The 288,358-nt window shown below is 35.3% G+C and overlaps 1 protein-coding gene and 1 long non-coding RNA gene across 2 annotated transcripts; one reads left to right on the forward strand and one right to left on the reverse strand.

Moving 5' to 3' along the window:
• Positions 1-35,001: 35,001 nt before the first annotated feature.
• On the reverse strand, positions 35,002-35,490 carry LOC138348833 (uncharacterized). The gene has a single exon (XM_069298413.1). It carries the CDS (start codon positions 35,488-35,490, stop codon positions 35,002-35,004), a length of 489 nt encoding a protein of 162 aa, XP_069154514.1.
• A 178,673-nt stretch (positions 35,491-214,163) lies between these two features.
• On the forward strand, positions 214,164-217,354 carry LOC138348424 (uncharacterized). Its single transcript, XR_011221030.1, has 3 exons — positions 214,164-214,268; positions 214,599-214,633; positions 217,142-217,354. It is a non-coding gene; the product is annotated as an uncharacterized lncRNA (long non-coding RNA).
• The last annotated feature ends 71,004 nt before the right edge of the window (positions 217,355-288,358 follow it).

The raw sequence follows: 288,358 nt of genomic DNA on the forward strand, positions 1-288,358 counted from the left end.
AAAACTATTTTCCCTTGATCTTGTCAAGAAAAGAAGATCTTGCCTCCACACAAGCCAACAATCCTCCCTTATCATTTACTTCTAACCTCATCAAGTCGTTAGCCAGAGTCTGAACTTCTCTAGCCAATGGACGTCTAGAAACTTGCAGGTGAGATAGACTTCCCATGCTCCCTGCCTTTCTACTTAAGGCGTCTTCCACAACATTAGCCTTTCCTGGATGATACAAGATAGTGATGTCGTGGTCCTTCAGTAGTTCCATCCATCTCCTCTGTCTCAAGCTCAAATCTTTTTGAGTAAAGACATAATGTAGGCTACGATGATCCGTGTATACTTCACACTTAACCCCATATAGATAGTGTCTCCATTGCTTTAAAGCAAACACTACCGCAGCCAATTCCAAATAATGGGTCGGATAATTACGTTCGTGCAGCTTTAATTGCCTTGAAGCATAAGCAATTACATTCTTCTCTTGCATTAGTACTGCACAAAAACCCGAATAGGATGCATAACAATAGACAATGAAATTCTTACCTTCCACTGGCAAGGTAAGGATTGGTGCGGCAGTCAACAAAGTCTTGAGCTTCTGAAAGCTTTCTTCACATTCATCCGACCATACAAAAGGAACATTCTGCTTAGTCAAGTTCGTCAATTGGGAAGAAATGGAAGAGAATCCCTTGACAAATCGACGGTAATAGCTAGTTAAACCAACAAAGCTCCTTATTTCTGACAGATTAGTAGGTCTTACCCAATTCTTCACTGTCTCAATCTGAGAAAGATATACCATCACCCCATCCTTCGAAACCACATGCCCCAAGAAGGACACTGCATCTAGCCAAAACTCACACTTGGAGAATTTGGCATAAAGCTTTTTCTCCCTCAATATTTCCAATACAATTCTCAAATGCTCTTCATGTTCCTTCTTGCTCTTTGAGTATACCAATATATCATCAATGAATACGATCACAAAGAGATCTAGATATGGCTTAAAAATCCCGTTCATCAAGCTCATGAAAGCAGCAGGGGCATTCGTAAGACCAAAAGACATCACTACAAATTTGAAATGCCCATACCTAGTTCAAAAAGCAGTCTTTGGCACATCCGTTTCCCGTATCTTCAATTGATGATAACCAGATCTCAAGTCAATCTTAGAGAAGACACAAGCACCTTGTAACTAATCGAACAAGTCATCAATGCGAGGAAGAGGATACTTGTTCTTAACCGTTACCTTATTTAGTTGTCTGTAGTCTATGCACATTCTAAAGCTCCCATCCTTTTTCTTCACAAATAATACCGGAGCACCCCAAGGAGATGCACTTGGTCTAATAAAGCCTTTGCTTAGCAACTCTTGAAGTTGTGCCTTTAACTCTCTTAAATCCGCGGGAGCCATTCTATAAGGGGGTATAGAAATGGGGCGAGTACCTGGTTCAAGATCGATGCAGAAGTCAATATCTCTATCCAGTGCCATGCTAGGAAGGTCTGCGGGAAACACATCTAAAAACTCACGAACTATCGAGACTGACTCCATTGGAGGTACCTGAGTAGTATCATCCCTGAGATGTGCCAAGAACGCTAAACAACCCTTACTAACCATTTTGTTAGCACGAAGAAAGGAGATGATACGAACCGGATTAGAAGTGTACTCACCCTCCCACACTAACGGATCTGTCCCAGGCTTGGCTAACGTCACTGTTTTAGCATTACAATCCAAGATCGCAAAATTCGGAGAAAGCCAAGTCATACCCAAAATTACATCAAAGTCGACCATTTCTAAGATAACAAAGTCTACATAAGTATTGATCTCCATAAAAGTCACAGGACAAGACCTATACACCTTCTCAACTATCACAGACTCACCCACCGGAGTAGAAACACGAATAGGCATGTCAAGCAATTCACAATTTAATTTAAGACCTGTAGCAAATGAGGAAGATACATATGAAAATGTGGATCAAGGGTCAAATAATACAAAAGCCATGCAATCAGAAACTGAAAGATTACCTGTGATGACAACATCAGATGTCTCCACTTCAGATCTCCCAGGGAAAGCATAACAATGGGCCCTCTCACCTGTCTTTCCGTTGCCCCTACCATGTTGTGATGTAGTAGCTCCAGTTTGCCCATCACCCCCGACCGTTTTGGTCATCCTCCAGAATGACGGCCTCTTCCATAACCACCTCTACCTCTAACATTTGGAGGCCTGTAACTATGTTTTGGACAATACCTCTTAATGTGTCCAGTCTCCCCACATCCATAACACTCTCTGGATTCAAGCATAGGTGTCTCAGAGAAGTGTTGATCGGTCTGAGGCGGACCCCCAACTACAGCCTGTAGTGAAGACTGAATTGGTCGGACTGAGTAACCTCCTGAACCCTATCCTCTAGAGTAAGAACCATTAAATTCACCTCCCTTTCGAAACCTTTTTGATGTAGTTTCCATGGTGAAGTCATTTGGCTTCACTCCCTCTACCTCTATCACGAAGTCTACCACTTCTTGAAAACATTTCACTGTAGCCGCTACCTGTAAGGCTGAAATCCGCAACTTTGATCTCAACCCCTTCACAAAACGGCGAATCCGCTCTTGTGGGCTGAAACATAGTTTGGTGGCATACCGGGATAACGCACGAAACTTAGCCTCATATGCAGTAACCGACATCCTACCTTGCTCTAGGCTAAAGAACTCATCTCTTTTCCTATCCCTCAAGGTCCGTGGGATATACTTCTCCATAAACAAGCTAGAGAATGATGCCCAAGTCATAGGTGGTGCCTCTGTTTGTTGGCACTCAACATGTGACCGCCACCACATTTTGGCGTTTCCTTGAAACTGATAAGTCACAAACTCAACACCAAACCATTCTACTATACCCATCTTGTGTAGTAGCTCATGACAGTAACCTAGAAAATCGTAGGCATCCTCAGATTCAGCACCCTTGAAGACTGGAGGTTTCAATTTCAAGAACATACTGAAAAGTTCATGTTGATCATTTATCATTATCGGCCCTGAAGTCAGACAAGGAAACGTGCCTATTCCCAATGAGGCATCCATGCGAGGAGCCATAGTAGCCGCATGTTGTACCTCCGGAACCTGAGGTGCAGGTGCAGAAAACACTGGAGGTGTCTGGCCCTGATGAGATAACCCGCTAAGATAAGCAAGATCCTGATTCATCATTTCTGGGGTAGGTTAGGGTGGCAATTCCGCATTCTGCACTTGTTCATTCTCCCCATCCTCCCCTTCTCTTACTACTTCCTCAGTCGGTGGAGGAGTCACCACCCTAGTACCAGATGGGCTAGGTGCTCGTCCTCTTCTCCAAGATGACGTCCTCCTACGACCTCTTCCACGACCTCTTGCAGCTACTCTTCCTCTAGCTACAGCCCCAATGGCTGGCTCAGATGCACCCTGTTCCGCCGGTGCTGGTGTTGGCGTGGTTTTTGCTCTAGTTCTAACCATCTGCGAAATAGAGTGAACATATTCAGATACCAATTTGTATCACCTAGATACCAATTGAACCCAAGTAATAGCACGAAAAAAAGAAAGAATGGAATTTTTCTAAAGTCTTATAGCCTCTCAAAGAAAAGTAAAGGCGTCCCCCTACCGTTCCTTAAGACTCTACTAGACTCGTTCTTGTGTGATGAGACCAACGAACCTAATGCTCTGATACCAAGTTTGTCACGACCCAAATCGGGCCGCGACTGGCACACACACTTATCCTACTGTGTGAGCGAACCAACCAATCTAACCACAATCGTTTACCAATAATAACAGAAAATAATGCGGAAGACTTAAACTCATTAATGAAAATCAATTAAATAACTTCTAAAAGCTCAACAACATTTATTATCCCCAAAATCTGGAAGTCATCAACACAAGAACATCTATCCTCAAATTACTAATCTAAGAGTATCTAAGAAACTAAAATACATAAAAAGCTAGTCCATGCCGGAACTTCAAGGCATCGAGACATGAAGAAGAAGATCCAGTCCAAGCTAGAAGCGTTAGCTCACCCTGAAATCCGGTGTAATAAAGACTGGCTAGAGTTGCGGTTGAGTTGAACACGACGGTACGTTTACTACACTCCACAATGAACAAAAGAAAACATATACAAGTAGGGGTCAGTAAAAACACAAGTACTGAATAGGTATCATCGACCAACTAAAAATAGAAAATAGTATATATCACATAACATCAAAAAATCAACTAATATCCTTAGCATGCAGCATTTACAATTACAATAACCCTTGGTTACAACACAAAGCACATCAATGAGGACTCACGCCTCCTAATCATACTCATTTGGGAATTAGGTTCATTAGATTGAGTATATGAACATCTTTCAAGATTCATTATCTTTATTCCTCTCGTATCGGTACGTGACACTCCGCTCCTCATATACTATTCTGGTGTCAGAACGTGACACTCCGATCCTCATTATATCCTGGTGTTGGAACGTGACACCCGATCCATATTCTATCCTAGTACCGGAACGTGGAACCCGATCCATAATATACTATCCTGGTACCGGAACGTGGCACCCGATCCATATACTATCCTGGTGTCGGAACGTGACACTCCAATCCTCATATACTATCCTGGTACCAGAATGTGGCACCCGATCCATATAATATCCTGGTGTCGGAACGTGACACTCCGATCCTCATATACTATCCTGGTACCGGAACGTGGCACCCGATCCATATACTATCCTGGTGTCGGAACGTGACACTCCCATCCTCATATACTATACTGGTACCGGAACGTGGCACCCGATCCCTTAATCTCACTACTTTCGTTCATCAAGCCTTATTTTATACCAAGGCATCATCATTAACAAAGTAGATTAGGGTTTCTTTTCAAGATTTAGGATTCAATAGCTTCATCATGCTTATTATATCACAATTACATAATCACATTCATGCAAGCATACAATTAAGCATATAGAAGGGTTTACAATACTACCCAATACATATCATTCGCTATTAAGAGTTTACTACGAATAGTATAAAAACCATAACCTACCTCCACCGAAGATTAGTGATCAAGCAAGCAAATTCCCCAAGCTTTGTTTTCCTCTTCGTTTCTCCTCTCTCTTGATCGTTCTTCTCCCTCTCTTTGTTCTTTTTATTTTTCTTATTCAAACCCTCTTTCTTTTACCCTAATTAGCATATAATTAAGTATAAAAGAATGAGGAATTAACCCACTAATTAACTTAAGGTTACCTCTTTTAACCCCCAAGTAATTAGACTTATTAAAATTAACCCACTAACTTTATAATTAAAGCAGGAATAGTCAAAAACTCCCCTTAAAATAAATACAGAAATCCGACCCAACCTGGGAATACGCAGCCTGTGACGGCCCGTCGCGCCTGCGACGGTCCGTCCTGCTGCTCCGTCACAGAGTTCAGAGACTCAATTTCTCTGAAGAGTCTGTGACGGGCCGTCATGCCTGTGACGGGCCATCATGCCTGTGACGGTCCGTCCTGCCACTTCGTCACGAAGTTCAGAGAGTCGATTTCAGTACCCACTTTTCAGAATTTTAGGTATTTTGGAACGGGACTCCCTCGACGGTCCGTCGTGCCCATGACGGTCCATCGTGGGGTTCGTTGTTTCTGCCAGTTTTTCCAGAATCAAAGTCTGCTGCTCAAAACGACTAAACAGGTCGTTACGAAGGGGTAGTTTGGTAGATTATATGAAAATAATACCCAATAGAGTGGATTAGTAATGCAAACATTAGTAATGGATGTAATATATACTTGCGCATATATTCTTTCTTATGCATTATTTTGTTTCGTGTATTAAAAATAGTATGTTTTGTATTAAAAATATTTATTTACAAAAGTATCATTTTGTATTATATGGTGGAAAATAAGTAAAAGTACTTTTGAGTGTTGAGTGACTCTTTGACCATATTAATGCATTCATTAAGTCCTTTGTATTACTGATACCATGGATTTTTAGGTATTAGTAATGCACTCCTCAATACACAATAACATTAGTTATACATAGCATGTAAAAATGCACCAAATAAGAACTTAGTAATACATAGAATTAATGCATACATTATTTTTGCTAATACATTCTACCAAACGACCCATAAATATAATAACCATGCATGATCAATTATTGTAGACTAACCATCTAATTTTTTACATCTAAATTAAATTATTAAAAATCTATATGAATATCATATTGAAATGAATATTTTCTTATTGTTTTGACATGAGGTATGAAATCATGATTTTATATCAAATATTCTATAGTGTGCCATTGTTAAATCGCATTTCTCCATATATTTTTTATGAGAAAATGTTTTGTGATTAGAAACTTTTAAATAAACATAATTTTATAAAGATTCAGTGGTCACTAGTAGCATTAGTTAGTTATCCTTTAATTTAATTCTTTCACATAATAGAATAATCTCTTTATGCCGAGCATGAGTCCCTTATTAAAAAAATTCAAAATGATGATTTATTAATAAAGTTATAGGTCACATGTTGCATTAAAAAAATTTAAATTAGGTTTTATAATTTATAATCATATTTTTTTGAGATGTTAGTCGAATATCACATTTTCAAATATTAATTTGAAATCAAGATATCATAGCTTATGTCCAAATAAAAGCTTAGAATAAAAATATTGTATGACAAATATACTTCACCAATATTTTTACTACTCAATTAGAATATATATATGTAGAAGTAGAGGATTATGTCTTCAAAAAAGTAAAATTGTGGACATGCAATTTCATATTGCAATTTAAACTCAAGAGATGAAATCCACATTTCGACACGCGGTTTTACACTGATTTCATAATATAAAATCTCAAAATTTTCAAAAATCGCTATTTAGAAATCTTCAACTTCAAAAATTGCTCTAGAAGTTAATGTTTTTTGAAACAACCAACATTTATATTTACTAACCAGTTATTTCATATATATATAATATATATAATCCATATCATTACTTTTAAAACCATTTACATCTTATACAATAATTATTTTTATCAACATTAAATTTATTATTACTTAAAATAAATTCATAATCTACCATTTATATTAATAAAATTCTTTATTTATTATTATTTACAAACAAAATTAAGCCAGAAATGACTCAAAGCAACAATATTAGTTTCATATTCTAGGTCATACAATTGAAAATACAAGTTCAATTTAAGAAGATTATCTATAGTATGTAGGATAATTATATCAATACTAGACACTACACCAAATATTTAATTTATTTTTTGTTAAAATAAATTTTGTTCAATAAATTTTCAAATATTTTAGAATAGATTTGTGATATTTTATTAAAAAAAATAATAAAGAACGAAATAGAAGCGACGCCTAGTTCGCCAAAGTACCCCCGAGGAGCTACTTGAATAGCAGGCAGCAGATGTCCTGGTTCTGGTTCTGGTTGATCCACCGACGTGCCCTACCACCTTTTTTTTCAAGGTTGACCTTGTTTAATTAAAGCTATATATGCTGCTCTTTTATACGATTTTATAAACTTTTCCTAATTTGATAAGATTTTATAAAGAACTGAGACAATTCTAATAGTTTTACAAGTTATAGGATTTTATTATGAGAAATCAAACAACATAAGATGTCCTAACAAAACTTAAACTTTTTCTCATAGTATCAAATCATGATACAATATCTCATATATATATTAATGGATGTACAACATGTCGTTATACATAAATAATTTCTCTAATCATATAACTAATTTATATATATATATATATATATATATATATATATATATATATATATATATATATATATATATATATAAACTTACTTAAATAATTTTTATTTGTATATATCTTATCAAACGTTTTGTACAGATATTAGTTATGTGAAATAAATAAAATAAATTCATTTCTACTGTAGATAATATCACCATAATGAAGTTTATTACACACATTATTTAAGAGAGTCTAAACACGAAATAAAAAAGCAAGACAAAATTTTTATTCTTAAGTCTTTAGGGAAAGAAAGAAGAAAAAAATCAAGTAAGGCTAAACAGTTCAAGCTCAAATCCAAGTGGTGATATGAATATAAAATATGGGAAATCCCTTGGGGACTATTTGGTAGATAGATGTCGTGAATATTGGAAGAAGGGTGATGATGGAACTAAGAATCATATATTGTGTGAATTGTTGATGTTTTAGGAATATTCATTGAATGAATAGTCAGTCATTGTATTTCCCTCAAATACATCGATCTCGCTTCTTTCACCCACACGTTAATCCACATGGTGGTGGAAATGCACCTACTATTTCTCATCCTTTTATGTCCCAATTCGTGCCAATTCAATACATCAAAAGACCCTTTTCTACTACGATACCTGACCTGATAAAATCTTCCTTTCATGAGAAATTTCTTGGTGTCCTTTGCCGGTGTTATTAATAAGGACTAATATTAGCTATGAACCAACATTTATTTTGTTGGAAAAATGCACAAGTACCCCCTCAACCTATGCCAAAAATCCAAGAGACACACATATAATATACTGAGGTCCTAGTTCCACTTGAACTTATTTTATGAGTATTTTTCTACCCCTTTTCAGCCTACGTGGCACTAGTTTGAAGAAAAAAGTCAACTAGAGTTGGGCCCACATAATAGTGTCACGGAGACCGAAAAGGGATCAAGAAATTATTAATAAAATAATTTCAAGCGGGTTATAGGACCTTAATGTAGTATAAGTGTGTCTGTGATATTTCGGGCATTGATTGTGGGAGTACTTGTGCGTTATCCCTATTTTATTAGGATAAAGTTATGTTAATTAATCTTTAGTATGTTTTTTTACATTAGTAAACAGAAGAATAAATTAATGTTGAATTGATGAATTTTGTTATTTTGAAGAATTGCGTGAGTTTTATTTTCATCTTGTTTTATAGTTACATGATGAGTAGAACTGAGACTTGCTTGATTAATTGTTTTATGTAATATACAACCAAGAAAAAAAGGGGTAAATGTGCATGTTGACTATGACATGAATATATTATAATATTTTATAGCTTTGTCTTCTATTCATTAAATTTTTATGTGTTTTGCATAAAATACCTTATAAGTTAAAGTATCTAAAAAAGTATAAATGTTATATTAGATTCTTATGAGTTTTTTGTATAATTATTTAATTATTTTAATTTTGAAAAAATGTATTTGTTTCACAGTAAAAACATGCTTTTGTTTTTTCATCTGATAAAAAAATTGATAATAAAATATCATGAACATTTTTGTATCAACTTAATCAGATTTTTTGGGATAATGCAAAAGTACTCTCTCAACCTATGTCCAAAAACTCAGAGACTAACTTATACTATACTAAGGTCCTATTACTCCCCTGAACTTATTTTACTAATAATTTTTTAGCCCTTAAGTCCTACGTGACACTATCTAGTGGGCCTAATGTTGGTTCACTTTTTATTTCAAGATAGTGCCACGTAGGCCAAAAATGGGTAGAAAATTACTTATAAAATAAATTCAGGGAGGGGGGTAATAGGACCTTACTATAGTATAAGTATGTCTCTGAGATTTCAGATATAGGTTGAGGGGGTACTTGTGCATTTTTCCCAGATTTATATTTAAAAACAAAAAATTATTATCAAGTTTTTAATTTTTTTTTAGTGCCAATCAAATTAAATACTAAAAAACATAAGAGGTGTGAATTGTAAATTCCTTTACAACATTCATTAATTTATTAATGAAAAAAATCACATCCATATTGTTTTTCAAAACATTAATTACAACACAAAAATAAAGTTAACTTTTCTTTTTATTTAAAAATATTTTTAATTTATAAAAATAAGAATTTATATGTTTATATTTGTTTTACAACAGGATGAATATTTTATTTTGATTGATATGTCACATCTTCCACCATGTTGAATCAAGATTGAAATGTTGTGGTTATATTTTCAAAGATGTACATCGCCTATTACATTTATTTATTTTTTGTCCTATGTACTAATATGTAGATGCTTTTCATGATATTAAATTCACAAATAATAATAAAAGAGTAGTCAAATGTATTTTTAATTATTTTATTTCAAGTTTAGTTTAGTAAAGAATAAACTTTTCTTGTAGGAGTACTTGATAATAAGATTAAATAAATATAAAAAATATATTTTCATTAATAATTGTGAAAATACACAAGTACCCCTTAATCTATGAACAAAATTTTAGCGACACACCTTAACTAAACTAAGGTCTGATTACATCCAAAATATTTTTTTGGTAATTTTGTCCACCTTTTGGCTTACATGACATCCAAATATCTCCCACATGTCTCAATTGGATGTAGTCACATAGTGTGTCACTTAATACAAAATTAAAAAAATATCTCTGGGGGTATAGGACCTTATTTTCGTTAAGGTGTGTCTTTAAAATTTCGGTCATAGTCTAAGGGTACTTATACCGTATCCCTGAATAAATTAAAACTTTTGAATTAGATTTTAACTCAATTCAATATGGTATTAGGGATAGTGAAAAATCATATATAATAAACTAAATAAATAATACCTAAGTGAAAAAAACTTTTAGTGAAATATATATTTACATCAAATCACTAAATATAATAACAATGCATGATCAATTAGTGTAGACTCAGCATCTCAATTGTTACTTTTAAATTAAGTTATCAAAAATCAATATGGATACGATATGAGGTTAATATATTCTTAGGGTCGGTTTGGACATAAGATGTGAAATCATGTTATGACATCAGAATATTCTAAGTTGTCGCATCGATATATCACATATCTCCATATAATGTTTTTTATAAATAAATATTTTTTGATTACAAACTTTAAAATATACATAATTTTATCAATATCCATTATTAGTAGTAATTAGTTATTCTTTAATTTAAGGGAAAATGCACAAGTACCCCCTCAACCTATGCCCGAAATCACAGAGACACACTTATACTATACTAAGGTCCTATTACCCCCCTGAACTTATTTTATAAGTAATTTTCTACCCCTTTTAAGCCTACGTGGCACTAGTTTGAAAAAAAAGTCAACCATCGTTGGGCCCACAAGATAGTGCCACGTAGGCTAAAAAGGGGTAAAAATTATTAATAAAATAAGTTCATGGGGGTAATAGGACCTTAGTATAGTATAAGTGTGTCTCTGAGATTTCGGGTATAGGTTGAGGGATACTTGGGCATTATCCCTTAATTTAATTATTTCACATGGTAGAATATTTTATTCATGCCGAGCATGAGTTCCTTTTCATAGAAAATCAAAATGATGGTTCATAAATATAAACATATAGATCAAGTATTGACTTAAAAAATAAAATTAGGATTTGAAAATTAAAATCATACTCTTTTGGAGATGTTAGTCTCAATCGCATGTCCAAATAGTACTTTCAAATCAAGATACTGTATGTCCAAATAGAAACTTAGAATAAAAGAGTTGTATAAGAAATATAATTTCACCTCTATTTTGCATACTCAATTAGAAGAATATGAGTAGAAATAAGAGATTATGTCTTCTAATGTGTGAAATTATTGGTCTTGCAATTTCATATTGCAATATGAAATCACGAGATGAAATAAACCTTAGACATTTGATTTTACGCTGAATGCATATCCTAATATGAAATTTTAAATTCTTTAAAAATCATCATTTGAAAATTTTCAAATTCAAAACTAGACAAATAAGTTTAAAACTTGTAAAAACAAACCACATTTATATCTACTAACAATTTTTTCATATGAAATATAAATTATATAATTAATACCATTATTTTTAAAACGATTTATATCTCATAAACAACAATTTTTACCAACATAAAATTTATTATTACTTTAAATTAGTTCCTACTCTACCATTTGTTTTTAACAAATTTATTACTTTTTATCAAATTTATTTACAAATAAAATTGACCAACAAATGACTCTGAGTGATAATGTTAGTTCATATTCTCAATCATATAATTGAAAATTTTAAGTTCAATTTGAGAAGATTATCTGTAGGATGTGCGATTGTTATATTAAATACTAGATACTACAACTAACGTTTACTTATTTTTTTAATGAAATAAGGTTTGGTCAATAAATACTCTAATATTTCAAAATAGTTTTGTGAAATTATATTATGCAATTTTGTATACTTTTTCTAATTTGTTAAGATTTTATAAAGTGAGACAATTATTGTTTCCGTCGAGGCTCTATTTTACTAATGATGAATAGCATACCTCTTTCAATTAACAAGTAATTCTAGAGTATATTCCTGCAGTTATAATGTCTATAATTTTCCTGAAAACAAAAGGGGAAAATAGATAAGTACCCCCTAAACCGATGCCCTGAAATCTCAACTACACACTTATATTATACTAAAGTCCTATTACCCCGTGAACTTATTTTAAAAGTAATTTTCTACCCCTTTTCGGCCCACATTGCACTATCTTTCAAAAAAGTCAACCAGAGTTGATCCCACAAGATATTGTCACGAAGGCTGAAAAGGGATAGAAAATTAATAATAAAATAAATTCAGGGGGTAATACTACATTAGTATATTATAAATGTGTCGGTGTGATTTTGGTCATAGGTTGAGGGGATACTTGGGCATTATCCCAAACAAAACTGAAATGGAAGATTTATAAGTTCATGTTAGTCTCTAAGGGTACTATAATATTTGATTCAATCTATAAAATAAAAATAATTATATTAAACAATTTTTTACACACAACCACAGCAGAAAATCAGGTCGCATATTTCTCTGCCTGAAAAATAACCATACAAACTCACACTAATTGTCATTAAGTATAAGAGAATAGAATACCTCCCTAGACATATGTGTAATTAAGGTAAAAGTTCACTTCCATTTTCTCCCTTTTACTGTAATTATAAAGATCAAATACAGATATTGTTATTTCCCCTGTTAATCCACAAAAAAATCCCAATTAAAACTTAAATTTGTTTTTAAGAACTAACACTTGTAGCACCATCAATTACATCACATACGTTCCTGATTAGAATCCGTAATCTGACACATCCTTTCAAAACTTCTGCTCACTGCTCACTTCTCTAACTCATTAACCATTTATCGAGTGAGAACATCAAATTTTCTATTGCAGCCATGACATCAAAAAGTATGAGATAAATTTGTTATCTATGTAGTAAATTTATCTCAAATTCGTCAACTTCTTCAAATAAGGCTAATCATCATATAAATACATGTTTTATTGCCAAGGTTATTCAAAGGAAAGGGGATAAGTCAATTATGGATGATTTAAAAGTGAGCAAGACTTGGTATTAAAATATTGTCAATATTCTAATCATCTAGGTGCATTATTTACAATTATTTGTCCATATTTAAGGTCCATGCAAATTAACCATCTCATGATGCCTATTTGATACAATTCTAGTTAAGTAATCCACCAAGATAAAAACTTAAAAAAGAACTGAAAAACGAGAGAGCCTTTTTAAAAATACCATTAGTAAGGCAATAATTTAATCTATATTATATGTTCACTCCAACAAAGATATATTCAACTGACATGATGTAATAGCAGCTCAAGTATCGACTTATACCTTCATAGTCAATTGATAAACCAGATAAGTTAAGAGAATAAATCTCGAGATGAGGATTAGAATTAAATTCATTTCATGTTTGGTTATACTGAACTGACATGATGTAATAGTAGCTCAAGTATCAACTTATACCTTTAGGGTCATTTGGTACACCAGATAAGTTAAGAAAATCAATCTCGAGATAAGATTTAGGATTAACTTCATTTCATGTTTGGTATGAGACATCAACTAAATTGTGAATATTTTATCCCACCATTTGTACCACCAAACAATGTACTTCATGCATTGTATTATATAAGGAGCAGACATGAGTGTCAAACTAAGAAAACAATTCCTAGACCCTATTTTGGTTTGCATGAAAAACTTGGACTTCTCTCTTTCTAAGCAAATGTACTTTCATTTACAAACACTTTTTATTGCAAGTGATTAGAAATAACACAGACATCATGCACAAAATCAAAATATTGGATTACCATTTTTTGTAGAAGAAAATATGGTTTAAGTCTAACCTTTTGATAACCATTTCTCTTGATTTTTCTATCCCTTCTCCCTCTTCCCTTGTTTACTCAAAAGAGGGAATGTCATATTGAGAAACCTCATTGTTGAAAATGTAGAATTAAGAGTTAGTCGGGAAAAAAGGATGACGGGATAGTCATTAAAAGAGTCGACAACTTCTTAGAACCAATTGATCAAAATAGACTCTGCAGTACAAAATCCATGTAAATATCAAGTGTATATGTGAGGAATTGCTGAAGTAAGTAAAAAAATACCAACCCAACCAAAAAGTTAAAAAAAAGAAAAGAAAAACCAAGAAGATGTGACCATAGATATTCAACAATGGGGTATCCAAGAAGTTTAAACTCTAACAACATAGATATATTGCACTCAACTGACAGGGATAAAAGGAAAATATAATCACTATAAAGATTTTTAAGGTTCAAGTTCAAACTTTCAATCTAATAATGTTTACCAGCAGGATATCGAGCATGTTGACAGTCCTAGTGTGTAACAATCCTACTACTTAAGAAAAGTGAATTGATTAATCAAACTAATAAATATTAATTCAAAATAAGCCATATTTAATTTTATTCTCCAATCGAATAATATATATAGAATTTATTAAGTTGTTTAATGGAAGGAGGCAATAACATAGGTGGACTATCATCATTTGTAGTAGATGTAATTGAAAGAATTAACATATACTACCCATGAACATAAAAGAATGCTCAGAGATAATAATTTCATTAATTCTGCTTCAACAATATTGTCTTCAATCTTTCTTGAATGTTGAAGATCACTCCTGTTTTGGGCAGGTTCAACAAATTAAGAAATTCATTCAAAACATGTAGACGACAATATAATTCATGAATAGTTCATTATAGCAGCTTAGACTCATAAAAAAAACTAAAAAATGTTAATATTGACCCAAAATCTTCAAAATGTAATAAAACTTGTAAGGAAGAGAAATAAAAAAACTTTTAGTTGGTTCAAGTATATTATCAAACACTTTTGTTGCATTATTTTTTAAACTGAATTAACTTCGCAGTTGATTAGAAATAGAAAAAGATGAGAAAAGCTTTAAGGTCATTATTGTTAAATTTGGATTCAAAATCATCCATAAAATTTCACATGAAAATAAAATATAATTAATACATGCATATTGAACTTCAATAGAAAACAACCCTAAAAAACAAATGTTGTTTAAAGTCAACAATATTTTTCAATAAAAAAAATTCGAACGAAAAATCTTCACTATCAGATGACAAAATTTGAAAACCAATAAAAACAAAAAACATATAATATTAGATAAACGTAGAAGAAATCAATGGTTGACAAACCAAGAAAATAAAATTTGCGTTAAAAAGACATGTGGTTTGATGAGAAAGAACTATAGTACAAGTACTAATACAAAAGTAAAAGATGTTGAATAGTCAATCATATTGGACCAAGTTCATACTACAATTGACAACGCTATAGGTACAATTATTAATAAAAATAGATAACAATCGAAATACCATGAAAATTTTGAAGTACTTTTGGTAAGACTTGTATATATTTTGTATGTTTTTAAGAATAGTCACTTCTGAATAATAGTAAAGTAATAATACTATATATATATATATACATATATATATATATATATATATATATATATATATATATATATATAAACTTACTTAATTCATTCTTATATGTACATATCTTTACAAATATTTTGTATCGTTATTATTAACACAAAATTACTAAATTACGTTCACTTGTAATATCGATAATATCATTATTTGATTTATGTAAAACAAGCAATTAATGAAGCTTGTTACACACATTATTTAAGAGGGTTTATTCGAAAAATAAAAAAGAAAAACAAAATATTCATTCTTAAGTCTTAAGCATAAAAAAAATAATCAAGCAATGACAAACACTTAAAGCTCAAATTCGTGTGGTAATATGAAGATTAAATATGGGACATGCCTAAAAAGTCATGCTACTAATTTTGGTGACTATTCTGTTGATGGATTTCGTGAATTTGCGACGAAAGGTATTGATGGAACTAAAGAAGAATATATTTGTTCTAATTGTAGACATTATAGGAGTTTTCATTAAGTGGATAGTTCGTCATTGTATAACCCTCCTATACTTCAATCTCGCTTCTTTTACCCACACGCTAATACACATGGTGGTGGAAATGTGGTGGTTATCTTCCATCCTTTAATGACTCGATTTGTGCCAGTTCAGTACATCAGGAGGCCGGTTTCTACTACTACCCCTGACATGATGATATCCTTAGTCCATGAAATTTTTTTTGGTGAGACTTGTTGGTGTTATAACAAAAGATGAATATTAGATAAGAATCAATCTTTATTTTATTAGCATAAAATAATATTAATTATTCTCTAGTATGTTTTTTGATTACAATAGTAAAGAGAAGGGAGAATTGAAGTTCAAAGTTTAAAGTTTTTTATCTAATCAATTGTGTGTGTTTTATTTTCCTTTGGTTATCTAGTTAGTCGATGAGTAAAACTGTAACTTGCTTGATTAATTGTTTTATGCAATATTACGATGAAGGAAAAGAGGGTAAATGTGTAGGTTTACTATTCTATGAATATAACATATTGTTTTCTAGCTTTTGTCTTCTAGTCATTAAATTTTTTTTGGCAGAATATACATTATAATTTAAGTATATAGCGAAGTATAATTTTATATATATCTTTTGAGTTTATTTTATAATTGTTTGATTATTTTTAATTTGAAAAAATATATATGTTTCACATCAAACACATACTGTTGTTTAAACAGAAAAAATAATAATAATATACCATGTTCATTATTTGTCAACTTAATTAGATTTTTATTTATAAACAAACAAAATATTATAATTTTTTTAAAAAGAATTTCATGTCAATTAAAGTAAATACTAATAAACTTAATTTGTGTGACTTTTTAATTTTTTTACAACCTTCCTTAATTTATTAAAGAAAAATTCACTTGCATACTGTATTTCAAAACATAATACAGAAATATATTTTTCTTTTATTTACAATACATATTTTTAATTTATAAAACATAAACGTCACATCTTCCAACGTGTTCAATAAAGATAGAAATGTTGTTACCATATGTCATACATTCAAATGAAGTGATTCCTTCACTGAACTCAAAGATTGAAGTTCCTCAAAATTTCTAAGGTAAATTGTTGGAAATTGAATTTAAAGAATAATACAAATGACACAAAAATATATTATGTAAAGAGGAAAACAATTTAAATCATATATGTTAAAAAAGAAATTGAGAAAAACGAAGAATATCAATAATCCATGTTATAAACTTAATTGCTGTTATTTTGTTCATGGTGTTCTTTTGTTTAAATTTTTACCTTTTTCTGTTGGGTTCTGATAGACCCATAAACATATTTAGAAATAGTAACTACTAGGTTCCAAAAGGCCTTAGTTAACTATTAATAAATAACTTTATGGAAAATATTAAACGATTATAGTATAATTATTGTAAAACTATATTTTAGCAATGATGATAAAATGAGTATTTATAACCAACAGTGTCTGTAAATGTTTTTTAAAGGTTGTAGCTAGTCCAAATATAATAATATTCACTCAACAATTACTAAATATTTTTGCAGCAATAGCTCTTATCGCAAAAAGAAAATTCTATTGCCACTAAATATCTATTTCGTTAAAGTTATTGTAGACACTGAAATAAAAAAATTGAGTTGCTAAGTCATAAATATTTTTTCCCCAAAATCTACTTTTAAAATATAAGTAAATTTCAAACATTCTTCTATATTTTAAAAAGATTGTAACAACCCGAGCCATCGTTATTTGGTAAAATAAATTTTCGCAAACAAATACTGGTCATTGTCCCGCTGTTGCGGGATAGGTGCCACTACAACAACTTACCCCGCTAAAATAGGATCGATGAGGACCTATAAGTCATGCCCTGAGCCTGCGGCTGGCACCCAATTATCATTGTTAGCCTTGAGTGGACCCTTTGCATGACTTACTTAACTCATCGGAAGACTTACTCAATAATAGAACAAGAAAATTCTCATAATTAACTTAAATTAATGTCTTGGCCAAAATGGCACTTTGGTCTCAAAATGAAATATATGAAATAAAAGAGACATAGTTGAACTAACAAACTATATTTCGATGAAGCCTCTACAAATACTATGATGAATGTCGGGACAAACCCCACAAAATTCTATAGATGTAAAGACTGGAAAGCAATAACAAGGATCCTATGAAATGCAAGGAGGTTCAATATTCTCTTTTAATGCTCAAAATGGATCAACCAGGCGCTGGATGTTGATTATGGTTAGCTGCGTCTGCATCATAAGACGATGCATGACAATTTGCATTAGTACATTGAATGTATGAGTATGCTAGTTGGAATGCTAGTGTAACTTAAGATTGAAAGTTGCAAGAAAAAACACTTATCTTGGCTCTGCTAAACTCATGGATACTCAACTCAATATATAAAGAACTTAAACACATGCGATATAAATATAAATTAAACTTTAAAGAAACTAAAACAACCTTAAATCATTAACATAAAACAATAAAGAACTTCACTTTACCCATTTAAAGTAATATTTAACTTCTGTGGGAGAATCTCTAACCGACATCCATTATTTTGAGCCTAATTGATTATACAATGTTTTACGTCACGCTGCCAAGGAACATCCTATTCCTTGCCATCGGTATAGGACCTTATGTAACCTAGTGGATCCACAAGCTTAACTTATGTGATCATCTAAAACTTTGACCCATTAGCACCCATGATGACCACATGCTTTACATGGGACTTGAATATATATGAACTCTTATCCCTACATTTGTGCTCAATACTACTCCAAAAATATATTTTAGCTCATGCTCTTAAAATAACTTTCTTTGTTTGAGATGAGATAATTGATCAACACTTAGCTGTAAAAGCTCTCTTGGAATCAATGCTCCCTTTTCTTGTTCAAAACTCTTTTGGGAAATATTAGTTTCCTCTTAACTCAAATGTAAAAATGTTTATAAACTTTCTAGAGAATACATAGTTCCCCTATATATTTTGAGAAATGGATTCAACTCTTTATTCTTTGCTAGACTTGAAACTTTTGATCTTAATCACCTCTTTAGGAAATACTTAGTTCCTTTATATTTCTTCGAAGGAAAGACTTCAACTTTTACTCTTTCTTTAACTCGAAACTTGAGCCTTAAAATAAAGTTAAAACGTTAAAGTAACACTCTTGGAAACTTCTAAAAACTTTTCTTTTACTTACTTCTTAACCTTTAGACTTAACTCTTAGCTTCATAGACTTCGATCTTAAATTTACTTGAATTTTATTATGGATTAAAGGTTCATGATTTCATGTTTAGGGATTATTTTATGATTTCTTGACATACCTTAGATTATTTGAATCAGTTAGAAATTGTAAGTACATCACTTAGGAACTAGTACGAAAATATAGGGCAAAATGGGGTCTTCCAAGCAACCCTGACACTCTAAGGGGCGTGGGGCGCCAGAGCTGACGGATAGAGGCTTTCCTGAGAGGATCTGGCTTTTGCGTAGCACCAGGCCCTGTCGGTCTGAGCCTTACTTTAGGGCTCTGGTAGGCGCAGCCCCCCAGGGCCATTCAGAGGGGATCTTCTTTTTTTCTTCTCTAGTTTTTCAACTCTAAACCTTCTAAACTCTTATGGATCTTTCCCCAATAACTTAGGTTCACTAATAACCTAAATACCCAACTCAACCACCAAGAAATCAACCATTTTTCTCCAAGAACTTCAGTGTTCATCATTTAATTTACTCAAAACTTGCTAAGCTAACCTAGCATAGAAAGATCTTACATACCTCGACATGGATCACCCACGACGAATTCCGCTCGTGAAACTTTAGCCTTCTTCATGTATTCTTGATCTTTCTCTCCTTTTCTTCTTTTCTTTTCTTTTGTCCCAAGCCCTAAGCTTGAATTGGTTTTCTAAAACTGACTTAAGCCTTATTTTTACGCCTAATAAACCCTTAAAACAAACTAGGACATAGTTTGTTGAATAGACAAGTTTACCCTTACGAACATTCGGATTGGGACCTACCTCAATCAAACAACCCAACTTCCGATGGGCATATCTCCCTCATACAATATAGAAAATGCGAAAAAACTCGATGGCGTGGGAAAGTTCTCTCCAAGGGTTTTCCAGCCATATTACGAATTGGCTATTATAAGGTGCGAGATGTTACAGTATCTCCCCCTTTGGATCATTCATCCTTGGATGAGATCCCTATCACTATGATAATAATAATAACATCAAGTTTAACACTCTATCAATCAAAGCAAGTAACAACATGCTCACTTATAATTTATAAACTACTAAGAAGAGGATTAGTACCTTGATATGTCTTCTCTATAGATTCAAAGATATGAGGATATATCTTCTTCATATCCTCCGCATCATTCCAAGTTGCTTCTTCAGCAAATTCATTCCTCCAAAGAAATTTTACTAACTCAACTATTTTTTTCTCAACTTTGAAACTTGGCGATCTAAAATAATAACCGGAATCTCCTCATATGACATGCTATTTTTAATCCCAAATATTTTAAGTGGCTATTTTGAATGATGGATCACCCATGCACTTCTTGAATATGGATACATGAAATAATGGATGAATTTTTGCTAATTCTACTGGTAGCTCCAACTGATAAGCTTCATTGCCAACTCTCTTGGATATCCTATAAGGTTAAATATACCAGGGGTTAAGTTTCCCCTTCTTACCAAAATTCATAAACCCTTCATGGGTTAAACCTTAAGATATATCCAATCATCCTCTTCAAACTCTAAGGGTGTTCCCCTAACATCTGCGTAGGACTTTTGGTTACTCTATGTCGTCCTAAACCACTCTTGAATCACCTTTACCTTCTCAGTGGATCGGTGCACTATGTTTTTGTCCTTTCAACCCTGATTCACATACTTTGAACCACACAATAGGAGATTTGCATCTTTTCCTATAAAGAGCTTCGTATGGTACCAATTTAATGCTCGAATAGTAGCTATTTTTTAAGTGAATTCAATGAGAGGTATGTGATCATCCCTATTCCCTGTGAAATCAATTAGACAAGCATATATTCTAAGATATTTATAATAATCTATGCTTGTCCATTCATCTGAGGATAAAAAGCAGTTTTTAAGTTCACCTTCGAACCCAAACCTTTCTAGAAAGAAGTCTAGAATTGAGCAGTGAATTGTGCACCTCTTTTCAAAATAATGGAGACCGGTACTCCATGAATTATTACTACTTCTTGAATGTTCATCTTAGCATAATGTTTGGTCGAATGCATATTCTTTACCGACAAAAAGTGGGATAATTTTTCATTCTATCGACCATTATCCAAATAGAGTCATGTTACCTAAGACCTTGGTAAGCCTGTGATGAAGTCCATATTAATCATCTCCCACTTCTATTTCGGAAGTTCTATACTCTGAGCAGACCCTCTAGGCCTTTTATGTTCTACTTTAACTTGCTGGCAATTCGTGCACTTGGAAACAAACTCAACAATGTATTTCTTCATGCCTTCCTACCAATATACCTCTCTCAAATCGTGGTACATCTTGGTGGAACACGGATGAATTGAATAACTGGAGCTATGAGCCTCCTCCATGATCCTCTTTTGGAGTCCATCTATCCTTGGTACACACATCCTACCTTGGTGCTTCAACACACCATCTCCCCCTTGTTCAAAAGAAAATACTATTTTCTTATGAACGTTAGCCTTCAAATCAAGAAAAATGGGGTCTTGATCTTACTTTTCTTACACATCTGACACTAGTGATGATTCAGCCTCATCCTCATTAGTCACCACTATTTCTCCTTACATGGAATCCATAAGTCTTATTCCCAAGCATGTAAATATGTGCACATCTTTAGATAATTCAATCTTTTACTTCTCAACATGGGTGATAATCCCCATGGATAACTTGATTTATGTATCTACGACCATATTATCCTTTCTTGGGTGGTAAAGAATACTCATGTCGTAATCCTTATGTAATTATAACTACCTCCTTTGTCTTAGATTAAGTTCCTTCTGGGTGAACACATATTGAAGGGTCTTGTGGTCAGTGAATACATCCATATGAAGGCCATTCGAATACTGGTTCCATATCTTCAAGGTGAATACCACAACAGCCAATTTTATGTCATGGGTTGGGTAGTTCTTTTCATGAACCATCAACTGTATGGAGGCATAACTATGACCTTTCCATTCTGCATTATCATACAGCCCAAACGAACTCTTGATGCATCAAAGTACACCACAAAACCTTGAGTACCCTCCGATATGGTCAAAATCGGAGTTGTTGTCAACCTACTTTTCAACTCTTCAAAGATTTTCTCACAAGCTTCAGACCATTAAAATTTAGCTTCCTTTTGAGTCAATTAATCAAGGGACAAGATATAGATAAAAATCCTTCAAAAAATCATCAATAATATCAAGCCAAACCCAAGAAACTCCTAATATTTGTTGGAGACGTGGGTCTAGGCTAATTATGAACCACTTCTATCTTATGGGTCTCGACTCTAATCCCATCACCAGAAACTATGTGGCGCAATAATGCCACATACTTAATCAAAAACTCACATTTGGGGAACATGGAATATAACTCCTTATCTTTCAAACTCTGAAGAACAATCTTGAGGTGACTAGTATGATTTTCTTCATTCCTTGAATAAATCAATATCTCATCAATGAAAACGATGAAAAATATATCCAAATAATGTGTTAATGCCCAGTTCATAAGATCCATGAATGTTGCTGGTGCATTTGTTAAACCAAAGGACACAACTAAAAACTCATAATGCCCATAGCTGGTCCGAAAAGCTGTCTTTGGAATGTCACATTCCCTAACTTTCAACTGATTGCAACCTGATCTGAGATCAATCTTCGAGAAGAAAGAATCACCTTGAAGCTGGTCGAAAAGATTATCTATCCTTGGAAGAGGTTACTTATTTTATGATGGTGTCCCTATTAAATTGGTGGTAGACTATACACATCCTAAGATAACCATCCTTCTTTCTTACATATAAGACTAGAGCGCCCCATGGTGAGAAACTTGGTCGAATGAAACCTTTATCTAACATATCTTTCAGGTACTCTTTCAACTCTTTAACTCTGCAGGTGCCATTCTATATTGAAGAATAGAGGTAGGACGAGTATTTGGAATGATATTTATGCCGAAGTCTATCTCTTTCTCAAGAGGGACTCCGTTTAGATCATCAAGAAGAACTTCTAGAAACTCATTTACAATAGGAACTGACTTAATGTAAGGTAAATTAGCACTTGAGTCATTAACTTAGACTAAGTTATAGATACAACCGTTTGAATCCAACTTCCTCGCCTTAAGGTAAGAAATAAAACAACCCTTAGGCACTGCTGAAGTACTACTTCACTCTATGATCGGCTCGCTAGAAATTTAAAACTTTACAACTCATGTTCAATAATCTATTGATCATTAAAGACATCAAGACAGTCCATACCTAGAATGACATGAAAATATAATATGTCCAACTATACTATATCATCCATGATGTTCTTGTGATTGATAGAAATTGGACAATCATGATAAACTCTTTCCGTTAGTATAAACTCTCAAAAAGGGTTGGATACTTAGACTTTATAGGATATGTTGAGGGCATGTGTGATTGATTTCAAGGGTAATTGGGATGATAAAATACCTCTTATTATGTTTTGCTTACAACTATTATCACTCTACCATCCAAATGGTTACTTATGAGGCTCTTTCTGGGAGAAGATGTAGATCTCCAATTTGATGGTTTGAAGTTGGTGAAGCATGGTTTATAGGACCATACTTGGTTCATCAAGATATGGAGAAATTTTAGATCATTCAAGATCGGTTGAAAATAATGCAAAGTCGTTAGAAATCTTATACTTATGTTATGAGAAAAGAATTGGATTTTGAGTGGACGATTGGATTTATTAGAAGGTTTCACCGATGAAGGGTGTTATGAGATTTGACGAAAGGGGAATCTTAGTCCCCGATATATTGGTCCATACATGATATCCGAGAGGATTGGCAATGTAGCCTATGAGTTTGAGCTACCTCTAGAGTTAGCAGCAGCCCACTTGACATTCCACATTTCAATTTTGAAGAAGTGTATGGGCAATACTTCACTTATTATACCTAATCAGGATATTGAAACAAAGGAAATTCTATCGTATTAGGAGATACCTGGGGAGATACTTGATCGCCAGCTTCGCAAATTGAGAACCAAAGAGGTCACATCAGTCAAGGTCCTATGGAGGAATCAGTTTTTGAAGAAGATATTTGAGAGGCTGAGGTGGATATGATAAAGAAATACCCACATAAACTTACTTATGGAAAAATTCTAGACCAAGCATTGACTTTTTGTAAAAGCACTTTTTATATTGATATGCTATATTAAGTTAATTTGAATGTAAGGTTTTTGAGCTGGGTGTTAGATGTTGCCAACCTTATCCTATTTAGAGTGATCTCATTTAAGGACAAACTTTTCAAAGGGGGAGATATTTTTATGTCTCATTCGTAGAAACAACTATTTTTAAAAAAAAATTGCAAAGAACTAATTAGAGATTTGTGCAAGTTAGTCTTTAATTATGAGTTTTGGGTATGCTTAAAGAAAATAGCTTTCGATATGAAATAAGTTAGGTGGCCTATAAGGTCCAAATGAAATATCTTTGAGTCCTCTTTCCAAAGCCTTTAAGTTTGCTGAATTCCGAGTTTTGATGAGTGAGATATGCACGTTTAAGTTCAGCCTTTCCAAATATGGAAAGTTAATCCGAATTAATGATGTTTATTTTGGTCTTTTCCTTACCCCCACTAGCCTAACTCGTGTTTAGTAATATTTTAGGGGTCTAAATTGACTTAGATCAGTTTTCAATATTCCTAAACATGCTTATGGTTCTACAAAGAAGTTATAGAAGAGCAAGAAAGGAGAAGCTTAAGTGTTTGTTCAAGGTGCTTGCGATCTTCGAGGAACTTTTCAAAGGATATTATCCTTACCATGTATGTAAGATTCATGTGATGGGTTCGTTCTCCCTCACGCCAATCATGAGTTTCTTGAGTTAATTCATCAATGATAATCCATGTGTTGAGGTTCTTGAGATTTCGTTCTCAAATCTATATTAATGAGATTTGATGAGTTCTTGAGGAGAAGGTTATGAGTTTGAGAGTTGTTTTTGAGTATTTTTTTACATATGTTTTGTATTTTTATCTAAGGGAGTTTGAGAGAAATTAATCAATGTTAGGTGCATTAGGGTAAAAACACAAGAAAAAAAATTGTCGGGACTTTACGGGAATAAGTTGGGGCAGCGCGCCCAGATGGAGCATAAGGGCATATCTTATATGCATGGAGTCCGCCACAAACTAGCCTCAGTAAGTTGAGGGATAGCGCGTCGGCCAACTTTCTTTTCTTTTCTTCTATTTGTACTTTTACCTTTTATTAAAGCTTTCATTCCTTTATTAATCCGAACTATTGAAACCTTCTTTAATCATCAAAATATAACATATATCATGATTCACAACTCTTGAAAAGATTACTTGAAATCGCCTCTACCGAGTTCTCCAATCTCCAAAAATATAAATGAGGAAGAAACCCCTAAATTTATTTAGCACTATAAGGTTCCTTCGTGAACGCAAACCCCTGCCTTGGAACGTGGGTTTTAGATGAACAAGACCTAGGTGAACGCAGAGGTCAACACTATCACCTCCCCTAAAAAGTGTTTGAGACTCCACAATTATGGGGTTTTTACCCCCTACCCTCCAAAAAATATTCAAAAGCTTTTCAAGAATGGAGGGTTGCATTAGAATACAGAAAAATCAGCCAACTTAAAATTTATCAAAAGGACCCTCGAATGCATTTAAAACCTCATAAATGAAAGCCACATAAGCATATAAATTATACCAGAAATTCAGGACTCAATCAAACAGTCAAAACATGAATCTTATGTCTTCTTGACTCGACATCAAAGAATACCACAGAAAACTAACTTATGTCTACAAATTCAAACAAATTCTGGTAAACTCTAAAAATTAATCAAAACCTCATTTTGAACATCAAATGTTTGCCAAATTAAACTTAAATACTACATTTCCATAATTTCACAACTTAGGAAACAAATCCTCATTAAAACTAGAATAAAAAAAAACAAAGGTCAAAAATCAGATTTGAGCATTTCAGGACTAATGAAATTGACGGGATCCCATTCTGACATTCAGAACTCCAAAGACACAAAAAACCACTTTCAAACAACTTAGTCTTTCAAACTCAAAATTTAACAAATTCTCTATTTTTTAAATCTGATTTTAAAACCAACCTTGAAAACTTAATCATAAATGACTCGAGGTTCACGTCGGAAGGGCAAAACGATAATTTCTATAGAAAAACAAAATATGACAAGTCGGTTATAATTGCAACAAATTTTAAACATATGAAAAATAAATAAACCACACAAATAAAATTTGAAGAAACATAAATATTTTATAGGTAAATTAATATAGGTATAAATCCGTTCCTCTCTTGATTGTTCTCTCATAAAATATAACCATGATTTGATGGCCAATAAAAGCATATTTTCTAAACTTCAATGATTTTGACTTGATTTCTAGTATATTACGGTCATTACTGACGTATTTATCCAAATAAGATAATTTAAACTGAATTTCGTAATGGATATATTACTAAAATTAAGATGCTTTGGAATTGATCTATAGACATTCCATGAATTTGCGGAATATTTGAGATTTCAACCTCTTAATGGTGTTTTGGGATGCCTTTTAAGGAAACTTAGTGAACTTTATATATACATAAACTAGGGTTTAGAGTTAAGTAGCCCCAAGAATCACTATTGGGATTGAACACACTTTGTAGAGCTCCCAACTCGAATTGAATGCATCTTGTAGTCCTACAAAACTTATATGTTTATAAATGAACATTACTTCAAGTCTTCTCATAGTGTATACCTGGTGAAACTCAAAGAAGAGAGTTGATGTTCTCATTTTTTTCACCTTTACAACATCATATTTGCAGATTTAATTTTTAAGCGAAGAGATGAAGGGAAGAGTTGCTCCTGCTAGGTGTTCTAATTGCAGGCAACAAACTTTAAATTTATTGAATTAAATACCTATACAAATAAAATCAAAATAAATATAATTGTTTTATTGGTAAATGAATGTTAGTATCCTCTCTTGATTCTTTAGTCGTAAAATAAATCCATGATTTAAGGGCCGCTAGTGCCGTATTTGTTGAACATGGATGATCTGGACATGATTTCAAACTAGAATAATGTGTACTTGATTTTCATAATATTAGGGTTTTTATGACGTATTTCTCAAATTTAGATGATTAAGAATTAATCGAATGATATTCCCTAAGTTTGTTGAATATTTGAGATTTCAATCTCATTAAGTACCTTTGAGATGATTTATAAAGGAATTAAGTACACTTATATTGGTATAAACTAGGATTTAGGGTTGAGCTGCCTATAAGAATCATAATTTGAATTGAACACACCTTGTAGAGTCCTAAGTCGAACTGAATGGACTGTGTACATGTTTTATCAAAAAATAATTTTGAAAAGAGTTTGTTTTATTTTTTTGAAGATATTTTCGACTTTTAGAAGTCGCCACTTAATTTTGAGAAAATTAAGAAAACTTGTTTCTAAACAACTTAAACAGAAAAAATTATTTTGAAACATTTTTTTAGGGGTTCAGGATTCCTATTAGCGTCTTAGGAAGGTTCCGAAAAAAACCCTAAGACGCTCCTCTAACTTACGGTTTTCCGGGGATTAAATTATTTGACTATTTTATTAACTTTTGCGAATCAAAGTTTGAACTTTATCAGAGTTTTACTTAGCCAAGTTCACAAGTTGAAATATTTGTTGCAACTTACGAATCCATTTAGAAGTTAAACTTTCTTAAGGTTTTTATCCCGAATTTTTTTTTTTACAATGTTCGTCGACTTAAGACTTAGTTTTAGATTTACCTTTGAAAAATAGAAAGGCATTTCGATGGGGGACTTGGAGTTTCTAATCCTAAGCTAACGACAACCCATAGAAAAAGCATACAAAACAAGTAACGGGGGAGGGGATAGAGAGAGAGAGAGTCTTGGGTCCAAACTCGGGTTCTGTTCACCTTAACCGAGTTTTGGACCCACCTGTTTTTGGGTTTTGACCCCATTTTTTTACCTGTCCTAGTCTAAATACATAAAATAAAATACGAGAAAGTAAAGCGGCGAGGGCTTATGCCCATTACAAAATAAATAGAATACAAATATATAAAATAAAGAAATTTCTAGTCGATTTCATCAAGTTCCTCAATCTTCGCGATTCTGAATTTGCCCGTCTTGATGGTTTGATTCGAGATAGATGAATTTTGAGCCTTATCGGCTCTCCCGCAATGCATGGGTAAGATCAAGTCCTGCTCTGGAAGTGCTTGTTCGTTCAATATCAGACAAACTTCAAAATATACAAATGGGACATGCTTAACATGACAAACCAGAAACATGGATAGTTGCTAAGATATACAAAGCTGACCATATATACTCTTGGACCGTATTCTCATACGACCGACTTCGAAATACCAAAAGACAAGTTCAACACTTCTTCACCTACAGATCCAACAATAAGATAAAAGACAACCAAAAGAGAACACAAAGCCAGTTCACGCACCATCCTCTGCATTCATGGTTCCGTAGACAAATATCTCGCATGAGTAAATAATTTTGCGCGTTAACCGACTGGGATAACCCCATTTGACCCACACATAACTCTCAATGCAGCATCAACGAACTAAACAAAGAAAACAAAGCTATTCGATGAACTGGATGACAAATAAACCCAACCTGCTTCTCAACGACTAAACGTTATTAAGGAACCAGTGGCTATTATCGACATGAAAATACAAAACACAGCCTATCATGCTACCTACAAGCGGTCTAATGAGACTGAAACGAAAACATTCAAGCAAAGGAAAACCAAAAATCAAACAAATAGGCCAAAAAACAGAGTAGAAATAGATAATCCGTAAGCATTCTTGTGTTGTAACCATTGTTTTAACACAGGATGCAAAAGTATCATCTAAAATTGGTTGGAAACAGACACTTATTGCCAGAACAGCGATCAACAACACATCAAAAGTATTTTAAGCATCCTCATACAAGACGACTCACATAAGAGAAGGGTAGAAGAAGGAATATTAACGGTGAGTTGCGTTAAAATAAATCGGATATTACCTTTTACGGATCAACGAACTTGGAGGTTACGAGCAAGGGAGAAACACCACTATCACGACCTCAAACCAACTTCTTTCTTGAATACCTGAGCTGGGATGGCACACCCACGCTTGACAAAATGGACACACCGAGGTTGCTTCGACGTTTTGACGGAACACCACTGCTAAACACTCGTTAACGAAACAGAGTGTTTCTCTCTAAAACTTATCCGAATTCCTCCGTTCTTATGAAAAAAAAGTAGAGAATCCAAAATCTTTCTGAAAATTCGCAAAAAACAGAATATCTAAAGTTTCTTTTCCAGAAATCCCAATTTCCAACCCTCAAAGTTCTAACCCAAAAAAACTTTCCCAAAATTTTCGTAACACAATTTCTGAAGCAAAATGGGGTTTAAATAGGAAGAACCACGAACTAGGGTTTCGATTCGGGGTGGGTCACACGATCCTCGGCCAATTCTAATTTCGAAATTTGAAAACCCTTATCTTATCCAAAAGAGCGCATCGAGTGGGAAAGAGGTCGAGGGACGAGATAAATTTCTCGTACTGGACAGGCTACGTGGAGCCATCTTGCGCTGGAAGGACGAAAATGCGGCTGAGTCAAAGCTGCAGCTGTAGACGTCCGTTGCTACGTACAGAGCGGTACGAGCACGAAGGGAGAGTGAAAAGGAGAGAGGGACACGTGAGGAGACGCATCGAGAGAAGTGAGAGAGGGGGGCTGTGCGTGGTGGAGACGCAGGGGTCGCTTCGCGTTTGGGGTCTGGCATTTCCATTTTTGGGGTGGAAATTTTCTGGTTTCTGGGCGTCTTCTTTCTGAAAATGGCGTAAGAGGGGGAAAGGGAAGAAGAAGGGAAGGGGAAACGCGGGTCGGGTCAAAAAAAGGATGGTTGGGCAGGTTTTTTTAAATGGGTTTGGGTCGGGGGTTTAATAGAGGTGGGCCATCTGAAGGGAATTTGATAGGGCTGGGTGTGGGTATGTCGAGATGGGCCTGGGAGGTAGGAGAGTGGCCCTGGAATTTAATTAAAGTGGGGAAAAGGAATTGGGTAAAACTAGGGGACCTAAGTCTAATTTTTTGGGATTGATTGAAGGAAAACGAGGTTGAACTTTAGAGATGGCCACTTTTAGTTAAATAAAATTGGCTAAAGTTCAGAGAAAATAAAAAAAAATGAATTTATTTTAACCAATCAACGAGCTCCCATTTTGTTTTAGTAATATAATTATAACATGGTGATTCAAGGCATAATTATAATTTAAATAAAGATAAGATGCTTACTAAATTTAGATATTTTGAGATGATTTTTGAATAATAATGAGATATACTAATTATATACATAATTATGTAATATATATTATCTAAAATTATGATAAAAGCATTCTAAATAACTTAAAATCCACGTATTACATTATTATATTCGTAAAATTTATAAAACTAATTAATTTTAAATTATTTGGAAAATTTGGGAAGCTCGGTAATTCGTTTACACCGACGTGGGTCAAAATTGGGTGTCAACAACTGTCTTTCATTTTACTTGGGTTTATGCAAGCAACTTGAGGAAAATGAAATTGACCGACCCAATTTTGACCAACTCCATTCATTTTCTAAAGGAAGGAATCGACAAAAGGTATAGGAATTATGGTCGAACCCTTGAAAACGGGTCTCCTACATATCTCAGTCTATATGAGAACTCAGGCCACTTGTAGTTCGATAAGCTTGATTTACCGCATGATTTTGAAGGAATCAAAAACCATCTCGATACGAAATTATGAAGGTACCGAAATGCTCGAGAACAGAATTCGAGAGCGAATGTTGGAATACAGCCGAGTTTTCAACAATGAACTCGCCTACATATCCGTAAACCGTCGGAATCAGGCTGTGTGTAGTTCGACTCAATCGGTGGAAAAGGAAAACTATTATGCTAGTTAACCTTCGGTTTTGGACGAGTGACAAATTAAGCGAGTATGAAAAGGAGGATTGTAACCTCTTAGCCATGAATGTGGAGCTCTTCACATCCCTAGGTAAGAACTTACACGGACATAATTTCCAAAGCTCTTGGCGCCTTGTCACTCGGATTGGAAATTTGCTTCCGCTAGCTAGAAACTTCCAGATGCGAGACGAAAACTAACAGAACTAAAGATAAACCTACATGCCTCGAGAGGGGTGGTTCGATCGTGGTGGAAGTCACTCCTCTGCTCGCGTCCTAAGAGTTTGACATTCCTCTTTGGACTGTATCCCAGTTCGCTGCTAAGAAAAAGTTCCACGGTGTGCCGCATCCTTTTTGATGTCATCCGCACTTGTGGTTTTTGGAGAATTTATCCTCTTGGATGCTCTCGAAAAAGACTGAGATAAAACTCGTCAGCTTAAAAAATGCAATTAGGATGGGAGACAGTGTCTTTTACCATGTCGACACATCATTGTTCTACTCCATATTTGACGTTGACTCGATCGGCCTGACGTCCGGCAAATAAAGCTTATGCCTTGTGTTTTGCAATAAAATCTTCAATGTACTCTTCATTTGATGCTAAAATAAATAAATAAATGTTGATGCGATATTGATGTTCTCTTTCGTCGTTATCTTCGATGCTCTTCTTGATGTTTTCTTTTGTCAAAATAAGGAATGCGGCTGAGGCCGATGGATAAATATTGCTCTTTCTTTATCCGTGTATGTCCTTTTGCAGGACATGAATATCTTCCCGCGATAAGTAAATTCCTGCGAGATATGAATCTTCTCACGATGCATAACTTTCAGCAAGGAATAAAACCTTCTCTCAATGTGCAAATTTTGACGAGGCATGAATTCTTCTCATCGTGCATAAATTGCTGACTCGCAATGCATGATTTTCCCAATGCATGACTTTTCCGCGATGCATGATTTTCAACGAGGCATGGATCCTTCTCGTGATGCACAAATTCATGTCAGGTATAAATTCTTCTCGTGATGTATAAATTTTGACGAGGCATGAAATCTTCTCGTCGCGTCTAAATTTCACCGAGGCATAAAATCTTCTCACGATGTATAATTTTTGATGATGCATGAAATCTTCTCGTCGTGTCTGATTGTTGACTCGCAATGCATGATTTTCAACGATGCATGATTTTCGCGATGCATGATTCCGCGATGCATGACTCTTCACTGTATGAATTCTGTGATGCATGACTTCCGCGATGCATGATTCCGCGATGCATGATTCTTTAGTGTATGAATTCTGCGATGCATGATTCCGCGATGCATGATTTTTCAGTGTATGAATTATGCGATGCATGATCCCGTGATGCATGATTCTTCAGCAGTATATGACTTCCGCGATGCATGACTTCCGCGATGCATGATTCTGTGATGCATGATTTCGTCATGCATGATTCTTCAGCAGTATATGTCTTCCGCGATGCATGACTTCCGCGATTCATGATTGCGCGATGCATGATTCTTCAGCAGTATATGTCTTCCGCGATGCATGATTCTTCAGTAGTATATGACTTCCGCGATGCATGAATATTTATATCGCCTCCATGGATAATAATGGCAAGGCGATCCCCAAATAATATATCGACTTGATCGATAATGGTAAAATAATAATAGCATAAGCATCTATTCTGAGGTAATACATTGTCTTGATCGACAATAATTATCTTGCTTTGATAACACAATGCAAATAGCATCCTCCACAGAAATCGTGAAATCTTTGCTGAGATTCCTGTTTGATTAACCTTTGAATCTGGCCAGACACTTTTGCAAATTTCAAGTTGTTGAGAATGGTTTGAAATAAACAAACACACTCACAAGCATCTTGACACAAACTATATGAATTGCCTCTTGCTTTCAGTAAGATCACTGATTTTGGAGATAGTTTTCTCCTCTTCGGGAGCTCTCCGTATTCATCCCTCGGGATAATTCGGCCGACATCAAAGCGAAACTACAAACCTGCATCCACAGAAAAATTGTCAGTTTTAAAACATACTGATCAGTGTCGATTCCTTCAGTTGTTTTCTCCTGGTTTTGATATCTCCGGTTGATTTCCCGATTTCCCGACTCTTAATACATAAGAAAATATCTTATGCTAAAAGAAACATAAAAGGTAAAATTTTTCAAAGAAATGAGAAATCTTTAAGAAATAGTATGTTGAAAAAGTAGCTGCCAAGTCATGTTATATCAAGCTTTACGAGCTCCCTTGAGTCCAACATTCGCTGATGAGTTTCAGAGGCACTCCGGACTTGTAGGGAAAACCCATAACAAATTTTTGAGGCCATCCTCAAAATTTTTGTCCCCGTTTACTATCTCGCTAATCTTTCCGTTGTAACCGAACAGATTGCGGAATTTTTGAGATCTTCTCAAAAATTCTGTCCCAGTTGCAGATCTCGAAATGTCTTTAGTTTGATCCGCTGAAGAGAAGGTTCCTTTCGGAGAATTTATAGTCCCTATCAAAAATTATGTCCATGTTATACTGTAAAGGGGAATAGAAATCTTACGAGAGATATGACCGAACCTTTGTGGCGCCTACGTATCCCGTTGAAGCAGGAATCAGGTCAAACGTAGTTCCCCTTAAAGGTTAACAAGAATAAAATTTACAAAGAAATCTACCAAGGCCGACAAAGGCCGCCTATGTATCTCATTCTTGAGAATTCAGGTCGAACGTAGTTCAGATACAAAGAAATGATTAAAGGAGGTAAATGGTTTGACCGAAGCCGACATAGGCCGCCTACGTATCTCGTTATCAATAATTCAGGTCAGACGTAGTTCGTTACAAGAGGGATAATAATTCAAATTGAGCAACTACAAGAAAATAGAACGATTAGAAGTAAATAACAACGAAAATGCAAAAATGGAACTTCACGTGTAGTATCTCTTGACAGCATCTGAGTTGATAGGCTTAGGCGATACAGCGCCGTCCATCTCTAACAAGACCAAAGCACCTCCAGATAGTACTTTACGAACCATGTAGGGACCTTGCCAGTTTTGTGCGAACTTTCCTTTGTATTCGTCTTGATGCGGAAAAATACGCTAAAGAACCAACAGACCAACATCAAAATTTCTACCTCTTACTCTTTTGTTAAAAGCGCGATTCATTCTCTGTCTATACAACTGGCCATGGTAAACGACGACCATTCTCTTCTCATCAATCAAAGCTAGTTGATCAATCCGTTTGCTAACCCACTCAGCGTTGCTTAACTCAGCTTCATGGATGATCCTCAATGACGGTATCTCGACTTCCACAAGTACGACTGCTTCTGTTCTATATACTAGCAAGTATGGAGTAGCCCCAGTCGATGTTCTGACCGTCGTTCGATAACCTAGAAGAGCATATGGCAATCTTTCATGCCAACCTCGCTGTTTGTCGATCATTTTCCTCAGAATATTTTTAATGTTCTTGCTAGCGGCCTCTACAGCTCCGTTCATTTCAGAGCGATAAGCAGTTGACCTTCGGTGAATAATCTTAAATTGTTCACATATCTCTTTCATCAGATGACTGTTGAGATTTGCACCGTTATCAGTAATGATGGATTCTGGAACTCCAAATCTGCATATTAGACTGTTGCGGACAAAATCAGCCACAACTTTCTTGGTTGCCGCCTTGTAAGAGGCTGCTTCCACCCACTTGGTGAAATAATCAATGGCAACCAAAATGAATCTGTGTCCTGTGGAAGCGGCTGGCTCTATAGGACCGATGGCGTCCATTCCCCAAGCTACAAATGGCTAAGGTGAACTCATAGCATTAAGTTCGTGAGGTGGCACCCGTATCCGACCGCCGTGCACTTGACATTTGTTGCATTTTTTAACGAATTTGCAACAGTCATTCTCCATAGTCATCCACAAATAACCAGCTCGAAGAACCTTTCTTGCCAAAGTAAGCCCATTCATGTGTGTACCGCAAACTCCAGCATGTATCTGTTCAATAAGTCTCACAGCTTCAGCAGCATCCACGCATCTTAACAGACCCAAATCCAGGGTCCTCCAATACCAGACTTCTCCATTCAGAAAGAAATTGAGAGCCATACAACGTATCGACTTCTTTTGATTAGATGTAGCGTCTTCTGGATATATCCCAGATTCCAAATACCTCTTTATGTCGAAATACCAAGGCAAACTATTTGGTTCTGATTCAATGTGTGAACAATGGACTGGATGTTCCTTCAAGTCTATATCAAGCGGGTCGATGTAATCAGTATCCGGATGTTTGATCATTTAAGTGATGGTGGCAAGAGCGTCAGCTAGTTCATTCTGTATTCTGGGAGTATGTCTGAACTCGATCTTGCGAAACCTTTTAGACAGATTTTGCACACTTTTTACGTAAGGTACGATCTTCGGGTTCTTCACAGCCCATTCTCCTTGAACCTGATGAATCAAGAGGTCTGAATCTCCAATAACCAGTGACTCATAAACATTCATGTCAATGGCCATTTCAAACCAAGAATACAAGCTTCGTATTCGGCTATGTTGTTTGTGCAATTGTATCGTAGTTTAGCTGCCATAGGATAATGCTAACAAGATTCTGATACCAAGACTCCTCTTATACCTTTACCCTGGTCATTCGCCGCTCCGTCAAAGAATAATCTCCAACCTGGATACGCTTTAGAAATATCTTTACCCATGAATGACACTTCTTCATCGTGAAAATATTTCTTGAGGGGCTCATATTCTTCGTCAATGCGATTTTCCGCAAGATGATCAGCCAAAGCTTGTGCTTTTATTGCCTTCTCAGTAACGTACACGATGTCAAACTCACTCAACAGCATTTTCCATTTAGCTAACTTTTCGGTCGGCATTGCTTTCTACAAAATGTACTTCAATGGATCCATTCTGGAGATAAGATATGTAGTATATGATGACAAATAGTGTCTCTGTTTCTAGGCGAGCCACGTTAGAGCGCAACATGTCCTCTCCAGCAAAGTGTACCGAGACTCGTACGGAGTAAATTTCTTGCTGATGTAGTAGATAGCCCTTTCCTTCTTCCCTTTCTTGTCGTGTTGACCAAGTACACATCCAAATACACTATCTGAAACTAACAAATATAGTAACAAAGGACTCCCTTCTCATGGAGGAACCATTACTCGTGGGTTAGATAAGTAGCTCTTCATAGCGTCGAAAGCGCTCTGGCACTCCCCAGTCAAGTAAGTTGGGGCATCTTTCTACAGCAACTTGAAAATGGGCTAACATATCACTGTTGATTGTGCTATAATCTGGCTGATATAGTTTAACCTCCCCAAGAAACTCATCACTTCTTTTCTTGTCTTCGGCGGAGGTAACTCTTGAATTGCCTTAATCTTTGAAGAGTCGAGCTCAATACCTCTTCTGCTGACTATAAACCCCAATAACTCCCAACTGGGACTCCAAAAGCACATTTGGAGGGATTTAGTTTCAAGTTGTACCGACACAAACGTTCAAAGAATTTTCTCAGGTGTGTCAAATAATCTGAACTCTCGCGGGATTTGATTATGAGGTCGTCCACGTACACTTTAATTTCCTTGTGAATCATGTCGTGAAAGATAGTCGTCATGGATCACATGTAAGTGGCACCGACATTTTTGAGGCCGAACGACATGACCCTGTAGTGATACACCCCCAAGGTGTGATGAATGCCATTTTTTCTGCGTCTTCTTCATCCATCAAAATTTGGTGATACCCTGCGTAACCATTCACAAACGACTGCATCTCATGTTTGGCACATTTGTCAATCAAAATATGTATATTCGGCAACGGAAAATTATCCTTTGGACTAGCCTTGTTGAGATCTCTGTAATCAACACAAATCCTGATTTTTCCATCTTTTTTGGCGACTGGAACGACATTGACCAACCAGGTTGGATATTGCGTTACTTCTTCCAATCGAGACTCTATCTGCTTGGTGATTTCTTCCTTAATATTCAAACTCAATTCAGGCTTGAATTTCTGAGTCTTTTTCTTCACCGGTTTGAACCCTGGGTTGATGGGTAGCTATGAGATACGACGTCGGTACTCAACCCCTGCATGTCACCGACTTCCCTAACGAACACATCACTGTATTCGGCAAACAAATGAACCAGGCTCCCTTTCTGAGTTTCATTCAGGTGGGTGCTGATTTTAACCTCTTTGACACATTCCGAATCGCCCAAATTCACTATTTGTGTCTCCTCCAGATTCGGTTTATGTTGATTCTCGAACTGTCAGAATTCTTTTACCACATAATCCGGTTCCCCACTTTCTTCGTCGTAGTCGTCAACCTTGTCGTCATTTACCTCATTTTTCTCCTTTAGCTCATGACATGACATGACATTGGCAGGTTTATAACTTACGTTACTGAAATCATAAACAGACAAAATTAGGAAAGTAAAATATAACAAGCAATTGAATAAACAAAGTCAAAATAAGGAGGCTTTCATTTAAAAAAAACAAAATGCGAACTTGGGTCATGGCACAGGGCCATGTCGCTTTTTAAACATCACAATAAAATTCAAAATAAAGAACAATGCAGAAATGATGGGTCTCGGGCCTCTTCCGGACGACCACCGATTTTACTATGTATAAAATAATTCCTTTCTACCGAAGAGTCCGGGACATCAGGATTGGCATGGAAGTCCCATTCTGCAGCATCTCTCCTGGTTCCGCATCGCGAATGCCAGCTGGGTTGACCTCCTCCTCGATAAGGGCGTTAATCTCCTTGAAAAGGTCACAGATTCCTTCCCCGCTGTCTTCAGGCTCGACGTACTGTCAGACTGGAAAGGACTGATACAGATGTGGGATCGGTTTAGCCAACCCTTGATCCTTCTTCCTCTTCATCTTCACATCATCATTTCTGGGGATGTACCCCAAACCATACATTGATCCTTGAGCAAGGACTGGAACTGGCTCGATGATCCCTTGCACATTCCTTTCTAATCTGAAACATGGTTCGAATCCGCTCTGCAGCATTACCGTGGCGATCATTCTGTACACGGACGGCATGGGAGTCTGCGGGACCAAGCCCGCATCGGTGGCATTTAACAACTCCACCGTGTACAAATCCAAACTTTGCGTCATCTCGTCCAAGACCGGTACCTGCTTGCCTGAGTGGCCCTTTTCACCATGAATAACCAGTTCTTCATTTTTCCACACCAGTTTCATCATTTGGTGGAGAGTGGAGGGGACGGCTCCTGCCCTGTGAATGAATAGCCTTCCCAAAAGAAGGTTGTAGCTGGTGCCGATATCCAACACTTGGAACTTTGCCTCAAACTCCGCGGGCCCATTTGGATGGTCAAGTTTACCTCTCCAAAAGTGTCTCTCTGCACACCGTTGAATTCTCTCACATTTACCTGGTTTTGCTCCAACTTTTCGAGGTAAAACCTCAGCTGCTTCAATGTGGACAAGGGGCATATGTTCAGGCCAGATCCGCCGTCTACTAAAACACTGTTGACGATCTTTCCGCGCCATATTATGGTGATGTGTAGAGATTTGTTATGGGCCCTCCCGTCGGCCGGCAATTCATCATAGCAGAAACTGATGCAGTGTCCCCGAATGACTTGGTGAAACATAGCAGCTACATTATCGCTACTAGTACCTGAGGGCACATACATGTCATCCAGGGCTTTCATCAAAGCCTGTCTGTGGGACCAGGAGCTCATCAATAGGGCCCACACAGAAATCTGGGCTGGAGTCTTCTCTATGTGCTTGACAATGGAGTAATCTTTGGGCTGCATTCTCCTCCAGAACTCCTCGGCTTCTGCTTCGTTGATTGCTCTCTTGGCATGATCTTTCTTTTGTTCTACGATTACAAGCCCGTTAGGAGTGTAACATCTGCCAGATCTAGTCATGCCTTGAGCCACGACTGTTTCCATAACAAACTAGGGTTTGGCGAGAGTCTTTGAGGGCACCAATGCAACAACCTTTGCAGGTGTCAGAATTACGAACTCTCCCTTTTCCCTGACGCTCAAAGAAGCGACAACCTTTTCCAAGTCTTCCTGAACAACAGGAGTAATTCTCTTGGTTTAACGCTCATCCTCGTCAGTTTCTATCATGTTGATGTTCCCACCCCCACGATTTGGCAACGGATTCGTGTTGACGTTCGGCGCCGCAGGCTGAAGGGAGACCACTTGCTGGTCAATCAGATCCTGGATCTTGTGCTTGAGGTTGATGTAGTCTTCAGTATCATGTCGAACACTGTTGGAATGATAAGAACATCTCTGCTCCGGTCTGTAGAATCTGGCCGCGGATAATATTTCGAACAATTTGGTTCTTCTTTCAGCCAATGCGGTGAAGCTTCTAGCGGGCTTCTACTCAAACCTGGGGCGAGAGGGATCTTACCCGCTCTGCTGAGGAGGAGGGACTTGTCGATAACCGCGGGCATTTGGGCGTGGAGATTGGGTTCTAGGGTAGGGATTTTTTTGGTAGTTTGGCGTTGGAGCTTGGTAATTTGGGAGGGGCTTTGATATGCTGGAGTTTGTATTTGATATGCGGTGGAAGGTGCTTGATAGCTTGGCTGTACATTAGCGCAGCTGGGAGCGACATTCTGTTAAGGGGGAGGGACTTGATAAGCTTGGGGGTAATTTGTATATACGGAAGGAAAATTTTGGGGAATTGGGTGTGGATTCTGATACGACAAAGTATGAGCATCTGGATAAGTGGGGGAGGCATTTTAGTGGCCGGAGGGATGGTATTGTGGGCGATAGGCTTGGTGAGACTTTGGTGGAGGCTTGGAGTGGTCTTGAGGGCGTGGTAAGTTTCTGGGGACCTTTCTTCCCCCATATGAAATGGTGGCAACCTCTTCTCTCTTCTTCCTCACAAGTTCGGAAGATCCAGGCGATGCAGACACTCGGGCTATCTTCCCCGACTTCAGGCCATATTCGATAGTCTCACCTACTTTGACTATCTCGGCAAACTTGGCACCGATTAACAAGATGATTCTGTCGTAATATTTGGGCTCCTGCACCCGTATGAACACCTTCACAATCTCCTTCTCCGTCATCGGAGGACTCACCCTCGCTGCCTCTTTCCTCCATATGTACGCAAATTCTCGATACCTTTCTGTGGGTTTCTGCTTCATCTTTTCCAAGGAGTACCGATCAGGGACTATCTCGACGTTGTATGCGAATCTGTCGATGAAATGCTTCGCAAGTGCGCTCCAACTGGGCCATTGTCGAGTTTCGTGCGACATGAACCATTTTAGGGCCTCACCGCACAGACTCCGGCTGACCAACCTCATCAGAAGGGCTTCATCTTTGCCAACTCCCACGAGTTGGTCGCAGTATACTCTAAGGTGTTCCATGGGGTTCCCCACCCCTCCGAAGGTATCAAACTTTGGGATCTTGAACCCTTCAGGCAGGTTTAAGTCTGGGTGGATTCATAGTTATGTGTAGCTTAACCCGGTGACGTCTGGAGTGCATTGCAACTATTTCATTGCGATTTTTATATCCTCCTTTATGTCTACCTTCGCTTCTTTCCTCGCCCTTCACTCTCTTTCTTGCTCCTCATAATGGTCCAACTCGGATCCGTGCACCTCATGCTCGGCCGGGATGGGGACTTGGAATGTGGTTCTTTTGGGGAGGAGTGGAGGTATGGAAGGGCTCGGGACGTTCTGTGCAGTTTGATAGTTTTGTGGATAGTTTTGGGGATTGGTATTATGGGTTGAGTGGGGATGTGGTGTTTGGGAGTTGAAGGCGGTGGGATTTTGTCTCTGATTTTGGGGTTGTGGGGCTGTTTGAGTATTTTGGGGGTGTGGTGGCATTTGTGGAGGATTGTTCGGAAGTGGTGAGGTAGTTTGATAGGATATTGAAGCGTATTGGGGGTTTTGTCTTGTCCTATCTATCCCGGACGGGATCTGCACGGGTGTCGATGGATGGTGCTGAGTAGGACCCAAGTTGGACGAAGGGAAGTACATAGGAGGTCTTGCGTCGATAAATTTGGGGCCGAATCCAGGTTGAGGCGTGTCCTGCCTTCGTTGCATCTCGACCCTCATGTCAGCTATTTGCTGCATCAGCTGCGCAATAATCTCATTTTGCTCTGCCACGGTGGGCTGAGCCACCACGAAATCTGTGAGGCTGACTTCTTCATTGTTGTCTCCCATGTCTGTATTTGCGTTTCGTCTGGGGAAGGAATCTGCGGGACCTTTTGATGTGGTGATGTAGGGGTGATCTTCCATCTTTATCGACACAGATCAGTAAAAGGTACCTGAGAGGTGAAACAACTCAAAGGCAAATTTGTTAGTGCATATCCGGAGCACAAAATACATAATATCACACAGAAATAGATAAACACACAAGTCGCTTTGTTTGAGGATGTCTTAACCCATGAATGAGGAAGGAAATATATTTTGAACAAACAGGAATTTGTGTGTTTGGATCTATCTCGGGAAGGCTGAATCACGTTGAGCTATGGTCTTCTTGCAGCTGTTTTTTTGGTGCCCATTGATCTTATCTTCGTACCTCCGAAACATGGAGGAGAATGAAAATTTTCAGTGATAGGGGCCGGGCCGGGAAAGGCTTCCTACGTATCTCACAAGGAGAATTCAGGCCCAACGTAGTTCGGATAGGATGAAATGTTTTAATTCATTCTTTCATTGCGATTACAAGGGAATTGAAAAACAACATTGAAATTTCTAGAAGACAACATTTTGGCGATTTTTTGTCTTGTGGCTGCGTCATTCCTTTCCTTTCAGACAGTCGGAAATGGAGGCTTGTAGACGATTTCTTCTTCATCGTCCTCCTCAATTACTTCACAGCCGGGGCCACTGTTATCTGCTCCCTGATCACGAGCGAGGTATTTTCCGCCCTTTAAGTTGCTGCGGGTCGTCAACTCCTCATTGAGTGCCGCACTTCTGGCCAACAATATGGCGGTCACAATATCTATCTTTTCTTCTCTCGCCTTTACTTCGTGCGCCTCCGGACGAAGCATGTCTAACCTTCTTCTTCGGCTTTCGGTTTCCATCTCAATCTCCTTCTTTCTTTTCATCTGCGACGCCGGATCTTCATCCAATGTCGTGACCGCAGCTTTGTATTTTGTCGTGGTCATGTCTACCTTAAGTCCTTCCTTTTTAATTTTCTGAATTTCTCGAGTGACTCGCTCGATTTTTCTTCGCACTTCCTTCTTAGTGAGCTCCGTCTGGACGTTCTTGCCTTTGTCCATAGCGGTGATTCACCTTTCCTGAGACGACAGAGTGGTATTCAGGATTTGTGGTATGGAAGATGGATTTTGTGTGAGAAACTTGATACTTGGTAATTTTTGTCGAACATTTGTAATAGTGGCTCCTGTATACTCTTCGAGATTTTGGCTAGGAGTGGGTTTACGATATCCTCATTCAAAGCAACGTAACACATAAGCATTTGAATACACATAGATAACATGTCCTAATCATGCATGGGGACCCTTTTGTGCCAAGGGTAGGCCTAGCGCATTCGAATGATATACGTGTGAGTTTAAAACAAAATAATGATTCCCCCCCAAAATAATATTTAACAATGAGTAAAATGTTTGAAAAACGAAATAGACAAACCCGCGCAGGGGCTAATTAGAAGGTGTGATAATATCAGGCCCACGCAGGGGCTATAATAATGCAAATACAGATAAAGAAAAACACGCGCAGGGGCGATATCCACTATGCTGCTCTTGATGGTCCTGCTCCGTCGTCGTTTTTCTGCATTATGTGTTGCTGAAACATGTACCTCAACATCAACAGAAAACCCTCACCCAGACGTCCTTTGTCTTCCAGGATCTCGTATCGCATCCTCTCCATTTTCTGCTGGATCCAGTTGTCGAACTCTTCATACACTTGTTTCAGTCTCTAGATCTCTCGAGTTGCCCTCTCGAGTGCATCCTGATTCTCCATGAATTTGGCATAGACCTCATTAGCCTCTTCCTTTAGATCTCGCAATTCGGCCAATGCTTTGGCCTCCTTGTCTGTCACACTGCGAAAGCTATGCGGAATCTGAAAGGAGATATTTTGTATATCCCTCTTCAACCATGCTTTCTAACCTTCGTCATATCCAGCGTTGAATCGGTCAGGGGCGATAGTGTCTTTTCCCATGCGCTTGGCGTTCTTCCATTCTCAGAGCATCTCTGTGGCATCGTCCACTCTATCGTCCCCAATGTCGTACACATTAGCGCCATAATACGCTTCTCTGGGCACGATCTATTTTCTTCCGAACTGATGCAAGACTCGGAATGGCGCGTAAGGTCGGATTCCGTGAATGCCGGGTAGAGGGAGCACGACACATGTACAACTCTCCACAACAACCTCCTCTGATATGAAACGGTCGAGCATCCATTAAAGATCCTCCTCTCTAAATTTTGAGAAAATCTGGGCCCATCTTCCTCTCGTTCTCTGATTATTCAGGTTCGCCCAGAACAGTAAGTCTTTTAGGTCCTTGAGGGTGTTCTTGTTGTCGAGTGTGGGCAGTTCTCGAGTTCCAGCACCTTTCGCCAAGTGGCTGAGAGTCCACCATTGCAGGAGCAGATTACACCCCTAGAAATACCGATGTCCTTCTTTGCATTTACCCAAAGCGCGATATATGTCCGACAATATGACCGGAGCTACGGAGTAGTACTTTGTCGTTCCTTGATTCTCGTATCCCTTGAAAAGCGTATGGACGAGTGTTATGACTCTAGTGTTGATGCTCAGGCTCGGGCCGTACGGGAAGACCATTGTACCCAACAAGTCTTTGGCGAACGCCATGGGATGGACTTCGTTCCATTCCTTGTAGAAAATCTTGAATTCCCGGTTATACGCGACATAGAAACTCGCGTGTCCTAATCTGACGTAAAGGTCCCTGAACATCACGTGGGAGTCCTGACAACAATAGGTGAAATCCTTTCTTAGCCCTAACAAATCCGAGATGTTCTCAACGGAAGGTTTGTTGGGGATAAACACGTCCTCTTGTTTTCGGGCTCTTTTTTCTAGACCCGTGCCCACGGTGTCTATGCAATCCCTTATCTCTTCTAATGTAGGGGTAATTTTGGCCTTTCCGAAATGGAAGACCATTCATTGACTGTCCGAGTACCCCGTAAGAACCTCAATCAACTCTGGCCAACCGTCAATGTGGATTAGCTCGGTCAAAGCCCCTACGTACTTGTTGAGGGCCCGTCTATGATCTCCGTCTAAGTCGTTGTGCCATATTGTAAGTTGGGGTGGCGCGGAGACAACCATGTTGAATTTCGGGAAGCGGTCCATATCTGCAAAACACAAACCCGTTAGACTTTCCCCTACCCCCAAGTTGGTTTTTACACACACGTTTCTTCGAATGTCAAATAATATGATGCGTCGTGAGGTCGTAGACCTTAGACGCGATTTTTGGCGGTTTTCTACTAAAATGGACTTAATACGCCTTGGGTATTAAGTCATCCTAGGCTGATGCCTAATTTTGGTTTTTGTTTAGCTCTATTTTAGGCTTTTTAGAGTTGTTTTCAAATAGACGGTTACCTGAGTCAAACAAACATCGGGGTGGAGCTATCAAATAACGCCGGAAGACCACATTCCGACTATTTATTTGATAATCCCAAGTGAGTTCTTGGGGTATTTCTGAGAGAAGTCGCGGTAAGCCGCGTAACTTCCTTTTCCTAATGCAACTAGTTGCCGTTTGGCGGAAGTTATGCCATGAAAATGCAGTTTCTAGAAAAATTAGAACTTAAACAAATTAACAGTTAATAGAAATAGTCAGATAGAGTTAGTCTTTAAGGTTAGAATCCTCTAAAGTCCCCAGCGGAGTCGCCATTTCTGTTTTATCGAAAAATAATTTCGAAAAGAGTTTGTTTTATTTTTTTGAAGATATTTTCGACTTTTAGGAGTCGCCTTAATTATGACAAAATTAAGAAAACTTGTTTCTAAACAACTTAAACAGAAAAAATTATTTTGAAACATTTTTTAAGGGGTTTGGTATTCCTATTAGCGTCTTAGGAAAGTTTCGAAAAAGCACCTAAGACGCTCCGCTAACTTACGGTTTTTCGGCGATTAACTTATTTGACTATTTTATTAACTTTTGCGAATTAAAGTTTGAACTTTATCAGAGTTTTACTTAGCCAAGTTCACAAGTTGAAATATTTGTTGCAACTTACGAATCTGTTTCGAAGTTAAACTTTCTTAAGGTTTTTATCCCAAAAAATTTTAGTTTGCAATATTCGTCGACATAAGACTTAGTTTTTGTTTTACCTTTGAAAAAATAGAAAGGCATTTCGATGGGGGACTTGGAGTTTCGAATCCTAAGTTAACGACAACCCACAGAAAAAGCATACGAAATAAGTAACGGGGGAGGGGAGAGAGAGAGAGAGAGATCTTAGGTCCAAACTCGTGTTCTGTTCGCCTTGACCGAGTTTTGGACCCACCTGTTCTTGGGTTTTGACCCAGTTTTTGTACTTGTCCTAGTCTAAATACATAAAATAAAATACGAGAAAGTAAAGCGGCGAGGGCTTATACCCATTACAAAATAAATAGAATACAAATATATAAAATAAAGAAATTTCTAGTCAATTTCTTCAAGTTCCTCAATCTTCGCGATTCTGAATTTGCCCGTCTTGATGGTTTGACTCGAGATAGAAGAATTTTGAGCCTTATCGGCTCTCCCGCAATGCATGGGTAAGATGAAGTCCCATAATGGACTCGAAAGGGAATTCATACATGCGACAAGATAACAATGAGTTAGCATAAAAGTGTTGGAATAAGAGATTTAATTATCGAGGATTACCCAAGAAGGTCAAATCAGACCGGAGCAATAATTACACAATCAACCGAACCAAAAATGCCAAGGTTCATAAACTAAGTGCGATCCTAATATTAATATCTATCATGTAACTTGTATGATACATTCTCTGGAAGTGCATGTTCAATCAATAACAAACAAACTTCAAAATATACAAATGGGACATACTTAACATGACAAACCAGAAACATGGATAGTTGCTAAGATATACAAAGCTGGCCATATATACTCTTAGACCGTATTCTCATACGACCGACTCCGAAATACCAAAAGACAAGTTCAACACTTCTTCACCAACAGATTCAACAATAAGATAAAAGACAACCAAAAGAGAACACAAAGCCAGTTCACGCACCATCCTCTACATTCATGGGTTTCCGTAGACGAATATCTCGCATGAGTAAATCATTTGGCGCGTTAACCGACTGGGATAACCCCATTTGACCCACACATAACACTCAATGCAACATCAATGAACTAAACAAAGAAAACAAAGCTATTCGACGAACTGGATGACAAATAAACCTAAGCTGCTTCTCTACGACTAAACGTTATTAAGGAACCAGCGGCTATTATCGACATGAAAACACAAAACACAGCCTATCATGCTACCTACAAGCGGTCTAATGAGACTGAAACGAAAACATTCAAGCGAAGGAAAACCAAAAATCAAAAAGATAGGCCAAAAAACAAAGTAGAAATAGAAAATCCGTAAGCAATCTTGCGTTGTACCCATTGTTTGAAAACAAGATGCAAAAGTATCATCTAAACTTGGTTGGAAACCGACACTTATTTCCATAACAGCGATCAACAACACATCAAAAGTATTTCAAGCATCCTCATACAAGCCGGCTCACATAAGAAAAGAGTATAAGAAGGAATATTAACGGTGAGTTGCGTTAAAAAAATCAGATATTACCTTTTGGGAAGTAACGAACTTGAAGGTTACGATCAAGGGAGAAACACCACTATCACGACCTCAAACCAACCTCTATCTCGAATACCTGAGCTGGAACGGCACACCCACGCTTGACGAAATGGACACACTGAGGTTGCTATGACGTTTCGATGGAACACCACTGTCGAACACTCGTTAACGAAACGGAGTGTTTCTCTCTAAAACTTATCCGACTTCCTCCGTTCTTATGAAAACAATAGTAGAGAAACCAAAATCTTTCCGAAAATTCGCAACAAACAGAATATCTAAAGTTTCTTTTACAGAAATCCCAATTTCCAACCCTCAAAGTTCTAACCATAAAAAACTTTCCCCAAATTTTCGTACCCCAATTTCTGAAGCAAAATGGGGTTTAAATAGGAAGAACCACGAACTAGGGTTTCGATTCGGGGTGAGTCACACGATCCTCGGCCAATTCTGATTTTGAAATTTAAAAACCCTAATCTTATCCAAAAGAGCGAATCGAGCGGGAAAGAGGTGGAGGGACGAGATTAGTTTCTCGTACTTGACAGGCTACGTGGAGCCATCTTGCGCTGGAAGGATGAAAACGCGTTGCTGCATCAAAGCTGCAGCTGTAGACGTCTGATGCTGCATATAAAGCGGTACGAGCGCGAAGGAAGAGAGAAGAGGAGAGAGGGACGCGTCAGGAGACGCATCGAGAGGAGTGAGAGAGGGGGGGCTGTGCGTGGTGGAGACGCAGGGGTTGCTTCGCGTCTGGGGTCTGGCGTTTGAATTTTTGGGGTGGAAATTTTTTGGGTTCTAGGCGTCTTCTTTCTGAAAATGGCGTAAGAGGGGGAAAGGGAAGAAGAAGCGAAGGGGAAACGCGGGTCGGGTCAAAAAAGGAGGGTTTGGCGGGTTTTTTAAATGGGTTTTGGTCAGGGGTTTAATGGAGGTGGGCCGTCTGAAGGAATTGGATTGGGCTGGGTGTGGGTAAGTCGAGATGGGCCTGGGAGGTAGGAGAGTGGGCCTTGAATTTTATTAAAGTGGGGAAAGGGAATTGGGTTAAGGAATGGGCCGTAAGTCTAATTTTTTGGGATGGATTGAAGGGAAAAGGGGTTGAACTTTAGAGATGGCCATTTTAGTTAAATAAAATTGGCTAAAGTTCAGATAAAATAATAAAAAAAATGAATTCGTATTAACCAATCAACGAGCTCCCCTTTTGTTTTAGTAATATAATTATAACATGGTGATTCAAGGCATAATTATAATTTAAATTAAGATAAGATGCTTACTAAGTTTAAATATTTTGAGATGATTTTTGAATAATAATGAGATATACTAATTATATACATAATTATGTAATATATATATATTATCTAAAATTATGATAAAAGCATTTGAAGTAACTTAAAATCCACGTATTACATTATTATATTCGTAAAATTTATAAAACTAATTAATTTTAAATTATTTGGAAAAGTTGGGAAGCTCGGAAATTCCTTTATACCGACGTGGGTCGAAATTGGGTGTCAACAGTAAAGTCCGACAAAATTTCAATTTTTACAAATGCCTCTCATTTCAAGGCTTATCGAAGTGTAGACGTGGGTAAAATTATCATTCTTTTTTACAAATGCCTCTCATTTCACGAATTAATCAATGTGGGTAAAATTCTCTTTCTGCCATTGATTCTTCTCTCATTAAATATTTCTATTATTGAGGGTGATAAGTGACATACTTGCTGAACTTGGATGATTTGGACTTGATTTCTATAGTCCAAGATTCACTAGTGATGTATTTGTCGAACTAGAATAGTTTGAACTTGATCTTCAAAATTTAAGAGATGTTAGTGGTGTGTTATAAATTAGAATGATTTGGAATTTATCTAAAGATAGTACTTGAATTTGTAGAATATTTGAGATTAATATATCTTTCTGTAATTTTTGAGATACCTTTTCACGGAATTTAGTACTCTTTATATGGGTATGAACTAGGGTTTAGGGTTGAGTAGACTCCAATAAACCTAATTGGAATTGAACACACCTTGTAGCGTCCCAACTCGAATTGAATGCCTCTTATATATTTCTACAAATTTTTAATGTCGATATGATCATTACATTAGCCGCCAATAAAAACCATGTTCGTTATAACATATAAAGCAACATAAAAATACATTGAGCTTTAAAAAGCGAAGGATATCTAGCACGCAAATAAGACTTGGTCTATTATGTAGCCTCACGAACTGAACGATGCTTTCACTACACTCTCACTAAAACAATCTCTTTGGTCCTAAGCTTTTGAACCTCTACTAGAAGAATCAAAATCTCAAAGGGTCCAATGAATCTAGGGATAAGCTTGCCCTTCTTTTTGAACCTCATAAAACCGTTCATGGGTGACACTCGGAGAGAAACATGAACACCCTCCATCAATATTAGGGGTCAAATTTGTCTAATTCACATAACATTTCTGTCGACTTTGCTTGTACATAGTCTAGAACAGATCATATGTACTTTCTCCATAGAATCTCTAAGAAAGTCTGTATCTAATAAATCTATCATATAAGAATCAAATAATATAATTAGAGATCTACATCATCGGCCATACAAAATCTCAAAAGGAGAAATTTGATAAACGAATGATAAGTATTTTTTAGGCAAACTCTTCTAAGTGAATATTGTTGATCCCAACTAGAACCAAAATCAATCATACTATCCTGAAGCATATCCTCCAACAGCTAAATCGTTAGCTCGAACTGACCATCTATCTAAGGATGCAAAAGTACACTTATGCCTAATCGAGTACCCAAACCATGAAAAGCTTTCCACAAATAGCAAGAGAACGCTGAACCTTGGATAGAGATAATAGAAATCAAAACACCACCCAATCGCGCAATCAAACTTATATAAAGATGTACTAATTTATCTGCCATACACTTCGCTGAAACCTATCAATAACCATCCAAATGGAATCATAACCACCTAGAGTTTTAGGTAGTCCACCAACAAATTTCATACTGATATACTCCCACTTCCAATTAGGAATAAACATTATCTTAGGTATACGTGCAGGTACTTAATGCTCACACTTAACCTGTCAACAAGTAAAGTACCTCGAAAAAAAATCTGCAATGTCTCTCTTCATGCAACACCACCAATAGTGTTCACTCAGTTCATGATACATCTTTGCCGAACAAGAATGAATGGAATATAGTAAAAATGGACCTTATATAAATGTGTATATACAATATGTTATACCTTGCAAGACTTTATCCATGGGTAGCATTAAATGCAACATTTAATAACAAACAAACTTTAAATTTAGCCTCAAATTTTCAAATTCAAGTTCACAAAATTGAAAACTTCAACAGCAAAGGTATTGTCACTCAATGGAGAATGATTATTTATCTATCATGTTCAAACTATTTCTCTCAATATTTTTATACACTCATTATCTCTCCATTGGGTTAATTATAGTTTCCGTATCTTTTGCCCAAAAGTTTACTCCACTTATCGTTCAGAGACGTTAGTTGAATATGACGAATGCATTTGGTGAATTGCCCATCATTTTTTGGTCTGCCTTTTTCTTGCTTCAAGATTTTGGTATCTGAGACATATTCGGCGATCTCATTTGAGCTGACTTTATTAACATGGCGGATCACCGATTTCCACCTCGTTTCTCCCTTTGGACCAGCATTTTATACACTTGCACTGTGAGAATCGATGACTTCCCCCCATTTCACCTTATGTACTTCGGCGAATCACCATTCATGCCTCATTTAACCATTTAAATTTAAGAATTGACTCTTTGCACTATCAACTGAGGTGGTCTCAGTTCTGCTAAGCAACTCACACTTCTTGTTAGGCGATTAATGATGTGTCAGTTGTATTATTTTATATTTTAGAATATTCATTCAAACGTCAATCTTTGCCTTGTTCATTTGTATTAATTGGTTCATATCATCAATATATCACCACAAAGAAAAAACTAGGCATTGAGGACACTACGTATTCAGCAAAACAAACCTTCAATGAGTGTAAATCCTCCACTAAAATAGACCTTTGATTGTAAATCTATGTCTTATCAATCTTTTAATTTGAAATAGAAGTGGAGGGGAACCCTTTTAGTGATTAATATCTCAAAATCTGATTCAAATTTTATATGTTTTGAAATTTATAAAATTAGTTTTCTTATTTCATGACCTGCTATATCATAAAAAAAAACTCGCACAATTCTGTACTCCTCATTCAATATTTTTTATTAATACAACTATATATGCAAGATGGTAGTCTTACAAATATGCGTTATGGTCCACTATTGTGACTACTCCACCGTAAGTCAATGTCACGACACAAACCGTCGTGATCAGAACTGTCACTAACCCTGCGGTGGGAGAACTATTACCACAACAAAAGCTAAATTTTTGTACGAAAACTATGGTACATAAACATATAGAAGCAGGTTCAAATGATAATAAAAATATTGAGATCCCATAATCTCCAAAGGATTAAAAAAAATAACTACCAAACTAATGCGAAAGAACAAAGCCTAGATTCTTAAAGTCATTGTACCAAATCTCTACTAACGACAAGCCTAAGAACAAGGGGTACAACCCCACAACTAAAAAACACCTTAACCAAATAGTCCACGTCCGGTAAGAGTGGACTTAAAAAAGTAAGATCCAAGACAACATGAAGGATTTGATCACCCTTTATATATCCTTGGTAGCCTGAAAGAACTATCTCACCCTTGATTTTTCTCACACTCAATTTTCACCTAAAAAAGCTCTATCAATAGCCACATGTAAAAAGCCTATATTGAATAAAGAACAAGGAAGTGCAGTATTAGTACACAATAAAAGTGTATTGGTAGGATCGTCGGGTATTCGAGTAAACATAACATATATATCAGAATTACAACAAGGTAAATACATACATGCACATAATATATACATACATCGTGATTATCACATATGAACAGGTACAATTTCACAACTCTAAAGATATATAATTATGTCAAATCAGTATTTCTCTCATCGGAAACATATTCAATGGTCCTCTTATGGATCCTATACCCAAACTCTTAGCGTACTGGTATGTGGTAATAGATCCATTGATTATATCGGAACGTGGCAATCAATCCCATATTTATATCGAAATTTTGAAATTGATATCCTATTTATGTTGGACATAGAAATCGATAAAAACTAGTGTGTCAAAAAACAACACCCGATCCATTAAACAAACCACAATCACAATCAAAATATATATTCTCACAATCATACAACAAGAGGTGATTCGTGGCATGTAATTTTTTGTTCCTACGTAGTAACATTAGGTGTGAGTAGTATGCTTCATTCACATACATGCATGCAATAGAATGAAGCAATTACTAACGTACATCACGCAAAACATGAAAAACTCAAAATCATCACCTACCTCGAATCTAAGCTTGAATCCTCCAAGGCACTTGAATCTTCCCTTTCTGTATTCATTCCACTTGTCTGTGGTCTAAAAATATCAATATAACGCAAGGATCAATAATCAATGGTCTAATTATTTATATTATAACAAACTCAATAACCCCAACCAAACCCACAATTTCCGTACCCATATTAGGGATTTTTTCCTCCATAATTCCCGTATCAAAACCCTCCCCATCGATAATTACCCAAGAAATTATGCTCTACATATAGAAACATGGAAAAGGGGAGTAAAACCCTTTCCTTTATCCTCAAGAATTGTGCAAAACCATTAGGAACACACCTGGGATCAGTCCTCAGCTCTCAAAGTCAAAAAGTGCAAAATTAAACATTTTTGTTGTTTTATGTGTTACTTAAGTCGTGTCCGTCTTTCTATGGCGGCCCAAACCCACCACAAAAACTTCCATAGAAACAATGAGCAAATTTGAAAATTCCAAAGCCCCACTTAAAAACAAACTATTATCACTTGACACTTAGAAAGTACATGTTCACGTTAAGATCACCTTCGTGAGTTATTCTAACTCGGATTCAATCACATAAATTCATTCTGGTTCCTTAACATCTTAGATATAACTCATGTAATCAAATTCATTAATAGATCTATCATATTTTACGAGATTTACTAGACTTCACTAACTCTGATTTCTTATGAGTCCATAATTTGGACTAATTTATGGCTATATTTTGATAAGTTTAGTATCCTCAAACGCATATTTTATCTCTAAAACTGATTAAAACTCGAGTTGTAGTTATTTTAAAATTATAGAAAAGGCATGGAAACTTCATAGAAAAAAGGAGTAAAAGCAGCTGAAAGAACAATGAATTGAAGATCTAAGGATCGTCAACCCTAAACCTTAAATATTCAGTGATGTTGCAACTAGATCTTATCCTCGCCTATTGTTCAAGTGAGTTTAGCTCTGAAAAAAAGGATCAAATTGGCAAAGAAAAGGAGTAGTCGGCATGTTGCTCTGTAGTTCCACGAAGATGTACAATATCGCCTAATGATCCAAAACATGAAAATGTTTTAGTCTAGAATAAGATAGACATGAAGCTACCAAAGTGAGGGTCACGGAGTTGATCTGCAATCCCGAATAACTGCGTCGAGAGGTCCTTCTCAACACAACTTTTCAAAAACTTTAAATACCCATTAGTATTTTTAACTCAGTATCAATTTGTTGAGAATTTTTAGTATTGAACAGTAATTTTTAGAGTTTTATTTTTATTTTCGACTTCTATTTTTAAAGAGTGTTTTGAAGAACTTGTAGATTCAAAGGGTTTTTTCTCCAAGAATTTGTGCTTGAGTCTCTTTTATTGTTCACTTTTTTTCTTCCATCAAGACTTAAATATTCATACCATTTGATTACAAACTAATTTTGAGTAACAACCATAGAGCACCCCCTAGTCATTACCTGCATGTTCGACCTTGATGAGGTCTTATACAATCTGGTACAATAATCATCATAGCATACTGAACCTTAAACGATGCGGAATTCAAAAATATTTTACAATAAAAGTTCAAACATCAGTTTCATAAAGAAAAATAGTAGGAATCTAATACCATTGTCACACATAAACCATCTACTAATACGAATACAACATAAAGTCTTCGAATAGGGTCCTTAGACCCTTTAGACACAATAGTCTTATAGATGGAAAGTGCATACGAAAGACTACTATGTCTATTAAATCAATAGAGAATATCTAGAGTGGCATCAAAATACATTAGTCCTCGGATCTTTGAGGACCTACCACAAGTCTTGGAGATAAGAATTCCAGGCTTTCTTCAATGATGTAGAAAGCCAACCACTTAGCCATAAACGATACTTATAATATAAAAAAGGAGAAAGGGGTTAGTATAATTAATGCGCTAAGTACGTAGAAATGCACGAAAACCTTCAAAACATAAGAAAAGGACATTTTTATGAAAAGTGTGCATTTATGTAGTTTTTCTAAGCATTTTACGTCGGCAACACAATAGATAAGGCAACACCACCATACTGTCCATATTATAACAAGAGCATGACTTTAGCACTTCCTAAGGTCTACTTGTGAAAAATTAGGTTAGCATCCCATAATAAAACTTTACCAAACATCCCCTATAAACCACTTTAACCACACACCTTATTTTTACATTTCACCACATACCATAAGCATAGTTGAAATACATACATCATGAAAAAAAATTGAACATAGGGATAATTTCATCCCAACCATTATACATTTAACATACATGATTTAATATCACTTCATAACTAGAAAGAACCACCTATAATAACCTTGTAAGACAACTAGTGCCATGTACAAGTGAAGTCTTATACCTCCACTTCTACTTAGTAAACCTATTAGGATATCGTAGACTAGTTTATACTTTATTCATTACTTCATTACTTAAGAAGGATAAACCATAAGCTATATAGACCATGAGAGCTTACATGGAATCCGGTTTCATAAAGACTTAAAACCGAAAAGGGTGTTCCACTTACCAAGGTAGAACATACTTACTAGATACATTGTGGATCAACTAACTATGTTCTACGGGAGCACGTAGTTATGGGATATAGTGATTGCTTCTTGAGACTCTACCTATTTCACTAATAGAGATATCTCTAGGATGACCCAACCTCTTGCATTAAAGGGTTCTTTTCCTCATTGACGATATCCTCTTAGCGTTAGTATACTTTCCCAATTAACTACTATTTGTATTTTTTATTTTATCTACATGTGTGAAGAAGTAGTCCCTCTTCATTCAATAGAGTTTAACATAATGCTCTTATATTCATTAGGTGAGGATACACTTTTAACCTAGAATTAACGTAAACATGTGGGCAGTACTCACAGAATATCATCATAGTTTTTCCATTAGGACTTTACTTTCTATAAACACATTACTTTAGCATTATTCTACACAATTCATGCAACATAATGGGTAGGGTTCATGAGAGTGGAGACCATCCAACAATACTTTACTTGCATCCTTTCTAAATCGATGTACTTGCAAAGAAAAACCAATGTTAATATAACACAATCTCCATATATATGCAAACTCTTAGGAGTTACCCCCTTTTCATGGTCAATAACAAAATATCACATTTACAACAAAAAACATCAGAATAGGCATGAAAACAAAATTTTATATTTAGATAATACTTATTAAGAGTTCACAATGTTCATATCTACCAAATTCATTCAATAACATTCATAAAGTTAGGTCTTATGGTGCACATGGAATCTTGGGAGATTCTCATAGTAGAAATCATAAATTTATCCCAATAAAATCATAATATACGTCAAATAACATAATGAAATCAAGTTTTTAGTGAACCCATGGCTAGATCACAAATCCTAATTTTTGGTCATTATCTCAAATTCATAAATAGAAGTTTCGAAAAGCATCATGGAGAAACTACTCCATGAATCAATATACCATACCTTGTTTGATGTTATTCCATGAGTTTGAAGTAAAAAAGGATGAGTCTTGAGTTCCCTAGCTGGAGTTCTTCCTTGTTGATCATGGTTGGTTTGAGAGAGAATTTGTGAGACAGAGAAAGTGGGTTTTGATTTTATGATTGGTGTTATATAGTGGAAGACTTATTTTATTTCTTTAATACTCTTTAATATACCTAACTAGATAATTGTATTTGTAACTAAGTGTTACTTAAATTATTAACTAATTTCCTATATAATCCCCACTAGGTAGTATCGAAAGGAGAGTGACCATTGATGAGTCCCTGTTAACGGGGCATCAATCCATTGACGGACCGTATAGGTCACTCACTACTGCCATTGATGGGGGCGTGAGTCCATTAACAAAGAGTCAATAGTTCTCGTAAACCCAAGCTATTTTTGAGAGCTTGTTGGACACTTCATTGGGTCCTAGGGTTGTCGTATCTTGACATTTAGGTATAAGAACCTTACTTTAGGGTTAGAAAGATTATCTTAGGATTTTACCCTCATATTTATACTTCTTTAGGACATTAGAGTGCGACTTAGGATCTAGCATTGGTCATTAGACATATGGGGTGTTACATTTTGGTATAAATTTTTATCTCTTATACATGTCTAAAAAAAACCCTATTCAAGGGGTGTAATTTTGTGAATATGGATTATATTATCTGTTGGGTGTTGCTTGTTGGTGATTTATTTGTTTTTTAAATGTGAACATTTAGTAGTCGTGTATGAAATTGATGTGGTTGTAATTGCTAATACATTTTCGTCTATGTGTTTTTGACTTGCTTGAGAGAGAGGTTGTAAAACTAAGACTGCTAAATTGATGGCATGTTGGATTGGGTCGACTTGAGGTTCGTCTCGAGAGAGTGAACCATAGTCCTTCGCTCATACACTCAGTTCAAGAGAGTGAGTGGGATAAGGTGGAGGTTGTTGTTAATGAGGCACGTGGGTGAACGAGAGGAACCAATTTGATTAAGGTAAGTTGTTAGAGAGAAAGCTTACTCCCACTGTAGTATATCCTAGTCACAAATGTTCAACAAATTTATCATCAAAAGAATGTACCCAATTGCTTAGTCTAGGCCATATTCCTATCAATCCGAAGAATCTCGTCTTCCAATAGCCTCTTTTATTGTTTTTACTATTTTTAGCTATAAAGTTGATTGCTTAATTCCAACTGTTAATGGACGCTTGGATGACCCCTTAATATTAATATGTTTGAACTCGAGTTTTGGCTATGACTAATGAGAAATTAATTTTATTCTTCTATTAATTTTCAAAATCACTTCCTATGGAAATGACCCCAACCCTTGGTTGGGTTACTATAGTTTTGTATGATCATAGACAGTTGCATTTGTTTTGTGTCTTTGATGGTGTCACCAATCAATTTTGTATGAATCTGGACCTTACAAGGAAATCTCAAGTTACTATGAAAAAGTTTCTCTAGCCCCAATTATTTCCTCATTGACTTTTCGCTAACTACGGAAATCAAGTTGTTACAATATATATCAATCTTCCCATGACACGTCCCCGAGTGATAAGCTTGGAAGGATTGGATAAAGTAAGGGTAGAGTAGTATCTGTGGTGTTGAATTACTGGGGATACTTGTCTCTGATGTCATTTTTCTGGACATCGTGATCAAGAATTTCAACCGGTTGTTCCGCATACCGAAGGTCTTGTTTAGAAAATTGAGTCTCACTTTATTATATAGTCCTCGTCCCTATACAACCAATTAAATACCTATAAATACTCCCATAAAATGCCAAAATGAAGTTATCACATTATTCGAGTGATAATTGTTATTGCATGTACACTTAGTTAGCCACAAAGTTATTCCCGATGACCACTACATTTGATTGTACACACGTCTACAACATGTTATCAAAGGACTATGACAAAAACATCAAAATAAATCCTTTCTCACATAAACATGAATACATCCTAAATAAAAATTCGCCACAATAAGAGGTCAACCTGAACCAACAAACATACAATCATACTACCAAAATAATCATAGATCTTATAAATATATCCATCTCATAACCTAGTTTCCCATGAGTTTAAGTTATTAACGTTTGGTCCTTAGAAATCAAATACTTATCAAAGGTAGACTTGGATAGAATTATGCTCACATTGAACCACACATAATCGATACATGACCTAGACGATAAGATGAAAAATTAAATTGTCGGACAATCATAAATACACATGATAGATCTTCTATAAGTTCTAATATTAAGGTGGTACATGTACAACTGCTAAAATATTTTAACAACTCCGAGACAACACCAATTATTTCATTTGAAATAATTGAATCTTCCCAGTCTTCCAACTCAACAAAGAGAACATCGCAGGATTCAGTGTTGTAATCCACCACTAGGGATCCACACATAAAAATGAAAACACATTAATCATAACTAGTGAATCATACTCACAATACTAACAACCATCATAAGAACTTCGACCATTAACTATATTATAGACCAACATTTTTATGAAGGAACCTTTCTAAGGTAACAATCAATAGTAATAAACACTATGATTTTACCCAGGTATAAGTCCTTCAAAAGGTTCAATAACTGATATAATTTCTCATTTATTACCTAGAAAATTCATACCTTGACGAAATCTATTACCACAAATGTAGAATTAGAATGAAAATGTGAATTGTAAATCCAATTGTACACAATTCTCTTATCTTTCAACGTTAACTTGTACTTGAAGATTCTTTTGAATTCATGTGTCCTTCCTTATAAATGATCGCATCTCCATCGATCGTACAATATACTTTGGTAAAAGTTCCATCCTTATCATTACTAAACTCAAAAACAAAACCAAAGTTCTTATCATTACACTTATGTTTGTACATTCCTTTCTCATGTCCTTTACAATAGTTTTTAGCCAGTCTACCGGACTTGCAATGATATTACGATAGCCACAACAAAATGAATGAAATAACATGTCTCTGAACTCAATTACCTACCCCTCTAAAGATATTTATTAACCTTTGACATTAAATAAAATATTCTTGCTCTTGCCTCTTTCTAATATAGTGTTCGGACATAGATTTACATATATTCTTCTTAAATATTAATTGGGTGAAAATTTAGGTCAAATTTGATCATGTGTTTGGCCATACTATTTGAGAAATATATTTTACTTTTGTAGAAAAATACTATTTTATACCCAAAAGTTTTATAACAGAAAAGGGTCTAAATACCCTTGAAGTATTGAAAATGGTATAAAATTACCCTCCATCCACCTATTGGATCCAAAATTCCCTTTCTCATCTACCTATTGGCTCCAAAATACCTTTGTCATCCACCTTTGGGTTCAAAATTGACCACTAATTTAATTTTTTTAAAATTAAACTCTTTAAATATTTTTTAAAATATTGGCGTTCAGCTATTTGTTATAGTTAAATTTATTAATATAATTCATAAACGAATCCACTACTCACTCATTACAAACTAAACCCCACCCAATTAATAATCCAATTATAATATGAAAAACGTCATAAACACTACTAAGACACGATGAAATTAATAGATTCCTGAAAAAATGACATCCAAAAGTATTCGAGTCCGTATCGAAGGCCCAATTAAATTTAGGTTAAGCCGCTTATTTAGGAGGACACTTTCAAATTCATGCACTTTTTTTTAAATATAATTTTATTAATATTTATGATTTGTTTTAAAACGTTTAATATATTATTTTTAAAAAAATTTACCTATGAAGTAACATCACATAATGGAGACATAACAATAATTAAGATGAACGTAGTCTGTCTTTTTAATTTATCGGTAATATTTGTTTAGAAACTTGTATGTATGATAATTTACTTATGTATATATTTTCACCTCAACTATTTAAAAACACTCAATTGGCATTAGCTTTCCTATTGTTGCATTAATAATGTGATGAGTTTATTAATTTAGACGGGTTTGATTTATAAATTATACTAATAAGTTAAATTATAACAAATAGTTTAGCGCCACGTATTTAAAGAAATATTTAAATACTTTAAATTTAAAATCGTTAAATAAGTGGTCAATTTTGAACCAAAAGGTGGATGACAAGGACATTTTTGAGCCAATAGGTGGGTGGGAAGGGTATTTTGCAGTCAATAGGTGGATAGAGGGTAATTTTTTACCATTTCAAATACTTTGAGGGTATTTATGCCCTTTTCCGGTTAAATAATTATCAAAACTAACTATAAGTTTGTATTACATGTGATTTAATCTTCATAGAAACAAACAACAACTAGTGTCCATGACGCTAGAGTAATGTTGTAGTTTTGAGTTAGTGCAACAAACCTCATTCCATACATCATGAATTAAACGAAGTACATCACTTCGTTTCCCCGTGCTGATTTTTCATCATTTTCATGGACAACCATATCATTAGTCCGATACTCACAGAATATTTCATCACTACTTTGGCGTTCACGTAAAAAATTATGCGGTACAATGAACACACTACTATAGCGGGTCTTTTCATAAAATTAAAAGTCAGGTGTAAAATTTTAATTTTTAAAAGATCTCAAATAATAAGATTTTTTCCAGATACTAGAAAAAATTTGTATTTGGAAACATGGAATATTTGTCAAATAATGACAAATTGTTTGGACAAACAGTATTTACCAAATTTTCCCCAAATATTATTTGATAAATATCTGTAAAAATAGGCCCTAAAGTTGTACTGCATCCTACTATTTTTCTTCTTAGACTTTAGCTATATAATTTCTATTCGAATAGTGTCCCAGAAGATCATAAAATTTCCATACAACTAAGTTACTCACAAAATATTTGAAAACCACAATCTTAGGTACTCGCAAGTTGTAATTACTATACAAAATTCGCTTAACCAACAGTTTTATTGGGCAGCATACACAATCTGATGACGTCGGGCGTGGCATGTTATATAGTTCTATCCCGTCACATCCATCAAAAACTCTTATTACCATTATACTTAGTGAGCCTTGAATATCACACTAAAACTTAACCTTTTCATCAACACGACGGCACAAACTCAGGCAATCTTTGTAAATTCAAAGGACTAACCCAATAGGTAATTTACCATTCATAGGCAACACTTCAAATAGTTTAAAAAATCATACGACCCCATGTACAAGGGGCTAAGTTTCCCATTCTTCCCAAACTTCATACCCTTTACATGGTTAATATCTTTAAATAGACCAAGTCACCTACCATGACCTCAAGTTCCCTTTTTCTATTATTGGCAAATGACTTTTGCCGACTTTGGGTCGTCTTCAATCTATCTTTATAAGTCAGAATTTCTCCACAACCTTGTAAACTAATTCGGGTCCTATAAGAGAAAACTCACCTACCTCAAACTACCTAACCAGATATCTACATCTTCTCCATGAATTGTCTCAAATGGATTCATAGCAATACTTGAGTGTAGGCAAATTCAATCTATGATAAATGGTCATCCCAATTAGATTTGAAGTCAATGACATATTCCCTTAATATATATTCTAGGGTTTGGGTATTTGGTTTTGCTAAACCATCCGTTTGCAGATGAAATACAGTAGTAAGTTTAACATTAGTACCAAGTCCAATTTGGAATTCCTTAAAAAAATAAGATGTAAATTGAGTACCTCTATCTAAGAATATAGACAAGGGAACCCCATGCATTTTAAAATCTCCTTAAGGTACAATTTATCATATTCTTCCATTGAATACTTAGTCTTGACGGGAGTAAAATGCGCCGACTTTGTCATCCTATCAATAATAACATAAAATCGAATCATGTTTCTTTCGGGTGCGAGGCAAACCCTCAACAAAATCCATAGTGACATCTTCCAACTTCCGAGTGGGTATTTCTATATCTTGAATCAAGCCTCCTGACTTTCAGTTGTTGAAAATTTTGACATTAGCCACAATAGACCTCTTGCAAGCCGCGGTACATCTTTGTGGCAGCCGGATGAATGGAATATCGCAAAGCATGGGCCTCGTCCAAAATATTCCTTCTTAAGTCCTCCCCATCCTGTACGCACAACCTACCTTGATACTTAAGTACCCCATATCCCCCTTGTGAGAAAATTTCAACGGATTTCCCAAGTATAAAGTCTTTCAACTTCATTAATATGAGATCAAGGTGTTGCTTGCCTTTCACATCAACCACTAAGGAAGAGTCGGAGCTAGGTTGGATCATCAGACCTCCCTTATGAGAATTTACTAGATGGACTCCCAACCAGGAAAACGTATCCACGTCATAGAATAACTCTTTTTTTAATCTTTTACATGAGCAACACTACCCATGGACATACATATCAATGCGTCCGTGACAACATTGGCTTTACTGGGATGGTGAAGGACACTCATATAATAATCTTCCAGAAACACTAACCATCTTCATTGCCGGAGGTTTAACTCTTTTCGGGTGAACACATATTAAAGGCTTTTTTGATCGGTAAACACATATACGTGTACTCCATATAGATAGTGTCTCCATATTTTCAAAGAAGATTCCACGTCCGTTAGTTCAAGATCATTACTCGGGTAGTGCTTTGCATGTACCTTGAGTTGAATTTAGGCATAAATTGTAACCTTACCGCGTTACATGAGGATACAACCCAAACCTACTCGAAATGCATCACAATATATCATAAACCCTTTGGTGCTTTTCGACAAGGCCAATACCAAAGCGGAGGTATGCTTGTCCTTCAACAAATGAAAATTCTTATCCCATCCCTCCAACCATTCAAAATTACCCGTATTTTGGGTCAATGTCGTTAATGGAGATGAGATTGCGAAAATCCATCAACACACTTCTTATAGTACCCTGCAAACCAAAAATCATTCAATGTAAGTAGGACTTAAAGTCCTAGGCAAACTTTTAACCGCTTTTATTTTTCTCGGATCGAGCTCTACCCCTTTACTAGATACAATGTGACAGAGAAAATAAACTAATCTCAACTGAAATTCGCACTTACTATATTTTGTAAAGAATCGATGTTTTTTGAAGACTTAAAATGCTACCCCTATTAGGAGTCTTGGGAAAAACATAAGAGACAATGTTGAGGTACTTTTTAACCCTGTCGTGCTTTGGCAGAAAAATCTCGCCCCATCATCTTAGAGTGAAATAGTTCCCAGGTAATAAATTTTGCTGCGGTTTTTATGTTCTCTAAATTTTCCAATGGTTCTCTACTATAATGAGAAATTTAGGATAATCCTCTAAACTAGAATAATCATTGTTTACCCAGATTCAATCAAATAATACACAACGTAACTTATACTCATTTGATTAGCACCATAACCCATACATTCTCACGATACACCCAAAAACTAGTGAGGTCATTACTCAAGCACAAGACACGTCTAGATCTTTCTTACGAATCACCTTGTACATTATCTAGAGCCATGCATCAGACTTAGTCAAGACATTTTTTCAGAACATGTTTCGCGATACTCAGCAGTTACAACTTGTATAGTTTCAATCAATTCATCTAGAATATTTCATTTATCAAAAATCAGACGTATACTTATTTTGCACATAAACATATAATCACTTCCAATAAAATACAACTCCCATATTCAATGTTAATACAGGCAACAAGAAATAGGCATTCATAGTTTTCAAGTTTAACTTACAAACAAGCCAACTTCTAAATTACTATGTCCCATAGATGCCATCACTGGTCTCCCAGTACAAGAGAAAAAATCTAAACTAAAAGGTGACCTTATTCAATTGTCGGTAGTCTATACACATCCTCTCTTTGCTAATGATAGTGTTACCCTTTTTGTTGCTCTGGTTTAAATGTTAGAGTGAAGGAGGAAAGATACTAATTTGTATCATCCAAATACCAATTGGATTCAAGTCATACCAAGAAGGAGTAGAGAAAAAAGTGAGGTTTCCCTAATGACTTATAGCCTCTCAATGGAAAGTATGGAGGTCTTCGTACTGTTCTGCAAGACACAACTAGAATTATTTTGTTACAACAAAATCAATGAACCTCGGGCTCTGATACAAACTTGGTCACGACTTAGGCTATCGTGATTGACATCCACACTAAACCTCTGGTGGGAGAACCAGTACTACAACTCAAACAAACAAATTTTATGAAAACTAAGGCATTTAAAGAAACAAAAGAAGGTTTAAATGACAATCAAAATATGGAGGTCCCATAAAATCCAAAGGCTTAAAAGAATAGCTAACAAAACAAATGCGGAAGAACAAACCCTAGAACATGAAAGTCATTGTATCAAAACTCTAGTAATGACAAGTCTCAGAACAAGGGGTAGAACCCCAAAACTAAACAACAGTTAAACAAAAAGTCTGAGTCCAATTAGAGTGGACTTAAATAAAAAAGATCCATGGCATCTTGAAAGAACTTGCTCACCCTTGAATTTGGTAACACACAATAGTCACCTAGCTATGGTCTATCAATAGCCGCCCAAGAATTCCTCATACTCAACAAAGAACAAACAAGTTCAATATTAGTACATAACCATAGTGTACTTGTAGAATCACGCGGCTATTCCACGAAGAACAACATATATCACAATTATAAAAAGTTAAAGACATATATGCATATAATATATATATACATCGCGATTGTCACTTACAAACAAGTACAATTTCACAATTCTAAAGATATACATGTATGTCAAGTCAATGGTTCTCTAATGGAACCCAATTCAATGGTCTTCTCGTGTAATCTATACCCTAATTTCTAGCATATTGATATGTGGTACACGATCCAATGTTTATTGTGGAACGTGGCAACCGGTCCCATATTAATGCCAAAATGTTGCAACCGATCTTACATTTATATCGGAACATGGAAATAAATCTATGTTAGTGAGTTGGAGCGCAATACCTGATCTATTCACAAACCAGAATCACAATCATAATGTATATCCTCACAATCATACAGCAAGAAGTCATTCATGGCATGTAGTTTTTCTTCAAACTTAGTTACGGTAGGTATATCAATATGGGCTTCATTCACATACATGAATGTATTAAAAGTGAAGCAATTACTAATATACATCACACAAAATGTAAAATCACAATCATCACCTACCTTAAATACAAGGTTGAATCCCCTAAGAAAACAAATTTTTTTTTATGTAATGATCTATTTATTAGGTGTTATTTTAGGCAACAATTGAACAAAGAGAATTTATTTAGTCAATATGAGTTAGATCTATCCAAACATTTAAATTTAAAATTACGTTGTACATGCATGAGAAAAATATTTTAATCTTAAACAATATTTAATATATGAGATATAGAGGATACACACTTACCTTGGCTCCTCTTAACTCATGGATATTTAACTTAATATAAAGCATTAAAAACATGAAATGTGTGAGTGTATATACGCACATATAACTATAAAGAAACTGAAAACAATCTTGGTTCATTTAAGATAAAACAGTAAAAACTTAACTTTACTGAAATTAATATAACTTTTGTGGGAGATTCTCTAACTGACAACCAACAGTATGTTCCTATGTGATAGTAAAATGTTTTACCTCACGCTGCCGAGGACCATCATATACCTTCCCATCAGTATAAGACCTTACTTAACTTAGTGGATCCACTAGCTTAATTTAAGTGATCATATAAAAAGTATGATCCTTTAATGCTCATGATGGATACATGGTATATGGAGGTTTTAATTATTTTGAACTAATGTTCCCATATAAATTATCAATACTACTCCCAAAATATACTTAGCTCATGTTTTTTTAACAACTTTGTTCTCTAGGTTTGCATAATTGTTCAACAACTAGCTTTAAAACCTCTCTTGGAATTAATGTTCCCTTTTCTTGCTCAAAACTGTTTTGGAAATCTTACTTTTCTCTTATCTTAAATGTGAAATTATTTATAAACTCTTAAGGAATAGTTAGTTCCATTATAACTTTCGTTAGAAATTAATTCAATCTTTACTCTTTCTTTAACTTGAAGCTTCAATCTTAAAACAATTCTTAGGGAATGCTTAGTTCTTTTATAACTTTGAGACATAAATTCAAATCTATAATCTTTACATAATTTGAAACTTGAGTCTTAAAAACAAAGTTAAAATATTGCTAAAAACTTTTTAAAATCCCTAAAAATTTGGCTTTGACTTGCTTCTAATCTTCTAGACTCGACTCTTAACTTCTTTGACTTTGATCTTAACTTCCCTTGAATTGAATTATGGATTCATGGTTCATGATCTCATGTCAATGAATTATTTCATGATGTTTGGATGTACCTTAGTGTGTTTGAATCGACTAACAAACATAGGTATTTCATTTAGGAACTAGTACAAAAAGGTGGGGGATGAATGGGTAGAACTGGCGTCCTTGATTCTCCGAGAGGTGCTGGCGCCAACCCTCAAACTTCAGAGGCCAGGGTGGAGCACTCTCTCTGGCGTGGCTCCCCAAGGCCCTACGGATAAAGATTGTCTTTAGGGGTTCTGAGAGGTGCGGTTCCCCAACCATTGTCCCCGGGTGTTCTCGACTTTTCTCCTTTGTTTTTCATCTCTAAATCCTCTAAACTTCCATAGTTCTTTCCCTAAACACATAGGATCGTCATTATCAATACCGAATAGATTCAAACCGAAACCACATCAGAAACATGAACTCAAAACATCAACAACACAAAATTCAACAAAAACATAAAAAATATTCTTCAAGAACTCAATTTCTTAACATTCAAATAGCATAGATTTAGTGAATTAATCAAGACATGTGTGTGGGTTAACTAACCCAACACTATATGATCTCACATACCTTTTTAGGGATCATCCCAGATGAATTTCACACGCAAAGCTTAAGCATTCTTGGCGATTCTCGTTTTGGCTCATACTTCTATTCATTTCTCTCTCCTCCAAGCCATATAATAAGTTTTGCTTTTTCTATAACTAAACAGAGTCTTACTTTATCTCAATAAATTTCCAAAAATGAAATAGGAAGTTTAATTAACCAAATACTATTTTGCCCTTCCATTATCCAGATTGGACTTTCCCTTATCCAATAACTTATCTTCCGAAAAGCATAACTCACTCATACTATATCAAAAATGCCAAACCTGGCGGAGTTCGAAGGAGTATTCTAAGGGCTTTCCAACTATATATGGAAATACCCCTAGATCATCTTTATCTAGGACTTATGTTCTTTTTAAGTTGACCAAAAATTCACTTTTTAATTCAGACAATTTTTGCATATTTCTTTCTTCTTTCCATAAATAAGTATTTTCAGATTTTAACCTATTTTAATGTAGTATTTAGTTGCGAGATGCTACAGCTCGTGGACTAACAAAAATTCTCGAGTGTCACATCCAGGGTGTAGGCTTGGATCGTGACAGAGAACCTATATAAATTTGTATATTTTGATACAAAAATTTAGCTCATAAAAATTGTTTTTATTATGTTTCCTTTTAATATTTCGGAGTTGACGTTTGTCATGTTGAATTATACCCTTTCCTCATGCTATGATTCCTCTTATTATATTTATAATTTCTTAATTTATTCATTTACATAAATTTGTGTACCTTCAAATCTAATAAATTATGGACCAAATATAGTATTAAATTTCATGAAAAAAATTTATCAATTATTATTATAATTTTAAGAATACGTTTTGATTGTCCATATATATTGGGAAACTTATAATGTATAAGGTATTTAATTTTGACGAATTTTTTTTAAAAAAAATGTGTTAAATGTACATCGTAAAATATTTTTTTGTTATGATTGTAATTTAACTATGTATAATGTGTTTCTCTAGGTTTCCTAAGATACTGAAGAAAATTAAACATACTTCAAAAGGATACTCCCACCGTCCCATTTAATGTGGCAACATGTGATTGGACACAGAGTTTAAAAAATAAATGAAGCCTTTGAGATATTTACCAAAAAAACCCTTCAAAAAATAGTCATACTAAAAATTGTAATCACTTTTCTCGCTACTCGTAAATGTATTGGAATACTATTTTAAAGATTAAGTGGGACTGTCACGACCCAAACCGGGTTGCGACTGGCACCCACACTTACCCTCCTATGTGAGCGAACCAACCAATCTAACCTTAACATTTCAATATAATATCAACAGAAAGTAATGTGGAAGACTTAAACTCATTAAATAAAGACCAATTTAGTAACTTTTAAAATTCAACATCTATTATTCCCCAAAATCTGGAAGTCATCATCACAAGAACATCTACGATCAAACGACTAAACTAAGAGTATTCTAAAAGCTAAATATACATAAGAAGCTAGTCCATGCCGGAAGTTCAAGGCATCAAGACTTGAAGAAGAAGATCCAGTCCAAGCTAGAAGCATTAGCTCACCCTGAATTTCCGATGTAGTAAGACTGGCTTGAATTACTGTTGAGTTGAAGACGATGGCACGTTTGCTGCACTCCACAAATAAACAAGAAGAGAACATAGAAGTAGGGGTCAGTACAAAACACGGGTACTTAGTAGATATCATCGCCAACTCAAAATAGAAATCAATATATACCAAGTAATATCATAAATCAACTATGATACTCAACATGTAGCAACAACAAATACTATATCGTTAAGAATTACCGTCAAGTTCACACATGAGGACTCAAGCCTCGATACCATACTCATTTGGGAATCATGTTCATTAGATTGAGTATATTAACATCTTTCAAGATTCATTATCTTTATTTCTCTTGTGTCGGTACGTGACACTCCGCTCCCTCAATATTCATTAATCCTCTTGTGTCGGTACGTGACACTCCGATCCCCTAAATCTACGTGTCGGTTCGTGACACCCGATCCCCTAATACTACGTGTCGGTTCGTGACACCCGATCCCCTAATTCTACGTGTCAGTTCGTGACACCCGATCCCCTAATACTACGTGTCGGTTCGTGACACCCGATCCCCTAATTCTACGTGTCGGTTTGTGACACCCGATCCCCTAATACTACGTGTCGGTTCGTGACACCCGATCCCCTAATTCTACGTGTCGGTTCGTGACACCCGATCCCCTAATTCTACGTGTCGGTTCGTGACACCCGATCCCCTAATCTCCTTCCATCAATTCATCAAGCCTTCCTTCTTACCAAGGCATCATCAATCTCATTACTTTCGTTCATCAAGCCTTCTCCCTTACCAAGGCATCATCAATCTCATTACTTTAGTTCATCAAGCCTTCTCCCTTACCAAGGCATCATCATTAAAAAGAGATTAGGTTTTTATCAAGATTTGGGATTCAATAACTTCATCATGCTTAATATAATCACAATTATATAATCACGTCCATGCATGCATACAATTAAGCACATAGCAGGGTTTACAATACTACTAATACATATCATTCTCTATTAAGAGTTTACTATGAAAGCATGAAAACCATAACCTACCTCCACCGAAGATTAGAAATCAAGAAAGCAAATTCCCAAAGCTTTGTGTCCTCTTCGTCTCTCCTCTTTCTCGTTCAACTTTCTCTCTCTTTCTCTTGTTCTTTCTATTTTCTTTATTCAAACCCTCTTTCTTTTACCCTAATTAGTATATAATTAAGGATAAAAGATGGCAATAATGCCCCACTAATTAACTTAAGGTTACCTCTTTTAACCCCCAAGTAATTAGACTTATTAACATTAACCCACTAACTTTATAATTAAGGCAAGAATAGTCAAAAACGTCCCTTAAAACGTATCAAGAAATCCGACCCGGACTGGGATTGCGCAACCTGTGACGGGCCGTCGTGCCTGCGACGGTCCGTCCTGTAGGTCGTTGCAAAGTTAAAGGACCCAAATTTCCACCAAGGGCCTGTGACAGTCTGTCACACCTGTGACGGTCCGTCCTGGCATTTCGTTACAAAGTTCAGAGAGTCGATTTCAGCACCCAAATTTCAGAATTTATAAGTGTTTTGGGACGAGACACCCTCGACGGTCCGTCGTGCCCATGACTTTCCGTCGTGGGTTCCGTTGTCTCAGCCTGTTTTTCCAGAAATAAAATCTGCTGCTCAAAACGACTAAACAGGTCGTTACATTAGATACCAATTTACCCATCGTTCGTCCCCGAACGATCACAAGAAGGAAAACAAGGGCGAAAAGGAGTACCTGAATCTGTAAACAGATATGGGTATTTTTCTCGCATATCCGCCTCCTTCTCCCAAGTGGCTTCTTCAACCGGTCGATTCTTCCATTGCACTTTGATGGATGCAATCTCTCTTGACCTCAACTTGCGAACTTCTCTATCTAAAATAGCAACAGGCTCCTCCTCATAAGACAAATTCTCATCAAGCAAAACTGAATCCCAACGGATAATGTAATTTCCATCCCCATGATATCTTTTCAACATAGACACGTGGAATACCGGATGCACTCCGGACAGCCCTGGAGGCAAGGCTAACTCATAAGCCACCTCCCCTACTCGCTTAAGTACTTCAAATGGACCAATATACCTTTGGCTAAGTTTACCTCGCTTACCAAATCGCATCACCCCTTTCATTGGCGAAACCTTCAACAAGACTTGTTCACCTTCCATGAACTCTAAGTCCCTAACCTTTCGATCTGCATATTCTTTTTGTCTACTTTGCACCGCTAGAAGCTTTTCTTGAATAGACTTCACTTTCTCTATCAAATCCCTCAAAAGGTCAGTACCCCAAGGTCTAACCTCGAATGCATCAAACCAACCAATGGGAGACCTACATCTCCTCCCATATAATGCTTCAAATGGGGCCATATTAATACTTGAGTGATAGCTATTATTATATGAAAACTCCGCTAAGGGTAGGAAGCTATCCCAATGGCCACAAAACTCTATCACACATGCACGAAGCATATCCTCCAACACTTGAATCGTCCTTTCAGACTGACCATCGGTCTGAGGATGGAATGCAGTACTAAGGTCCAACCTAGTACCCAATTCCGCATGCAATGTTTTCCAAAACTTAGAAGTAAACTGCGTACCTCTATCTGATATGATGGATAGTGGAACCCCATGCAATCGAACGATTTCTGAGATATAGATCTTGGCTAACTTCTCTGCATTGTAAGTCACCTTTACCGGAATGAAATGAGCATATTTAGTTATCCTATCAACAATCACCCAAATGGAGTCATACTTACCCATTGTTCTTGGAAGACCAACCACAAAGTCCATTGCAATTCTCTACCACTTCCATTCCGGAATGGGCATTTTCTGAAGTGTTCCTCCGGGCCTTTGGTGTTCATACTTTACTTATTGACAGTTTGGACACTTGGCAATAAAGTCAACAATATCACGCTTCTTTCTACTCCACCAAAAGTGTTGTTTTAGGTCACGATACATCTTGGTTGCACCCGGATGTATAGAATACCTTGAACTATGAGCTTCTGTCAGAATAGTGTTAATCAAATCATCGACGCGGGGTACACATACCCTTCCCTTGATTCACAAAACACCTTTCTCATCGATTTGTGTTTCCTTAGCCTCCCCTCGCAATACTTTATCTTGGATTCGCCTTAGTTTCTCATCATCAAACTGTTTTCCCTTAATTTTGTCAAGAAAAGAAGATCTTGACTCCACGTTAGCCAACAATCCTCCCTTCTCATTTACTTCTAATCTCATCAAGTCATTAGCTAGAGTCTGAACCTCTCTAGCCAATAGGCGTCTAGAAGCTTGCAAGTGAGCTAGACTTCCCATGCTTCCCACCTTTCTACTTAAAGCATCCGCTACAACATTTGCCTTCCCCGGATGATACAAAATAGTGATGTCGTAGTCCTTCAGTAGTTCCATCCTTCTCCTCTGTCTCAAGTTCAAATCTTTCTGAGTAAAGACATATTGTAGGCTACGATGATCCGTATAGATCTCACACTTAACCCCATATAAATAGTGTCTCCGTTGCTTTAATGCAAATACCACCGCAGCCAATTCCAAATCGTGGGTCGGATAGTTACGTTCATGCACCTTTAGTTGCCTTGAAGCATAAGCAATCACACTCTTCTCTTGCATTAGTACTGCACCCAAACCAGAATAGGATGTATCACAATAAACAATGAAGTTCTTACCCTCTACTGGCAAGGTAAGGATAGGTGCGGTAGTCAACAAAGTCTTGAGCTTCTGAAAGCTTTCCTCACATTCGTCCGACCACACAAATGGAAAATTCTGCTTAGTCAAGTTCGTCAATTGGGAAGCAATAGAAGAGAATCCCTTGACAAATCGACGGTAGTAGCTAGCTAACCCAACAAAGCTCCTTATTTCTAACACATTAGTAGGTCTTACCCAATTCTTCACTGTCTCAATCTTAGAAGGATCCACCATCACTCTATCCTTAGAAACCACGTGCCCCAAGAAGGACACTGCATTTAGCCAAAACTCACACCTGGAGAACTTGGCATAAAGCTTTTTCTCCCTCAACATTTCCAATACCATTCTCAAATGCTCTTCATGTTCCTTCTTGCTCTTTGAGTATACCAATATATCATCAATAAATACGATCACGAAGAGGTCCAAATATGGCTTAAAAATCCCGTTCATCAAGCTCATGAACGCAGCAGCGGCATTCGTAAGACCAAAAGACATCACTACAAATTCGTAATGCCCATACCTCGTTCGAAAAGCAGTCTTTGGCACATCCGTTGCCCGTATTTTCAATTGATGATAACCGGATCTCAAGTCAATCTTAGAGAAGACACAAGCACCTTGTAACTGATCGAACAAGTCATCAATGCGGGGAAGAGGATACTTGTTCTTTATGGTTACCTTGTTTAGTTGTCTGTAGTCTATACACATTCGAGAACTCTCATCCTTCTTCTTCACAAACAAAACCGAAGCACCCCAAGGAGATGCACTTGGTCTAATGAAGCCTTTGCTCAACAACTCTTGAAGTTGGGGTTTTAACTCCCTTAACTCCGTGGGAGCCATTCTATAAAAAGGTATAGAAATGAGGCGAGTACCCGGTTCAAGGTCAATACAGAAATCAATATCCCTATCTGGTGGCATACCAGGAAGATCTGTAGGGAACACATCCAGAAACTCACGAACCACCGAAACCGACTCCATCGAAGGTACTTGGGTAGTGTCATCCTTAAGATGTGCCAAGAAAGCTAAACACCCTTTACTAATAATTTTCTTAGCACGAATAAAGGAGGTGATACGCACTGGATTGGAAGTGTAGTCACCCTCCCACACTAACGGATCTGTCCCAGGCTTGGCTAACGTCACCGTGTTAGCATTACAATCGAAGATCGCAAATTGCGGAGAAAGCCAAGTCATACCCAGAATTACATCAAAATCATCCATTTCTAAGATAACCAAATCTACATAAGTGTTGCTCCCCACGAAGTTCACCAAACAGGACCTATATACCTTTTCAACTACCACAGACTCACCCACCGGAGTAGAAACACGAATAGGCATATCAAGTAATTCACAATGTAAATTTAGACCATTAGCAAATGAGGAAGATACATAAGAAAATGTGGATCCAGGATCAAACAATACAGAAGCCATGCAATCACAAACCAGAAGATTACCTGTGATGACAGCATCAGATGCTTCCGCTTCCGACCGCCCAGGGAAAGCGTAACAATGGGCCCTATCGTTTGTCTGTCCGTTGCCCCTACTATGTTGTGATGTAGTGGTTCCAGTTTGCCCATCAACTCAGCCATTTTGGTGACCACCATTACCTTGACCACCACGTCCTCCAGAATAACGGCCTCTGCCATGACCACCTCTACCTCTAACATTTGGAGGTCTGTAACTCTGTTTTGGACAATTCCTCCTAATATGTCCAGTCTCCCCACATCCATAACACTCTCTGGAGTCAAGCATAGGTCTCTTAGAGAAGTGTTGACCGGTCGGAGGTGGACCCCCAACTACAGTATGTAGTGAAGACTGAATGGGTCGAACTGAGTAACCTCCGGAACCTTGTCCTCTAGAGTAAGAACCATTAAACTCACCTCCCTTTCGAAACCTTTTTGATGTCGATGTCGAGGTGAAGTCATCGGGCTTCACTCCTTCCACCTCTATCACGAAGTCTACCACTTCTTGGAAGGATTTTGCTGTAGCCGCTACCTGTAAGGCCGAAATTCCCAACTCTGATCTCAATCCCTTCACAAACCGGCGAATCCTCTCTTGTGGACTAAAACAAAGATGCGTGGCATATCTGGATAGTGCACGAAACCTAGCCTCGTAAGCATTAACCGACATCCTACCTTTCTCTAGGCTCAAGAACTCATCCCTTTTCCTATCCCTCAAAGTCCGAGGGATATACTTCTCCATAAACAAGCTAGAGAATGAGGCCCAAGTCATAGGTGGTGCCTCTGTCGGTTGACACTCAACATGTGATCGCCACCACATTTTGGCGTTCCCTTGAAACTGATAACTAACGAACTCAACACCAAACCGTTCTACTATACCCATCTTGTGTAGTAGCTCATGACAGTCAACCAGAAAATCGTAAGCATCCTCAGATTCAGCACCCTTGAAGACTGGATGTTTCAATTTCAAGAACTTTCTGAAAAGTTCATGTTGATCATTTGTCATTATAGGCCCAATAGTCAGACGTGGAAATGTGCCTATGTCCAATGAGGCATCCATACGAGGAGCCATAGTGGCTGCATGTTGCACTTCTGAAACCGGAGGTGTTGGCGCAGAAAACACTTGACATGCCAGACCATGATCAGACAACCCACTGAGATAGGTGAGAACCTGATTGATCATCTCTAGGGTAGGTTGTGGTGGCAATCCCTCATTCTGCACTTGTTCAGTTTCCCCTTCCTCACCCTCTCTTACTACTTCCTCAGTCGGTGAAGGAGTTACTGCCCTAGTATCAGATGGGCTAGGTGCTCGTCCTATTCCCCAAGAGGATGTCCTCCCATGACCTCTACCACGGCCTCCTGCCGCTGCTCTTCCTCGAGCTTTAGCCCTAGTGGCTGGCTCAGACGCACCCTGTCCCGCCGGTGCTGGCGTAGTCGTTGTTCAAGTTCTAACCATCTGCGAAATAGAGTGAAGATGGTCATATACCAATTTGTATCACCTAGACACCAATAGGATCCAAGTAATAGCACGAAAGAAAGAAAGAATAGAATTTTCCTAAAGTCCTATAGCCTCTCAAAGAAAAGTAAAGGCGTCCCCCTACCGTTCCTCAAGACTCTACTAGACTCGTTCTTGTGTGATGAGACCAACGAACCTAAGGCTCTGATACCAAGTTTGTCACGACCCAAACCGGGTTGCGGCTGGCACCCACACTTACCCTCCTATGTGAGCGAACCAACCAATCTAACCTTAACATTTCAATATAATATCAATAGAAAGTAACGCGGAAGACTTAAACTCATTAGATAAGGACCAATGCATTAACTTTTAAAATTCAACATCTATTATTCCCCAAAATCTATAAGTCATCATCACAAGAACATCTACGATCAAACGACTAAACTAAGAGTATTCTAAATGCTAAAAATACATAAGAAGCTAGTCCATGCCGGAAGTTCAAGGCATCAAGACTTGAAGAAGAAGATCCAGTCCAAGCTAGAAGCATTAGCTCACCCTTAATTTGCGACGTAGTAAGACTGGCTTGAATTACTGTTGAGTTGAAGACGATGGAACGTTTGCTGCACTCCACAAATAAACAAGAAGAGAACATAGAAGTAGGGGTCAGTACAAAACACGGGTACTGAGTAGATATCATCGGCCAACTCAAAATAGAAATCAATATATACCAAGTAATATCATAAATCAACTATGATACTCAACATGTAGCAACAACAAATACAATATCGTTAACAATTATCGTCAAGTTCACACATGACGACTCAAGCCTCGATACCATACTCATTTGGGAATCATGTTCATTAGATTGAGTATATTAACATCTTTCAAGATTCATTATCTTTATTTCTCTTGTTTCGGTACGTGACACTCCGCTCCCTCAATATTCATTAATCCTCTTGTGTCGGTACGTGACACTCCGATCCCCTAAATCTACGTGTCGGTTCGTGACACCCGATCCCCTAATACTACGTGTCGGTTCGTGACACCCGATCCCCTAATTCTACTGTCGGTTCGTGACACCCGATCCCCTAATACTATGTGTCGGTTCGTGACACCCGATCCCCTAATTCTACGTGTCGGTTTGTCACACCCGATCCCCTAATACTACGTGTCGGTTCGTGACACCCGATCCCCTAATTCTACATGTCGGTTCGTGACACCCGATCCCCTAATTCTACGTGTCGGTTAGTGACACCCGATCCCCTAATCTCCTTCCATCAATTCACCAAGCCTTCCTTCTTACCAAGGCATCATCAATCTCATTTCTTTAGTTCATCAAGCCTTCTCCCTTACCAAGACATCATCAATCTCATTACTTTAGTTCATCAAGCCTTCTCCCTTACCAAGGCAACATCATTAAAAAGAGATTAGGTTTTTATCAAGATTTGGGATTCAATAACTTCATCATGCTTAATATAATCACAATTATATAATCACATTCATGCATGCATACAATTAAGCACATAGCAGGGTTTACAATAGTACCAATACATATCATTCTCTATTAAGAGTTTACTATGAAAGCATGAAAACCATAACCTACCTCCACCGAAGATTAGAAATCAAGCAAGCAAATTCCCAAAGCTTTGTGTCCTCTTCGTCTCTCCTCTTTCACGTTCAACTTTCTCTCTCTTTCTCTTGTTCTTTCTATTTTCTTTATTCAAACCCTCTTTCTTTTACCCTAATTAGTATATAATTAAGGATAAAAGATGGCAATAATGCCCCACTAATTAACTTAAGGTTACCTCTTTTAACCCCCAAGTAAGTAGACTTATTAACATTAACCCACTAACTTTATAATTAAGGCAAGAATAGTCAAAAATGTCCCTTAAAACGTATCAAGAAATCCGATCCAGACTGGGATTGCGCAACCTGTGACGGGCCGTCGTGCCTGCGACGGTCCGTCCTGCAGGTCGTCGCAAAGTTCAGAGACCCAAATTTCTACCAAGGGCCTGTGACGGTCCGTCACACCTGTGATGGTTCGTCCTGGCATTTCGTTACAAAGTTCAGAGAGTCGATTTCAGCACCCAAATTTCAAAATTTCTAAGTGTTTTGGGACGAGACACCCTGGACGGTCCGTCGTGCCCATGACGTTCCGTCGTGGGTTCCATCGTGGGAACAACAAGGGTGTAAAGAATAATTGTACCTTTAAATACATACGATATAAATGTGAAATTCTTTTTTAGACTGACCAAACGAAAATGGTGCCAGAATGGTATGGATGAAGTATATTTTATCCAAGATCAACTTGATATGAAGGAGTAACAAAAATCATATGCTCACTATTAAATAAAAAATATTTTGGTATCATATTTTTACCTTTAAAATTTTTTTGGTGTTATACAACAAATAAACATTATAAATTTTAAAGAATAATGATTGGCCCGTAGATAACACAAACTTTACATACACACAAACACAAACACATGCACACACACATGCACACACCACACGCACATATACACACACTGTAATAACTCGGACCCAAAAGATCATTTTTGATAATTTTTAATAGCCATTTAAATATAGTTAATTAGCTTACGAGTAATTTGGTTATTTTTAATATTAATGGTTCACAAATAGGTTGATAGGAATTACTACTTTGTATACATACTTAATTTAGAAAAGACAATAAAGAAAAATAAGAAACCTACCTACGTTTAGTGGCGGCCGGCGGTGAAAACGGTTACTCACATTCAAATAAAAATTATTTGATGCATAGATATAGGCATAAATTTCATAATGTGATCATCTGTATTATTCTTGTTATTTTAATAATAGTGGGGAACGAAAAACTAGAGAAAATTGAATCCTAACTTTTCTATATTGTTTTAGACTTAGATCTATTAATTGCGTAAATATGGCAAAGTAATTTTTGATTAAATAATGAAATATATTGAGAATTTGCTCTAAATAGTTTATGTAAGGGACGTAAGTATGAATAATGGTCACAGTTTCCTCATAGTTATGGAGTTATAATTCAAGTTTTGTTATAATGAGATAGGTAATTAAATATCAACGATATTGTGTTATGTAAATATCATTAGATTTTTTGGTATTGGAGAATGAAAACCTAATACTAGACTTGAATTTTGAATATTGAGGGTTGATATGATAATTGACATCAAAATTTAGGAACTTGATTTAGGTTTATGTAAGTTTTTATGTCTAAGCTAGGCATATAACATATGGGCGTCGTTAGTTTTAAAATCTTATTGCAATTACCTATTTGAATAGATTTATTTTATTTGATGTTCAACAAAATGGAAAGACTCAAGTCCCAGTGTGATGGTTTGACTATTTGAGGCGACTGGATTTCTAAACCCCTTTTAAGTGTAGAAAATGTGTGTATTTCTTTGTGGTATATGTTTCGGAGAAATGCGACTTGGTGATGGGTTGACTTGTCCATATTGATTAATTCTAATGATAAAAAAAGATAATAAAAAGGCAATGTGAATAATTTTGTGTGTGTGATATGTTTATAATGGAGAATGTTTTGAAAGGCTTGTTGAATCATTGTTGATGTTGCTGTGAATTGTGCAATGTTTGAAATTTTTCATCTCCTCATTATTTTTGTGAACGTGACATTTGCATTATTGTGAGCCATAGTTGTGACTAGTGTTATTTACATTGAGAAATAATGAAAAATTAAAGAGGATGTACCAATTTGGGGGTCGTATAGTGCGTCGAGATGGACACGATATTTCAGAGGACATATTGCGTACCGTGATGGATACTATATTTTGAGGGACGTATCGCATGTCGCAATGGTTACTATATTCGAGGGTCGTATCACATGTCGCGATAGATAAATGAACAGATATGTCCCCCATCGGTACCACACTAAGAGACAGGGGTGTGCATTAGTAGGTCAGACATGCATCTTTACTTGACATTGAATTGGACATACTTATCATTACAACACTTGATATTGTGATTTGCTGATCTTATGAATGCCTTTCTGCAGAACTTGTGATTGATGAATAATGAACTTGTTGTTGAGGATATATAATTTGATGGAGTGTTGTTGTTGAGGAGATGTAATATGTAAAAGTGTTATTTTTGAGGATATGTAATTTGTCAAAGGTTGAATTGATTTTTACGTAGGTTATAGTTGTTGGAGTTTTGTTGGGGTTGTAGCAGTACCAGTATTTAATCCCTTTAGCTAGTGTTCTAGAGGTTTGGTTGCTGAGTAACGTGTCGTTTTGTATTCACCTCTTGCTTCTATAATTTTTTGTAGGTTACTAACCCGAACCTTTGTGATATTTTTTTTTCTTTTCTGAGACTTTTTAGAGATTTATGATGTAGTTGTTTGTCATCCCAGCAGACCTTCTTAATCTAGTTTATGAGTTTGTTCTACTCGAAAAACAATATTATATGAGACTTATATTTTCTTTTGTTTCAATTGTAACACTTTAGAGGCATATACATGTGACAACCAGGTTTTGTGGTATAATTTGTTAATAGTAAATTTTCCGCATTTTATTATAATGGTTTAGTTTTAGGATGACTTGTCTTGGTAGGCTAAGACAAGTGTCATCACGTCCATTTTTGGGTCGTGAAAAAATGGTATTAGAGCCTAGGTTCATAGGTCTCACATGTATACATTCGAGTATAAGTAGGGTCTTGAGGATCGGTACGGAGATTTATGTACTTATCTTGGAGAGTCTATAGTAACTTTAAAGAAAAATCTTCACTTCTTGAATCCATATCGTGCATCATTTGTCCGTCTTTATTTGTATCCCTTCATTTCATTCTCTCTCACTTATAGTGATGACTCGTGTGTGGTTCCTCAACGTAGTAGTTGACGTTGTATATGTTTTTAATGTTTGATCTTATATTAGGTGAAAGTGATATACTTATGGAAGGTGTGGTTAGATTTAGAATGTTTAAACATTTTATGAGGTTATGTAAGGTTAGTTACCCTAGTAATGTGAATATTACTTGTGCGGTATATATGATATTTGGAGTGGTTTAACAATTGGAAGTGGAAGCTTAAAGGGACTATTAGATAATAGACTTGTAACTTTGGAAACTACAATTACTAATGTTATCATAGCATGAATGTGCTGCTTCAAATTTGATAAGAATAGTGATGCACAATTGCGGCTAAAATTTCTACTCGAGCTTTACAGATTGTGTGTTTATCAAAGAATGTCATGATACGACTACTACAATATTATCGATGCTAACTTTGTTAGAGTTGTTAAGTGTATTAATTTTGATAATGACCGAACCTATGAAAGAATATATATAGCTTGGGCTAGATACATATCAGATTTTGTGGTTATTCGAATTTTGCTATTTTCTTCCCTGTAGGTATGATGTGTTCTAGTGATGCATGTAACAGACTTTCATGATGTGGTACTAGTGGTGTATGAAAATGGATAGGTTGATTGTTATGTGAAAATAGTAACTACTTAAGGAGTTCTCTATTGTATTACATACTCATATAATAAAATTTGGTCTTGAATTTATATTTGAGAAACTAACTAGTTTGTTCATACGGATGAATGAGTTAAGCATTATTTATAAGCAAGGTTTTTGTGGTCGATCTTTGGTACGATATTGAAGTGTTTAAGTTGAGAAGCATATCTCGAGGGTTCTAAATGAGGTTTGGTGATTCCATCTTAAAGTCTAAGGGAATGTATAGATACCCTAATAACAAACTTACAGGTAAAGAAAGTCCCAAAGAGAATAATTGTGTGTAGGATTTGATTGATATAACTGGGTTTAAGGTGTCATATTGATGAAAATGTTGACTTTATCATGATGATAAGTGCTAATTGAGCATGATGGTAATAGGTGTTTGTGTTGAATTGTGATTGAGATGCAACTATATAATAAGGATTGGTAGTTAAACGAATTGTATTGTAATAACGACTTACGAGTAACTAAGGTTGTGGATTGATAATATTCAGTGTGTATTTTGATTGGATGTAATGTTATATGAGGTGCTGAGACACCGCTTAAATAAAATTAAAAAGAGATAGAGTCATAAATGGAAGTATAAGTGTAATTTAGCATAGTCTTTGAAAATAGGGGATTGACAACAATGACATTTACATTGATTGCAAGGACAAAAAATGTATCTTTAGATGGTTGAGATTTTGTTTAGGGACAGGTGGTTCCATCTGTTTTGCTATAGTTATGGTGATACTGTTATATGTCGTTTATATCATTAGAAGTTATTTGGATAAGATTTGAAAAATGAGTGGTTGAACCTTAAGTTTGATAATTTTTTTTGTTGACTTAAGTTTGATAATGAGTACGGTTGAACCTTTACTTAAAGATATGATAAAGGTCGATGGATTGAGTATTACTGATAATCTAAAGTATGTGAATTCATAAAAATTTCAAGATATGAGTTAATGTTGATAGATAATAAAATTTTTAACACGATTGATGAAAAATTCGTATTTTGAATTGCTAGTCTATGTTCATCGTAGTATGTTTTTTCAACCTATTGATTATTAAGGTAAAACATAATCAATGACAATTGTCTTGACCATTTTGTAGGAGTTCTACATGTTCTGAGTCATAAAAAGTATTATTTTTATTTTTAAAGGACCTAAGAAAGAGTTTCATGTAAAAAAAATTTTTAGTAGAGAAGGAAAAAAATTTCAAGGGTTGTTGGCCAAATAACAAGAGTGGTAAGGGAGTTAGCAAAGGGGACACGAGTCTGGTTTATTAAAGGATTCATGATATTTAAAATTTTGTGTCATGTGAAGAATTTAAGAAATGTAAAGGAATAAGACCTCCCCTATAAGCCCTTGGTTTGTAATTGAAGGATTTATTGATTTTTACGTATGAGTTTAGATATGAATGTGAGAGGTGAACTACTTCGCTACAGACTTATCAAGAATTTATCATCGAGTTTTCTAAACTTGAGTTTTTGTTGGCGTGACCAAAAATTATGTATGGATTATTCTATGTGGTTATGTCGAGCTTGATTGTTCAAATTTTGATAGGCAACTTAATGATGTTTAATCATATGGACCTACAGACTTACATGATTAATGATGTTTTTGAGGGAATTGAAACGGTTTTTATGGATTATACCAACCGTTATGATGTGTTACATAGGCATTTTTTGGTGAGTAGTTGTTATGAGCTCATCGTATACAAAATTATTGGAGTGACACAAAATTCCACAAGCGTTGGTATGAGGTATATGATGTTTTGCAATAGTATTTAAAGCATGATATGTGAAGGTTGTGTGGAGTTGACTTTTGTTATGTTTTTTCTAGTTTTGTTTTATCTCTATTGAAAGGTACTATCAAATTTGAATTTTATGCTATCTGTATTGTGGGCGACTCATATTTTTCATGAAATTATTTAATAGAAAGAGAGGTAGCAATATTTTGAACATGTATTCCATAAGAAGACTTTCATACTAGTGAATATTTAGGACTAATGTAAGTGACTTGTGTAATTATAATGTTTGTTGACATTAAACATGTTAGCTTTACTATAATACTTGGAGAACTTTGTAGTGTTTGATGAATCGAATATTTGTAATGTTGTAATTGGGATCAGACTGGTCGATTGTGGGTGGCTAAAAATCATGAGATGGAGTTAGATGAATGAAATTTTATTGATACAGGTCTTATGAAAGGTGTATGTTTTGTTGTTTGACCTTTCTTTTGTATATTTTTATGTGACCAACTACTTCATTCTGGACCTGGTTTAGTATAATTCCCTTTCTACATTCGTGTGTGTTTTTGCTTCTATGGATGAGTATCTAGTAGTGGATCGGGTGTACCGATCCTTCGATGTCTCTTGGGTAGGATATGTTGCTTGGTTAGACTCGTTCATTTCAGTTATGGAAGATTTGATGTTGTTTGGGATAGTTGAAGTATACTAGTGATTCTACATGCACATCTTTGTTTATGAGAACTTATAGAAGAGCTTTCGTGAATAGTTACAATTGTCCGACAGTGTTGTAAAAGGTTTTGCATCCTAGAGTGTATCTCTTGTTGGGTGTTTATGTAATCTTGTTCTTCTTTGGGTTAGTTAAGTTTGATCCTTCTATAATTAGTACCTTATGCCTAAATGTTATATTTTTATAACTTAAGATAGTGAAAAAATAAAAAGGGAATCTTGATGAGATATGTGATGATTTGTTAATTATGAATCTCTGGTGATTGATTAAGTTACTTGTGATTGTTATCAGTATTATTCAGAAGGTTTTGTTGATTTTTTGAGAAAAGATTTGTAATGGTGGTTGTCTTAAGGTCCAATGGGTTTGAGTGTAGATTGAGTTCATGAGTTAGTTTTTGGCTAGACAATCACTCTTAATATTTAGATCTTCTAAAGTTTGATTCGAAGGTTAAGTTCTAAATAGTTGATTTTGATGGAGTGGTCTTAAGGAGAAGCTCACATGGAGAGATAAATACCAATATGTAGGTCACATCTCAATCTTTCTGTAATAACGGTTATTCTTTCTTCTCCTTATTTATGTTCGAGGATGAACATGATTTTCAGTGGTGAATAATCTTATGACTCAGACCCGAAAGATTATTTTTGATAATGTTTAATAGTCATTTAACTATAGTTAATTAACTTGCGTGTAATTTGGTTATTTATAATTATTATTGATCAAGTCTAAAATATCAAAATAGGTTGGTAGGAATTACTACTTTTAGTATATAATTAAATTAGAAATTTACCTGCGTATAGTGGTGGCCGGCGCTAGAAACGATTCTTCACAATCAGGTTTAAAAACTACATTACTTGATGCATAGGAATATGCATAAATTTTATAATATGATCATCTGTATTATTCTTGTTACTCTAATAATAGTTAAGAATGAAAACGAGAGAAAATTAGATACTAACTTTGCTATATTGTTTTCGACTTATATCCATTCATTGTGTAGTTATGGCAAAGTAAACTTTAATTAATAAATGAAATAAACTATGATTGGTCTAAATAATTAATTCATTGGACGTAAGTATTAATAATGGTCACATTTTTGTCATAGTTATGGAGTTATAAGTAAAGTTTTGTTATAATGAGATAGGTAATTAAATATTGATGAAATTGTGTTATTAAAATGTCATTAGATTTATTGTATTGGAGAATGGAAACTTAATAATTGAAATTTAAAATTTTGAGGGTTGACATGATAATTTACATCAAATTTTGGGAACTTAATTTAGGTTTAATGAAGGTTTTAGGTCTAAGCTAACCATATAACATATGGGCGTTGTTAATCTTAAAATGTTATCACGATTACAGATTTTAATAGATTGCATTTATTTGGAAGTTCAATAAAAAGGGATTTCAATAAATTGCATTTATTTGGATGTTCATAAAAGGGGAAGACTCATGTCACAGAGTTATTGTTTGACTATTTGAAGCAAATGGATTTCTAAACCCTTGTGAAACGTATGGAATGTGTGTATTTCCCTTTAGTATATGTTTGAGAGTAATGGAACTTGGCGATGAGTTGACTTGTCCACATTGATTCATTCTAATGATAAAATTAAAGGGTAATAAAAGGCAATATGTATAGTTCTTGTTTGTGATGTGTTGATAATGGAGAATGATTTGAAAGACTTGTTGAATCATCATTGATGTTGTTGTCAATTGTGCAATGTTATGAAAATTTTCATCTCCTCGTTATTTTTGTGAGCATGTAATTTGAATTATTCTAAGACATGGTTGTGAAGAAAATGAAGAAATTAAAGAGGATGTATAAATTCGAGGGTCTTATTGTGCCGCTAGATGGATACTTTATTTTGAGGGATGTGTCGCACTCCGCAATGGTTAGTATTATTGAGGGTCTTATCGCACCCAGCGATGGATGCATGGACATATATGTCCCCTATAGGTCTAGAATAGAGAGACATAGGATGTGTATCACTAGACATGCATCATTATTCCTGACATTGAACTGCACATACTTATCATTATTGAAATTTATATTGGGTTGTAGAAGTACCCGTATTTCATCCACATAGCTCGTGTTCAGAGGTTTGCTTGCTGAGTAGGTACTCACCCTTTTCTTCTATAATTTTTTTTGTAGGTAACTAGCCCTGACCATTGTAAAACTTTGAAATTCCAAGACATGTTCTAGAGCCTAACATTAGTTTCAAAAGGTTAAGATACTGTTTTAAGGTAAATTTTAGAGAATATAAGTCCTTTTGGATCTTTAGAAACCAAAAACTCTAAAAACGTCCATGACGTCCGAAAACGAGTTCAATGAGGTAATTGCAAAGCTTAGCCAATTTAACAAGCCTTTAAGAGTCGTAAAATGATAGAAATTAGTGGAAGAGTGTTTAATATGTATTAAAGTAAGTTCATAGTCGAAAAATCCGAACAAACTTTCCAAGGACCAAAAAAGGGCCCTTGATAAGGACCCTGCATTTTTGGGTCAAAGGACTACCCAATGCACACAGACTAGTGCCACAACGGGGCGTGTGTCAATCGAAAATGTGTCGCTGGCCACAGTGGATGTTCAATTAACAAAAATATTAGAAGGGTCATTTTTGCAACTCTCTGAACTTAGCGATGGATGTGCATCATGGAGGGAGCAGTGGTCAGCGATTGACCCATAATATGTCGATTGTGGTGCCGTCTATGAGGCCTATTTTTTGCTGCATGTTCTGAATTATTATATTTCATTAGTTGGCTTAGTTAGGAATTCAATTAGGGTTAGGGTATGTCTAATTAAGTTATCTAACCACCTATATAAAGTTCTAACCTAATTTGACTAATCTAAAATGTCATAATTTCCAAACCCAAAACTCTCTTCCTTCTCTCTCTAGTGAAGACTCCATTGAAGACCAAGCTAGGGGGGTTAAGGGATTCAAGGTGTCAAGTTCCTCCATCAATCATCATCAATTAGTAATGTATGAGATCATTTTCACCTATGAGACCTCTTTCCTCAAAAGGTTCCATCAAATTGATTTCAAAAGTGGGGTTTTCAAGTAGTTTTCATCCAATATTAAATTGATGTTGTAAATTGATTTGATTAAGATTTCTATTGGGTATTATGAAAATATTAACATTTAATTTAACTCAATTATGTTATATCTTGATGGATTGGTCTAGTTTGTAGAAGATGACCTTTACCCCTTGTGATCTTGATATGAATTGTGTTATATTGGTTTAATTGAATTGGTTATTGGTTGAATTAGTATTAGATGATATTGTTGTATCAGCCATGACTAGATTAGGATGAAATATAGTCCTATCATGCTAGTTCTTGAGAAGTTGATCTAGGTTATGAAGTTTGTTGTGAGTTTGACATTAGTATCTTGTCTTAAGCTATGAAATAGTGATGAATTGTGATGTAGTGATTCAATTAGCCTTGTAATTATGTTTGTTAGTGTTTTATGTTCAACTACACTATAATTGGGTTCAGTTAAATGTTTGATGGTAAGACATTTATGATGATTTATGAAGGAAACTTGGTGTGTCTTGTGATCCCTATTATTTACTTCGAATATGTTTAATACTGATTAAGTAATAATGTTGTATTGTAGTTTGCCTTCTATTAAGATTGGTAGGGTTTGCATGATTTTAAATTGAAGTGTCTTGACTATGGTTTGTGTGGTGTTGTCTAAAATGTAAATATTATAAGGATGGTGATGATTTACCAATGTTCCTTATTATGAAAAGTTATATAAATGTGCTATCTCACTTGTATGAGTTGTCATGAAAGGATTATACTTATGCAATTTGTATCGATATATGATGATGATTATACAAGGGATAGAACCTATGACCTAAAATAATCTATGATTATTAATAAGTACATTAGATACATTTCAAAAGGAACTCTAGCTTAGCACGATGTGAGCTAGAGTGAAGAATGTCCTTCCCACATAGGGAAGGTAGATTACTAATGTACTCTTGAGAATTGAGACTATAATGCATATAGCTTAAAGAGGGTCACAACTATATCTCCTAGTTCTTGAACTCTATTTCCCCATGGGAATACTAGCTAGTTGATCCACATAGTTGCTACATTTATGTTTTAGTACTACCTTGGCAAGTATTCCCCCTTCCTTTGGTGTAGGAATCCATTAGACCAGATTCCACATTAGCTAATGTGGTCTATGTCAGTTAAGGCAAGATGTTCCCAAAAGGTAAAATGAATTCAAGGAATGAACCCTAACTAACATAACCTACGGGGTTTAGCTTTCTCTAGGTAGGGGTATAGGACTCTAGCTAAACATTGCACTAGTTACACTCTAAGGAAGTATTAGAAGGAGGTTGTTATGTATGGATATGCTTATAATGGTACATGATATGTATATTATGAACTTGCATATTGTTTTTACTATATGTTAATTTGTTTCACTTATGAATATGTATTGGTTTACATTGTTAAATTATGATTTTGTACTCTTATATTCCGTGCTATGTGAAGTGGGATGTCGATCATGATTCTTGGTGGTCTAGTTGATTGAGTAAGATTATGGGGATTTTTTTGGTCATTGCACTTGTTGACTTAATACGGGTTCATGGGTAATTATCTTGCTTTAGTTATGTTATAATAAACTCTTATTCATGCTTGTGACTATTGTATTAGGATGATAGGGTTGTTTGACTATATGTCCATTTATATTATATGCATGTTCACTTGACTATGCTTTGTATTGTTGGTCTTGTGATATACATGTCTATGACTTAAGTAATATGTCTTTTTTATTAGTATGGTCTTCTTGAATGTGCATTGGGTTTTAAAACTAAATTGCATACCTTTACGAAATATCACTTTTCTTAGAATGATCCAATATATGTGAGCATATGGTTTCATACTTATTGCTACTTATGTACTAACCCCATTTCGTCCTTTTCTCCAACATTTTAGATTGTGGTTGTTGAAGTGCTTCTGAAGATAACTTTGAAGAAGACTTGGAATTCTTGATCATCCAAGTTGGGTAGGTCCTCACTTTCCGAGGGAAATGCCACTATCAAGATATGAAGGTTTTTAGTTTTAAGACTCTTATATTTATTTCCTTTTCATTTGAGTACTAACCATTGTATGACATATATGTGGTTTTAATGTATTGATGCATGTGCTAGGCCAATTTGATATTCTCTTATTAGATGGTTATGGGGTGATACGACTATTGAGAGACTATGTTAGATTCTATAGATCTATTGTCAAGTAATATTCTTTTATGAAGGGTCTATGTATACTCGATATGTATATTATGTGTATGTAGGGGTATATGTAAACCTCAATGTTGAAGTAACGAAAAGTTCTAAATTTTTCTGTATTTTGACCTATGAATATAATGATATAAGCTATGAGGCTAATACTAGTCCTCACAGAGGACGACGACCCCTGTTAAGTCTAGGGGGTGCATCCTTGATGTGACAGACTTGTCAGCAGAGCATGAGGTTAAATATGTTTAAGTCTGTGTATCCCTCAACAATGTCTATGTAGATTCATACTCATAATTGTGAAGCGCTCCACACTTATAGATAGGAATCTATAAGATCCTTTGGAAACTCTCACTTTCTTAGAAGATCAATATCGTGCCTCTAGAGTTTAGCTCTTTGTGCTTTTAGCATCTAATCTACTTATTGTGATTATAGGCAATTAATATTCAAAGGAACGCGGCACGAAGACTTGAAGAAGAGATTGCCAATGCAGGAGTTCCTCCCCGTGGTGATCAAGTTCCTCCTCTAGAAGAAGAAGTTAATGATGACCAAGATATGGTTCATCCTCCTTTGACTAATGGTGCCATAAGAGTTAATCTTTTCCAAATGGTCCAAGCCATTACTACCCAAGCACAAGCCGCCACTACTCAATCTAAATCCATGACGAACCAAGATAATTTAAAGGTTCTACACCGAGAAAATCAACAAGTTTCTACCATGGCTTCCGGTCTATGGGATTTTTCTAGGATGCATATCCCCACTTTGTATTGGTCCAAGTTTAAAGAAGACCCCCATGAGTTCATTGATCAAATATACAAGATCCTCTATGCTATGGGGTTGAATACTACTAAGAAGCCCGAGTTAGCCAATTACCAACTCAAAGGTGTGGCCCATACTTGCTATGCCCAATTGAGGGATAATAGGTCGTTAAGGGGTGGATCGGTGACTTGGGAAGTGTTCAAAAAGGCTTTTCTTGATATATTCTTTTTTTGGGGATAATAGGGAAGATAAAGTGCTGGATTTCATCTATCTTCGTCACGGAGGTATTAGTGTTCTTGAATACTTCTTGAAATTCACTTAATTATAAAAATGTGCTCTTTCGTTGGAATCTGGTCCTAGAGATTAAATGAACTGCTTTGTGATGGGAGTTTCGGATGACTTGCAAAAGGAATGTCATTCGTCTATGCTACATAAGAATATGAACATTGCTCGTCTCATGGTTCATGCTAAACAAGTGGAAGGGAAAGACCTAAGATAAGGAGTAGAGATGCAAAGAGGGCAAGTTCTTTTGATGGTGGTTCTTCAAAGGGTAGGCTTGAGATACAATACAAGCCTAGATTTAAGAAGACGATTTCTAATAAAGTTCCTTCAAAGTTCCCTAAGGCTAGGGATGATAGGGTGTATAACCCTTATCTTAAAATGGGAAGAGATACTAGTTCACCAACCAAGAAACAGACTTGTGGAAAGTGTGGCAAGAAGCACTGTGGTGATTGTCGTAACAGAACAGATAATTTTTTTGGCTATGGTAAAAGTGGGAACAAGGTTTGCGATAATACAAATATAAAGAGGAGTGACAAGAAGAGTGGAAAAGAAAGGTGTCCTAATGATGATACTATGTAGAATCTCTTTTATACTCTCCACTCAATGGGTGAACAAGAGACTTCCCCCGATGTTGTTACCGCTATGTTGGAAGTCTTTTACATTGATGTATATGCTTTACTTGATAAGGGCACTACATGATCTTTTTTTACTCCTCTAAAAGCTAAAACGTTTGACATTTTGCCCAATATTTTGCATGAACCTTTTATAGTGTCTACATCGGTGGGTGAATAAGTTGTTGAAAAAAGGGTTCATAGAAATTGATCTATAATGTTGCCCAATAGAGTTTCTTATGTCGAACTAGTAGAACATTATATGCTTGATTTTTGATGCCATATTGGGTATGGATTTTTTGCATGCTTTGTTTGCCTCTATAGATTGTAGAACAATGGTGGTGAAGTTTGATTTTCCAAATGAGCTCATTTTAGAGTGGAAAGGGGAAAATTCTATTCCTAGAGGTCGTATCATGTCCTGCTTGAAGGCTTGTAAACTGATCTCTAAAGGTTGTTTATACCATATAGTAAGAGTCTAAGATTTCGACTCCGAAATTCCTCTTAATGAGTCTGTCCTCGTAGTGAGAAAATTTCTTAGGGTGTTTACTAATAATCTTCTTATTATTCCTCTCTAATGGGAAATTGATTCGGATACCAATTTTGGGGTGGAAGCGTAAAGAGAGTATTCAGAAAGATGAGAGACGTAAGGATGAAGGTGTGTTTTATTTATGAGGAAAGCTCCTCTATTTATACACATAAATTACACCGTCATACTATTTACTTTACATAATTGGCCGACAAACTTTATACATGATTGGCCGACAAACTATTTACTTTACGACTTTTGTACATTTGGCTTTTTTCAGCCGACGCAAGACGACAAAAATAAAAAGACTCTTACTTTATACATATGGCTGATATTCAGCCGACACAACAATACATATAATACTTTATACATATGGCTGTTATTCAGCCAACAATAATAAATCAGAAAGATGAGAGATGTAAGTATGACGGTGTAATTTATGTGTATAAATAGACGAGCTTTCCTCATAAATAAAACACACCTTCATCCTTACATCTCTCATCTTTTTGAATACTCTCTCTTTACGCTTCCACCCCAAAATTGGTATCAGAGCTAGCTAGTTAACAAATTAAGCTAATAACTATGGAGAAATCTGAAGCTACAAATTTACAAAATCAGGTATACTCTCTTAAATTTATGAGTAGCTAAATAAATTTATTCCTGAAAATCTCTTGTTGATTATATTTGTTTATCATGACTTAATAATGTTCTAATAAACATCTTTAGAAGGTTTACTACAGAAATATTCTCTGAATGAGTATGCTCAGACTATGCCATCCTAAGGTTGAAACCGGTAGGCAAGAAGGCCGTTTAGGGGAGTAAACAGAGTTGAGGCGCTGTTAGGGTAACTAATCAAAGAAGAAAGCTGTAGTAGTGACTAGACGAGATGATTATTAAATCATTATTATTTCATAATAAATAAGTATAATCCATTAAGAGCTTGAAAGGAATAAAACTTTTAGCAAAAATGAATAAGATGACTACATATCTAATTGATGATGATTACGAATATAAGATATTATTACTTTATATATTAAAAAATCTTAATACTGATATAAAAAGAGAAATTTGTGATAAATTGGTAACATACGAGATAATAGAAATAAAAACCCAAGGTTGGACTGAGTTAACCATACAAAGTATACAAGATGAGCTCTATTATGACATATATGATTTATATGATGATTTAGATATTTGAGATTAAATATGAGTGGATATTGGCTAAGGCGATATGGTAGAAATTACAGGTTAAAAAAGAGTAAATATCCTGATAAGATAAGTAAGCTTTTTAAAATATTATATAAAAAATTATGATGAATAAAAATAAAAATACTAAAATAAAAAAACCAAGATAGATAAAAAGGTAAGAAAAATATGGAAAAAATTAAGACCCTTGTATATAGAATATGAACTATCACAATTAGTCAAAACGGATAATGATAAAAAAGATCAATTGATAAATATAATTTCGAAAACAGAATACAAATATGTTCGCTATTTGAAAAAACAATATGGACAAAGAAATTTATAAACAACAATTAATAGAAAAAATAACGGAAAAAATAGCTGAAAAAGAACAAGAATTACAACATAGAAAAAAAAGGTTAGAAGAAAATATATTAACAGAAGTATGTAATAAATCAATACTAACACAAAGAAAAAATATATCTATGATAAAATTAGAATTAGATTGTCTTGAATATGAGTTACAACATAATATAATACATAAATTATAATGAATAAAGAAGAATTTGCAGTAGACGAAAAAACATATGAAAATTAACACGGAATGATAGTAAAAATAATATTTTCAAATCTAGGAAGAAGATATAAAAAAAATAGGAAATAATCTATACTTGATGTTAGAAAAAGAAACAGCAAAATTAGAGGATAGTTTAACAGCTAGGATAAGAATAACAAAAGAAAATGAAGAAATAGACAAATCAAATGAAATTGAAAAAATAAAAATACAAGCAAAACAAGAAGTACAACAATTAGAAGAAATAAAAAATACAAGAATAAGTGAATTAGAAAAAGAATTAGCTTGGTAAAAATTATTATATGAAAATAAGCAAAAACAAAAGGAAAAAGATACAGAGCTTGAATTAACTAATGAAATAAAAGAAATGGAACAAAAATTAAATTAAGATATTGAGGTAAATGAAGTAAATGAAATAGATGAAAATGAAAATGACCAAAAATCAGAAATAAGTGACATAAGTGAAACATATACAGAAATCTTAGAACAGACAAATAAAATAAATAAATTTGAAATAAACACAGGAGATATGAATAGACCTATTACGTCAAGAGTAAAAACCCCAGATAATAGTCCCAGAAATAGCCCTAGAAGTAGTCCTAGGTGGACACCACCAACTTATTATATAGAAAGTTAACAACAATCAGACAGAAATAATGCAATATGGAACAGTAGATTAAATAAAAATTGGATACCGAAACCAATAAGTTAACAATATAATTTCTTAGATTTAGATTGCGTCACAGACATAAATAAAGCAATATTACTATGGACAGGAAATATATCCAAGCAGTTAATAGATAACAAAATAGAAACAACAAAAACACCAAGATATATAGAAAGAATATTCATAGGAACGGCAAAATTATGGATAGAAAATCTACCCCCAGAAAGTTTAGAAGTACTTAGAAATGATAAGAAAATGGATGGATCCCCATCAGCAACAAATATAGATATACTAGACAAATATGAATCAGCAATAAGAAATGAATTTGGAGGTATGACCACGGATATAAGAGAACAAAATAGGGGAAAAATAATAAATAGACAACTTATGACAAAATTAGCTATATGTAAAATGTGTTATATAGAAGAATATACTTGTGCATTCAAAGAATACTATTACAAATCTAAATACAATTTAGACGAAGCAAAAGAAATAAGAAAACAATATTTTACAAAATTACTAGAACCATTTAGCACTAAAATAATAAAGGATTGGAATAATGAAGGAATGGTAGATACTTTAGGAGCCAAAATAAAATTTCTATCTCAATGGTTTACACAATTATGTGAGTACCAAAAAGAAAAATTAAAATGGGAACAGTACTAAATAAAAATTTATCATGTTGTAAAAATAAAATAGCACCACAGTTTGGGTGTACAAATAAAAAACAAAAATCTAGAAGATATAAAAATTATAGAAAAAATAAAACTAACTATAAATATAAACAGCCAAGACGAAGGTATTATGTAAAAAACTATAAAATGAAAAGACCATATAGACCAAAAAGAAAGATATCCCAATGTACTTGTTATAATTGCGGAAAGATAGGACACATAGCTAAAGACTGTAAATTACCTAAAAATCCAAAAAGAAAACAAATTGCAGAAATAGTTATAGATGATAACGAATATATGCAACTAGAATACATAGACTATGAATTAAGTGAAAATGATAGTATATATGAAGTATCAGATATAGAAACTGAAAATGGAGAAGAAGATAATGAAATAGAAGAAGAAGAAATATAATGTCTGAAAACGAAATAATATCTAAAGAGAATTATGAAGATGAAGAATCATCACACCAAAAAATTATATTTGATAATACACTTTTTGAACAAATAAAAGGAAAAGAATTAGATTTAAGTATTGAAAAAATACTTGACATACCTATACTAAAAAACTGGTTTAAAAGACAGAAAGAAGAATACTATGTAATTAGTCAAAAAGAACACATCATAGACGGAAAATATACAAGCGGAAAAGCATATATACCTATAATATACAAAAGAATAATAAATAAAGAAATACAAAAAATAAAAAATAAAGAAGCTATAAAATATGTACATTTAGGAGGAACGGAAATACTAATAAAAGCTTGTTTCAGAGAAGGAATAGATACACCTATTGAAATGTATTTAGCAGATGATAGAATAAAACATCCTATAGAAAAAAGTGTAATAAGTGCAGTTAAAGGAAATTTAATATACCAAAAATTTAAATTTATAATAAGTGCTAATTATACAGTAGCATTAACAGATACAAATAAAGATAAATCATTAGTATTATATTGGAAAATGTCAGGAATAGAGTTAGCGCCAGGAAGTAATGTATTCACAGCAAGATGTAAAAATCTATATATATTAACAACAAAACATAAAATAACAGCAAGAAATAAAATTGATAAAATAAAAATAGAAAATCCTTTTGAAAGAATAATTACGGTAATAGATAGTAATGACTATAGTTATAAAGAAATGGATACAGAAGAAGAATTGGAGATAATAAAAGAAAGATTAAGCACCTCAAGCATACCAAATACATTAACAAGAGCTTCCTCATCAAGAATAAGTTCATCTAAAAGAAAATATGAAATATCACAAGATTTAGAAGAAATAACAATATATCATTATTTTATAACAGGAATAATGGACCAAAGAAAATATAAAATCTTGATAAACACAGGACAAGAAGAAAATCATATAACAAGAGAACTAGTATTAGAAGAAGAAATTATGAAAACAGGACACATATGCCCTGAATTACCTAATGAAATAATAAATACGAATGAAGAGACAACAGAAAAAGAAATAATTATAGGAGGAATTCCATTAAAAATACAATTTAAGATATATGAAGGAAAACATAATATCACATTAGGAATAAAATGGTTAGAAAAGGTTAAACCATACAACATTGAAAATGAACTATTAACAATAACTTGTCAAAATAAGAAAATAATTATAAAAAGAACCAAAAATGATTAATGAAAATATTTGTACTTGCAAAAATTATTGTAGAAGGATATCACAACAGATATTATACACCTATGATAGATACAGGAGCAGAAGCGAATATATGTAAATATAATTGCTTACCAGAAGATAAATGGAAAAAATTAAAAACACCTATGGTGGTAACAGGATATAATAATGAAGGAAGTATGATTAAATATAAAGCAAAAAATATAAAAATACAAATATGGGATAAGATACTAACAATAGAAGAATTGTATAATTTTGAATTTACCACAAAAGATATGTTATTAGGAATGCCATTTCTAGATAGATTTTATCCACACATAATAACAAAAACACTTTGGTGGTTTACCACACCATGCGGAAACAAACTAGGAGCAAAAAGAATATATAATAAACAACGAAAACCTATGGAATGGATAAAAGGAAGTGAAAAAATAAACCAAGAAATGGAAAATATAAATAAGAAACAAATATCACAATTAGAAATAATTGTATTTACAATAGACAAAGTTAAAATAATTAATGAACAACTAGAACAATTATATAATGAAGACCCATTACAAGGATGGGAAAAACATAAAACAAAAGTAAAAATTGAACTAATAGATGAAAATAGTATAATAATACAAAAACCGTTAAAATATAACTTTGATTATTTACAAGAATTTAAAGTACATATAAATGAATTACCAGAAAAAAATTATATACAAGAAAGTAATAGTAAACATACAAGCCCAGCATTTATAGTTATAAAACACAGTAAACAAAAAAGAGGTAAAAGTAGAATGGTTATTGACTACAGAAATTTAAATGCTAAAACTAAAACATATAACTATCCAATACCTAATAAAATACTTAAAATAAGACAGATACAAGGATACAACTATTTTAGCAAATTTGACTGTCAATCAGGATTTTACCATCTAAAACTAGATGAAGAATCAAAACAATTAACAGCATTTACAGTACCACAAGGATTTTATGAATGGAATGTATTACCATTTGGATATAAAAATGCACCAGGTAGATATCAACATTTTATGGATAACTGTTTTAACCAGCTAGAAATTTGTGTTATATATATAGATGATATATTATTATATTCTAAAACACAAGATGAACATATAAGATTATTAGAAAAATTTATACACATAATTAGACACTCAGGTATAAGTTTAAGTAAAAGTAAAGCAGAAATTATGAAACCACAGATAGAATTTCTAGGAATATAAATAGATAAAAATGGAATAAAGATGCAAACTCACATAGTACAAAAAATAATTACTATGGATGAAAATATAGATACAAAAAAGAAATTACAATCATTCTTAGGATTAGTAAATCAAGTAAGGGAATACATACCAAAATTAGCAGAACATTTAAAACCATTATACAAAAAACTCAAAAAAGATATTGAATATCATTTTGACAACAAAAATAAAGAACACATAAAAAATATTTAAAAATTATGCAAAAAATTACCAAAATTATATTTTCCTGATGAAAGTAGAACATTCACATATATAATTGAAACAGATTCAAGTGACCATAGTTATGGAGTAGTACTAAAATATAAATATAATAAAGAAAAGGTAGAACGCCATTGCAGGTATTGCTCAGGATCATATACTGAGGCACAAACAAAATGGGAAATAAATAGGAAAGAATTATTTGCATTATATAAATGTTTACTAGCATTCGAACCATATATAGTTTACAATAAATTTATTGTAAGAACAGAAAATACACAGGTAAAATGGTGGATAACCAAAAATATAGATGATTCAGTTACAACAAAGGAAATAAGAAGATTGATATTAAATTTATTGAATTTTACATTTACAATTGAAATTATAAGAACTGACGAAAATTTAATTGCAGACTACCTCTCAAGAAAAAGATATGATGAAAGATCTACTGGCAATGATGACAAATCTATGCCAAAAAGTAGAAAAGATAGAAATAGAAGTAAAGGATCTGAAAGCTAACGCTCAGCAGCATGACGAAAAACATGCGGAGCTACGTCGTACGACAGACGGAAAACAGCCAAAGATAGAAGGAGATGATGGGAAACTCCGGAAAACCCATAACAATGTTTGTTCAGATACAACTACAGGTACAAGTAAAAGAACTAGTGAAAAACCAAAAAACACAAACTTAAACCAGTTATTTGCAAAACCATTTACCCAAAAACCACAAACGCAAATACCAGCAGAACCACAAACATCAACCTATGCAGTAAGCCTACAAAACGACAAAAAAAGATACAACTATATTACCCAATCTTACATTGAAAACATATACAAAATCCAAACATACCTAAACCTAAACCCAAGATCTATACAAACAAAAAATCCCGAAGAAGATTATATAACCCAGAAACTACTAGGATATAACAAACTTATTGCACAACCTAAGACCAACCCCAACCTAGTAAAAACATGTTATAACTACGGACTACTAAATACAGTATACACATATACCGGAGAAGAGATAGTAGGAATACCAGAATTACATAGAGCATTTCTAACATATAAAAGAATTACCAAAGGAAATTTATTTTATATAAAATGTTATACAGCACCAGCAGAGATATTATACAAAGAGATAAAATCACCAATACAGGTGGTAAAGATAGGATTAACAAAAGATATGATTATTCCAGAAGAGATAGAAAAACAAAATGAGATACCAAAAGTAGAAATACCTAATTTTTATGCAAATAAAAGAATAATTGGTATAGCTAAGATTATACAAGAGCTAGCAAACAATTATTTAAATGGCAATGCTATTTGGAGCTATTATGCAAGAGATCAGGTAATGATATATGCAAACTCCAAAGAACTAAGAAAATCAGATATGGACGAAGTTCAAAGATAGATTTTGTCATTGTTACAACCAGAAGAACAACCATCTACGAGAGCTTTGAAGAAAGGATTTATTTCAGAAGAATTATTAGTAAGGTATTGCAAACATATCAGCAACAAATATTCAGACCACAAATGCTCCAAATGCAACGGAGAAGACAATGTGATACCTACAGTTAATTTAGAATAAAGATAAAAAAAAAGTTATTATTGTTGGCTGAATAACAGCCATATGTATAAAGTATTATATGTATTATTGTGTCGGCTGAATATCAGCCATATGTATAAAGTAAGAGTCTTTTTATTTTTGTCATCTTGCGTCGACTGAAAAAAGTTTGTCGGCCAATCATGTAAAAAGTTTGTCGGCCAATTATGTAAAGTAAATAGTATGACGGTGTAATTTATGTGTATAAATAGAGGAGCTTTCCTCATAAATAAAACACACCTTCATCCTTAAATCTCTCATCTTTCTGAATACTCTCTCTTTACGCTTTTACCGGATACGAATCCCATTTCAATTCTTCCGTATCGGATTGCTTTGGACGAATTGAAAGATTTGAAGGATCAAATCAAAGATTTACTAGACAAAGGCTTCATTAGACCTAGGATTTATCCATGGAGTGTTCCAGTATTTTTTGTGAAGAACAAGGATGGTTTCCTTAGAATGTGTATTGATTATTGCCAACACATTGAAGTCACTATTAAGAACAAGTATCCTCTCCCTCGAAATGGTGACTTGTTTAATAACCTCCAAGGGGCAAGATACTTTTCTAATATTGACTTGAGATTGGGGTATCACAAAATTAGGGTGAGATGTGAGGATATATATATAATGGAATTTCGGACTAGATATGGCCACTATGAAATCTTAGTAATTTCCTTTTCTCTTACAAATTCCCCGGCGACGTTTTTGGATACCATGAATAGGATGTTTTGAAGTTAACTAGATTAATTTGTCATTTTCTTCATTGACGACATCTTGGTATATTCAAAAAATGAGGGTGATCACGTGAACCATTTTGGGGTGATGTTACCAGTACTTAAGGGGTTTCAATTATTTTCCAAGAATAGCAAATGTGAGTTTTGGTTGGGGTCGGTGACATTTCTTGGACATATCATCTCTAATGAGGGAGTTGAGGTTGATCCAAGGAAAACTGAGGTGGTGAAAAATTGGCATAGACCACTTACTCCAACAAACATTAGGAGTTTCTTGGGTCTAGCAGGTTATTATCGGAGGTTTCTGGATGGTTTTGCGTTCATTGAATCTCCTTTGACAACTTTGACCAAAAAAGTATGAAATTTCATTGGTCGGACGTGTGTGAGAGAAGGTTCCAAAGTATTGAAAGATAGGCTTACTTCCGCTCCGATGTTGACTTTACCGGAGGGTACAAAGGGCTTTCTTTTATATTATGATGCATACCGAGTGGATTTATTATGTATGCTTATGATACATTGGAAACTAATTGCCTATGATTCTAGTAAACTTAAGTTGCATGAGAGAAATTATTCAACTCATGATCTTGAGTTAGCGGTCATGGTATTGCCTTGAAAAAATGCAGAAATTACTGGTATGGTAGCCACGTTGTTGTGTATACTAACCATAAGAGTCTCCAATATGTTTTTACTCAAAAGGATTTAAATCTTCGATAAAGAATGTGGTTGGAATTGTTTATAGACAACGACATGAGTGTCCTCTATCACCCCAGAAAAACCAATGTGGTTGCGGATGCTCTAAATCGTATAACCAGGGGTAGCATGTCTCAGATAGAAAAAACAAAGAAAGACATAGTGAAAGATGTTTAGAGGTTAGCTAGGTTGGGTGTGAGGTAGGAAGATTTTCTAATGGTGGTTTTAGGGTCCATCATAACTCTGAGTCATCCTTGCTTGTTGAGGTGAAGTCCATAAAACACCTTGATAAACCATTGATGGACTTGAAGGAATCGGTTTTAGGTAAGCTTAATTTGTCATTCTTTTAGGGGGGGATATGGTGTATTGAGGTATGAAGGAAGGTTGTTTTTTTCCAAATGTATATTATTTGAGGAACCGGATCCTTGAGAAAGCTCATGTGTCTCGTTACTCCATTCATCCAGGTTCGAAAAAAATGTACCATTACCTTAGGGAAGTATTTTGGTTAGAAGGTTTGGAGAAGGACAAGAGCAATTTGTTGCTTATTGTCCAAATTGTAAACAAGTTAAAACCGAACACCAAAAGTCGGGTAGTTTACTACATGAAATAAAAGTTTCTCCTTGGAAGTGGGAAGACATCAATATGGATTTTGTGGTAGGTTTGTTTTGGATACAAAAGCAATATGAATCTATATGGGTGGTTATGGATAGGTTTATCAAATCCAATTATTTCATTCCCGTCAAGTCTACCTATTTGGTAGAACATTATGCAAGGATTTTCATAGATGAGATTGTTTGTGTCCATGGTATTCTGTTATCCATCATATCAGATCGGGGTGCACAATTCACATCTATGCTTTGGAGGTCATTCCAATAAAGGTTGGATACTAAGGTTAATCTAATTCCCACTTTTCATCCCCAAATTGATGGTCAAGTGGAGCGTACTATTCAAACCCTTTAGGATATGCTTAGATCTTGTATAATTTATTTTCAAACGGAATTGGGATAAGCATTTTCCTTGTGTGGAATTTTCTTACAATAATAGTTTCCATTCGTTCATATCCATGGATCCTTACGAAGCCTTCTATGGTAGGAGGTATAGGTCTCCTATTGGATGGTTTGAAGTAGGTGAGTTTTCATTTTTTTGTGCTGATTTGATTAATAAGACTTTGGAGAATGTTAATATAATAAGGAACCAGTTGCAAACAGCCCATAGTCGGCAAAAGTCTTATGCCGATCATAGGAGAAGTGATTTATAGTTTAAACAAGGCGATAACGTGTACTTGAAAATTTTTGCTAAGAAGGGAGTTGTTAAATTTACCTTGAAAGGGAAGTTGAGTACTCGTTATGTGGGTCCCTATAAATCATTCAAAGGGTTGGTAAGGTTTCATATGAAATGAAAATCCCTAGTGAACTGACTTTGATTCATCCAGTTTTTTATGATTCCATGCTAAAAAAAGTGTATCGGTGATCCTGAGTCTATTCTTCGTATTGAGGGTATTTGTGTGAAGGATATAAACTCTCTTATGACGAGGTTTCAATTCAAATCCTTAATAGGAAAGTAAAGAAATTGAGGAAGAAAGAGGTGGCTTCCGTAAAGGTGTTTTTGAAGAATCACCTAGTTGAGGGTGCGATGTGGGAAGTTGAGGCCGACATGAAGTCCTGTAAACCTCATATATTCGATAACTAAGGTTAGTTATTCCTATTAAAAATGAAATAATTACTAAAAATGTAAGTTTCTTGATTTTTGGTGAACATTTGCAAAAAAAAATAAAAACAATGTGCATTTTTTATGTTGTTACAATGAAGTTATAGTAAAACATGCCTATTTATTTGAAAATTGGCAATGTTTCTCTTTGTCTTGTTTTGACTTATGTGATGCATTTTCATATGGTTAATCTGTATGAAATGATATGAAGCATGTTGGTAAGTTGATCTTTTGCATAATTGACTCATGTAAGGTATGTTTAGCTCTTGTGGTTGTGAAAAGGATATTCCTCATAATGTGATTTTCAGCCTTATATGTGGTTATTGATGTTTTGAATTGCCTATTTGTAAATGATATTACAATGAATTGGTATTGGTTGGGCTGCTAGTCTTGAGTCTATTTCCTTCCTTCAAAAGATTTTAGTGTCATTCAGGATAAATGTTTCTAAGTGGGGATAATGTGACACTTCAAAAATTCAAAGACATGTTCTATAACCTAACATAAGTTTAAAAAGATTTAGAACTTATTTAAGGTCTATTTTATTAAATATAAGTCATTTAGAAATTTTAGAAACCATAACGTCCAAGAACGTTCATGACGTCCGCAAACTAGTTGAATGAGGTAGTGGCGTGCCTTAGCCTATTTGACAAGATTTTAGGAGTCATAAAATGACGAAACTTTATGGATGGGTGTCTAAAATGTATTAGATTTAGTTCAGAGTTCAAATGTATGGGCACGACTCCCTAAGGACCAACCAATGGCCCTTGAAGAAGACCCTTGCATTTTAGGGTCAAAGGACTGTCCAAGGGAGAGTGCACACACGAGTACCATCGACGAGGAATCGATGGCTACCATAAATGTTCACTTAGACAAAACCTTGGAAGGGTCATTTTTTCATCTCTCTAAACATAGCGACAGATGTGCATCATGGAGGGAGCGGTGTGCGTCGATAGACCCATAATGTGTTGATCGTGGTGTCGTCTATAAGGCCTGTGTTTTGCTGCACGTTTGACCTTTTCCATTTAATTAGTTGTCTTATTTAGGAAGTTAATTAGGGGTTATTGTATATCTACTTAAGTTATCTAACCATCTATATAAAGTCTTAACCTAATTTGACAAACCTAAACTCTCATAATTGTCAAACCCAACACTCTCTTCCTTCTCTCTTCTTTCTCTCTTTAGTGAAGAACACAATTGAAGACCAAGCTTGGGGAGGGTTCAAGGGATGCAAAGGTTCAAGTTACTCCATCAATGTTTATCAATTAGTAAGGTATGAGATCTTTTTCACCTTTGATACCTCTTTCCTCAAAGGGTTCCGTCAAATTGATTTCAAAAGTTGGATTTTCAAGGGGGTTTTCATCGAATAATAAAATTGATGTTTTGAATAGATTTGTTTATCATTCTTTTGGATATTATGAATATATTAACATGTAATTTAACACAATTATGTTATATCTTGATGGATTGGTCTAGTTTGTAGAAGATGACCTTTACCCCTTAACCATAGGTTGTGATCTTCATTTGTGTTATATTGGTTCAATTGACTAGATTAGGATGAATTATAGTCCTATAATGCTAGGTCTTGACAAGTTAATCTAGGTTATGAAGTATGTTGTGAGTTTGACCTAGGTATCTTGTCTTAAGCTTTAAACTAGTGATGAATTGTGATGTAGTGATTCAATTAGCCTTGTTATTATGTTGGTTAGTGTTTTATGTTGAAACTACACCGTAAATAGCTTGAGTTAAAGGGTTGATAGTAAGCCATTTATTATGATTTCTGAAAAAGACTTGGTAAGTCTTGTGATCCTTATTATTTACTTCGAATATGTTTAATTATGATTGAGTAATGATGTTGTATTGGAGTGTGCCTTGTATTAGAATTGGTAGGGTTGGTATGATGTTCAATTGAAATTTCTTGAATATTGTTTTTTGAGGTGTTGTCTAAAATGTAAATGTTAAAAGGATGGTGGTGATTTAACAATGTTCCTTATTATGAAAAGATATATAAATGTGCTATATCATTTATATGAATTGTCATGAAAGGATTATACTTATGCAATTCGTATTGAGATATGATGATGATAATGATTACCCAAGGGATTTAGACCCTTTGACCTACATTACTATATTTTAACTAATAAAGGACATTAAATACATTTCAAAATGGACTCTAGATTAGCACCATGTGAACTAGATTAAAAGTGTCCTTCCCAAATAGGGAAGGTAGGATTACTAATGTACTCTTGAAATTGGAGACTATAATGCATGTAGCACAAAAAGAGGGTCCAAACTATATCTCCTAGTTCTTGAACTATATTTCCCACATGGGAATACTAGCTAGCGGATCCATGTAGTTGCTATATTTATATTTTTGTACTAACTTGGCAAGTATTCCACCTTCATTTGGTGTAGGAATCCATGACACCAGATTCCACATTAGCTTATGTGGTCTATGTCAGTTTAGGCAAGATGTTCTCCAAAAGTAAAATGAATTAAAGGACTGAACCCTAACTCGGACCACCTAAGGGGTTTAGCTTTGTCTAGGTAGGGGTATGAGACTCTACCTAAACATTGCACTATTTACCCTTTAAGGAAGTCATAGGAGGATATGATTATAATGGTACATGATATGCATATGATGAACTTGCACATTTTTGATACTATATGTTAATTGGTTTCACTTGTGAATATGTGTTGGTCTATATTTTTAAATTATGATTATGTAATCTTATATTCCATTCTATCTAAAGTGGGATGTTGGTCATGTTTCTTGTTTGGTAACTTGATTGAGTAAGGTTTTGGGGTTTTGCTTGGTCATTGCACTTGTTCAATTAATAGGGGTTCATGGGTAATTGTCTTGCTTTGATATGTTATAATGAACTCTTATTCATGCTTCTACCTATTCTATTAGGATGATAGTGTGTTTTTTACTATATGTCTAATTATACGATATGCATGTTGACTTTACTATGCTCTGTATTGTTGGTGTTTGATGTACATGTCGATGACATAAGGACTAGTCATTTTATAATATGGTGTTCGTGAATGTGCATAAGGTTTTCAAAGTAAATTGCATAACTTTATGAAATGTCCACTTTCATAGCATGATTTCAAGATATGTGTGCACATGGTCTCATACTTAGTACAAGTGATGTACTAAGTACTAACCTCATTTCTTCTTTTTCCCCAACGTTTTAGGTTCTGGTTGTTGAAGGGCTTCGGGACGACTTTGAAGAAGAATTGGATTTCTCAATTATCCAAGTTGGGTTGGTCCTCACTTTCCAATCGCAATTTCAATATCAAACTTATGATGTTATTCTAGTTTTGTGACTCTCATGTACTTTCCTTTTCACTTGAGAAGTAAAAATTGAATAGCCTATATGTGGCTTTAATCATTGATGTATTGGCTAGACCCAAATTGTTATACTCTTGTTAGGTGGTAATAAGATGAGAAATCCATTTGAGACTATGTCATATTTTATATATCCATGTGCAATAAAAGTAGAATACTATGTAATCTTTCTATATGAAGGATCTTAGTATACTCGATATGTATATTATGTGTATGTAGTGGTCTATGTAAACCTCAATGTAGAAGTAATCAAAAGAAAACTAATTTTTTGTATTTTGAACTATGAATGTAATGATTTAAGCTAAGAGGCTAGTCTTAGTCCTCAAAGTGGACGACGAAGCCAGTTACGTCTAGGGGTGCTCCCCGGATGTAACAACCTTTATGATATATTTTCTACGTTTCCGAGGCTTCTGGAGATTAGTGAGGTAGCTGTTTGTCATCTCACCATACCTTCATACTCCTATTTATTATTTTGTTCTATTTGAGAAGTAAAATCAAATCATATGAGACTTATATTTTATTATAATTTAATTTTAATACTTTAGAGGTTTATACACATGACAATGAGGTTTTTGGGACAATTTAAGTTGATAGTAATTTTCTTGCATTTTATTGTAATGGTTAAGAGTAAGACTATTTTATAATCGTAATGATAGAATTATCATCTTTTTATATTTTAATGACCATAATAAATATCAGTATTTATAACCAAAAACTATTTAAATATTGTTACAGATTTTAGCTACTCTAAATGCAATAACAATAATTCAATTATCACTAAATATTTTTTTAGTAGTAAATCTTACAGAAAAAAAAAAATCTATTGCCACCAAAAATCAATTTTGTTAAAGTGGTTCTATATACGAAAATACACAAATCCAATTGCTAAGTCATAAATATTTGTTTCTAAAAAACTCATTCTTGAAAAGAGAAGTAAATTTCAATTTTCCTCTATATTTTGTAAAGATGTACGATGATATATTAAATATATGTTTTTTTTGTCCTATGTACTAATAGGTGAATGTTTTTCATGATATTACTTCCACAAGTAATGACAGAGGAGAATTCAAATATATCTTTAATTACTTTATTTTTGAAGTTTAGTTTTATAAATAATTACATGTACTTGCAGCAGTGCGAATAGTACGATTCAGATAAATAAATAAAAATATGCCTTCTTTAATAATTTAAACAGTTAAATAATATATTCAATCGGTTCAATATGCTACCAGAGCATGTAAAAAGTCATCTATAATAAACTAAACAAGTAGTGTAACGCTAATATATATTTGCAACAAATAAGTAAGGGGTCATTTGGTAGCGTGTATAAAAATAATACCAAATAAAATGTAGTAGTAATGCAAACATTAGTAATGCATGTATTTTTTTTACTTGTGTTATTTATGTAAAGAATATTTTTTATGCATTTTTTAGTTTGGTGTATTAAAAATATTATGTATTGTAAAAAAATATTATTTATAGATGTACTTCACGATTATGGTGGAAAAAATGTAAAGGCACTTTTGAGGGGTAAGTGAGTCTTTGACTATATTAATGCATGCATTATATCATTTGTATTACTATTATCATGGATTTCTAGGTATTAGTAATACACTCATATGTACACAATCGCACTAATTATGCATAGCATAGAAAAATGCACCAAACAAAGTATTAGTAAGACATATAATTAATGCATGCATTATTTTTGTTATAACACTCTACCAAACGATCCCTAAATGTAATAATCACACATGATCAATTGGTGCACACTCAACCTCTAATTTTTTTTACTTTTAAATTAAGTTGTTAAAAATTTATATGAGTAACATATACAAATAAATATTTTCTTAGAATTGGGACACGAGATGTTAAATCATGATTTGATATCGAAATATTCTCTGGTGTAACATCTTTAAATCATATTTCTCCATTTTTTTTATAAGTATCTGTTTGTGTAATTAAAAATTTATAAGATACATAATTTTATCAATATTCACTAATCACTAGTATTAGTTAGCTAGTTATTCATTAATGGAATTCTTTCACATGGAAGAATAATCTATTCATGCCGAGCATGTGTTCATTTTTACGAAATTCAAAATAATGTTTTATGAATATAAAATTATCGGCCACGTGTTGCATTAATAAAATGTAAATTAGGGTTTTAAATTTAAAATCATACTTTTTTGGAGAATTTATTCTCAAATTGCATGTCTAAATATCAATTTGAAATCAACATATCATACCATATGTCCAAATAAAAGTTCAGAATAAAAGAGTTTTATGAGAAATATAATTTCAACTTTATTTTGACTACTCAATTAGATGATATATGAGTAGAAATAGGGGATTATATCTTCTAAGAAGCAAAATTTTCGACATGCAATTTCATATTTGCAATTTGAAATAATAAGATAAAATCAATGTTTGGACATGCAATTTATGCTGATTTCATAATGTGAAATCTCAAATTTTCCGAAAATCATGATTTAGAAACCTTCAAATTTAAAAATTGTCGTACAAGTTTATATTTTATAAAAACACCCACATTTATAACTACTTACCATTTATTTCATATGTATATAAAATATATAATCCATATCATTACATTTAAAACCATTTATATCTTACACAACACTTATTATTATCATCATAAAATTTATTATTACATTAAATAAATTCATTCTCTACTATTTATATTAACCAAGTTTGTTTTTTTAAATAAAATTTATTAAAAAACCAACCAACAAATGACTCAAAGTAACAATGTTAGTTCATATTCTTAGTCATATTATTGAAAAATGAAAGTTTCATAGAGAAGATTATACGTACTATGTAATAAAGTTACATTCAATACTACACACAACAAGTTATGTTCATTTTATTTTTAATTGAAATAGAGTTTGGTCAATAAATAATAAAATATTTTGAAAGCTTTGCGATAGTATATTATGCAATTTTATAAACTTTTGCTAATTTTGTAAGATAGTACAAACATGTGAGAACATTTTAATAGTTTCACAAGTTATAGGATTTTATTATGAGAAAACGAACAACATACAATATCCAAAAAAAAAACTCAACTTCATATCATATTATAAATCATGATTTCATAACGCATGACCAAATGGACTATATATATATATATATATATATATATATATGTATGTATGTATATATAAATATTTAAATAATTCCTATATGTAAATATCTTTTCAAACGTTTTGTATATATATTTTTAATGCAGAATTACCAAAATTAATTCACTTCTACTATAGATAATACCAATTAGATTTATCTCAAACAAACTATTAATGAAGTTTATTACATACATTATTGAAGAGACTTTAAACGCAAACAAAAAAGAAAAAAATCTCAGTCATAAGTCTTTAGAAAAAACGTAAACAATGATAAACAGTTCAAGATCAAATCCAAGTAGTGATATGACGATTATATATGGAATATGCCTAAAAAATCATGCTACTAGTTTTAGGGACTATCCTGTTGATGGATGTCATGAATATGTGAGGAAGGGTCATGATGGAACTAAAGAAGCATATGTTTGTGCTAATTGTGGATGTTTTTGGAGTTTTGATCGAATGAATAGTAAGTCATTGTATCACCCTATAATACTTTGATCTCTCTTCTTTCACTACACATTAATCCACATGGTGGTTGAAAAGCACCGGTTTTTTCTCATCCTTTCACGTCCCAATTCGTGCCAATTCCATGCATTAGAAGGCCCATTTTCTACTTTTATCCCCGACCTAATACAATCTTCCCTCCCTGAGAAAATTCTTTGTGGCCTTTTTTGGTGTTATTACTAAGGATAATAACATATCTTATTCTAGAAAGAGAAAGATTAAGCTAAGAAAAGCCAGTAGAAACTAATTTTGAATAAAATGGGAAAATCTAGAAGATTTCCAGATTTTATATTAGTAATGCCAATTTTCAAACGGACATAAAATTTATCTCAGGAGGAGGTTAGTTAGACCATTATATGTATGGAAATATAATTTGAAGATCTTTCCAATGACGCCAAGTTTGTGAATTTTCGAGGTCGTATGAGTGAGATATGACCTTCGAAAGATAGGTTGTTTAGCAGGGAAAGTTCCAAAAGGGGATTTAGTAAGGGTGCTATAGCTTCCTTCAGTCAATTAATTATTCCTTTTTAGAGTAATATTTTTAGGTGTAAACTGATTCCATTCAGCTAATGCACATTAGAAAATAGACTAGGGTTTACAAAGCAACATGAAAGAATGAGACGGAAGAAGAAGAAACGAGAACACCAAGTTTAGCTTCGTGGATTTTCGTCACGGGTGATCCCTAACAAGGTATGTGGGCTATTTTATATTGGTTTACTTCACCCACAAACAAATTTCATTCAAATCAGTTAAGTTCATGAATTAACTCATGTTAGAGGTTGGAATCTGAAAGAAAGTTTGATATTCTTCTTGATTGGATTGTTGTTGGTGCTATTAGTTGCAATCAATTTTTTAGGAGTATTTAGGGTATAAATCATTGGGTAATAAGTTAATTAGGGATCCTATGTGTTTAAGTTTGGATCCATGGTAGTTTGTGATGGTATAGAGATGCAAAACGAAGAACAATATCGGAAAATCGATTAGGCAGATGCTAGGGAGACTTGCCTCCAAAGCCCCTAAGAACAGAGTAAGTCCGTTAGGCTCAGGCGTGCCGCGCCTCCCAGAGCTCCTGAGGACAGTGTCAGCCTATGGCGCTCTGCACTTCTGAAAGGTCCAAGACCCCCTGGAGACCCCGTTCATTCCATATCTTTTTATACATATTCCTATGTTATGTACCCCTCATTCCTAGTTGTTTCCAATACTCTAAGATACATCTAAACATCATGAAATCATACATAATCATGAGATTATGATCCTTGAATCCATAATTTAATTCAACGAAATAAAGTCAAAGTCATAGAGCTTAAGACCCAAGTCTAGATGTTAAGAAGGAAGGCAAGGTAAAGTTTTCTAAAGTCTTTCACAAATGTTTTCACTTTATTTTAAAGACATAAAGTTCAATTCAAGTAAAAAGTTGATTTCATTTATTAAAAGCTATAAGGGAAATAAGTATTCCCTAGGATTTAAAGTTTCAAGTTAAGGCAAGTAAAAAGTTGAGTTCATTCTCAAAAGCTAAAAGGGAATTAAGTGTTCCCTATGCGTTGAAGTTTCAACTTAAATTAAAAAGAGTTGAGTTAATATCTCAAAAGCTATATGGGAATATTTCCTAAGAGTTAAAGTTTCAAGTTAAGTAAAGAGCAAGAGTTGAGTTCAATTCTCAAAAAGATATAAGGGAACTAAGTATTCCCTAGAGTTTTACATATGATTCACATTTGAGTTAAAAGGAGAAGTAGACTTTCCGAAAGAGTTTTGAACTAAAAGACGAACATTGATTCCAAAAGGGGTTCTGAAAGCTAATAGGTTCAGTAAATTATCTCAACCCAAAGGAAGAAGTTTTAATTAAAACTATGAGCTAAAATACATTTTTAGGAGTAGTATTGAGCACCTATGTGGAGACGAGAATTCATATTAACTCAACTCTCGATGTAAATCGTGTAGTCAAAATGGGAAAAGACGTGTCATAATTTTTAGATTATCACGTAAGGAGAGCTAGTGTATCCACTTAGTTTAGTAAGGTCCTATATTGATTTCAAGGTGTATGATTGTCCTCTTTCAATGTGAGGTAAGACGTTATATCATCACTTAGGCTCATACTGATCGTTGTAGATAAGAAAAACTCCCACACAGGCGATACTACTTTTCTATATTGGTAAGGTTGAGTTTTTTTATGGGATTTCCTATAATGAACTAAGTTGTTTTCACTATTTTATGAGCTATATATACGTATAAATATCCTAAAAATCTTTATCCGACCAAGTGGCTCAACTTGAAGCGCTTTAGTCTTGCTAGTTGGGGAGAAGGATGGGTCCTTAGATCATGTACATATTAGCGTTAGTTAAATAAGGTTACCATAAAGAATAAATATCCTCTTTCCAAGACCGTTTTTAGAACAAGGTATGTGCATTGTGAATCTCTGGTTATGTCTTTTTGTATGAATAATGCACCCGAACCTTTCTTGGATCTTATGAACTGAGTATTTAGACCTTATTTGGATTTGTTTGTCATCGTTTTCATTGATGATGTACTGATTTATTCAAGAATGAAGAAGATTTTTCTAGCCATCTAAGATTTGTTTTTCAAACAATGAGAGATAAGAAGTTTAATGTTATGTTCTCTATGTGCGAGTTTTGGCTTAAATCTGTGGCGTTCCTAGGCAACATTATTTCTGGTGAAGGTATTAGAGTTGACACGGAGAAGATAGAAGTGGTTCAGAGTTTTCCTAGGCCCACATCTTCGACAGATATAAGGAGTTTCATGGGCTTGGCTGGGTATTATAGGAAATTTATTGAAGGATTCTCATCTATATCTTATCCTTTGACAAAGTTAACTCAGAAAATAGTCAAGTTTCAATGGCTTGAAGCTTGTGCTAAAAGCTTTCAAGAGTTGAAAAAGAGATTCACTACCTCTCCGGTTTTAACCTTACTAGAGCATAGTCAAAGCTTTGTTGTATATTGTGACACATTATGAGTTTTCTTGGGCTATGTATTAATGGAAAATTCCAAGCTCATAGCTTATGCTTCCATACATTTGAATGTTCATAGGAAGAATCATCCAACTCATGACATAGAAGTGGCTGCAATAATTTTTGCATTGAAGATATGGCGTCATTATTTATATAGCTTTTTCATGTGGATAAATTCAATGATCACAAGAGCCGTTAATATGTGTTCACTCTGAAAGAGCTCAACCTCTGACAGAGAAGGAGGTTGGAACTACTCAAGGATTATGACAGAAGTATTCTTTACCACCCCTTTAAGGCTAATGTAGTTGCTGATGCCTTAAGAAGGTTGTCCATGGGATGTACTTACCGTGTCGAAGAAGAAAAAAAGGGAGTAAGCAAAAGATATGCACATACTTGCATGTGTGGGAGTCAGACCTATTGACTTAATAGAAAGAGGCATAGTGTTAACCAATGGGGCTGAATCATCCATGGTGTCAGAAATGAAAGGGAAGCATAACCAAGACCCTATTATACTTGATTTGAAGGCATGTATCCATAGCCAAAGAGTTATACTTTCGAACAAGGGGGAGATGGTGTGTTGAAATACCAAGGGAGATTGTGTGTACCTAAGGTTGATGGACTTCAAGAGAGGATGTTAGAGGAGGCTCATATATTTAGATATTCCGTTTATTCGGGTTCCAGCAAAATGTACTGAGATATGAGAGAGGTATATTGGTGGGAAGGCAGGAAGAATGATAATGCTAAATTTGTTTCCATGTGTTCATATAGTAAGCATGTGAAGATAGAACACCAGAGACATGGAGGTTTAGCTTGAATATAGAACTTCCAGAAAGTCAATGGGAGATTATTAATACGAACTTAATCATAGTCTTGCCAAGTCCCAAAGGCAGCATGATTCCATTTGGGTGATTGTTGATAGAATGAAAAAGTCAGCCCATTTCTTGCGCGTCAAAACACTACCTATTCGGCTGAGGATTATGATAGGTTTTAACTTCAGGGAGTGGTTAGACTTCATAGAGTCTCGATCTTCATTATTTCAGATAGAGGTGCACAATTTAGTGCACGATTTTGGAAATCTTTCTAAAAAGGTTTGGGTTCGAAGGTGAACTTTACCATTGCTTTTCATCCTCATACAGTTGGACAAACAGAGCGCACTATCAAGACCTTGTAAGATATGTTAAGAACTTGTGTTATCCACTTCAAGGGGAAATTGGATCACTTATCTCTCATCGAGTTCTCTTATATGAATAGTAATCATTCAAGCATCCAAATGGCTCCATATGAAGCTCTTTATGGGAAAAGATGCAAACCTCTTATTGGGTGGTCCGAGGTTGGAGAAGTAGCGTTGATAGGACAAGATTTAGTTCACCAAGCTATGGAGAAGGTGAAACTGATTCAAGAAAGTTGTAATACATTGAAAAGTTACCAAAAGTTCTACAAAAACGTTTGAAAAAGTCCATTAGAGTTACAAGTATATGATTGGGTGCACCTAAAGGTTTCACCTATGAAGGAAGTTATGAGATTTTGTAAAAAGGGAAAACTTTGTCCCCGGTATATTGGACCTTATAGAATTTCCAATAGAGTGGGCTATGTGGTTTATGAATTAGAGCTACAACAAGAGTTAGAAGTGGTTCATCCGATATTTCATATTTCAATGTTGAAGTATTGCTTTAGTGATACTTCATTGATAGTACCAACAGAGAATGTTCGGTTCAGAGTTTTGATATGCAAGTTTGCAAGTTGAGGACAAAAGAAGGTGCTTTAGTCAAGGTCCATTGGAGGAACCAATTTGTTGATGAAGCAACTAGGGAAGCAGAGAAGGGTATGAAGAAGAGATATCCACATCTCTTTGAATATGGAGAGAAGGAAAATCAAGGTACTAAACACACTTCTTAACACTTTATGAGTTTATGTATAAGAATGTAAAAGTTGCTTGTGTTGTTTAGTGCCAAAATGAAATTACTATCCTTAGCTTAGATAAAGAACTGTCATTCGAGGTAGAATGTTTTCAAGGGGGAGATATTGTAACATCTCATATTCTAGACAGTCTTAAATGAAGCTAAGAAAAGCAAGGAGAAATAAAATAAAAAAGAAATGGGAAAATCTTGAAAATTCCCGATTTCAGAAGTGGGTTTTGGCCATTTACAAACGGCCATAACTCTCATATCAAGAATATTTTTGGTGAGTTCTTTATATGGACTGAAAGCTTTTTGAATGATTTTTTCAATGATTCCAAGTTTGCAAATTTCTCAGGTCGTATGAGTGAGATATGACCTTCGTAAGATGGGCTGTTGAGCAGGGAAAGTTCCAATATCGGATTTATTAAGGGTGTTTTGGTGATTTCCTTAAGTCAATTAATTATTTAGTTTTGGAGTAATATGTTAGTGTGTAAACTGATCCCATTCAGTTTATGCACTTAGAAAATAGAATAGGGTTTTGAAGGCAAGAATAAAACAGGAGAAGGAAGAAGAATGCACGAGAACACCAAGTTTAGCTTCGTCGATTTTCGTCGGGGGTGATCCTTAAAAAAGTATATGGGTTCTTTGGTATTGTATTACTTCACCCACACACTAATTTCATTCAAATCAGTCAAGTTCATGAACTAATTCATGTTAGAGGTTTGAATCTTGAAAGAAAGTTTGGCGTTCTTGTTTATTGAATTGTTGTTGGTCGCGATTAGTTGTAATCCATGTTTTAGGACAAGAAAACCCGTTGAGGGGGATGTTGGGGCGCCATGCCTTCAAAGAACCTCAGGATAGGGTCTGTCCATCACGATCTTGCGCTTAGCCTCTCGAAGAGCCTGAGGATAGCCTTTGTCCGTCAGGCTATGGCGCTCCACGTCTCTCTGAGCGCAAGGACCCCCCAAAGACCCTGTTTTTTCTTATCATTTTGTACTAGTTCCTAAGTGATGTACCCCTCATTCCTAGTTGTTTCCAACACTCTAAAGTACATATAAGAATCATAAAATAATCCATAAAAATGAGATCATGATACTTGAATTAATAATTCAATTAAAGGAAAGTAAGGCAAAAGTCAAAAAGGATAAGTGCCAAGTCTAAAAGTTAAGAGGCAAGGCAAGGTAAAGTTTTATAAAGTCTTTCACAAATGTTTTCACTTTATTTTCAAGACATAAAGTTCACGTTAAGTTAATACATGAGTGCATTTCTTAAAAGCTATAAGGGAACTAAGAATTCCTTATGAGATAAAGTTTAAAGTTCAACCAAGTAGAGTTGAGTTTCATTTCTCAAAAGCTACAAGGGAATTAAGTATTCCCTAAGCGTTAAAGTTTAAAATTAAGTAAAGAAAAGAGCTGAGTTCATATCTCAAAAGCTATAATGAACTAAGTATTCCCTTAGAGTCAATGTTTCATGTTAAGTAATGAGCAAGAGTTGAGTTCATTTCTCAAAAAACGATAAGGGAACTAAGTATTCCCTAGAGTTTCACAAATGTTTCACATTTGAGTAAAGAGGGGAACTTGAAGTTACAAAAGTGTTTTGAACTAAAAGGGGAACATTGATTCCAAAAGGGTCTTTTTAAGGATAATGGGTTTAGTAAATTATGCCAACCCAAATGAAGGAAGTTTTATTAAAAGTATGAGCTAAAGTACATATTTGGGAGTAGTATTGACAATTGATGTGGAGACGAGAGTTCATATTATCTTATGTCTCCATGTAAATCATGTAGCCAACATGGGATTTGATGTGTCATACCTTTAAGAATATCATGTAAGGAGATCTAGTCGATTCACTAACTTCAGTAAGGTTCTACCTTATGGCATGGTGAAGGATGGTCCTCTTCAAACTTGAGGTAAGATGTTTTATCATCACTTAGACTCATAGTGATGGATTTCTATTTGAGAAACTCCCACAGAGTCGATATTACTTTCTTATATAAGTAAAGTTGAGTTTGTTACAGTATTTACTTTAACGAACTAAGTGGTTTTCACTGTTTTATGAGCATTATCTACATACATATATACATTTTGCATATGATTTAAACTGCTTTACATGTATATCGTTTGAGTTAAGTATACTCTTGAGTTGAGCAGAGTCAAGGTAAGTTCATCTATTCCTCTCAAGCTTAAATTGTTGCTTATCTCTCAAACTCGCATACTTGTACATTCAAAGTACTGATACCAATGAACCTGCATCGTTTCATGATGCAAACGCATGTACTAAGGATCAACACTTGGCGCTTCGTTGATATAGATTAGCTTAAGAGTTTGTTGTGAGCCTTCTTACATTTTGGTGGACATCCTTTTTATTTTTATATTATCTTAGCTATTAGGATATTGTGGGGTGTATTCCAAAATCTTTTTCTAGACATTGAGAGGCTCTATAGACTATAGTGTTTTAGTTTGGAGTTGTTTTCAATTATTCAAAGTCAACTGCCATTTAGGCAAAGTTATGACATGACATATTTTTCCCTTTTATTATATTTTACTCATGTCAAAGTTGAGATTTTTCTTTCTCTGATATAAGTAACCAAGACAGGGGTTCTCTTGAGGGCCAGCAATTTTCTTCAAGTGCCAGTCCTGCCTAGGGTGTAGGATCGGGGCGTGAAAAACATGGCTTAAAAGCATAGTGTTAAAGAGTCCGAGGAAGTTTATGAAACTGAGTCAGTAGAGTCTTAGTTATTGGTGTGTACGCGCTACATCTATGATTAGGAGGATACAACATTTAGGAACGTTTCCCTTCATTCATTTTATTTCGTGCGAAGAGTTTATCTCTAAAAGTCTCCCTCTAATTTGTGCTTAGACGTACTTTGAAATCATCATGCCTACAAAAAGAGAAGTCAGAGGTTCTTCACGGAGGAATGTTGAGAAACAAGAGGTTTGAGATGGACCATAGGTACAACCTCATGGAGAGGTTACCAATGTTTAATTTCGTAAATCTATCTGGATGTTGAGTGATGTTGTTACCAACAAAGTCGGGCAGCAGAGAGGAGCTCGACAGGAAGGGGCAGATACTTTGAGAATTCCTTAGTTCCATAGGATGAATCCCCCTAGTTTCACCGGATAAAATTTTTTTGAAGAGCCGGAGAACTTCATAGTGGAGTTGAAAAAGGTGTATGAGGCAGCTCATGTTGTCAATTAGGAGATTGTTGAACTGGCTGCATACCAACTGAAAGTTGTGGCTAGAACCTTGCTCGATCAATGGAAGGATGGTAGGGCTGGGATACACCACATCCAATTTGGGCTTTCTTTGATCATTAATAGAGAGGTTTTAAGGTTTTTAAGATTCCACAGTATCATCATTATAAACCATCAATATTTACATAATCACAGCATACAACAACACAATTAAGCATATAGAAGACTTTACAATACGATCCAATACATATCAATCGCTATTTAGAGTTTACTATGAAATAGTATAAACTATAACCTACCCCACTGAAGAATTCGTGATCAACAAGCTACTTCCCAATGCCTTTGCTTTCCTCTTCGTTCTCTCTTCTCTCGATCGTTCGTCCTCCCCTTCTTCTTTCTGTTCTTTCTATTTTTCCTTATTCAAACTCTTTTCTTTTACCCTAATTATCATATAATTAAGTATAAAAGATGGTAAAAGTAACCCACTATTTAATTCAAGGTTATCTCCTTTAACCCCCAAGTAATTGAATTATTAACATTAAACCACTAACTTTATAATCATAAGCAGGAATAGTCAAAAACACCCCTTAAAACTTTTAACAGAAATCCGAACCAGTCAGGGTTATGCAGCCTGTGACGATCCGTCCTGCTGAGTCGTCACAGAGTTCAGAGACTCAATTTTATTTAAGGGGTCTGTAACGGCCCATCATGCTTGCGACGGTCCGTCCTTCCATTCCTTCGCGAAGTTCAGAGAGTCGATCTCAGTACCCAATTTTCCAAAGTCTATGTGTTTTGGAACGAGACCCCCTCGATGGCCCGTCGTGGGATCCGTCGACTCAGACAGTTACTACCAGTAATAAACTCTACTGCTCAAAATGCCTAAACAGGTCATTAGAAATAATACCCCCAACATAATGAAAAACACTTAGAAACATTTGTTCAAATTTAGCAATAGACATGCATCTTTCCCTTATTTTCATGACCTATTTTTCCTTTGCATCACAATAAACTGGTTGTACTTATATCATGCGAAATTCCTTAGGAAAATCCTCCCAAGAATGAACAAGAGATTTTATCTTGTCATTCAGAACACTTACTAACCAAACATATCGGAACACTTACAACCAAACATAAACATCGTTTTGTAATAGTGAAATCGCATACATAAATTTCACAAACCATGAAAGTGAACCTGAACTCTAAATAGAACCTTTTTGAACGATAATAACCATACAAGTAAGTCGCAACAAAAATCCTAGAACCACATCAGTGGCTCTCACACAAACACTCTAGTGCCTCATTCCGAGATATACTACAACTTGACAAGAAACCTAATTTAATACTTGCGACATTTAAAAGACATTATCAAAGTTGAGGGATTAGATTAATAACGAATAATTCATTAAAAGATGTGCATCTTTCACGCTTTAAATATTTAAAAGGGTCAAAATTTATATGACCCAAAATTTTAACTAATGACGAAAAAAACTCCAAAAAACAGTTAAGCAAGACAGACAAGCTTTCATGCATATATTATCCTTACATTTAAGAGGAAATAACAATAGTATTACCAACTATCATGTAGAAAAAATAAATATGTTCATGCCTCACAAAAGTTACAAAACATATAGTAAATTATTTTTCTACAAGACTAGTATTTACACAACCTAAAAAACAAAAAATGCAGAGCCATACTTATATTAAAACTCATGGTTACATGATTAAATTAGCCATCAAGATCAAATATAATAATACAATACATAGATCATGCACAAGTCCAAAGCCTTATACAATATTTATATATATGCCTATATGCAAGTTTGATCTTCCTTTAAGGCCCTCAAAATCTCAATCATCAATGACCAACTTCAATCGTCCTGTCGAACACTCCCTGCAATAGAAAAAACTATCGCCTAAGCGTAAAAATAAGTGTTCTAAACACTATAGATCCGGAGCCCTTAGATTCACTAAGTAATCATTATCAAGTAAAGGGCAACACAATTGAAATGTAGTAAGTAAATCAAATGAATAATATACAAAGAGTATCGATTTGGATAATTTAAGCTCCAGATGTCAATAACGTTCATAAAACAATTTTCCAATAGGTTCAATAACAATACTCACCCAGTATATACATTTTGTGTTTACACCAAGAACGAGCAAAAAAAAGAAGGATCGATGCCTTGTATCAAGAAGGGTCAATGCCAAATAATCAAGAGAACCAAGAACCATATTAAAGATGACTTTCTAGTTCATACATAAAATAGGCAACTCCCAAACATAAGACGAACTAAAAGTCAAGAGTCAAGATTGCAAATGATCCGAATCAAGAGGCATGTCAATAGTGACAAAGTCACTGCCACATGAAGGACAAAGTCCAAAAATAATGACAAGTTTTCAAACAATTCGTACATGTGGGCAATTTACACAAGAGTCTTTAACTTGTGAAATGACAAAAAACACAAAATTAAAATTGATAAGAGGTAATCAACGTACCAATATAATCTTTAAGATATACTAGAAGGTAAAATAGTAAAAGTACAAGTTTATACTCAAACCTGAACGATTTAATAAACAAATAGTCCAACACAACTTCAAGACTTTAAACTATTGACTAACAAAGTCAGAAGGTCCACAACTCGTTCACGAGTATAAAAACCTCAAAAATGCAATTAAATAACTTCTTTAATTACTAGTATATCAAAAATGTAAAAGTAAAATAGGATAACCATCGTAAGTATTCTTAGATTTTACAAATACAACTATTGCTCTCAGTGCGGTTATTCTGGCCAACTTAATGACTCATGTCACAAGTAAGATATGAAAGAGAAAACAACAACTGGAATTTATATCCTTAGTAAAAGACGTATGTACATGTATTAATCTTGAAAATAATCATGAATAACATCAATATATGTTATGTATAAAAACATATATAAAATATACTAACAGTTGAATAGACATGATTTCTTATCCAAAAGTTGAAAAGAACTTTTCCTATTTTGCGTCCCATATTTCGAATACGTAACAGAAAATTAGACTTTTCCATAGGAATTATATTTGTAGAATTATTTATTATCTTTCCAACCATATTTACTCACTGTCAACAAAGTTATATTGAAGGAGAGATAATTAAAATAGTAGTCACTACCCAGTATTAAAATAAATTCTTTATCACTTACCTAGATGAAGTGTGTCTTCGGTGTTGGATTCAAGCCAAAAAGACGTAGTTTTTATTTTGATGTTGAAGAAAAACTATTTTGCTAATGTATAATTATATTAGACATTAGTTGAAAGGAAAATCACAAGAGGAAGTATCCAAACATTGTGTTAAGAGTGAAGCTTTGACATACATAGAGATGTCAAATAAAGTTGCTGCCAAATTTATTGAGTGCTGCTCAAATTGTATAGATATACTTCTATATATATGTATATAATACTTGATACCCAAAAATTCAACTTATATGAAATTCTAATTAGTCTATTTATATAAAGACCCTAATACAATAAATTAAGTTATGATAGCACTTATGTTAGGCACGTTTACAATTTTAAAAAAATTTCAAGTTCCCAAAATTATTATGAAAGAACTTATGATAATTAAGAAACGATGTATCAACATGTAAATCATGGTCTATTATTTTAGGGGTGCTACATCTTGGAGGTCTTATACAAGATATAGTTATCATTCATTGCTTACCCATAGGTAAATTTAGGGGAAATTTTAAAACATTTCTTAGCATGTCATATGCTAGAAACTTCAATTCCTATATATTAAAATATCATAGGTTTATACTTAAACTCTAATCTCTTTTTTCTATCATAGACTAAATATCATTAGAGTAAATTAGGGAAAAATCACTTACAACATATTCATATGTATACACTTATAAGACTTTACACATGACTTGATATAGGACATCCTTGAATCTTAAGGATTCATTTTGCTTGAGCTTGGGAAACACATAACATGCTCCTAAACATATAGACATCCTTTTAAGAATACATAACCTACACTTCATATAAAAAGTATAGAATAATGGAGTTAGTACAAGAATGCACTAAGTATGAAACCATGACAAAAAAAATGCATTTACAAGGGACATATTACTTATAACCACGCTTCATGCCTTTTGAGAAATGTTCATAAAACTTTGATACAATAGCATTTATACTATTTCGATACTTCATATAGTCCTATTAAAAGGCCAAACGTCATATAAAATTGCACATAGAATTTAAGTCACATTTGGGATCACATTACACAAATCTATTTGCACTTTACTAAAATCTTCCTTTCTTTTAATTTCATAACTTCTGTAGTACCCCATATAGTGATACATTGTGCAATGAATCATGATAAGGCAACAAAGAAAGCATACATAAAACTTACATAAGCTAACACATACCATCATTGATATATAGCACACCATAAAACACATTCAAGTCTAAGACCCTAAAGGTATTAGAGTAAACCATAGTAAATAACCATACTCACAATCCTGTCCTAAGTTTACTAGTTTAATGTACAGGGGAATCCCAAAAAATTAACACATACTTAGTAAAGCATAAGCATGAAAACATGTACTTCACACTTCAAACATATTACTATAGTCAACTACATGTATTACCCCAAAATGAACTAAGGTGAACTAGAGCCTCATAATTATTTATTGAGTTGAATTTACGATAAAATATGTTACTTTAAATGTTCTTAGAAAGTGTGTGAAGTTTGGAATTCAATCAACGAAGAACGTCCATGACGTTCGGGAGGTATGCCTTAAATTGTACTTTTGTGTCTTGTTGTGTTTTGATGAGTTTTGCATGTTTGTTTCCCTTGAAACTAAGGTTGGATGTTCCTAAGACATAGAATAATTAGTGTAAGGTTTTAACGTCCGGTCACGAACCCACCTAGGACCCACAAGGGTCTCTAGATGAAGGGCCAAATACTTGGGCAAAACTGCCAAAAAGCAGTGGGCATCAACGACCCTAAAAATGGTACGTTGGTAAACCAACGGTCCGGTGACATACAGAGTCAATTGTATGAGTATTTCTTGGTGTAAAGGATCCATTTTGGATATAATTATCCACCCAGAAGACCCTACAAACGGTACGTTGGTGAACAGACAGTCCATTGGTGAAGGTCTCGTCTGTGAGGGCCTGAATATCTATTAAGTGGCTGCCTTGGCTTGGGGTGTTTGGTAAATTCACCATAAGTCCCTTATGACCCTAAGAGGATATTTTTAGTGTTTTAAGGTTATACTAAATTAGTTTCAAACTCTAGACCTAGAAAAGACCCGACACTTTTAAATTTCATACTCTCTCTATAAAGACAAACTCTTTTAAAGTCACCATTGAATCAAAAGACTCAAGAAGAGCAAGAAGGGATGCTTTGGACTTGACTGGTCACAAAAATTAGTGGGTTTCCTTCTCTTTGAGGTATTTTGTCCAAGCTTTAACCCCATTCCATTCAAGGAGTCACTTCCAAAAGTTTTCCAAAAGGGTTTTCAAACTCAAAATTCTTCTATTTTTTATTTTAAGTATGAGTATTCTTGTAAGAGTAATATAATGTTTTAAATGTGTTTATTATCGTATGATTTGATGATTTTCAGGTTAAAAACCTAATGAACTTATGTTTATGCATATTTCAACTTTTAGCTTGGGAAAGGGGTTATATGTGCATGTTTGGGAATGTTATAAACTTTTGTTTTCTTGTGTGAATATAATGATTTAGTTACTGCCCTATGAGTGTTATTTTTAAAAAATTTTAATATCATTCTTATAGTTTATTATGGCGTGGTTAAATTACAAGTTGCTTTCAATGCATAGTTTTCATTTTAATTGGTCTAGAGTGGTATAGTCCATCTTCTTGGTGGCGGTTTCTACTTAATGAATTTTATGTTATTTAGTATGTATTGTGAATGTTGTTTTGAAGGTCTAATAAATGAAATGGATTAACATTCAAGATGAGTGTTGTCTTTTGTTTTGTGAAGTTGAATAACATGTTTGAATTGTATTATGTCTAAGTGAAGTACATGAATATTTGAAGTATATAAGCTGTGTGAATAGGTTAATGAAGTTATAAAACATGTTTATATAAGAATAAAATGTGGTTTATGTGCAAGGTGTGCTCACACGTACACGCTCACACTTAAAAGAATGTATGATGCTATGTTCAGAAAAAGAAAGTATTGTGTTGGACACTCTTCGTGAGTTGATATGATGGGTCTTGTAGAAACCCCATTATTCTAAATGATATTTCAAATATAGGTTGGAGAATTAATTCCCTTTGTTAGGTGAGATGTGGTGTTCACTAGATATCCTTAACCTATAGGTTCTAATGTTGAGAAATCTGTGAAGAGTTATGCCAAGCAACGAGCGGATATGAAAAAGAGGTGGATTACACTTTGTTAGTTTAGATATTTTAGTTCCAAATTACCTCTTGAGTTAATTATTGCTCGTTATTAGATAATGAGTTACTTAGTAGTAATATCCTTATCCCTTAACTATGTGTCCACATAGGTGTAGTTATTGGGAAAGCCACGTAAAAGCTAAGAAGCATGACCTTACTTTAGGTAAAGGAGGATCTCTCATCTGATATAGGTTAATATAGGGATTCAATGTCTACCTCTCATGGTCTATGTCAGTTAAGATAATCCCCCACAAACAATTGATTGAACTAAGTTTTCTAAAGAAGCCTTTTACTCAAGGTAGGTGGTGGTATGAGAAACTATCTACTTATTGCATTAGGTATGACCTTTCGATAGAGAAGAGTTGGTGCCAAACCTTCTATAAGAATGTAATATTAAGAGTGGGTGGTGGTATGGGACCCTATCTACTCATTGCACTAAGTAGGCATTCCTGAAAGGGAAGACATAGGTGGTTTGTTGGGTGTCTTTTAATGTCTAGCCATTGATTGACCATCTTGTTTCTCCTGAATTGAGTATGCCTAAAGGGTAGTATTGAGGGTTTCTTTGGTGTGTATTGGATGAGGCATATGCATACTTCCTTCATATCTTACCTTAGTGAGTCTTAGGATAATTTCGAGGTCGGGAAACTCTTATGAAAAATGTGTTCACTTTCTCTTTCGCTTGTCCTTGGTAGTTCAATTATTTAGCATAGGATAGTTCATTATAATTTGTCAAGATGAATTTATTGTGAATGCTATAAATGATTCATTGAAAATGTTCAAATGTATCTACTGTAACTACTTAAGAAGTTCACTGTATATGTCAAAAAAGATTACTGTAAGTTTTGACAAGGTTACTGTAATGTTTCTTGTTGGCCTATAATTATGGGAATTTTTATCTTAGTTGTAATTGATTGTTAGTATGATGTTTTGCCTTTGCATTTATGAATATTTTTCTTAAATTGCCTGAAAAGCTATTTTAGTAAAATGTTCCTTTTTACATGTTTTTGCATATGCCATACTTATTACATTATTTTGTGCTAACCCCATACTTTTCTATACTATATAAGTATAGGTTGGAATATTTTGAAGGCTTGAAGGCTTGAAGGAAGAACTTGGGAAAGTTTCTCTTAAGGCAAAGTATGTCCTCATATATTTGAGGGCGTAGTATTTTTCTTAATTTATATTGAAATTCTTTTTATGTATTTTACTTTATTATAGAGGGTCATGTACCTAAGATATTTTATCGTATCTTTAAGTTGTCCTGCGACGATGAGCTTCTCTATGTATTTATGAATGGTTTTTTTCTATAAAATATTCGTGAAAAGTTTTAAATTTTTGGACTATTTTTCATGCCTTATGTGAGGAAGTAGTAATGGGCTTGGACAAGACCCCAAAGGGTCAACTACACCCGCAAATGAAAGGAGGAATCTCCCTAACATCTAAGGGGTTCTTTCGGGTTGTGACACACTTTGTATCATATCATAAGGTTTTAAGAAATAGTTTAGGTTCTAAAAGTCTTACAAGTCACATCTAGTAGTATCTTGGTCATCTGTGTGAGTCGCGACACATCCATGGACAAGAGGATATAGGATGATAGAAGTTTCACTTTCTACTATAGAGTTGAGTCATATAAGGTGTCTTTTATTAACCTCTTCTCTCTGTTATTATCGGACATGAATACGAGTATATCAACCGCTTTAAGGGAGGAGGGAGGTGTAGCAAATGAGAGAGTCCATCCCCGTGTTTACCAAGTTCCTATTGTTGACTTAGGGCAAGAGAATGAGGAGGTTCCCCTTCAAGAATCTCAAGTGTCTCCTATGCCTCAAGCTCCTTTTGTTGAAGGATGAACTTTACCCAATTCACGACGGATCAATCTCATGTTATCAATAATTACTTTGCTGGCCAAGTTTATGAAGGTAATGTTAGTACTCCCACCATTAGAATTTGAGATTTCAGGAGGATGAACCCTCCAACTTTACATGGCACTAAGGTGGTTGATAATCTACAAGGACTAATAGATGAGGTTTTCAAGGTGGAGGATTCTATGGGTGTGACCCCCAGGGAGAAAGCGAATTTGGTTGCTTACCAACTAAAGGATGGTACTGAAGTGGTTTATGAGAAATGGAGGGGTAATATACCCTTAGAAAGAGGTATGGTTGATTGGGAGGAATGGAAAGAGGCTTTAATAGATAGTTTTTTTCCCTTAGAGTGGAGGGAGAATAAGATTGTTGAATTCATAAACCTTTGTCAAGGAGGAATGAGTGTGCAAGAGTACTCTCTAAAATTCACCCTACTCTTTAAGAATGCCCCAACCATGGTATCCAACCCTAGGTCTAGGATGAAGAATTTTGTGGAGAAACAGTGTCATACGACAATGCTTCTTAATGATATGAATATCTCTAGGCTTATGGTTTATGCGCAACAAATTAAGTAGTCCAAAATTGGGGAGATAAGGAAAGAGGGTAAGAAACATAGGTCGGATGATTCTACTGACCAAAATGCTAGGTAGAGGTTTTATCCCCAACATTCTTCCACAGGAAACAATGATAGGGCTCAAAATCAACATTCGTAAGCTGGTGTCCATTCCTATGAAAGGGCTAGGTGCCCTACTTGTAGAAAACAACATGCCGGTAAGTGTCTTGATGGTATGGATGGTTGTTTTTCATGTTTTATTAAGGTCCACAAGATGAGGGACTTCCCAAACCCCAAATTAAGGGGAAAAGATTTCAATCAAGCTTCCCTAGATCCTAATGCTCCTTCGAAGTACCCTTCTTATGGGATGGGAGCTAGGAAGGATAATTATTTTGTATTTGATGATTTTGGTAAGTCTTAACTCTTTGTAATAGTTAATTTTATGTTATGAAGTGAGTTAATGTGGTTTTACAGTTAATATGATCATGTAATGTTAATAAATTGCTTAAGGAGTGAATTTTTGAAAGTTTTTGTAGGCTTTGCATTGAACACATTGAACTTCACTGTAATAATTTTGATTTTTGAGAAAAATTGTGTTGTCTTTAATTGAAGTTTCAATGAGTATATAAGTATTGTGTATGAGTATGTTTAATGTTTGGGAAGGTAGTTCCTCCATAAAATGAGACTAAGAGTGAATTTTGACCTGTTGATGTTTTGATAATATAATTTGTGTTTGTATGACTTTGGAAGTGTGGAAAGATGCTCTTTGTTAGTTGATGCTTTGATTTTTGAGTTTTTTCATAATTTTTGAAGTGTGTTATGTGATTCTACGTGATTCCTTGTTGTTCTTAAAGCTTAAGTGTCATTCTAGGACGAATGTTATTCCATGTGAGGGAGAATGTAATGCCCCTAAACGAACTAACGTGAACTAGAGACTCATAATTGTTTCTTGAGTTGAATTTAGAATATATTGATTTACTTTAATATTCGTAGGCAGTGTGTGAAGTTATGTTAAGTTTAAAGTTCAATCGACCAAAAACGTCCATGACCTTCGGGAGGTATGCCTTAGAATGTACTTGTGTGTCTTGTTGTGTTTGGATGAGTTTTAGGTATTTCTTTACCTTGAAAATAAGGTAGGATGTTCCTCATATCTAGATGAAATATTTTTGGATTTTAACATCCGGGCACGACTCCAGCAAGGACGCGCAAGGGGCCTTAGATGAAGGGTCCAAGACTTGGGAAAAAGTGCCTAAAAGCAGTGTTTATTGACGACCCTAAGGACGGTCCGTTGGTCCACAAACAGTCCATCGACCTGGGGAACCGATTGAACAAGAATTATCTTTGTGCAAGGATTCATTTTGGATCTCAGTATCAACCAACGAGACCCTACGCACAGACGGTTCATTGGTGATGGTCTCGTCTGTGAGGGACTTAAAGTCTATTAAGTGGCTGCCTTGGCTTGGTGTGTTTGGTAAATTTATCCCAAGCCCTTTAAGACCCTAGGATGAAATTTTTAGTGTTTTTATTTTATAATAAATTAGTTTTTAACCCTAGACCTAGACAAGACCCCTCACTTCTAAACTTCAAACTCTGTCTCTAAAGATAAACTTTCTCAAAGTCAGCGTTGAAGCCAAGACTCAAGGAGAGCAAGAAGGGATGCTATTAATGTGAATCTTCACCAAAATTAATGGATTTCATTCTATTTGGGGTATGGTATCAATTCTTTAACCACCTTCCATTCAAGGATCCATTTCCATAATATTTCCAAAACGGTTTTCAAACTCAAAATTCTTCTATCTTTTATTTTTAGTATGGGTCTTCTTGTAACAGTGCTCGAATATTTTAAATGTGTTTAATCTTGTATGAAATTATTATTTTCATGTTAAAAACCTAATGAACTTATGTTTATGCAAATTTCAACAATTAGCTTGGGAAATGGGTTATATAAGCATGTTTGGGTATGGTATGAACTATGGTTTTCTTGTTTCAATATGCTTATTTAGTTACTGCTCTAGGAGTCTTATTTTGATGAAATGTTGATAACATGGTTATAGGTTATTATGGCATGGTTAAATGGCAAGTTGCTCACAATATATAGTTTTCATTATAATTTCTCTTAAGTGGTATGATCCACCTTCTTGCTGGCGGTATTTAGTTGATGAATTTTATGTAATTTAGTATGTATTGTGAATGTTGTTTTTAAGGTCTAATAGATGAAATGGATTAAAACTAAAGTTGTTTCTTGCCTTAGGTTTTTTGAAGTTTAATTGCAGGTTTGAATTGTACTATATCTAAGGGAAGTACAAGAGTATGTTAAGTATATAAGGTGTGTGAACTGATGAATGAAGGTATAAAGCATGTGTACAAGTTAATTAAAATGAAATTCCGTTTATGTGCAAGGTGTGCTCACATGTACACACACTCTCAATTAAGAGAATGTATAAATCAAAGTTGAGAAATGGGGAGTATTGGGGTGGACACTCTATGTGAGTTGAGATGATGTGTCTAGTAGCAACCACATTATTCCTTATTAGCCTTCTAAGATAGGTTGGAGAATTAATGACCTTCGTGAGTTAAGATGTGGTGTTCACTAGTTATCCTTAACCTATAGGTTTGAATTATGAGAAATCAGTGGGGAGTTATGCCTAGCAGGGAGAGGATATAGAGAAGAAGTGGATTACACTTCATGAGTTTAGATGTATTATATTCAAAGTACCTCTTGAGATGAGTACTCCTCGTTAATAGAGAATGAGTTACGTAGTATCAATCTCCTAATCCATTAACTATGTGTCCACATTGGTGTAAGTATTGTGAAAGCCATGTAAAACCGAAGAAGCATGACTTTACTCTAGGCAAGTGAGGAACCCTTATACCATAGGGGTTAATATCGCGATTCTAGGTCTAGCTCTCATGGTCTATGTCGGTTAAGCTACCAAATAATTGATTCAACTAAGTCTTCTAAAAGAAGGTACTACTTGAGTTAGGTGGTGCTATGGGATGCTATCTATTAATTGCATTAGGTAAGACCTTCCAAAAGGGAAGACTTGGTGCCAAACCTTCTAAAACAATGTACTACATAGGGTAGTTGGTTCTATTGGAAGCTATTGTCATGACCGGAATCTAGACACCAAATGAGACCGGGGTCGTTGACCTCTAAGAGGTCGCAGACAAGCCTATATACGTAATCGTTATTTCATCTAGGTTAATTTTAGCAGAAAATTTGAAACTTTTAGTTACTTGAAGTAAACATAGACTTCATAGTAGTTCACATTATACACATATAAGATTTATCTACATCAGTTCCTAATCGGTTATAACAACCATCTAATACAAAGATACTTAACTGAATGATATAGAAAAATCTGCATAAAATATAAAGTTGTCAGTATGGCACCAATACAATTTGTGAAAATAATTTAGAATGAAATGCTAGTGGAATATAATCCACTAACTCGTGCCTATGTCTACGCTACAATAAACAAGTAAGCATCCTTCAAAGCATGAGGGCCTACCAAATACGAATGAAAGCTCCACATCGCATTAACTTCTACATCGATTTGTAAACTCTAATATCCGGCTGCACCTGCACCTTAAAGTAGATAGTTCAATGGGATTGCATTAAGTATGGGTATATTCAAGCTCACACCAAGAACATGCATGATTAAGAAGAGCTCTGTCCTAACGATATTATTTAAGGAAATTAAAGTCATTGGACTTCCCAAAATCGGATTAGAAAGGTAATTCTATAAGAGTAACATGCATCATCATATGTATCATATTGCACACAGAACATAACATATTACATGTAGCAAATCAAAAATTTCATATAGTACATATCATATTTCATGGAGTTGACATTAAGACTTCCCAAAATGAGGGCTCAACATATGGGACTTCAACTAAGGAGCCTTCTTCAACAAACACCGATTCATCCTCATTCATTCATTTGTACTTCATTTTAATTTATTCATATACTAGTGAAGTCTCCAGTCATACCTAGGATGTAGTTTAAGACTCTCATCGGGTTCCCTGTGCAATGACAAAGAATAACCTAGTGTTATTACTTAAATCTAGCTAACCTCTTCATTATGATATTCTAACACCTATAGTATCGTTCATTTAATTAAATCCATTCATTAAGGCTGGCCTTATTCTTTGTTTGGGAACTTTAATCTTTACCGACATAGATCATGTGAGAATCATAAAATTTTATGTGTAATCCCCAAACCAAAAAGAGGTGGAATCACCAGCAAAAGTGAACAAAAACATGCTAGTGTATATAGGGAATTGAAACCTACTAGATACCTATATTTGAAGTATAGGTTCAATGAAAAGGAGATATAAAAAGACCCATACTTGACATGCCAGACAGTCTTATCTCTTGGGAGTTACGTGAACTTACGCCCTTCCAGAAGGAAGGCATCACCGCTCATAGCAATCCTATCATTGCTTAGTATAATGTTTCATTACATTTAACTCATACATCATGGAAGCTTGTTTCTAGCATGAGGACATCATAGTTCATTAGATGATTTCTCATCTCATAATTAGTATTAAGTATGCATTAACTTCAATACATTCATTAGAGTGTTCATAGGTACTTGTCTCTTCATTAGCTTTACATTATCAAAGGTGAGTACGTTTTTGTAACATTTACCTATTCTTATTTGAGATTTCTCTCATCTTTCATATTAGCCCCGTATTATATTGTAACCTCATTCATTAACTTTAACACATTTGCTTTTAATAATTATTCATCCCTTCACGTGAATTTTTACTTCATCATATTCCAATGCACTTGGGCATTGAGTCTATTTCACACTCTTACTTAACCCTTCTATGGTTACGTCATTTTATCACATACATCTTCGGCCCACTTACTTTTAAACGTATGGTAGACTTATGAGTCCACACATACAAGTCATGAAGCTTCATTCATACATTGACTAAGTAATTCATGTTTACCAAAGATTATGTGGTACAAGAATTATACATCTTGTTGATATGCCAATATATTGGTTCAACCTTCAGAGTCAACATTCAATAAATATTTATTTACGTATGACTTATGTGTCAATACGGAATTCGGCAAGCGAACACAATTTTGAATCCCTTGGACAACACTTAACCTTATTTTAAACTCAATAGTTGCATTTTTCATATTTGGGGACCCTAGTTCGATTCCCATCAACCCCATATTATTTCATTACTTTTTCACCTCTCCTTTTTCATTTAAGTAAAGGATGTTGTGGGTTCTATCCCCCACAAGCTCATTATTTTTCTTTTAATTTATCTCTTAACTTTCTCTCCTATCAAAGAGGTTGTGGGTTCAATTCCCATTCTCCACAATTATTTTCTCCTCTATTTTTCTCTTAACTCTCTCATCCATTCAAGAGGTTTTGGGTTCAATCCCCACTAACCAAATCTATTTTTCCTTTCATTTTTCTCTCAAAACATTTTATGAAAATTTCATTTGTTGAAGTCATGGGTTAAATCCCCAAAGACCTCACATTTAAAAATATATATATAAATGAAGTTCAATATTTTAAAAATTGGTCGATACTACAATTTCCAACAAGCTGGAATATTAGTCTCCTCCAATAAATTCTTTTCTTAAACTTTGGTAGCTTTTTTTGGTAGCTTTAATGTAATAATGTCTTGATAGAAATTGTAGTCTCCTCCAATCCATTTTTGTCTTAATTTTTTTTATAGCCTTCATGTAATTATGTCTTAGGTTCAATCCTTATTAATTTCACTCATTTAACATTCATATTTTATTGTATTTTACACCAGTTTGATTAGCGAACCCAACCTACCAAATGCTGCATATTTGTTCACTATTTTCAGCTCCTTGTTATCATTATTTGTACGTTTGATCTTAGGACATTTCATGAATCATTTGGTTCATCGTTAAGTATAATTTCATACAAGAATTACTATCAAATCCACAAACATTACACCATTTTTTCATATCACGATTTACAAAATCATTTGCACAAACATCACTTTTCACATGCCTTACTTTGGTGTTGTTCAACAATCAAACTTGCTGACCAAAAGACTCTCCAAACTCACGTCCAAATCCCGCAACTTCAACACAACTCGACGGAAAGCTTACTTTTTGCTTCACATTTTTGGTTAGCTTGTTTGTATGATTATTTATTTTTATATAAAATTTTCAAGTGACAACAAATTTTGGTTCTGTTTTCTGTTCTAGTACTTTGTTAGAAGATATAACGTGAAAAGAAAAAGGTTTGATCGTGAAAGTTAGAAGATAGACATTAGAAGTTTGAGGTTAATTATGATTAGGATTTTAGTTTAAGACTTTAATAAAAAATAAGGTTTTGTTTAATTGGAAAATCTGATTAATTTAATTACACGTGAAAGAACCATTATGCCCTTACCAAAATCAGTTTTTCAACCCAACTTTAATTTACTTAAGCGTCGCTTCCGTCGAGGATCAAACCTGTGATGTCCCCATCGCGAAAACGAGTCCCTCCGGGCTACCAAAACCTAACCGCCCTATTAATTAATTAACTAACTAATAATAATAATATTTTTCTTTTTCTTAAATCAGCAATTAAATATTAATAATTAAACTAATTCTCCAATATAAATACTCAAGTCAAATAATTGCTAAGACCTAGGTTCGAACCCGGCTTGGGCAACATTATGCTCAATGAGCAATTTCATCCCTTTTTACCCAAAATGCCCTTCCAAAATATTAATTAAATTAATTTAATATTAAGGGTAATTACGATACTACCCTTAGACTTAATAAAGACTATTTTACCCCTAGGCCATCCTAACATAAGATTTCCCCGTTTTAACTCTAGTAAAGACTATACGAGTAAATCTTCATATTAGGGAGCCTAAATGGATGGACCCTACCTTTCCTAGATCAACTAACTCCCCAAGTTAGTTGACTTGGCTGTCGTAAGGGTTTAGAGGTCTAGTTGTACGCGCATCAATCTGTGTGAATCTGGTTTTTTCATTGGCATTCTAGACATATTAAACATTACTTATCATATCCATTTTTAGGATTGTTATATTATCCCCCCCCCCCCTTTTAGGAACATTCATCCCCAAATAAAGATACTAGCTATCTACTAGAATGTTAGTCATAACATAACATCAAAATAATGCATTGGTAACTCAACAAATTCTACACACAGTCTTACCATACAAAACTATTGGGCAATATCATTTCATATATTTTCTCCTAAAGGTTTACCAACTACAATAGGATCATGCAAAACTTAAGGAAATATCTCAAGGTTGTGAGCAAGCAAAGGTGATACGGAGGAAAGCATAGACCCTTGATCAAGTAAGGCATAAACAGAAGTAGACAATACTTGCAGCATACCTTGACTACACAAGCGGACTTGTCCTGCTCCTCCATGCCATTTAGAGTGAAGAACCTGTTTCTTTTGGAGGCTCGGCTACTGCTGCACCTTGTGGATTAGGCCAAGGTTGAGTATTACCTCCAGCCTTACCCCTACTCTGTGGGCAGTCCATGACCATGTGCCCATTCATTCCACAACAAAAGTAGGCATTAGTGCCCTGTCTACACTCTCCACTCTAATCACGGAAACACTTGGCACACTCCTTTTTGGGACACTCCACATAAACTACATTTCCCTTTTCAGGCTCGGGTTTGCTTTCTCTAGGTGTTGCACTCCTTTGAGAGTTAGAGTTCCCTAAACTCTTATTGAATTTTTTTAATCTCGGATGCTCATGAACGCTGAAGTTGTGCCATTTTTCAGCATTTCTAGGACCTGCTTGATTAGAAGGTTTAGTCTTCCTAGAATCAGATGTCCTTTTTCTTTCGGTTGTCCTCTACCTGCTGGACGAGCACCATTAGCCTAGAGAGGTCCATGTTATCGTGAAGCATCACAGACTGACACTCTTCCAGATCTCCGATGATTCGTGTGAGGAACCTGCTCATTCCATCCTTTCTGTTAGACACAAGGGAAGTGGAATACCTGGACATTTTAAGAAAATATAAAGAATACTCCCTAACTGTCATATATCCCTGCTTAATGTTAAAAATTTTCAATCTTTTCCTCTCTTATCTCCCTGGGAAGAATTTCTCCAGGAAGGCTATCTTAAACAGCTCCCAAGTGACCCGAACATCGCCAAAGGCTTCGCTATCCTACCACGTCTTGCACCATGTCTGTGAAACATCCTTTAGCTCATAGGAAGCCAACTCATCCCTCTCCGTATTTGTGGCCCCCATGGCCACGAAAATCTTATACACTTCATCCACAAACTCTTGGGATCCTATAAAGTCTTGGACCTTGTGAAACTACGGGTATTCCTTTTCTTGAAATCTCCTAGGTTGTCTTCCATGCTATGTACCGGTTGTTCTTCCATTTGAACATTCTGTTTGTTGTCCTGGGCCATCATAGCCTAGGCCTTAAAGATGATGGCCTGAGTTATCTGAGCTAGAGCCGTCTGCACCTTTGCATCAGTCAACCCTATTGGGTTAACTGGCATGGCGATTCTTTCGGCTGCAGCCTGGGGTTGAACTTGGTTACCCCCCAACAACGGCTCCTCCTCTTCTTTCACCAACGTTCCTCCTAGTATTTATTTTCTAAAAACAATAATTATTGATGTTAGACACGCTCATAACACAAAAAAATTTAGAATTTACGAAAAGACGCGATAAGATTAAAAGAAGGTAATTTTTCCTATGCATCATGTTGTCTCTAATTAATGATAGTGGTGCACTTCAGTACCATGACACAGACCAATGTGGTTTATGTGAACTTGTTGTCTTTGAAATTTAACCTAGTTCTCTAATAACAACTTAGTCACGACCGGAATCTAAAACCACATGAGACTGGCGTCGTTGAATTCTCAGAGGTCGCAGACAACCCAACATACATCATCATTACATCATCTAGGTTTATTTTAGTGGAATTTTTGAAACTTTTAGTTACTTGAAGTATTCATAGACTTCATAGTAGGATACATTACATTCATATATGATTTATCTACATCAGTTCATAATCATTCATAACAACCATCTAATACGAAGATACTCAACATAATTAAATAGTCATATCTGCATAAAATTAAAGTTTCCAGAATGGCACCAATACAATGTTTCAAACTAATTTACAAAGAAATGCTAGTGGAACATACTCTAATAGCTAATGCCTACATCTACACTAGAATAAACAAGTAAGCATCCTGGAAATCATGAGGACCTAACAAATCTGGACGAAAGCTCCACGTTTGTATAACTTCTACCTTAACTTGTAAGCTCTAACATCCGACTTCACCTGCACCTAAAAGTATATAGTTGTATGGGATTAGTACAAACTTGTACTTTGTATGGGTATATGCAAGGACACACATAAGATGTGCTTGACTAAAAAGAGCTCTGTCCTAACAATATGATTCATGGAATGTCAAGTGGGTAGACTTTCCAAAATCGGATTAGGAAAGTCATTCTATGAGAGCAAAATGAATCATCATACGTATCATACTTGACATAGGACATAACATATTACTTGTAGCACATAACATATCGCATATAACATATAACATATTTCATATTATTCACTAATATTCTATGAGACTTTCAAATCATGGACTTGCATTAGGACTTCCCATAATGAGGGCTCAAAATGTGGGACCACAACTAGGGAGACTTCATTAACAAACACCGAGTTTGCTTCATTCATTCACGGATTTCATTTTCATTCTGTCATATGCTAGTGCAACAACCATTCTTACGTAGGATGTAGTGTAAGTCTGTCATCGGGTTCGTTGTGCAATGAAGAAGAATAACGTAGTCCTATTTCTTAAATATATCTCACCTGTTGATTGTCCTATCGTAAGAACTTCGTATCATTCATTTCCTTATTTGCATTCGTAGAGGCTGCCTTCATTCTTTATTTGGGAACTTTAAACATAACCGACATTGATCATGTGAGCATCATGAAATCCACTGTGTAATCCCCACACAGAAAAGAGTTGGAATCGCCAGCCAAAGTGAACTAATATATACTAGCGTATATAGGGAATCAAACTTACTAGATTCCTATATTACCACTATAGGTTAAAAGAATAGGAGATATAAAAATATCTATATCCGGCATGCTGGACAGTCTCATCTCATGAGAGTTACGTGAACCTCCGCCCTTCCCGAAGGAAGGCATCACTGCTAATAGCTAGCCTATAGGTGCTCAGTATAAAGTTTCATTACATTCAACTCATACATCATGGAGGTTGGCTTCTAGCATTAGGACATCATATGTCATTAGATGATTTCTCAACTCATCGTTAGTATTAAGTATGCATTAACTTCAACACATCATTTAAGTGTTCATAGAGGTTGGTCTCTTTATTATCTTTACACTCTCATAGGTGAGTGCGTTATGATAACATTTACTAAGGCTCATTTGATATTGCTCCCATTTTTCAAATTATCCTCAAATAATATTGTCAACTCATTCATTAACATTAAAACATTTTGTTTTCATAATTACTCACCCATTCACGTGAATGTTCATTTCATCATATGAAAATGCTCTTGGCCATTTAGTGTGTTTCACACTCTTACTTAAACCTTCTAGGGTTACATCATTTTATCACATCCATCTTAGACTCACTTACTTTTAAATGTATGCTAGACTTATCAGTCTACACATACAAGCCATGAGGTTTAATTCATAGCTTTTCTAAGTGATTCATGTCTATCCAAGATTATTTGGTACAAGACTTATGCATCTTGTATATATGCCAAGATATTCATTTCAATCATTTGAGGCAGCATTCATTTAATATGTACTTACGTATGACTTATGTGTCCATGCGTAATTGGGCAAGGGAACCCGTTTTCGAATCACTTGGACAACACTCAATCTTATTTTAAACATCATAGTTGCATATTTCAGAATTAGGGGACTGTTGTTCAATCCCTATTATGCCGATAATGTTTCCTTTTTTTGTCTCCTCTCCTTTTTTGTTTAAGTCATGGTGATTGTGGGTTCAATCCCGCACAAGCTCATTATTTACATTTTAATTTATATCTTAACTTTATCACCTATCCAAGAGGTTGTGGGTTCAATCCCCACTCTCCACATTTATTTTCTCCTTTATTTTTCTCCTAACTCTCTCATCTATTCAAGAGGTTGTGGGTTCGATCCCCACTCACCACATCTATTATTCCTTGCATTATTCTGACGAATTTTCTATGAAATTTTCATTTAGTGAGGTAATGCATTAAATCCCCAATGACCTCACATTTTGAAATTTTTTTAAACAAAGTTCATTTTATAAATAGTTGGCCGAGACTAAAATTTTCGGCGAGCTGGAAATTAAGTATCCTCCAATAAAATTTTGTCATGATCTTTGTTGATTTGTTTTTAAGCTTTCATTCAATGATGTCATGGGTTCAGTCCTTAGTGATTCAACTTATTTTACATTCATTTTTCATTTCATTTTATACCACTTTGATTTGGTTGAACCCAACCTACCAAATGCTTGACATTTGTTCACTATTTCCAGCTCCTTTTTATCATCATCCGTAGATTAGATCTTGGGAGGTTTAGTGAATCCTTTGGTGTATCTTTAAGTATATTTTTTTAATGGTTAAATTCATACATGAATTACCATAAAGTCCAGCAAAACTTCATCAATTTTGCACATCAAGATTACACGAACATTTGTATAAACATCAATTTTCACATACTTTCAGTTGGCATAAATTAACATGCTTATAATTCCAAACACATAATCATGAAAATCACACTTCATACATAAGATACCAGCAAACATACCAACAACATGATCTCTAACATAGTTTCAAAATTCGTTGAAAGGAAATTCTCTTGGAAAAAGGAGTCAAGGAGAGAAACCCATACCTGACTTTGGTGTAGTTCAAAACTCAAACATGCTGCCATAAATCCTCTCAAAAATCACTTACAAATCCCGCAACATTAATACAACTCGACAGAAACCTTACTTTTTGCTTCGGCTTTTTGGTTAGCTTGTTTGTTTATTTCTTTTATTGTAATTTCTCAGTTTGAAGAACTTTTGGTTTTGTTTTTTCTACTTGAAATTTGTTAGAGGATCGAACGTGAAAAGAAAAAGGTTTGATCGTGTAAGTTAGAAAATAGATGTGAGAAGTGAGAGGTTCTTTAAGATTAGGAGTTTTGTTTTAGACATAGTAAAAAAAATGTTTAGTTAAATTGGAAAATGTGATTTTACTAAATTACACGTGAATGGACTATTATGACCTTACAAAAATATGATTTTACGAACCACTTTAATAAATGGCGTCACTTTCGTCGAGGATCGAACCCGTGACGTCCTCATTGCGAAAACGGGTCCCTCTTGGTTGACTCTACCAAAATCACCCCATTAATAACTAATACTAATAATCTGATTTTCATATATCTTAAATGATCATTTAAATATTAATTAATTAAATTAATTCTCCAATATAAATATTCAAGTTAAATCATTGCTCCCACCTAGGTTCAAACCTGGGTGGAGCATTATTTTGCTCAATGGGATATATCGGTTAATTTCTACCCAAAATTCCCCTCCACCATAGTAATTAAATAATTAATTTCATATTTAGGTTAATTATTATATAACAATTTGCCTTGAAAAAGAACATTTTACCCCTAGACTATCCACACATAAGATTTCTCTCTTTTTATGTCCGGTAAAGACTCTTCTGGGTAAATCTTCATATTCGGGATCCCTAGATGGCTGGACCAAACATTTTCTAGATCAACTAACTCTCCATGTTTGTTGGATTTGATGTATCAAGGTTTCAGAGGTCTTGTTCTACGCTCATCAATCTGTATGAACCCGGTCTAGTCGTGGGCATTCTAGACACAGTAACCATTACTTAGCATATCCATTTTTAGGGTTGTTACAACTATCTAGTCATAACACTAAGTAGGAATTCTTAAAGGGAAGACTTTGGTGGTTTGTTGGGTGTCTTTTCATGCCTTCCCATTGATTGGTGTCTTTTCATGCATTGACATTGATTGGGGGGCTTGTTTCTCCCGAGTTGAGTAAGACGAAAGGGAAAGTCTTGAGGGTTGCTTTGTTGTGTATTGGAGGAGTCATATTAATACATCCTTTATATCTTACCTTAGTGAGTCTTAAGAAAATTCTTAGGTTGGGAAACTCATAAGGAAAATGATTCACTTTCTCTTTCGCTTGGCTTTGGAAGTTCACTCATTTATTGTTGGATAGATCATTGTAATTAATCAAGTTTAATTTATTGTTGTTACATTAAATGACTCATTGTCAATGTTCAAACGTATTTACAGTAATTGTTTATGGAGTTCACTATGGATGTCAAGTTGGTGTACTTTATGTTTTTACAAGGTTACTGTAACGTTTATTGTTGGTTTAAATTTTTGGAATTTTATCTATGTTGTAAATGATAGTTAGTATAATGCTTTGCCTTTGTATTCATGAATGTTTTACTTATATTGCGTGAAGAGCTATTTTACTAAAATGTTCCTTTTCATGTTTTTGCATATGCCATACGTAGTACATCTTTTTTATATTAACCCCATACTTTTCTATACTATATAAGTATAGGTTGGAAGCTTCTAAATATTTGAAGGTTAGAAGGAAGAGCTTGTGAAAGTTTATCTAAAGGCAATGTATGTTCACATATATTCAAGGGCATAATCCTTTCGTATTTTTTATTTAAAGATTTGTTATCTATTTTAATTTATTGTAGAGGGCCATGTCACTAAGATATTATGTCGTGTCTATAAGTTGGCTTGTGACGACGAGATTTTCTAAGTATTAACCAAACATTGTCTTTTATTAATTATTCATTAAAAGGTTTAAATTTCTGCAATACTTTCATGTCTGACGTGATGAACAATAGAAAAGAGCTTGTACAAGACACCATAGGGTGAAGTGCGCATAGTCACGAAACGAGGGTTCTCCTTAACTTCTGAGGGATGCCTTCGGGTCTAACACTACATGTAACCCAAGTAGGACCTTTATTAAAATAGTCAATAAGACTAACATCATACATATATGGAAATACCTTATCATATAGTCAAAACTACAAAGTCATCCATAAGAAACATATTCATATACTCATGCATTAGAACACCTTCCAAGGAGTTCCCTCATGAGTCACTTGTGCAATCCATAGGTTAATTTCCATACCTCCACCTACACAAAGAAACTACCCTTAGGTTATCCAAGTTAGGATCCTTACTTTACTTCCATTGTTGATTTTACTTTAGCGAAACTATAGCCTTAACCGACAGTAACACCATGGGTGAAAAGATGAATTCGGTGTTGTAAAGTATTTCACGAAAGGAAGATTCACTTAGAAAATGTATAACACTAACACATGCTAGCATACTAAGTTAAATCACTTGGTAGATCTTATGTGGCAAGCGTAGTTATTAAATTTGGAGGTATATGTGCAAAACCCTCTTTATGAAAAATGGGGCATTGTAGTTATACAGACTGGAAACATCACTCTATGACCTTTGGGCTATGTGGCTAACCACCTCGTGAGGACTATGTTTGTCCTACCTTCCTCCAATGTGAAGGGACACCCTTCAACTTTAAGTACTCTCAGTGCTATGTTAATTTCCCTTTTAGTAAAAAATATATTTTAAAATTAATTATAAAAACATATGATTTAGGAGAGTTAACTCATAGATCATAGATGATAGTTCATAAACCTAAATCATGTGAGAAACCCTTTCTCACGAACATAGTATTCAAGAACCTATGTAGGTTAGCGTACACTTGAGAACACCTTTCGAGGCCCTTCCATTGAATAGATTATCTTACATATGTGTGTGTGTACTCACATTTTTTCAAACCTTTCTTATAACACAATGTCACACATGATCATACATTAATGCATAAGGGAAAAATTAAGACTATGCACATTAATAACATAACCGTGCATTAATATTCATGTACATAGAACACCAAACCTAGTAACTACCCTATCAAGGCACACATGTGCAGTGCATACACAAGGTCTCATACACTTTCCCATAATAGTAAACCTATAATGTAATACTAGTTAGGGGAATACATAATATGCTTCATAGAAATAGATTTTTACATGCATATTAGTAGACATTATTGCATATGAGAATTGCCCTTTCATTTAGAAACAATGAACCGTTACTTCTTTTAAGCATGCATGACGTGTGAGTGTATCTAAATCATATTTCATAAATTATATTAATCTATGTCAGTATCTAATAACATAAAAATCAAGTCTAACTCATGCCTTATATACCCTTGAATTGAGATCATATCATGTACATAGAATTATTAATCTATAGGCTAAAAGAACCTAGATCAATCCTTACCAAGACTCCTTTACATTGATAATAAATGATTTACACCAAAAATTCATAAATAATATCAAAATAAAGAAGTAGTTGAAGAATTCATAAACCTAAACTCTATTCTACTACAAGTGCCATAAAATTTAGATTACAGTGAGCATGTAGAAGAACATAGGTTAGTATTATTCAAAAAATCAAGCCTTGGTCCACATGTATCACCAATCAAGAAATCCCTATTAATATATAATATAAAATCAGACAAAAGAAATTCAACATGCTAGAATCATAATTCAATCAATACAAAGTCAAGATTACAATGCCCATATATAGGCTAATTTTGAGAGTATAGGGGGACATGGGTTTATCATTCAATTAGATTTAAATCCTCATTACAATAATCATATTAACATCAATTCATCATGAGGAAGCCATTAAAAACATTTTGAGAAACAACCCATGGCTAGATTGAAGAAGAAGATAGTACGATAGAACATATCAATATATAAGGATTAGAGACCACCTTTGCTTGTACTTATGGATTCGCACATGTTACATTCTTTTCTTTACTTTTCTTTCATAATATTTATACAACATATGATACAAATGACCAGCTGATCACTGGTAGAAGTGTATTACCCATGCTAGGCATTTTAACCCCTTTGATGCTTTCTTGATAATGCTACAAATTGGGATCGGCCCATGCTAGTCTTTTGTCCCTGAGCTGCCACCCTTCCATACTAAATATGGATCGTCCCATGCGAGGCTTTCGCCCTTGAGCTTCCACCCTCTTATCATGCTTGGATTTCTCCCTAGAACTTCCACCCATAATCATAGGGATTACTCCCTTAGATTCTTTTACCTTTGAGATTGCTGTTAATTAATTCGTAACTCTTTTGGTATTGTTCATTGGATAATCATAACTCTATTGAGATTCTACATTTGTTTGTTCATAATTTTTTTGGGAATTTTGTTTTGGTGTTCATAATCCTTTTTTAGATTTGGAGCTACGGACCAGTAGTGAAAGACATATGAATATGGACATACGATAATAACAATGACATGGGAAGCAAATGTTACGTGAACGTGATACTTAGGAGATTATATTACTCGGTAAGCATTTTGACATCTCAAACTGTAGAACATATCTAGTGTATTCATTTAATATTCATCCAAAATATATGAACTCCATATGATTCATATACAACGTGTTAATGAATGTTGAACCAAGGGGAATGTGCACAGATTCAACTTAAGGACGTATAGATATTCTAAGTACATATGAATGTACAATTGAACAAGTAGTGGCCGTGTGAGGTAACATTATAGTCTAACACAATGGAAGTAGTAACAAAAAAAGGGAACATATGAGAATGTGAAAATATGAAATGTCTTCAAAGAATTAAAGCAAGTGTCCTGATATTGTACCATGTGTAATCTAGGATCACTTTGACTTATATAAGGCGAATATGATCCATGGATACATTGATTCATGCCAAACAAACTGGAAATTTAATAGCCTTACATACGTTGCTATACAATTAAAAACATATGATAAGATATTCTTCTCCAGATCACTAATCTATAATAAAATAAGTTGTAAGACTAGTATTGGTAGCTTATTAATCAATTTGAGCCACTTAATCACACACTTAAATAATAACGAAAAATTAAGCTGCAATATATGTATCAAGTTTTTTCATTCCCTCCCCAAAACTCCGTGTAATATTTAAGTATTTTAACGTCTCCATAACTTCCACGCATCTCCAGTAACATCACTTATCCGAACATACATAAAACAATTTTTGAACGTAATAATGTAATAGAAGCAATATGAATCATTGTTTGTGAACACCAGCACTTGAAGAGCTAACATTACTTTTGAAGTGCTCAAACAAGCTTTTAGCATAATTTAAAGAGGACACCCCACCATGAATGTCCCAATATTCACTAATCACTAGAACATGCTCCGCATTATTTACCATGTAAAAATAACAATTTCCAACTCACTAACATATACCAAGTGTCTTACCTAACTCAAGCACAAGAGGGAGAAAATTGCAGTTGCTTACCTCGCTGGAAAGAATTACCAACTGATAAGACTTGGATTCTTAAAGGTAAGGTTGTCCTTATAAACTTTTCTTAAATTAAACCTGCCAATAGCTTGAAAAACCTAATATTCAAGAATCCTAATGGTATTTAATTGATGTTGTATGAATCTATGAGAGAGAAGAGAGAAAGTTCTAGAAATTTGAAGTTTTGTTAAAGTAAAATGGTTGGAAAAAACTTGTATTAATCTCTTTTAAAGGGACCTTCTTAGACCGACTTTCTCACTCATTTTGCGCCATAATTTGTCAAGTAGGTGACCTACCTACTTGGACGTTTCATTTGGAATTTTTGGACTTGAGAAAATTGTTCCTTTTGCCACCTTTCTTGTACTTCATTTGAAGCCAACATATATCATTAATTTGGACCACACATTTAAATAGGTGATGCACCTAGTTTTCCATTAAAATTATTTCTTGTGGGCTTGGGAAGAATGGGCCTTGGATGTCCATTTTCCCCTTATTATTCAATTAAACTTGGGATAAATTAATGCAATTAAGATAAGTTTACATAGCCCAATAACATGGTAAAAAGAGTCTTAGTAGGTGATACACATACTCAGTCGTTTGTGCTGGTCAATAAGTCAAAGTAGGTGATGCACCTACTTGGTCCTTAACACTGGTCAACAAGTCGAACTAGGTGATGCACCTATTTGGTCCTTTGGTTGGTAAGAAAGTCAAAGTAGGTGATTCACCTACTTGTCACCTACTAGATTAGTGAAGTCAAGAAAACAATTCATTATATTATTCAATTTCTAGACCTTAATAACATTAATCTAACTTAGAACTTATATACACTGTCACTTTATACTTTAGACTCAAATATCACATTATGATCTCAAGTTTACATACTTCCTTCAACATAAACTTAAATTGGTCGCATCAAAATCTATGAAAAGTTCAATTTAAACTTATAATATTACCACTAGTCAGATATGTAACCGAATCAATAACTACATCACAAGGCAGTTTCTAAGCGTTATATAAATATAACTATTAAAGGTATAATACAAGGTGTTATATCAAACCCTCTTATGATCATTCATCCTTGAATGATAGGTGCACCTGATAGTTCAGTTAAACTTTGAATTTCATATAGAGATTTACAAGATTCACCATTGTAAAAAGGTTGGACTGTCCAAAATCCATAGACTAACCTAAAACATGTATAGACAAATCTATCTTTACGTCTGGATAGAAAAGGTTCATGAAACAGTACTATGAAAAATTAAACCCCTTCTTTACCATGTAATTCACTGTAGATACACAAGTAGGACTCATACAAATAAGGACTGCAATATACCTAAATACAAGACACACAAATGACATATCAAATGAACAAATTATAGTAGGATAAATGATAATATAAAGGGACCAAATGATTAAGATCATCATGTTGATGATTAGAATGTGTATTGTTACTTAGGATTTCTCTACCATCATCTCTTTTTCTTGTATCTTATGTTATATTCTATTCCTTCCCTTATTCTTATGGTTATACATTTGTAGCTTATCTTATAGGCCTTACTAATAAATATTAACTATAGTATCTTCCTTTTTTTTGGTATATGAAAAGACACATAAGATAATAGGCAATCGGGGCAGTACTTTCCCCTTCTCTTTTATTTCATGACGTTTTTCATAGTTGAGTCTTTAAAGAATGCATATTTTTTTATGTGAAATCTAACATTATATGCCGTTGTCACAACCCGAAAGTAGCCCCAGAAAGTTAGGAACCCTCATTTTTTGACCGGGCGTACTTGAACCTTTGGTGTACTGTACAAGCCATTCAACTACCATAATTTACATATGACATGTAGTGCAACATTAAAACTTTTCAAGAAAATTTGATATAAAAAGGAATCTTCTATAAATACATAGAAAAATCTCATTGTCACAAGCCAAACACAAAATACCGACATAAATAACATAGGGAAACGGTCCATTAATGTGAAAGAAATACATAATAGTGCTTTAAATAAGAAATTATGAAACGTATTATGCCCTTGAATATGTGAGGACATACTTTATCTTAAGAGAGACTTTCCAAAGCTTCACCTTGTAGACTTCAATCATAAAAATGCTTCCAACCTATACTTATAGTATATAAAAGTATGGGGTTACTACAAATAATTTACTAAGTATGGCATATGAAAAAACATGCGAAAAGGGACATTTAAGTAAAATAACATTTCATTTAAATTTAGCAAAACATTCAAGAACATAAAAGCAAAACATCATAAGAATTATTATTTAACACTTAGAAAACAATTTCCATAATTTTAAACTAAAATTAACACCTTATGGTAATATTCCTAAACATCACAATATTCTAAAATTGAACATCACAATGAATCATTCATAGCATTACAATCAATTCATCATATTCTAAATGAGTGAACTTCCAAGGCCAAGCAAAAGTGTAAGTGCACTTATTTTCCGTAAGTGTTTCCAAACATGAAGATTATCCTAATAATCACATAGATTAGACATGAATGAAGTATGCATAGGCCTCCTACATTGAAGTTGTTTTTATGGTTGAATTATGTGTGCGGGTGTTGGGTAAATAATGAGGCGTAAAATTGTTGACGTTTTCTAGAAAAAATGGTAATTCTTGACTGAATATAATCATAAAAATAATACACTTAATGATTTAGCAAATGATCCACAAAATGCCTTAAGAATTAATGAACGAATGATGATAAAAAGAAGCTGAAAATAGTTATTAAATTTCATGTATTTGGTAGGTTTTGTTCAGCCAAATAAAATGGTAAATTTTTTTATTAAAAGTTAATGTAAAAAAGGTGATATCACTTAAAATTGAACCCAAGACATCATTACATGAAAGCTACAAAAAAATTCAATAAAAGATTAGGACAAAATTAAATTGGAAGAGACTAAATTTCCAGCCTGATGGAAAATGTAATCTCAGCAACCTTTAAAATAAATGAGCTTCAACCTTTTGTTTAGAAAACAGATGAGGCCATTGGGGATCGAAACCATGTCATCACTATGAAAAATTTCGTAAAAAAATCGTTAGAAAAATGCAAGGAAAAATAGATGTGGTGTGTGGGGATTGAAACAACAACTCTTGAATGGATGAGAGAGTTACAAGAAAAATAAAGGAGAAAATATATGTGGAGAGTGGGGACTGAACTCACAACCTCTTGGATAGTTGAGAAAGTTTAGAGATAAAATAAAAGAAACATAATGAGATTGTGGGGTATTTAACCCACAACCTCCTTGACTTAAATGAAAAAGGAGAGGACAAAAAGAAAGGAAATATTATGGGGTTGATGGGGATCGAACTAGGATCCCCAAAATCTGAAAAATGTGATTATCAAGTTTAAAATAAGATTAAGTCTTGTCCAAGGTATTCAAAATTGGGTTCCCTTTCCCAATTCCATATTGACACATAAGTCATACGTAGGTAAATATTTAATGAATGCTGCCTCTAAAGATGGAAATCAATATCTTGGCATATCTACAAGATGCATAAGTCTTGTACCACATAATGTTGGGTAAATATGAATCACTTAGACAAACAATGAATGAGTCCCCATGGATTGTATGTATAGACCCATAAGTCTAGCATACGTTTAAATATAAGTGAACCTATGATGTATGTAATGAAATGATGAGACCCTAGAAGGGTTTATTACGAGTATCAAATACACTAAATTGCCATGTGCATGGGCATATGATGAAATGAATAACACAATGATGAAATGAATAATGAAATGATGAAACCCTAGAAGGGTTAAGTATGAGTGCGAAACACACTAAATGGCCAAGTGCATTAGAATATGATGAAATGAACTTTCAGGTAAAAGAGGGTAAGTAACTATGAAGAGCAAATGTACTAATGTTAATGAATGTGGTGACAACATGATATGAGGGTAATGTAAAATATGAGAGCAATCGAAAATGACCCTAAGTAAATGTTACCAACATGTACTCACCTATGAGAGTGTAAGGTTAATGAAGAGACCATTCTCCATGATCACTCTAATCATAGTACTGAGATTAACACACTTAATACTAATAAAGAAATTAGAAATCATCTATTGAGCTATGATGTCCTCATACTAGAAGCAAGCTTCCATGACAAAGGAGATTAATGTAATAAAACTTTATACGGAGCGCCGATAGCCTAGCTATGAGCGGTGATGCCTTCATTTTAAAAGGGTGTAGGTTCACGTAACTGTCATGAGATCAGACTGTCTGGCATGCCTGGTATGGGTCTCCTTATATCTCCTAGTCTTCAATCATTTACTGACAATATAGGGATCTGTCGGGGTTAAATTCCCATGTACGCTAGCATGTTTTGGGTCACTTTGGCTGGTGATTCCACCTCTTTTCGGTATGGGGTTTCATGAAACTGCATTTCATGATGCTCACACGACTGTGTCGGTTAAAGTGAAAACTCCCAATGAATGAATGAGGCCAGCCTCAAATGATGCAAATAATAAAATTAATGATACCAAAGTTGTTAGGATAGGATAATCAACAGGTGGGTTAGATTAAAGTTATGACATTAGGTCATTCATGGTCATTGCACAACGAACCCGGTTAAAATCTTAAACTACATCCTAGGTATAACAGGTATTTACACTGGCCCATGTTGAGGTCCCATATGTTGAGCCCTCATTTTTGGGATGTCTTAACTTCAAGTCCATGATTCCAAGGTTTCATGGCATACGAATGCATGATATGAACAAAGTTATGTGTTATATTAACTATGATATGTGCTATATGTTGTGTGTTGTGCGCAAAAAGTTAAGTATGATTATGCATGTAACTCTCATGGCATAACTTTGGTAATCAAAATTTTGAAAGCTCATAGATTTTCCTAAACCAAATTTTGAAGGTTCACTCACTTTCCTAATGTCCATTGTGAAAGTCCACTAACTTGACCTACAATAACCATGTTGCTAGGAAAGAGATATTTTTACTCATGCATGTCCTTGGTGTGTCATTGCATATACCCATACTTACTACAAGTGTGTTCTAACCCTATATAACTCTAAGCTTTTAGGTGCAGGAACAGGTGGGCGCTAGAGCTACAGGATCAATGTTGCTGTTATCCGGACGTCAAGGTGTCATCCTGACTTGGTAGGACCTCATTATTTCGAGGATGCTTGCCCATTCACATTATAGCAAAGTTGTAGGATTGACCTAGTCGAGTATGTTCCAATAGAGTTTCTTTCCCTTTTTTGTTCAGATATTGTATTGGAGCAATTTTAGCAAGTACATCTTTATCGTTATAATAAACTGTTTCATTTATTTTATGATCCTAATGTTAGATGGTTGATGGTGAATAATTATGTATGTGGTAGAATGTTTAGTAAGCATGTTAAGAAACAAAAAGTTTTAAATCTTCCACTAAAATTAACCCAGAAAAAGTAAGAATGATGTGTGTAGGCTTGTCTGCGACCTCTAAGAGGTCAACGATGCTGGTCTCGTCTAGGGTCTAGATTCCGATCTTGAAAAGCATCTCATACTACCACTCCCACTTAGTGACCCTTGAGTATTCTCTCGTACTATGTAAATTAGATGCAATTTTTCTGAACATTCTTCTCCCCCACTTTGGGTGATGTCATCTTCAAGGTCTTATACTTCAAAGCACCATTATTCCTCTCACGAGGTAGGAAGTCACACTACACTCAACTCATTCACATCAAGATTAAACATCAACCATACAAGCAAGCATAAAATATTCCTCTTAGGATTCAAGACTAGACAAATTCTCTTAAACATAACTTCATTCAACAGTTAGGAAAAACTTAATTCAATCTCATGGAACCAAACTTCCTCATTACATACTAATACAACATTTCCATCTTAGTGTAAGACTACACCACAACATCCATCAATCACAAGACACTACGAAACATTAATCACACACAAGAGTTGCCTTAAACTTCTATAAAATCTCCACATTCTCTCAACATTTCCCAAATATACACCTTAAAGCATTTCTACCATCATTGAACATAATCACAAGATAACTCATTTTCTCGAAAAGGTACTTTATTCAATCATTATAATTCATACAATGCTTAGTACTACATCACAACAAAGTATCTTATCATAACACTTCCAATCTCATAATTAATATGTAGCCATATATGGAATCACATCCCAATTTTTAAAACATACTTTCACCTCTAGTATTTAAGCCAAATAACATCATAACATCAAAAGTCACCTCTTGTCTCCCTCAAAATTAGAAACATCTTTTATTCCAAGAAATTACACCTAGAATACCATCGGACAAGGCAACACAAGAGAGAGAGAGAGAGAGAGACCTTCTGGAGATACGTTCTATGGTACGATCCAAGAGTAATAAAGAAAGTGAATCTCTATTGTCCTATAGTCTCTTATCCATGGATGTGTTGCGACTCATACTAATGACCAAGATACTACAAGACGTGGCTTGTGAGATTTTTAGACCTTAAACTTTTTCTCAAAACCTTATTCTCTGATGCAAAGTGTGTCACGACGACCCGAAAGTACCATCTAGAAGTTATGAGGAACCCTCATTTTGTGACCGGGTGTACTTGACCTATAAGGTCTTGTTCAATCCCTTCAACTAGTATTCATTACATAAGACATGAAAAGTAGTGCGGAATTAAAACTTTCAAGAACATTTGATATAAAAATGAATCTTTTATAAATTCATAGAAAAATCTCACCATTACAGGCAAAACATAAAAACACGACATATATAACCTAGGTACGCGGCCCTTTGCATTGAAAAAAATACATAATAATTCTTTAACTATGAAATTAAGAAATAGACTATGCCCTCGAATATGTGAGGACATACTTTGTCTTGAGAGGAACTTTCCCAAGATTCACCTTCTAGACTTCAACATTCAAAATGCTTCCAAACTATAAATATAGTATAGAAAAGTATGGGGTTAGTACAAATAATTTCCTAAGTATGGCATATGAAAAAATATGCCAAAAGGGACATTTAATTAAAATAACATTTCATGCAAATTTATAAAAACATGCAAGGACATAAAAGAAAAACATCATAAGAATCATCATTTAACACTTAGAGAACAATTTCCATAATTTTAAACTCAAATGAACACCTTACGGTAAAATTCCGAAACATTACAATAAACACAAAATGAACATTACAATGAAACATTATAATATATAAATGAATTCATACAATTCTAAATGAGTAAACTTCCAAGGACAAGCAAATGATAAAGTGAATTGATTTTCCGTAAGAGTTTCCCTACCTTAGGATCATCCTAAGACTCACAAAGGTAAGACATGAATGAAGTATGCATATGCTTCCTTCAATACATGCAAATGAAATCCTCAAGACTACCCATTTGTGTTTTTCTCAACTCCGGAGAAACAAGCCCCTTAATCAATGGCAAGACATTAAAAGACCCCCAACAAACCACCAAAGTCTTCCCTTTCAGAATTCCTACATAGTGCAATGAGAATATGGCATACCATACCACCACCTACCCTAAGTAGCACATTTTTTTAGAAGGTTTGGCACAAGTCTTCCCTTTTGGAAGGTCCTACTTAGTACAATAGATCGATAGCGTCTTATAACACCACCTACCCTATGTAGTATATTATTTAAGAAGACTTAGTTCATTCAATTCAAATAAGTCTCACCAAGATTCCCCTTTCTGATTGTCTACCTAGTGCAATGGATAAATAGTGTCTCATTCCACTACCTACCCTAAGTAGAACAGTCCTTTAGAAGACATAGACCATTCATTTCTTTGTGGGAGTTATCTTAACCAACATACAAAATAAATCCCGATATTAACCCTTCTCAGATGAGGGATCCTCACTTTCCTAGAGTAAGGTAATTATTTTTACCATTTATATTACATTCAAATAGATACAGCTATGTAGTTGCATAGTTACGTGATAAGGGGATAGCTACTAAGTACTCATTCTTGACTTATGAGGAGTACTCATATGATGAGTTATATTGGAATACAACATCTCAACTCACGAAGTTTAACCATCTTTTCTTCATTTCCTCTCATTGCTAGACATAACCCCCACAGATTCTAAACACTTTAAAACTATATGTTAAAAAAGTAACTACTTAACACCACTTCCCAACTCACGAAGGGCATTCATTATCTAATCTATCTTTAAAATCTCATGAGATGTAGTGAGGTTGCTACTAAACACTTTATCAAAACTCACGAAGAGTGTTAACCCCAAAACTCCCATTTTGCACTTAACTTAGCTTTATTCATTCATTTAGGTGTGAGTGTGTGTGTACATGTGAGCACACCTTGCACATAAGCATAATTTCCTTTACATTTCATTCTATACATTCTTATACCTTACTTCATCACATCACAGACTTTACATACTTCACATAATTATATAAGTCGTTTAGACATAATCCTTAAGATACTTCATAACAAGTTTCATAAAAAATTAACAAGAATAACTTCATTTAAACTTAAAATCTAACATACATCACACAATAACTTCATAAGGAACATTTTACAAGAATGACATATTTATAATCTTACTTGAAATAAAAAGTCCTAATAGTCTCATATACAAGAAACTAGTAACTTAAAATTCATACAATTCAAGTAAACACCCCCACCAAGATGGTGGAAGCTACCATTCAAGAGCTTTTAAAAATTTTAACTAAAAAACATACCCCACTTACACTTTATTCAAAAATTTCATCACCTATAACTATTTATTCAATATTTTATCGTAATGAAGACCTTAGGTAATTATCTAAACAACAATAACAACAATAAGAAACCACAACTTGAAGATTACAAATTCATAATCATTTAACCCATTTCTTAAGCTCAAAGTTTGAAATATACATTTACTTGAGTGAGTTAAGGTTTTTACGTTAAATCATCAATTAATACTATAATAAACAGATTTGAAACATTAGAACACTTTTTCAAGAAGACCCATGCTTAAAATCAAAGATAGAAGAAATTTGAGTTTGAAAACCCTTTTTGAAATCGTTTTGAATTGACTCCTTGAATGAAAGAGGGTTCTACGATGGATACCATACCTCATATTGAAAAAATACCAGATATTTTTTATGAAGAAACGACCACCAAAAGACCTCCTAGCATTTATTGACTTCTAGCTTCAATGGAGACTTGAGAGGGTCTTCTAAGAGAGACGGGTTTGGGCTTTAGGAAGAGGGGTCTAAAATGAAGTCTTAGATTTAGAAAACTTTAATATATCTAATAAAACTATAAATAAAGTCCTAGGGTCATACAAGACTTTGAGTGAATTTACTAAAGACACAAAGCCAAGGGCAGCAAACTTAAAGCTTTTGGAAGTGGCCACTCGTTGACCAAAACTACTAGGCATCACTAAGTCGATGGCCCGTGTTTTTGGGCATCGCTAGTGTAAGAGGCTAGTTCAATGGAAGGATAGAACTACCACAAATTATTTTATGACGGCTCCAATTGATGGGGCGTTGATGCACCTACGCCTTTAAGACTACTACGTCGATTGGGCAGTGTTTTGGCAAGTTTTGTCCAAATACTTGGGCCCTTCATCTAGGGCCCCTTGAGAGTCTTAGGTGGGGTCGTTCCCGGACAATAAACCCCCAAACAAAGTCTTCTCGGACTAAGGAGCATCTCATTTATGTTCCAAGCCAAAAGAACACATAAAACTCACACAAACACATCAGGACAAACCAGTACGATCTAAGGCACACCTTACGAACGTCATGAACGTTTGTGGGGTTTGACCTTCAAACATAACCATGTCTATGTAGGTGTCATCGAGTTTTATGTGTTCGTTTTGAATGAAATTCATGTGGGAGGTCCTAAACTAGTATACGAGCATGTTTCAGTTGGAAACGTCTGGGCAAACATTCCCAAGGACCATCCAAGGGTCCTTGAGGAAGGACCCATGCTATTGGCAAAGGTTGCCTAAGACAGCCCACCTACGAATGGCAATTGACGTCCATGGTTCAGTCAAGGACAAGTAGGTGAGGTCTCATCGATGGACACTTAGGAGTGGGGAAGAAGAGGCAAAAGAACAGGCTCAGTCCCAAACCACAGACCAACTTAACTGTCCGGTTATGAAGGGACAGGTCGTTGATGGTCCATCCATCGATTGGTCCGTCTCTGCACAGGTTCACATTAAGTTCAAAGGGTGAATTGGTAAATTTATCCCACATAAAAATAAGAGAAAGGGAGGTTCCTAAAGGGTCTTTTGGGTATTTAAGATATGTTTATAAGCCTAAAACTCTTAAAGAAGATTTCATTCTTCAAAATCAAAACCTAAGTTCCCTTAGAATTTTTCTAGAACTCCATTGGAGCGAAAACACAAAGAAGTGCTTGGAATTGAGAATTGAGTGGATATTCTTAATCAAGTTGAATAATTATATTCATTTCGGTATTAATTTTTTTAATTGAAACTCTATTCATCAAGGTGCCTAATTTTCAAAGATGCTTTATAATGTTTTCCAAGATGAATTGTCCATAATCTATCCATGGGTTCATGCATTAAAGTTTTTTATGCATTAAATATTTATTTATTTGTTATTAACTAGATGATTTTAAGTCAATTAACCTATGAAGCCACGTAATATATGAACCCTAGTTATTGAGTACTTTATGGGTTAAGTAATATTGATCTAATGCTTATTTATTCTAGTGTACTTTTCTATGGGATATTGATTGATGTAATAATTGTGTAGAATTTACATATAGGTTGCATTAGATTTATAAATCTATACCAAAGAGTGTCCTTTATATGAATCTTTGAACCTACTGGTAAGGATTGGAATGTTGAAGTTGAAAGTCATAATTATATCCTTCATGTAAAAGAATGATAGAATTAAGATTGGTTGTCTGGAAAGTCATCATATCAAACCTTAGGAAAGTCATTATGATCTTCTTGTGTCAATTTTAAGGTAGCCCTAGTGGACATCTTTGGTAGGGTGAATATGATTGGGTTTTGAACTAGACATAGAACCTGTTTATATGAACCTTTAATGCAAATTACTCTATCAGAACAAAGTGTAGCACCGAATGAGTATGGTAAGGGAATAAGCTCTAGTTAAAGGATGATAAAAGAGTAAGAGTACTCCCATCATATTCCTTAACCATGTGCCTACATAGATCTGTCAAAGTTCTACCATTGGCAAGTAGAACACCCTAATAAGAGTAAGTTATAACTCTAGATTCCATGTCTATCTATCATGGTCTATGTTGTTTATTGCCTATTCTCATCACATGGGATACGTACTAGCATTAGAGAAGTTCTATCAAGTTTAGGTGGTTGTATGGGATGCTATCTGGACATTACACAATAGGCTTAAAAGGTGTTAGTTAGAGTCCCTAGGTCTTTTCCAAGACCATTACTTGAATATCTTTAGGTGATGAATGAGTCTCAAATGAACTAATGAATGTAATTACATAAGTTAATAAAGTATGTTATATGAATAAATACTTACCTAGAGTAGTTAAGGGTTGTCTAGTAAAGCTGTGAAGGGGGCATATGAATGGTTACTTCGTATCTTACCTGGATAAGTCCTAAGACTGACTCTAGTTAGGGAAAATATTAATTATGTGCACATGATCTAAGCCATAGGTAGTCATACGGATTATTTACGTAATCTTGAAGTGGTCAACATGGACGTTATCTTCTTAATTAAATAAGTCTTTTGATAGCCTTTGGAAGGAGAATGTCATGTTTATGTGTTTGATGTCTTGTAAGTGTGTGTTTATATCATTATAGGTGGTCATGAGGATCATTTAGGTGTGGCTAGAGAGGTTGTATGGGTGGTCTCTTTTTGTCTTACTTAAGTGAGTCTTAGGACAACTTTTAGTTAAAAGACCACATGTTAGGAAGTGTCAAAGTGAAGAGAAGGCACTTCATTGTAACATTGAAGGAATTAATTGTGGAGTGAATTGAGGTTATTGTAAAGTTTATTTAAAAATGTGCTAAATTGCTTAATGTTTTTCTAAGGTGTTAAATGTTATAATTATGACTATGATATGATTTTTAAATGTAAATATGCATATTTCTAATAAATGTTTATTTTTATTATTTTATGCATAATATCATACTTAGTACAATTCTTGTATTAATTCAATACATTTGTTATATCTAAAGAAATAGGTGAATGGTGAGAAGGATCGTGAATGAGAGCTTGGATTCTAGAGTTGTCCAAGCAAAGTAAAGTATGTCCTCAATTGACCTGAGGGCACACATATATGTGTTTTATTTCCTTTGAAGTATTGTAATAGGATAAGAATTTCGATATTTAGATGTATGGGCCGTGTACCAAGTATTCTTGTGTCTATGTTTTATGAGATTGAGACTTAATATTTCCTACGATTTTATAAGAAAGACGTTATTAAATATTATAATGTTTTGTGAAAAGCTTTAATTCCGACTACTTTTAATTATGTATATGTGATGAAAAATACGAAAAGGGATTGTATAAGACCTCCAAGAGGTCAAGTATGCGTGTTGCAATACAAGATTGTACTAACTTATAGGATGTGGCCTCGGGTCTTTAAAAGATTGTATAATAGCGAGGTTATGAAAGTAGTATGAGGAATCAAAGAGTCTCATCAAGTCACGCCTAGTAGAGTTTTGAACATCGGTATGGGCGAGACGCTATAAGACAATATAGTTTCCCTTCTTTTCTACTCCAATTTTGTGCCATAGAGTTAAAGTTATGAGTGCTCTTTTATATGGTTTTCCTCTGTTTCTAGGAAGATCAATAAGAGAAGGACACCTGCTAGTAGTGTTGAGGAGAATGATGTGCATGAGGAGATTTCTCCTCGAGTTAAGCATGTTCCTCAAGGTGAATAAGTATCTATTGGAGGTCAAGGTAATGATATCTCGGTGGTTCCCCGAGAGTTGAGTAATAGTGATATTAGATGGGCTTTTCTTTCTTTAGCAAAAGTCTTGACTACTCAAGCGAATATGAGTATGGTGCCTAGGGTGAATGTTTTGGAGAGTACTATGACATCTATGTTAAGAGACTTTGTGAGGATGAGTCCTCCTATCTTTCTTTGCTCTAAGGTGGGAGAGGATCCCCAAGAGTTTCTAGATGGTGTGTAGAACGTGTTGAGTGCCATGGGGCTGATTTCTAGGGAGAAGGCGGAGTAAGATACATATCAATTGAGGGATGTTTCTTAAGTTGGGTACACTCAATTGAAGGATAATAGGCCGGTTAAGTCGTGTCCTATTTAGTGCAAAGAATTTAATGGAGCTTTTCTTGAAAAGTACTTTCCCCGTGAGAGGAGGAATGTTGATGTAGAGGATTTTATCAATATCGAGCAAGGAAATATGAGTGTTGAGTAATACTCTTCGAAGATCTCTATGTTATCTATATATGCCCTATCCCTTGTTTCTAATCCAAGGGATGAGATTAGTCTTTTTGTGACGGGTGTCGCCGATCTAGTGAGGGAAGAATGTATTACGTCCATACTACATGATGATATGACCCTAGATAGACTCATTGTGTATGAGCAATCAATAGAGGAGTCTAGTCTAGGAAGGACCGCAAGGAAATTCAAAAAGGAGTGGTTATAGTGATCAAGGTCAACCTAGGTTAAAGAAGAGGGCTCAAATTCAAGTAGAACCTAGGAGGGATAAGGTTAAATTGGAGAAAGGAAATGGTTCTCAAAATGGCAAACCAATGTGTTTCACTTTTTGAAAGAGGCACTATACAAAGTGTCTAGCCGATAATAGTGGTTGCTATTGTTGTGGGAAGGATGACAAATTGAGAGATTGTGCTACCATTGTTTCTACAAGAAGAGAGGGTAAACAAGTTGTTCCTAATGTTCCAAAGGAAGATGATCTATATAGGACGTGTTTCTATGCACTCTGTACTAGAGGAGAAAAGCCGGATGAGAAACGATGGTAAGTTGTGTTTCTTTAGTGGTATGAGATACTTCTAAGTTGGGTAGTATGGTGAGTTTTGATTGACTGTCTCATCTCTTCTATTCAACTCAATGTTGAGAGTAGAAATTCATAGAGGTATGTTGCATGTTCCATTATGTTTAGGGTTCTTGTTTATATTGAATTGCATTGATTACTTGCATTGTGAATTTTATGAAGTTATGATTATGTTGTAAGATGTGGTTATGTGGTTCTAAATTTCATATTAGCATGTTTCTATCATGAATTACCTAAAACTTGCTTTTTTGAAACAAATTTCCTAGTTTCATGATAAGGACTGCCTATTCACACTAAAGATTTTGGGAAAATTACTAATTCATTCTTTGGTCTAAAATTCTTTTAATGTGGTTAGAATTGATGTATATGAGCATGATACTGAATACGAAATGATTGTTTGATATTTGTAATAAACATGTGAGTTTTATAGTATGATGAGTTATAAAATTTATTCTAGTTTCTTTTTATGTTGTGATTCTCTTCATGTTGTGAAAATGATGTGTTCTTAGATTCTTGTGTTGTATAAGGTATTATGTGGTATTGTCATGAGTTGGTAGTTGAATCTCTATTCTTGCAAGTGTTCTCAGCGTGGCAAGTGTTATTCGAGGACAAATGTTGTCCAAGTGGAGGAGAATGTATAATCCCAAAAATGAATTAGGTCAAGCTAAATCCTATATGGTATAAGGTTCTAAAATGGTCTATAATAAGCTAATAAATCAGTGTCTAGAGTTTTAGGTTAATTACAAGTAAAACGTCAAAGAACAACTAAGACGTTCCACGACTAAGTCACCTATGTGCCTCATATGTGGTATTATGTGATTATGTGTATAATGAGTTTTATGGTATTTATATTAGTTATTATGGTTTATATAGGCAGTGTGTAAAGTTCCGTGAAGTTTGGAGGTCAAACGTCCAAGAATGTCCACGACGTTCGAAAGGTTTGCCTTGAAATGACCTTGTGTGTTTATGCATGTTTTATCAAGTTTTATGTGTTTGTTTTTGATGAAATTCATGTGAAAGGTTCTAAAATCTTAAACTGTCATTTTTTGGTTTGAAACTTTCGGGCAAACATCCACATGTACCATCCAAGGGTCATTGAGGAAGGATCCATGTTGGTGACCAAGACTGCCCAAGACAGACCACCTACGGATAACAATCACCGCCCAGTAGGTCAGTCGACGCCCAGTAGGTGAGTTATCGTTAATGGACACTTAGGATTGGGGAAGTATAGGAGAAAGAATAGCCTCAATCCCAGACCACAGACCAGTAGGACGATCCGTTGGTAAAGAAACGGGCTGTCGATGGTCCATCCATCAATGGGTCTGTCTCTACGCAGGTTCCATGTAAGTTCAAGGGATGAATTAGTAAATTCACCCCACAAACAAATAAGAGAAATGAAAGTTCCTTGAAAGTCTTTTGCATATTTAGATATGTTTATAAGCCTAAAACACTTAGAAGATGTCATTCTTCAAAATCAAAACCTAAACTCCCTTAGAAATTCTCTAGAACTCTATTGGAGCCAAAACTCAAGGAATGACTTGGATTGAAGAATTAAGTGGATATTATTCATAATATTTAAGAATAAGATTCATTTAGTATGGTTTTTAATACTTCAAACTGTGTTCATTAAGGATCTGAACTTTCAAAGATGTTCTTTAATATTTACATTGATGAATAGTTTAATTTCATGATCTATTCATGGGTTCTTGCATTAAATGTTTTTATGAATTGACTATTGATTGAATTGTTATTAATTCTATTATTTTAACTCAATTAACCTATGAAACCATGTAATTGAAGAACCCTATTTTTGACTACTTTATGGGTTAAATAATATTCATCTAAAGCTTATGAATTATAGTGTATTTTCTTATAGGCTATTCATTGATGTAATAATTTTATTGAAATGATATATATGTTGCATTAGATTGATGAATGTATACGTAATTAACCTAGTTACTTTGAGTATCTTAGTTTTTATGTTGAATTGATGTTCATTGCCATGGGTAAGGGCGTTATGGTATTGAATTGGATGGATTAGCATTGGATTGAGTGTTGAGGATGGAGTGGTGGTACGCTTCCCTAATTCCCTTTTTTTATGTTAATGATAGTCCAATTATATTTTGATTTGTTGGTCCACTTATTATGGCGGTGTTATGTGCTTTACTAGCAATTGTTGTGGCATTATACTCATGTCGGCGTTACTTTGTGTAACTTGTCGTCACTACTTAAAGAATTATGATGATTTGTATAGTTGATTATGTAAAGTAGGATAATGTCTATCTACATGATAAGTACTGTTAAAGTATATGTTTTCTTCATTTGATGCTAATTACACGACCATATTAGACTACGATTATGAGTCTATGATGGTCATATTTATGAGGATATGGTAATGTATTGGATGACATAAAGAATATAATGGTTATCCCTATGTGGTTTTAGATTGACATGGAATATGTTTTAATGTGAAATATGTTGTGTATTTTCTTTGTTGACTTGTGTCCCTTAGTTGATGCATGTATGAATGTGAATATGAGATGTCTTAGCTTACGATGATAAAGCCTCTTAGTCTTGTATGTATGAATGGAATGTGGCCTGAAAATTATGATTAAGAGGGTCCTTTATGTGAAACCTTGAACCAAGTTATTAGGGTATGAATGTTAAAGTTTAAAGTTGTAATGGTATCTTTCAAGTAAATGAATGATAGATTTAAGGTTGGTTGGCTAGAAAAACATCATATCAAACCTTTGGAAAGGCACTGTGAGAATTGTGTTGCCATTGTAAGGTAGCCTTAGTGGAACTTTTTAGTAGGGAGAATGTTATTGGGTTATGAACTACAGATGGAACCCCTTTATATGAACCTTTCATGTAAATTACTCTATAAGAACAAAGTCTAGCACCGAGTGAGTAGGGTAAGGGATGTAGATTAAGTTAAAGGATGAGACAAGACTTCAATGCACGCCCTTCATATTCCTTATCCATGTGCCTACATGAGATATGCCCAAGTTCTATCATTGGAAAGTAGAACACCGTCATCGGATAAGGTTAGAACTCAAGATTACATGTCTAGCTAATATGGTCTATGTCGATTATTCCCTATTCTCATCATATGGAATACCTACTAGCATTACAGAAGTTGTATGAGGTTGAGGTGGTTGTATAGGACGGTATCTAGACATTGCACAATAGGCTTTAAAGGTGTTTGTTAGAGTCTATGTTTCTTGTCCAAGGCTATCACTTGATATGTCTTTATGTTATGAATGAGTCCTAAATGAAATAATGAATGTAATGACTTACGTTAATAAAGTATGTTACATGAATAAGTACTTATCTAGTGTAGTTCAGGGTTTTCTAGTTGAGGTGTGAAGGGGGCATAGGAATGGTCACTTCGTATCTTCCTTAGATAAGTCTTAAGAATGAATCTACATAAGGAAGATCTTGATTATGTGGACTTTATCTATGCCTTAGTAGTATTATGGATTATTTAGGTAATCTTGAAGAGGTCAATCATGGAGTTATCTTCTTAATTTACTTATGTAAGTCTTTTGATGGACTTTGGAAGGAGAATGTCACTTTTATGTGTTTGATGTCTTCTAAGTGTGTGTTGATCTCATTATAGGTAGTCTTGAGGACTATTTAGGTATGCCTAGAGAGGTTTTATGGGCGGTTTCTCTTTGTGTTACATAAGTGAGTCTTAAGATTTTAGTCAGAAGACTACATGCTAGGAAGCGTAAATGTGAAGATAAGGCACTTCAGTGTAAAAGTGAAGGATTCACTCTATTATGAATTTAGGTTACTGTAAAGTTGGTTTTAAAATGTGCAAAATTTCTTAAATGTTATCTTATGTGTTTCTAATGTTTTAATGTTATTCTTATTATTATAATATGATTTTGAAATGGAAAGATACATATTTCTTATAAATGTTCGTTTTCATGATTTTATGTATAGTGCCATAATTAGCAATTGTTTGTACTAATTCCATACATTTATTTCTAAAATTGTAGGTGAAAGGTGCGAAGTATCGATAAGGAGATCTTGGATTCTATAGTCGTTCAAGCGAAGTGAAATATGACCTCAATTTACTCGAGGGCACACATATCTGCCTTTTATTTCCTTTGAAGTATTGTAGTAGACTAAGTATTTGTATAGTTTTAAGTATGGGCCGTGTCCCAAGTATTCTCGTGTCTATGTTTGATGAGATTGAGTGAAGTATTTCCTATGATTTTATATGAAAGTTGTTATTAATGATGTCTAATGTTTTGTGAAATTTTTTAATTTCACAGTACTTTCATTATATATATGTGATGAACGATATAAAAAGGTCTTGTATAAGACCTTCGAGAAGTCAAGTACGCGTGCCGCAATCTGAGATTGGCCCTAACTTTTAAGGTGTGGTCTCGATTTACGAAAGTTTGAGTGCATCAACTAGGAAACATCACCTATGGCATGTGCGCATCGGCCAAGTGACATCATCCAATGGTAAGCAGCAAAAATAAAGGTGTGCATGCATCAATCGTTGCGTGTGCTCATCGATTCATCGACATCACATTTGACCTACGCACTGTGTCCATGCGACATCATCCAATGGGAGGAAAGATCGTCCAAGGAATGCACGCATAATCCGTGGCATGTAGCCATGGATATTATTCATGGACGGTATATGTTTGTGTTCTTTGACCATCACTTAGATAACGTCAGGAGTGGACCGGCCGCGTCGACCGTGTCTTCTGTACATTGTTTAGCGATCTTCAGACTTGGATTTACTGCATTACCCTTGGACTATAAATAATTTCTAGCCATTGTCGGTCAAGGGCTTCTCGCATCGGTCATAGCCTACACATTCCTCAGCTCACGTCGGTCGTGAACTACCTGCATCCTTCGAGGCTTGGTCACATCACTCAAGTGTCATTGTGTGTGGACTTCCCGCATTGCCATTGGTGTGCAAACAATATTAAGGCGACATGGGAATTGCCAGCCCTGATCGCGGAGAACATTCAGCCGACATCAGACGTTGCCTGACCCCATCACCTTTGGTTTGCACTTTGATCAGTCAACCTATAGTGTTGCCTTCCCACATCTCCTTTGGACTCTACATAACGGTCAGTGGACGTTGGATAAAACCTTCTCACATCTCCTTTGTCGTGCACAGAATGGTCAATCGATGTTGGACGTAGCCTTCACACAACAATCAGTTGTTGTGGGATATGGACTGCACGTACCATCATTAACCTACATGCATTAGTCAGCCGACACTGGATATGAGCATCACCTATCGTCCACGGCCAACACACATCTGTCTTTCAATGTCAGACGTTCCCTGCCAACTTCGTCCTGATCTTGCCTCACAGCGGTCAACGAATGTCAGAGTGACCTTGCCACATTGATTATGGCCTACACAATTTGCTCACTCGACGTGGGAAGTGCCTACCCGTGTCATTTGTGGCATGCACTTGTTAGATGAGAAACGTCGCATGTGGAGACATTGATCAAGGTCTAGTCGATAACATGCCGATGTCCATGTCGTACAAAAAAAAGTGTGAAATGCCCTTCGTGCATAAAAAAATATTCATCTATTTTCAATAATTTATTCTCATTGTTTTCAACTGACGTGGTTCTTTCTTACCAATTTCATCACGTTTACGGTTTGTACAATATTGGAAAATCTTTTTTTGTACAAATATGTAATCTTTCAATAATTTCAAATGTTTAGAAATATTTTGAAGCATTTTCATATTTTTGGAATCTTGTTCATTCTTTTGAAAATTATAGTTACAATTTTTATCTTTTACGTCACATTTTAAAAATTAATATTTTTCAAATTGTTGAATTTAATGCTTTATTTATTTGTGAATTTTTTGCGTTAATTTTATAATTTTTCATGTTTTTCCTAATTTTTAAAAATTAATTACCTATTTTCGGGATCGAACGAACCTAAATAAATATTTAAAAAATTGTTCATCTTGATGAATTTGAAGTTACCATATTTATTTGTTAATTTTTGCTTTAATTTCATATTTTTCTTTTGTTATTCTATTAATGTATTACCCTTTTTCTAGTTTTACCAAATAAAAAATTGTTGAAATCCTTGAAATTATGGTTTCTATGTTTATTTTGAATTTTTGCCGTTAATTTAATATTTGTAATAAAATATTTTTCCTATTTTTTCGTCATGAATTATCCATTTTAGAGACTTACCAAACTAATATAAAATTTTAAATATTTTTTAATTGTTGAATTTTAAGGTTACTATATTATTTGTGTAATTTTGGCATTATATTTTGTTTGAATAATGAATTGCCAATTTTTGAGATTTATACATATTAAAAAACATGTTGAAATTGATAGATTTAGGTTACCATAATTTTTGTGATTTTTGGCATTAATTTAATATTTTTCATATTTTTTATTTATGAATTACCCATTTTCGGTATTTATACAACAAAAATAATAATTAAAAAATTATTGAATATAAGGTTACTTTATTTTTTTGTAAAATTTTTGTGTTAATATTATATTTTTTTCATTGATTTCCTATTTTTGATCATGAACTACTCATTTTTTAAATTTATCGATCAGAAATAAAATATTAAAATAAATTGTTAAAATTATTCAATTTAATGTTATATATTTATTTTTAAATTTTTAGTGATTTTTTGTTTTCATATTCTTCCTATGTTAAATTAATTAATTACTCATTTTTGGGTTTAACCAGAAAAATTAGAAAAAAAAACATTTGTTGAAAACAACTTTTTTATATATAAAAAGTTATATGTGGAAGTTGTGTTTGAACTTTAGTTAGGGCATATTTGGGTTGTACATGTCGAGTATGAATCTTTTGAATAAACGATCTCTACTCTAGTAAGTAAGAATCCGCGCCATAATATCTAACCTTCCAAGTGGGCCATGCACCGGACGTGGCATGTTGGGATAAGGAACCCGACATTGGCCAACGACAAGAAGCATCTACTAGGCTTGCACGCATAAGTTGTGGCATGCGCACATCAGCTGGGCGATATCAGCGTTATGCAAGGACACGCACCATCAGCCAAGACCTCTGTGCTTTGGGCAATATATATCGGCCAACAGAAAGCAACATCGGACAAGCGACATTGGTCGTGGATCACCGGCATTCGTCGTGGTTTGTGAACATTGCTTCGTCGAAATTTGTCGTGGATTTCCCGCATCGGTTGTGTCTTGTGAATATCTCTCATTCATTGTCAGGTGTGGGCTTTGCGCATGGATCAGGAGAATTTGCAATGGTCTGAGTGCATCGGTCATGTGACATAAGTTGTGTCAGGCATGTATTGACCCTGTGTCATCGGCCAACGACATGTTACAATAATCAATGCCTACATGTATCAATCTTGGAATGTACGCATCCACTCGATGACACGTTCGTGGACTACCTACACTTGCTAGGCGACATCAGCGAACAACAGGTTGCGTCAGCCAAAGTCTTACGCATTGAACGTTGTTTGTACCCATTTGGAGAGCAACATAAGAAAAAAACATGCATCATCGTCCAAGGATATGCATGCATAACTCGTGGAGAGTGTGTATCATCTTTGTAACATCGACTCAGCAATAAGAGGCCCCATTATACAAGGCTTGTGTGCTTCAGGAAAGGGAATTCAGCCAATGGTAGGCAACATTAGCTAAGGTCTGCACGTATCGGACATGGCATGTGCTCTTCTGAAAAGCAAAGTCGGCTAACAACAAATTTCATTAGCCAGGCCTGCACATAATTGTCATGGCGTGTTTGCATCGGCATGACAATCTTCACATCAACCTATGTTAGGTATCATTAGCCAAGGCTGGTGTGCTTAGGGCAAGTAACATTGCCCAATGACAAGAAACATAAAACGTGGCGTGTACGGATTAGTACGGAATGTCAACATCGGCTGGCTGCTGGCAGCATAAGCCAAAGTATATCTTTATTGAGAAAGCGACATCGACAAATGACAATCGACATTGGCCAGGTGATATAGGTCGTAGACTACCATATCAAACGTGGCATGTGCACATTGCTAAAGCATGGACTAGCTGCATCAGCCGTGGACTGTATACATCATTCATCATTCATCAGGCTTTGAATTCCCGCATCGCCCTTTGTGTGCACCCCATGGCCAGATGACGTCGGCCGTGGTCTACCTATATGGGTTGTAGATTTCACATTGGTTAATCGTCATCAATCATGGACAGTGAACGTCTCTCTTTGCCTACAAAAAAATTGTTAAGACACATCAGGCGTTGCCTTCCACCATCGACTTTGACTCGTATAACAGTCAGCTGACGTCGAGTGTTTCCTACCCTAATAACCTTTTACCTCCACAGAGATCGTCTTGCATTGAGTGTGGCCTTCCCGCTTTGCCTTTGTTCTGAAAATAACGTTCAACCAATGTTTGACGTTCCATTCCTACATCGTCTTTGGTTTACAAATAAGGGTCTTCTGAGGAAACACGTGGCCTACACACATCGCCTTTTTCCTTCACACAAAGGTCATCGAACATCGGACATAGGGTGTACCTATCATTCATTGCCTGCACATACAACGTTGAAAAATCACACGTGGCCTAGAAATATTGTCCGTTGCCTCCACACATCATCCACCTGAAATCTAATATGGCCTGCCAACATCAGCCGTATCGTACACACAACAGTCTACCGAGGTCAAGCTTGGTAAGGTCGCATCACCTCTAACATGCACATATCAGTTGGCTACAAAGGGTATTGCCTGCGTCCATAGAATTTGGCCTGCACAACGGTTAGCCGATGGCCAATGTGGATCGGCTGCATGGTCCTTGTTCTACACACAAGAGTAATCCGATGTCTAGCGTTACCTACCCATATTGCCTTTATCCTGCACACAATGGTCAATTGACGTCAGACATGTCCTTCCCATAAGGCAGCATAAGTCGTTGCATGTGCATATCGGCAACGCGACATCAAGTTGGCTGACAACAGGTAGCATTAGCCAAGGCCTATCCGCTTTGGGCAAGAGACATCGGCCAACACGAAGAGCAATTGTCCAGGTGACATAGGTTGTAGTGAGCGATCATCACGCTTGATCTTTTTTTATTACCCTTGGCCTTCAAAAATGGACAATCGACATCGGACGTTGTCTACATGCATTGTTCGTATCTTGCACTTTTCTCAACCGATTATAGATATGCACTCCCTAAATCTGTAGTGATTTGTATACATCATAACATCGAGCGTGGACTGCCCACATCGCCCTTAACCTGTAAAAAATGTTTAATGCAACATCGGGTGTTGCTTGCCTCCATCGACTTTGTCCTACACAAATGTCTACCGACATCAGACATTGCCTGCCCCTATAATCTTAGGCCAGCACAACGTTCACTCGACATCTAGTGTTGCCTTCTCTCTTTACTTTGTCATGTACAGAATGGTCAGCCAATGTCGAAAGTGGCATTCCTGTATCTTTTTTGACCTGTACTCAATTGTCAGTTGATGTCAAATATTACCTGCATGTATTGACTTTTTCATGCCCAAAATGATTGATTGACATACGACGTGGGTTACACCAATCATTCCTTTCTTGTACACATCGTTCAGGTGACGTCAAATGTGGCCTCTTAGCGTAATCTCTATTCTCCGCAAATCAGTCTACAAATGTCACACGTGGCCTGGCTACGTCACCTTAGGCTTGGACATATCAGTCAAGCAACATCATGTTTTGCCATCCCGCATTGACTTTTGCTTGTACAATGATCAGTCGACATCAGGAGTGGACTGCCTGCATCGTCCTTTTGCCTAAAAATCACGATCATGCAATGTGAAGCGTTAACTACCTGCATTGCTTTTGGCCTATACACAATGGTCAAACTATGTTTGGTCTGTCCTACCCGCCTCACCTGTGGTCCCCACACAAAGATCAGTTAACGTCAGACGTGGTCTGCCTTTGGCCTGCATAGAATGGTCTTTCGGTGTCAAACATCGGACAAAAACATCATCCCTAACCTACTCAAACAGGTGTGTGGATGTCGAAAGTGGCTTGCCAACTTCGTTCATAGCCGACACACATTGGTCTGTCGAGATCGAATGTGGCCTGCCAACATTGTACATAGCCAACAAATATCGATCAAAAAATGATGGCCGACGGCATACAACATCAACCAAGGCTAGCACGCATCTAACATGGCATGTGCCTATTAGGAAAGAGACATCGGCCAATGTCATGTGTCTTCAAAAAGGCCCGCACTCAATTACGTGGAATGTGCATGTCTGGAAAGCGACGTAGGCAAATAACATGCAATATAGCCAAGCATGCATGCACGGATGTGGCAGGCGTGCATCTCGAAAGCAACATCAACCAACGACATGCAACATCAACTAAGGCTTTCAAGAATCAGTTATGTCGTGTGCACATCGATAACGCTATTTGAATTGTGTTTTGAGTGTATCCCCTATGGCATATGAACATTGTCCAAGTGACATCGGCAATGGAAGAAGATAACAACAAAGGTTTAAATGCATCAATCGTGGGGTATGTGCATCGACTCATGAACATCAAATCAAACCTAAACACTGTGGTCATGCTTCATCTTCCAATGGAAGGCAGCATCAACTAAGTCATGCATGCATCATCCATTGAAATTTTGTATCGATTGGGAGACATCGGCCAACGGACATTAGTCATGGACTTTTGCATCGGTCATTGCCGGTGCAGATCCCTTAGATTATGTTAAGCGTAGACCAGACGCATCGACCATGGCCTTGTGCATCCTATAGTGGTATGTGGTCTTGGACTTCTTTCATTTCCCTTAGACTGCAAACAATCGCCAGCCATCGTCGGACAACGGATGCACGCATCGGTCATATCCTATATATTACTTAGCTGGCGTCAGTCGTAAACTGCCTGCATCCTCCGGGCTTTTTCATATTTCTCACATGTCATCGAGTCTGTACATCCCACATCTCCCTTGGTGTGTAAACAATAGTCAGGTGACATCGAGTATAGTCAATCCTCATCGCTTTTGGCTAGCACAAAGGTCAGCCGACGTCGGACGTTGCCTAAACCTATTATCTTTGGCTTGTACATTGGTCAGTCGACCTCGAGCAAGGCCATACCACATCTTGCTTGGCCTTTAAATAATGGTCAGCCAATGTTGGATAAGGCCTTTCGGCATCGAATGTGCCTACGACATCATCTGTGGCTTGATCATGTCTGACGAGTGAAGTCACATGCGACGACATTAATCATGTTCTAGTCGATAGCATGCGGATGTCCTTGTCATACAAAAAACAAAAGACTGTGAAACGCCATTCCTACATAACAACATATTCATCTATTTTCAATCAATTATTCTCAACACATCCATTTGACATGATTCTTTAGTAATAATTTCATCACATTTTTTGATCGCACAATATTAAAAATATTTTTCTTGTGCAAATATGTAATATATAATTAGTTTCAAATGTTTATAAGTATTTTCAAACATTTTCATATTTTTCTGAATTTTATTATTTGTTTGAATTTTTTTTATTGTTTTTATTTTTATAAAACATTTTTAAAATTAAATTTTTAAAATTGTTGAATTTAATATTTCATTTATTTGTTAATTTTTTGCGTTAATTTTAAATTTTTTGAGATTTTTCCAATTTTTTTTATAATTAATAACCTATTATTGTGATTTAATGAACAAAAAAGAAATAAGAAACGAATTGTTCAAAACGATTGAATTTAAGGTGACCAAATTTATTTGTTAATTTTTGTGTTAATTTTATATATTTCCAATTTTTTGTTAAGGTATTACCCTTTTTCGAGATTTACCACATAAAAAACAACAAAAGAATTGTTGAAATCTTTGAATTTATGGTTTCTATATTTACTTTTGAATTTTTGCCGTTATATTTTTTATTCAGAAAAAATATTTTCCCTCTTTTTTCATGAATTACCCATTTTAGAGATTTACCAAACTGAAATAAAAATAAAGAAATTGATGAAATTTTGAATTTAGGTTTATTATATATTTTTTTGAATTTTTTGTGTTAAATTTTATTTTATTAATGAATTACCATTTTTTGAGATTTTTCAAAGAAAAATTAATTTTTAAAAACATGCTAAAACTGATGAATTGCAGGTTACGATTTTTTTGTTATTTATTAACATTAATTTTTGTGAATTTTTGGCTTTAATGTTCTATATTTTTCTTAGATTTACTATTTTTAATCATCCATCACTCATTTTTGGGTTTAATCGAACAAAAAATAAAAAATAAAATAAATTGTCAAATTATTGAATTTAAAGTTACTATATTTATTTGTAAATTTTTGGCTTTATTTTTATATTTTTTTCATATTCTTCCTATGAGTTATTAATTGATTACTCTTTTTTTTGTTTAGCCAAAAAAATCAAAAATAAAAAAAATGTTGAAATTTTTTTATATACATAAAAAAGTTATTTGTGGAAGCTCATGTGTGTTCGTATTTTACAAAAGGGCATATTTGGGTCGTGCATGTTCAATATGAATCTTTGGAAAAAATGATTTCTATTTTATTAAGTCAGAATCCGTGCCATAGAATCAAAAGCTTCAAGTGGACCTTGCATCAGACGTTGCATGTTTGCATAAGGCAAGCGTTGTTTGAAAATGACAGGAAGCATCAACCAAGGATTGCACGCATGAGTCCTGGCGTGTGAGCATCGACTGGGATACATTGACATCATTCCACGACTTGTACCATTAGCCAAGGCTTGTGTGCCTTGGGCAAGAAATGTCGGCCAATCGAAAGCAACATCGAACATGCGACATTGATCGTGGATCGCCTGCATTGGTCATGGCTTGTGCACATTTCTCCATCGACATTGGTTGTGTACTACCCGCATTAGTTGTGGTTTATGCACATTTCTCAATCATTGTCGGGCGTGGGCTCTGCGTATCAGTCAGGTAAATTATTCCATGGTCTGACTGCATTAGTTAGTTTACATTAGTTGTAGTTATTCACATCGATCAAACGACATCGACCAACAGTAGGTTACAACTGCCAAGTCCTATAAATGTCAATCTAGGAGTATGTGGATTGACTCGATGACACGTTAATGTCTTCCATGCATTGGCCAAGAAACCTCGACCAAAGATTGGCTGCAATAACCAAAGTCTACAAGAATCTAAAGTGTGGTTTCTACACATCTAGAAAGCAACATCGGAGAATAACATGCATCATCATCCAAGGTTATGATTGTGTAACAACCCTCAAAATGAATATGCTAAGTAATGAGTAATGTGTCTAGAATGCCTACGATTAGACTGGGTTCTCACGGGCGCGTAGAACCAGACGTCTGAACCCTTACAATAGCCAAGCCAACTAACTTGGGTATTTAGTTGAGCTAGGAAAGGTTGTGTACAGACATTTAGGGTTCCCTAATATGAATATTTACCAGGATGAGTCTTTATCGGACTTAGACAGGGGAAATCTTAAATTTTGAGGGTCTAGGGATAAAATGGTCTTTTTTCAAGCTAAGGGTTATATCGTAATTACCCTAAATATACAACTAATTATTTTATTACTAAGGTGGAGGAGTATTTTGGGGAGAGAGTGCCAAAAATTTGCTCTTACATTGAAGTCTTTCTCCACCGGGGTTCGAACCTATATGGAAGCAATGGATCAAATTTGTTTTCATTTATGTTGGTAAATTAATGTAAATAATTCACATTTAATATTTATTATCTGATTTAAAATAAAAGGGAAATCAAATTTTTATCATTTAATAGAAACTTTTTTTTACTAAGTCATAAACTAGATTCCTAAGCCTAATAAAACTCTCACTCTCCCAAGTCTATCTCACTTTCACATTCAATCTCCCTTATCCCATTCATGTTTCTCTCTGCCAAATAACATTCAACAACAGAGAGTATATTAGGTTCTTCAGACTTGAAGAACTTAAATAAAAAAATTACAAAAACAAACGTTAATCAATCACGTAGGCAAAGAGAAGGTTTTCTGTCAAGTATGGTGTTGAACATTCAGTGTTTGACGTGTGTTTGGAGATGTTTTTGAGCAGCAATTCAAGGTTTGAACATAAAAAAGGTATGGTTTATCTTTCTCTTGGTCCCTTTCCCAAGAGACCCCTTAAGATTCAGTATATTCCGTGCAAAAACTAGAGTTGTTTCCACGTTGCATGTCCATGTCACTAGCTCCTAATGGTCATAGGTTGGGAATGTTTGCTGGTAGATATTAGGCGTGTATTGTGTATTCGTGATGAATATATTCATGTATGTGTGTTTGAAATTGTATGAATGACAACCTATGTGTTCCGAAATAATGTGCATGTGTGTGCAAAAATGTGACAGTGACTAGGTGTTCTCGGGTTAAGTCTCAAAAATTGTAATGTTATGGCTGTGATCTTACGCGCACAAACTTATGTGAATCGTTATGTTCATATGAAGTGTAACGTGGCTGAATTGAGTGAGAAACTCTTGGCTAATCGAATCCATGAAAATACACATGAAATGTTCTAAATGAACTATGAAATTCCGTAAGAATTAATGTGTAACTTGATGAAATGTTGCTGAACAAAAACTACAAAATTTTCAGGTTTCTATTGATAAGTTTCAGTAAAGTTAAGAGGGTGCAAGATCTTGTGAAAAAATGAAATAAAACAAGTGATGTCATCGATGATTGAACCTGTGACCTCACCATATTAAAAACCATGAAAATAAAGAAGCAAAAAGGAATGTGGTGAAAGGGATTCGCACCATGAATTTGGCTGGAAAATAAAGTATGAAATAAGAAATGAGAGGAGTGGGATTAGAACCCACAACCTCTCGGTCAACCTTAAGGATAAATGAAAAGAAAATAAGTGTGAGCCGTGGGAATAAACCACACGACCTCTAGTTGGAAAAGGAAAGTTAAATGAAAAATAAAGTGAGAATATGGGGGTTCGATCCCATAACCTCATGGTCAACTCGAAGAAGCCATGGAAAAAGAAATTAAAATAAAAAGGGGTTGAGGGGGTTTCGATCCCACAACCGCTCGGCTAATAAAGAGAAAATGTAGAGAAAAGAAACGAAAAGAAAATTAAGGTGTTGGGACTTGATCTTGGGTCCCCAAGCCGTATGGACCAAAATAAAATAAATGAAAAATGTAAGTGTTGTCCAAGGGATTCGAAATCGGGTTCGCTTGCCCAAATTTCGTATTGATACATAAGTCGTACGTGATTTAAATATTTAAGAATAATGGTGCCTACTTAGATCAAAATTGAGATCTTTTCATGCATAAAACATGCATAAGTCTTGTACCATATAATCTTAGGAAGATATTAATCACTTAACCGAACTATGAACGAAGCCCCATGGATGTATGTGTAGACCCATAATCTAACATACATGTAAAAATAGGTGAACCTAAGATGTATGAACAATGAAATCAATTAACAATGAAATGATAAAATGAACAATGAAAAAATAAAATGAACAATGAAATGATGAAATGGACAATGACATAATGAAATGAAAAATGAAATGATGAAATGAACAAGGAGATGATGAAATCCTAGAAAGGTCAAGTAAGAACGTGAAATACACTAAATGGCCAAGTGCATTGGCATATGATGAAATGAACATTCATGTAAAGAGGGGAGAGTAATTTTGAAGAGCAAATGTGCTAATGTAAATGAATGTGGTTCCATCATGATATGAGGCTAATGTAAATGAAGAGAGCAATCTCAAATGACCCTTAGTAAATGCTAACAAAATGTACTCACCTATTATAGTGTAAAGTTTATGAAGAGATCGGTCTCTATGAACACTCTAATGAATGTTTTGAGATTAACACACTTAATAATAACAATGAGATGAGAAATTATCTATTGATCTATGATGTCCTCATACTAAAAGTCAGCTTCCATGACGTAAGAGTTAAATGTAATGGAACTTTATACTGATCAGCGATTGACTAGCTATGACAGGTGATGCTGCTTTATGGAAGGGCAGAGGTTCACGTAACTCTAATAAGATGACACAGTCCGTCTTTTCAAGTATGGGTCTCCTTATATCTCCTAGTCTTTTTACCTATAATGCTAATATACAGATCTAGCGGGGTTCAATTTCCACGTGCGCAAGCATGTCTTGGATCACTTTGGCCGGTGATTCCACCTCTTTTCGGTGTTGGAGAGAAATTGGGTTTCATGATGCTCACATAATATTTGTCGGTAAAAGTTAAACTTCCCAATGAATAAATGAGGCCAGCCTCAAATGATGCACCTAACGAATTGAATGATACCAAAGGTGTAAGGATAGGATGATCAAAAGTTGAGTACACTTATGTAACGACACTAGGTCATTCGTGATCATTACACAGCAAACCCGATGAAAGTCTTAAACTACATCCAAAGTATAGCTGGTTTTTACACTAGCCTATGAAAGAAATGAAATGAAGTACTTATGAATGGATGAAGATGAGTCTTTGTTTGCTACAGAAGGATCCGTAGACAAGGTCCCATATGTTGAGCCCTCATTTTGGGATGTCTTAATGTCAATCCCATAATTCAAAGGTCTAATGGCAGATGAAAGAATGATATGCAAGATGTTATGTGCTATATGCAATATGGTACGTGCTATTTGTAAGATGTTATATAATGTGTGCCATATAATAATAATGATGATGCATGTTACTCTCATGGCATAACTTTCCTAATCAAAATTAGGAAAGCTCACTATCTTTCCGAATCCCATTTTTGAAAGTACACTGACTTTACTTTTCATAATGATGTTGTTAGGAAAGAGATGTTCTTACTCATTCATGTCCTTGGTGTCTGATTGAATATACCGATAATTAGTACAAGTGTGTACTAATCCCATATAATTCTACAATTTTAGGTGCAGGCACAGGTAGACGTGGAGCTTACAGGTTGACGTCGCAGCTATCCAGTCGTGGAGCTTTTATCCGGACTTGGTAGGACCTCATGCTTTAGAGGATGTCTAACATTATTATATAGCTTATATGTAGGCTATATCTAGTGGATCATGTCCTACTAGTGTTTCTTTCATCTTTTGTTAAGACTTTGTATTGGTGCCTTTTTGGCAAGAATACGTTAATGCAACTATCAATTGTTTCTTTCATTTGATTCTCTCTATATTAGATAGTTGATTTGTGAATGCCTATGATGTTAAGTTTAAAATCTTTAGCATTAAATAAAAAAATAAAAAGGTCAAATTTTCCGCTAAAATTAATCTACATGAAGTAAGAGTGATGTATGGAGGCTTGTCTGCGACCTTTGAGAGGTTAACGAAGACTGTCTCATTTGGGGTCTAGATTCTGGTCGTGATAGAATGCATAACCCATGGAGTATGTGAATCATCTTTATAACATCGACGTCAGCATTAAGAGGCACCATCATCCAAGGCTTTTGTGCTTCGGGCAAGCGACATCGGCCAATGGTAGGCATCATCAACTAAGGCCTGCATGCATTTGGCATGACATATGTTATTCTAAAAAGTAGAGTCGGCTAACGAAAAGTGGCATCATCCAGTCCTGCACGTAATTGTCATGGCATGTGTGCACCATCAAGGCAACCTTCAAATAGACCAACGTTAGGTAGCATTAGCAAAGGCTGGTGTGCTTTGGGAAAGATATGTTTCCCAACGACAGCGAACATAAGTCATGGAATTTGCGGACCAGCAGGCCAAAATAAACGTCGGCTAGAAGCTGGCAACATAATCAAAGGCATATTTGTGTCGGCAAAAATAAAATCAGCTAATGACTAGCTGTATTTGTAAGGAGACATAGGTCGTAGATTATAGCATCAGACATGGAATGTATACATCGGTCAAGCGTGTACTGGCTGCATCGGTTGTGGACTGTTTACATCATTCAGTAGTGGTCGTTCTTGGCATTCCTGCATTGCCCTTACTGTGCACACCACGGCCAGCCGACGTCGGACATGGGCTACCTGCATAGGCCATAGCCTTCATAATGCTCTAAACACATCGGCCGTAGACTGCCCGCATCGACTGTTGATTTTTCACATCGCTTAGTGGTAGTAAGGAAGGCACAGAAAAAATCGCCCTCTGCCTACAAACAATGGTCAAGCAACATCAGGTGTTTGCTACTCCCATCCACTTTGGCCTGCACAATAGTTTGCCGACGTTGGGTGTTTCCTACACCGATTACCTTTTTCCTATACAACGTTGATCCGACATCGAGTGTGGCCTTTATACGTCACTTTTGTCCTGAATAGAACAGTGAAACAATGTCGACCGTGGCATTCTACATCGTCTTTGGCCTGAAAATAATGGTCAGCTAACGAAACACGTGGCTTACTAGCATTGCCTTTTACCTGCACACAAAGATTGGCCGACGTTGGATGTAGGTTGTACCTATAATTCGTGGATTGCACACATCAGTCAGTGACATTGCATGTGGCGTGCAAACATTTTTCGTAGCCTGCACACATCTGCCAGCTGATATCGAACATGGCATGCCTACATTTGTATCCTGCACGTTGCTCTACGAAGGTGAAATATGGTCTTGTCGCATAACCTCCAGCCTGCACATGTCTGTTGGCGCATTGGGTGTTTCCTTCCTCCATTGACATTGTCCTACCCAACGGTCAGCCGACGTCCAACATGGATTGCTTGCATCATCAATGGCCTACAGACTACAAATTCCTCTTATATTTTATTAATAAATTACTTATTTTTTGTTTTAACAGAAAAAAATAAAAATAAAAAAATTGTTGAATTAGTTGTTTTTTATTTAAAAAGTTATATTTTGAAGATAATGTGTGTTTGTACCTTAGAAAGTGCATATTTAGGTTGTACATGTTTGATATGTTTTATAACAAAATATGATGTCTACTCCCATAAGTGAGGATCCGCGCCATAAAATTAAACACTCCAAGTGGGACATGCATTGATCATTACATGTTGACATCGGGTAAGCGACGTTGGCCAACGACAGGAAGCATCAACTGAGGGTGGATGCATGAGCCGTGGCGTGTGCCTATCATTTGGAGGACATTGGCTTCGTGCAACAACAAGCACCATCAACCATGACCTATGTGATTTGGGAAAGAAATATCATCAAACAGAAATCGACATTGACCATGTGACAGTGGTAATGGATCGACCCGATCGGTCGTGGCTTGTGCCTATTGCTACATTGACCTTTCTAGTGGACTGCTCGGATCAGTCGTAGCTTGTGCACATCGCTAAATAATTTTCGGGTATGGGTTGTGCGCATCGGTCAGTGGAATTGAGCCATGGTCTAAGAGCATCGGTTAGGAGACATCAGTTGTGGCTTGTGCGCATCGAACAAGTGACATCGACAAACATAAATCCACTTTATAATAAGAAATTTTATAATATGCATGAGCATTGGTTCAGTTGGGGTTTTACAACAAAATAATCGAATAACATTGGAAAAAATATATTTCATCCATTAAATTATTTTCATGCAAAGACCCATGCTTAGGATTCAAAATAAAAGAACTTGGAGTTTGAAAATCCCTTCTTGAAAAGTCTTTGAAATGGATCCTTGAATGAAAGAAGGTTCAAGGATGAACTACCATACCTCTATATGAAGAATCCCAAGAAATATTGGTGAGGAAAACGTCCAAAACCTTCAATCCTATCCCTTATTTTCTTTCTTGAGGGAGGGGTTTTGATTTTTTAAATGAGGACTAACTTTGTTATTGGGGTATAAACAAACTTAAAATACCCTAAGACCCTAAATAAAACTTCCATGCTCCATAAAATACTTGGGGTGAATTTACAAAAACAACCCAAGTGAGGTCGCATGTCAGCAGCTTTTGTAGGTTCCAACCGACGGACCTTAGATACAGAGTGTCGTTTAATCGATGGTCCATCTTACTGGGGAATAATTTTGTTCATAGAATGGTTTTATTGTGTCTAATATCCCACCATTAAGTGTGGAGATAAACCCCTAAAACAACGGGGCGTCGTTCAGTCTACTGTCAGTAGATAAGGAGCATTGATTGGGTAGTTTTGCAATTCTGTTGCAAAGTGTTAGGTCATCTCCTAGTGCCCCTCGTAGGTCCTAGGTTGAGTAGTGCCAGAACGTTAAACCCCTAAACATAGTCATCTAGATCATGTAGTCCTCGACTATCAATTTCAACCCAAAACAACTCAAGAAGCATTCAAAGGGACACCAAAACACAAGCAAGCACATACACATCTATCGTTGGACATCATGGTAGTTTCTTGATGTTTGACTTCCAAACTTACCAAACTGAGCTCACACACTAACATCACTAATATAAAACATTATTAACCTATTAAACACATGCGAAGCTCTAGTTAGACATTTTTCATTATGAAGGTCGTCTGATAGGTTCTTAAGGGATGGATTATGATGTTTTCAATATAAAGTGATGATTTTATGATCAAAAACTCAATGGACCCATGATCATGCAAATTCTCAATTTTGACTTGTGAATTGGGTTTGATGAATATGATTAGATAGTTTTAGAGTTGTGTTTTTTTAGGTTGTATTATGATTATCTACTGCCATGTATGCCTTATTATGACGAATTTTTAGAGAACAGAAAAAAGTGGTCAAGGCTCGGATGAAAAGTAAGTTGATCTATATTTTCTAAATCTTGTTGAATTGATATTGAGTTGTATGGCACACCTACGGTGGAGGTGATTACCTTATGTAAATGAATATGTATGTGAATTGCTATTATGGACTTGAAATCATTGAAAGTGAAGTAAAGTGATGTTACGATATATATCCATGGGATGTCTTGTGAAGTTGAGAATGTGTGTCTTGAGGATACTATGTCTAAATTAAGTATAATGTGAATGTGAAACATGATAGTATGTGTATTATGATGAATGTAGTATGATCATGTTTATAAGTCAATTTTATGAATAATGGTGGTTATGTGAAAGTTGTTATCATACATACATACACTCTATGAATGAATGAAGTTAATAAATGAAAATGGAGGATTTTAGGGTAGACACTAATCCTGAGTAGATATGAAGTGTTTAGTACCATCCCTACTATTCCTAAGAACTAAAAATAATGGGGATTTTTGGATGAACACTTTTCGTGAGTTGAGATGAAGTGTTTATTAACAACCTCAATATTCCCAAGATCTTTTCAAAGATAGGTTGGAGGTTGGATACCCTTTGTATGTTTAGATGCGGTATTCAAATGTAACCTCTAGGGATAACTAATCTTCGTTAGTTGAGATGTAGTACTAAATAGCTATCCCTTAACGTATAGTCAATGAATGTTTAAGACTCACTGGGGAGTTATGCTTAGCACCGAGAGGATTTGAAGAAGAGGTTGATACTCTTTGTGAGTAGATATGTTGTATCCAATGTACCTCTTGATATAAGTGATCTTTGTTAGTTGACATAACTTATTTAGAAGTAATCTCATTATCCCTTAACTATGCGCCCACATCGGTGTAGCTATTTTATATCCATCAAAAGGCTAAAAGTATGAACCTACTTTAGGAAAGTGGGGATCCTTCATCAAGTAGAGGTTAATACCTGGATTCCATGTCTACCTCTATGGTCTATGTCGGTTTAAAGATAGCACCAACAAATGAATGTAAATGAACTAAGTCTTCCTAAGGGTGTACTAAGGTACTTGGTGGAACGGGACTCTATCTATCCATTGCACAAGTAGACATTTGGAGGGAGTATTGATGTGTCCTAGTATGAAATTGTATGAATGGGTTACTATATGATGTTAATGAAGTAAGTTGAATTTATGTGTAATGTTAATGAAGCACGTTGATATTTGATGAAAGATGTGTATAAAATTGTATGAATGGGTTACTATATAATGTTAATGAAGTAAGTTGAATTTATGTGTAATGTTAATGAAGAATGTTGATATTTGATGAAAGATGTGTATATGATTGAATTTGATGTGCCTAGTCTAGGGTGATTCCTAAGGAGCACTAAATGGGAGTAGTAGTATGGGATGCTACTTTCACATTGCACTAGTGTAAATTCGCGGTTGTGTTGGAGGATGGTCTTTTGGTGAAGTTCTCAAATGCAAGTATGTGTCCTTTAGTGATAAATGATGACTTATTGAATTGGAATGAAGTATTATTATATTTGGTAGTCATAAGGATTACATAGGTGTTTATTGAAGAGGTTGTATGGGAGGTCTCTTTATGTCTTATCTACGTGAGTCTTGGTAACGCCCGGGGAGAACCCACCAGATATTACTAGCGTACTCGACCTCGAAAAGGACTCATACAAGCCTCTTAGCATAATTGTCATGGCATAATGAACTTGAAATAATGAGGAAAAATTTGAAAACTTTTACATAGTGAAGTATACTTAGACTTCTCACATATCATATATGAAGTTTACATAAACTCCTCGTTTAAGAAATTTATATAGACTTCTCGATTATAAATATAACCGATTCATGATCATAGTCTAATATTGTTTCACAACACCATCTATTTATAAGATTTCAACAAAACACTATGAATACGTTCCTTAGGCATTTAGACAAGATAGTCTTTAGAACAAACGTACATAAGAGAAGAATATTGGTTCTATTACATTAATAGAAAAATCATAAAGTGTCCACTAGTGCATATGTCCTCTAATCTTGAGGACCTACCACAATTTCTTGGATGATAGAAGTTCAAGCCTTCTTTGAAAACAGAGGAGCAACAAAATAGCCAGAAACTATACTCAAAATATAAAAGGTTGAAAAGGGGTTAGTACATTTAATGCACTAAATATGGAGACATACATAAAAACCATTAAAACATGATAAAAGGCCATTTACATGTAATGCATGAATTTATAAGGTTTTAAAAGATAATTGCATCAACAACACAACAAATAAACCAATACTTAAATAATATGAAGACTTCAACGCAACATGACTTTAGCACTTACTAAGGGTCAACTTGTGCAATGTAAAGTAAGAATCCCATACTACCAACCCTACCAAGATTTCCCATAGAAACCACCTTGGTCACACATGTTAACGCTTACCTTTATTTTATAATACATGTTATCATAATCATCTCATAACCATAAGGAACCACCTACAACAACCTTCTAAGCATACTAGTGCATTGTAAAATTGAAGTCTCATACCCCCACTTCTATTTAGTAAACTTGTTAGGAAGTTACAGACTCGTTCATACTTTGCATTACTTCATTATCTCAGGAAAGATCAATAGACATAAACAATGAGAGACTCCATAGAATCTGGTCTCATAGATCCCCACACGAAAAAAAGGGTGTTACACCTTCTAAGGTTGAACTAGAAACTAGTTACTATGAAAATCCACTAGTTATATCCTACGGGGGCATGCATATAAGGGATAGAGAGATTACTTTTAGAAACCTAGCCTATTACTTAGCGGGAAGACTTCCATCAAAGGAGTAATAACTTCGATTAACCGGGCTATTGCATTAGCAAGAGGATCTTTTCCTCATTGTACATATCCACTCAGCGCGTTCGATGCTTCCCAATATCCTTTAATTGTTTTCTTAATTGTATCTACATGTGTTAAGAGTAATTCATCTGCATTTAATACAATTCAACATAAAGGTCTTAGATTTATAAAGTGAGAACGCACTTTCACCTTAGAATCATCACACATATGTAAATAGTACCTTCGTAGTCTTAATTATAGTGTTTTCATGAGGATTATACTTTTAATCAACACAAGATATGAATATCATTATTCAGGCTTCATACTACACAACTCTACATGGTTGAAGAGAATGCAAACCATCATAATCACAGTTTCTATATCCTTACATAAGTCATATACCTTGCAATCAAATTCGAAGTCTATATACAATTTTCTTCATCACGTATAAAACCCTATATTTTACCTTCTTTTTAAGGTTATAAATCAAGTATCATGATTACCCTTATTCAGATCTCAATAGGCATGGAAGACAAGATTCTATAACTAAATAATCATAAATTACAATACATCATATTCATCTCTACCTAATTCATCCAATAACATTCATAAAATTAGGTCATAGGGTGCACATGGATTCTTGTGAGGTTTTCAGCATAAAAATCATAAATTAATTCAAACATAGTCACAATATAAATGCATATAACATAAATAAAATGATTTTGGAATGAACCTATGTCTAGATCACAAGACCTAGTTTTTGGTCATAAAATAGAATTCGTAATTAGAAGTTTTGAAGGGATTCATGGAGAAACTAATCCATGAAACAATATACCCATACATTATTTGACGATTTCCCACATATTTGGAGTGAAAATTTGGTGGATCTAGTCTACTTCTTCAAGCTTCAACTCATCTTTAATGGAGGTTGAGTAGAGAGAGAATTTAGAGAGAAGTGAGAGTGATTTTGGGAATCAATTTGGTTGGGTAAAATTGACTTAAAACTAACTCTTAATAAATTTACATTCATCCCCTAAATTACTCAAACGAACCCTCAGTTAATTGGGTCTTTCAGGAAGTGAATTTGACTTAAAGTTGATGCGATCGAATAAGGGAAGTGGTTGCAAGTTGCGAGGGAAATTCCAAATCTTTTTTATAAATCAAGGTTTATTCGGTGAGCATTGTGGAGGCCCAGCGCCTTGATGAAAAATTTTCCTCTTATGATTATGAGGACGCGATGCGTGGCTGCCTTCATATCTTGGTTGTTGCAGGCTACTTTGGTAGCTTGCTTGCCAATGATTGGGTCCTCCTCAAGAACCCTTTGGTTTGTTCTTAGGGAGTCATCACTAGACTTTTGGACCCTATAAACATTATCTGACCTCTTTGAAGTCCTTTTACAAGTTTTATACTTCATATAACACTCTCAAACATTTGCCAAACATAGGGACGTCTACTAGGTCAATTTCACGAGTTTCGGGACGTCAAGGTCTTTCTTTGACATTTTGGTTCTAATACTTTATACATAGTTTCAATAAATTAATTTAGGCTTAGAAACATTATTTTTAGGATTGTTTATCATTTGAGGCTCTATACTATGTCATGAACTTCTGGAGTGCTACAATCTTAGGATAACTTAGGATAGGAAAGTCTAAATTATAAATGGGTTACTTGATGAATGTGACTAAATATTGAGATGTATAAAATTGTTTCCATATATACTAAGTGATGAATAATATGATGTATTGTACTCTTGATTCAGGAAGGTTGTTTTATCAAAATAGCATTAAAGGTTTATTTGAACTAAATGTTCACTTAAAGCATGTTTTTTCATATTTCAATACTTAATACAATGTTTCTACTAACTCCATATTTTTTGAATAATTCTATGAGTATAGGTGGAAGTCAGGTGAAGTATCTTAGAAGGCAAAGCATGGGAAGTTGATTTTCCTGAAGATTGGGATGTCCTCATATATTCGAGGACATGGACTACGTTTCTTTTAGTTTTATTTATGTCAAATACTTGTATATGACATAGTATGTTTTATTTTTATGTAAAGGGTCGTGATCCTATAATGTTAACATGTTTTTAAGTTGTCCTGAGATGATGAGACTAGTTTCTTAGTTTTATAGAAGAGTTTCTTATTAGTTATGTTGTTAAAAGTTTTAATTCTGCACTACTTTTCATACCAATGTAATGAATGATATCTAAGAGGCTTGTAAAATACCTACAATATCTAAGAGGCTTGTACAAGAACTCTGAGAGCTCAAGTAATCCATTTAACTTCGAGGGTGTACACTTAGATCGTTACAAACATGGTATCAGAGTATAAGGTTTTGGTAAATTTTTTAGGGTCCAAAGTCTCACAAGCCACGTTTAGTAGGGTCTTGTTCGTCGCGACATATCTATGAGCGAGAGGCTATAGGACGATAGAACCTTTAGTTTCTTCATTCCTCTTGTATCATGCCATAGAGTTTATTTATGTAAGTGTGTCTTCTTAATATATTCTCTTGTGTTTTTAGGATATTAATACAAGACGGATAGTTGTAAGAAGAGTGGAGGAAGTTGTAGTTAATGAGGGATTTCCTCCCCGGGGTGATCAAGTCCCTATAACTAATCAAGAGAATGTAATTGAGGCGGTTCCCCCTTAAGTTCTCCAAGCTCCTCAACCTCTCAATGTTTAAGGAGATATGTCTAATGTGGAGATAAGATTCTTTTTGAGATTTGAACAAAGTTATGATGACTCAAGCTCAATCCATCACTAATCATGTGATTGCCCAAGCTAACCAAAGATTTGGACCTCAAGGGAGCCCTAATGCAAGTACTTTTGTTCTAGAATGTGGGATTTCATGAGGATAAATCCTCCTACTTTTCCAAGAGCTAAGATAGATGAAGATTCAGAAGGCTTCATAGATGAGATGTATAAGGTGGTAGATGTTATGGGAGTTACTGCTAAAGAGAAAGCTAAATTAGCTGCTTACCAACTATAGGATGTGGCACAAGTGTGGTTTGAGCAGTATAGGGATATTGGGGAGTGTTTATGATGGCCTTTCTTGATAGGTTTTTTTCCCATAGAGTTGAGGGAGAGACAGTTAGTGGAATTCATGAATCTTCTTCAAGGGGGAATAAGGGTAAATGAGTATTCTCTCAAGTTCACCCAACTCTCTATGTATGCCCCCAACTTTGGTAGCTAACTATAGGGCTAGTATGAATGAATTCATGATGGGGGTGTCTAGTTTTGTTGAGGAAGACTGTTGTACACCAATGATCCATCATCATATAGACATCTCTAGACTCATGGTGTAATCTCAACAAGTTGAGGAGTCCAATATTAGGAAGATGGATAGAGATGGGAAGAGGGATAGGTCGGATGAACCAAGTAAACATAAGTCTAAGAAGATATTTTATAATCAATATTCTTTCATGGGGAGCAAGGATTGGGTTCCAAAAAAAATCACAAGGAGGGAGTAGAGGTGGCTATACATATGAGAGACCTAACCGTACTACATGTGGAAAGCCACATTTGGGTAAGTATTGTGACGGTACAAATGGATGTTTTTGATAAGGAAATAGGAGTCATAAGATTAGAGATTGACCTAACCTAAAGGCAAAAGGGAAGGATACCAACCAAGGTCCTCATGATGGTCCGGATCGCAATACTCAAAAGATGAACTATTTCTATATGATTCAAGATAACAAAGGATCTAATCCGGAATGAAGTCCCCGGTAATTTATAGTTCCTTATGGTGGTTTTTATTTTTTTCTATATTGGTTTACCCTAAGTGGGGGAGAATGAGTTGACTAGTAAGGTGGTTGATATCCATATGCTTTCCTTCTATTCATACTAAAGCTGGAGACCAAAATTCTTAGTAGTTTGGTTATGTTTTAGAGTCTTTCATATGAGTATGAGTTTCATGTCTCCTTATATTATGAGTGACATTGATGATATAATGTTTTGCATTCTCTCTTACTCAAGTTGGAGACCAAAATTCTTAGTAGTTTGGTTGTGTTTTAGAGTCATGCATATGAGTATGAGTTTCATGTCTCCTTATGTTATTAATGCCATTGATGATATAATGTTTTCCATTCTCTTGATGATATCATAGTTACATGGGAACATTGAGTTAATCTATATTTCTCATGTCAATGTAAATCTAATGATTTTTTCTTAATTGGTTCAAAACATGTTATGTTTATATGTCAATGTGTTATTTGAAAATTATTGTATGTTGAGTTTTATAATGAAATAATGAGCATCAATAAAGTTGGAGAAGGTAGTTCCTCCATAATGCAATGAAAATGATAAAGTATGTGGGCATGTGCGCTCTTTGAATTGTGGACATAGTTCCAAATTGCTTATATTTCTTAGAGAGCAAAATGATGTGAAATTGGTGTTCCTTGTAATTTGGTATATTCACTATGAATTTTATATCCGTGATGATGTGTGTTTTGAGATACTAGTTAAGTCTTATAGTCCATAAAGGTTTTAGTATCATTCTAGGACGAATGTTTTTATAAGTGGGGGAGATTCTAACAATGCCCAAAATGAATTAGGACAAGATAGATCATGCAAGGAGATAAAAAGGTGATAAAATGATTTAAAATAGAGTTAGAAGTAAGTCTGAATGTCAAACGTCGAAAAACGACCAAGGCATTCAAAATTAGCCTTGTGTGTGCTAGTGTTTCTTTGTTTGTGGTTCATCTTTTAAGGTGTTGTTTGGAGTATAAAATAAGTGTGGATGAATCTAGAACCTACAGGTACATACCTAGGATAAAAAAGTTCAGGAACGACTCCCGAAGTACCAACCAAAAGGTCGTTAAGGAGGACCCAAGGTGTGTCATGAAGGCTGACAAAACAGCTTGTGTGTTACGCTGTCTGCATGTCGTGCATCTGTCACTTAATGAAATTAATTTTCCCTTGCGACGTCGGCTTGTAAAAAACAATTCTGTCTTAAAATTACTCCTAGAACAAAGATGTGGTAGTGTACCGGCGACGCGCAGCCATGTGCCAGGTTAGGTCGCGTTGTTTTTAAATCAAATAAGTCTTGGTTAAAGGGTCCAATAAGTGTAGGGGTCTTTAGGGTACTTTAAGAATTATTTATGGATGGTTATTAAGTCACTATAAATTCCAATTCACCCATCAAATCGAAAACCTCAAGATCAAAACAAAAGCTCACCAAAACTCTTTCTTTAAAAACCTCTATGAATGAAGCTTTGAAGCTTCACGAAGAAGGTCAAAATTCATCAAGTTTCAAGAAAAATTTCTTTAGTTTTTCATCAACTAAGTTATGATAGTTCATTCTTGATTTTTCTCTCATCCAGGAGACAATCCAAAGGTTTTAGAAAAATGGTTTCAAATCTTAAATTCTTCTATTTTAAATAGTAAGCATGGTTATTTACATGAAAACGTTATAAGGGATTGATTATGATATATTAGATATAAAGTGATGGTTTTATGATAAAAAACTCAATGGACCCATGATCATGCGAATTCTCAAATTTTGACTTATGAATTGGTTTTATGGAGATGAATAGATAATGTTTACAACTGTGTTTTTTGTATGCTTTTTTGAGATTATAAACTGCTTCGTATTCCATATTATGATGACTTTTTGGAAAATTGAGAAAAGGTGGTCAATGCTTGGATGTAGAGTGAGTTGATCTATATTGTCTAAATCTTATTGAATTGAACTTGAGTGGTATGGTGAACTTATGGTGGCGGTGTTTACTTGAAGTATATGAATATATATGTGAATTGTGATTATGTCCTTGAAGGCATTGAATGTGAAGTAAAGTGATGGTAAGATGTATATGCACGGGATGTCTTATGAAGTTGATAATTTAACACTCCAGAAGTTCCATGACTTAGACTAGAGCTTAATCTATTGAATAATAATTAAAATGATTTTTTCCAGATCGATATTGATGTATTAAACTCAATTATAAAAGGATAACTCCAAAACGACAAAGAAATACCTTGACATCCAAAAAACTAGATAATTTGAACTAGTAGACGTCCCTATGTTTGGTGAAGGTTTGGGAATGTCAAATGAAGTCCAAAACTTATAAAAAGACTTTAAATAGGTAATATATAATGTAAAGGGTCAAAACGTCTGATAAAGACTCCCAAAGGAACGCCGAAAGGTCCTTGAGGAGGACCCGAACATTGGCGAGCAAGCTGCCAAAGCAGTTTGCGGCAGCAACGATTTGGCATCCACCTCACATCACGCAGCCAACACAAGGATGTCCACAAATTTGCTTCGTGACATGGGAAATCCATGAGGTCACTGGATCAATTCGAATTTTCAAAAAAAAATGTGAAATTTCCCCCGCGATGGGCAGCCATTTTCTAGATTAGTCCGCGTCGTATTTAAGTCAATTTAACTTCACAAAAATACCCATTTAAGTGAGGGGTGTTTTGGGTATTTTAGCAGACGAGTTTATTATAGTTTTAGGTAGGTTTCAAACCATTTAAACGCACTATAAATCAAAATTAACAAATTACTATGATCTCTCTCAAAAACACTCTCTCTTTCAATCACCATTGAAGAACAAGAAAAGTTTGAGGAAGAAGATGAAGACTTCAAGATTATTATAAAAAATTTGTAAAATAATCATAAATAATGTATGACTTTTTTACTCTTCGTATTCCTTTCTCCATTAGGTCCTTTCAAATATTATTTCCAACAATTCAAGTCCTAGGGTTTTCGCTCTACAATTGGGTTTTCTACCAAACTTGAGATTTATGACTACTGATGAAAAACTATGATTTTCTATGGTAAGTTAAGTATGTGTTTGTTGTCTAATTTATATATAATGTTGGGTTTTCGTGTGAGGCAGTTCTTTCTATATGTAATGGATTCAATTATGTTAAATATGTCCTTAATGTCATGTAAATTTTGGGATTGGAACTATATCTAAGATGATCTCTTAAATGAGCCCTTTCCCTTAACCCTAACTATGATTTGGTCTTGTAAATGACTAGATTGTTTGGGATTGGATATGTTATTGTAAAGTTCCCTATATTATTGAATGATTGTGATGAATTGACTGTAAGTTCTTGATTAAGATTCTTCGAAGCAATAGATAAGTCTTCTAAAGTCATTATTTCTCAATTATGTTGGTGTTGGCCTATAAATTTATATATCTATGAAATTTATGTATGTCTAATGTTTCTATGCGTATATGTTGTCCTAGGAATATGCTAGATGTCAGATCATGGTTAGGATGTGATAATTCAAGTTTATGATGTTTATCTTGTATGCCTTACACACTATGATTATAATATGTTAATCTCACAAATGAATGTTGTGATGAAAGGAAACTCCCATTAAACCTAAATATCTTATGATAAAGTTTATACGAGAAGTTAATTTCCTATAGACTATGATAAGTTTTATGAAAAAATATGCTTCAAGGTTATTCAAAAAGGGACTTTAGCTTAGCACCGAGTGAACATGCCAATGAGAGGTGTTGACTTCCCTTCGAGGGAGATTCATCCAATGGTTCCGCATGAGGTGTTGACTTCCCTTGGGGGGAGATCCACCCTATCGTTTCTCATGATATGAGGACTCCAATACTAAAAGGCATGTAGAGGGTTAAAGACATATCTCCTAGATCTTTTACTATGTTTCCTCCATAGGAATACTATCTAGTGGATCCACCTAGAATGATATGTTCATGTTTTAGTTCTACCTTGGCAAGTAGACCACCATCTTTCGGTGTGAAATTTCATGACACTGAATTCCATGTTTAGCTCACATGGTCTAATATCGGTTAAGGCGATTTTTCCCTCAATAAAAATGAAAGACAAGTAAATGGACATCGTCTAGCGTCACTTATGGAGTCTACTTAGTATAGTTAGGGGTATGACTCTACCTAAACAATGCACAAGTTGACTCTAAGGAAAGTCCTATGATATTGTTCTCATGTAATATGAATATGAAATGTAGAATGCTTATGATATATGATGTTGCTCTTATATGATATTGACTATGTTAATGAACATGAAATGGTCTATGTTGCTATGTGTAATGATGACTACTTATGATGTAAGTTGTATATATCTAACCATTCGTTATGGTCTCCGATCTTGTTTACTTGTTTATTTGGGGTTATGGGTTTTCACATGATCATTGCACTTGTTGTCTTGGGATGTGAATCTTGGGTAGTGTCCTGTACTTTATATTTATATGATCTATTGGACATGAAATATTAGTATGACTTATGATATATGTCTTTTGTTATGATCATGCTTTATGTTGTTGTAATCCTTATCTTGTGTATGCTCTCTTTTATGTGCATTAAAGGCTTTCAAATGACTTTGCATGCTTTCTAAAAAATAGTCCTTTTTCTTGCATGTCCTTAAATAATGATGTGCATGTACCCATACTTAGTACATGTGGCGTACTAACCCCTTACTTTATATTACTACAACTGAAGGTCGATTGAAGAAGCTTTGAATTTTTTCTGCAAGTGTTTGTAGGTCCTTATATTCAGGGATACTATATTTTCATTGTAATAACTAATAAAGACCTTAATAGTGTTAAGAGATCCTTATTTCGATTTTATTATTTTCTTTGGATTCTCTTGTAGTAAGGCCGATATAGCATTTTTACACTTTATTGGCTAAGCCCAACTTATGTTCATAGATAGTTTTCATGTTAGAATATCGTATGTATGTTATCATTTCGTTTAAAGAGAATCCTAATTCAGCTTCTATGTGAGAGGTCTACGTATACCTCAATATATGTTAATCATGAAGTCTAACTACACTTCATATAGAATGTAAAAGTTTCTAATTTTTTACTCTTTCCATATTGTGAAGAATTCTAAGCGCTTGTCTTAGTCCTTTGAGAGGAAGACGACGCCGATTGCAACTAGGGGATGCTCTACGGATGTAAAAAAACTTTGTTTCACAGCATGAGGTTAAATAACCTAGGGACAATGCCTCACTAAGCAACATTTAAATAGTGTTTTATTCATTTTTGTGAAGCGCTCCACAATTATAAATGAGATGTTATGTGATGATTAGGAAAATTATCTTTTCTTTGTAATCCTATGTCATTCGTTTATTGCCTTGACATTATTTGTCTTTTAGCATCTAATCCCTTTCTTGTGGTTATAAGAGAAGAAATCAAGAAGGGAAATAGTGAGAAGAGTGGGAGAAGAGATTATGAATGCGTGAGATACTCCCGAAAGCAATCAAGTCCCTCCTCAAGAGCAAGTTGCTACAAATGATCAAGTTTTGGTCAATCCTCTGTCCATGATTGATGGTGAGGTAAGGGCAACCCTTCTCCAAATAGCCAAATCCGTCACTACTCAAGCTCAAGCCATTACGGCTCAAGCTGACCGGGAGGTTGTACCCTCGAGATACCCAACACGCTAATACTATGTCTACCCATCTGAGAGATTTCACGAGGATGAATCCTTTTATGTTCTTTGTATACAAGGTTGATAAAGAACTACAGGAGTTCCTTCATGAGTTCTATAAGATTTTGCTTGCTATGGGGGTGATTACTACCGAAAAGGTCGAGCTTGCTACCTATCAACTTAAGGACGTGTCATTGACATGGTATTATGAATACAAGGATAGTATGTCATTAAGAGGTGGTCCCTTGACTTGGGAGATCTTCAAAAAGGCCTTTCCTGAGAGGTTCTTCCCAAGGGAGCAAAGGGAAGCTAAGGTAGAGTAAATCATCAACCTTTATCAAAAAGGTATGAGTGTTAGGGAATAATTTTTAAAGTTCATTAAGCCGTCCAAATATCCTTCCTATTTTGTTTTTAATGATAAGGATTAAATGAGTCATTATGTAACCGACGTGTCCAAAGAGCATGAAGAAGAATGTCGTGCGGCTATACTTCATGGCAAAATGGATCTTTCTAGGTTTATGGTTCATACATAACAAGAATAGAAGAGTCGGCTAAGGAAGAAGAATAGATTTGCTAAGAGGGCAAAGTCTAGGTTCAAAAAGAGGTTCTCTAATCAAGTTCCTTCTAAGTTTCCCAAGGATAGTAACGATAGAGTGCCTAATAATGTGTTCCTAAAAGGAGGAAGTTGAAACTCACCAAGTGAAAGACCTAAATGTACTAAGTGTGGTAGGAAACATCTGGGTGAATGCTTGGTGGGACAGGAAATTACTTTGGTTTATGGGAAGAACGGCCACAAATTGAGGAATTTCCCCAATGTGAGAAGTCTAGAGTAGTGAAGCGGCCAAGATCAAGCAAGCACTCCTAGTTTTGATGTTCCAAAATGGAACCACTTTTATGCTCTCCGCTCTAGGGGTGATCAAGAGGAGTCTCTAAATGTGGTCACTGGTATGTTATGTCCTCATTATTAATGTTTATTCTTTATTGTATCCTGGTGCTACTTTTTCATTTGTAACTCCTCTAGCATCTAAAAAGAGTGATGTTCTACCCGGTGAAGGACACCATTATTACTAGAAGAGTCTTTAGGAGTATCCTGTATCATTTCCCAATATATTTACATGGGTGGATTTGGTAGAACATGATATGGTTGAGTTTCATTTGAATTTCGGGATGGATTGGTTGAACGCGTGCTTTGCATCCATAGAATGTTGAAAAGGGGTACTTAAGTTCAATTTTTCTAATGAACCCGTATTAGAGTGGAGGGGAGGAAATTCAATTCCTAAAGGTCGTATCGTTTTTTTCCTAAAGACTTGGAAGATGATCTCTAAAGGAGTTGAATCTCGACAAACAAGATAGTGGGAATTGTTGAAAGATTATGACATGAGAGTTCTCTACCACCTCTACGCGGATGTGTTAAGTCGTGTGTAACGACCTGTTTAGTCGTTTTGAGCAGCACACTTTATTTCTAGAAAAACTGGCAGAAGCGACGGACCCCACGATGGACCGTCATGGGCACGACGGTCCGTCGCAGGGTCTCATTTCAAAACACTTAGAAAATCTGAAATTGTGTACTAAAAATTGACTCTCTGAACTTTGTGACGGAATGGAAGGACGGACCGTCACAGGTGTGACGGACCGTCACAGACCCTTGGTGGAAATTTGGGTCTCTGAACTCTGCGACGACCTACAGGACGGACCGTCGCAGGCACCACGGCCCGTCACAGGTTGCGCAAATCCCAGGCAGAATCGGATTTCCTTACACGTTTTAAGGGACGTTTTTGGACTATTCCTTCCTTAATTATATATTTTGTGGGTTTATATTGATAACTCAAATTCTTGTGGGTTAAAAGAGGTAACCCTAAGTTAATTAGTGGGGTATTATTGCCATCTTTTATTCTTAATTATATACTAATTAGGGTAAAAGAAAGAGGGTTTGAATAAGAAAATAGAAAGAACAAGAAGGGAGAGAGAGAAACGATCGAGAAGAAGAGGAAAACACCAAGTTTTGAGGATTAACTTGCTTGATTTCAATTCTTCGGTGGAGGTAGGTTATGGTTTTCATGCTTCATAAGTAAACTCTTAATAGTGAATGATATGTATTGGTAGTATTGTAAACCCTACTATATGCTTAATGGTATATTTGCATGAATATGATTATGTGATTGTGATAAGATAAGCATGATGAAAATATTGAATCCCAAATCTTGAAAAGAAACTTTAATATACATTTATTAATGATGATGCCTTGGTATAGAAGAAGGCTTGATGAATTAAAGTAATGGGATTGATGATGCCTTGGAATAGAGAAGGCTTGATGATTTACAGAATGATATTAGTGGATCGGAGTGTCACGTTCCGACACATAGTATTAGTGGATCGGAGTGTCACGTTCCGACACATAGAATTTGGGGATCGGAGTGTCACGTACCGACACATGTAGGGGATCGGAGTGTCACGTTCCGACACATGTAGGGGATCGGAGTGTCACGTACCGACACATGTAGGTGATCGGAGTGTCACGTTCCGACACATGTAGGGGATCGGAGTGTCACGTATCGACACATGTAGGGGATCGGAGTGTCACGTTCCGACACATGTAGGGGATCGGAGTGTCACGTTCCGACACATAGTATTAGTGGATCAGAGTGTCACGTTCCGACACATAGAATTAGGGGATCGGAGTGTCACGTACCGACACAAGAGGAGGAAAGATAATGAATCTTGAAAAATGATAATATACTCAACTTAATATACTTAATTCCCAAATGAGTATGATGTTGAGGCTTGAGCCCTCATAGATGAACTTGATGGTACTTATTGATGATTATAGTACTTGTTGTTGCTACATGTTGAGTTTTATAGTTGATTTACGATAATATTTGATATATACTATTCCCTATTTTGAGTGGGCCGATGATATCTACTCAGTACCCGTGTTTTGTACTGACCCCTACTTTTATGTTTTTCTTCTTGTTATTTGTGGAGTGCAGCAAACGTGCCGTCATCTTCGACTCAACAGTAACTCAAGCCAGTCTTCGTCACACCGGATCTTCAGGTTGAGCTAACGCTTCTAGCTTGGACTGGATCTTCTCCTTCATGTCTTGATGCCTTGAACTTCCGGCATGGACTAGCTTCTTATGTATTTTTAGCTTCTTAGAAACTCTTAGAATTAGTAGTTTAAAGTAGATGTTCTTGTGATGATGACTTCCAGATTCTGGGGATAATGATATGTTTTTGAGTTATAGAAGTTGATTATTTATTTTTACTTATGAGTTTAAGTCTTCCGCATTACTTCTTGTTTATATTATATTGAAATGTTAAGGTTTAGATTGGTTGGTTCGCTCACATAGGAGGGTAAGTGTGGGTGCCAGTCGCGGCCCGGATTTGGGTCGTGACAAAACTTGGTATCAGAGCATTAGGTTCGTTGGTCTCATCACACAAGAACAGGTCTAGTAGAGACTTAAGGAACAGTAGGGGGACGCCTTTACTTTTCCTTGAGAGGCTATAAGACTTTAGGAAAAAAAAATTTCACTCTTTCATTCTTTCTTTCGTGCTACTACTTGAGTCCAATTGGTATCTAGGCGATACGAATTGGTATCTGACCATCTTCACTCTCTTTCGCAGATGGTTAGAACTAGAGCAACGACTACGTCAACACCAACACCGGCCAGACAAGAAACCACTGAGCCAGCCACTGGGGCTGTGGCTCGAGGAAGAACAGCGGCAAGGGGCCGTGGTAGAGGTCGTGGGAGGACATCCTCTAGGGGAAGAGGACGAGCACCTAGCCCATCTGATACTAGGGCAGTGACTCCTCCACCGACTGAGGAAGTAATAAGAGAAGGGGAGGATGGGGAAACTGAACAAGTGCAGAATGTGGGATTGCCACCCCAACCTACCCCAGAGATGATCAATTAGGTTCTGGCTTATCTTAGCGGGTTATCTGATCAGGGCCAGACACCCCCAGTGTTTTCTGCACCAGCACCTCAGGCTCCGGAGGTACAACATGCGGCTACTATGGCTCCCCGCATGGATGTTCCATTGGAAATAAGCACATTTCCTCGTCCTACTACAGGGCCTGTAATGACAAGTGATCAGCATGAACTTTTCAGTAAGTTCTTGAAATTTAAACCTCCGGTCTTCAAGGGTGTTGAATCGTAGGATGCTTATTATTTTCTGGTTGACTGTCACGAGCTACTACACAAGATGGGTATAGTAGAACGGTTTGGTGTGGAGTTTGTGACTTATCAGTTTCAAGGGAATGCCAAAATGTGGTGGCGGTCACATGTTGAGTGTCAACCAATAGAGGCACCACCTATGACTTGGGCCTCGTTCTCTAGCTTGTTTATGGAGAAGTATATCCCCCGGACTTTGAGGGATAGGAAAAGGGATGAGTTCCTGAGCCTAGAGCAAGGTAGGACGTCGGTTAATGCTTATGAGGCTAAGTTCCGTGCACTATCCAGATATGCCACTCAACTCCGTTTCAGTCCTCAAGAGCGGATTCGCCGGTTTGTGAAGGGGTTGAGGTCAGAATTGCGGATTTCGGCCTTACAGGTAGCGGCAACGGCAAAATCCTTCCAAGAAGTGGTAGACATTGTGATAGAAGTGGAAGGAGTGAAGCCAGACGACTTCACCACAACATCGACATCAAAAAGGCTTCGAAAGGGAGGTGAGTTTAATGGTTCTTACACTAGAGGACAGGGTTCGGGAAGTTACTCAGTCCGACCAATTCAGTCTTCACTACAAACTGTAGTTGGGGGACCACCTCAGACCGGTCAACACTTCTCCGAGGGGCCTATGATTGACTCCAGAGAATGTTATGGATGTGGGGAGATTGGACATATTAGGAAAAATTGTCCCAGACAAAGTTATAGACCCCCAATAGCTAGAGGTAGAGGTAGTCATGGTAGAGGCCGTTATTCTGGAGGACGTGGTGGTCGAGGTAATGGTGGTCACCAAAACGGCAGAAGTAATGGGCAAACTGGGGCCACTACATCACAACATGGTAGGGGCAACGGACAGACGAACCATAGGGCCCATTGTTACGCTTTCCCTGGGCTGTCTGAAGCGGAGGCATCTGATGCTGTCATCACAGGTAATCTTCTGGTTTGTGATTGCATGGCTTCTGTATTGTTTGATCCTTGATCCATGTTTTCTTATGTATCTTCCTCATTTGCTAATGGTCTAAATTTACATTGTGAATTTCTTGATATGCCTATTCGTGTTTCTACTCCGGTGGGTGAGTCTGTGGTAGTTGAAAAGGTATATAGGTCTTGTGTGGTAAACTTTGTGGGGAGCAACACTTATGTAGATTTGGTTATCTTGGCAATGGATGATTTTGATGTGATTCTGGGTATGACTTGGCTTTCTCCACAATTTGCAATCTTGGATCGTAATGCTAAAACGGTGACGTTAGCCAAGCCTGGGATAGACCCGTTAGTGTGGGAGGGTGACTACACTTCCAATCCGGTCCGCATCGTCTCCTTTCTTCGTGCTAAGAAAATGATTAGTAAAGGGTGTTTAGCTTTCTTGGCACATCTCAAGGATGACACTACCCAAGTACCTTCGATTGAGTCGGTTTCAGTAGTTCGTGAGTTTCTGGATGTGTTCCCTGCAGATCTTCCTGCTATGCCACCGGATAGGGATATTAACTTCTGTATTGATCTTGAACCCGGTACTCGCCCCATTTCTATACCCCCTTATAGAATGGCTCCCGCGGAGTTAAGAGAGTTAAAAGCACAACTTCAAGAGTTATTGAACAAAGGCTTCATTAGACCAAGTGCATCTCCTTGGGGTGCTCCAGTTTTGTTTGTAAAGAAAAAGTATGGCAGTTTTCGAATGTGCATAGACTACAGACAACTGAATAAGGTAACCATAAAGAACAAGTACCCTCTTCCTCGCATTGATGACTTGTTCAATCAGTTACAAGGTGCTTGTGTCTTCTCTAAGATTGACTTGAGATCCGGTTATCATCAATTGAAAATACGGGCAACGGATGTGCCAAAGACTGCTTTTCGAATGAGGTATGGGCATTACGAATTTGTAGTGATGTCTTTTGGTCTTACGAATGCCCCTGCTGCGTTCATGAGCTTGATGAACGGGATTTTTAAGCCATATTTGGACCTCTTCGTGGTCTTATTATTGATGATATATTGGTATACTCAAAGAGCAAGAAGGAACATGAAGAGCATTTGAGAATGGTATTTGGAAATGTTAAGGGAGAAAAAGCTTTATGCCAAGTTCTCTAAGTGTGAGTTTTGGCTAGATGCAGTGTCCTTCTTGGGACACGTGGTTTCTAAGGATGGAGTGATGGTGGATCCTTCTAAGATTGAGACAGTGAAGAATTGGGTAAGACCTACTAATGTGTCAGAAATAAGGAGCTTTGTTGGGTTAGCTAGCTACTACCGCCGATTCGTCAAGGGATTCTCTTCTATTGCTTCCCAACTGACGAACTTGACTAAGCAAAATGTTCCATTTGTATGGTCGGATGAGTGTGAGGAAAGCTTTCAGAAGCTCAAGACTTTGTTGACTACCGCACCTATTCTTACCTTGCCAGTAGAGGGTAAGAACTTCATTGTTTATTGTGATGCATCCTATTCTGGTTGGGGTGCAGTACTAATGCAAGAGAAGGGTGTGATTGCTTATGCTTCAAGGCAATTAAAGGTACATGAACGTAACTATCCGACCCACGACATGGAATTGGCTGCGGTAGTGTTTGCATTAAAACAATGGAGAAACTATCTATATGGGGTTAAGTGTGAGGTCTACACGGATCATCGTAGCCTTCAGTATGTCTTTACTCAGAAGGATTTGAACTTGAGGCAACAGAGATGGATGGAGCTACTAAAGGACTACGATATTACTATCTTGTATCATCCGAGAAAAGCGAATGTTGTAGCGGATGCTTTAAGTAGAAAGGCGAGAAGCATGGGAAGTCTAGCTCACTTGCAAGCTTCTAGACGCCCATTGGCTAGAGAGGTTCAAACTCTAGCTAATGACTTGATGAGATTAGAAGTAAATGAGAGGGGAGGATTGTTGGCTTCTGTGGAGGCAAGATCTTTCTTCCTTGACAAGATTAAGGGAAGACAGTATGATGATGAGAAACTGCGCAGAATTCAAGATAAGGTATTGCGGGGAGAGTCTAAGGAAGAACAAATCAATGAGGAAGGTGTTTTGAGGATCAAGGGAAGGGTATGTGTACCCCGCGTCGATGAATTGATCAACACAATTCTGACAGAGGCTCATAGTTCATGGTATTCTATACATCCGGGTGCAACCAAGATGTATCGTGACCTAAAACAACACTTTTGGTGGAGTAGAATGAAGCGTGACATTGTGGATTTTATTGCCAAATGTCCAAACTTTCAACAAGTAAAGTATGAACACCAAAGGCCCGGAGGAACACTTCAAAGAATGCCCATTCCGGAATGGAAGTGGGAAAGAATTGCAATGGATTTTGTGGTTGGTCTTCCGAAGACAATGGGTAAGTATGACTCCATTTGGGTGATTGTTGATAGGTTAACTAAATCTGCTCATTTCATTCCGGTCAAGGTGACTTACAATGCAGAAAAGTTAGCCAAACTTTACATCTCGGAAGTGGTGCGATTGCATGGGGTTCCACTATTCATCATATCAGATAGAGGTACGCAGTTTACTTCTAAGTTTTTGAAAACATTGCATGCTGAATTGGGTACTAGGTTGGACCTTAGTACTGTGTTCCATCCCCAGACCGATGGTCAGTCTGAGCGAACGATTCAAGTATTGGAGGATATGCTCCGTGCGTGTGTGATAGAATTTGGTGGCCACTGGGATAGCTTCCTACCCTTAGCGGAGTTTTCATACAATAATAGCTATCACTCAAGCATTGATATGGCTCCATTTGAAGCATTGTATGGTAGGAGATGTAGGTCTCCCATTAGTTGGTTTGATGCATTTGAGGTTAGGCCTTGGGGTACTGACCTTTTGAGGGATTCGATAGAGAAAGTGAAGTCTATTCAAGAAAAGCTTCTAGCGGCGCAAAGTAGACAAAAAGAATATGCAGATCAAAAGGTTAGAGACTTAGAGTTCATGGAGGGTGAACAAGTCTTGTTGAAAGTTTCACCAATGAAAGGGGTGATGCGGTTTGGTAAAAGGGGTAAACTAAGTCCAAGGTACATTGGACCATTTGAAGTACTTAAGCGAGTAGGAGAGGTGGCTTATGAGTTAGCCTTGCCTCCAGGGCTGTCCGGAGTGCATCCGGTATTTCATGTATCGATGTTGAAAAGATACCATGGGGATGGAAACTACATTATCCGTTGGGATTCAATTTTGCTTGATGAGAACTTATCTTATAAGGAGGAGCATGTTGCTATTTTAGATAAAGAAGTTCGCAAGTTGAGGTCAAGAGAGATTGCATCCATCAAGGTGCAATGGAAGAATCGACCGGTTGAAGAAGCCACTTGGGAGAAGGAGGCAGATATGCAAGAAAGATACCCACATCTGTTTAAAGATTCAGGTACTCCTTCCCGCCCTTGTTTTTCTTCTTGTGATCGTTCGGGGACGAACGATGGGTAAATTGGTATCTACTGTAACGACCTGTTTAGTCGTTTTGAGCAGCAGACTTTATTTCTGGAAAAATTGGCAGAAGCGACGGACCCCACGACGGACCCCACGATGGACCGTCATGGGCACGACGGACCGTCACAGGGCCTCGTTTCAAAACACTTAGAAAATCTGAAATTGGGTACTAAAAATTGGCTCTCTGAACTTTGTGACGAAAGGGCAGGACGGACAGTCACAGGTTTGACGGACCGTCACAGACCCTTGGTGGAAATTTGGGTCTCTGAACTCTGCAACGACCTGCAGGACGGACCGTCGCAGGCACGACAGCCCGTCACAGGTTGCACAAATCCCAGGCAGAAATGGATTTCCTTACACGTTTTAAGGGACGTTTTTGGACTATTCCTTAATTATAGATTTTGTGGGTTTATATTAATAACTCAAATTCTTGGGGGTTAAAAGAGGTAACCCTAAGTTAATTAGTTGGGTATTATTGCCATCTTTTATTCTTAATTATATAATAATTAGGGTAAAAGAAAGAGGGTTTGAATAAGAAAATAGAAAGAACAAGAAGGGAGAGAGAGAAACGATCGAGAAGAAGAGGAAAACACAAAGCTTTGAGGATTAACTTGCTTGATTTCAATTCTTCGGTGGAGGTAGGTTATGGTTTTCATGCTTCATAAGTAAAATCTTAATAGTGAATGATATGTATTGGTAGTATTGTAAACCCTACTATATGCTTAATGGTATGTTTGCATGAATATGATTATGTGATTGTGATAAGATAAGCATGATGAAAATATTGAATCCCAAATCTTGAAAAGAAACTTTAATATACATTTATTAATGATGATGCCTTGGTATAGAAGAAGGCTTGATGAATTAAAGTAATGGGATTGATGATGCCTTGGAATAGAGAAGGCTTGATGATTTACAGAATGATATTAGTGGATCGGAGTGTCACGTTCCGACACATAGTATTAGTGGATCGGAGTGTCACGTTCCGACACATAGAATTACGGGATCGGAGTGTCACGTACCGACACATGTAGGGGATCGGAGTGTCACGTTCCGGCACATGTAGAGGATCGGAGTGTCACGTACCGACACATGTAGGGGATCGGAGTGTCACGTTCCGACACATGTAGGGGATCGGAGTGTCACGTACCGACACATGTAGGGGATCGGAGTGTCACGTTCCAACACATGTAGGGGATCGGAGTGTCACGTACCGACACATGTAGGGGATCGGAGTGTCACGTTCCGACACATGTAGGGGATCGTAGTGTCACGTTCCGACACATAGTATTAGTGGATCGGAGTGTCACGTTCCGACACATAGAATTAGGGGATCGGAGTGTCACGTACCGACACAAGAGGAGGAAAGATAATGAATCTTGAAAGATGATAATATACTCAACTTAATATACTTAATTCCCAAATGAGTATGGTGTTGAGGCTTGAGCCCTCATGGATGAACTTGATGGTACTTATTGATGATTATAAGACTTGTTGTTGCTACATGTTGAGTTTTATAGTTGATTTACGATAATATTTGATATATACTGTTCCCTATTTTGAGTGGGCCGATGATATCTACTCAGTACCCGTGTTTTGTACTGACCCCTACTTTTATGTTTTTCTTCTTGTTATTTGTGGACTGCAGCAAACGTGCCGTCATCTTCGACTCAACAGTAACTCAAGCCACTCTTCGTCACACCGGATCTTCAGGGTGAGCTAACGCTTCTAGCTTGGACTGGATCTTCTCCTTCATGTCTTGATTCCTTGAACTTCCGGCATGTACTAGCTTCTTATGTATTTTTAGCTTCTTAGAAACTCTTAGAATTAGAAGTTTAAAGTAGATGTTCTTGTGATGGTGACTTCCAGATTCTGGGGATAATGATAAGTTTTTGAGTTATAGAAGTTGATTATTTAATTTTACTTATGAGCTTAAGTCTTCCGCATTACTTTTTGTTTATATTATATTGAAATGTTAAGATTTAGATTGGTTGGTTCGCTCACATAGGAGGCTAAGTGTGGGTGCCAGTCGCGGCCCGGATTTGGGTCGTGTCATCGTGTGACCATGTGTAGTGTGTCTCATTTGGAAGAAGGCAAGAAGGACCTAGTGAACGATGTCCATAGGTTGACTCAATTTTGGGGATTCACAATATCCACTAATTTTATCCTCATAAAGTCCACTTATTCGGCGAAGGATTATTCTAGAATCTATATTAATTAAATATATGAATTTTGCTTATATAAAGTATGTGCATATTTTTGTAAAGCTATTATCAAAAGGAGTTTTCATGGGAAAAAAAGGGCTTTATGTGTTGAATTGGACCTATGTGAAATAAATGTTTTGTCTTCTTGAGGTATTTTGTCTTTTGATTGTGTCTTGAGAAGAATAGAATGTCAACTCTTTAATGTCAGTTAGATTTCATGGTGATCTTCAGAAAGTAGTTCCACATAATGTGTTATGAAATGTTGAGATATTATGTGTTGTTATTTGAGTTGCTATGTGTAATCCCATGATATGTGTTGAATGGAGTTGTAAGTAATCCTATGAGTTGTGACTCATTATGATTATATGTCGTTGAGTGGTTGGGATGCTAGTATTTTGTCTGTCCTTACCCTCTGAAAGATTTTTTTGTCATTCGGGGACAAATGTTCCTAAAGTAGGGGGGAAATAATGTAAAACTTCGGAAGTTCAATGACATAGACTAGAGCTTATTCTGTTGAATAATAATTAAAATGAATTTTTACAGACCTATATTAATGTATTAAACTCAATTAGAAAAGCATAGATCCTAAACGACCAAAAATACCTTGACGTCCGGAAACTAGCTAGTTTGAACTACTAGACGTCCCTAGGTTTTGTGAAGATTTTGGAGTGTCAAATGAACTCCAAAACACTTATAACGACTTTAAATAGGTAAAATATAGTATAAAGGGTCCAACATCCGATAACTACTCCCCATGGAACGCTCGAAGGGTCTTTGAGGAGGATCCGAACATTTGCAAGCAAGCTGCCAAAAAGGCTTGCGGCAGTAAAATTTTTGCATCAACCTTGCATCGCACAGAAAAAACAAGGAGCGCAAAAAATGCCTCACGAGTCGGGGCCTGCACGAAGTCCACTGCCTCAACTCGAATTTTAAAAATATATATTGCCCCCGCGACGCCATTGAAGAACCACAAAATCTTGAGAAAGAAGACAAAGAATTCATAAAGTCACCCTCAAAGGACCAACATATAAGGGAAACAAGGGAAAGATACCATACAGAAAGCTCTTAGGCACGAATAGATGAATAATGAAGTGAAACTTTTTCTAGAACCCAATATCCTCCTATTAATAATGTGGCGCACTTCAAATTATAAACAAGACTGTTCTGGATGTGGTTCATGAAAAAACTAAGAAAATCTCTAAACTTATGCTCTGATACCAAGCTTGTCACGACCCACAAGTACACCGTAGAAGTTAGAGCGTCCTTGAGTTGCCACTCTGCAAATGAGAGTTAAAGAAGTCTCATCTAAGCCACTCGTACCATCCATTGCATAATAAACATACTAAAAATAGTAAGAATTTAAAACTTTGTTCACACACGAAGAACTCTTTTCATAATCATTGCACAAACAGAAGACATTCATTTAAAACATTAAAACTTTATTACATCTCCTTGAACCATCTAAACTTTAGAGTATACAATAATTTGGACTAAATCCATACAATACAATAAAATAAAGCCTAAGAAATAAGGTAACACGTTAGATATTGTCCTCCAATCGATGAGGATTCACCAATACTCCATCGTCAACCCTTAGAAACCTATCTATCCTCCATGGAACTTGAAGACTTAAAATTCCCTACACTTTAGTAAAAAAGGGAAAAGAAAGGGTTAGCACATTAGATGCACCAACTATGGAAGCCATTCAAAAACCATGAAAAAGGGACATTCAGTAAATAATATGCTTTTCAATAATTTCGATTGAAACAACATAGTATAGTCATGAGAAAAATATTTAACAACTTAGAAACACATAAGAAACCATTTAAACAATTAGTCCAATTTTAGGAAATATTATAGTGAACTTACTTTAATGTAGAGTGAACTTTTTCACTATTATAGTGAAGTTTCATTGCTTCACTTTGCACACCCTTTTCACATACAATTCCATAACTAAAAGGTATCCTAAGACTCACTTAAGTAAATAATAGAGACCGCCTATACATTATCTCTAGGATCACCTAAATTATCCTTAATACCACCCATAATTAAATCAACATACATTCACAAGAAATCAAACATTTGAACATGAGATCCTCCTAACAAAGGTGATTCTAAGGTTCACTTGAGTGAGTTGTGATGCGACAATACATACAATCCCATACACACACACTGAAGAGATCCTATAGACTACCTAAGATGAAATCATTCTCATTTAATACATCAACACATAGATAATATGACATTCTCCTTCCAAAGGCTATCAACAAACTTACTTAAGTAAATCAAGAAGATAACGTCCAGGATTGACCTCTTCAATATTAACTAAGTAATCCTTTAGATTACCTAATTTTGGATAATGTCCACATAAACAACCATCTTCCCTAACTAGAGTCATTCTTAAGAATTATCTAGGTAAGATAAGAAGTGGCCATTCCTATGCCCCCTTCACACCTTAATTAGAAAACCCTTAAGTACTCTAGATAAGTACTAATTTATTTAACGTACTTTCTAAACTTAGGTCATTACACTCATTAGTTCATTTAAGACTCATTCATTACATAAACACATGGAAGTAATGGTCTTGGAAAACAACGAGGGACTCCAACTTACACCTTTTAAGACTATTGTGCAATTTCGAGAAAGCGTCCAATACCACAACCTAAACATCATATAACTTCTCTAATGCTGGTAAGTATCCCATATGATGAGAATAAACAATAAATTACATAAACCATGTTAGAAAAACATGGAAGCTGGAGTTCTAACCTACTCCGTTGAAGGGCTTCTTACTTGCCAATGGTAGAACTTGGACACATCCCATATAGGCACATGGTTAAGGAATATGAAGGGGGCGCTTTGTATTATAGTCTCATCCTATTACTAGAACTACTTCCCTTACATAACTCACTAGGAGCTATACTTTGTTCTCATAGAGTAATTTTCATTAAAGGTTCATATAAAGGAGTTCCATATCATGTTCTTAATGCAATAGAATTTGCCCTACAAACGAGGTACTCTTAGGGATACCTTCCAATGGCGACAAGAAGCTCGTCATGTTTTTCCTTAAGTTTGATATGATGTCGTTCCAGCCAATAAACCTTAATTATATCATTCCTTTATCTAAAGGATATCATTATGACTTTCTGCTTCAACATTGATAACCTTACCACTAGGTTCAAGCATTCACATAAAAAACCCTCTTAAAATCATTCAAGGTACATGTAATTCATACATTCAAGACTTAGAGGGTTTAGCTTCTTATTTCAATACATATCATATTCACATTTATACGTGCATCAATTAAGGGACACAAGTCAACCAAGACAAGACACAACATACTTCACTTTAACAGATATTACATGTCATTTTTCAATACCTTATGAGTAACCATTATAATCTTTAAGTCACCCTATACACTACAATATCATCATCAATATAGCCATTATAGACTCATATAGTCAAGTAGGAACAACCATGAATCAACTCTAAGACTACACATAGAAGCACACATTCATAGTCTACATGATTTCCTAACATAGATAGAAAGAACACATACTTTTACATTACTTAACATATAGATACATATACTCATACTTCACATAAAACAACTACACAAATCCTCATAATACTTCAAGTAGTGCCAACAAGGCCATCATCATATTGCATAAAATAATGCCGACAAGGCCATATTAATTTACATTTTACGCCACCATAAGTGGACCATACTAGTAAAAACATAATTGAAGTCTAAATAACATGAAATAAAAGGATTAGGGCAACATACCCCCATTCCATCTTACCACTTCAATTCCAAAGCTAAATCATCCAATTCGATACCATAAGGCCCTTACCCATGTCCATAACAAATAATTCAATGAAACATAACAATGCTCAATGAAACTAGGTCACTTCACTACATATTCATCAATCCAATACAATCTAGATAACAATTTACTACAATTATCACATCAATCAATATCCCATTGAAAACTACAGGAGAATTCATAAGCCTTAAGTCAATATCAATTCAATAAGCTTAATATTCAATAGATGAAAGAATCTACAATACTAAATTTATCAAATTGGAAAATCCTATCAACCAATAAATCATAAACTATACATGAATCAAAAGCCCATAAAAATCCACGCTGGAATTCATTAATATCAAAGCATCATCATATAACCCATATTTTAGTCAAACTGAGAGATTTGTGACGGTCAAGGGTTCGTGGTTAATTTCATTGAAATACATAAATTACACATCAATAATATCATATATTAATGTTTGAAAACCTTTCATGCAAAAACCCAAGATTTAGAGTAGAAATTGGACATTTCATCTTTTTGAAATCTTTCAGAAATAATCTTTGCAATTGGCTCTAAGGTGATAGAAATCCTCGGATGAATAACTCAAATACCTTATTAGAATATTCCAATGATAACTGAATGAGAAACTCCATTAAATAACAATATTCAAGCTCCATCTTCACCTTGAACTCTCATGGAGGTTTTTGAAGAAACATTGGGAGGGAATGAGTTTTGATTAGGTGTTAGGGTTTAAATGATAGTTTAATAACTTATATACTCTTAAAAAACCCATAAAATATCAAAAAATCATCATATTTTATAAGACTTGGGTTGAATTTATCAAAAACCCAAAGCCTTAAAAGAAAACTGGCAGGAAACTCACAGCATCATCTACGCCGAGCATCGAGGGTCCGTGGTCTCACCCACGCCCCATCAATGGCGTCTCGTTGGTTGCTCATGCAACTCCTCATACTTCAGTCATAGTGAATCCATCGACGCCACCCATCGAGGGGTCGTCGCTTGGTCGCCTGGCCGTTGTTTGGGTCAGTCGGTTGCTACTGCCTGGCAGTGTTGAGCTCCAAGTTGGTGTCCTCCTTTGGGACCCCTTGTGGGTCCTATATCGAGTCGTACACGAAAATATTTTCAACCCAAATATGTTCGTATAGAATTTTAGGACATATCACATTAATTTAATCTAAAACAAACGCGTAAAACTCAACGAAACATACATAGACACATAAGGTCATTTTAAGGCAAACCATTCGAACATCATGGACGTTCTTGGACATTTGACCTCCAAACTTTAAGAAATTTCACAAACTGCCTATATTAACTATAATAAATCATTTCAAAACTTTATAACCTAATTAATCAAACATAAACACATATGAGGCACCTAGGTGACTTTGTCGTCGAACGGCTTGGTCGTCCCTTAATGTTTTGACTTCCAATGAATCTAAACTCTTAGACACTTTCTCAATACCATATTATAAACCATTTAAGGACCTTAGACCATCATGAAAACCATTTTAGTCTCTAGCTTTGTCTAAGCCATTTTCTCGGTCTTAGAAGGCATGAAGTCGAACTACACTTCATATATTATGCAAAAGTTTTTAATTTTTCTTAATTTTAAATGATGACGTATTATAAAGAATGATAAAGGCTTGTCTGTGTCCTATGAGAGGAAGATGCCGTCGGTTGCAACTAGGGGATGCTCAACTGATGTGACAAACTTTGTATCAGAGCATGAGGTTTAATAACCTAGGGTCAATATCTAACTATACCACATTTATATAGTGTTTTGTTCTTTGTTGTGAAGTGTGCCACAATTTTGCATGAGATTCTATGTATTGATTATGAAAATTCACTTTTCTTTATAATCCAATGTTGGGCCTTTAAAGCCTTGACATTATGTTTCTTTTAGCATCTAATCCCATTATTGTGGTAATAGGGGATGAACACATGAAGGACAGAGTGAGAAGAGTGGGAGAAGAGATTGCAAATGTGGGAGATACTCCTGAAGGAAATCGAGTCCCTCCTCAAGAGAAAGTTGTTGCGAGTGATCAAGTTCCGCTCAATCCTCCGACAATGACTGATGATGAGTTAAGGGAATCCATTCTCAAAATGGACCAATCCATCACTACTCAAGCTCAAGCCTTTATGGCTCAAGCTAACCGGGATGTTGTACCTCGAGAGAACAAACATGGTAATACTATGGCTACCCACATGAGTGATTTCACGAGGATACATTCTCACATGTTTTTTGGATCCAAGGTTGATGAAGACCCACAAGATTTCCTTCATGAGGTCTATAAGATTTTGTTTTTTATGGGGTTGATTACGAATGAAAAGGCCGAGAGTGATTCCTATTAACTCTAGGACATGACTTAGACATGGTACAATTAATGGAAGGATAGTCTAACTTTAGGGGGTGTTCCCTTGACTTGGTAGATCTTATTAAAGGCCTTTCTTGATAGGTTCTTCCCAAGGGAGACAAAGGAAGCTAAGGTAGAGGAGATGATCAATCATCGTCACGGAGATATAGGTTTTAGGGAATTCTTCTTAAAGTTCATTAAGCTATTCAAATACGGCTTCTCTTTGGATCAAATGATAGGGATGAAATGAGCCGTTATGTAACAAGTCTATCGCAAGAGCTTGAAGAACAATGTCGTGCAGTTATGCTCAATGACAACATGGATCTTTCTAGATTGATTCTTCATGCACAACAAGAAGAAGAGAGTCGGCTAAGGGAGGAGAATAGAGATGGTAAGAGGGAAAAGTCTTAGAAGATGATTCTTCTAAAATAAAGTTTTTAATTCAAGACAAGCCTTGGTTTAAAAAGTTGTTCTCAAATCAAGTTCCTTATGGGTTTTTACTCTATAATCAGGTTTTCTTCCAAACATAAGATTTATGACTAATGATGAAAAACTATGATTTTCTATTGTTAATTAAGTATTTATTTGTTGGGTAATTGATATGTAATTTGGGGATTTCGTGTGAAGCATGTTCCTTCTCTAAAAAATGAATTTGATTATCTTATATATATCCCCTAATGTCATGTAAATGTTGGGATTTGTAAAGTAGCTTCAATGAACACCTAAATGAACCCTTTACCTTAACCCTAACTATGAATTGGTCTTGTACATGATTAGAATGCTTGGGATTGTATATGTTATTATGAAATTCACTATATTATTGTATAATTGTGATAAATTGAATGTATGTTCTTGATGAAGGTTCTTTGAAGCAATAGGTAAGTCTTCAAAAGTCATGATTTCTCTATTATGTTGGTGTTATCCTATAAATGGATATAGCTACAAAATATAAGTATTTATCATATTGTTATGCATATATGTTGTCCCATGAATATGATAGATATGAGATCATGTAAAGGATATGATAATGCATGTTGATGATGTTTATTGTGTATGCCTTATACATTATAATTATGATATATTAATCTCACAAATGAATATTGTGATAAAAGGAAATTCTCATCTAAACCTAAAAAAATAATGATAATGTTTAGACGAGGAGTTAATCTCCTATGGACTATAATAAGTTATATGATAAAATATGACTCAAAGGTTATTCAAAAAGGGACTTTAGCTTAGCACCGAGTAAACTTGACAATGGAGTTGTTGATTTCCCTTTGAGGAAGATTCACCCAATGGTTCCGCATTAGGTGTTGACTCCCCTTGGAGGGAGATTCACTTTATGGTACCTTCTAACGTGTTGACTTCCATTGGAGGGAGATGCACCCTATGATTTCTCATGACATTAGGATTCTAATGTAACACTTTGAAAATCCAAGACGAGTCTTAGAGACTAACGTATGTTCTATGGGGTCTAAGCACTATTTTAAGACCTATTTTAATAAATATAAGTTATTTAGGAATTTTAAGAACCAAAACGTCCATGAACGTACATGACATGCGGAAGTTGGTTCAAAGGGGTACTAGTGTGTCTTAGTCTATTTGACTAGCTTTTAGGAGTTGGAAATTTATGAAAAGTGGTAAAAGGGTATATTATAGGTTCTTAAGTTGTTTCATGGTTGAAAAAGTTCAGTTACGACTCCCCAAGGACAAACCAAGTGCCCTTGAGGAGAACCCCAGTAGGTTGAGGCAACACTGCCTAGGCAGTGTGCATCGACGGGAAAAGCTATGGTCAGCGTGAGGACTGATGGGATGTCGATGCCACAATCTTCCCACACTTAGACAATTCATGGAAGACCCTTACCTGAATAGTCTCTTACCGGATCGACGGATGTGTAGCACCAAGGCAGGCTTGGTCCGTCGACTGACCCAGGATTCGTCGATCGTCATGTTGTCTTTGACACTTCCATGTTTCTGCACATTTTAAGTGAGTCTCATTTAATTATTTAAGGGGTTAGGTGGTTAGTTAGGTGTTTCAGATTATCCAATTAAGTGGAATAATCCCCAATATAAATATTCCCAACCCTCATTAATCTAAACACAACTCAAAAAATAAAATATTTTCGTTCTCTCTTCTTTCTCCCTTTATTGGAAACAACCAAAGAAGACAAGCTAGGGGGAGGTTTGGGGGGCTGTAAAGGGACGAATTCACCATCAAATATTCATAAAATTTTAAGGTATTGGATCTAATTTACCTTTCAGACTCTTTCCTTCAAGGGTTCCTTCAAAATGGATTTAAAAAGTTGAGTTTTCATGTGAGTTTCATCTAATTACGAAATTGATGTTGTGAGCTAAGTTGTTTATGGTTTCTTTAGGATATAATTGATAGATTAACATGTAATTCAACTTGATTATGATCAATCATTTTGATTAGATTCAATTCGAAGATTATGATCCTTAACCCTTAACCGTACGTTGATCTTCATGTAAATTGGGTTGTGATTGATTAAATTGTCTTGATTATGGGTTAAATTAGTATAAGATGATGTTGTTACACCAATCATTCACAAATTAGAATGAATTGTTGTCTTTCATGCAAACCTTGAGAAGTGATCTAGGATTTGGAAATTGTCCAAAGTAATCTTGTTGTAAGCATTAATTTGATATTGAATTATGGTGTAGTGAATCTTATTGTATTGTTATCATGTTGATTATTGAATTATGATATTGAACATATAAATTGTATTTAATTGACATTTTATGGTAAGACCTAAATGATGAACTATGAGGAAGAATTGGTAAGCAATGGAATATCTATCTTTACTTCTTATACTGATAAATTGTTGTTATGTAATGATATTATATTGGAGTATGCCTTATATTACAATGATATATGGTATGATGTTGAATGAAATATATTGAATATAATGTGAGGTTTATCAAGGTGTATGTAATATAAGGATGATGATAACTATCAATGTGTCGCATTATGCTGTGAAATGCTAATGTGTTAATGTCACCTATATGAATTATGACGAAAGGACTATACTCATGCAATTCTTATTCAGTTATTGATGAAGATTATTATACAAGGGGTAAACCCTATGACCTAATCTATGATATGATTGATAATTAATGATATCTCAATAAAGGAATTAGCTTAGCACCGAGTGAAATCGACAATGGTAGGTGATGACTTCCCAAAGAGGAAGATTAGCCTTATAGTTGTATATGAGATATTTACTTCCCAAAGAGGAATGATCATCCAATGGATTACCATGAGAGGAGGCCCAAACTACCAAATCGTATCAAGAGGGAATACACTATATCTTAGTTCTTGAACTATGTTTCCCCCATAGGAAGACTAGCAAGAGAATCCACCTAGAAACCTATGTTTATGTTTAGTTTTACTTTGGCCGGTAGATCACCTTCAATCGGTGTAAGGTCTTAACAACAAAAGATTACACACTTAGATCTTTTGGTCTATGGAGGTTAAGCCAAGTGTTACCTAAATTAAAATAAATAATGAAGTATAAACTAACGAAGGTGACGTGAGAGATTTAACTTATGCTAGGTAGAGGTATGAGACTCTACTTATGCCTTGTACTAGTTGACCTTGATGGAAACTTTAGGAAGTTAATATTTTGTATGTATATGATAATGATGTATATGATTATAACATTTTGATTCTACAATATAAATGACTATAGATGATGATTATTATCCCCTTGAACATGTAGTTGGATTATATTGTTAAAGTTGGACATTGGTTATGTTTTCTTGTTAGGTCTACTTGGTTGAGCAAGGTTATGGGGATTTGTAGGGTCATTTCACTTGTTGATTTGATGAAAATTCATGAGTAGTTGTCTTGCTTATAATGATATGATTAAATCTTATTCATATTTGTGGTTTTATTCCTTGATTATAGGATTGTTGAGGATTATGGATTCAAGTATGTTGGTGGACTACTATTTGTTTGAGTTATTGAGCATGTTTGGTTGGTTGCTATGACTTGCTTTATTATGCATGAAATATTTAAAAGGGTAAAATAGCATGTTATGACTAAATGTCCCTTTCTAGCATATGTTTTGCTCTTATATGTGCATATGGTCTCATACTTAGTACATGTGGAGTACTAACCCAATTTTCTTCATTTTTCCCAAACATTTTAGGTTTCAGTCATTGAAGGCTCATTCGGGACGACTTGAAGAAGGCTTGCATATTTTTTATCATCCAAGTGGGTAGGTTCTCACTTTGCGAAGGAGATGCCAATATCTTGCCTACGAAGTTCCTTTGTTTTTCTAAGACTTTTATATTCATTCAACATTCAATGTGTATGACTTGTATAATCCTATATGTGGCTTCTTTACATTTGATGTAGGTCTATGCACATATTGTGATGATTGTTTAGATGGTATGAGAAGACACAATCTTTGAGACAATCTTTATATATTATATATGTGTGTGTGTGTGTGTGTGTGTATGTGTGTGTGTGTGTGTGTGTGTGTGTGTGCAATAAAAGTAAAAGGCTATGTAACCTTCCAATACGAAGGGTCTGTGTATTATCGATATAAATATATTATGTGTATGTACAGGTCTATGTAAACCGCCAAGTATATGTGATGAAAGTATTAAATTTTTTTTGCATCTTAAACCTATGAATGTAATGACATGATACTAAGGGTCTAGTCGTAGTCCTCTAAGAGGACGCCTATGACATTTAACTCTAGGAAGTATGCCCGGATATGACATTAAATGCTAATTTGAATGTAGAGGGTTCAAGACATATCTCCTAGTGTTTTAACTATGTTTCCTCCATAGGAATACTAGATAGTGGATCCACCTAGAATGCTATGTTCATGTTTTGGTTTTACCTTGGCATGTAGACCACTTTCATTTGGTGTGGAGTTTCATGACACCGGATTCCATATTTAGCTCACACGGTCTAATGTCGATTAAGGTAATTCTTCCCTCATGTAAAATAAAAGCAAGTAAATGGACATTGACTAGGGTGACTTAAGGAGTCTACTTTGTATATATAAGGGTCTGAGATTCTAGTTAGACACTACACAAGTTGACTCTAAGGGAAGTCCTAGGAGATTTTTCTCATGTAATATGATATGAAATGTAAAATGATTATGATATATGATGTTGTTATTATATGATTTTGACTATGTTAATGAACATAAACTGGTTTATGTTTCTACATGTGATTATTACTACTTATGATGTAAGTTGTATGAAACAGATGTTACTTATTGTGTCCTATCTTGTTTACATGATTATGTGGGGTTGTGGAGCTTCATATGATCATTGAACTTGTAGGCTAGGGATGGGATTATTGATAAGTTTCTAGCATGTTATTTTTATATGATCTATTGGACATAAAATGTTAAGACGACTTTATGATGATATGTCTTTGGTTATGATCATGCTTTATGTTGTATTGATCCTTATCTTGTATATGCTCTCTTGTATGTGAATTAAAGGCTTTCAAATGACTAAACATGCTTTTTAAATAAATGATCCTTTTTCCTTCATATCCATAAATGTTTATGTGCATACCCCACACTTAGTAAATGAGGCGTACTAACCCCTTACTTTATATTAATACAACTGTAGGGTCTGGCCAGTGAAGATTAAGAAGGTCGATTGTAGAAGCTTTGAACTCTTTCTCCAAGTATTGATAGGTCCTCATGTTCGGGGTTACAATATTTTCATTATTCTATATTACAAAGACCTTAGTAGTGTTAATAGATACTCTTTATTTCATTTTTATTATGTTCTTTGGATTCTCATGTACTATGACCTATATGGCGTATTGACATTCTATTGGCTAAGCGCAACTAATATTTTTATATTGTTTTATCTGAGACAAGTTTTAGAATATCGTATATATGTTATCATGTTGTTAAAAGAGAATCCTAAGTCAACTTCTATGTGAGAGGTCTATCTATACCTCAATATATGTTAAGCATAAATTCTAAGTATACTTCATATAGTATTCAAATGTTTTTAGTTTTTCTGCATTTTTAAATGATGACATGTTGTGACAAATGCTAAGGGCTTGCCTGATCCTGTAGGAGGATGACGACACCGGTTGCGACGGCTGGTACTCTCTGGCTATAACAAAAAATATGTGTCTTGAAGATACTATGTCTAAATGAAGCATAATGTGAATGTGAAGCATGATAGTGTGTGTATTATTATGAATGTAGTATGATCATGTTTAAAAGTCAATGTTATAAATAATTGTTGTTATGTATTGTCACGATCGGGGAGCACCCCATTGACGTAATAAACATCTTTGTCCTAGTAGACTCATTAGACTAGCCCTTAGCATACATCATGGCATATCATAGGTAGAGAAAATGCAAAAAAATTTAAAACTTCTAAATATTAAGTATGCTTAGCCTTCTAACTTATAATATTTGGAGTTTACATAGACTCCTCACTTATGAAGTATACATAGACTTCTCATTTAGAAACATAGACCTTTCATTTAAGTAGTCTATAATTATCTCACATATGACCATCCAATGAGAATTACAAAGTTTTGGCATACACCTTAAACTAGTACAATATGTCACATATTGGCTTAGAACAAAATCTCAATATAAGGAAAGAACAATCGTTTAAGACATAGAAAATACTATTCAATTTATAAAAGTTGCACCATCCTGGTAAGTTGAGGACTCATGAACAACTTGGAAAAAGAACCAAGTCTACCTTGCGATTTGACTTGAATCAACTCAACGGCCTGAATATACATATTTTAGAAATATAAAGTATGAATTTGTACAACAAAAATATGGAAACATATGCAATTGAAACCTTTAAAGAGATGCAAAAAAGGGATCATTTCTTTGAAGGAATGTTTTGTCATTATTAAAGCCTTTATGGACTTACAAGATAATATACAAGTCAATTATAACTTTATCACCAAGATATACTCATATAAGCAAGAATAACATCATCATAAAGTCATATCAACATTTCATGTACAATCGTTCATAATAAAACATACAACACTCTTACTTTCCATCACATCCCAAGCCTACAAGTGTAATGCTAATGTGAAGCCCCATAACCACACGTAATCAAGTACTCCAAAGAAGAAACCATAAGTAATGCCTTTACCACATATAACATAATATCATGTGTAGTCATCATCATATATCAAGTTAGACCATATCATGTTAATCAATTAAAACCAACATTATATAGAATCAACATCATACATTTCATTATATCGTAAGTGCATCAAAAACATCCTCCTAGGACTGCCCTCAAGGACAACTTGTGCAATGCATAGGAAAAATCTAATACCATTACCTATACTTAGTTGTACGTCTTAAGTCACCCTAGTTAGTGTCCATCTCATTACTTTCATTCATTCATTTTACATTCGGAAACAATCTCCTTAACCAACAATAGAGCATGTGAGATACAAATTAATTCCAGTGTCATAAATACCTACACAAAAAGAAGGTGCTCTACTTGAAAAGGTAGAAACATAACAGGAACATAGGATTCTAGGTGGATCCACTAGCTAGTTTTCCTATGGGGGCAATGTAAGGTCCCTCAAAATGAACAGAGGTATATAGATACTGACATGTTCCATAAAAGGTTAATAACATGTTACATAACTATTTTACAGAATTTATACTTGATTTGAAGTTGTTTGGAAGTCAAACGTGCGAAATGTTTGAAAGTTAGCTTAAGCGTGCTAGTGTGTTCCAGTGTGCCTTGGTATGCTTTAAGTCTTGTTTGATCCTCAAATTTATATGAAAGGTCCTTAACATATTTATGATCGTAATTATGTTCGAAACATCCAGTCACAAGTGCTCAAGGACCACACTAAGGGTCCTCGAGGACGATCCAAACGCTACCTTACACTTCCTTGGTAGTCAAACGATGACCTAGCAACAATAGGCCCTACCTCATTCTACGCCCCGTCGATGAGGGCCTTTTGATCCACACTTAGGTGTGGGATATTAAGCCCCCAAATGGCCCTCTCTGACCCAAACGACGGAGGAGCAGGACGTGCCGTCATCTATCCAATGATCCGTCGGCTGCCCTCTTAAATTGGAGGCCTGCAACTGCACTGCCTTCACGCTAGTCACTAGGGGTGAATTAGAAAAATCACACTACGTTCTAAAAATAGTATGTAAGGTTATTATAGGCAATTTTGGTCATTTTGATTTAGTTAAAAAGATCAAATCCCCAAATATACTTCATTCTTCAAATTAGACTTCTCCCTCTCAAAACACTATCTCTGGGAACCTCATTCAGAGATGAAGATCAAGCACATCTTTGTTGATGGATTCATATTCACGTTTTATTTTATTTATTATGTAATTAGGTAAGGTAATCCTTCATCCTTTGTTAAATATTCATATATGGAGTTCTTATAATGGTTTTCAAAAAAAGATTTCATGATCCAAATTCCTATCTTTAAATGTAGCCACAGGTTAATTCTCAAAATGATTTTAAAAGCATGTTTATGATTAATTCATGATTATATACTATTTTATTGATAGTTTCATTCCAATTTTATGAATAATCCATGATCCTCCTAAACTCTCAATATAGCCTATAATGTGGGTAATGTGATCTTGTTGAGATATTGTTACATTGTGATTTTAATTATGCTATCTTGCTTATAACTACTGTTTTTCATATGAATTTTTAGGAATTGATCAATAAGGATCAAATCATGGAGAATTGGTAAGGCTTTCCTATTCCTTCTACTTTGTGTAGAATTGATAGTTGAATTGTCCTTGAATGACATTGTGTGGTATGCTCTACTTATAGTGGCGGGGTTTACCTTCTTGTCATTACCTATGTGGTTTGAGCATGGCATTGAAGGAATTATGTGTAATACGAATCAATGTGAATCTTATCATGAATGTGAAGTATTATTCCTAGTTTTTCAATAAAGTGTAATGTGCTAGGTGTTGATGATGTCTACTACAATTGAATGACGATGTAAGGGTTAGGTATGGTCTATGTGCTTGTCCTTGATGAAGTTGTAATTATTAATTATTGTTACCTATGTACTTCTCTATGAATGTTTGATCTTAACTAATGTTAGGAGTTTTAGATTCAATAATACAGTGTCTTATCACCTATAATATAATGTGGTATGTGGCCTATGCATGAATGTGTATTGTGATCCTTGGAGGGTGGATGATTCAATGATATGTTAAGTGGCATTTTGTGATCATGTTTTCCAATGTAAACACACACACATCATGCATGTTTATGGGTAGTATAGGCTCATGGTGCCAAATGAAAGCATAATTCTCATATGCACTAATGTATACAACTATATATTTAAATTATATATCTGTGAAAATATGAAAGTGTATATTAAATAGGATGACTTGATAGGTGTACTAGTGAAGGTAAGAGTATGAGACATTGACTATGCATTGCATATGTGTACTTTGATAACATAGTTCCTAGGGTGGTTACTTTAAGTACATGATGTGAATGCATGATTACGACATGAACATGAAAGTATATGATATGATGAAGTTTCATGTGTAGTGTCTAAATATTATATATGAAAGGTTTCCTCATATACGAACATATACACACATATGAATGAATGCATAACAAAACATGTATGGTAACCTAGTAAGTAGAGTCCTTTGAAAGATTTTCTCAATTGTAATCTAAATTAGACTATGCAATGAAATATGCTTTGTCCATGTAAAAGGATACTCTCACATGATCTAGGTTGATGAAAGGACATTCTTATCTATAACGTTGAGCTATGCATATGAGAAGTTAATCTCCTATAGCCTATTTTTATGAAATTAATATAAATAAAGGCTATTAAAAAATGGAATTTAGCTTAGCAATGTGTAAACTTGTAAATGGGAGTTGTTGACTCCCATTGTAGGGATATTCATTCTATGGTACCACATGAGGTGTTGACTCTCCTTGGAGGGAGATTCACCCTATGAGCCTATGGTATCTCATAGGGTGAAAACATTAACGCCTAAGGGAATCAAAATGGTTTCAATTTACATCTCCTAGTTCCTTGACTACGTTTCTCCCATAGGAACTAGCAAGTGAATTCACTTAATATGCTAGCATGATGTTAATGTTCTACCTTGGCAAGTAGGGCACCTTTCTCTTTGGGATTCCATGAAAATGGATTCCATGTTTAGCTCACGTGCTCTTATTGTCAGTTAAGCATATGATTTTCCTAATGTAAAATGGATAATTGACGTAAAGTAATGAGGCCTAACTAGGATAACCTAAGGGTATTTTTTTAGTGTAGTTAGAGTAATGAACTTACCTATGCATTGCACAAGTATCTATTGAAGGGAGTTCTAGGAAGGTGTTCTATATGTATATGTATATGTATCTCATGCATGAAATCATGATAATGACCAATTGTTATGATAATATGTATAGTATCAGTGCCATGGTGTCCATATGATGATGTCTCACTCTATGTTCATGATGGTGGTCTTAATGTCTAAATGATGAAGGTCTTAGTAGGCATGCATGAAGTGTATATACATTTCATGTTAATTTATAAAGTAAATGATGATGCTTGTGGTCTCCTTATGAGTTTACTTAGTATGTGTGAGGTTGTGGGGCTTCTGCTCATTGCACTACTATGCTTAGATTGGGATTTTGAGTAAGGCCAATAATTTTTAATAAAATGAAGTGCTATTATGCATTTGATGATTGTTGCCTTATTATGATGTTATTGGTGGTGTTTACTAGTATGTTGTCTTGGATTGAGTCTTCTATGTGGTCCATAAAGTAAGTTGGGTCAAACATGAAGTATGTGTCTATGAATATATACGTTTGAGGTAATGAAGGTTGTTTGAATGTCAACCTTGGTGACCTTAAGGTGATGCTTGAGAGTGGATGGCAGAATTGGACACTATTTATACTTTGCACCAAGTGTTACTAGAGGGTTACATGGGGATAAAGAACATAAGATACTATAAGGGTAATGTTATGAAATCCTAAATGTTCCTTAAAAGAATTATGTGGCTTTATGTAATGTTATGAATAGTGTCCATGCATGTATGAAGTATATGAACTATGTTGTACTTCTTGTTTCAATGTTCAAGAAGTTTTACTAAAATGCGTGATTCATGGTTTCTAACTAACTGTCCTCTTTAAATGCATATTTTTCCATGATTTTCATACTTAGTGCATTCTTGTTCTAACAACATTCTTCTTCATCTTTTTAAAGTGTAGGTTGTGGATGACTAGAGGATATCTATTAAAGTCAAGGGTTTGATATATGTTTTCGAAGCTTAAAAAAGGAATACTAAAGATTCAAGTATTTTCCATGTCAAGTTATTATATTCAAAGTTATGTTATACCTAAGAAATTATGTTATGTCGTTAAGGGTTGTGTCCCTATAATAATCTATTGATGCTGATTCTAAGATGACAAAAGAGACTTAGAGTCTAGCTATGTACTTATGATATTCTATTATATATATATATATATATATATATATATATATATGAAGTGATGTTCTATCATATGATGTGTTGTGAATAGTTTTAATTTTTTTTTTTGCAAAATTTCCTTTGAAAATGAGATAAATGATGACTATGGGATTGTATAAGACCTCCGAGTGGTCAAGTACGCCATGTTACTTGTAGGTAGTGCTCCCTAGACAGAAAATATAGTTACGGAACTAGACGATTTATAAGAAACTCATGTATGCACATTGCATGGTAGTCTCTATCTCATGAGAACATTAGTGAACCTACCTTCCTTCTTTTGAAGGGACACCTCTCATATCTAGTTCGCTCACTGCTAAGCTAAAGTCCCCTTTTGAAATTCCTTCAAGTCCTTCTTAATCATCAATTGTTAATATAGGACAAATGATACTAACCCCTTTTTATAATGATGATAATAGCTCTTTATGTTTACAATGAGAATTTCCTTTTATCACAATCCAACATTAGTGAGAACAACACATCATAGTCATAATAATAAGCACACAAGAAAACCAACTTCAACCTTCCATAATCATACCCCTATCATGATCTCACATTAAACATATTCATAAAATTCCATCATATTCATCATCTCATCATCTACCTATTTTATTCACACAATCATACTGCAATTGAATATCGTCATCAAGAATAGACCAAACATACTTGAAGTAAAGTATTCATAATCTCAAGTCTTACCAATAGCTTCCAATAAACTACTTCAAGATATTACCCTCAATTTCAAAAAATTAACCCAATAATCCAATCATCGTCATCATAATATTGTGAAATAAACAATAACATATTCAATTCCAACAATGCAAATAATCTACAATTGCAATTCATAGCTAGGGTTTGGGAAAAGGGATCATTCATAGATCATTCATGGAACTAGGTCAAGGATTAATACCTTCAACTATCAAGAATTAAAAAATCATAATATATCCATATAATTCAATTTAATATCTTAAGAAACAATTTTAAAGATGACACTCGAAATTGGATGAAAACGATGATTTTATACATCTTCGGAAACAAAATCTGAAGAGCCTCTTGGTGAAAGAGATCCCCAAAATGAATAGCTTTCATACTTTAAAACTCCTTTAAGAATGATGGAAGAAATTTTGAGTACTAAGTCCGTATAGAATCTTGAACCTTTTCCTTCAATGGAGGGTCTTGGAATATAGATAGAAAGTAAGAGAAAAGTAGGAGTGAATTGGGTTTGGGAAATAATGAAGTGTTGAGTTAGTTTAATGAAGTCTAACTCCATTATATCCCAAATCTAAATTAATTAACCCCCCTTTAATCCCTAATTACTTTAATAACTAATTAACTAATTATCCTAAGGTTGACTAAAATTTGGTCGTGAAACGAAGGACCAAACGACGACTTCATGTCCACGATGTATCGAACAGACCATGGACCGTATTGGTAGTCCGTGGTTTCAGTCAGAGATTGGTTTTTGGAGACGTTGTGAAATATGGATAAGTCCCTACTAACGATCACCATCGACGGTTTGATGACCCATCAATAACTTGTTGTTTAGATCATCGACTTCCACTGTAAATTGAAAACTTTTAGGGTAAAATGTTAGGGTCCTTGAGGGTGTTCCTTAGGGAGTCGTACGCATACGTTTCAAACGAAACACACTCTACTATATGTTCCACACCTTTCAACAAAATTTGACTTCAATCGGACTCTCTAAACCCCTTGAAACACACCAAGGCACACTAGTTCAATTTCACTAGTCTCCACACATCTTGGTCGTTTCTTGACATTTTGTCTCTAATATTTTCTAATTGAGTTAATTACGTAATATTGTTTAAAGTCTTTGCTCATCAATTGAGGCACTAGACTAAGCCATGAAACTACCTGAGTGTTACATTATCCCCCGCCTCCCCATAGAAACATCCATCCCTGAATGACACTTAAATCTTTTTATAAGGAGATAAGAGACTCAATACTATTAGACCAACAAAAAAAATAACAACATGAATATCATCAGAGTCACAGATGTACGAGTACTTCACAACTTAAATCAACACAAAACCAAAGCCCTACGCATACCAACTCCATTGACAATTCATTAAATGTAAGAGCTCAACATTTCATATCACATAATAAAGAACTAGCTTCTCAAATCAGCATGATCTCAACATGAACATCAAAGAATTAACATGTGATTCTTCTTGTCATTACAATATAAAACCACAACATCAAGAAGGCAAATACATATACTTCATATGCGTGCATCTACATCATTGTGACATCCCGAGAGCACACCCTAGAAGTTTAGGCACTCTCAAAGTGCGTCACGGCATACTTGACCTCTTGGAGGTCTTGTACAAGACCTTTTGTATCGTTCATCACAGATACATATATGAAAAGTAGTGCAGAATGAAAAAATTTCACAACATTCGAATAGTCTATCAAAATATATTTATATAAAAAGCGTAGGAAATACTAAGTCTCATATCATCAATTCTTTGACTCCTATTATACTTGGGGCACGACACATAAAATAGCAATATTGTACTACTATTTTCACGACCCATAAGTACACCCTAGAAGTTAGACCGTCTTTTTGTCGCCACACGGCAAATGAGACTTGAAGATATCTTATCTAAGCCACTAGTACCATTCATTGCATAATAAAAACACTTAAGTGAGTAAGAATTTAAAACTTTCTTCACACACGAAGAACTCTTATCATAATCATTACACAAGTTGAAGACTTTCAGTTAAGACATTGAACCTTTATTAAATCTCCTTGAATTATCTAAACTTTGGAGTATATAATACTTGGGACAAAGCCCATATAATACATAAAATAAAGACTATTACATAAAGTAACATGTGGATATAGTCCTCGAACTGATGTGGACTCAACAATACATAATCTTCAACCCTTAGAAACATATCCATCCTCCATCGCACATCAAGACTTTCAATTCCCTACACTTTAGTCAAAAAGGGATAAGAAGGAGTTAGCACATTAGATGCACTAAGTATGGAAGACATGCAAAAGGGACATTTAGTAAATAACATGCCTTCTTGAATTCTGATTAAAACATCATACTATAAGTATACGAACAAAATTTAAGCAAATAGTCAGATTTTTAGGATATATTTCAGTGAGCTTACTTCATTGTACAGTGAACTTCTTCATTGTTACAGTGAAGTTCATAATTTTCACTTTAAACAGCTTTTAGCATATAATTCCCTCACTAAAGGCTATCCTAAGTGTCACTTAACTAAGACAAAGAGATACCAACCATACACCCTTTCTAGGAACACCTAAATGATCCTTAAGACCACCCACAATGAGATGAACATACATTTACAAGACATCAAACATATGAACATGAGATCCTCCTACCAAATTTTATTCAAAATGCCTTAAGAATTAACGTATGAATGATGATAAAAAGAATTTGGAAATAGTGAACAACTTTCAAGCGTTTGGCAGATTGGGTTCGGCCAAACAAAATGGTACAAAATGCAATGAGAAATGAATGTAAAAAAGGTGAGATCACTATGGATTGAACCCAAGACATCATTACATGAAAGATACAAATATAATTAACAAATGATTACGAAAAAAAAGGGATTGAACGAGAATAAATTTCCAGACAGCTGGAAATTGTAGTCTCCGCCAACTTTTAATAAAATAAACTTTGTTTAAATTTTTTAAAAATGTGAGGTCATTTGGGATTGAAACCATGACCTCACTTAATGAAAATTTCATAAAAATTTCGGGATATAAATGCAAGGAAAAAATAGATGTCGTGAGTGGGGATTGAACCCACAACTTATTGAATGGATGAGAGAGTTAGGAGAAAAATAAAGTAGAAAAAAATGTGGAGAGTGGGGATTGAACCTAAAACCTCTTGGATAGGTGAGTAAGTTAACATATAAACTAAAAGAAATATAATGAGCTAGTCGGGGATTGAACCCACAACCTTCTTGACATAAACGAAAAAGGAGAGAAGAAAAAGAAAGGAATTCTTATGGGGTTGATGGGGATTGAACTAGGGTCCCCCAAATCTTAAAAAGTTAATTATCATGTTTAAAATAATATTAAAGGCTGTCCAAGGAATTTGAAATTGGATTCCGTTGCCCAATTACGTATTGACTCATAAGTCATACGTAAGAAACATTTAATGAAAGATGCCTCTAAAGATCAAAATCAATATCATGGCATATCTACAAGATGCATAAGTATTGTACCACACAATCTTTGAAAAATTTGAATCAGTTAGACAAACTATGAATGAAGCCCCATGGCTTGTATGTATAGACCCAAAAGTCTAGCATATGTTAAAATGTAAGTGAACCTAATATGTATGTAATGAAATGATTAAACCCTAGAAGGGTTAAGTACGAGTGTGAAATGCAATAAATGACCAATTGCATTGGTGTATAATGAAATGACCAATGAAATGATGAAACCCTAGAAGGGTTAAGTAAGAGTGTGAAACACACCAAGTGGCCAAGTGCATTGGCATATGATGAAATGAACATTCACGTAAAAAGGGGTGACTAACTATTAAAAACAAATGTGCTAATGATAATGAATGTGGTGACAACATGATATGAGGCAAATGTAAAAGATGAGAGTAATCTCGAATGAGCCTAAGTAAATGTTACCAAAACTTACTCACGTATGAGAGTGTGAAGTTATTAAAGAGACCATTCTCTATGAACACTCTTATGAATGTACTGATAGTAACACACTTAATATGAATTATGAGATGAGAAATCATCTATTGAGCTATGATGTCCTCATACTAGAAGCCAACTTCCATGATGTATGAGTTGAATGTAATGAAACTTTATACTGAGAATTATTAGACTAGCAATGATCGGTAATTCCTTCTTTAGGGAAGGGCAGAGGTTTACGTAACTCTCATGAGATGAGACTGTTCGGCATGCAGGATATGGGTATCATTATATCTCCTAGTCTTCGAACCTATACTGCCAATATAGGGATCTGGCGGGGTTCAATTCCCATGTACGCTATTATGTTTTGGGTCTCTTTGGCCAATGATTCCACCTATTTTTGGTGTGGGTTTCATGACACTAGATTTCATGATGCTCATATGATCTATGTCGGTTAAAGTTAAAGTTCCTAATGAATGAATGACGCCAGCCTCAAATGATGCACATAATGAAACGAATAATACCAAAGATTTTAGTATAGGATAATCAAGAGGTGAGTAAGATTAATGTAATGACATTAGGTCATTCTTGGTCATTGGACAATGAACCCAATGAATGTCTTAAATTACATCCTAGGTATAACTGGTTTGTATACTTACCCATGAATGAAATGAAATGAAGCACATATAAATGAATGAAGCAGACTCTGTGTTTGCTAAAGCAGATCCCTCGTTGAGGTCCCAAATATTGAGACTTCAGTTTTAGGAAGTCTTAATGTAATGTTCATGATTCCAAGGTCCAATGGCATACAAATGAACGATATAAACAATTTTATGTGTTATATGAATTATGATATGTGTTATGTGAAATATGTTATATGTTGTTTGCAAAATAATAAGTTTGATGATGCATGTTACACTCATTGTATTACTTTCCAAATAAAATTTGGCAAGTCCATTGACTTTCCTAATCCATATTTCCCAAGTCCACTGACTTGACTTTACATAAATCATGTTCTTAAGAAAGAACTGTTCTTTATAATGCATGTCCTTGGTGTGTACTTGCATAAAACCATACTTAGTACAAGTGTATACTAATTCCATAAAATAATCTACGTTTAGGTGCAGGCACAAGTGGACGTTAGATCTTACAGTACGACGTTACATGTATCCGGACGTGGAGCTTTAATCCGGACTTGGTAGGCCCTCATGCTATTGACGCTTCCTATTGTTATTATCTAGATTAGATGTAGTCTTTAGATAGTGGAGCATCTTTAACTAGTGTTTCATTTCAGATTTGTATTGGTGTCGTTTTGGCAAGTACACATTTAATGCAGCTACGAACTATTTCTTTTGTTTGATTATCTCTATAGAAGATGGTGGATTTGTGAATGGTTATGAGTTAAATTCAAAATTTTTATCATGAAATAAGAAAATAGAATGTTCAAATTTTCCGCTAAAATTAACCTAGATGAAGTAAGAATGACATATGTAGGATTGTCTGCGATCTCTGAGAGGTCAACGACGCCGGCCTCGCCTGAGGTCTAGATTCTTGTAGTGACAAACTTGGTATCAAAGCCATAGGTCGAATTCAAAAATAATAAGTTCACATCAACCACATTGAGTAGTTTCTAAGTCATAGTTGTAAAGTGCACCACTATCCTAGATTAGAGACTACATGATGCGTAGGAAAATTTCCCTTCTTCTAATCCTATCATACCTTCTCTAATGTCGGATTTATTGGTGTTAAGAGTGTATCTAACATCAACTTTTGAAGTTTCCAAAATATTAATACAATGAGAAGAGCAGGAGGGGAGATTCGAGGAGCGGCTACTGGTAATTAAAGTTTCTCCCTAGGCTCTAGGTGCTGGAATAGAGATGTTTGTTACCTCAGCTGGGTTGATAGATTGAGAATGACAACTTTCGTACAGATGGCCTAAGCTAGCACTTTACCAGTTCACGATATTGGGTTTTATTAATGTGGAGAAGTCTGAGTTTGCATCCTACAAACTGAATGATGTAGCCTAATCCTGATATAAGGTGTGGCAAGATAGCAGAGACTTATGTGGGGATCCTATTACTTGGGATACTTACAATATGTATTTTCGAGGGCGGTTCTTTCTCAAATAAATGAAGGAGGCTAAGGTTAAGGAATTCATCAACCATAAGCAGGTATCAATGTTAGCAACGGATTTCTCCCCGAATCTCGTAAGACTTTACAACACAGGGAGGCCACCTTGTAGGAAGTGTGGCGTATTGCATGGAGCAAAATGTATGATGGACTCTAACGTTTGTTACACATGTGGCAAATCGGGTCACATGATGAAGGATTATCAAAGTAGGAGAAGTCAAGACAAGGAAAAGAGAGAGTTCAAACTAGTTGTCCAAGTGAAGTGGCTCCAAGTAGGCAACGATTCTTCGAACTGAAGTCTAGGGTTGCAGGGGAAGGCACCTCTGGTAAAGTCAGATGTTTAGGCTTAATTAGTATTTTGCGTATTTGACTATGTAAAGTGTTTATGCACTGATATGAGGTTAATATGTTTGATTCATCATTGTTGTTTCTTATTTTTATGGAATATATGTTTACATACATTGTATGCTTTGACAAGGCTAGTTTAGGAAAGTGTTACTTAGTTTATTAATGTGAAGCTACATGTAGGTTTCAAGGATGTGCACCATCATGTCAATATGTGAATCAGATATTCACCAATGTGGACTATTTAATTACCTATGTATGCATACGTCCTATAGATGATTTACTTATTTTTAGTAAAGAGTAGTGTCATTAGGGGATGAATTTTCCTGGGAGGGGGGTGGGGGAGGTAATGTAACAACCGTAAAAATGGATATATTAAGTGATACTTAATGTGTCAAGAATGCCAGTGATTAGACCAGGGATCACACAGATTAGTAAGCGTAGAACCTGACTTCAAAACCCTTGCTTCATTCAAGCCAACTAACTTGGGGAACTATTTAAGATAGGAAATTTTGGGTCCAACCATGCAGGGCACTCAAATACGAGGATTTACTCGAATGAGTCTTTATATGACTTAAAAATAGGAATTCTTATGTTTTGAGTGTCTAGGGGATAAATGGACTTTTTTTCAAAATAAGGGTAGTATCATAATTACCCAAAATATATAATTAGTTATTTAATTAATAAGGTGGAGGGGCATTTTGTGGAGAGAGGACCGAAAAATTGGTTGTTGAAGTGAAGTCTTGCTCCACCTAGGTTTTAACCTAGGTGGAAGCAATGAATTAAATTATTTTTAATTTAATTTTGTAAATTAATGTGATTAATTTATATTTATTATTTATTATGTTATTTAAATAAAAGGAAATCAGATTTTTAATAATTAAATAAAAACCTTATTTGAGTAAATCCTAAACTAGATTCGTAATTCGAATAAAACTCTTCTCTCCCATGCTCATCTCTCTCTCACATCTCTATAACTCACACTCATGATTCTCTCTGCCAAATAACATTCAAAAAACAGTATGTAAGCCAAAGTTCTTCAGACTTGAAGAACTCACAGTGAAAATATAAGAAAACAAACGAGATAAAAAACGTAGGCAAAGAGAAGTTTGTCCGTGAGTTGGTGTTGGCTTTGAGGGGATTTGGACGTGATTTTTGGAGAATATATTGGGCAGCAAGTCAAGCTATAACGTCATAAAAGCTATGTGTTTGCTTACTCTTGGTTCCTTTTCCAAACACCCTTAAGGCTCAGATGAATCTACTCGAAATCTATGGTGGTTCCCGTTCTTGTAAAACTCCTTGTCCCTAGTATCCCTTTGATCTCAATGTGAAATAGGTTAGATAACATGTTGTTTGTATGTTTTCTAGTAGTTTAGTTATGAAGTTTGATTTACGTGATAATGTGTTCTTCATTATGTGTTTGGAATTGTAAGCATGTTAAGTTATGTCAACCGAAAGTATGTCAAAAATGATAAGTTTTTATCATTGAATTTTATGTGCGAATGTTTGTGCAAAATCATGAGGTGTAAAAGTTGTGTAGTGTTTCTGGATGAAATTTTGTAATTCTTTACTGAATGTAATCATAAAAAGATTACAGTTAAATCTGCACCAAATGATCCACGAAATGCCTTAAGAATTAACGTATGAATGATGATAAAAAGAATCTAAAAATAGTGAACAAATTTCAAGCATTTGGCAGATAGGGTTCGGTCAAACAAAATGGTACAAAATGCAATGAGAAATGAATATAAAAAAAGTGAGATCACTATTGATTGAACCCATGACATTATTACATGAAAGCTACGAATAAAATTAACAAATGATTAAGACAAAAAGGGATTGGACGAGAATAAATTTCCAGCTTGCTGGATATTGTAGTCTTCGCCAACTTTTAAAAATATAAGATTCGTTAAATTTTTTTTAATATGTGAGGTCATTTGGGATTGAACCCATGACCTCACTTAATGAAAATTTCATAAAAATATTCGTGAGAAAAAAGCAAGGAAAAAATAGATGTGGTGAGTGGGGATTGAACCTACAACCTCTTGAATGGATGAGAGAGTTAGGAGAAAAATAAAGGAGAAAATAAATGTGAAGAGTGGAGATTGAACCCACAACGTCTTGGATAGGTGAGAAAGTTAATATATAAATGAATAGAAAAATAATGAGTTTGTGGGGGATTAAACCCACAACCTCCTTGACCTAAACAAAAAAGGAGAAAAAGAAATGATATATTACGGGGTTGATGGGAATTAAACTAGGGTTTCCCAAATCTTAAAAATGTTATTATCAAGTTAAAAATAAAATTAAGGGTTTTCAAAGGGATTCAAAATTGGGATCTCTTGCCCAATTCCGTATTGATACATAAATCATACGTAAGTAAATATTTAATGAATGATGTCTCTAAAGATCGAAATCAATATTTTGGCATATCTACAAGATGCATAAGTCTTGTACCAAATAATCATGGGTACATATTAATCACTTAGACAAACTATGGATGAAGCCCTATGGCTTGTATGAATAGACCCATAAGTCTAGCATATGTTTAAAGGTAAGTGGACCTAAGATATATGTAATGAAATGATTAAACCCTAGAATGGTTAAGTACGAGTGTAAAATACACTAAATGGCCAATTGCATTGGCGTGTGCTGAAATGAACAATGAAATGATGGAAACCTAGAAGGGTTAAGTAAGAGTGTGAAACACACCAAAGGGCCAAATGCATAGGCATATAATGAAAATAACATTCACATAAAAAGGAGTGATATAAAGAGAAAATGTGCTAATGATAGTGAATGTGGTGACAACATGATATGAGCCTAAGCTGAGAGTAATCTCCAATGAGCCTAAGTAAATGTTACCAAAACGTACTCACCTATGAGAGTGTAAAGTTAATAAGTAGACAAGTCTCTATGAACACTCTAATGAAAGTATTGAGATTAAACCTCCTAATACTAATGATGAGATGAGAAATCATGTATTGAGATATGATATAATCATACTTGAAGCAATCTTCCATGATGCATGTGTTGAATGTAATGGAACTTTATACTGAGCACCAATAAAGTATCTATGAGCGATGATGCCTTCTTTCGGGAAGTGCGGAGGTTCACCTAACTCTCATGAGATGAGACAGTCCGGCATGCCGGGTATGGGTCTCCTTATACCTCCTAGTCTTCTAAGATATACTGCCAATATAGGGATCTGGCAGGGTTCAATTCTCATGTACGCTATCATGTTTTGGGTCACTTTAGACAGTGATTCCACCACTTTTCGCTGTGGGGTTTCATAGAACTAGATTTATTGATGCTCACATGATCAATATCGGTTCAAGTTAAAGTTCCCAATGAATGAATGAGGCAAGCCTCAAATGATGCACATAATCAAATGAATGATACTAAAGATGTTTGGATAGGATAATATAGAGTTGAGTTAGATTCATGTAATGACATTAGGTCATTCTTGGTCATGGGACAACGAACCCTATGAAAGTCTTAAACTACATCCTAGGTATAGGTAGAGTTTACACTGGCCCATTACTGAAATGAAATGAAGTATACATCAATGAATGAAGCAGACTCTGTGTTTGCTAAAGTAGACTCCCTCGTTGAGGTCCCATATGTAGAGCCTTCATATTTGGTAATTCTTAATGTCAAGTCCATGATTATAAGGTCCAATGGCATACGAATGAATGATATAAGCAACTTTTGTGTTATATGAATTATGATATGTGCTATGTGAAATATGTTATATGTTCTTTGCAAAATGATAAATTTTAAGATGCATGTAACACTCATGGCATGACTTTCCAAATCAAAATTTTGCAGGTACATTGACTTTCCTGATCCAAATTTGGCAAGTCCACGGACTTGACATTTACATAAATCATGTTGTCATGAAAGAGCTATTCTCTCTCATGCATGTCTTTGGTGTGTGCTTGCATATACCCATACTTATTACAAGTGTGTACTTATTCCATAAAATAATCTACATTTATGTCCAAGCACAGGTGGACGTTAGATCTTACAGTACGACGTTGTAGCTATTCGGTCGTGTAGCTTTCATTCAGACTTTTTAAGCCCTCATGTATTCGAGGTTTTGTAATGTTATTATCTAGCATAGATGTTGGCTTTAGCTAGATAAGCATCTTCCACTAGTTTTTCATTTCCGATTTAATTTCAGACTTTGTATTTGTGCCGGTTTGGGAAGTACACATTTAATGTAGCTACGAACTATTTCTTTCGTTTGATTATCTCTATTTTAGAAGGTTGATTTATGAATGCTTATGATGTTAAGTTCAAAATGTTTATCATGAAATAAGAAAACAACAAGTTCAAATTTTCCGCTAAAATTAACCTAGACGAAGTAAGAATGACGTATGTAGACTTGTCTGCGACCTCCTGAGAGGTCAACGACGACAGTCTAGTCTGTGGTCTAGACTGCAGTCGTGACAACTTGGAGGTTTACATAGAACTCTTCATACACATAATATATATCTATATCGAGTTTACATCGACCCTTCATTTAGGAAGGTTACATAGCCTTCTACATTTATTTCACATAGATATATATAGAATTTAAAAATAGTTCGAACAATTGTCTCATCTCATACAATTTGAACGATTATCACAATATGGGTATAGACCTTACATAAATCCCAAAAGATTACTTATAGGTTATACAGAGGTATAGTACTCAAGTAAAAAAGAAAGAAACGGAAGAGTAATTAAGCTCATAGCAAGTCCGTAAGCTTGATGATGGCATTTCACTAGAAAGTTGACGACCCACCCCATTTGGATGAAAGGAAGAATCCAAGCCGTGAACAGTGTCGCCTTCCAAACTCTTTGACGACTGGAACCTAAAATGTTTAGGAAAAGGAATGAAAATAGGGTTAGTACTCCACAATTACTAAGTATGAGTTCCTATGCACATATACAAGCAAAACTTGCTAAAAAGGGACTTTGAATTAAAACATGCCATTTTACCTTTGTAGGGACTTAATTAAAAGTCAAGCAAGTCATATCAACACACAAAACATGCTTATTGTCTTACAAGTAATACTTATCCCAACATACTTAAAATCATGTTTTACTACAACCTTATTATTAAGGAGTAATATAACAAGAATGAATACGAGTCAATCATATCATACTAAGCAAGAAAACTACTCATGAATCCTTATCAAGTCGACAAGCAATCATCAAGACAAGCCCCATAACCTTTCCCAACCAAGTAAACTTAATTAATAAAACACGACTAATGTCCAATTTTATCAATATAGTCCAAATACATATATCAAGAGGATAATCAGACTCATATATAGATATTTACATTGTAGCATCAACATTTTATCATATTATACATCATTATGATATGCTTACATAATATCAACCTCCTAAAGCTTCCATCAAAGTTAGCTAGTGCAAGGCGTAGGTAGAATCACATACCCCTACCTAGGCTAAGTTAAATCTCTCAAGTAACCTTAGTTAGTTTATAATCCATTATTTTATTTTACTTTAGGGAACACTTCTATTAACTTACATAGACCACATGAGCTATGTATGAAATCCGGTGTTGTAATCCCTTATATCGATGGAAGGTGGTCTACCGGCCAAAGTAGAACCAATCACAAAGATAGCATTCTAGGTGGATTCACTAGATAGTCTTCTTATGGAGGCAACATAGTTCAAGAATAGAGAGATAATATATTCCCTCTTGATACCACGTGGTAGTTGGGGCTTCCTCTCATGGGATTCCACTAGATGAGTATAACTCTTTGGGAAGTTAACATCTCATATAGAACTATAGGGCGAATCTTCCTCATTGGGTAGTCATCACCTCCCATTGTCAAGTTAACTTTGTGCTAAGCTAAGTCTCTTTATTGTTTTGTCATTAAGCCTTTAATTATCGATCATATCTTAGTTGAGGTCATAGGGTCTATCCCCTGTATAATAATCATCATCAATAGCTGAATAAGAATTGTTTGAGTATAAGTCATTTCATCAAAATTCATATAAGTGATGTTAACACATTAGCATCTCATAGCATATCAAGGCATATTGGTAGTTTTCACCATCCTTATATAACATTAACGTTAATAAACCTCAGAAAATAATCAAGACATATCAATTAAACATCATTCCACCCTATAATCCTAGTATAAGGCATACACAAATGTAACATCGAGACTTAACAACAATTAATAACAATTGGAAGTAAAGATAGAGATTCTAAGACTTGTAAGGTTTTCCTCATAGTCTATCATTAAGGTATTACCATCAACCCATAACTCTAACCAATTTGGGGAGACATCATCACACATTTATAATAAATAGAACAACAGGTCTAAATGCATATCTAGAACACAATTCAACACTAGATCCTAACATAAACAAGATACATAGGCTAATTTTACAATAATATTCATAACCTAAAACACATCTCCAGAACATGCACGATAGGCCTATGATTCATCTTAATTCAATCAAGATAAAACCATAGTATAGTAATCTAATCAATAACCAAATCAATTGAAGATTATAATTCCTTATAAGTCAAGATCATAAACTAGGGTTAGGGGTGGAGGATCATATATTTTAATTTAGACCAAACCCTCAACAATCACCTTAAAAAGTTGAATAACATGTTAATCTAATCAATATAACCTAAAGAAATCATTAACAACTCAATTTATAGCTTCAATTTCGTAATTGAATGGAACCCATAAGAAAACTCAACTTTCCGAATCTATTTTGAAGGAACGCTTTGAGGAAAGAATGTCAAAGGTGAATTAGATACCATACCTTAACGTTTGAAAACAATTTCATGGTGAATGCATCCCACTCCATCCCCCAAACCCTAATCCTTGCGAGTCTTCAATGGTGAGTTCATGTACAGAGAGAAAGAAGAGAGAGGGAAGAGAGTTAAATTGTAAGTTGTATTATGATTAATGAGGGTTGAGGGTATTTATATTGTGTCTTAATCAAACCTAATTAAACTCCCTTAAACCCCTAATTAATAACCTAACCCCCTAACTGATTAATTGAAATTGACTTGAATAAATCAAAAAACTCAACCTTCACAGACGAGACCCCGATCGACGGGCCGTCTGTGAGTCGATGGTCCCTCATCCCTCTCATCCTACACAACATCAATGAGTTTAGAAACTGCGCACGCGAAGGGCTTTCATGCATGGGCTAAGTGTGGGATTAAGGTGTAATCAACGCCCCGTCAATCCACACACGGACAGTAGCTTGTACCTAAGAACTCCATCGATAAGTTCAGAGGTTGTGCGGGTGAAGTGTCCTTCTCCACTAGACTAAGTTTGGGACAACGTGTGCATCGATGCTCCATCGATCCACACACGAGTAATTTTTTGTCACGTCGATGCCTGTTGCATCAAACTACAAGGGTCTTCCTTCAGGGCCTTGGATTGTCCTCTGGGTGTCGTAACAGAACGTTTCAACAATGAATAAAATTAAATACATAATAGTTACCTTTCCACCAATTTTCGTACATTTCCGATATCCTATAAGTTAGTGAAGTACGCTAAGGCACACTAACACCCATTTGAGCAAACTTCTCGGACATCATGGACATTTTGATTCTTAAATCTCCCAAATGACCTAGATTCTTAAAAAATGGACTTAGAAACAGTACTTAAACCTTATGACACCTTTGTTTGACTTTACAACACATCTTGGATTTTCAAGGTGTTATATTAACCCTCTCTTAGGAAAATTTCTTCCCGAATGACACCAAAACACTTTTTAAGGAAGGAATAGACTCAAGACTAGAAGCCCAATCAATCAACAATATCAAATAAACATAAATCATATCATTTCAACAAGGCAAATATCAAAACTCCTATTAGCACACATAAGATTCAAAGCACTTCATCATGAGGCATTTCCTTCTCACAACCCTTATAAGCTCAACATACATTACATGAGTTAATTAGCACAAAGTTCAACTTAACAACATGCTACTTATCATTTCATAAAGACTCACCACACTAAAATGAACAACATAACTCAAAACAAGCAAAAAGAAAAATTTCATGTTTTTTAAAAAGAAAATACTAAAGTGACTACACTGTAAAGTATTTTAAAAATGCATAATGTGCAAAACATCATCAAAAAATCAAGAAACCTTATCTTCTAGTCATATTTATATTAATAAAAAAGAATGACTAACCTTAATTCTAAAAAAGATGAGGGTAACGGGAGTTCATATCGTCCTCGGCCTCATATGTTGCACCCTAACTAGATGATTCTTCCAAAACACATTTAATGAAAACACTTCTTTATTCCTCAACTTCTTCACTTTCCTATAAAGAATATGAACCGGAACATCCTCATAAAAGAGGTTATCATTGACACCAAGAGCCTCAATAGGATGAATGGACTCGGGATCACCAATACACTTGTTCAACATAAATACATGTAAAATCGGATGAACCAAAGCCAATTCACTAGAAAGTTTCAATTCATAGAAAACCTTACCAACCTTTTGCAAGATTTCGTAGGAACCCACATAAAAAGGGCTCAACTTCCCTTTATTTCCAAATCCAACCACCCTTTTCATTCGTGAAATTAAAAAATATTCCTTATCACCTTCTTCAAACTCCAAATCCCTTCTCCTATGATCGTCATAAGACTTTTGCAAACTGTAGGCCGTTTGCAACTGATTCCTTCTGATGTGAACCTTTTACAAACTTTTATAAATAAACTTGGGACCAAGAAGCGATGGCTCACCCACTTCAAACCATCCAATAGGAGACCTACAACTCCTACCATAAAAGGCTTCATAGGGAGCCATGGAAATGGATGGTTTAAAATTATTATAATCACCGAACTCCACCAAAGGTAAATGTTTATCCCAATTCCCTTTAAAATAAATAATGCACGCCCTAAGTATATATTCAAGGGTTTGTATCATCTTCTCCTCTTTACCATCCGTTTGGGGATGAAAAGTGGTGCTAAACTTCATCGTACTACCCAACCCTTTTTGGAATGACCTCCAAAATATAGATGTGAATTGTGCACCCCGATCTGATATGATGGATAATGGAATTCCGTGGTGGCAGACAATCTTATCTAGGAAGATTCTTGCATAATCCTCAGCCGAATACGTACACTTTACTGGAATAAAGCGAGCGGACTTAGTCCATCGATCCATAACCATCTAAATGGAATCATATGACTTTTGATCCTGAGGTAAACCTACTACAAAATACATATTGATGTGTTCCCACTTCAAAGTAGGAATTTCAATTTATGATAGTAAGCCACCATACTTTAGGTGTTCGTCCTTTACTTGTTGGCGATTTGGACACTTAGCAACAAACTCCGCTATGTCCCTTTTTAAACCTTCCCACCAGTATATATCCCTTAGTTCATGGTACATTTTTGTCGACCTCAGATGTATTAAGTAGAGGGACCCATGTGCTTCTTCTACGATCCGATCCCTCAACCCATCTACATCTGGACAGCTTAATATCCCATGGTACCTTAACACACCCCCCCTAAGGAGAATGATTCCTTCAACTTACCGATGACGAATTCTTTTAACTCCATTAACGCTAGATCAAGGTGTTGTTTGGACTTCACCTCAACCACTAAAGATGACTCCGAGTTATGACGAACTATTGCATCCCCATCCGTAGAACTCTCCAATTTCACCCCCAACCTAGCCAACCTATGTACTTTACTTGATAGGTCCTTCTTGTCTTCGTAATGATGGGATACACTATCTATAGTCACACGACATAGGGCATCCGCAACTGCATTAGGATTGCCGGGGTTATAAAGGACACTAGTATCATAAAATTTCAACAACTCTAGCCACCTTCTTTGCCGTAGATTAAACTTCTTTTGGATAAACACATATTAGAGACTCTTATGATCAGTAAATAAATCAACATGAACGCCTTACAAATAATGTGTCCAAATTTTCAAAGAAAACACCATGGCCTCTAACTGAAGGTCATGAGTGGTATAGTTTCTCTCATGTACCTTAAGTTTCCTAGAGGGATAGGCTATCACTTTCCCGTTTTGCATAAGAAAAACCCCAAACCCAGTCGGGATGCTTTAAAATACACGGCAAAAACCTTTGTTCCCTTCGGTAAAGTCAAAACCGGAGTGGAAGTAAGCCTATCTTTCAACATTTGGAAGCTTTTCTCACATGCCTCCGACCACTTAGACTTCTTACTCTTTTTGGTCAAAGTAGTCAAAGGAGATGCAATTGACGCAAAACAATCTAAGAATCTCCGACAGTAACCCACTAGACCAAAGAAACTTCTAATGTAAGTTGGAGTCAATAGTCAAGGCCAGTTTTTCACCGCCTCTTTTTTCCCTTGGTCTACCTCAACTCCCTCACTAGAGATGATGTGCCCTAGAAACGTCACCGACCTTTACCAAAACTCACACTTACTATATTTGGCACACAATTGATGTTCTTTAAGGGTTTGCAATACCACCCTCAAATGACCCATATCATCACAATCTTTCTTAGAATATATCAAGATATCATCAATGAAGAGAATGACAAATGAATCTAGGTGATTTAGAAACACTCTATTCATTAGGTCTATAAACGCCACCTGAGCATAAGTGAGACTCAAAGAGATAACAAAAAACTCATAGTGCCCATACCTAGTCCGAAATGTCATCTTTGGTATATTCTTACCTCTTACCCTAACTTGGTGATACCCCTATCTCAAATCAATTATTAAAAAAGTAACTAGCCCCTTGGAGTTGATCAATAAAGTCGTCAATTCGAGAGAGAGGCTACTTATTATTAATGGTAACTTTGTTGAGTTTGAGGTAATCAATATATATTCTCAAGGACCCACCTTTCTTCTTCACAAAAAAATAGAAGCACCCCACAAAGAAATACTAGGCCTTATAAAACCCTTATCTAGTAAATCCTTGAGTAGAAATACTAGGCCTTATAAAACCCTTATCTAGTAAATCCTTGAGTTGAGCCTTCAACTTCTTTAACTCAGCCGGAGTAATCTGATAAGGAGGAATTGATATGGGATTTATATCCAGTAGAAAATCAATGCCGAAGTCAATTTCCCCTTAAGAAGGAATACCAGGAAGGTCATTAGGGAAGACCTCAGGTAGCTCACTCACTACGGCAACTGTCTAAATTGGAGGAAATCCAGAATCTAGATCTTCGACTCGTACTATATGATAAATACAACCTTTTGAGATCATTTTGCATGATTTTAGACAAGAAATAATATGACCTCTACGAATAGAATTTCCCCCCCTTCCACTCAAAAATGGGTTCATTTGGAAAGTTAAACCTCACCACTCTTGTCCTACAATAAATGGAGGCAAAACCTTCATGCAACAAATCCATATGAGATATGATATCAAAATAAAACATATCGAGTTCTACTAGATAAACATAACAAACTCTACTGGGCAACATTATTGGATAACTTTAATACGCCCTTTTTGCAATAACCGACTCACTCACTAGAGTAGACACTATACAAGGTTCATGCAAAAATATCGGGTAAAATATCAAAGTTTTTAGCTTCTAGAGGTGTAACATATGATGAAGTAGCGCCTGGATAAAGTAAGTCATATACATCAATAGAGAAAACTTTCAACATATTGGTCGCCACGTTGGGGGAGGTCTCTTGGTCACCGCTAGCGTGGTGAGAATAGAAGCGGTTCTTGTTTGGAGCATCACTAGAACCACTTTCTTGAGCTTGACCACTACCCTTGTCTTGACTATTCAAGTTTGGACAATCTCTCATCTTGTGACAACTCTTTCCAAAACTAAAGCAATTCCCTGTTCCCACCAAGCACTCACCAAGATGAACCTTCCACACTTGGCACATGCAAGCTTCTCATTTGGTGAATTATTACCTTTTACCATCTTTAAATTAGGGCTAGACACCCTATCACCCATAGATTTTTTGATCTAGGAAGGGACTTTAATTGAAACTCGTTTTTTAAATCTTGGTTTGTCTTGTATTTCAAGACTATTCTTCGAAGAACCTCCTTCAAATAACCTTGCTCTGTTAGAATCTCTACTCTTTGTCTTAGCCCTTGCCTCCTCAACTCTTCTTGCACTCACCATAAGGAGGGACATGTTCATGTTATCATGTAGAATGACTGATTGGTACTCCTCCTATGAGTCCTCCAACACCCCCATCACAAAAAGACTTATTTGGTCTCTAGGATCGGATTCCAAATAAGGAGCCTATTTGGACAACTTAATGAATTCCAAAGGGTAATCATGGACACTCCTCTAACCTTGTTAAAGATTCATGAACTCTACCACTTTTTCCTCCCTCATCATTCTAGGGAAGAACCGATCTAAAGAATCCGCCTTAAATATCTCCCAAGTCACCGACCCCACAATGGCCTATTATCAAACCATTGTACATACTATGTTTGCACAACATCCTTGAGTTGATAAGTGGCCAACTGAGCCTTCTCACTTCTGTACAACCCCAAAGTCAAAAGTATTTTAGAGACCTCATCGATCAACTCTGGGGGTCTTCATCAACCTTAAACCTATAGAATGTAGGAGGCTTCATTCGAGTGAAGTCTCTTAAACAGGAAGCCATGGTAGTGATTTGTTAATAAAGACGGGGAACAACCTCTCGGATTGCTTGAGCCATTATAGCTTGGGCTTCAGTCATTTCTGCTTGTGCTTGAGTAGTGAAAGCTCGGGCCATTTGAAGAAGAACGACCCTTATATTCTCATCCGTCAAAGTAGGAGGATTTTGGCCGGTGCTTGCTCAACATTAGCATTTTATTCAAGTGCAGGAACTTGCTCACCATGGGGATGAGCTTCCGCATTGGCCATTTCCTTTTCAAGTCTTTGAGCCGAATTCCTTCGAGTGTTCATGCTTCCTAGAAGCACAACAATAGGATTAGATACAAAATCACACCATAAGTATACTCTATTGGCACGATATCATATTTCCAAGAAAGAGAGTGATTTTTAAGCATCATATAGGTTCCTACTGATATGTCTGGAGCACTACACAATTATAAATACAAACGTACGTAAACGTGGAAAAGAGATACATATAACTCAAGGATATTCAACCTCATGCTATGATACCAAGATTGTCACATCTGGGTTTACCTCCTAGACGTAACCGCATCGTTGTCCTTTCAGAAGACTAAGACTAGCCTCTTAGTCTCATGTCATAACATTCATAGGTTGAAAAATAAGGAAACTTTTTAATCTTTCCTTATAGCTACTTGAAGGTTTACATAGACCTCTACATACACATAATGTATATGGATATCTCATATACATTGACATTTGTATAAGAAGGTTACATAACCTTCTAATATTATTGCACATACATATATAAATTAAATAGAAATAGTCTCATCGATTGTTTCATCTCATTCAATCTAAACAATTATTATAATATAGGCATAGCCCTTACATCAATCCTACAAGACCACATATATGTCTTACAAAAGTTTAGTACTCAATTGAAAAGGAAAGAAATGAAAGACTTATTAAGCTCATAACAAGTCTGTAAGCTAGATGATGGCATTTCCCTCTTAAGTTGAGAACCCACCCCAATTGGATGAAAGGAAGAATCCAAGCCTTCAACAATGTCACCTTCCAAACTTTTCAACGCCTTGAACCTAAAATATTTAGGAAAAAGGAGTAAAATAGGGTTTGTATTCCACATGTACTAAGTATGTGTCACAACCCGAAACAATATCCTAGAAGTAAGGGTACAATCTTCGTTTGTTACTGGAGTCTTCTAACTCTCAGAGTTCTTGGACAAGCCCTTTCATATCATTCATTACATATATATAGTCAAAAGTAGTGCGGAATTAAAAAAATTCAGGAAACATAATATAGTCTTCAAATCTCTTTTTATTAAAGTAATAGGAAATATTAAGTCTTAGTCTCATCATCTTAAGACATAAGAATACATTGGACACGGTCTATAATTCAAAATACGAATATAGAAATACTTAGCGTATTGCAATATTTCAATAAGAAACATAAAAGACACATATATGCCCTAAAGTCAAGTGAAGACATACTTCAACTTCTCTTGAACGTTCTTCTAAGTCCAAGGCTTCACTTCTCAATGCTTCTCACCCATAAAGAACTATATAGACGGAAGTATGGAATTAGTACAATCACATGTACTTTGTATGACTATATGCATAAAAATCATGAAAACGGACATTATTGGAAAAATGCATATTTTCATTTTTTTTTCATAACATATTTTAATCATAATAACATCATAAATCAAATTAGAAAAACATAAGATACTTCTAGCATATAATTTACTCACTTAAAGTCATCCTAAGATTAATTTATGTCACATAAAGACTGACCACCCATACACTCTCTCTAGATGTGCCTAAACGACCCTTAAGATTTCCTATAATGAATCACTTACATACTTACAACGCAATCATAAATATCAATGTAAGATTCTCCTACAAAAGGTGAACTCTAAGTATCACTTGAGTGAGTTGTGAAGCAACCGTCCATACAATCCCTTTCACACACTTAAGAGATCCTATATACTCCCTAAGATAGAATCATTCCCACATAATACACCAACACATACATGATATGACATTCTCTTCCCAAAGGCTATCAATGACATACTAGAGTAAATAAAGATGATAATGTCCATAGTGACCTCTTTGATATAACCTAAATAGTCCTTAAGACTACCTATGGCTTAGATCATGTCCACAAAATCAACCAACATCCTTAACTAGATTCATCCTCAAGACATCCAACGATAAGACATGAAGAGATCCTCCCTTATACCCTATTAAACTTTTGCTAAGGAGTCCTTAAGTCACTTTAAATTTCATACTCATTTATTTACATACTCCTTAAGATAAGTCATTAGTTCGTTAGTTTATTAGTACTCATACATTACATAAAGGATATTCAAATAATGGTCTTGGACAAGACATAGGAACTCCATGTAACACCTCCAAAGTCTATTGTTCAATGTCTAGAAAGCGTCCCATACCACCTACTAAACTCCTCAAATGCTAATAGGTATTCCATAAGATGAGAATAGCCAATAACCTTCGTAGACCATGACAGCTAGACATGGAATCTGGAGTTCTATGCTACTCTGATTAAGTTGTTCTACCTGGCAATGGTAGAACTTACACACATCCCATGTATGCACAAGGTAAAGGAATATAAAGGACGTACTTTGTGTTCTAGTCTCATACTTAAATATAATTACTTTACCTTACCATACTCACTCGGTTCTAGTCTTAGTTCTCATAAATCAATTCTCATTAAGGTTCATATAAAAGGGTCCCATATCTAGTTCATGACGAAATTATATTCAACCAACCAAAGCAAGGTCCACTAAGGAATATATCACTATGGAGACAAGAAGCTCATCATGACTTTCCTAAGCTATGATATGATGTCGTTCCAGACAATCAACCTTAAGTCCATCACTCCTTTACTTTGAAGGATACCATTACGGCTTACGCTTCAACAATCTTAACATTTCCCTTAAGTCAAGGTTCCACATAAATGACCTTTGTATTATCATGCAAGGTCTCACCTATATTAACTTATTCAAGACTAAGACCTTTTTGGTTCATAATTCAAGACATCACATATTTACATAAGCATCAACTAAGGGACCCAAGTCTACATAAACAAGACACAACATACTTCCATTTAACACAAATTGCCTATCTTCCTTTAGACTCTTAGGGATGACCCTTAATCTTATTTAGTCATCGTATTTATTACCTTAACATTATAAACCTAAACTTTTTAGACTCATCTAGCCAATTAAGGATCAACCATGTATCAACTTTAAGACTACACACATAGCACATAGCTATAACATAACATTATTAATTAAATTGTATCGATATTCTAACGCATACATTCACAGTTAGGTAGATATGATCACACATAATCAAATAAACTACACAGAAAGCCACATTACTTCAAGAAGTTTACAATAAGTCCATGCTCATAATATTGCATAAATTAACGCCGACAAGGCAACGTCAATTTCAAGTAAAACATATAACACCGCTACCACAAGTTGACCATACCAATCACAATAGAATCGAAGTATTATTAATACTAGATTAAAGAAATCCGAGCATAATACCTTCATTCCCTTATTCATACTTCAATTCAATGCTAAATTGTCCATTTCAACATCACAAGGCCCATACTGAAGGCCATAATCATCAATTCAAGCAATTATCATAAAATCCAATCAAATATCTAACAATTGAATCTAGGTTTATCAATCTATCATATATTAAACAAACAGTTGAATATAATTTTAATATCATTAGAAAGCCCATACGAAACTACATAATAATACATCAATATTAGCTTAATATCAAGTAACCCACATTATAGTTAAAAACTAGGGTTCATCAATTTACATAGGTTTATAGGTAATTTAGTTTTAAATTATCAATACAATATCAGTTAGATCATAATTGAATGTTTAGAAATCATTTATGCTAGAACCCATGGCAAAATCATGAAATTGGACAATTCACTTTAGAAAACATTGAAAAACATCTTGAGAGTTGGGATCCTTAATTAGATGAGTTTCAAGAATCAAAATCCAAACCTAAAGGATTCTATTCATCACTTTGCCGAAGAGTTTTGACACAAAAAACCCTCCCAAAGCTGCCTATTCAAGTTGGACTTCAACAAAGGTTTTGGGATATTTTCTAAGTGTTTTTGGTTTATGATTTTGAAGAATGAAGTCTTCCATGTGATTAACCTTTATATACTTAACTAAAATAACCAAATAACCGTTAAATAATCGTCCATGACTTATGTTATATGTGGGGAAAATTTACCAATTAACTCCTAAGTGGATAGCAGCCTGCGTAGGGACACAGTTGTGTGAATCGTGTGCCTTTGACGGGGCGTCACAGCCACGATGAGGCATCACAGCTCTCCGTTGTTGGCGAAAGTGTCTCAGAAAAAACAGTTTCCCTCCCATGTTTGATTCCCCATCGACGACACCCTTTGACGGGGCGTCAACAGGCCGACGAGTCGTCGACTGCTACGTCGTTTGGGGTCTGCCTGGGACTTCCATGCCAACAGTTTTGGGTCCTTCCTCAACGACCCTTAGATCGTGCTTGGGGATGATGTCCCAGAATTTTCCAACCCATATAATATATTCTATAAGATTAACCCCTCTCAAATGAATTTCATAAAAAAAACACGTAAAACTCGACGAAACACACCTAGACATACAAGGAAGTATCAAGGCATATCTTGCGAACGCCTTCGATGTCCATGGTCATCTGACCTCCAAACATCACGAAACTTTAACCACTGCCTATACATGCTATAAATCATTAATGAACCTTAAAACAACATGACACACACATAAACACATAGAACCACATTTTAGACATTCAGGTGACTTAGTCGTCAAACGACTTAGACGTCCCTTGACGTTTGACTTCCAAAACCTATAATACTTTAGCTACTGCCTATATACTATAGTTTATACATATTTAGGAAATTGGAACATCAATACAAACTTGTTAGGCTCTAGATAACCTAGGTCATCTTCGGGGTCTTACAATTTCGCCCACTTAGACAACATTTCGTTCTCGAATGACAGTTGCCACTCTCCAAACACTTCAATGATCGAGACTCCACTAGAAGATAATAACCATTCCATATAACACATTAAAATAAAAAAACATCAATTTCACAACAAGAAACTAGAAACTAAATATATAACTCATTATGCTACAAAACTCACATTCTTCAATCCAAATAGTAAAAAACTCAGTTTATGCTCAGTATCCTACTCATATTGATTAGTTCTAATTACATTATAGTATTTTTAGGCAAACGAATCAATTAGTCATTTTCTCAAAAATATGGCAGCATGAAGTTTTAATGCAACAGCGAATTTTTAAGCAATTTTTCAAAAATTCACATTTTAAGCAATTCATGATATAAACATGCTAATATGCATTAGTAACATCATATAAAAACATATTATTGCATAAGCATGGCTTTATAAAACACACAATTATGGAAGTTAATGAAATTGAAATTCAACAAAACATCTAATGTCATGCACAAGCAACAAATTCAATAACTTCTATCCTATCTACAAACCACACTACCCCAGTTAGAAGGAACCCATATCTTAAAAAAAGAGAGAGAACATACCAACATTATGATCATTCTCGCCCTATTTCTTACCTCTAGTCCGAAGTTCGCAGAAACGCCTCTTAGTCGGAGCATCTTCCTTTGGACCACTAGGCTCAACTTTCTTACCCTCCTTCCTATAACAACAGCTTGGACAATCTCTCACCTTGTGCCCATCTATTCCACATCTAGAGCAAATCCCGGTACAAAAAAAACACTCACCAAGATGTGTCTTACCACAACTAGCATTGTAGGCTTGCATGTCTAGAACCACCTCCTTTCTCAAAGTTCCTCGTAGGAACACTAGGTCGATCTTGAGTTTGAACCCTCTTTTTAACCTAGGTTGCACTTGATCACTATCAAAACTCCTTTTCAAGTTACTCGACATTCTCTTAAGGTTAGACTCTTCAATTGATTGCACATACACCATGTGTGTAACTAAGATCATATCGTCATAAAGAAGAGCCATATAACATAGTTCCCTCATTAAGTCTTTCAACCTAGATGTCATAGTGTTCTCCAAAACCCTAGGCATAATATTCAAATTAGCTTGCATAGTCATGACTTGGGTTAAAGCAAGAAAAGCCTCTCTAGTCTCCCAATTAGTCAACTCCGGCACCTCATTACCTCCTCCCATATTCAGAGCATGATCACCTTGAGGAGGCACTTGAGAACCTTGAGCACCTTGAACTCCTTGTCCACCTTGAGGAACTTGCTCAACTTGATGGGGAACCTCCTCATTCACCCTCTCATCTTCCAACCTTATATTGGCCATCCTTCTAGAAATACTAGGAAACTCATTAGAAGGATAATCATAACATTTACTCTACCGCACGACATAGGAGTATAAAAGAAGGGAAACTCTATCGTCCTATAGTCTCTCGCCCATAGATGTGTCGCGACTCACACCGATGGTCAAGACTCTACTAGACATGAAATGGTGAGACTTCTTGAATCCTAATACTACTTTCACCATCTTATGCTTTAATACCAAGCATGTCACAACCCGATACCGTACCCTAGAAGTTAGGGTACAATCTTGGATTCTAACCGGTGTCATTGAACTCTTCGAGTACTTAGACTTGCCCTTCAATATCATTCATTGAATATACATAGTATAAAGTATTGCAAAATTAAAACTTTTCACAAAATATAATATAGTCTTCAAAATCTCTTTCATATAGAAGTAATAGGAAATACTAATTCATAATCTCATCATTTTAAGGAACAAGAGTACTCGGGACACAGGCCATACTTCAAAATACTAATATATAAATACTTAGTGTATTACAATATTTCAATAAGAAACATGAATGTCATATATATGCCCTCGAGTCAAGTGAGGACATACTTCAACTTCTCTTGAATGATCTTCTAAGTTGAAGTCCACTTCTAAAAGCTACTCACCAACAAATAACTGTATAGATAGAAGTATGGAATTAGTACAACCACATGTACTATGAATTTCTATATGCATAAAAATCATGAAAATCGACATTATTGGAAATATGGATGTTTTCAATTTTTCAAAACTTATTTAAATCATAATAACATCATAAATCATATTAAAAACACATAAGATACTTCTAGCATGTAATTTCCTCACATAAAGTAATCTTAAGATTCACTTAAGTCATACAATGATAGACCGCCTATACTCCCTCTCTGGATATGCATAAACGACCCTTAAGATTACCTATAATGAGTCACATACACACTTACAAAGAAATTATTAACATCAAAGTAAGATTCTCCTACAAAAGGTGAACTCTAAGCCTCACTTGAGTGAATTGTGAAGTGACCGCCCATACAGTCCCTTACACACACACTTAAGAGATCCTGTAGACTCCCTAAGATAGAATCTTCTATCATAATACACCAACACATAGATGATATGACAATCTCTTCCCAAATGATATCAAAACACCTACATAAGTAAATCAAGATGATAACGTCCATAGTGACCACTTCAACATAACCTAAATAGTTCTTAACACTACCTAAGGTTTAGATCATGTCCACTCAATCGACCAAGTTCCCTAACTAGACTAATCCTCTAGACTTCCAAAAATAAGACATGAAGAGATCATTCCTTATCCCCTCTTCACACTTTAGCTAGGGAATCCTCAAGTCATTTTAAATTAGGTACTCATTTAGTACATACTGAAGCCTTCTTGGGGAGGTTCTTTCCTAATGAACTAAAGAAAGAAAAGGTAAGGGAGTTCATTGAAACAGGACTCCGTGAGTGATGCATGAATATTTGATGAAGTTTACCCAGCTATCTCGCTACGCCCCGTATATGATGAAAGACATGAGGAGCAGAATGAGTCTGTTTGTTGCAGGGTTAGGTCTTTGTTATAGCGAGGAAGGTAGTGCTTCCATGTTTATAGGTGACATGGATATATCTAGTCTTGTGGTATACGTTCAACAAGTTGAAGAAGAGAATATGAAGGATAAAGAAGAGTCCCGAAACAAGAAGGCAAAGATAGGGAATGAGTCTAGCAAACAGAAAGGTGGTTCGAGCCGACCACAATTCCCGAAATCAAAGTTTCATGCACCATCATCTACTAGTGCACCTCCACCCAGACAGTAAGGTGAGTATAGAGGTCACAATTCACACCATTTGAAGTCTAGATTGACCCAATCTCATGGTAGTGTTTGCAAAGAGGTAGTTCGAGTTCCGCATGTGGTAAATACTGTACAATCCACCTTGGGAAATGTTTTGATGGGTAGACATATTGTTTCAAGTGCACTCAAGAGGGTCATTTCATGAGAGAATGCCTAATAAAAAGAAAGGTGGTGAAAATCCGGGCAACAGAGCCCAATCTTCATCACTTGCTCCACAAAAAAGAGTTGCACCTAGACGAGGTACTTCTGTTACGAGAAGAAGGGCAAATTGCCTCGATGAAACCACTAGACGCCAAGAGCAAGAGAACTCTCCAGATGTTGGTCCGGTTATGATCAAAGTCTTTACTTTTTATGTTTATGATTTATTAGACCCAAGAGATGGTTTATTAGTTGTAACTCCTTCTGTTCAAAATCAGTTTAAAATTCTCCCTTAAAATATTTGTCAACATTTATGTGTTTCCACACCTCTTGGGGAGTTTATTCTAGCGGAATGAGTCTATCGTGGTTGTCCTATTTCAATCAATCAAAAGAGTACCATGTCTGGTTTAATAGAGTTAGACATGGTGGATTTTGCTTTTATTCTAGGCATGGACTGGCTCCATGCCGGCTATGCATCAATATGTTGTAGAACTCGAGTTGTCAAGTTCTAGATTCCAAATGAGCCACTCATACAGTGGGCTAGTAGTTTAGCAGGTCCTAAGGGTCACTTCATTTCATACATGTAGGCGAGAAAGTTAACTTCTAAGAGATGTATCTATCACTTAGTCCCAGTTAATGACTCAAGTGTTGAGGTCAATTCATATAGTCAGTGATTTTCCAGAATTCTTTCATATTGATCTAGCCGGAGTCTTTCGTGAAAGAGAGATAGACTTCGGCATAGATGTTATGCCAGATAATCGTCCTATTTCACCAGTAAAATTAAAAGAACTAAAAGATCAATTGAATGATCTGTTATATAAACTCTTCATCCGACCAAGAGTCTTACCTTGGGGCGCTCCGGTCTTGGTTGTTAGGAAGAAAGTTGGGTCCCTTAGGATTTGTATAAATTACCGTCAGGTAAATAAGGTGACCATCAAGAATAAATATCCTCTTCCAAGAATATATGATCTCTTTGATCAACTTCAGGGTGCTTCTTGATTTTCCAAGATTGACCTTAGATCAAGCTATCATTAGTTAAGCGTTAGGAGATCTGATATTCCCAAGACAAATTTTAGAACAAGGTATGGGTATTATGAATTTCTTGTTATGTCTATTGGTTTGACTATTGCACCCACATCATTCATGGATCTTATGAACCGAGTCTTCAAACCTTATTTGGATCTGGTTTTCATCATTTAATTGATGACATACTGATTTATTCAAGGAATGAAGAAGATCATGCTACTCACCTAAAGGTTGTTTTAAGATTTTGAGAGATAAGAAGTTGTATGCCAAGTTCTCCAAGTGCGAGTTTCTGCTTAAGTCTGTGGCGTTCCTCGGCCACATTATTTCTGGTGAAGGTATTAAAGTTGACACTAAGAAGATAGCACCAGTTCAGAGTTGGCCTAGACCCACATCTCCAACAAATATAAGGAGTTTCTTGGGCTTGGCTTGGTATTATAGGAGATCTATTGAAGGATTCTCATGTAGCTCTTATCCTTTGACAAAGTTAACTCAGAAGACAATCAAGTTTCAACGGTCTGAAGCTTGTAAGAAAAGCTTTCAGGAGTTGCAAAAGAGATTGACTACCACTATGGTTTTGACCTTACCAGAAAGAACTCAAGGCTTTGTAATATATTGTAGCACATCAAGAGTTGGCTTGGGCTGTGTATTAATGCAAAATGGAAATCTCATAGATTATGCTTTTAGATAGTTGAAAGTTCATAAGAAGAATTATCCAACTCATGACATAGAATTGGTTGCAGTAGTGCTTTCGTTGTTGATATGCTGTAATTCTTTATATGGTGCTCATGTGAATATATTCACTGATCAAAAGATCCTCCAATATGTGTTCTCTCAGAAAGAGGTCAACCTTAGATAGAGAAGGTGGTTGGAATTACTCACGGATTTTTACATGAGTATTCTTTACTACCAAGGCAAGGCTAATATAGTTGTTGATTCCTAAGCATTCTATCCATGGGAAGTACTAGAACGACCTGCATGTACACCCTAGAAGTTCGAGCATCCTTGTGTCACCAAACGCCAAATGAGACTTCAATAATTCTCATCAACGCCACTCGTATCATTCATTGCATAATAAATATTCTAATATGAGTAAAAATTTAAAACTTTCTTAACACACGAAGAACTCTTTCCATAATCATTACGTAAGAAGAAGACTTTCATTTAAAACATTAAACCTTTACAACATCTACTCGAAACATCTAAATTTTGCAGTATACAACACTTGGTACTAAGCCCATACAAGACATAAAGTAAAGACTAAGACAAAAAGGAACATGTGGATATTGTCCTCTAATCGATCAGGACTAACCAATACTTCATCTTCAACCCTTAGATACCTTTCCATCCTCGATGGCAAATCAAGACATCCAATTCCCTACACTTTTGTCAAAACGGGAAAATATGGGGTTAGCACCTTAGATGCACCAAGTATTAAAGTCATGAAAAAACCATGAAAAATAAAATTAGTAAATAACATGATTTCCATGAATTTTGATTAAAACTTCATACTATTAGAATAAGAAAAACATTTAACAACTTTGAAACACATAAGGAATCATTTATGCCATTTATGACATTTTAGAGAACACATTACAGTGAACAACATCATTGTATGGTTAACTTCTTCGCTGTTACGGTGAACTTCTTCACTATTACAGAGAAGTTTCTTACCCTTACTTTAGACACCTTGTAGCATGTAATCCCCTCACTAGAAGATATCCGAATACTCACTTAAGTAATACAAAGAGAGACCATGCATACGACCTCTCTAGTCACATCTAAATGATCCTTAAGACAACCTATAATGAGATAAACACACTTACAACACATTAAACACATGAACATGAGATCCTCCTACCAAAGGTTATTCTAAGGTTCACTTGAGTGAGTTGTGATGTGACCGCCCATTCAATCCCTTACAGAAACACTTAAGAGATCCTATGGACTACCTAAGATAGAATCATTCTCACTTAATACATCAACACATAGATAATAAGACATTCGCCTTCCAAAGGCTACAAAAAGACTTATTTAAGTAATTCAAGAAGATAACGTCTCTAATTGACCTCTTTAACATAACCTATGTAATCCTTAAGACTACCTAAGTCTTAGATCATATGCATATAATAAACCATCTCCCCTAGATAAAGTAATTCTTAAGACATACTTTGGTAAGATGGAGTGACCATTATTATACCCGCTTTAGACCTTAACTGGACAACCCTTAACTACTTTAGATAAGTACTTGTTCATTTACATATTTTCTTAACTTAAGTGATTACATTCATTAGTTCATTTAAGAGTCATTCATCACATATGGATATTCAAGTAATAGTCTTGGAAAAGACTTAGGGACTAAATAACACCTTCAAAGACTATTGTGCAATGTCTAGATGTGCACCATACATCCACCTAAACTTCAGAGGACTTCTCTAATGCTAGTACTATACCATATGATGATAATAGGCAATAACCGAGATAGACCATTATACCTTGACATGGAATTCGGATTTCTAACCTACTCAAATGAGGGTATTCAACTTGACAAGGGTATAATTAGGACACATCCCATGTAGGCACATGACTAAGGAATATGAAAGGCTTTTATGAACTCCAGTATCATTTACAAGTAGATCTACAATGTACTCTAGTCTCTTTCTTAAGTTGAACTACTTCCCATGACACACTCACTTTGTGCTAGCCTTTGTTGTCATAGAGTAATTGACATTAAAGGATAACATGAAGAAGTTCCATATCTAGTTTGTAACCCAATCAAATTCACCCTACCAAAGAGGTTCACTAGGGTTACCTTACATCGGCGACTAAGCTAGGTCATTAAGACTTTCATAAGGAAGTTATGATGTTGTTACTGGCAATCAACCCTAACTCCATCATCCTTTAGATAAAGGATACATTACGGCTCTTCGACGTAAAAGTCATAACAAAATATTTTTCATGTACATGACCTTCTTAAAATCATTTAAGGTCTCACATATAACTCATTCATACATGACAACGGGAACTAATCCCACCTAGTCAAGACATCTCATATTCACATATCGTTCATATATGTATCAAGTGAGGGACACAAGACTACCAAAACAAGACACGCCATTCTTTACAGTATAACATATACAATATTATTCTTTCAAACACTTACGAATGAACCTTATCATCTTTATGTCATCCTATACATTGCTATAATATCATCAATATAACCATCATATACTCATATAGTAAATTAGGAACAATCATGCATCAACACTAAAACAACACTCATGAACACATAGTCATACTCTAACATGATCTCCTAATAAACATTAAACAACGCATACTTTCACTTAATCACATGTAGATAGATATGCTCATACTCCATATAAATCAGCTACAAAAATGATCATAATACTTCAAGTAGTGACAACATCGAAATGATTATCATATTACATGATGTGACGCCGACAAGGCAATACCAATTCACATAGCACCACCACCATAGGTGGACCATATCAATCATCATTGTAATACAAAAGTTGTACATAGTATTAAGAGAGTTCGGGCAGCTCACTGTCCATTCCATCTCACTCATGGCCATGAGCATGAATATAATACATGAACTTTAATACTCAGTGAATATAGGTGAATTAAATATAGATTTATCAATCTATGACAAGATAGATATCAATTCAATACAATTATTATATCAATCAATAGCCCATAGAAAACTACAGTAGTATTCATAACCATTACGTCAATATCAATCCAATAAGGTTAATATTTAATGATATAAGAATATACAATATGCAGTTGACCAAATTGAAACAACCTATAAACAATTAAATCATAATCTATACATGAAACAAAAGCCCATAACAATAAAAACTTGAATTCGTTAATATCAAAGAATGATCACATAACCAATATCTTAGTCAATTTGAGATATTTGAGAGGGTCAAGGTTTTGATGGAGAATTCTATTGGAAACCATCAATTATAAATCAATAATATCATATCTTAATGTTTGTAAATGTTTTTGAATTCTTTGAAAATTATCTTTGAAATTGACTCTAAGGTAATACAAAGACTTAAAATAAGAGCTCCATACCTTATTATAAGCATCCAATGATAACTGAACAAGAAACTCCACTGAAGGTCCATCTTCAAGCTATATCTTCACCTTGAGCTCTCATGGTGGTTTGTGAAGAAACTTTGGGAGGGAATGGGTTTTCATTTAGGTGCTAGGGTTTAAATGAGAGTTTTATGTCTTATACACTCTAAAAATACATTTCAAAAACCAAAATAATTGTCCTCCTATTTTATAAGACTTGGGGTGAATTTCCCAAACCCCCCAAGCCTTAACAGAAAATTGCAAGAAATTTACAGCACCATTGACACCCCAGAATTGACACTCCGTGGGTGAGACCACGCCCTGTAAATGGGTGTATCATTGGTTGCTACCTAAGATCCTCAACCTGCATACTTGCAGGCTCAATCGACGCCCCAGGTCGACATTTGGCACTGAATGCAAACTGCCATGCAACTTCTAGTCTTGAGTTGGGGTACACCTCTAGGGACCCTTGTGATTCCTATGTGGAGTCTTACCCAGACATTTCCAACCCAAATCTGTTTGTATACGAGTTTAGAACTTACTTAATAAATTTCATCCAAAACGAACATGTAAAACTCGACGAAACATGCATAGATATACAAGGTCATTTCAAGGCAAACCTTTCGAACGTCATGGACGTTTTACCTTCTAACTTCATGAAACTTGAAAATTTTCCTATAAAAACCATAATAACTCATATAATGACCTCATTAAATCATTAAACACAAAATAGGCACATAACCACATGTGAGGATCATAGGTGACTAAGTCATCAAATGCCTTGGTAGTCCGTTGAAGTTTCACTTTGAAATCACATAAAACTCTAGACAATGCTTTGATAATACATTTTATACCTTTTTCGGACCGAAGACAATCATAAGAATAGTGTTAGGCTCTAGATTCAGCTAAGTCATTTGAGGGGTGTTATAATCACTTCCCATGTCGAAGAAGAAATAAAGGAGTTAGCAAAATATGTGCACATGCTTGTATGTTTGAGAGTCGGACTTATGGACTCAATAGAAGAAGGCATAGTCGTAACCAATGGGGATGAATTATCCTTGGTGTCAAAAGTGATTGAGAAGCAAGACAAAGACCCTATTCTGCTTGATTTGAAGGCAAGTGTCCATAGCCAAAGAGTATTGACATTCAACAAGGGGGAGATGGTGTGCTGAAATACCAAGGCAAATTTTGTGTACCTAAGGTGGATGGACTTTAAGAGAAGATCTTGGAGGAGGCTCATAGCTCTAGATATTCCATTTATCAGGGTTCCACCAAAATGTATCGTGATTTTAGAGAGGTATATTGGTTGCAATTCTTGAAGATACATAATGCTAAATTTGTTTCCCAGTGTTAAAATTGTCAGCAAGTTAAGATAGAACACCTAAGACCTGGAGGTTTAGATAGAATATAGAACATACAAAATGGAAGTGGGAGATGAATAATATGGTCTTAATCACATGCTTTCCAAGATCGTGAAGGCAACATAATTCCATTAGGGTTATTGTCGACAGAATGACAAAGTCAACCCATTTCTTTCCGGTCAACACTACCTATTTGGCTGAGGCTTATGCTAGATTTTACCTTAGGGATATCGTAAGACTTCATGCAGTCATAATCTCTATTATTTCATATAGAGGTTAACTATTACTACACAGTTCTGGAATTCTTTCCAGAAAGGTTTGGGTTCCAAAGTGAATTTGAGCATCACATTTCATCCTCAAACAGATTCACAAGAAGAGTGCACTATCAAGACCATAGAATATATATTGAGACCTTGTGTTATCAACTTCAAAGTAAATTGGTATTATCACCTACCTATTATTATGGTCGCTTGCCACAATATTTATCATTCGAGAGTCCAAATGGCTCCATATAAAACTCTTTGTGGGAGAAAATACAAATTTTCTATTTGGTGGTTCGAGGTTGGCGAACCAGGGTTGATAAGACAAAATTTAGTTCACCAAGCTATGGAGAAGGTGAAACTTATTAAAGAAATTTTTAAGAAAACACAAAATCGCCAAAAGTCCTCCAAAGACGTTAGATGAAGGCCATTAGAGTTTAAGGTTGATTATTGGGTGTACCTAAAGGTTTCACCTATGAAAGGATTTATGAGGTTTTGTAGGAAGGGAAAACTTAGTCCTCGGTATATTCGACCCTATAGAATCTCCAAAAGAGTTGGCAATGTGGCTTATTTTTTTGAGCTACCCGAAGAGTTAGAAGCAGTTTGTTAGGTATTTAGTATTTCAATGTTGAAGAAGTGCTTGGGTGATCCTTCATTTATACTACCAACAGAGAATTTTGGGATTAGGAAAAACTTATCCAATGAAGAAGTCTGGTTCAAATTTTTGATCGGCAAGTTCACAAGTTGAGGACAAAAGAAGTTGTTTCAGTCAAGATCCTTTATATGAACTAATTTGTTAAATGAACGACTTGGGAAGAAGAGAGGGTATAAAGAAGAGATATCCACATCTCTTTTAATCTGGAAAGGAGGCAAATAAAGGTACTAAGCTCTCTTCTTAACACTTTATGGCGTTATGTATAAGCATGTAATACTTACTTGTGTTCTTGAATACTGAAATGAAATCTGTCTTTAGCTTAGAGAAAGAATTATCATTTAAGGACGAATGTTCTCAAGGGATAGATATTGTAACATCTCGTATTCTAGACAGACTAAAATAAAGCTAAGAAAAGCTAGGAGAAACAAATTTAGAGAAAATGGGAACATCTGGAAAATATTGACATTTCAGAAATGGGTTTTTGCCGTTTTCACATGGACATAACTTAATGCTTAACAGAAATTGAGGTTATTTTTGTATATTAATGGAAATCTCATTGGAAGATCTTTTCAACAAAACTAAGTTTGCAAATTTCTGAGGTCGTATGAGTGAGATATGACCTTTGGAAGTGGGTTGTTGAGCAAGGAAAGTTCCAAAATCGGATTTAGTAATGGAGTTGTGGTCTTTTCCTTAAGTCAATTAATTATCTTGTTTTGGAGTAATATTTGGGGTTCTAAAGTGATCCCATTGAGTTTATGCACTTAGAAAATAGACTAGGGTTTTGAAAACAAGAATAAAAGAGGAGAAGGAAGAAGAAGAAGCGAGAACACCGAGTTTAGCTTCGTGTATTTTCGTCGGGGGTGATCCCTAACATGGTATGTGGGATCTTTTGTGTTGGATCACTTGACCCACACACCAATTTCATTCAAATTAGTCAAGTTCATGACTAATCTCGTGTTAGATGTTTAAATCTTGGAAGAAAGTTTGACGTTCTTGTTGATTGGATTTTTATTGTTTGATGTTAGTTGTAATCCATGTTTTAGGACTGTTTCGGGTCTAAATCATTGGGATATAAGTTAATCTAGGATCCTGAGTGTTCATGGTGGGATCCATGGGATTTTGAAAGGTTTAGAGATGAAAAACGAAGAAGAAAGTTGGAAAACCTGTAGGGGGATGCAGGGGCGTCGTACCTCTAATTGCCTTTCAGAACTGAGTCTGTGCATCAGACTCTGGCGCACCGTACCTATGAGATTTCTTGAGGAAAGCCTCTGTCCATCAGGTTATGGCGCTCTGCGCCTTTCAAAGCGCCAAGACCCCCTGGAGACCACAATTTTTCCATATCTTTTCGTACTAGTTCCTTAGGGATGTACCCCTCATTCCTAGTTGTTTCCAACACTCTAAGGTACATCTAAGAATCAGGAAATCATTCATAAACATCATATCATGATCTTTGAATTCATAAATCAATTCAAGGGAAGTAAGATCAAAGTCAAAGAGGTTAAGAGCCAAGTCTAAAAGTTAAGAAGCAAGACAAGGTAATGTTTTCTAAAGTCTTTAACAAATGTTTTCACTTTGATTTAAAGACTTAAAGTTCAAGTCAACTAAAAAGTTGAGTTCATTTCTTAAAAGCTATAAGGGAACAAAGTATTCCCTAAGAGTTAAAGTTTCAAGTTAAGTCAGGCAAAGAGTTGAGTTCAATTCTAAAATTCTATAAGGGAACTAAGCATTCCCTGAGAGTTAATGTTTCAAGTTAAGTCAAGTAAAGAGTTGAGTTCATATCTCAAAAGCTATAAGAGAACTAAGTATTCCTAAGAGTTAAAGTTTCAAGTTAAGTAAAGAGCAAGAGTTGAGTTAAATACTCAAAAAGATATAAGGGAACTGAGTATTCCCTAGAGTTCTACAAATGTTTCACATTTGAGTAAAGAGAGGAACTAGAAATTCCAAAAGAGTTTTGAACTAAAAGGGGAACATTGATTACAAAAGGAGCTTTTCAAAGTTAATGGGTTCAGTAAATTATCTCAACCCAAAGGAAGTAAGTTTTGTTAAAAGTATGAGCTAAAGTACATTTTGGCAGTAGTATTGAGAACCGATGTGGGGACGAGAGTTCATATCAACTCAAGTGTCCATGTAAAGCATGTAGCTAACGTGAGAATTGACGTGTAATAATTTTTAGATGATCATATAAGGAGATATAGTGAATCCAATAAGTTGAACTACATCCTATACCGATGGCAAGGTGTAGGATGTTCCTCTTAAAACTTGTGGTAAGACGTTCTATCATTACTTAGGCTGATAATGATTGTTGTCGGTTAGAGAAACACCACTGAGGCGATATTACTTTCTTATACAAGTAAAGTTGAGTTTGTTATTGTATTTTTTATAACGAACTATGTTGTTTTCAGTAATTTATGAGATTTATATATATATATATATATATATACACACACACACACACACAAACACACACACACACATCTTTCATGTGATTTAAACTGCTTTATATGTATATCATATGATTTAAGTATACTCTTGAGTTGAGCAGAGTCAAGGTAAGTTAATCTAATCCCCTCAAGCTTAAGTCGTTGTTTGGATTTCAAACTCTCATACTCATACATTCAATGTACTAATGCATGTTGGCCTACATCATTTCAAGATGCAGACACAGGTACCCATGATCAGCACTCAGCGTTTCGTTGATCGAGATTGAGATTTAGATTTTGTGGTGAGTCTTCGTGTATTCTAGAGGACATACTTTTTATTTCTATATTAGCTTAGCTTTTAGGATGTTGTGGGATGTGTCCCAACATCTCTCTCTAGATAGTTAGAGGCTTCGTTGACTATAGTATTTTAGTTTGGAGTTGCTTTCAGTTATTCAGACTCAAGTGCCATTTTGGTCAAAGTTATGACATGGATTATTTTTCCCTTTTACTATGTTTTAATTGTGTCAAAGTTGAGGTTTGTCTTCCATTAATATAAGTAGCTAGGCCAGAGGATCGCTCGAGGGCCAATAATGGTCTTCGAGTTCCAGTCTGGCCCGGGGTTTAGGTTCGGGGCGTGAAAGGATAAATGTTATTCATGAAGTAATATTAATTTTTTTAGAAAAAAGTTATGTTAATTAATCTCTAGTATTATTTTTTTACATTTTGACAAGAAAAATTAAAGTTGAATTTCTAAAAGTTGTTATTTTAGTGAACTGCGTGAGATTTATTTTCATCTAGTTATCATTGCTTTATGTAGTATTACGTTGAAGGAAAAAGAGTAAATTTGCATGTTGACTATGCATTGAATATATCATAATGTTTTGTAGCTTTGTCTTCTATTGATTAAACTTTTAATTTTATTTGTGCAGAAAATACCTTATAAGTTAAGTATTTAGCAAAGTATAAATTTTATATTATATTCTTTTGATTTTTTTGTTTAATTATTTAATTATAATTTTTTTAAAAATGTGTTTGTTTCACATTAAAATCATGCTTTTGTTTCTTCATCCAAAAAAATGATAATAAAATAGCATGTTCATTCCTCTATAAACTTAATTGGATTCTTTTTTTAAAAAAAGGCAAAGATTATTATCAAATTTTAAAAATAATTTGATACCAATTAAATTAAATGCTGAAAAACTTAATTGGAGTGAATTGCAATTTTTTTAACAACATTCATTAATTTATTAATGAAAAAATCACACACATAACGTTTTTCAGAACTTAAATTACAATACATAAATAAAGTTATCTTTTGTTTATAAAATATATTTTTAATTTATAAAACATAAGAACTTATATATTTAGATTATTTTTATACTAAAGGATAAAATTTTTATACGGATTGATACGTTACATCTTCCACCATGTTGAACCAAGATTGAAATGTTGTCTATTTATTAGTAAAAGATTTACATTCACCTATAACATTTAAGTTTTTTTTTTCGTATGTCCTAATATGCGAATGTTTTTCATACATTAAACTAAAAAATAATGATAAAGGAGTAGTCAAATGTATTTTTAACTATTTTATTTGCAAGTTTATGTTAGTAAAGAATTAATTTTCTTCTAGTAGTATATGATAGTACTATTAAATAATAATAAATAATATGTTTTCATTAATAATTGGGAACATACATAAGTGCCTCCTTAGACTATGACCGAAACATCAAAGACAAACCTTAACTAAAAGAAGGTCCTATTACCCCCAAACCCATTTTTGATAATTTTGTGAACCTCTTGACTTACGTGACATCCAAATATATCCCAAACACCTCAATTATTTGGGGTCACGAGGTGTTCCATCTAAGACAAAAGGTGTAAAAAATTACAAAAAAAATGTTCATTGGGGTAATAGGACATTATTTTTAGTTTAGGCGTGCTCTATAATTTCGGTCATATTGTAGGGGGTACTTAGTCCTATCCCTTAATAATTTAAATTTTTAAATAAAATTTTCACTGAATTCAATATGGTATTACAGAAAGTAAAATTTCATCAATAAAAACCTAAGTAAGCCTGAATAAAAAAAATTGAAACTCCAATATATATTTGCCTCAAATTACTAAATATAATAACCATACTTTTAAATTAGGTTATCAAAAATGAATATGAATACCAAATTGCAGTAAATTGATTCTTAGGGTTAATTTGGACATAAGATTTGAAATCATGTTATGATATCAAAATATTCTAAGGTGCTGCATCGATACATCTCATATCTCCATAAAATCTTTTCATAAATTAATGTTTCGTGAGCAAAAACTTTCAAATATACATAGTTTTATAAAGAACTACTAGTAACAGTTCGTTATTATTTAATTTAGTTCTTTCAAACATGGTAGGATAATCTCTTCACGCCGAGCATAAGTCCCTTTTTACGAAATTCAAAATGATAGTTTGTCGATATAAACTTATATAAAAAGTGATACGTTGAAGAGATAAAATTAGGGTTTGAAATTTAAAATCCTACTTTTTTGGAGATGTAGTCTCCAATCGCATGTCCAAATATTAATTAGAAATCAAGATATTATAGTGTATGTCAAAATACAAGCGTAGAATAAAACAGTTGTACAAGAAATATAATTTCAGCTCTATTTTGATTACTCAATTAGAAGAATATGCGTAGAAATAGGAGATTATGTCTTCTAATAATTGAAATTTTTGAGTGGCAATTTCATATCACAATACGCTAATTGCATATCATAAAATGAAATCTCAATTTCTTCAAATATCATGATTTGAAAATTTTCACATTCAAAAGTAGATCAACAAGTTTAGATTTTGTAAAAACCAACCACATTTGTATTTACTAACCATTAATTTCATATGCAATGTAAAATGTATATTCATACCATTACTTTTAGAACAACTTATATCCCATAAAAAATTATTTTTACAAACAGAAAATATATTATTACTTTGAATCAGTTCCTACTCTTCCATTTATATTAATCAAATTCAGATTTTTTTATCAAAAATATTTATAACCAAATTGACAAACAATTGACTCAAAGTAATAATGTTATTTCATATTCTCTTTCATAAAACTTAAAAATACAAGTTCAATTTGAGAATATTATCCGTAGGATGTAAGATAATTATATTAAATACTAGACAATACAACTAATAATTATTAATTTTTAATGAAATAAAGTTTGGTAAAAATTATTCTAATATTTTAGAATAGTTTTGTGATATTATATGATACAATTTTATAAACTTTTGTTAATTTGTTAAGAACTTATAAAGAAATAAGACAATTTTAATAGTTTTACAAGTTATAGGTTTTATGATTATAAGAAAATGAAAAACATATAATGTCCAATTAAAAGTTCAATTTCATCTTATAAGTTCATATGATGATTTCATATAACATGGTCAAACGGTCTTGCAACGACCGGGTTACTTCATAATAGGAAGGCCAATGGGGAAAATCAGGTCCGAAAAAAACTATTTCTTAGGACTAGAATTTCCCAACGTTGTCCATATTAGGAGGAATTTAGTGTCATGAAGGTGTAAGGAACTCTAGTAGGAAGTGTAAGGAACTCTAGTAGGAATCTGGTGGAGTAAATGTTGATTTGATTACATAATCTATTATATAACTCGTTAAGAAATTTGTATGGCTTTATGGAATTTAATTTTGATAGGTAAATCATCAGGAATCTATATTGGCATTAAGGTCACTTTCTGAATATAGTGGGTTAAGAGTATGTTGTAAAAGGGGAGAAGTGGAATTTTCTTATGGAGTTACCTACCTCGCTTGGTGCTGCTCCAACATGATTCTTGACGTTGCAGTGACGTTGTTTCAACGGGATGGGTACTGCTTTAGCAGGTGAGGCATAGATGGAAATAAATAATATTTGAATGTTTTTCGAGGGATGCTCATTGTTTCATTTTGTGCCACTTAAGCGGGATTAGTGCCACGGCCCCTAAAACGAGATGGGTCCTGTAGTAGCGGGATGACAAGTTTTAAAATCATAAATAAGACCCTCAGGAAACCTTATTTTATATTTTTCGACTATTTGAGTTAAAAGATGACCCCATGGATATTCCAAGTCTTTTTTCACTATTATTAAAGCAAGAGGTAAGCTTTTCACTCTCTGAATTCATTTTTCGATCCGTAAAACATTTCAGAATGGGTAAGTATTTCTTGAAGAATCCTATGGTGGAATTAACTCTAAATTAACTAGGTAGGATCATGGGTTTGAACTAGTGTTCATAGTTTGTTTGTATTTTCAGAATCTAGTGTTCTTCTATTGATTCCATTATATAAATTGTTTTTATAGACCACAAACAAGAAGAGAGAATTCAGAAAGGGAAGGATCAAGTTGTATAAGGTTTCAAGTTTGCTTCCACGTAGATGATGGTTGTGATTCTATGATTGTATGATATACACTTGTTGTTCTTCGTTGTGATACCTGGATTTGTGTGCATGTTGTAATATTGATCATAGATGTTCAAAATTTGATGTATGAATATTAATACCATGAGATCATAACTGGAATTTGTGATGTTGATGTGTTATTGGTATCGGTTGCCACGTTTTGGCACTCTAATTTGGATCGGATTGCATCATTTTGGAATGCTAACTAGGATCGGTTTCCACATTCCGACATGCTAACAATTTGATATCGGATTCCGTGAGAAAACCAAAAATGTGATTAAGCATTTTAATTGTGATATTTATTATTACGATAAAACTAAATATGTTGATATTTATGCTTGTATTATATTTTTGTAAATGCTTGTTTATGATGCACTAGTGTGATAGCCACGCGATCCTACCAGTACACAATGTTTTGTATTGATTCTGCATTGTCTCTTCTTTTTGCTGAGTATAAGGCAACTTCCCACGACTGTTGATAGACCTCACTTTGGAGATCGGTGATCGCTTCGAGATCAAGGGTTAGCCACATCATTCGGGCTGGCATATAATTCTCTTTAGTGTATGTCCACTATTCTCGGGCCTAGACTGTATTTCAGTTATATAGATAGTTCACTTGGAAATTCTTGTTAGACTTTGTTATCGTTTATAGTTTTGGTATATTGACTTTCAGATTTTAGGTTAATCTTCTGCATTTTTAGTTAGTTTTTTCATCTTTACTTAGTAGTGAAATTATGTTTTTTGTTATTCAATGTAATGACCCGGGACATCATTTTTGGAATGTTGATTATTTGTGAAATGTAATTGTATTAATTGTTCGGTTATTGTAGATAACTGACTTAATAAATAGTTAGTGGGATAAATCTATCATTTAGTTAAGACCTTATACCATTAGGGAAATGTGTTAAATATAATTTAGTGGTTTTTTGTGAGTTTTAATAAAAGGCTAATTTTTAATTAAAAGAAAAGCCTGAAAGCATAGATTAAAAGAGGAGAGGATAACGTAACCTAGCGCAACATCAATCAAAGAGGAAATTTTATTTGTAGATACTCGTTCGGCCATCTTCAATTCTTGGTAGGTAGACATTAATTACTTTATATAAAAAATTATTTAGTTTGTATAGTGTAGCACTATGGTTATTATTATTAATTACTACCTAAATCATTAGTTATTAAGCTTTGATGATTGGCAATGATTGCCATTGGAATAAATGATTGATGGAAAATAGTAGAAACTAGGGTATGTTTATCTATTGGTTATTATTGTATGTTTATAAGAGTTTCATGTTAAGAAAAGTATATTGTTGTATGATTGCTAAGGGAATCATGATTAGGTTCTAGTAGGGACATATTTGGGGGTCAATGCATATTGCTAAATTGTGGGGCAATTATTGGTCATAATTAGACAATCATTGGTTGGGATAAAATGTATCAAACAGAAGGAAAAAAAGGGATGAATTCTATGTATTGCTCTTCTAATTAAATCTTATGTTTTGGTCATTTTGTTCTAATTCAAGTTTTCATAGGTTGACATGCATAATTAATATTATATTTATGGTACTAAGTGAATTCAAATTATGATATTTGAAAGGAAATAATTAAATTTTAACCCTAGGCTTGAGACTTGGAAAACTATAATAGTTGAAATGTTAATAGACATCAAGAATTACAAACTTAATCATAAATTTTGGCGAATTTTTAGGTCAAGGTTAAACACATAAAAATGTGGTGATGTTAGTCCGGAATCTTATTGTAAATATATATAACTGAATAGATTGCATCAATTTCGAAGCTCAACGGAAAGGGAAGACTCAAGTCCCAGAGTGATTATTCGAGTGGCTAAGGCAAGTTGATTTCTAAACACTTTTTATGCATATGAAATTCGTGTAATTCCTTGAGTTGTGCTTTAGAGTGATTTTGAGGCTTATTGCTTATTTTGTTGGTATTTTATTACAGTTGCATTGTGGTAAATTGTGCCTCGTTATCAAAATGGTTATCTTCTCATTTTTATTTGAGCACGTTATTTGCATTCATTTGAGAGATGGTTGTGATGTATTATGTGATAAGAGGATGAAACATTTTTATGGTCGTATCGCGTGTCACAATGAATATTATATTTCGAGGAACCTATTGCGCGGTGCAAACCATCAATTCTCTTCGTTTCGAAGCCATCTTGTGGAGAATTGTGATGTAGCTGTTTGTCATCTAAGCAAAACTTTCTACTCTCTTTTATTACTTTATTTTTACTTGAAAGACAACTTTATTTTAGACTTTTGTTTTTTATTTAAATTCTAGTATTTATATTAGAAACTTGTGCGCATGACAACTAGGTTTTAGGATTGAATTAAGTTGAATTATCATTGGACTTTTGTTTTATTTCTACACTTAATAAGTGATTGGATTTGATGTTGACTTGTCTTGGTGGGATAAGATGAGAGTCATCATGCCCATTTTTGGGTCATAACATTTAATTTTATTCTAGAACTTAAATTCCTTAGTTTTTAGGTTTATTATTTTAGTTGGTTGTTATTAGTGGTTCTCCCATCCAGTTATACTATCGAGATGTCTGTACTTATCTATGAAAGGCTAAAAATACTATTCAGAAACTTCCTTCTATTAATTCTTTCAAATCGTGCGTGGTTACCTTTTCTTTGTACTGAGTTATTGTATACTTTTTTGGCAGATGACGAGGACTAGACCTAATTTACTGGTGGTACAGGGGAGCATTTCCCGAGACAATTGTTGAGGCCCCAGCTAGGGGTAAGGGTAGAGCCCGAGCTAGAGATCGTGATCGTGGAATTGTACTAGCCAGAGGTCATGGCCGTGGAGCTGCACCAGTGAGAGCTCGTGGTAGAAAGGTCTCTCCAAAATCTCAGAAAGATGACAGAGAGGATTAGGTTCCTCCAGAGCTTGATGTCAGGCCTATGATTTAGAATACATTATTAACGCTCTTAGGTATGCTTGAGAGCTTTACTAGGGGTGGGGGTGCGACCGCCACACCACATGACTCTCATACTAGAGAAGGGGCTCCGACCCCAGAGCAACAACAAGCTCCAGCTGTTCAAGATGCGGTGGGGCTGTTACTAGTGGATCCGCGGTTGAGAATGATATTGCACCAGTAGTTGGGGGTCAAGGTTCACCATTTGTTGTTCTAACAAAGGATGAGAAAGTAGGCATGTGAGATTTCAAAAATGGACCTCCCTCAATTTTAGAGTCAGAAGAGTGACGATGCTAATGAGTTTTTTACTACATGTCGAGAGTTGCTAAAAGTTGTTAGATTAGCTGATTCACATGGGGTTCAACATGCTACACTCCAGCTTCATGGGCCAGTGAGAGAGTGGTGGAGAACTTATTCAGGGTCTTTTCCAGTTTGATCTCCAATTGTTAATTAGGAGAAATTTTCTTTTGCATTCCATGATCGTTTTATCCCTTGGAGTGTGAGAGAAGAGAGTCGAATGACGTTTGAGAATCAGAAATAGGACAACTTATCAGTTACAGAGTATGAGGCGTGTTTTTGCCTGTTGTCTTGACATGCTTTGGCCGTTATTCCAGATGAGGCAGATTTTTGTGTCGGGTTGACTTTATCTATAATTTCAGATGTGTTTCGAGCATCTATAAAGGAGGCTTCTTTCTAATCGATTGTGAGTACCTCCAAAGAGGCAGAATTGATAGATATAGAGGAGTTTGGGGATCTTAAAAGGTCTCGTATATTACGTTAGTTTCATCTACCTCATCAAGCGGCAAGGGTTCATATAGACAGAGTGGTTCCTTTCACGAACGCGAACCATTCATGCATCTATGCCGACATCTGAGGGTGGTCCGACATTTAGGGGTTTTATAGCTTCAGGGTTCGTACACTTGACAAAAGTGACCTACAAGCATACGCAATATAGTGGGTTTTCAGGGTCCACACAACAATTCCCAAGTCAGGGATTTTTCTTTACTTACAGAGATCTGGATCATCGAACTAGACAATGTAATTTTCTGAGGGTTCGTGTTAGGACCCAACCTATTTACTCATTTCAAACTAGACGACCGACACCACAAGTTAGAGGGCATAGAAATGTTTCTAGTAGTGGTGTTGCAGCTCAGCAGAGTGGGGGTGGAGGTACAACCCAAGATAGAGGTGGACAAGGGGTCCACTGTTATGCTTTCTCGGGGAGAGTTGAGGCGGAGACCTCTGATGCTTATATTACAAGTATCATCCTAATATGCGATTGACCTGCGTCTATATTGTTTGATCCAGGGTCTTTATTATCTTATGTGTCTACAAATTTTGCTGCTCAATTTGATATGATATATGATAGCATGATTGTACCTAATCGTGATTCTACACCCGTGGGTGAGCCCTTAGTGTATTTTTGCTGGATATGACACCTGGGTAGACTTAATTATTCTAGGGATGGTAGACTTTTATGTTATCTTGGGTATGAATTGTATTTCTCCTTATCATGTTGTTCTTTATGGAATGTGAAGACATCATCTTTGGCAATGACAAGTGCTTCTAGGGTTGAGTAGAAGGGTTTTAGTAGTTATTATCCTAGCAGGGTCATCTCTTTTATCGTGCTCGGAGATTGGTGAAGAGAGGGTGTTTGTATTTTTTGGCTTTTCTTTTGGGAAACTAGTGTTGAACAACCTCTCATGGACTCTCTTCCCGTGGTTCAGGAGTTTCATGATGTATGTATTTCTGATCATCTAGGTGTTCATCCCGGTGGGGAGATTGATTTTGATATTGATTTGGAGCCTTACACTAAACAAATTTATATCCCTCGCTACTGTATGGCTCCAGCAGAGTTGGAAGAGTTGAAGGATCAGCTCAAGAATTTATTGAATAAGATTTTTATTCGTGCTAGTGTATCACCTCGGGGTGCTTCTATATTTTTTGTGAAGAAGAAGGATGGGACTATGAAGATATGTATTGATAAAGACAATTGAATAAGGTAACGGTGAAGAATAAGTACCCCCTTCCGCATATTGATGTCTTATTTGATCATTTACAAAGAGCATCATAGTTCTCTAAGATTGATTTGAGTTTTGAGCATCATCAGTTTATGATTAAGGCATCATATATCCCTAAGACACCTTTTCGGATCCAGTATGGGCATATGAGTTTCTAGTAATGTACTTCGGATGACTAATGCCCCTGGAACATTAATAGGGTTGATGAATGGGGTGTTTCGACCATACCTTGATTCTTTTGTGATTCTTTTTAATTAATGACATCTTGGTTTACTCGAAGACTTTGGAGGAACATGTACGACACTTGAGAATTGTACTTTAGGGGTTGAGAGAAGAAAAGTTTTTCGCCAAGTTCTCAAAATGTGAGTTTTGGTTTAGTTTTGTGGCATTCTTAGGACACGTGGTGTTGAAGAAGGTTATCAAAGTAGATCCGTCCAAGATTGAGGATGTTAAAGGATGTACGCGACCCACTTTTCCTATCGAGATTCAGAGTTTAGGGCATATGAAGGTAATTATCAAAAATATATTCAGAGTTTTTCTACTATTGCAGCACCATTGACTAGATTGACACGTCAGGATGATGTAGACTTTACTATTGCCTCAGGATGATGTAGACTTTACTATTGCAGCTTCAAGACTTTGTTGACTCGTCCTAAGGATGATGTAGACTTTACTATGTATTGTAATTCTTGAGGAGTCGATTTAGGTGGCGTATTGATGTAGAAGGGGAAGGTGATTGCTTATGCTTCTAGGCAACTGAAGTCCCATGAAAAAACTACCCTACTTATTATTTGTAGTTTGCGGTTGTAATATTTGTACTAAAGTTATAGCGTCATTTTTTTTGTATTGGGTGCATTGTGAGATCTTCACTAATCATCGGAGTTTTCAATACATCTTTAGTAAGAGGGATTTCAATTTGAGGCAGCAGAGATGACTTCAGTTGCTGAAGGACAATGATGTGACCATTTTGTATCATCTCACGAAGGCCAATGTTCTGGCTTATGCTCTAAATAGAAAGAATCATAGAATGGGGAGTCTTGCCGTGTTTATTGTTGAGGAGACACCATTTTCAGGTTGTAGATTTTCAAGGAGAGTGATGGAATTATTACTTTTATTAAGGCCTGGTCTTCTTTGGTCAAGCAGATCCGCGCGCATCAGTTTGATGATGAGAAATTATGACTCATTCATGATAAAGTATTGAGAGGGGACGCCAAGGAAACTGTCCTTCATTCTAATGGTGTCTTTAGGATCAAATGAAGGTTTGTGTTCCCAAGATGATCGAGTTGAATAGAATGATTTTTGAGGGGCCTCAATGTTCTCAATATTCCATCCATCCGAGAGAGACAAAAATGTATCATGATCTGAGTCAACATTACTGGTGGTGTGGGATGAAGAGAGATATTTTTGAATTTTTTTTCAAGGTGTTTTACTTGCAATCATTTTATGTGAAAGCACCAACGGACCGGGGGTGTATCTTATAGGATTCCTATTCCTACTTGGAAGTAGGAGAGGATTACTATGGACCTTGTTTTGGGTTTGACTACTATAGTGGGTGGTTATGACACTCTTTGGGTTGTTGTTGACAGGCTGACCAAGTCGTCCCACTTCATTCCGAATCGGGTGAAGTATATGGCAGAGAAGTTAGCCGATCTATATATCAGTAAGTCTGTGCGACTACATGGGGATATGGTTTGAATTATATAAGATCGAGGTTCATTATTCACTTCTCATTAATAGAAGGCATTACAACATGGTTGGATACTCAGTTAGATATGAGTACAACATATCACCCTAAGATAGATGCATAGTCAGAGAAGACAATTCAAGTGTCGTAGGAAATGCTCAGAGTGTGTGTGATAGGTTTTGGTGCTATATGGTATCGACATATGCCCTTAGTAGATTTTTCCTACAACAACAAGGATCACTCCAGTATTCAAATGGCCTCATTTGAGACATTGTATGGAATACAGTGTACATATCAAATCGGTTAGTTTGATTCGGCGGAGTTGGACTCTTTAGATAAAATTTTCTTAGAGATGCTATGGAGCAAGTGTCACATCTGGGGAGCATCTCCTAGACGTAACCGACATCGTCTTCCTCTTTGAGAACTAAGACTAGCCCCTTATCTTACATCATTACACTTACAGGTCAAAAATACTGATTTTTTTTTAAAATTTTCGTTACTTCTACATTGAGGTTTACATATACCTCTACATATGCATAAACCTATATCAAGCATACATAGACCCTTCGTATATAGTCTTCTACTTTAATTTAGATAGATATATAAAATATGAAATAGTCTCAAATGGATATCTCATCTCATAACCATCTAATAAGAGTATAAAAATTTGATCCTAGCCCATACATCAATGTAATAAAGCCACATATAGGCTATACATCATTTAGTACTGAAATTAAAAGGAAAGTACAATAGAGTCATAAAACTAGAACAACTTCATAAGCTTGATATTGACATTTCCCTTGGAATGTCAGGACCTACTGAACTTGGATGATTGACAATTCCAAATCTTTTTCCATTTCGTCTAAAAAACCTTCAACGACCGGAACTAAAATGTGGGAAAAATTAAAAAGTGGGGAAGTACACAACTTCTACTACGTATGAGACCATATGCACACAAATCATCAAAATCATGCTAAAAAGGGAAATTTCATTAAAGTATTAGAATTTACTTTGAAAAGCTTTATGCATATTCAAGAAGACCATACAAATCATTAAGATAAATTTTTTAAAGTCATAAACATGTATATCACAAGACCAACAACGTTAAATCAAGTCAAGTCAACATGCATATCATATGATTGAACACATACTCAAAGCAACTCTTTCCTCAAGTCATAATTGCCACAAACATGAATAAGAGTTCATTAGAACATATCTAAAGTAAGCCAATTACCCATGAACCCTCATTAAGTCAACAAGTGCAATGACAAAGAAAAACCCCATAACCTTACTCAATCACGTACACTCAACAAGAACCATGACTAATATCAAACATCACATAGCATATTATTTAAGAGTACATATTATCATGATTAAGAAATAGATATCAATATATATTTTTAAGTGAAATTGATCATCATGTAGTATCATCAATGTGAAGGATCATCATATAGATATCATGTATCATTATAAGCATATACATATATAAGAACATCCTCCTAAGACTTCTCTCAAGGATAACTAGTTCAATGTTTAGGAAGAGACTCATACCCCTACCTAGACTAATCTAAACTCCCTAGGTTATCCTAGTTAGAGTTCATTCTTTTTGTTCATTTTAACTTTTGGGAACATCTTGTGTTAACCGACATAGACCATATGAGCTTATGTGGAATGCAGTGTCATAGAACCCTACACCGAAGGAAGGCGGACTACATGCCAAGGTAGTACCAAAACATGAACATAGAAACTACGTAGATCTACTAGCTAGTATTCATATTGGGGAAACATAATTAAAGAACTAGGAGATATAGTTGACACCCACTTTTTGTTACATTCATCATAGTCTCCAATCTCAAGAGTACATTAGTGATCCTACCTTCCCTATGTGGGAAGGGACACTCCTCACTCTATTTCACTCGGTGCTAAGATAGAGTCCCTTTTGAAATGTCTTTAATGTCTTTATTAACTTTCATAGCATAATATAGGTCATAGGGTCTATCCCTAGCATAAAAATCATCATCATACCTTAATAAGAATTGCATGAGTATAGTCTTCTCATTAAAAATCAAATAAGTGAGATAAGCACATTTACACATTCACATCATGATAAGGAATATTGGTAATTTATCACCATTACTATATCATTTACATCAAGCCACAGTCAAGACATTTCAATTCAAAATCATACCAACCCTATCAATCTTAATTCAAGATATTCTTCAATGCAACATCATCACTCAATCTCAATTAGCAACTATTGAAGTAAAGAATAGGGATCAAAAGACTTACCAAGTCTCTTTCATAATCCATCATCAAGGTCTTACCATCAACCTTTAACAAACATGATAACCAAACTAATTAAATCACTACATTACAATCCATCACTAGTTCATAGGTTAAGATAAGAGACTTAGGTCAAAATCATAATCTAGACCAATTACTCAAGAAATGTCATGATAGGACTATAATTAATATAAACCTATTCATAATTGATATAATAACATCATCTATTAGTAATTCAAGCAATAACCAAGTCAATTGAACCAACATTGCACAATTCATATAACGATCTCAACCTAGGTTTATGGGAATGGGTCATCTTCTACAAACTTGACCAATCAATCAACGAATAAAATGATTGAGTTATAATACATGTTAATATATTCATCATATCTAAAATTAATTATAAGCAAAGCAATTCACAAGATTAATTTCGAGATTGGAAAAGACCCACTTGATTTTCATACTTTTGAGATCAATTTGGTGGAAACCATTGGGAAAAGAAGTCCCAAAGGTGAAAGGAATCACATACCTTATAGTTTCATGAAGATTGAAGGAGAAACCTTGATGATTGAAGCATTAGAACCCACAGTTACCTTGCTTTTTTATGGAGTTCTCAACCTGACAAACAAAGAAGAGAGAAGGAAGAGAGCTTTGTGTTTTGCAATTTATGAGAGCTTAGGTTAGTCTAATTATCTTAGGGGCTTTATATAGGTAATTTAGTAACTTAATTAGACGTTCACTAACAAATAATTAACCTCCAAAATAAAACAAGTTATTAAATGAATTATTGAAAATCATGCAGAAAAATCACACCCTCACAAATGACTCCCCGTCCATGCCCCGTTTGTCAATCGACGGACCAAGGACCAACCGTCATATTAGTTAATCATTGCGTTCAAAGACGATGCAAAATAGGACTCTCCTTTGTTTGACTAAGTGTTCATCGACGGTGGCCGTCAATGCCCCGTGGATTGACACACGATTCGTCGATTGGCACTCGTCTGTGCACTGCCTTTTGGCAGCTTCTTGCAAAAATGCAAGGGTCCTCCTCAAGGGCCCTTGGTTGGTCCGTAGGAAGTCATGCCCGAACAGTATGACTATGAACTAACTCTAATACGTGTTAGACACCCTTCCGCATTTTTAATCATTTTTCAACTCCTAAAACCTAATGAAATAGGTTAAGGCACACTATATACATTAAAATACACCATAAAACAGTGTCTAAACCCTTTGACACTTATGTAAGGCTCTAGAACATGTCTTACTTTTTCAAAGTATTACATTATCCCCCCCACCCTTTAGAAATATTCCTCCATGAATGTCACTAAAATATTTTGGTAGGAAGGAATAGACTCAAGACTAGCAGTGCAACTAATCAACTGTACATACAACATGAGTTACAACATCAATTATATCATTTACACAAGGCAATTCAAAAACTTCAATTTCCACTTATATGACTCAACAACACCACATGAAGAATTTCCTTCTCAGAACAACATGAGCTCAACATACCATATATGAGTAAATTATGCAAAATTTTAACTTACCACATGTTCAACATTATTTCATAAAGACTCACCTTATAAAAATGCACAACATAACTCAAAACAATAAAAAAAGAAACATTGAAAATTCTTCAAGCCAGATACTCATATTTTACTGTAACTTCACTGTAATGACATCAAAAATGCACATTTTTGAATAACACCAAAATCAAATAACGTAACTTCTTTACTTGTCTATCAAGGATTTGAATTGGAACCTCCTCTTAATGGATGTTATACTTCACACCAAGACCCTCAATAGGAAGAACGAACTCGGGATCGCCGAACTTCTTAAGCAGAGAAACATGGAAAACCGAATAAACAAAGTCAATTCATTAGGAAATCTTATATCATATGCCACCTTACAAATCTTTTACAAGATTTCATAGGGACCCACATAACTAAGGGCTTAACTTCCCTTTCTTGCCAAATCTAATAAGCCCTTTCAGGGTTGAAATTTAAAAGTACACTTAATCACCTTCTTAAAACTCTAAATCCCTTCTACTATGATCGGCATAAGACTTTTGCCGACTATAGGCTGTTTGCAACCGATTTTTTAATGATATGAACCTTCTCTAAAGTCTTATAAATCAAATTGGGACCCAAAAGTGAATATTCACCCAATTCAAACCATCCAATTGGAGATATACATCTCCTACCATACAAGGCTTGATAAGGATCAATAGATATAGATTAATTGTAGCTATTGTTATAAGCAAACTCCACCAAAGTAAAATGCTTAACCCAATTTCCCTTGAAATCAATGATACAAGCTTTAACAATATCCTCAACGGTTTAAATAGTATGATTTGCTTGACCATCCGTTTGAGTATTAGAAGCGTGGAATGACCTCCAAAATCTACTTCACCTTTGCCACACTTTCCACAAGTTGGCTTCTTCATTAGAGAACTAGTACAACTTTTCTTTTGAGGCTTAGGGTTAGACGCCCTCATTCCTAACCTTAGGTAACTTAAAAGGTTCTTGATTATAACCCCCTTTTTGAACCTAGGCTTGTCTTTGGTATCAAGACTACCGTTTGAAGAATCACTACAAAAAGATCTTGCCCTCTTGGCATCTATACTGTTTCTCTTAGCCCTTCCCTCTACCACTTGTCGATCATGAACCATAAGATAAGAAATGTTCATATTTTCATGTAGCATTGCCAAATAATATTCCTCTTTCAAGTCATCCGACACTCCCGTCGCAAAGGAGTTCATTTCATCCCTAGAATCGGAAACAAAAGCAGCAACATATTTGGAAAGAATCTACCTAGATAAGCCTTTTTGAACACCTCCCAAGTCACAGTTCAACCTCTTAAAGGCCTATTGTCCCTCCATGGGATGAACCACGCTTGGGCCACATCCTTGAGTTGGCAAGTGCTAACTCAACCTTATCACTAGTAGTCAACCCATAACATACAAGATCTTGTAGATTTCATCATTAAACTCTTGAGGGTCTTCCTCAACCTTTGACCCATATAAAGTAGGGGGATTCATCCTAGTGAAATTCCTTAATTGAGAGGCCATGGTACAAACTTTTTGTTTTTTTTGGGATAAAACCTTATGGTTAGCTTTGGTTGTTACGGATTGAGCTTGAGTAGCGACTACATGTGCTTTACTAGTATGGCTTTGTCCATGTGTAGAAGAGAATTCCTTATGTCACCATCCCTCAAAGGTGGACGATTGACCGGTGCTTGGTCATGATTAACATCTTCTTCAAGAGGACGGACTTGATGCCTCAGGGAGGAACTCCCGCATTGGCAATCTATTCATCATGTATTTGTGTCGCATTTCTTCGATTATTCATTTCCTATTATCACAATAAAAGGATTAGATGCTAAGAGCACATATATTCAAAACTCTAAAAACGCGATATTGTTCTTTCAAGAAAGTTAGAGTTTTCTAAGCATCATATAGATTCCTATCTATAAGTGTGGCGGACTTCACAACTGTGAATTCAAATCAACATCGACATGGTTGAAAGAGACATCAAATAAAATATATTCAACCTCATTCTCTAGTATAAAGTTTGTCACATCTAGGAGCATCTTGACGTAACCAGTGTCATCATCCTTTTTGAGGCCTAAGACTAGCCTATTATCTTCTTTCATTACATCCATAGGTCAAAATATAGAAAATCTAAAATCTTTTTATTACTTTTACATTGAGTTTTACATAGAGATCTACAGACACATAATGTTTCTATTGAGTATACATACACCCTTTGTATAAGAATATTACATCGTCTTCTACTTTTATTGCACACACACACACACACACACACACACACATATATATATATATAATATGATATAGTCTCAAATGAATGTCCTATCTCATAACCATCTAACTATAGTATAACCATTTGGTCCTAACCTATATCAATGTAATAATGCCACATATAGGCTATACAACATTTAGTACTCAAACAAAAAGGAAAGAACATAAAAGTCTTAAAACTAAAACAACATAATAAGCTTGATATTTTCATTGCTCTCGAAAAGTGAGGACCTGCCTAACTTCGATGATTGGTAATTCAAAAGTTTTCTTCAAAGTCGTATCAAAGCCCATCAATGACTGAAGCCTAAAATGTGGTTGAAAAGGGGTAAATGAGGTTAGTACACCACTTGTAGTAACTATGATACTATATACACACATATCATGAAATCACGATAAAAAGTGAAACTTTATTAATGTATGCATATTTACATTGAAAAACCTTATGTACATTCAAGAAGACCATATCAGTCATTAAGACATATTCATTAAGTCATAAGCATGTACATCACAAGACCACAAATTCTAAATCTATTCATGTCAACATGCATATCATATGATTGAACACAATCAAAGTAACTCTATCATCAAATTATAATATCCATAAGCATGAATGAGAGTTCATTACAATATATTCAAAGTGAGAAAATTATCCATGAACCCTCATTATGTCAATAAATGCAATGACCAAGCAAAGCTCCATAACCTTACTCAATCAAGTAAGCTCGACAAGAACCATGACTAATATCCAACTTCACGTAGCATATTAATTTATGAATACATATTATCATATTTTAGAAATAGATATCAACACATATTTATAAGTGAAACTAATCATCATGTAGTTTCATCAATGTGAAAGATAATCATTTACATATCATGAACCATTATAGGAATATACATATATAAGAACATCCTCCTAAGACTTCCCTCAAGGGTAACTAGTGCAATGTGTAGGTATATTCCCATACCCCTACCTAGACTAAGCTAAACCCCTTAGGTTATCCTCGTTAGAGTTCATTCCTTTATTTTATTTTACTTTTTGGGAACATCTTCCCTTAAGCGGCATAGACCACATGAGATAATGTCGAATCTAGTGTCATGGAACCCTTCACCGAAGGAAGCCAGACTACATGCCAAGGTAATACCAATACATGAACATAGCAACTACGTGGATCCACTAGCTAGTAATCCTATGGGGGGAAACATAGTTAAAGAACTAGGAGATATAGTTGGGATCCTCTTTATACTACATTCATTATAGTATCCAATAACAAGAGTATATTAGTGATCCTACCTTCCCTATGTCGGAAGGGACACTCCTCACTGTAGTTCACTCGGTGGCAAGCTAGAGCCGCTTTTGAAATGTATTTAATGTATTTATTAAACAACATAACTTAATATAGGTCATAGGGTCTATCCCTTGTATAAGTATCATTATCATATCTCAATAAGAATTGCATGAGTATAGTCCTTCATTAAAATTCATATTTAGTGAGGTTATCACATTTACACATTCACGTCATGATAAGGCACATTGTTATGTTATCACCATCCTTATATCATTTATATCTTACAAAACACTTCATGACCCACAGTCAGGACATTTCAATTCAACATCATTTTAACCCTATCAATCTTATACAAGATATACTTCAATGCAACATCATCACTCAATCTCAAGTAACAAGAATTGAAGTAAAGAATAGGGATCACAAGACTTACCAAGTTTCCTTCAAAATCCATCATCAAGTACTTACCATCAACGCTTAACTCAACCCTATTAGGGTATAATATCATCACATTTCAATAACCAACATGATAACAAAGACAATTGAATCACTACATCACTATCCATCACTAGTCCAGAGCTTAAGATGGTTAAAGTCATAATCTACATCAGTACTCATAAATAGCAAGATAGTACTATAATATCATCTCAATATATTCATAATTGATTCAATAACATTATCTAGTAGTTATTCAACAAATAACAAAGTTAATTGAACTAACATTACACAATTCATACCACGACCACAACCTTGGGTTAAGGGGAATAGTTCATGTTCTACACACTAGACCAATCCATCAAGTTATAATACATTTAAAAAACAATTCACAAGAAAATTTCGAGATTGCAAAAGTCTCACTTGATTTTCATACTTTTGAGATTAATTTTATGGAACCGTTTTGGAAAACAAGTCCCAAAGTTAAAAGGAATCTCATACCTTATAGTTTGATGAAAATTTATGGAGAAACCTATGTGATTGAAGCCCTATAACCCACATACCTTGATTTCTAAGGAGTTCTTCAACTTGAGAGAAAAAGAAGAGAGAAGGAAAAGATTTTGGGTTTCGAAATTTATGACATCTTAAGTTAGTCTAATTAGCTTAGATACTTTATACAAGTCATAAACAAACTTAATTAGACCTACCTTAACCCATAATTAAACTCCTAACAAATCCAACTAAATAAATGAAAAAATTTAAAATGTCCAGCAAAATCGCACCCTCAAAGACAACTCCCTGTCCACGCCCTATTTATCAATTAACGGACAAAGGACAAACTGTCCTGTTGGTCCGTTGTTGAGTTCAGAGACTCTTAAAAATAGGTCTCTCCATGATTTGAATATGTGTTCATCAACGATGGCCGTCGACGCCCCATCAATTGACACAGGATTCATGGATCGTCACTCGTCTGTGCACTACTTTTTGGCAGCTTCTTGCTAAAATTCAAGGGTCCTCCTCAAGGACCATTTGTTGTTCCTTGGGGAGTCGTGCTCGGATGTTTCAACTTTGAACTAACTCTTATACGTGTTTAACACCCTTCTACCAATTTGCATCATTTTAGAGTCCTAAAACTTTGTCAAATAAGCTAAGGTACACTAGCACCTCCATGAACCAGTTTTCGGACGTCATGGAAGTTCTTTGATATTTTGATTTCTATGCCTCCTAAATAAATTTTATACATTAAAACATTGTCTATACCCTTTGACACATATGTTAGGCTGTAGAACATGTCTAGATTTTCAAGGTGTTACAGCAAGTTCGTATGATTCAGTATAGATACTTGACAACCCAGAGTCTATAGAAGAGTTATGCAGACCGGAGAGTCAGAATCTTAATGTGTATGGAGTATGATCATGTTTGGCTCAAAGTATCACCCATGATGGGTATGATGAGGTTCTAAAAGAAAGGAAAGCTTAGCCCTAGATTAATTGGACATATTGAAATTTTGAGCCGAGTAGGAGAGGTGGCCTATAAGTTGTCATTTCCACATAGTTTGTCGGCAGTTCATTATTTTTTTATGTCTCTATGCTTCGGAAGTATATTCCGGATGAATTTCATATGATTTCACTCAATTTTGTGCATCTAGGTCAAGACTTGATATTAGAGGAGGAGCATATAGCTATACTGGACAAGAAGGTTCAAAAGCTAAAAACCAAGGAGATTGCTTCAGTGAAGGTTCAGTGGAAGCACCAATCAGTGGGAGAGGCAACTTGATAGATAGAATTTGACATGCGTACTAGGTATCCTCAACTTTTTGAAGCTTCAGGTACTTTCTTTTACTTTATGTTCGAGGACGAATATGGTTTTTAGTGGTGGATAATGTAATGACCTTGGACGTCATTTTTGGAAAGTTGATTATTCGTTCAGCGTGATTTTAATAATTCGCATTGTGGATAAATGACTTAATCGTTAGTTAGTGAGCTAAAATGATCATTTATTACAGACCTTATACAAATAGGGACAAGTATTATATATAAGTTTCTGGATTTTTTGAGCTCTAATAAACAATTACTTCTTAATTAAAAGAAAAGTCAAAAAACACATATGAAAAATGATGAGGATAACATAGCTAGCGGAACATCAATGACGAGTAAATTTTTTTTCCAGCTACTCGTTCGCCATCTTAAATTTTTTGTAGTAGGCATTAATTACTTTATTTTAAAATTATTTCGTTGGTATAGAATAGCACAATGTTTATTATTCTTAATTGGTGCCTAAACCGTCAGTTATTAAGATGTGATGATTGAAAATGATCTCCATTGGAATCAATGACATATGGACAATACTAGAACATAGGGTATGTTTATATGTTCGTTAATATTGTAAATTTATTAAGTTTTTGATTTTAAGAAAAGTATATTGTTGTATGTTTGCTAAGGGAATTGTGACTATATTCTGGCATAAGGCCATATTTGGGGGTCAATGCATGTTGCTAATTGGTGGTCCAATGAATTCGACATAATGAAGCAATCATTGACTAGGATAGAATATGTCAAACAAAACGAAAGAATGGGATCAATTATATGTAGTACTATTCTAATTAAATCAGTAGTGTAAATTTATGTTTTGGTTATTATGTTATGTTTCAAGTTAAGATAGATTGAGATGTGTAATTAAATATTATATTGATGGTACTAAGTGAATATCATTCGAATTGTGATATTTGAAAGGAATTGATTGGAATTTAATCCTTGACCTGAAACTTGGAAAACTATGATAGTTGAAATATTAATTGACATCAATAGTTGTAAAATTGATTATAAATTTGGGTGACTTTTTAGGTCAAGGTTGTTTTAAGTTCCGAAACCTTATTATGAATAGACAAACTTGAATCGATTTCATTAATTTGGAAACTCAACGGAAAGGGAAGGCTCAAGTCCCGGAGTGATTATTCGAGTAGCTAAGGCACGTGGATTTCTAAACACTTGTTAAGCGTATGAAATTCATATAACTCCTTGTGTGATGCTTGAGAATGATTTTGAGGTTTATTGCTTATTTGTTTGTGCTTATTACAGTAGCATTGTGGTAAATTATGTCTTGTTATCAAAATGGTTATCTTTTTATTTTTATTTGTGAAAGTCATTTGCATTGATATGAGACATGTTTCTGATAAGAGGATGAACCATTTCGAGAGTCGTATCGCACACCGCAATGGATATTATATTTTGAGATAATTATCACATGCCGCGATGATTACTATTATCAAAGGTCATATCGCACTCCAAGATGGATGCATGGATAGATTTGTCCTCCACGGGTCCCGAACATAGAACCAGCGCGTGTGTATCCTTAGTTCATACATGCATCACTGTATTTGACATTTCACTTCATGGGATTGCTCAATTTGATTGTTGATGAACTTGACCTTGTGTTTTGTTGATCTTGTGAGTGATTTTTTATGAAATTAGTGACTGACGAATATTGTATTATTATTTAGAATTCTAATATGTTAGAGTGTTATTATAGAGCTAGGTGCTCATGAACTATTAGGTTGGACAAGTTTTATGGAGGTTGTAGTTTGAAGGTTCGGATAGGGTGTAAGGAGTACCCGTATTTTGTTCTATTAGATTATGCTTAGAGCTTTGGTTTTTGGGTACTGTGTGGTTTGGTACTCACCCCTTGTTTATACTATTTTTTGTCTGTTACGAGCCTAGATCATCATGATACGTTCCACTCTCTTTCTTTTTGAGGCATGTTCTGTATTATTGTGAGTTAGATGTTTATCATCTCAGCAAATCTTCCTACACCCGTTTATGACTTTGCTTTTAATTGAAAGACAACTTCGTTTTTGAGTTGCGTGTTTTATTTCAATTCTAGTATTTACTTTATAGTCTTGTGCACATGACAACCAGCATTTGGGATTGAATTAAGTTGACTTATTATTGGACTTTCATTCTGCACTTAATTAGGTGTTTGTGGTTTAGGTTGACTTGTCTTTGTGGGATAAGATGAGTGTCATTATGTCCATTTTTAGGTCGTGATATTTAACTTGCTTTTATAACTCAAAGGCCTTAGTTTTTAGATTCATTGCTTTAGTTGGTTTGTAGTAGTGGATCTCCTATTAACTTGTAGTATGGGTTCCAATCACGACGTTCCGGGTCCTTACAAAGTTGATATTAGAGCCTATGTTCAATGATCTCAATGTACCAATATGAGTCTAATAGTGTCTCGTAGAATGGTATGAGGACGCTTTTAGTTTTCCTCGAGAGGCTATATGACTTTATGAAATCTCCACTTTCTCATGTGTCCTTCGTGCTATGACTTGATTCCCATTTGTATCTGGCGATTCAAATTGGTGTCTAACTTCTTTCACTCTTCTATCCAGAGATGGTTAATACTAGGATAAAAACGTTAGGCGCATAACTCTTGCTAATTCTCCTATTAAGGAACCCGCAACAACAAGTCGTGGTCGAGGCAGAGGTAGAGAAGATCTAGGGGTAAAGGCCCTGGAAGAGTGGTACCTGTAGTTAATGAGGTACCAAAACGACTATGTTCAAGTGAATGAGAACCCTCCGGCACATATGGAGGTGATAGGAGAGGATGAGGAAATTAAGCATGTTACATAGGTTGAACAAACGGACAAGATGGAAAGATGAAGCCATAAGATTCCCTTCAAATTATCCAGTGTTAGATCAACATATCATTTCCTTTTTGAAAGGGGTGACTGGTTGGGGTTGATTCCATCTATTCAAGCCCCCGTGAATCCCCCTGTTGCTAACAATATGTCAAAGCCAGTTGGTGAGGTAACAATTCCTTATTTCATCCTTTCTTCGGTTCTGTGATAACCAGCAATGAGCATGATATGTTGACCAAATTCATGCAGCTCAAGCCGCATGTATTTCTTAGTTCGTAGACTTAGGATGCTTATGAGTGCATATTGGATTGTTATAAGAGATTGTATAAGTTGGGTATTGCTCACCAAAACGGGGTTCAGTTTATGCCCTTTAAAATTCAATATAAGGTCAAGAAATTGTGGATAAGTTACATGGAATGCATAACCTCTACATTGCCTCTGCTTAATTTGTCCTATTTTCATGCCTTATTCTTAGAGATGTATGTGCCTAGGACTTTGATAGATTGCAATGCGGTTTAGTTCATGCCACTAGAGTAGGGTAGTATGTCAGTGGCTGGTAATCAAGCAATTTTTCATGATTTATCTAGATATTGTACATAATTGTTTACCACAGAGGAGGAGAGGATCTGGTTGTTCATTAGTGGTTTGGATTCTGAGCTACATATATTATCTATTCACATGAATTTTGTAGGAAGGAGTATTAAGGAACTGACTCATTATATCAAGAGAGTGGAGGGGGTTAAGCGAGAGGGTCAAGCTAAGGAGTTATCTAAGAGGGCCAATAGTTATGGAAATTTTCAGGGCTCCTATACTAGAGGATCTGGTAGAGTAGCACTCCGGCCAAGCCAATTCAGTTTGCCATGTCCCCCTTTATTGGTTACTATTTGGGAACTCCTTCTAATATGTTTTCTGCTGATCAGAGTGTTGGGCACGTTGTGGGAAATAGACCATCAGGAGGCAGCACTTGCTTTATGTGAGGAACTTGTACATGTGATGAGAAACTTCCCACAGTCGCGTTCGTTTGAGTACGGACATCAACCTTGTCAAACAATTCTACCCATGTGAAATGGTAATAATGGTAGGGGACATTCACAAGTAGGACGAGGAGGAAATTAGAGAGACCACGAAGGTAGAGGAAATGTTAACTAAGGTAGAGGTAATGAGCAACCCTCCAGGGAGGTGTCTCGTGTGAATGATAGAACTAAACGGTATTCCTTCCCGGGAAAGAATGAGGAGGATGCATCTAATGCAGTAATCACAGGTACTATTCTTGTCTGCAACCAAATGGCTAATGTATTATTTGAACCCAGTTCCACCTATTCTTAAATATGAGATTCACCGCTTGTTTTGTGATGTTGTGTGATATTTTACTTGATCCTATACATGTCTCTACCACGGTCAGCGAGTCAATCATAGTCACCCATGTTTATCATGCTTTCCCTATTCTTTTTATGGTATTTCATACTTGGTCCAATTTGGTGATTTCGAATATGGACGGCTTCGACATAATCTTAGGAATTACTAGGTTGTCTCCCCATTATGCTTTTCTTAATTGTAAATCTATGTGTGTGACTCTAGAAATTTTATAAAGGAAAAAATTAGAGTGAGAAGTATGAATTGATCTTACCTTGAACAGGTAGTTGCTTTGTGTCGTTGGTTGAAGGTATGTTGTTAAATGAGTTGTTGGAATTATTAATTTTGCTCACTATTTTTGTGCAGGCAACAGAGGAAAGATTTCAGCCGCTAAGTAGAGGAAGCTATAGTGGAGTGGGTGTCTCCATGGCAGGGCAGACACGACTTAAAGTCGTAAATCCCAAAGCATTTTATTCTATAATTTGTTAAATTGAGAGAAGGAACAAAGCCATGAATTTATTGATTGTTTTTCACCACTCTTGATGCTAATGGTATGATTTTAACTCTCAAAATCCATTTTTTGATTATAAAACGTAATATCATTGTTACTTATCTATGGAAAGGGTTTTGATTTGAAAATTATGATGAATAAAACATTAATATGTGTATTATAACACCTTTTATCGAAAACATACAAAAAATAAGCTTTTCAAAAAATCTGCAGGTGCATTCGACATTTCCATCAACAGACCGTAGCCTGACCCACAGGCCGTCCAGCACATCCGTCAATTGATTAGGAAACCCCCCAAAAAATTAAGCCTAGAAAACAAAGTGTCGAGCGACGGACGGGCCTACGGTATATAGTTCAGACTACGGTCCGTAGTCTGTGTCTGTCGATCAACACCCCATTCACCCACTCTCTGATATGAACCACAATTGACCAGCACGAACCGTCATTCAATATACGGTCCGCAGGTCTGACCGTAGGTTGAAATTAATAGATAGTTATGAAGAAAAAATTAGTTTCGTCTACTTCAATTAATCATAACTCATAGCACAAAATGAATTAGGAGTCCCATGACAAACCCGCACATAGATAATTGATTTAGCTTTCTATAAGAACCAACCTTGCTAAAATCAAACCTCTGAGTAAAAATTTATGCCCGTTTTTGTAAAGTTCTGTCGAACAGATCCAAACTGCGGACCGTGAGTTCATGTCGTTGTTTGGTCTGATAGAAATTAAGTCTGGGGTCTTTTGATCTTTTCTCACTTTGGTTAAACCCTATGATACGTCAATTTGATCCTAAATCATCATATTTTCGTCAGTTTAAGCCCAGAAACATACCTAAATCTTATCTAAGTCAAATCATTAATAAAAAAACTTAGAAATTTAGAAGCAAGAAAGGAGAAAAAGGTCAAGAACTCTAGTTCAAAAACGCAGCAAGATTCTAGTAGTTCCAGCCCCAAAATCTACATATTTCTTGGTGAATTTCATCACCAGGTAAATAAGTGGTTTCCTTTCACCAATTAGGTCCCTATTTTTCAGTTAGATTCTTTATTCACATATCATGATTAGACCTAGGTTTCTAGAACCTCAACAGAACTTCATGAATTAATTCGTTATAAATTGTAAATCAGATTACTATGTTATATCTTTGATTATTGCATGAATTTCAGAACCCTAGTAATATATTTCTTTAGTTTTTGAATTACACATGCTAGGTTAAATATTTTAGTTACTTAAGATATACATGCCTAAGTTATAAATACATAACTACCAGATTTATTATTGCATTTTGAGTTCTCTGATATACCGTGGTTTCACTGTAATATTAATACTTTTTCTTTAAGTTTAGTGTGTCCAAAAGCCTTTTTGTGATAATTTTTATATAAGTTTCTCTCTATTTGCAGGAAATCTTTCTAAAGACGAATGTGGAGGTTTTTGAGTGAAGAAATGGAAAAAAAACCACCTACGGGGCTTGTGACAGTCTGTCATGCTCGTGACAGTCCGTATTTGGCAGCATAGTGCAGCTGCTATATGAAGATGGGGAAGTATGACCAAGTGTGGGGTTACGGAAAGCGTGACGGATCGTCGTATCCATGACGGTCCGTCGTATCCATGACGGTCCGTCCTGCAGGTTCGTCATGAAGTTCAAAGAAGTAGACCAGTACCCATATTTAAAGAGTTCAAGTGTTTTTTATTTGAGCCCTCAACGAACCGTTGTGCCTATGACGATCCGTCATACCTGCCGTCGATGGTAATGAAGAGAGAAGGAGAAAAAAATGCATCAATTCTGGGACGATGGAGTTTATGATGGTGCATCGATCCTGCCGTGATTTGACAGATTTCCAACAAATAGAGTCCTTATGTAATTAGGTTTTTATTTTTTATAATTAGTTTGAAAAACCTCGTTTTTGAGGTTAGACTCTGGATTATTTGGTTAGGCCGTTGATTATTGATAGACTATTGATAATTTTTATGACCTTTTGTCTGATTCTTGATTATTTTGTGATTCTTGTAATTGATTGTTGGTGATTTTTGTTGATTAATCAAGCGAACTTTCGGATTTTACTCTTTCTCATTGAAGTAAGTACATGAATACTTATACCATATATTTGAATATTGTGATTATGACTATGGGTAACTAAACTCCATAACTAGGGTTGTGGGAATCATAGACAAAAAATGAGGTAAAACCTAACTAAAATAACAATTCTAAAATAGTGTCTTGCATGTATTGATAATTCTTTCGTCTAGAAGTCTTTTTAATGGATGGCCAATAGTAGAACTCGCCTTAATGTTACTTGCCGGAGCAAGGAGGTAGATAATAGGAAAAGAATTATTAACATAAATTTAGTGTATACTATCTAATAGGCTAGTATTGATTGGTACGAAGTAATAACTTAGTCAAATATCGAATACGATGCTTAATATGAGGTAAAGATAAGGGTTACTATAGCAACACACGTAGCCGGACAAGAGTGCGGAGTGAAATTTTCTAGATGCTGGAATAAGGATTTAGAAATACATAACTTATCACTTTGCATGCAAGATACTAGGAAAGAATTGTTATAGTTAGAATTATGAAGTTATGAACCTATGGGAAACACGTAAACCCTAGTTTCTTTGATTAATTGATTAAACTCCAACATTCGAAGCTGTTAGTTGTCTCCTTTAATTTGGCTAGTTATTTTTATTTATTTAGGAATAGAAACCCCCCCCCCCCCCCCTTTTATCATTTTTGCTTTCCAAGGAAGTAACTGACTGAACAATAGTAATAATATATTGAAGTTAAGTCTAAACTGTTTTCCTCGTGGGAACGATCCCAACCTCATTAGTTGGGTTATTTACTTGACACGACCGCTTTACTTCTTATTTGAGAAGTAAGTTTGACTGTATCAAATTTTGGCGCCGCTGCCAGAGACAGTAGCTTTTATATTAACTTAAACTTATTACTATAGTTTAGTTGATATTTTCTTGATTTTACTTTGTTTTACTATTTTTGATTAGTGCAGAACCACCCTCCTTGTATACCACATACACGGAGAGGAAGAGAACCCCTGTTTCCCTACGATCACGAATTAGAGCGTACACTACGCAACATGAATAGAAACTTGGGAATTAATGATGATGAACCAAACCAGAACATCCCAGCTCCGGTTGATTTTCATGGTCAGTTGTTACCTGATGCTCCGGGTGAACACCAACAGAGGGGACAAAATCCCGCTCCACGGCCCCAAGCATACTACAGAGGCTATGACAACATAGTAGACTCCGATGGGCCACTTGTCTTGCCTCCTCTACCACAAGGCCACACCTTCGTGGTAGCTAGTAGCCTGATGCAAATGCTCACTGCCAGAGGTTTGTTTTCAGGTCTACCTTCTTAGGATCCACATTCCCATATAGCTAAGGTAAGAGAAGTGTGTAAAAGCTGTGTAGGGAGGCCTAACTTAGACTTGGATGTATTAGGGCTTAGAGTGTTTCCTCTCTGACTGACAGGAGAGGCTTCTATATGGTTGACTGAGCTCCCTTACAACTCAATTTTCACTTGGAACCAACTAAGGGAAGTTTTCTTAGCATGCTATTATCCGGTCTCCCAGAAACTAAACCACAAAGAAAGAGTGAACAACTTTGTGACACTACTAGGAGAGTCAGTTAGTAGTTCTTGGGATAGATTCACCTCATTCTTGAGAAGTGTCCTAAATCACCGTATAGATGATGAGTCACTGAAGGAATACTTTTATCGGGGACAAGATGATAATAATAAAGCAGTGTTGGACACTATAGAAGGTGGATCTTATGGGGAGTGTCCTTATGCTGAGATTGCTGAAAAATTAGAGAAAATCTCCCGGAATAATAAAGCTTGGAGTATTAGGAAGTCAGATACCGGGAGAAATACCTTCATAGTGCAGTCCACTCACAACCTAGCAACCGATGAGATTCGTGAAAAAATGGCTCAGATGAGAACTAAGCTTGGGTTGGTACTAAAACATATCACTAGGGTGCAGAAAAGATAAATGCAGTTAACTACTTGCCTAAACCACCACCTCTTAATGATGAATGCTATTATGCGGAGGACTCCAATGATGTAAATTAGCAGATGGGGGGTTTCCGACCGAGCGCCCAAGGCTCAAATCAGGATAATTAATGCCAAGGTCAAGGGAACCAAGGTCGGGTCTATGGTAACTATTACTATGAGGGTCATTATGTCCTAGATGGAAACTATAACCGCGACAACAGCTTCAACATGGGTAACTGCAGTAACAGAAATGATAGGAATGGTCCCTATGTCCCTCCTTAAAATTGTGAAATTAATCCTAGGGATGGTTGAGATAGTATGGCGCGAGTTTAGGATATGTTGCACAAAATTATGATGAGGTTCGATGCTATTAATGAGCACATTAAAGAGTTAAGGTGTGATTTAGCATGTATTGGGCAAAAAGTCAATACACATGCAATATCGATTTGTCCGATCAAGTTGCAAATGTCCCAATTATCTGCGACTTTGAACACACGACAACTGGGCACTCTTCCTAGCAACACTGTCCAAAATCTGAAAAACGAAGCACACTGTATGGAAATAACTACTCGGGGTGGTAAGCAAACCATTGACCCACCTATGCCGTCTAATGAGGAAAAGGTGGTAAAGTGTAGTGGTGAATCAGAAGACAGCACTAGAAAAGATGTAGAAGTCCCAATGAAGGTAACTCACATGTCTATATCACCACCACCCTTCCCTCAGAGATTAGTGAAAAAGACCAAGGATGGTAAATATCGGCGTTTTATAACAATGTTGAAGAAGTTTTCTATCAATGTCCCTTTGGTAGGAGCTCTAGAAAAAATGCATGGTTATGCCAAGTTTATGAAAAATAAGGTTGCAAAGAAAATATCGTTCACATTCGAGGATGATTATAGAATGCAGCATTATAGTGCTATTGCTACAACATGTCTCGTACAAAAGAAAGAAGATCCGGGTGCGTTCACTATTCCTTGACAGTCGGGTCATTACATTTTGCAAAAGCATTATGTGATCTGGGTAAGCATAAATCTCATGCCCCTATCGATTTACAAGAAGTTAGGTTTGGGTGACCCAAAACCCACTGCGATGCGGCTACTGATGGCTGATCGAACAGTGAAAAGGCCTATAGGGATACTCTATGATGTGCTAGTAAAAGTGGAGTCATTCATATTTCAGGCATATTTTGTTATTCTTGATTGTGAAGTCAATTTTGAAGTGCCTATTATTCTTGGGAGGCCATTCCTTGCGACACGTAGAGCCTTAGTTTATATGGAAAAGGGGTAGAAGAAATTTCGGTTGAACAATGAAGAAGCGACCTTCAACATTTGTAGGACCATGAGGCAGAGTGCTAAGCTCCAATTGGTATCCGCCATATCCCACAAAGAAAAGATGAAGAAGGAAAATGAACAAAAAACTGCAAAAGAAGAGTTTATGGTTGGGGATTTGGTACTTTTAGACAGTTCTTAGTTGCCTTGTCTTCCGGGCAATCTCAAGTTCAAACGGACTGACCCTTACTTTATTGCCCAACTATTCCCTCATGGAGCCGTTGAGTAAAAAACCAAGGAGGGAGTGTGGTTTAAGGTGAATATAGAATGAATAAAAGTCTATTTTAGGTATACTACATCGGTGAATGAAGTGATAGAGGCATACCATCTTGATGAAGGCTGAGTAATCAAGTGTCCTCAGTCGTGTCGCGCCGTTAAATCAGGAGCTTGTTGGGAGGCAACCCAGTACTTATAGTTTTTTTCTTTCTAGTAATGGTAGCATTTTCTACTAATGGGTTTTAATATTGCAGGCACATCACAAGGAAATTCAGCAGAAAATTACTCTGTAGCAATCATTGACGCATACAGCGATGGACCGTTGCTCCTGCGATGGACCATTGCATGAATGTCGTTCCAGGTATGTCTTTCTATTATTTTCAAACTAAGGCACACGCGATGGAACCAACGACGAACCGTCACGACCGAGACAGACCATCATCGGGGAATCGTCGCGTCTTTAATGAAGCGTACCTGACCCGACCCAACAGGGTTTTTTTTAAAAATTCATCATTTAAAACCCCCACCCCTTCATTTCACCCCATTCTTTCACTCTTTCTCCCATTTCCCTCCATTTTCAACTTTCCAAGCTCTCTTAGAACCGATCATTTTCCCCAAATTCCTCAAAATTCATCATCTACTGGTCGGAGATGCTGTTGTTAGTGTCTACTTGATCACCAAGTACCTTTCCCTCTTGTTTTTCTCAAAATCTCCGGTATGTGTCTCTAATTTATACTCATTTATATTGCATTTTTATTTATCAATAAGTAGTAGCCTAGTTCTTCTTGCGATGAGAGCCTCGTTTGCTTAAGAGAAGGCGCGTCCGATGAGAGCAAGAGAGTTAGCTGATGGGGTGTCTAGCTCCAGAACTGTGGAGATAGTGGGAGGCACTGCTGATAGTATTGTTGATGTTGAGGACACCACTGAGGGTGTCCTGATTACAAAGGTTGTCGGTTCCGGGGAACCGGACCCACAAGCTTGCTGATCGTCGGTGTTTTGTGCCCCAGGGTTGCTTCACCTACCACTCTAGTATTTCAATTTTTTTTATAATTTAGGGACAGTTGCATGTCTTTTTCTAGGGGTGGGGTAAATGGAAAGTGAGTGCTTGCGTGAAGTCTGAGTAGCCCAATTCACTATCCTCTTTTGGGGTTTTCATGCCTGTGTTCTTTTTCCCCAAGAGACTAATTATTTTTTCTGTTAAACCGGCATGTCTATATCTTGTGTACATAGTTTAATTCTGGAGCATGATGGCTAAAATGATATCTTGATAAAATGAAAAATGATGCATGACTAGGCATAGTAATTTATAAATGTGTGGCTCTAATCATGAATAGAGGTACACCACTGCATGACCCCAAGTCTACAATTCGAACTAGGTGTTTTAAAATCTTGTAGAGTAATGAGATGTCAAGTGAGTGTGTGGAATATTTGAATAGTCCACTATTTGTACTGAGCTAGAACTTGCCTGGTTAGTCCTGCTAAAAGTAAGCTGTAATCGACAATTAGGAAAGGATCATAGGCCTTATTCAATATAGTCCATTTTTAGCCTAAATAAAAGAAAACCAAATGAAATTTAGCATTCTTTGATCCAAATGATTTGAGCTTAAGTTAGACCTTTCTTTTTCACCCAAACTGATTTTTTCTGGGAATAATGGTTTGGCCCTTGTCCCTCCTTGGACATGTGCACCTCAGCTTATTCCAAAAGCATAAGTTGAGGGTGGCTAATGTAGTAAATAACCATTTTATGGACCTGACCCAACTTTGGGTATTGTGTACTTTGACTCATGGCAAAGCCATGAGTTAAGGGTGGCTATTGTGAGGAATTCTTTGGAAATTGGGGTTGAAAGAACAAATAGATAGAAGGAACAGAAGTAAAGTTACTCAAGAATTAGTTGAAAGAAAAGTAAAAAACATTACAAGAAATACAAGCAAGAAAAGAAGAGAGTCACTTACACAAATGAAGGGAAAAAAGGGGAATATAGTAATGTGAAAGAATATGGGAAACTAGGCAAAATAAAATGATAGAAAATGGTATGTTTAGCCAATATGTCAAGGAGGGAAAAAATTCACTAAAGTATA

This window comes from Solanum lycopersicum, chromosome 5 (genome assembly GCF_036512215.1).
Source record: "Solanum lycopersicum chromosome 5, SLM_r2.1".
NCBI lineage: Eukaryota > Viridiplantae > Streptophyta > Magnoliopsida > Solanales > Solanaceae > Solanum > Solanum lycopersicum.

Coding starts and splice junctions, on each gene's coding strand:
- LOC138348833 (XM_069298413.1), bottom strand. CDS start 35,490: ATGATCAAACATCCGGATACTGATTACATCGACCCGCTTGATATAGAC.